Genomic DNA, 271485 nt, shown 5'->3' on the forward strand with positions numbered 1-271485 from the left:
GCTGAGATCCAGAAATGGATGGTCTTCCCATATGAGTAACAAATCTTCACATTTGCATTCACCTGTTCCATCTGGGCAAGTTTCATCTCCATCATCTGTGTTAAAGTTCCAGCAAGCTGTCAATCCAGTTTCAAACTCAGATTATATCAACAAAGTTAGTCAGGTGATGGAAGGTAAATTCCATCAACTAGGTTCATACACTTCTGAAGTGAAAGGTGGAAGTTTTGTATCAACCCCCTATAAGCCTCCTATCTGTGGACTAGCCCAGGAAGGCACAAATTGTTTTGGTCTTCCAAGCTTTCATAATCAGTTGGATAGTTCACATTCACACGATTCCATTTCAGTACTGAGAACCAGTCAAGAGTTGGTTCCCTCATGTAAAAGTAGATGCAGAGTCTTTGGCTTTTCATTAACTGAGGCTATTGCAAACAAAGAGGCTATTGACCCATCTGCAGTTACATGCTCTGGACCTTCCTTTACAAGACATGTTGAAGATGATTTCCCTCCAGGGCATTCACTTAGGAGCAAGGCAGTGGGAAGTTATTGCACCAAAGTAAGCAGCAATCTTTATCCTCCAAGAGACATGGTATTTGATAAAGTATTCTAGTGCAATTCTCATTAATAGAATCTGTAGGTTCACTAGCATGAAAATGTTATGAAATAGCTATTGTTTGGCACAAGTTAACAATGGGTAAGTTAAAAAAAAGAGAGTGAATGATGTAATGCTGATAGGAGTTACATCTGAGCATTGAGCAATCTAATTAATTGTCAAGCTAGTTCCGGTCATTTAGTCCTATACAGATGGGTATAGTGCTTAGTGGGTTTAACAATGGTATATTATGTCTTATGGAACACAAATGAGTCGCATGTCTTTGCTACTTAGACGATTTCACGATGTTGGCTGAGTAATGGTGCTGCTGCTGCACTTTATTTTATTTACTTCATTATTTGCTTTATTTCTTCTGACTCTCGGGTGTTATTAAATAATGCTTATTGTTTGCAGGGCGTGCAACGTGCTGCAGTATTGATCTGAAAATCATGATGTATACTAGTAGTGACTCTGGCATAAGGTAGCAGAAGAGAATGTCCACAGTTGTTATGATTTGCGTTAGTAACTTGTGATATTGGAGACCAAAATATTGTTATCTATTCGCTTAATTTAGATGTTTGTTTTGTTAAGTGGGCTATAACAACATTCAAGTTCTTGTATTTATCCTTTATGTACTCTTTGTTGACTTGTGTGGGGAACCAATATAGGATGCATGTTTTATCCATAGTTCTGGTCATATGCTGAACAAAGTAAAAGCCTGGTGGCAGTGCAACATAATCTTTCATTTATCTTGAATTGGTCATGATTACATTAGAGAGCAATAGCTCTTTATGTTTCATGTCCTTAACGTTGTCCCCATATTTACTAACTTTTCCCTTTTTTGCTTTGTGTTATATTCTCTCCTCTCTTTTCTCTCCTTTACTTTCTGTATGGAGCTTTTGACATGAGTTTTTTTTTTTCTTTTCTAAAGGCTCGAGAGTTTGTACTTCCAAATTTCTATGATTTGGTTGGAAGTTAAACTTATGTTTTGACAAATTTGACTTCTCGTTTCTTTGCCCACGTTTGAAGGTTCGTAAACTTGGTCGGCAGAAACTTTTGAAATGCCAATTTTCAAAGATGGTCTTCAGTGGCCAATAATGTTATTTGCTTGTGACATTAGATTCTGAAATGTGAATCATTAGTTGAATTTGTTTTTGAAAATGATGACGTGCTACATGACCTAAACATTGTACCATTCAAGTTATACTTGTTTTGTACGGTGAACAAAGGCTAGTCTTTAAAGTTGATATATTTTTACTTGCAAATTAATTGAATACTCCCGTGAATATTTTAAATTATGTGTGTTAATTAATGTTGAAATAAAATTTATATATTATCATTGTTGACTTGTGGAAGTAAGAAACGTGGATTTTTATTTAATTATTATTTATTTTGATGACTATTCGTTTTATCAAGAAATTTGTTTGGTCTCACTTTTTGTGAGTTTTTCTTATTGATAAATTTTTCGTCTAAAATCTTGAATTTGAGACTTTGTTTAAAGGAGATTGATTTTTTTTATATTTTTTTATGTTGCTGATGTGTTCTATTATTTGTGATTACTTTTCCGTTGCTATCTTAAAGTTTGATAGAATTAGGTTTAATGAAGTTAATTTCAATTTGTTAGATGTAATAGCGATATAAACTTCAATTAATTTAAATTGTATATTTACATTGGAATCCAGACCAATTATAAGAGTGTAATCTTAATTAATATACTAAAGGTTATGGAATTTATCTTTTATCATAAGAAGATGAACACTGGTGAAAAAAGTTGAAGTGGTCCTGATTAATCTTAATTAATGTTTCATTTGGTACCTTGTCCTTCAGGTCCTTTTAAGAAAGAAGTAACTTTGACTTGCAGAAAGATGAACACCAGTGAAAAATGTTGAAGTGGTCCTGATACCAAGGTAAATATGACTTTAAAGTATAAAAGCAACTGGACCTTTTAGCAGTTGTCTTTTTCAAATTTTGTAGTTTATTAGAAAATATTTATTGGGTATATTGTAATAGACGAATGAGTATATTATGGATCCTCTCTGTAATCTAAAGATTATTCAATGAATGAATCAACACAAATGAAAAATCATACCAAACTCATCTAATTATGATATAAAGTAGATCCAACAATGGGAAAATAAACTTTATACCAAATTATATTAAGGAATGGAAATAAGGCTGATTTTTTTTATTTTTAAAAGGAAAGTTATGTAATATTTATAAAAAAAATATTAAAACGTTAAATTTGTGTTAATCTATTCTTTAAAAAAGAATAAACTAGAAAATATTTATTAAAAAATGCCTCCCTTCTCTTTTTTTCTTTCTTTCTTTCTTTTTTCTTCTAAGGCTATGTTTGGATACCTAATAATAAGTGGAGTGAAATGATATATATTATAATACTAGAATGGAATAAAATAAAATTATCCTTCCATCATTTGGATATATTATGATGAAAAAAAAAAGATTTTTTGATTTTATTATATACCTCAAAAATTGAAAAGGTATAAAAGTTAGGTTTAATTACACATTTTACCCTCAAAGTTTTGCATTCTCACAAATTTTGTCCTCCAATTTATAAAATTTCACAAATTTTGCTCCATCTAGAAAAATTGCCACATGTTTTTTTATGTGTGGACAAAGTTTGTGAATTTTGTAAGTTAAGGAACAAAATTCACTGCAAAAAATAAATCTTTGAAAACAAAATTTGTGATATTGTGAAATCTTTTAGAAAAAAAATATGCAATTAAGATTTTCGATGAAATTGAATGCAATCTACTTCATTATATACCATTCCAATTTAATTTAAAAACCCGAATAATAAAACATTAAAATTTCATTTCACCACTTCTTCTTATGAGCAATCCAAAGATAGCAAAAATTGGAATCTACTTAGTACTTTATAAGTTTCATTTTTATTTATTCTTTTCCTCTTCCCTTTTTCAGAAAAGCTAGTGGCAAGAAAAGCTGTTGGTACTTTTGCTTTATTTGTCGGTCATAGTCATAGATGGAGTGATAGTGCCAAACGTACAATAGTGAGCAGGTCATTTTTTAATTATTTAAAGTTAATGGGATACTGTAGTTGACGGGAACAAGGCCACAACGCATGCTATGATAACAGCTTCGACAGTCACGAGACCCTCGCCACTGGCCATTCTGTTTCTGTGTCACCACTTTCACTAGTTATTTTAGAATCACTTGTCTCCACGTTTGTTTCAATTACATGGTTTACATTCCTAACTCAAGAATTTTATTGTTTGGGATACTGTTGTTCAAATGAGTACTTATTGTTATTTTTTTATTAAAAGGAAAATTAAATAAAAGGAAATAAAATTTAAAACAAATAATGAAAAGTCACACTCATGATTATATTATACATTTTTTTAAAATTCTACTTACATTACAATCATCATACTATCTAGATGGAAAAAAGTTTTATATCATCTGTGTCCATTGCATATGCATTATAATTTTATTTGTTGTTACTTACTATGCTATGAATGGGTTAAATATGATGATGTGTCAATGTATATGCTATATCATGTCGTCTGTGTTGTTTGTATTTGACTAGTCGGTTTATATTCCTACATCATGAGGCAAAATGAGATGTTTTCACTCCCTTTTCTTTTGTATTGTCTTGTGATTTTTTTACAGGTAATCATCAACATGATGCTGAGGATGCCGGTAATGAGGCTTAGTCCTCAACATTGGATTTTGCTCTGATAGTACACGTGACACCAATGAATTAGTTAAGACTAATTAGGATTTGATTCTTGCTATTTACTTTGAGTAGTTTAATTTTTATTTCCATTGTAATTGTTATTTCTGCTAACTCTAATTTATGTTAAAATGTGATTCTCTCTATTTGTGTGAACTTTGAGTTTATTTATTGTATTGAGGTTATTCAGTTTTATATTGTATTATGGCATGTGGGGTAGAAGGTGTCACGTGATTTCTATACTCCACTAAATGCTCATCGAATTAATATTTTAGAGAAAACTCACAAGCATATTTGATCACCTACCTCCACTAGACATAATTTGGCAAGTGTTGAGAAGGCCAAAACAAACATTATCAATTGCATCAAAATAAAGGTCATACAAATGAAGAAGGTTGGACATTACAAGGACAAAATTGAAGAATTAATCCAAGCAAGTCACCTTGGCCGGTATGTCCATTATCATCAATCACATCAAGACAATTATCGAGGAAGAGGAAGAAGATGGGGTTATGGTCCAAAACAACAAGATTGGTAAAATGAAGAGCATGGAGAAAATCCAATGGAACAACAACCAACCAAAAATCCAAATGATACTAAAGGGATCCAAGGTGTTATTAATACAATCTCTGGAGAATTCATAGAGGGTGGAAGTACCAAACTAGCAAGGAAGTAGCAATTGAAAGCCACACACAATGTCAATTCAATATCTTGCCAACTTAACAACCCAAACTTGCCTATTACTTTTATCGATGATCACACTCTCATTTGAACACAAACCAAGCCCTTAAAATTTCAACTTGGGATAAAGCTAAGGAAATGTACTAGAGCATAAAAAACCTTGGTGGCACTCTCAAAGTAAAATTATGAAAGTTCATACTAAAAATGATGACCTTTTTGCTTGGTGTAGTGCAGATACGCCTGAGATTGACCCAAATTTCATATGCCACAAATTAGCAATATGTAAAGAAGCCAAAAGAAACGAAAGTTGGGAAGAAAAAGAAAAGAAGCAGACAAAGCTGAAACAAAAAAGTTGTTTGCTGCAAACTTTATCCACTTTAGAAAAACTAAGAAGCAAAAGCATAACAACAATTTGGAATGTCACTCATCTAAAATTTTATTTCAATTAGATACATATTCAGGTGATTTACTTCTTTTTTTTTTCCACTTTAGCTTTTTGTTGCAATGTGAAAAAATAAAGGTTTTGGCTTGGAGACATTTAAAAAATAAATAAATAATAAAGGGATGTATATGCTTAATTATGTTAATCAATGAACTCTATTTGCAGTAAGTAGTTGCATTTATTTAAATTCTGCATTTTCCCTTATTTATGTTTCTTCTTGCATTGATTAATTCAGAATTAATGCTAAGTTTTAATTTAAAACTAACCAACTTAAAAGGCTGAGTTCAAATCCTAACTAATCTTAAAAGGTTGAGTTTGAATCCTAACCAATCTTAGAAAGATGAGTATGAAGCCTAATCCTTGAAAAACATAGTTCAAAACTTAATGAGCAAAAGACCAAGTTTAAGACGAAAAACAAATTTTAGAAGACAATTTCAAAATTTGTAAAATAAAGAAACCATGTTTGATGCCAATCTTACAAAATGGATAAGTTAGAAGGCCAAATTTTGAAGTTCTTATGCTTATTTGAGAGCACAATTTTGATTTATGCAATTGTTCCAAATTAAAACGTTTAGTTCAAAACCAAGAAATTTTGATATCTTTCCAAGTTAAAAATTGGTCGAGTACAAAGTCAAGAACTTACAATATCTTTCCAAGTTAAAAATTGGTCGAGTTCAAAGTCAATAACTTATGATATCTTTCCAAGTTAAAAATTGGTCGAGTTCGAAATCAAAAACTTATGATATCCTTTTAAATTAAAAGTTGGTTGGGTTTGAAGCCAAGAACTTATATCTTTTTAAGTTAAAAGTTGGACGAGTTCAAAGCCTAGAACTTATGATATTTTTCCAAGTTAAAAATTGGCTAAGTTTTAAGCCAAGAACTTATGATATCTTTCAAAGTTAAAAGTTGACCGAGTTCAAAGCCAAGAACTTATGATATCTTTCCAAGTTAAAAATTGGTCAAGTTCAAAGCAAAAAAGTTATGATATATTTCCAAGTTAAAAGTTGGTTGAGTTTGAAGCCAAGAACTTATGACATATTTCTAAGTAAAAAAATTCATGTTTGAAGCCAATAAATTATAATATTTTCCAATTTAAAAATTGGTTGAGTTCAAAGTCAAGAAGTTGTTCAAAGTTAAACCTTGATATTTATAAATATTTAATTTATATTATTAAGTTATGCTTATAATTTTCCTAAAAGTTGGAATAGCCAAATTAGAAACAATTTTTAACAAATTGATCAAATTTAAGAAAAAATATAGATGTTTGAAGGTATAAACATCGAATATAGATTGAAAATATGCAAAATCATATTAAAAAGTCTTACATCTCATGCATAGAAAAAGTTTAGAAAATATCACATGAAAGTAAAAATTAAAACAACAAATACATATAATCAAAATTCAAATTTACTCTTCTTTATCTTCACCAAATTCCTCAGGTAATTCGTCTTCATTTCACAAGTTTTCCATCTAAAACATCACTGTCAATATGAATATGAGAAAGATTTGCCTCAAAAAGTATAACTTATACTTAATGAATAGCTTTATAAAAATCTTCATGATGTTTTTCACAATCTGACTTTGAGCATTTAGGGGTTCTTTTTCTAAATTTAAATTTGCTTACTTAACTAAGCATAATTTTTTTCTTCAATTCATAAATTTCTTGTACATTATTACTAACAACACCTTGGCATGTTGTATTTTTCTCTTCTGATACCTTGACTTGGTCTTCAAAAATATTTGTTAGCCATAACTCCACTCTCTACATTATTCAATTTTTCCAATAATTCTACAACTTTTGTTGAATAAGTCGGGTTGGCTTTAATGGCCAAGCTAAATGACTTTGTTGTCTCTACCAATTTTCCACGAGTTTTCTTTAACTCAATGGCCAAAGCCCTAGGTTGATCATTCTCTGACTTTAATTTGTGCATTTAGACAATATGCATATCCCATCTTTTTTTTCTAATGATCTATAACAACAATGGATCGTTATAGAAATACTTGTGTTGAATCCAGTTCTGGTATTGGTCTAACCTTATGAATAATAGCCTTATCATTGATGAAGGTTGGATCTTCCTTATAAAAACTATCTGCAATAAGATGTGGGTTCCATAATGAAGTTACATTTGGAGACATACTTACATGGTTCAACCTCTCTAAAGGATGACTTGTGTCAAATATTTGGTAGATACATCTTGTCCTCTCGGTTGATCTAAATTTCGAATCAAATAGTTGAACAATATGATCACTTGAAGGAAAAGTTGTAGGAGTATAATTTTTTGTAGTATTCTTGGTATCAAGATCTCCTAGAGGTTGTTTGTCACCAATCTTCAATTTTGAATTATGTATTGATTGTTGATTAATCAAATTACACAATTTTGGTTGCTCTGAAGCTACAACATTTTAGTCGAGATCTCTACAACTTTTTAGTTGAGATCTCCACATCTCCTTAGACAAAAAGGTTATCCTTTTTATCATGTTGACCTTCAGGTTGTAAAAATTTTCCTCTTTTCCCCTTTGGACAAGTAAAAGATCTTACTTGATTAACCTGAACTTCAGAATCATCTTCTTTCAAGTTAAACATGGAGTTAAGATATCGCCAAGTGTTTCGACCCATGATATTTGCAACATAAGAATGATTAAATATAATATGCAGAAAAAAAAATAGTACAAGATGTTAGTGAGAAGATGTTATTAAAATATCAATATCTAAGTCATCAAATAGATTATTGGCTAAAAACCTATTTTGGTCCCTTATAATAATTGTTTGTTTCAATTTAGTCCCACTTTTATTTTTGGTCTCAATTTGGTCCCTAATAAATTAATTGGTTGCAATGTTGGACTTCCGTCCAAATTATTTAGACAGAGTTAACTGTTAGTCACGTGGATGCTACGTGGATGCCACGTGGAAGCTATGTAAATGCCACGTGGATGTCAAATTTTTGTCATGCATCTGGAACTAGAACGACCCATTCTGAAACCGGAACGGCCCGTTCTGAAACCGAAATGACCCATTCTGGTTTCACTCTTGGTGTGTTAATTTTACATCTGGAACGGAAGAGATAGGCTAAGGTCTTTGAAAAGACATTTATGCATATGAGTGTAAAAGAAAAGAAAGGAAGAGATAGGCTAAGGTCTTTGAAAAGACATTTATGCATAAGAGTGTAAAAAAGATTGGCAAATCAATGAGAAAAACAAGTTTGTCTGCAAAACAAGGCTCAACCACAATCAAGTCAAAGTGGTGAATTATTTTTTACCAATATAACATAGTAGTCAATAAACCTTGCTTTTGATGATCAATTTATGTTTTCTATCACAATCAAGCCCTTTCACTTATTTGAAAACGTGGAACTTAGGAGGTTTATGTACTAACCCACCCAATGATGTAGGCTCGCCATATACTCGACTTATGAAGTTAAACTTACCAACCTCAAACTTAGTTGATTATCTTATGTCATATATATTGACAAAATTAATAGCATAATCTTAGAGATAATGCTAACCTATTGAGTTGGATATTCAGAGTTGAATATATCGATTTTCAACTCAAACAGTTATCCCATACCACAACTACAACAGTTGTGAAACTGAAGAAAATGGACAAACATGGTTAAACCAAAGACAAAAAGGTAAGTGTGGAACAAAATATGTCCAAAGTTTTGATGATGCCAAAGCATTGAAGAAAATAAAGGTCAAGTTAAAGCAAGCTGATCAAGAAGCAAGATCTCAAGTAATAACTAGATAAGTCTTGACTGCTTAGCTTAGTATGTAAAATGAACTTTTAGAATTTGCAAATTTCACTTGGCCATTAAAATAAGAATTTCAAGAAAACCTAAACTTAATATTTTTGAATATAAGAATAAGTTGTTTGAAAAGAAAGCAAAAAAAGTATTCAAAAGATTAAACAAAAATATTTTTAACTGGAAAATAAAAGCTCTCTATATCTTAAGTTTTCATAAGCCAAAAAAAGTGATATGTGTCTGGTAATCGATTACCACTTGCTCTAATCGATTACCAGAGAAAGAAAACCTCTTATCAAAAGTTCAAATGTTAAAATGCTCTCTGGTAATCGATTACCAGTGATTGTAATCGATTACCAGAAGAGAAAATTTCAAAATTTGAATTTGAATTATACAACGTTAAAACATTTTGAACTTAAACCGTTGTAATCGATTACCAAGTCTTGTAATCGATTACCAGAGCCTATTTTCTGAAAAATTATAGAGAGTTACAACTCTTCATGAAAAGACGTAACCCTAGAAATAATTGTCTATAAAGACCTATAATATTTCAGAGAAAGGTGACGAACTCTATTGTGAAAATAATCTTTACAAATCACTTGGCCAAAATCATTTGCAAAATCTCTAAAGAGTTCATCAAAGATCATGAAAGTGTAATATCCACTCTTCAAGAGAGTCATTCTGTAATACTTAATAGATCATTGGATCTGTAAAGGAGAAAGGGTTTTTCTCCTTGTTGGTGTTTGAATCTCAACACAAGGAAAGAGAGTTCCGAGGTGTTGGAGGATTCATTTTTCTTGTAAGGTTTACAAGAGTAGTGGAAATCTCAAGTGGGAAACTTGGGGACTGGATGTAGGCAGGATTGACCGAACTAGTATAAAATCAAGTTTGCAATTCTTCTTTCCCTACACTTTTAATTTCTTGTTATTAATTATAATTGTGTAGTTTGCATCATCATTTATTCTTTACATACAAATTTGTCTAAGGAAATAAATTAATAAAGAAGTAATTGAAAAAGTTTTTTTTATAAGAGGAATTTTAGTAAACTTAATTCACCCCCCCTCTTAAGTTAATTGAGGCTAATGGACTAACAAGTGGTATCAGAGCAGGTTTCTTGTATAAGGCTTAAAAGCTTCAAGAATTGAAATGGCCTCATCAAATTTTTTATTTCCCGAAGGAAACTCTATTTATAGACCCCCTATATTCAATGGTGAAGGTTATCATTATTGGAAATCTAGGATGCAAATTTTATAGAAGCCATAAACTTAAACATATGGGATGCTATTGAAAATGGTCCTTTCATTCCCATTATTGTAGTGGGTCATGAAATAAAAGATTTACCCAAAGATCAATGGAGTGATGATGATAGAAGAAAAGTTCAATACAATTTGAAAGCCAAAAATATAATTATTTCTGCTTTAGGAATTGATGAATATTTTAGAATTTCAAATTGTAAAAATGTTAAAGAAATGTGGGATACACTTGAAGTAACACATGAAGGTACCAATGATGTGAAAAGATCTAGGATAAACACTCTCACTCATGAATATGAATTATTTAGAATGAATCAAAATGAAAGCATACAAGACATGCAAAAGAGATTTACACATATAATTAATCATCTTGCATCTCTAGGAAAAGTGTTTCCTAATGAAGATCTTATTAACAAAGTTTTGAGATGTTTGAGTAGGGAATGACAACCGAAAGTGACTGCAATTGCTGAATCAAAAGATCTAACAACCATGTCTCTTGCATCTCTATTTGGAAAACTTCAAGAGCATGAAATGAAATTGATGAGACTAAGTCAAAATGAAAATAGTGACAAAAAGAAGAAAAGTATAGCACTTAAAGCATCTTCATCCTCTCATGAAGAAAATGAAAAAGATGACAACATTATGGAAGATGATGATGATGATGATGAAGATTTCAATCTCTTTGTAAAAAGATTCCACAAATTCCTAAAGAATAGAGGAAATAGAAGAAAATTCAATTTCAACATAAAGAAGAAAGGAGAAGAATCTTCTTCAACCCCGAGATGCTATGAATGAAATCAACCGGGACATTTGAGATTAGAATGTCCAGTCCTTAAAAGAAAAATGGAAAAATCCAACAAGAAAAGTTTCAAAGAAATGAAAGGGAAGAAAGCTTATATCACTTGGGAAGAAAATGACATGGATTCTTCAAGTGACTCTGAAAATGAAGTTGAAAATTTGGGACTCATGGTCAAAGATTACGAAAGAGAAGAAGGGGTAACATCTTCTAACAATAATATTTCAATTTCATTTGATGAACTACAAGATGCATTCAATGATCTACATAAGGAATCTTTAAAACTTGCAAAACTAGTATCATCCTATAAGAAAACAATTTCAAATATGGAAAAGGAAATTACTCAATTAAATGAAGAATTAGATAGTCTTAAATCAGAGGTTAAAATGCTAAATTCCAAGAATGGAAATCATTGCTCTACAAGTAACTTGGAAATTACAAACATTACACATCCATGTACATCATGTCATGAATTTAAAGAAGAAATTAACAATTTAAGGAGTACTCTTTCAAAATTTACCATTGGTAGAAATAATTTAGATATACTGTTAGGAAAACAAAGATGTGGTTTTGACAAAGTAGGATTAGGATACAACCCACAAAAACAACAAAAGAATTACAAGAATTTCTTTACAAGTTCTCAAGTTTCTACCTCTCCTTTTATAACATGTTTTTATTGTGGTAAGAAAGGTCATAATATATCAACATGTTATGCTAGAAAGAACATTAACAATCTTAAGAATATGATTTGGATTCCAAAAGATTCTTTAGTTAAAACTAACATTAAGGACCCAAAGAAAACTTGGGTACCAAAATCAATCCATTCTTTGTCTTGAAGGATTCCAAAGACCAAACTTGGTACATTGATAGTGGATGTTCCAAGCATATGATAGGAGATAATTTAAAATTCATTGACATTACTCCTAAAAAAAAGTGGACATGTAACCTATGGAGACAACAACAAAGAAAAATACTTGACATTGAAAAATAGGTACAAATTTCTCAACCTCCATAGAAAATGTCTTGTGGATGTTCTTAAACATAGTTTATCAAGTCAATTATGTGATAAAGGTTTTTCTGTATCTTTTGATTCACAAAAATGTCTTATTGAACAAAAATTATGAACATGATAAAATAATAGGATTTAGAGTAAACAATGAATACAAGATTAAATTTGAGAAAAATAAACTTGGTGATGCATGACAATAGAGGAATCAATTCATGTTATAATTGATGAAACTAACCTTGGTTGTCCAAGAAAAGATATTATTAATGATATTGTAGAAAGCTTTGAAGACACTCATATTAATGAGCGAACTCATAAGGACAAAGAAGATGAAGGAATGGAGGATTTTATAATTCAAGAGAATCAAACAAACATGATTCCTCAAAGAGAGTAGAGAATCTCAAGAAATCATCCTCTTGAAAAATATCATTGGAGACATATCAAAAGAGGTAACTACTAGATACTCTCTCAAAGAAGCATGCAATAATTTGGTTTTTGTTTCTAAAATAGAATTTAAAAATCATTGATGATGCCTTAAATTATGAATATTGGATAAATGCTATGCAAGAAGAGTTAAATCAAATTGAGAGAAATCAAGTATGAAAATTAGTCCTTAGACCATATAATCATCTAATTATTGGAACCAAATGGGTATTTAGAAATAAATTAAATGAACATGGTATAATTATAAGAAACAAAGCTAGACTAGTTGCTAAAGGATATAATCAAGAAGAAGGCATAGATTGTGAAGAAACATATGCACTTGTAGCAAGACTAGAAACCATTAAAATGTTAATAGCCTATGCATCTATAATGAATTTCAAACTATATTAAATGGATGTCAAAAGTGCATTTCTAAATGATTTTATTCAAGAAGAAGTATATGTTGAACAACCTTCTAGATTTGAAAACTCATAATTTCCAAACCATGTCTTTAAGTTGAAAAATGTTGTATATGGATTAAAACAAGCTCCTAGGGCATGGTATGAAAGTCTAAGTAAATTTCTTTTGGAAAAAGAATTTACAAGAGGAAAGGTTTATACAACATTAATTTATCAAAAGAAAAATGAATGATATTCTTATAGTGCAAATTTATGTTGATGATTTATTTTTGGAGCTACAAATGATCACTTGTGCAAAGAGTTTTCTAATGATATGCAAAGTGACTTTGAAATGTCCATGATGGGCGAGTTAAATTTTTCCTTGGACTTCACTTTGGCTTGCTCTTTATCTTTGGATTATTTTGTTATTATATTCTTTTTGATGTTGCCAAAGGGGGAGAGAAAGGATAAGGATCATAAAAGGAAAAATACAACACTTATCTTAATCCTCTACTTGACTTTTTGATGTTGTCAAAGGGGGAGAGATAAGACCGCAAAGGAAAAGAAAATGTTTATTTTCTTTCTAACATTACTTTGGGCTAAGTTTGTCTAAAATATTTTGACAAAAATATTCTTGATGCCCAGCTTGACACTTATGTTTTAAAAATATAAATATTGATCTCTACAATCTTTTTCAAAACATAAGTACAACTCCTTTTATAAAATAAAAGGAACTTCAATCAATGCTTTACTAAGGGGGAGTTTAAGGGGGAGTGATCGAAATATATTGTTTTATTTTCTTTCCCTTTACAGTGAATTGTCATCATCAAAAAGGGGGAGAATGTGGAAGAAAATATGCACAAAGTTTTTGTAACATCCCAAATTTTTCTACTAATACTACAAATTATTATTATTTATTTTTGTATTTATGAAGATTATTTCCTTATAATTATTTTGATTAATTAAATGAGTTTGATTGAATTTTTAAAGGTTTTTAATAATAATCATTTATGAAAATTATTTTGTATAATATTATTAATTATGATATTTTTGTTATAATTATTATTTGAAGAAAATCATTTTAAATTGTATTGATATTTTATTTTGATATATATATACGTTATTTATTTATTTATTTCTTAATCAGTAATTTGGATTTTCATAGCTCTGGAACGGGCCGTTCCACTTTGGGAACGGGCCGTTCCAAATCAAGCATTCGTGGGTAAAATTTTAACCCAGAACGGGCCGTTCCACTTTAGGAACGGGCCGTTCCGGATGTGATTTTAAAAGAACAAAGTTTGACTCAGAACAGGCCGTTCCACATTGAAACGGGCCGTTCCAGAAACCCCAGAACGGGCCATTCTGGTTTTGGAACGGGCCGTTCTGGGAGAGGCTTTTGTACCTATTCCGTGTGCCCAGAACGGGCCGTTCCGGATTCGGAACGGGCCGTTCTGGCCGCGACCTGATGCCTATAAATAAAGCGTTTTGCACTCTCTAAAACTCATTTTTTTTCATTTTCTAATCTTCTTCCTCCTTTCTCTCTGAAGACGAAGGGGAACCTAGAGGGGGCGACCAACAAGATTCGGCTCCTGCTTATCGAGGTAAGGGGGGAGTGAGAAACCTCGCTCTGGGTGTGAGATTGTATGCTGGGTAGTGGGATTGGCCCCCAATCTTGTGTTTGTTGCATTTTTTGTATGCTTATGTATGAGGAGTTTTTCCCAATTGTATCTGTTTTGCCTATTGTTTTCTTATATGTAATTCGTATGAATTGAGATTTCTATGGTTCCTATGGGAAACCCTAAGGGAATGCATTGATAATTGTAAGAGGCAAATTTTAAATGTTTTCTGTTTTACCTTCTGAGTTTTCTGTTGTATTTCTTGATATTTGTTGAGTGTAAATATGTATATAATCTTGAAAATAAAAAAGTTTTGATATGAATTAGAGTGCTCTGTGGGTTCCTGTGGGAACCCTGAGAAACAGGCAAAATATGAATATTTTTTGTTTTGCTTTCTGATTGTTCTGATGTATTCCTTGTTGAATGAGATGTATAAATATGTGTTTATTTTTGAAAATAGATCAATTTTTGAGTGCTCTGTAGCATAGTAGTCAATAGCGGCCGGAGCGGCCGCTATCGCGGCGCTCCGGAGCGGAGCGGCCTCACCCCGCAATGTGGCTGCTGTCGCGTGGCGGATTTCTGTAGCGGCTGGAGCGGCCGCGTCGGAGGCGTAGCGGAGCGGCCCAAATCGCGGATTCGCGGGCGCGATTTCAGCCTTACCCTTCATTAAGGGTAAGTCAGTCTTTTCAATGGGCTTTTTTTGCCCTAATCATCCCTTCCCTCTCGCGATTTCAGACTCATCCAAAACAAACACCTCGGCTCGTCTCTCCCTCTCTGTTTCTTCTTCTCTGGCGATCGCGTGCAGCTCCGACGAACTCCGGCTCCGACGCACCTCCATCGGCGACGCGCCTCCAGCTCCGACGCACCTCCGACTCTGACGAGCCTCCAGGTCCGATGCAGCTCCGACGTGGCCGCAAGCTCCGACGCGCGTTTGTCTTCTATTCTTCTTCCTCCGACTCGCGTTTGTCTTCTTCTATTCCCCTATTCTCCTTGGTTCTGTCTTTTATGCAACATGCAACATATTTTTTTTTTAATTATTTATTAAATTATTTCAACTGATTTTTTTTTTAATTTTTGATTAAATTTAATTGAACAAATTTTATTTTTAAATTCTGATTAAATTTAATTCAACAAATTTTATTTTTAAATTCTGATTAAATTTAATTCAGCAAATTTAATTTTTAATTTCTAATTAAATTTAATTCAGAAAAATTTATTTTTAATTTCTGATTAAATTTAATTCAGTTAATTTTATTTTTAATTTCTGATTAAATTTAATTCAACAAATTTTATTTTTAATTTCTGATTAAATTTAATTCAGCTAATTTTATTTTTAATTTCTGATTAAATTTAATTCAACAAATTTTGTTTTTAATTTCTGATTAAATTTAATTTAGCAAATTTTATTTTTAATTTCTGATTATAATGTTTAATTTTTTACTTACTTAGAGCTTTAACACTTTGTTTTGGAGACATTTTATATTATATTATGTATTGTTTGAGTACTATGAACTTTTAATTATTAAAAATGTTTAATGCATGAATTTAGAGTTATTTTTTTGTTTTTTTAGCTTTTATATATATATTATTAATTATTTAATATATATAAATTAATATTTAAATAGCGGTTATCCCGCTCCGCGTCATCCCACTATCCCAGTTTTAGGGTCGGCCGCTCCGCGCCGCTATCCGGGATTGACTACTATGCTCTGTAGACACTATGTGAATATGATGAGATGATGTGAAAAATGATGATTATGTGAATATGATAAGATGATGTGAAAAGTGATGACTATGTGAATATGATGAGATGATGTGAAAAGTGATAATGAGACATGATAATGTGATATGGGAATGAGAAATGATAATGGGATATGAGAATGCATAGAGTCTTGAATGACATGCATCATTTGCATAAGTGTTTTAAGGGTACGATATGGAATACACCGCCAGAGAAGGCCCCCTAGTGTAAAAGCTTTGGGGATTAGTCCTTGGGGATAGCTCGGTTTGGAAGTCCCAGTCTCGCCCATTGTGTGCATGGGATGTATCTTGCGCGGCTTAGCTATCCCGACGAGACTCTGGTAGTATATCCTTCTAGTGAGAGTGCGCAGAGGGTGTGACCCGGCATGTACTCCTAGACTACTCTTCGTGTATTGCTAGCGGCAATATGCCATGTGATGTTTTACTAGCGCCACATGCATGATAATATGTAGTCTGTGTCCATGCATATGCATTCTTAATGTTATATGATAAAGTGATGGTTTATGTCTTGGATGAGTGTGATGTTATTATTAATTTATCTATGTTATACTTATTTTGTTTGTATTTGGCTATTCGGCGTATATTTCTACACTGTTAGCCAGAGTGAGATGTTTCTCACTCCCTTTTCTCGTGTTGTTCTGTTTTGACTGTTATACATGTGATCATCAGCGTGAGGCTGAGGATGTTGGTGATGAAGCTTAGGCTTCTATGTTGGGTTTTGCTCTGATAGGACATGTGACATCGGGACATAGATAGGATTAGTTTAAAATGTTCTTATTAAATTATTTTGGAAAATTCAGTTTTATTTCTTTGTAATTTTACTGACATGTTATTTGGATTAAGTTTATGAATGTGAACTCTTTACCCTTACGTGGTTGGAAATTTGATTTTTATTGATGAAAATTTTTATTTGTTTATAATTATTGTATATGTATGTTGGGGTAGAGGGTGTCACAGTTTTGATGATGCCAAAGTATTGAAGAAAATAAAGGTCAAGTTAAAGCAAGCTGATCAAGAAGCAAGATCTCAAGTAATAACTAGATAAGTCTTGACTTCTTAGCTTAGTATGTAAAATGAACTTTTAGAATTTGCAAATTTCACTTGGCCATTAAAATAAGAATTTCAAGAAAACCTAAACTTAATATTTTTGAATATAAGAATAAGTTGTTTAAAAAGAAAGCAAAAAGAGTATTCAAAAGATTAAACAAAAATATTTTTAACTGGAAAATAGAAGCTCTCTATATCTTAAGTTTTCATAAGCCAAAAAAAGTGATATGTGTCTGGTAATCGATTACCACTTGCTCTAATCGATTACTAGAGAAAGAAAACCTCTTATCAAAAGGTCAAATGTTAAAATGCTCTCTGGTAATCGATTAAACCGTTGTAATCGATTACCAAGTCTTGTAATCGATTACCAGAGCCTATTTTCTGAAAAATTATAGAGAGTTACAACTCTTCATGAAAAGACGTAACCCTAGAAACAATTGTCTATAAAGACCTATAATTTTTCAGAGAAAGGTGACGAACTCTATTGTGAAAATAATCTTTACAAATCACTTGGCCAAAATCATTTGCAAAATCTCTAAAGAGTTCATCAAAGATCATGAAAGTGTAATATCCACTCTTCAAGAGAGTCATTTTGTAATACTAAATAGATCATTGGATCTGTAAAGGAGAAAGAGTTTTTCTCCTTGTTGGTGTTTGAATCTCAACACAAGGAAAGGGAGTTCCGAGGTGTTGGAGGATTCATTTTTCTTGTAAGGTTTACAAGAGTAGTGGAAATCTCAAGTGAGAGACTTGAGGACTGGATGTAGGCAGGATTGGCCGAACCAGTATAAAATCAAGTTTGCAATTCTTCTTTCCCTACACTTTTAATTTCTTGTTATTAATTATAATTGTGTAGTTTGCATCATCATTCATTCTTTACATACAAATTTGTCTAAGGAAATAAATTGATAAAGAAGTAATTGAAAAAGTTTTTTTTTTATAAGAGGAATTTTAGTAAACTTAATTCACCCCCCCCCCTCTTAAATTAATTGAGGCTAAGGGACTAACAGTTAGTATATGATGATGTGTAAGAAATATGACAATTAGACTAACTTAATCATCGGAATCCTTTTTGCATATACTTATCCCTTACTGCAAACAACTAAAAAAAGTGGAGATTACAAGGAAGATTAGATGTGAAACCTGTACTCGAAGAGTTCCGAAATTTTGATATCCTGTCTAAGAAAAGTAAGCAATAATGTTTTGTTTGATAGAGAAGGAAGAAATAAAGAAGAGGGAAAGAAACTAACTAGAAAAAGAGTGAAATTTTAAGTTATTTGATAGAAGAAAAAATAAAAGAGAAGTAAAAGGAAAGTTAGAAAATTTATTTAATATAAAAGTAATAAATAAATATTTTATTTATTTATTATCATTAACATTTTATTTCATTTTATTATTACTTAATTACTATTATTTTTAAAAATTATTTTATATTTAAAAAAACAACATAATCGATTTATGTCTTGTAACATAATCCATTATGTCGCATATGTGACTTTCTTTCTTCTCAAATTCGTGCAATATAGTGTGGAATTTTTTTTGGTGGAACCATCCGATATTCTTCACAATTTGTCGCATTTGTTGTGCTCTCAATATGTGAAAGTACAGTAACTTCATTCTCTTTCGGCTCTTCTCCCTCCTTGGTGGCTCCCAAGCTCGTGCTAAGTTATACTTTTGAATTTTATTATTCTCATTCTAATTTTTATTGATAAAAATATGACTAAATTTTTATCGTATGGATGACCACTCTCTTTAGCTGCCAATGCATCCCCCATCTTAATTATGATGAAATCTTTATTTGGGTTTATTTATTCTTTTAGTGATTGATTCTGTTAATCTTTAAGTATGTATTTTTGGGTTAGTGTTTGCCGACTAGAATTATTTGAATGAATAGTGTGTTTGGACTTTTTAACAGATTCTATAGTCAATTTTACTCCACAAAATCATTGTGCTACTATATATAAAAAGCAGACTACTATTTGTTATTTTATCCTTACCATGAAAAAAGTATCTGATTCTTTTTTTAAGAAGTTGATGCAAACAAATTAGAATCTTATATTATTTTATAAAATTGATTTTGGGTTGAAATTAGTTTAAGCCTTTGTTTCGTTTTCCCTTTAAGGGTTTTTTTAAGATAAATTTCTTCTCAAGTAATTTTAAGAGAAAAAATAAGAAGAAAAAAATAGTTTTTTCATAAACTAAAATTAACTTATATGTAAGTAAAAAAAATTTCTACAAATTAATTTATAAATAAGATAATTTTAACTTTTCAAGAAACATATTTCATTATCTTTTCTTGTTTTTCTTCCCCTATATAATAGAGAAAAAAAATTATATAATTAGTATCTAACTACTACATCAATTCATCGGATTATACTATATTAATATTATTCTTATAATTATTTTATTTTATCCTTTTTGAAAATTTGTGTTGGTCAAGTCCACAAAAAACTAGTATTATACTATATTGTGTTATCATTTTTAAAAAAAAATACAAATTATGTTTCATTAATCAATGATATTTTTAAATTGCACATGCACTTAATCTGTAACGACCCGGCAGGCCGCAACACTCACAAATATAGCACACCGGAAACACTAGACAGAATAGAACGAGTATATAGATATAGTGTCTAGAATATAAATATATACATATGTTCCAAATCCGACTAGAGTTAGAGTATGCAATATATAAGGATTACATCAAAAGTCACTATGCCAAGTGACCAAACCAAAACAAAGCATCCATAGGAGTCAGCTCCATCTATCAGCTGCCGATTCATCACTATCTACCGCCTATCCCTGCTCTGCTCCCGTACACAGTACGATCATAGCAGTCCAACCACATGGAAACACAAAGGGTAAGCTAGCATAAAAAGGAACAACATATGGAAAATTTTTAACAATAACAACAATTACAACCACCAACGAATCGTCAATTAGCATCCAGTCAGTTATTTCCACACAGATTCACCAATACACACAAGATGCGTCGTCACGCATATCACCTCGGAGATCTCCTACAACACCTCAGCCTTTCGGCCTACAACTCCTCAGCCTTTCGGCCTACAACACCTCAGCCTTTCGGCCTACAACAAACAATAGCAACACACAGTACAACACAACTATACCGACAACACATAAATTTCACGGTTCAACATATCATCTATAATATAAAACTACTTTTTAGTCCATTCACCAGAACAATTTAATATCAACTTCAACGTTATCTACTAGACGTCATGTCATAACTTTCCAATTCAATTCAACTCAACATAAGCATCATATTCAATAATTTCATCTTCGCGCCCGGCGCACACGTGGTTGCGCCCAGCGCGGCGCAACCAGAGAGCACCAGGGGCCAACGCGCCCAGCGCAGGTGTACCCGCGCCCGGCGGGACTCACCCAGAGAACCCAAGGCCCTCTCGCGCTTGGCGCAATCGCCATTGCGCCCAGCGCTGGCCAGGCAGAGACTCAAGGAGTCTCATGCGCCCAGCGCACCGAACCACGCGCACAGCGCGGGGGAGGCAGAGACCTCCCTTGGTCTCGCGCCCAGCGCAATTCAAATTGCGCCCAGCGCCCACAAGGCAGAGACTCCTAAGGAGTCTCGCGCCCAGCGAGACAAGGGGGCGCGCTCAGCGCCCAAAGGAAGGATCACAAAACCTGCCACAACTGGTATCGCGCCCAACGCGGTCCAAGTCACGCTCAGCGCGGGCCAGCCAGAGACCCACAATCTCAAGCGCGCGCAGCGCACTCATCATGGCGCTCGGCGAGCTTGACCAAATGGGGTCTCTTGATGGCCGCGCGCCCAGGCGCGAAGAACCCGGCTCAGCGCGAAGCTCAGTAGCAGCCAACCTTTTTCGAAAAATTTCATCAAAGACCTGCGAAAAGACCAGAAACTTCACATGCAATAGGTTCAAAACACTACATTTTCATCCAAGAGTCCAAAAGTACTGCCTTTTCCAACTTGCAACAACAATCAAGGCTATTCCCCAAAATTCCTCAACACCCCGAAACCCCAAAAACAACAAGTTTCTCTTAATCCAGCCACGAATCAACCATCTACAAGCATCCAACGAGTTTCTAGAACTCGTCCACAACCAAAAATAGCGAAAAGAACAAAAATACTAGCTTCCCTTACCTCGGGTGAAGATTTCGAGTTCCGGGAAGCTTTAAACGGAGGAGAGAAGAGAACTAATGAGTTCGAATGCAAGAGAAAGGAGAGGGGATCCCGACACCAGCTAGCACACCTCACAACTCAGCACCACCACCTTGAGTTCAAATAAGGAGAGAGAAGAGTTTTAGAGAATTGAAGGAAAGAGGCTTCAATTCAAAAATGAGAGGGAGAGGATGAGGTCTTGTGGAAGAAAGGAAAAAGTCAGAAAAGGGTCTCACATAATCAAATATGAAAAAAAATATATAATTTGATAGAAATGCACTTTTATGCTCTCATAGTGAGAAATTGAAAATTAATGAATTTTATGAAAATAAAAATTATATTGAAAGTATTTTTTAATTAATTGATGGAATAATATATTATCTAACTTAACGATGTATTAAATTTTTTTTAGACTATAAATATCTTTTACCAAAATAATCTTATTATAAATTGTTAATATAAGAAGTTTTATATCACTAATCAAATAGAAATTAAATAGAGATAAATTAATATCGATTTATTCCATGTTAATTTCTAATTAGATAATAATGTAAAAATTAATTGTACCGTATAAACTATTTTATCTTAAAATTAAACTTGAAAACTTAAATAATTTTTTATACATTTGTCGACATATAAATATTCTTTCTAACAATAACTAACTTTTTATCAAATATGTGTTGGAGGGTTTAAAAAAAATATTTTTCATTATGTAATGAAAAAAAAGTTGAACTATAACTAACTTTTTATCAAATATGTGTTGGAGGGTTTCACAAAAAAAAAAAAATATTTTTCATTATGTAATAAAAAAAAAGTTGACAGCATGAATATGTACATGTGTACACATATAGATATTAAAAATGAAAATAACTTTTTATAAGAGAAAATAAGATGATAGCAGGATGAGATAGATATGAGTTTCACTATACTCATCTTCGTCTTTGTTTTTATACCTTATATCTATTTTCAATCGGTATAAAATTTGTATTCTCATTCTCGTCTCTGTCCGGTATATACGTATCTATCTAAAAATTAATTAAATATTTTTTGAAAAATAAAATAAAAAACAAAAAACAAAAAAAAAAACAAAATTTTCTATATCAAATAACAATTATAAAATTATATTAGTTAAGTTTCATTTGACATAAATTTAAAATAGAATAAGATTACATAAATGTTAAGTAAATTTTTTTAAAAATAAATTATAAGGTTTTTAGAAATTTAGAGCAGATACAAATATGGGTACAATGCAGATAAGCATATAGCCATCCTCGTTCTTGTAGGCATATCCGTACTTAGTCAAATCGGATATTTTTCGTTCAAGTCATGACAGGTTTAGGTATTATTTATGAATATGAGTTTACTTGTCATCCCTAAGTGAGAATGAAAATGTTTAATATCAACCTTTAAATTAAAATAAATAGTTTAAATTAAAAGATTACAAATAAACCTATTAGATATCGTCATCACCCTAACTACATATGTCATTGTCTTCATCTCTATAATCAAGACAAATGCCACCATTATCATTATTACTATCATTGTCACTATCATCATTATGCAACTACTACTACTACCATCATTGCATCATCACCACCACCACGCTGTCACTATTGCTGCCTTCATCATCATTGTCACCATCTTGCAATTATTATAGTTGTTATCATCATTATCCTGTATTGTTTAGGGTTTAGGGTTTAAGGTTTAGGGTTTATTGTTAAAGTACTTAATATTGTAAGTTAATTATGAATTTAAATATTTAATATCTTAATCATTAAATAAATTATATTAAATAAATGAAATATTAAATAAATAATAAATATTTTAAAAAATTAATATTTTCTAATATTCATATTTTAATTTATCAATCAGTACTATAAATGTATGTGGAAATTAGTAACATATTAATAGTCAAAGTAAGTGTGGGAAACAAGATTAAAGTAATATGTAAAAAGTTTTAAGTTGAATCTTATTATCATTATAATTCTTATTTATATATTTATAATTTTTTTATAATGGCACGATGTAAGAATTTCAAATAAAATAAATAATTTTTTTGTATATCAAAATTATGTGGCAAATGATCACAATTTTTTTTTATATAAAAGGAGAATCTCATTATCATTATAATTTATACTCTTAATATATAAGATTCAAAGAATACTAAGATTGATCTAGTGATAGAAATCAAGTTAAAGTAATATATACATGATCTTAAATTTAAATATGTTTTTATGTTATAATTCCTTCATTTCAAAAACAATATATAGGATTCAACAAAAGTGAGAATAACTTTTAAAAATGTTTTATTCCATAATAACTCCTAAAATATCCTTATTTAAAAATAAATCTTAAAAATACTCTTTTAAAAAAATTAAAAAAATCTCATTCAATAATATGTAGGAATAACTCTTAAATGTGCTTTAATTTTAGAATAAGTATTCATATTTTTATAATATAAGAGTAAATTTTACTTTTTATTTCTAATTTTTTATATCTTTATTAATTGAGGTAAAACTATGCATTAATAAAATAATAATATTTAGTTCTAAATTTTAATTATAGTATTTAAAGAGTAGCCTATTTTGAAATAATATTCATTCAGCGTAAGCTATGATCCTAAAAGCTTAGAATAGTTTTTAAGACACTAGGTAGATTATGTTTATGAGAAAAAAGAAAAACATAACCTATTTTGCTACAAAAAAAAAAATAGAATAACATATTTATAATTAAAAATATTTATTTTTTCTTTATTATTGCATAATTACCTCCTTATATAGAACACAATCTTTAAGTAACTATATTATTAGTATGAAATATTCATCCACTACACTCATAACTAATATCTATCACGAAACCTAACAGGTCACTTTTAATAAAAAATTTCCTCTCAACAATTTTTTTTATACATAAGATTCAAATTGAATACTTTAGTTAAAGAGACCGAAACCTATATAAAATTAATTCATATACAAGATATAGAAAACTATATTTATTTTCATTCCTCTAAAAAATTCAAAATTATATTTTTAATTCTTAATTATTATGTGATCATATTTAAATATTTATTCATTAAAAAATTCAAATTTCAAATGTTATTCACAAATGTTAGGATATCGTGTTACCACGTGATATGTTTAATTTTTTAATAGATATTTAAAGCAAGCATTATTTATTAATCTTAAAATGTTCATTAAATCAAAAAATTGTTACTTTAAATTTTAAAGAGACGAAATTCAAAAATTTTTTTATAAAAACTAAAATCAAAATTTACTTATTATACAATAAAAAAATAATATTTACAAATTTTAGAAAAATAAAAATAAAAGAAAATTTTAAGGACAATAAGTAAAACTCACTCAATTTATATGGACTAAAAATATATTTAAATCTTAAATTAATATTCATTTATATGAAAACCCTATAATACGCATTACACTTTTAATTAATAAAAATATCCTTATATAATTTATAAAATAATTATTATAAAAACAAAGTAAATTTATCAACAACAAAAAATATGTCCTGCTATGGATATTTCTTAGCTTACAACTTTGCCAAAAGTTAATATTCTTTAGAACCTTGACCGTATTAAAGTCATCCAAGATTCAAACTTGAAATTTTGAAACTTGAAAACCAATCAAAACATCACTTGGACTAACAAATGTCGGTAAATCTTATGTAATTAAATATAACATAAAAAATGTATTAAAAATGTTAGGCTAAATTATATTTTTTTGTACTTGATCCTAATTTTTAGTTTTATTTTAATTTTTTACTTTTTAAAATGTTTATTTTGGTCATTTATCTGCTAAATTTAGTGTAACGACCCGGTTGGTCACTACACACTACACAGTACACCTGAAAACCGGACAGAAGGGAACAAGTGTATACATATAATGTCTAGAATATACATATATACATGGTCCAAGTCTGACTAGATTCAAAATGTACAAAAATACAACCAAGCTACTACACCAAGTAGCTAAAACAACAAAACATCTACTAGGATCAGCTCCTCCTGCCAGCTGCAGACTCACCACTAGCCACCCACCTATCCCTGCTCTGCTCCCATACATAGTATGATCATCGCAGTTCAACCACATGGAAACAACAAAGGGTAAGCTAGTGTAAAAGAACAACATATAGCAAGATTTAAGTAATATGAACAACTACAACTATCAACACATCGTCAGCATACATCTCATCGATTGTATAGCAAACCAACAAATAATAAATAATGCGTCGTCACGCATATCATCTCGGAGATCTCCTACAATAACTCAGTCTTTATGGCCTACAACAACTCAGCCATTATGGCCTACAACAACTCAGCCATTATGGCCTACAACATCTCAGCCAACATACAACACAGCACAACTTTACAGCACAACACATCATCTTACAACACAACACATCTTACAACAATATTCATCTGATACAACAACAACTCAGCCTTTCAGCCTACAACAACTCAGCCATTGCGGCCTACAACAACTCAGCCAACATACAACACAACACAACTTTACAGCACAACACATCATCTTACAACACATCAACACATCTTACAACAATATTCACCTGATATAGCTCAACATCATCAACAACATTATCTACTATTCATCACATCATATTCATCCATTTCAACTCAATTCAGCATAAAATAAAATTAACCAGCATATAGTAAAATCTCATCTTCGCGCCCGGCGCCCTCGTGGTTGCGCCCAGCGCGGTACGACCAGAGAGCACCAGGGGGTCAACGCGCCCAGCGCAAGCATGCTCGTGCTCGGCGGGACCCATCCAGAGAGCCCAAGGCTCCCTCAAGCCTGGCGCAATACCAATTGCGCCCAGTGCATGCCAGGCAGAGACTCCATGGAGTCTCACGCGCCCAGCGCAATTCAGATTTGCGCCCAGCGCCCACAAGGCAGAGACTCCCAAGGAGTCTCACGCCCAGCACGACAAGGGCCGCGCTCAGCGCAAGCATGTCAATATCAGCATCCAGCACAGCTAGGTAGTATACAACACAGCTTACTACTCACAACTCAACTCAACAACATTCATCATTAACAACATATACAACATACAACATATTCAACACATAATACGGCTCATCCACCTTGTTTACAACTCGTCTATCTTGTCAAATTACCCACCCAAACAACACCAATCAACCTAAGTACCTAAAACAACTTTCAACTTAACCAAATCACTAAATGTGAAATGGCAACCTTCCCAGAAAATAGCGCATCAGGAGTTATACTATTCTTACCATACTCATCCTTATCTCATATGAAAGATAAGAAGATTTCCTACAACTCTCATGAAGACACCAAGTCCTAATTCCTTCATCTACCATGTTAAAAATGATAAAAACCGCAACAACTATTAACAAAGCTAGCAGCTCGACCCCTCTTCACTAAAACAGCCATGTATAGAGTTATAAAACTCCTTTTTGAGTGATTCTAGCGCCATTGGAAATCTAACCTCTAAGGCTACAACTTTCATGAAGACTATAAAGTCAAATTCTCAAAATCAAATGCACGCCCGGCGCATTAAAATCGAGCCCGGCGCAATTCTCAACCAGAGACCTACAGAGGTCTATTGCGCCCGGCTCAATAATCCTACGCCCGGGGCAGTATCAGTAACAAAAACATAAGATTCACGTTTGATAGTGCGCCCGGCGTAGTTCTCCCCACGCCCGGCGTGATTCACACAGGAATTCCCCATTCCATATCACGCCCGGCGCGAAGAACTGCGCCCAGCGCAATTTCAAACAGGAACCCTCACCTACTTCGAAAATTTCATCAAAACCTGCGAAAAACACCAGGAAACCAACATGCAAACCATCCAAAAGTTTACATTTCCATTAAACATCAATATAAAAGCACCTCATTTCCAACATGCAACCTCAAATCAATTAAAATCCCAAATTTTTCACCCAAACCTCGAAAACCCCGGAAAATCCATTTTTCATCAATCTCATCCAAAATCATCCATCATCAAACAATAATGAGCTTCTAGAACTCATTTTCAGCCAAAAATCTAGCTTCCCTTACCTCGGTGAAGAATCCGAGCTTTGGGATCGCGGAGAATGGAGAAGAAGGAGCTTGAACAACGTAGGAGGAGAAGAGAAAAGGGTCTCCGGTTCCAGCTAACTCCACACAGCTTGCGGTTGAGAAAATGAACCTCAAGGAATCACCTCTTCAGCTAGAGAGAAAAGAATGAGTGAGAGTGATGAAGGTTGAGGGAGAAAAGGAAAACGGAAGTGGGGGTCTCACATTTAGACTTATTTGATCACTTTGAGATAGTGGTGATTTTTAAATTTTGAGAGACAATTTTAAATCTTTTGTTCATAGACTCAAAACTTAAAATTTATTTTTTTATATTCACCTACATAAAAATTATGAAATTCAGTGAATGTTCGAATCCAAAATAATGATAAATATATATCTCACGAACAATTAAAAAATAATATAAAATTAAATTTTTAGAATATTTTTATTACTTTTTAGACTTATTTATAATACTTTTTATTTAAACTTCAATTTCATTCGATAATTCTAATATAAAATATAAGTGAATTTATTTAGACAAATTTTAAGTTTTAAACTAATTAACAAAAAATTTAAAATTATTTCTCAAAATTAAAAATAACTGTCATTTCAAAAGAATTAAATAAATCCAAATCGAGGAGATAAAAAAATAAAATAAATATTTTAAAAGATAAAAGATTAAAATATATATATATATATATATATATAATACTTAAAAAATATACTTTAGTCAAAATATTATTATTATAATAAATACACAAATATCCTCACGTGGATGTTTATCTCGTATGAAACTAACAAAATCTCCTACTGTGAGTCATCATGATTCATGAGTGGGACGCAGCTTCTGATAATAGGTTGACCAAGTCCGTGACGCAAATCTTGTCACTACAGTTACTATGACGTACGAGATTGCGTAACAGCCGTTGACGTGAGAGTCCATGCCCGTTATTTATTTTATTTTATTTTTTATATTTTTCCTCACGCCATTCTCCTCAGCCACCTTTCTCTCTCTCACACAAAAATGCACCAAAAAAATCAAATCCCCGACCCACCACCGGCCACCGCCGACGGAGGAGGCGGCGACGGCAATGGCGCGGAGCTGGACAACGTGGTAAAAATGGTGTCGGAGAATCCAGTGATGGTGATTGGGACACGTGGGTGCTGCATGTGTCATGTGGTGCAAAAGTTGTTGCAAGGCCTAGGAGTGAACCCTCCCGTGTACGAGGTTGATGAGGTTGACGAGGCTGCCGTGGCCGCCGAGCTGTCCCGGAAGGTTGTCGGTGGCGGCGGAGATGACGGCGGGAGGGTGCAGTTTCCGGCGGTCTTCGTGGGAGGGAAGTTGTTTGGAGGGTTGGAGAGATTGATGGCTACCCATATCTCAGGTGAATTGGTTCCTATACTCAAAGATGCTGGAGCCTTGTGGCTTTGACTATACCATTTTAGTGAAGTTCTCTTTATTATTTTTTATGGTATTTTTACCTTTTGGAGTGAGAATTCATGGTAACAGAATTATATATACTTTGTTCTCCTCGATCGGCTTTTGTTTCGAATTTATGTTCCTGTCTTTTTGGAAAAAGAAATCATGTGTTGAAAGGCAGGAAATAAGAGGTATTGTACATTCTCATGGAATTGATAAAGAGAACCTCATTTGTGTTTGCAGAATAGGTGTTGAAATTGACTAGCTGTTAATTAATGGTGTTTTTCTTAGTTGTTAAATGCATTTTAATTTTACGGGTTCTTTTGAGTATTGATACGTAAGATTTGAGAAATTTTCTATATTTTACTTAAATAAATAAAAAAATCTTGGATTCTCAATTAATTTTATGTGAGTATTTCTTTTTCTCTTTTTGTCAAAAGAAGTTAGTTGTCAGACTTCTTATAAAAGAATCAGCTATACAAGTAAAACAGGAAAAGTTAAATAATTGTGTTTCAACATTAATCACTGCAAGTGGTAGCCGCTGTTTTTTTAACTAAAATGTCGAGTTGAGAGAGAAACACTTACATTGTCTATCTCATAGTCCTTAATAAGTAGTAATATTATGATTATAAAAAAATAAATAAAAACTTTTATTCTAAAAACCTATTCAAAACATCTTTATTAATTGAAGATGTATTATCTTCCTCACCAAAAGTAGTGGGGGTTGACTGGATTCAGTAAGTTACACGTGAATCATGTAAATTTCAGTTTTCAAACATGATTTTGATTTGTAGTTTTGAAAATTTATTGAGTTTTTGAAACTTGTTTTAAAACTATCGTAAGAAACAAACAAATTTAGTGGAACAAACTTTCTTTGATAAACATGAAAATAGATTATTAAAGCTACTGTGTCAAACAAGTCCTTGATATTTGCCGTTTCTTAATGGTCAACAAAACACATTCTTTAAAACTTCACTCTAGAGTTACTGAATTCAAAAATAAGTTGACCGTGTGTTTTTAATGCAAGGTAACATTAATTTTCTCTTTTTACCTGGCTTGGATATGTCGAGAACATTAATTGAATTTATGTTAGTGTTTACTGTTTAGGTTAGATTCCACTCAATCCACCGAAAGTCTACATTGCACATGTTGAATAATGAGTTCTGTATTTTGTATAGTCTTTGATCCAATCTGTTTCAGTCACATATAATAAAAAAAAATTAAAATAACAATAATAACAACTAATAATAATAATAATAACAATAATGTTAGTATTTGGATAATTACTTATTTAGGATAATATTTTCTGTCACTTGTGATTAGTAATGGGTTTTGTGTTTTTGAATCGATAACATTATAATAATACAACATATTTATTTTAAATTAAATTTTATTTTGTATTAATGTTAGTTTTTGAATTAATAATAATGTAACAAATCAACAAATTTATTTTGAAATTTAATTTATATTATTATTTACTTTATAAGTTGATAAAATTACATTTGAAATAAGATATCAATTTATTTACATTTATTATGAAATATTATTTAAATTTTTCAAAAGAATAATTATATTTGACCCGATTAACCTAACTCAATCTAACACAATTGTGTCAGGCTGGGTTGGGTTGGATTTCAAACTAAAACATGCACAAAATCCAACCTAACTCAACCAATTGAATTTTGAACTAGTTAAATAATAGATTCATCAAAACTCAACCTAATCCAATCCACTTACACTCCTAATTGTGTCTAGTGAAAAGGACAAGTCCCTTACAATGTGGTCAATTTTCTCTACTTAGAGACAGCTATTCACCTTTTAAATAGTTTTTTTTTTTTGTAACCATGGCATTGGATTGAAGTATCCATTATTGAAAGTAGTGACTGATCTTCATTGAACACCATAAGTACACACAAGGTGGATATTTTCCTCCCAACATATTTTACTCCATACTCAAGACTAGGCTTTGAGTCTTAAACACCTTGATTAGGGGACAAAAGTTACTACCACTTATACCAATCAATATTAGTCTTTTAAATAGTGTCTGGTGAGATAGAGAAGAAAAAAATAAAGAAAATAAAATAAAAGAACTTAAGAAATAAAATAATAAATTAAGGTTGATTGATAGGAGAGAATAAAAAAATGATCTTTTTAATTGATTTATATTGAATTAAATGAAAAAAATTAAATTAATAAATTTCAACTCATTAAATATTTTTTATTCTTTTATTTATTATAATGTTTATTTATTATTTAAATTTTTATATTTTAAAATATTTACTTTTAAAATAAAAGGTTATTTTTATAATTGATTATGGTATTATACATAATCAATTATGTACATATATCCATAATTAATTATCTTTACAAATAGATATAAATCGCCAAACTTGAAAATGATTTTTTCCTTTCTCACCTCATTTTTTTTCTAGTAATGATTCTCTCCATACTTTTTTTAGTAAAGTATTTGATCTTTGGATTTGTGGGACAATGTCATAGTAGTCCTCAATTTTGATTTTTGTCACCCTAAATAGTCCCTGATAATAGAACTTTAAATATGTCACTTAAGTCATCTTGCACATAATCAATGATATAACTTGTCTTTTAGATGAACAATTATAGTCACCTCACCAGGGACTAGAAGAATTGAATTTTTGTCTAACTTTTGGTTTCTCTTCCCCCACACCCCTCCCCAAATCTCTCTATTTTTTCTTATCTTTAATCGTCTATTTTCTTCTCTTGTCATCAATATCAACACTCATCTCCTCCACCCACAATCCCCTCTAAATTTCTCATCTTCTTTGCCTGGATTTATTGATTCACACACTCACATTGATTTGAAAAAATAACATCAAAAAGTTTTGCCATATATAGTTGAGTTGACTCTTGCTAGAAGGAAATAAGAAGATTAATATCATTATGCTTGTAAGTCTTTTAATTTCTAAACTGTCTCCTTGGTCTAAATTTGCAAGAAGCCTTAAGCATAAACCTGATCATTTCACTTTATTTGACTTATTGGTTTCTTTGTGAAGATAAGCATCGTCTTTCACAAAAGGATTATCATAAACCTCATTTTCAACCTAAGGCTCATTTAGTGGGAAATTCTAATAAGCTTAAACAAAAGTTCTTCAAAAAACCTGGTTTTTCTAGTAATAAGTTTAGTCAAAGCTCTCATTTCTCTAAAAATAAAATAAGGATTTTCATAACAATTACAAGTCAAAGAGTAAAATTCAAGGAAATGAACCTTTTTGCTTTGTTTGTGGGAGAAACAATCATTATTATAAAGATTATTTTCATCATTGTCATCAACCAAAAGACACTACATATGATCCAAAATCATCTTCTCAACCTTAGGCTAATGTTACTATTGCTAATTCTAGCTTGGATTTCCCATCTAACAGGTATCATGTCACTAGCCCAGAGTTGAATTTTATTAATAACTCAAATGATTGGTGGAATGACTCTGGAGGTAATGTTCATGTGTATCCTGATAAAAAAATTTATTCTTTTCATATCAAGAATGTGGCATGTATTATTGGTCTAGGTCGGGTAGAATTAGAATGATCTTTAGGAAATCATCTTGTCTTGGATGAAGTTTTTCATGTTTATGAAATTAGAAAAAAAAAAAACTATCAGTGTTGCTTTGTTAGGTTAGTAAGGTTTTAAAGTTATTTTTTTAATCTAATAGAGTTGTAATTTCTCGACACGGCTCTTTTGTTGGAAAAAGATATATTTGTGATGGTTTGTTTAAACTTAATCTCATGTCATTTTTCAATATTAAACATTGTAGCATTTCTTCATCATCTATTTCAAGTGTTGAATGTTGTGATACTTGGCATCATAGACTTGGACATGTTAACTTGAAATCTATTAAAAGAATGATGACTTTTGATCTTATTCCTAAATCTTTTAGTGAATTGAAACAAAAATGTGAAGTTTGTGTTCAATCTAAACAACCAAGAAAATCTTTTCAAAATTATGTTTAAAAGGAAATTTGATTACTTAAACTCATTCATAGTGATATATGTGATAGCAATGGTGTGATTACTCGTGGTGGAAATAAATATTTTATTACCTTCATTGATGACTTCTCAAAATATTGCTATTTGTATTTGGTATTTCATAAAAGTGAGTTACTTGATAAATTCAAAGTTTATAAAATAGAGGTTGGAAATCAATTAAAGAAAAATTAAAATTCTTCATTCTAATAGAGGATAAGAATATTATTCTAATGAAATGAGTGAATTTTTTGAATCACATGATATTATTTATGAAAATGAAAATGTCGAAAGAAAATATCGTATTCTGTTGAATATGATAAATGCTATGTTGATAAATTTTGGTTTGGCAAATAATTTGTGGGAGAGAAACTTTGTTTACTACATGTTATATTTTGAGTAGAATTCCTTATAAAATATTCAGATAAACCCCCCTTATGAACTTTGGAAAAATAGAAAGCCAAATCTAAAATATCTCAAAGTGTGAGGGTGTCTTGCAAAGGTGAATATTCTTATTAATAAGAAAAGGAAAATTGGTCCTCAGGCTATTGATTGTGTTTTACTTGGATATTCTTTACATAGTACTACTTATAGATTTTTAGTTATTAATTCTTAAGTTGCAGAAATTTCTAATAATATAATTTTGGAATCTAGAGATATTGTTTTCTTTGAAAATGTTTTTCCTTTGAAGAATAAATTATCTAAACATGTTTCTGATGCTTCTAGTTTTGTTTTACCTTTTAGTAGTGATGTTCACATGGATGTTGAACCTTGAATAAGTAAAAGTATTAGAAAAATAAAAGATTTTAGTCCTAAATTTTATTCTTTCCTACTTGAAGATGATCCTAAAACTTATAGTGAAGCCATGAGATCTATTGATGCACCTTTTTGGAAATAAGCCAATGATAAAATGGATTCTCTTAAAGTCAATAAAAATTGTTTTTTGACTAACCTTCCTCTTGGCTACAAAAGTATAGGTGTAAATGGAATTTTTGAAAAAAAATTAAGAATAAATGGATCTACAAATAAGTTTAAGGCAATACTTGTTGTTATTGGTTATAAACAAGTAGAAGGTGTATATTTCTTTGATATGTATTCTCCTGTTTCTAAAGTTACTACTAGTAGAGTTTAAATTGCACTTGTGTTTTTAATTTGGAAATTCATCAAAATGGATGTAAAAACTACATTCTAAAGTGGTGACATGGAAGAATAAATTTACATGAATCAAACTGAAGGTTTTATAGAACCTAAAATGGAAAATAAAGTTTGTAAACTTGTTAAATATTTGTATGGTTTAAAATACACACCTAAATAATGGCATGATAAATTTGATCAAGTTGTTTTATCATATGTTTTCAATTTAATAATAGTGATAAATGTGCTTATGTTAAACAATTTGATGATAATTCATATGTTATTTTATGTCTCTGTGTGGATGGTATTTAAATCTTTGGTTGTAATTTTGCATACTATAAATGATGTGAAATCTTTTTTGTCTAGTAATTTTGAAATGAAGGATTTTGGTCCTGATGATGTTATTTTAGGTATTAAATTAATAAAGAATCATGATGGTATTGTTTTGACACAATCATATTATATTGAAAAATTATTAAAGAAATTAAATTATTTTGATGTGAAAACCTTTTTCTACCCCCATTAGATTATAATATAAAATTGAAGAAAAATATTAGTGAAGGTGTCTTTCCTTAAACACTCAAATTATTGGTTCCTTGTTGCATTTGTCTAATTATTCTTCAATGGAAATTACATATGTTGTTAGTAGATTAGGAAGATATACTCATAATACTGATCATTCACATTAGGTTACTCTAGAAAGGGTACTAAAATATCTTAAATTAAGGAACTATAAATTATGACATTCACTATGCATGTTATCCTGCTATAATTAAAGGTTTTAGTGATGCAAATTGGATTTCTGATTCTAATGAAACTAAATATACTAGCTAGTAGTTGTGTCTTTACTTTAGTGTGAGGTGCAATAGTTTGGAAATCTGCAAAACAAACTATTTTTTATCGTTCTACTATGGAAGCTGAAATGATTGTCTTAGATACTACTAATAGTGAGGTTGAATTTCTTAAAAATTTATTATGTGATTTGCCTTTGTTAAATAAACTTATACCTTCAATCTTAGTGCATTTTTATAGTTGAGTTGTTACTGTTAAAATTACTAGCAAAAACTTATAATGAAAAAAGAAGACATTTGGGAACAAGACACAAGTCTATTAGAAATTTGATATCTCACGGTGTTATTTATATTGATTTTATCAGGTTTGACGATAATCTTATAGATTAGCTTATAAAAGGATTGATGCGTCAATAAGTACTTGAATCATGAAGGGAAATGAGACTAAAACCCATCAACTAGTTGCAACAATGGACAACTATCTCCAAATAAATGGCAATCCCATTAATGGATTTCAATGGATAATAATGAAATTGTTTATTAACTAAAATACACCATTATAATTTGCAAAGTTATTGCATGTTTCATTCTTATGGCAAGGTGTACTGTAAATTAAATTGTTACAATAATAAGGTTGAGGTCTTCAAATATTTATATTTATTGTGTTAAAATTTAAAATACCTTTTAATAATCCCACCAAGTCTTCAAATATTTATATTTATTGTGTTAAAATTTAAAATACCCTTTAATAATCCCACCAACAATTGTTGTAGGTTGGGTGTTACAGACCACCATTGGAAAGGTTCACCTAGTGAGTGTAGTGGTGGGGTTGCTAATGTGAGATATAAACAATCTCTAAATGACACTCATTAAACAAAATACACGTGCAAAGTTGTAACATGTTTCACTGATTAGAACTCAAATGATCACATTTATTATACGCGCTATGTTCTAAAGTCTGGTTAAAGGGATATGACTCAAGACAATCATATCTTCATATTCTCTCAGGTAGAAGTTCATATGCACTAAGTATAAGACTCAAATTCAGAAGGTTCCTTACACTGAAAATATAATATATCATGTTCCATTAAAGATGTTTTTAAGTTTTTTTTCTTTCATATTCCATTATTTTCCAACATTACATATAATTTAAATTTTAAATTAGTGGGGAATGTTAGAAATTATAATATTATAATTTAATATATATATATATATATATATATATATATAATTGCTTAAGTTTTTATTTTATATATTTAACCTTTTTCACCTTTCTCCATTTGCATCCATTGCACTTTACCAAGTCATATCCTTGTTTTATTGGTTTAATTATTATTTTAAGTTAATTGACCATTATGTGATTGTACGTTACTTAACTTATTGATTCTTTTGTAAACTTTCCTTTTTGTTATTCTTCATAGTTTGTTTCTTAATGTTACTGAAGTTGGTGCACGTAGCTAATTTTGTACACAATGGACGGTACCTTTTCCCCAATTTTTAACACCACTTAGTAGCTTGTTCATTCTCTATAAATAGTAATGTTGGAGAAAATAAAAGACACACTATGTTCACTCATCTTTCTCCCTTAAATAAATTTTTATACTAAATATTTTTGGAACAATGTACTTTGGTTCAAGAATCATTTGTTGCACTCAAATAGTCTAATGGATTGGTATATCTTGAGAGAGAAGTGTACTACACAACTAGAAAATTGCAAAATAGCGACCGAAATTTATCAGTCGCTATTTAGCGACTGATTTAGCGACCGATTATGAAAAATAAAAAAACGACCGATTTAGCGACCAAAATAAGTCGTTGCTAGAAAATTGGTCGCTATTTCGGTCGCTAAATAAGAATTTTTTATTTTTTAGCGACGAAATTAAATTCGGTCGCTATTTCGGTCGCTAAATTATAAATTTTGATTTTTTTTAGCGATGAAATTTAATTCAGTCTCTAAATATTAGTTAAAATTAGCGACAGAAATGAATTCGGTCGCTAAATAGTAGTTAAATTTAGCGACAGAATTGAATTCGGTCTCTATTTCGGTCACTAAATTATAAATTTTGATTTTTTTAGTGACAGAATTTAATTTGGTCGCTAAATAGTAGTTAAAATTAGTGACGAATTTGAATTCAGTCGCTAAATAGTAGTTAAATTTAGCGACAGAATTGAATTCGGTCGCTATTTCGGTCGCTAAATTATAATTTTTGATTTTTTTAGCAACGAAATTTAATTCGGTCGCTAAATAGTAGTTAAAATTAGCGACGGAATTGAATTCGGTCGCTAAATAGTAGTAAAATTTAGCGACAGAATTGGATTCGGTCGCTAAGTATTAGTTAAAATTAGCAACGGAATTGAATTCAGTCGCTATTTCGGTCGCTAAATTTGAAATTTTAATTTTTTTAGCGACGGAATTAAATTCAATCGCTAAATATTAGTTAAAATTAGCGATGAAATTGAATTCGGTCGCTACATATTAGTTAAAATTAGCGAACGAATTGAATTCGGTCGCTAAATATAACTAATATTTAGCAACAGAATTTAATTCGGTCGCTAAATCAGAAATTTTGATTTTTTTAACGACGTAATTAAATTCAGTCGCTAAATATTAGTTAAAATTAGTGACGAAATTGAATTAGGTCTCTATATCAGAAAGTTTGATTTTTTTAGCGACAAAATTAAATTTGATCGCTAAATATTAGTTATAATTAGTGATGTAATTCTATTCGGTTGCTAAATATTAGTTAAAATTAGCAACGAAATTCTATTCGGTCGGTAAATATTAGTTAAAATTAGCGAAGAAATTCTATTCGGCCACTAAGTAAAACTCAAAAAAAGTTATAAATTGCTTAAAAGTAATGATAATATTTTTGTTGAGTATCAATCCCATTTTCTTTATTTTTTGTAAGAGCAAGACATTAATTTATATTAAAAAAAATATTTATATGCACTCCTACATAATTAATACCAATAGTTATTTATGTGAAAAAATATTTAGAGGTTTTTTTTTACGATTGGATTTTTAGGCAATTTTTTAATTAGAGTATATGAATTTTAAAATTTCTTATTTATTTTGATCCATATTTATAATATATATTTCTAATTTATGATAATTTTATTTTTAAATGAATTTTTATATTTAAATTTTAAATTAGTATTTTATTAATGGTTGATAATTAGAAAATAAAACAAGGATAAATACATTTTTTTGAATTTTATATCTTAGATTTAAGATGAATAAATATATTAAGTTAATTAATAATTTATTTAAAATGTTAAAATTTAATTTATAAAAATAATATTTTAAAAGAGAAGAGTTATAATAACATCGGTGTAACTTTTACTAAGTATTACATCACTCAATAACTTTATATTAAATGTGAATTTTATAAATTCAACCGTTAGATTGAAAGTTTTTTACTCTTAGATCATATATACATAATCTTATATGAATTCAAGATGATTTGATACTTCATTCTTGTAAAACAAAATTGACGTAATATATATATTTCAAATAAAATATGAGCACTTTGATTACTTTTAAGATGTTGTTTAATTTTAACAAAAATTGATATAAACATATAAAGTGATATGAACTTTCAAACTATCGGTTGGATTTACAAAATTCACATTTAATATAAATTTATAGAACGGTGTAATACTTAGTAAAAGTTATATCAGTGTTATTATAACCCTTCTCATTTTAAAATATATAAATTATTACTTAAACTTTTAAATTTATAATAAATAATTTAAATTGTATCATAAAATTAATTTTAAATAGAAATAAGTAGATTGTTAATTATAAAAGTAAGTATATATATAAATAAAGATTAATTAAATATAATATAATAATTATTATTAGTAATATAATTATTATATATATTATTATATATTTATAACGGTCCAGATATACCAAAATGACAAGGATCCAAAAATAATATAAGTATGAGATTGGATAGTTGAGGATGACTTAAATGAATTAATTTGTACTACTTATACTAACAACATGCATTTACTTTTCGGTAGCTTATCTCATAAGAACTTCACAGTTAAGCGTGCTTGATTTAGAGTAATATAGGGATGGGTGACCTTCTGGGATGTTTTCAAAAATTTAATCAAATAAAAAATAAATATTTAGCGACCGATTTATTCGGTCACTAATTTGGTCCCATACACCAAAATCATTTCAACCATTTAGTGACCGAATTAGCGACCGAAAAATTTTCAGTCGCTAAATAGCTTAGCGACCAGGGTTTTAGCAACTAATTAAATTCGGTCGCTAAGGTAAATAGCGACCGATTTTGGTGGTCGCTAAATTGCATATTTTTTGTAGTGCTATAAATTCAAACTACCAATGTAATAGAGGCCTTTCTCTTTAAGAATAACGCTTTACATGATTCAACCCAGATTACTCTAACTTTTTTATTTCTTAATTTAATTTACTCTTTGTGTTTATTTGGTTGTTACTAATTGCTTTGTTTTTGATTTTCAAGTATTCATTATGTTGTCGATATTGCCTTTTATGATAAATTTAATCATTAATTTATTTGTACTTTATTAATATATTTCTAACATTTAATACATGCAATAAAAGGGTTTGTATGTCTCATCAACCGTACAAACTCATTCCATATAATAAGGAATAAGTTCACAAATGTAACATCTCAAGTTTTCAAAAATTATTAAACATATATTTTGATTACTTAAAATGATTTTATGAAGTATTTTACTGACTTTTAATAATTATGAGTTTTAATAAATGTTTGCGAAATTGTTTCATATAATATTTATTAGATAAATATGTATTTTTATGATATTTTATTAAAAAAAGTATTGGGAGAAAATATATGTTTTAATTACCTATGTAATTATATTATTTTGGAAAATAGGTATTTTATGGTATTTTAATATATATTGTTAATTACTATTGTTGTATTTTGTTATAATTATTTTGGTTGGTTTTGATAATTATATGCATTTGAATATAATAAGGTTTTGTTATTTAATGTTTTATTTGTTTTAAATTATTTTGAGGGAAGAAATTTGTAACTTGGGTTACATGTTTTAATTGTTGGATTAGAAGGGATTAAGCTTTTACAAAGGGAGTTATCTGATCAATTTCTATTTTACATTGTTTTCCCCTTCTCTACATATTTACGCTCTAAAGGCTTGAGAGAATTAGAGTTCGTAGAAGAACATTTCAGAGATTCATGTCCATCTTCTAGCATTTATCAAGGTAAATGGGGAGTAAGTAGTCTCGCTCTAGGCGTGAGATAATTGTTGGATAGTGATATTAAATCTTAATCTCCTTTACGTTGTATGCGTTGTATATTGAGTGGTATGCATGCTTAATTTTATGTATTGAATTAATCTTGTGGATCTTGATTTGCCTGTAGGTTCTAGTGAAACCCTAAGGAATGCATTTTTGGTGATTGTATGAGAAGTTGATATGAGTATGTAGTTATATGCATTATATGCAATGTTGTTTGAATTAATTAATTTCATATAATTTATATTGTTTGAAAATTTGTGAGTGACTATAGTTCTTGTATGAAACCCTTGTTTGTAAAACAAAGTGAAAATTGATACTAATTACATGAATATGTTAAATTGAGGTTGAATTTGAGTAATTAATGACATAGTATAGTAATATTATGCTTTAATATATGTCTTTACTAATTGGATTGGAAGAAAAGAGTTTAGATGTGAGTTGTGCCTTATTATGAATATTTTGGTATGAAGATACCTTGTATTTATGTGATTTATTGGTGTGTGATTAATGAAATTGAGTTTTGATTGTTGGTTTAGGAAGTAAACTTTGGGATTATAGTTTAGACTCAAGAATCACATAAAAATGATAAGGAATGATCAAGTTATGTGAGCTATGTACACGAAATGTAACATGCGTACACTGTAAGCTTTTCGAGTAGATTTAAATGATAGAACTAGACTTTCTAATCTTCATACAAGTTATAACCCTAGATACTAGCTTTTGAATTCTGTTAAAATCGTCTAAAAAAGAGGTTTAGAACTCAAATTATGATCGTCTTAGTGAGCAAGGATTAAACTGTCAAATTTAGGATAAAACGTTGTAGTTTTGTATTTTTTTAAAATAATAGATGATAAATTTAACTCTTGTGATCAACATAGAAGTTGTACATAATTGTCTAAGATTCCTAAGAAAATTAATATCAACTTGATATCATATATATGATTATAGATAAGGTGTTTGAACTACACGATGTCTTAGAAGATTAAGTTATAAAAATGTAGTTTGTCAATGGTGATGATGAATAACTTTATCCTTTAAGTGTTGGATCTTACAAGTGATTTGAGGTTTCTATGTCAATGTTGAGGAAGTAGAAATCCTGATAGAAAATAATAGTTAATAAGTTATTATGTAAGTTGATTGTTAATGACTTGAAGTGTTTTAGTGACATCAATGTCTAAAAACTTGATGTGTGATATTGATAAGGTTGTTAGAGTAATTAAGCTACTGATTTAAATACTTAATGACATTGATCTATTAGTGGTTATGGTTGATATATCAACATATCATTAGATGACTTCATAATGATTCTATTTCGAGGTATATCAGATGATGTTGTGTAATTGTTGTACTTGAACTACGAACATGTGACTCATGTACTATTCGATGCAAATAACTGAGTATGATATGTTGAGTATTTACTTATATTAATGTGAGACATAATTGATGTAAAGTTTGTGAATTGGTATTGGTTTTGGCAAGACATGAATAATACAAATGCAATGTGGTTGACAAATCGTATGTATGACAAATCGCTGAGTATGCGCATTAAATTATAATATGACATTGTTATATATGAATAATGCATATTTGTGATTGGTACCACATGCATGCAAATCAAAATTCATGTCTATTGCATCTCATATTTGCATGTGATTGTATTTGTCCCTTGAGATTAATGATATGATGTTTCGTGAATGAGTTATTGTTGTTTGATAATGTTAATTATGTGTTTAATATTGATGTTAAAGGATATGTTGGGTGCGTGTAGTTATCCATCTTTTATTTCATGTCATGAGTTAAAGTGAGATATTTTTCATTCCCTTTATTTCTAAGTTGTTGTTACAAGTAAAACTGATCGGGATATTGATGATTCTTGTGACAAGGCTTAGACCTTATTCTATAAGTGTTTTGATAGGATATGTGACATCGAAGTTTAGGCTATAATTATTCTTGTTATTTTTATGATATAACTTATGTTTATATATGTATTTTCGTTGTATTATAGAGCTTTATTTTAAGAGTTTGTTATGTGAGACTCGTTACCTCAGGTTAAAGACTACAATTTTATTATTTATGCATAGGTTTGATATTTTTATATCTTTTTACTACAAGAAAATGACGATTTTGCGACGGTTATATGACCTACATTGCGATGGTTAGAACTGCCGCAAAGACAACATTGCGACGGTTTGGGAACCGTCACAGAATTGTCCGTCACCAGACAATTTTGCGATGGTTATCAGAACCGTTGCACAAACCGTCGCAAAATTGGAATTGCGACCCTTGAAGCACCCGACGCACTAACTGCCTCTATATTAACATTGCGATCCTTTCATCAACTGTTGCACCAACTGCCTCTAAATTAATATTACGACCCTTTTTTTACCCATCAGAAATTATAATTTTTTTTAATTTTAATAAATTTATTAATGTAACAATCCTCATATTTGGCCTCTCAATGGTTCTATTTCACGATATTTCACAGTTTAGCGTGTTTTATCCTTACTTGTGCAATTTCTGGGAAACTTTCCAGAAGGTCACCCATTCCTGTACTACTCCAGGTCAAACACGCTTAACTGTGAAGTTCTGATGAGTAAGCTACCGAAATGTATATGTATGTTGTCAGTATAACTTGTACAAATTAATTCATTTAAGTCATCCTCAAATATACAATCTCATATTTGTACTATAATAATAATATATAATAATTTTATATTACGAATAATAATAATAATAATAATATATTTAGTTATTCTTTATTTATATGTAATTACTTTTATAATTAACATCTACTTATTTCTATTTAAAATTATAATTTAAATTATTTAATTTTATAATTTATAATGATAATATAATTTATAAAATTATAAATATTTATTTATTACATACTTATAAATTAAATTTTAATATTTTAAATAAATTATTAATTAATTTAATATATTTATTTACCTTAAATCAAACATATAAAATTCAAAAAAATGTATTTATCCTTGTTTTATTTTCTAATTATCAACTATTAATAAAATACTAACTTCAAATCTTATCTAATTATATATAATATTCTCATATCAAATTTAAAACCAGATATTAGTTATACAAAAATATTAAGATCATATAGTAAATTGTCAATAAGATTTTAGTTAAATAATTTAAAATAATTTAAAATAATTAAGATTTTATAATAATTATTAGTAAAATTTAATAACTTTTAAATTAACAATTAATTGGATCGATGAAATTCAACACACACCATGAGTTATTGAGCGGAATAACTTTACCAAGAGTTATTTTGTAAGTTATCTTAAATCAAACATATAAAATTCAAAAAATGTATTTATCCTTGTTTTATTTTTTAATTATCAACCATTAGTAAAATACTAACTTAAAATCTTATCTAATTATATCATAATATTTTCATATCAAATTTAAAACCAGTTCTTACATTTTCGACAAATATAAATTTTCTGAAATATTCCATCAATAATATAGCTTTTCCTACAAAAAAATTCTCATCGAAAATATAAATTTTCCGACAGATTTAATTTTGTTTTATAAGAAATCATCTTCGATTAATATAACATTTTGTATATATGATTTAAGAGTAAAAGATTTTCAATTTAACGGTTGAATTTACAAAATTCACATTTAATATAAAGTTATTGAGCGGTGTAACACTTAGTAAAAGTCACATTTAATATATATATATATATATATATATATATATATATATATATATGTATATATATATATATAAGGGGGGTTATAATTACATCGGTTTATTATATATATATATATAGGGTTTAGGGTTTATAATTATAACCCCCCTTATATATATATATATACATATATATATATATATATATATATATATATATATATATATATATATATATTAAATGTGACTTTTACTAAGTATTACACCGCCCAATAACTTTATATTAAATGTGAATTTGGTAAATCGAACTGTTAGATTGAAAGTTCATATCTCTCATAGATTATATATACAAAACTTTATATTAATCCAAGATGATTTGATACTTCATTTTTATAAAATAAAATTGATGTAATATATTCATTTCAAAATACACTAAAATATAAACACTTTGATTACCTTCCAGTTGTTGTTCAATTTTAACAAAATTTGATATACATTTATAAAGTGATATGAACTTTCAATTTAACGGTTGGATTTACAAAATTCACATTTAATATAAAGTTATTGAGCGGCATAATACTTAGTAAAAGTTACACTGGTATAATTATAACCCCCTATATTATATATATATATATATAGGGACGAATGCACGTTTGGAATAGTGGGGCACTTGCCCCCACTACTATTTGACATATACATAATTTTTTATTTAAAAAAATAATATATTTTAAAAAATAAAAATTATATTCTAATAAAATAAAAATATAGATTCAGAAAAAATGTTTATTTATTTGATATCTGTCAAATTTTTGAAAGAAATTAATTCTCATGTGATAAAAAAAATTCTTAATAATGAATTAATTTTTTTAAAAAGTTTAATTATAATATATAATGTATATATATATATGTCTTAATATTCACATATATAATGTAATATATTAAAATAAATAATTTTTTGATAAAATAAAATTTGTACCATGCATGTTTATCTTTTGTGTTTTTTATTTATTGTATACGTTGATTGAAAAAATCAAAATAATAAAATTGTATATATTGATTAAAAAAATCAAAATAAGAAAAATCAGAAGATTTATGTTCCATTTAGAATTGTTATTATAAGATATATTTTAAAATAAATTATCATCTAAAAATATATATTAGATATTAAAAACATATTTATATCATAAATAAATTAAACTGAATTTTTATAAAATTTAACATATTTATTTTTATATTTTTAATAGTGTTAAAAAGATGGACATTTAAAATAAAATTTATAAAATTTAGCATTGTAAATTATTCAATAATATGTGATTTGATAACTCAAAAATTAAGTTATAAAATGATAATTATATTTATTTATATACTCTAACACATCTTACATACAAGATAAATTCATAAGTTTGTTGAAAGGTAAATTTATATTCTAGTCACGATTTTGAAATTATATAAAGAAAAAAAAATCGTGTACCTCATGTTAAAGGAAGTATATATAAAATTGTTAATAAAATATAATTTCATTAAGATAATATACATAATACTTTAAAAAAAACTTTTAAATTCTAATAAAAAAAATTGTCTTGTAGATTGTGACGGTTTATAGTAAACCGTCGCAATGCTAAAAATTTTGCGATGGTTTATGACTAACTGTCGCAATATTAAAAAAATTTTGCGACGGTTTACGATAAACAATCGCAATGTTGAACAATTTTGCGACAGTTTTGAAAAATTGTCATATGAAGGGTCGTAATATCAAAGCGACAACGATTTCTAGATAACTGCCGCAATTTGTCCGTCGCAATTTATCATTTTCCTTGTAGTTTGCTCTAGATTATCATTTATATACATATGCAAGGTAGAGTTTGTCATAGCAAACGTAGATACAAGCTGACCTTTACAAATCCTCAAGGAAACTTAAAGAAAACTTAAAAGAAAAATTAAAAAAACCAAATTCATGCACAAATAATCAAAATGTAGTCTTCAACGTGAGGTAAAGAGTTTCATATAACAACCTCTTAAAACATAACTTAACAATAAAGCGAAAATACATGTATAAATATAAGTTTTATCATAAGAATAACAAGAACAATCTTAGTCTTCTAAATCCCGATGTCACATATCCTATCAGAACACTTTCAGAACAAAGTTTAAGCCTTGTCAACAACATCATCAATATCCTAATGAGTTTCACTTACAACAACATACATCGTAAAAACAAGGTGAGTGAGAAACATTTCCTTCTATTTCATAACATGAAACAAAAGATGGATAGTCACACACTTAACATATTCTTCATATCAATAACATTAATATTAAACACATAATTAACATCATCAAACCACAATAGTCCATTCTCGATACATCATATCATTAATCTCAAGAGACAAATATAATTACATGGAAATATGAGATGAGACACAAACTTACGTGCATGTGGTACCAATCACAAATATGTGTAACATATATATTAGAATGTCTTACATGTATAGGAACCAAACTAAAAATGTGTAAAGAGATTAACGATGATAAAGGCTAAATAAATAATATTTATGCATATAAGATATAGTTTAATATCTTTATTTGCATATTAGGACCAAATTAAGAATTTGCAACATATATGAGGATTAAATTATATGTTTAACTTTTTTTAAAATAAAAAAAATTACATAATGATTCACATTCTATTTCTAGATGAATAAATCAAACCAAAAAAATTAAAACAAATAAAATATAAGTATTTTAAATAAAAACTTGACAATCCAATTATTATACATAAGTTTAAATTCAACTACTACAAATATAAAAGAATACGAAAAACAACAATATAATGAAACACAATTCAGTCTCGATGTCATATTTTATTTATTGTAGCATAATGCACAAAAAAAATATTTGTAATTTTTATGTACAAGAAAAATAATCTTTAGATACTAAATTAGTTTGGATAAAAAATAATAGATTGAAATACTTTCTACAATTTCATTTACTTTTTAGTTCTTGTATTTTGTGTGACACCCATTCTACCCCAATAGGTAATACAATTGAGAAGAACAAAATTCAATTAAAACTTGCAAGTAAGATAGGTTCACATAAAAACTATCTCGCAACATCCAACCAAATTAAAACAAAGTCATAAAGCATAGGGTTTGACATTGTGTCTAACAAAAAAATGGTAGTTCAAATAAGTCATAAACTACTATTCTAATCTCATTGCCCCGATATCACATTATCAGAGCGAATCCATCACTTCAGTTCTCGACACCTTGAGTGTCGACCTCATCACTTAAGTCATTACCTAAAATACGCCACAATGAAGATGGGTGAGGAAAATAAACATTTATATGTGAAACATAAGACAGAAATTCCACCCCAACATCTAGTCAACCCACACACAATTCACAATATTAATCAATCACAATAATATTATTGATTCACGAATCCACTAGTTAATATCACTATAATCACATCATAATACAATGCATGTGTCATGTTCATGCTCACATCAATGCATATGTAATGCAACCTCCTAAGAGGCAGCAACTCAAAATGTCGCACAATGGGTGGACCATCAACCTCCTCAGGCACCACCATGCATGGTCACACCGTTTACATCACTTATGACTGGTGTCACACTGTTAATAACCACTTAGGCTAATGTATAAATAATGCATCACACACCGTTTACATCTCTTGTGACTGGTGTTACACTATTTATCACCACTTCGGCTAGTGTATAAAGATACATCCCCTGTTAATCATCACTTATGACTGGGGTAAATGTGTATGCAACATGCACCAATGCTCATACCACATCACCTCATACTTTCATCATTTTTTTTCACGCCAATGCACAATTAATATAAATCCACATCTTATAACCATTCCACACCCAATCACATTTCCCACATCAACTCATTCAATTACACACCATTCATGCTTAGTCATACAATAGCTATCTAGGTACACCATACAACTCACAATTATCATCAAAATACATCAATACATATAGCACATACATAGACTACGTCAGACTTCACCAAGTTGCGCCTGGCTTAAACCACTACGGAGAGTACACAATTGGTTTTTTACGCTCAACAAAATTATAATTTTTCTTGATGCTAAGGAGCCTTAGAGAGCACCAAGTCTCTCTCGTACCCGGTGCCAGGAATCCATGCTTGACGCTAAATAGCCACAAAGAGCTCCCCACATTATCACGCCTAGGGTGATACGCCTCACGCACGACGTGATTTTGTCTAGGCTTCGCATTCATCAGTATGAATGCAAGCCTGATGCCAACATGTCTTCCAGAAAACGTAGTACAAACAGAACATGCCAGAAATTCAAGATCAATCATGCAATCATTCTTTCACTAATTCAATCGATCAAAAAACATGTATTGTCACACCAAAATACAACATGCATCATCAATTTCACGAGCTCACATCTCATTTAACAATATCCAATTCCTAATGAAACCTAACTCATAGAGACATTCCAAAAGACTCAATTATTGATAAGAACCCCAATTTTTAACGAACTAAACAAGAAACACGATCATAAACTAATACAGAACCTAATTGAATCACCAATTGCAACATCAAAATAGAATTTGGGGAAATCTTAAGAATTTAGGGATTTCTCCTACTATCCATTATCTATTGCAATCCCACACATGAATCACTCATTTCCTTGCCCCGTACCTTATCGTGTCAATGAGATTAGTTTGATGCCATTTGAGATGACTTTGAGCACTTATCTTTAAAACTCTTTCCTTTTCTTCCTTTTTCTCTTTTAATCCTTCAGAGCACAAAATGAAACAGATGCATTAATTCTGCCTAACCCATCTCTTAAAAGTTCATTAAACTAGGTCAACCTAACCCATTTTCCTTCTTTCATTAAATAAATAAGGCTAAAACCCTAATTTGGTCCTTAAAATATTAAAAAAATTCAATTTGGTTTCATTTTAATTTTTGGTTTCAATTTAGTCCTAATTTATTTTAAAATTTTCAATGTGGGACTTTCGTCCAAATTTCACAAATGGCGTTAACGGTTCGAGTGAATCACGGTCGTGATTCCAAATCATGGTTGTGATTCTCACGACTTGGGAACCAACTGAGATTAAGAGGTACGAAAAGAGGTGTGAGAATCTCGACCATGAGAATCACGACCATGAGAATCACGCCTGTGATTCCGACAGTGATTTGGAATCACGGGCGTGATTCTCTCGGACCTTTAATGCCGTTTGTGAAATTTGGACGGAAGTCCCAAGTTGAAAATTTTAAAATAAATTGGGACTAAATTGAAACAAAAAATTAAAATGGACCAAATTGAAATTTTTTAATATTATAAAAGACCAAATTAGGGTTTTAACCAATAAATAAATATTATAAAATGATTACCCTCGTGTAAAACTAAACAATATATTTCACTATAATGTAATAATATTATTATTTTTAAAAATAGGATATTATTTTTTGGAATGAACATTTATAAGTTTATGTATTTATCTTTTTTAATATTTTTAATCTCTATAATTTAATATTTTTATAATTTTATAATTTTTTAAATTTCTATCATTAACTTTTTTTATAAATTTATTTTTTTATTAACATGATAAAAATTTTGAATTTTGCAAGCGAAAAAAAAGTGTCCCAATAATAAAATTTCTCTAAACAATGTCTCAATAATAAGTTAAAAAAAATATTTAAATGCTTGCTTTATACCCACGCTGTGGTCCGTCGATGCAAACTTAAAATACAGAGAAGTGATGCAACAAAGCATCGTTCTCTCTCTCTCTCTGAACTTTCCTTTTGTTTCCCTCGCCAATTTTAAACCGCATCAAAAGAAAAAGGCAAATCAATACTATAATAACAGTAATTCTTCAACCCAGACATAAAAGGAAGCACAGAAACAGAGAAAGAGGAAAAAAAAAAAAACAAACAAAAGCAAACCGCGAGAATGCTCAAGTATTTCAACCGAGGCAGGGACAGCCCCGCCGACGCGTCACCGCCCTCCGCGGCGGCGTCGAGGCCGTCGTCCTCGTCGGCGTCTCCGGTCACCGGCCCCGCCAGGCCCATACGCCTCGTCTACTGCGACGAGAAGGGAAAGTTCCGCATGGATCCGGAAGCCGTCGCCACGCTCCAACTCGTCAAGGAACCCATCGGCGTCGTCTCCGTCTGCGGCCGCGCGCGACAGGGCAAGAGTTTTATCTTGAACCAGGTGATTTTCCAATTGGAGTGAGAATTTCTTCGATTTTTGGAGTTTAGGGTTTTGAGTGTACTCTTGCATTGGTAATTAGGGTTTTGACGCGTGGACTGTTGTTTGGTACGATAACCGTAGATTGTTCAGTGGTAATTAGTGTTTATGCCGCGGTATCACTTCCTGTGACTGATGCGTGTCTGGTTTTTGATTACTTTTGGCGCGAACATCGTTTTCTGTTGTTTAAAGTTTTTGCTCAGGGTGATTTTGGTTATAACCTGGTTCGAACACAAAGTTCGAAACCTAGTAGGAAGGCTTGTGGACTGTTCTTACGGACTAATAGGAAATTGGCTGTGTGATTTTGAGCGTCTGCTTGTTTGCTTATTCGTCTGTAACTATTACTTTGAAGATTATTGTTTCCTTTTGGTTCGAGTTGAAAATTTGGGTGCAAAATTCTGTGGATAGTTTTTGCATGTGTGAAAGAGAAATACTTTGGGACTTCTTTTTGTGCTGTCGAACTGTTTACTGACATGATTGGGAACATTTTTTGCTATAATTCTTGCTTTTGTTTGAGTCTTAGATGTAATTTTTCCGCTGGCATTGTTTCTTATGCTCTTGAATAAAATAACCAAATGAGTGGGACTTTGTTATTATAATCTGTATTGTAGATTTGCGTCTTATTTTTTTTTGTATTTCAGCTCTTGGGAAGGAGTAGTGGGTTTCAAGTGGCGTCAACACATCGGCCATGTACCAAAGGGCTTTGGTTATGGAGTACACCTTTGAAGAGGACTGCTCTTGATGGAACAGAGTACAATCTTCTGCTTTTAGATAGTGAAGGAATAGATGCTTATGATCAAACGGTCAGCTTTTCAGTTTTCTAATGGTTAAAATATATATGCTTATTTTCTTGTGTACATGTATGCAGTCAATTTCTAATCATTGCTATCTTGCCTTACTCTCTATAATTTTTTAACTATACAGGGAACATACAGCACCCAGATATTCTCTCTGGCTGTTCTTTTGTCTAGCATGTTCGTTTATAACCAGGTTGGCACAACTTCTTCAAACCAATATTGTTGTTGTATAATTGCTTTTGTTTTTAGTTGTATGTGCCTTGGTTTTGACATGTCATGATCAATTTGTGAGTCTGTTATATAGCATTGAATTTGATTCCCTCTTCACCTCCCAACCTTTGTGGATTTCATGCTGTAATTGGAATGCTGATGCCATTTCTTTTGCCCAGATGGGTGGTATAGATGAGGCTGCCCTTGATCGTCTTTCTCTTGTCACTCAAATGACAAAGCACATTCGTGTTCGAGCATCTGGAGGAAAGACTTCTGCGTCTGAGCTAGGACAGTTTTCCCCAATTTTTGTTTGGCTCTTAAGGGTAGGTCACATATCATTGCATATATTGGGCAAACATATCTGCCATAATACTGTAGTGATGGTTATGGTAACATACTTTGACTGTATATTGTATAGTTTCATTTTTTGCTTCATTTTTCAATTCTCTTGCTTGCAGGACTTTTATTTGGACCTAACAGAAGATAACAGAAAAATAACACCACGTGACTATCTGGAACTTGCCTTGAGGCCTGTCCAAGGGAGTGGAAGAGATATAGCGGCTAAAAATGAGGTATCTTTCTGCTTCCTAATTTAGTCATTCCAAGAAGCAATTGAGATATATCACTAATGTTAGAATATTAGGATTGTTTGATTTGCTAGGCCTTCAGTGGTAATATACTCATTCTCCTTGTATGAATTGTCCTATCTTCTATCAATAATTCCCTTATTTAACAAAATTATTAAATAGGGAAGCTCAAAGGAATAAGACTGATAAGAGATTGGCAAGTATACCAAACCATGCATAGTAAAGAGTTTTGTCTCAGGGCATTTATCTTTATTTGAGTGAAATCTTCAAGGATTAGGATTGCTTACAATAATGAACAATAAATCAATTAATGAACAAAACAATTAAAAAATCACAAAGAACTTTGAAGAAAGATTGTAATCAATGGTTTTTCTCTGTGCAAGAAGTGTTAGGGTATGAGTTCTGAGTTCTCCCAACCTTTTATCCTATATAACCCTAGTGTTATTCTTATGCAAGTCCTAGAAATATAGTTGAAGATTAGATTCATTATTATGATTTTAATTTAATTCCTTGACAAATCAACCCTTTACCCTTAGAAACCCTAATTAGAGCAAGCATCAAGTTCAATAAACCCTAAAACCTCATAATTGTTAATCTCTATGCCTAAGTAGTGTTTTGCTCAACTTGTTTTTGAGCTTTTCTTCTTAAAAGTAGAAACTGTGTCAAACACGTTTTTTGACAAGCTCTTAAAAATTCAAGTTGCTTAACTTTTATGATGGAAAAGGGAAACAAATAGCTGTTTACAAAAGTTAGGTGAAGGAGCTTTTAGAAAGAAAAAAAATTTACTTCTCTCTCACTCTCCCCACCCCTTCCTGGGTCATCTTTTTTTATTCTAAAACTGCTGAATAGCTTCTTCTCTATTTTTAAAGCTATTGTTTTCCATAAAAAGTTGAGTCAAATATAGCCCTAGAGTATTCCTAATTATGTTACTTTGTTTCATTTTCAATACCTAGTCCAATCTTCTTATTACCATTAGAAATGTAGTGTCTTAGTTTGATACTATCAACTATTAGTGGCAAGCTCATTTGAGGCATTATATTAGAAACAAACAAGCAATAAGAAATAGTGATCTTGAATTAACAAAATTCCAGATTACATGAAGTTAGGGTTGGGATACTTCATCTCTTAATGATAGGGGGCCCATAGTTAAGAGCAAGGTTGTCAAACTCGAGAATCTACACAAACTCGTGGAGCTCTGGTAGACTCGACTCGTAGACTCGACTCGTAGACTCGACTCGTAGACTCGACTCGTAGACTCGACTCGTAGACTCGTAAGAGTCTACCTAATATTAAAATATATTAAAAAACATGAACACACACAATATGATATCACTATTTCAACATTCTAAGTCTGAAATAAGTCAAATAACAACAATAAAATGTCATAATACAAATCTTAACCATACATAAACAACCGAAAGTCGAAAACACATAAGTCCACAAATCAAAAACATAAAACAAGATCTAAATTAATCAATCAAAGTCCAATCCTCCAACAAATGCATGTGCATCATCATCATCTTCATTTTCTTCAAGCTCATCCTCTTCATTTGATGATAAGGGTTCTTCAATATTCACATCATCAAAGACCAAATCCTCAAGGTCATTTAAAGTTGGATTGGTTGAATCTCCAACCAGTTCAACATTTCCACCATCATCCACATTTTCATTTTCATCCCTAAGTGGTGGTTGGACATTCTCTCCATTAAGACCTGGATTGGTTGAGAAGTAACACTCACGAATTCACGATGACGCTGGAAGCTGCAATGAGGCGTTCGTATGCGGCAGAAGCTGCAATGAGGCGTTCGTATACGGCGGTGTTCGATTGCGGCACCGTTCGCAGCGGCGGAGACGTGCGTTCGCAGCGGCGGAGACGCGCGTTCGCAGAGGCGGAGCCGCGCGTTCGCAGCGGCGGAGACGCGCGTTCGTTGAGGCGGAGCTGCGCGTTCGTTGAGGCGGAGATGGGTGTTCCAATGGTGCGGAGGGAGACTCAAAAACGTGAGAATGGTGGAGGAAGCTCACGCGCAGGGAAACTGGTGTTCTTACTAACTAACCCTAGGCAAAAACGACGTCGTTTTGGGCCATTTAGGGGTCAAAAAAAAAATGTAACCAGACTCGTGGACTCGGGCTCAGACTCGCGATTCTGACCGAGTCTACCTGAGTCTACCCGAGTCTACCCAAAAACGATTCTACAAGCGAGTTAACCAGTTTTGCTCCTCTAGAATCGTAAACTCGTCCGAGTCTACGAGTTGACTCGCGAGTTTGACAACCATGGTTAAGAGGGTCTATGTTAGGAGGAAAAGGGCGGACAGTTAGTTATTATGTTAACTAACTGATAGCTGTTCTGTGGAGGCAGTTAAATTGTATAAATATGAGAGAATCATAGAAGTAGGTAGGAAAATAGTGGAATAATTCTGGAGAGATAGGCACTCTTGAATTTGCCCTGTATCACTGTATTCTTTCCTTTTGGTTTGCGTTGACCAGCAAGGGTTCAAGAACAATTTTACAACAATCTTTCGTTTCTTTCAAATCTTTCTTAATACCCAGTTGAGATCTATCACTTAAAAACAAAAATCCAGTTTCACATGGTAAGAGAGATGAAAAGAGAAGTAGAAGAAACCAAGGAGAACTCCATGAGAAATTGATGAACTTGCAACTTGATTCCTCAAAGATTGAAGTTCCTTAAGTCCTGATGTCAGAGAAAGAGAGATTCATAACTGTCAAAAACTGTCTAGATCTGAGCAAAATTGCTTTAGCGTTGCTAATGCATGAAGTGCAGAAAGCCTCAATATTACTATTCACATTTTTCATGTTGATTCCAGTGTTATTAATGCACATTGGTTAGAGACCCTGCCAATTCTCATACTTGTGTGCTTAACACTGATTAAGGTGTTGTCAGCACTTCACTGACAGCATGTTCACCAAATGGTGTTCTTTGTCAAGTATGCTCATGCTCCAACTAGCAAGTTAATGCAGATATACTCTTCCAAATTTACAATTAGAGCCTCTCCAATGCCTCTGAATATTTGATGATCTTGAAATTCTTTAACTGACTTGTACAAATTTTGAGTAATTAGGATCTGTTCTGATTGCCAGTTTAATTTGATTTTCTTCACTAATAAACCCTAAACAATATCTGAGCACAAGACATCAAACCCTGTAAAATTGACAAATGAATGGAATATTTGGTAAATCTTGGGCCTTGAATTTAATTTCATTACTTTGAATCATTTAGGATAATGATAATTTTCTACGCTTGAACCTCTGTTATAGATTTCATCAATTTGGAATGTTTTCCACAAGATTTTCTGTGCTCTGCTTTCTTTCTACTACAGCTATGTTTTTCTTTTACTTCTTTTCATCATGAGTTGCAAACTATAATTTTTGAAAATACATTTTTCAAGCTTTTATTTTTTTATTTTTTTTGTTTTTATGGTTTATCGGAAAGTGGAAAATATGAACTTTATTTTCTCTCTGGAATCATTAATTTTCTGACAAAATTAATCAGTAGATTCGAGATTCCATTCGGGCTTTATTCCCAGACAGGGAATGTTTCACTCTTGTGCGACCTTTGAACAATGAAAATGACCTGCAGCGACTGGACCAGATATCAGTAAGTAATCTATCAGCTGACTTTCTTTTTTAGTTTTTTTGTTGTCACATTTTGATATTTTATCATAAATATGCAGCTGCAAAAATTAAGACCAGAATTTCGATCTGGCCTTGATGCTTTGACGAAGTTTGTTTTTGAGAGAACAAGGCCAAAACAAGTTGGGGCAACTATGATGACTGGCCCTGTATTGGTTGGTATAACTCAATCCTATCTGGATGCGCTCAACCATGGTGCTGTGCCTACAATTTCTTCCTCCTGGCAGGTTAATATTATATCTTTAAATTATAATTTTGGCTTAGTGAGAGGGAGATGAATAACACTATAACTATATCTCAAAAATAAATTTTTGGACATGTGGTAATAAAATGTCATTTTAGTGGCTTTTCTCAAATGCTTAATATATTTTTTAGCCATCTAATGTCCTATTTTTCATTTTACTTCCCTTAAATTTTGCTTGACATTATTTTTCTTTTTCCTTCAAGATTAGGGCTATCCGGGAAATAATATGATCGGTAAAACTTTGATTATTGATGTTGCTTGCTCATAAATGACAGTATCTGGAAGTGGAAATTCAATTAGTAATTGAAGGAAAATTTCATTTCATTTATTGTTCTAATTTGCATGCCGTTTTTAATGTGGATGATTACTCTCTGAGACACTTGAAGTTGTTTTGTAGTTTATACCTACTGGAATGTCATTTGTTCTTCTTACCAAGTGTATTTTATTTGTTAATGAATAGAGAAACATGGCATTTTGTAGAGTTTTTTATAAAATAGTTTGCTAGAATATGGGGAAGAAAATGTCATAATATATAATATTTTAGCATGTCGATTGTTCTTGACGTTTTTGTTTGCTCAGAATTGGTTTTATTTTTGTTGGCTTGCAGAGTGTTGAAGAAGCTGAGTGTCGTAGGGCATATGACTCTGCTACTGATATTTATATGTCTTCGTTTGATCGCTCAACGCCACCTGATGAAGTGAGTAACCTATTCTATCTGCTTGAAGTAAATGATGATTATAATTCTTTTCCTTTTATTTTCTAATTGCAATGTTTCTAGGTTGCTATGAGGGAAGCCCATGAACAAGCAGTTCAAAAGTCACTGGCTGCTTTCAATGCATGTGCCGTAGGAGTAGGTTCAGCCAGGAAGAAATATGAGGACCTTCTTCAGAAATTCTTCAAAAAGGCATTTGAGGTATTGCGTATTTCAAATTCAGTAGGATTAACTGATAAAACTTAATGTTGAAAAGTCATGTGCATGTTAGTGTAAATATAATTATTTGTTGGCTCAGGTCTCTCTATTTTCAGTGGGGGTGGTAGCCTGGTAGGGGTTGGTTTGTTGCAGTTTATAGTCATATTTGCAATGGAGTTTCTTTGGCTATTATTTGAAGCATGTGTTCACCTCTGATGTCATTTACTTATGAGTTAGTACTTAGAGGATTTACAGAATAATTGGAAGATATAACTTATACTTTTGATATATTTTTGTTTTTGATCCCTCTGCTCTTGTTGAGAGAACCATCTAGCTTATCTACTGATAGAACTTGTCATCCTATATGCTAATTCCTTTCCTCTCTACCCTCCTTTGTTGTCTCGGCCCTACAATAGTATACATGCAGCAGTTTGAGTTTGGGCCTAGAATTAGATGACCCATCAAATGTTGATCAAATTTGAAGTATTTTATAGGATGTGAGATTAGGGTTGAAGAGGGGGTTTTCTTTTTCATGGTAAATATTTATGCACTTGCCTTTTATTAATTTGAGGGGCCTGGGGCCAATGCTGTATTGCTGTCTATGTTGTGTTGGATGTTAATAATGTATTGCTTAACAGGACTATAGGAGGAATGCATTCATGGAGGCAGATCTAAAGTGCTCAAATGCAATACAGTCAATGGAAAAGAGGCTGAGGGCAGCTTGTAATGCGTCTGATGCAAAGATTGATAATGTTGCAAAGGTAACGTTTGTGGTTTTAATGAAAAATATGGATTAAGCCTGTTTCAATGCTTTGTTTTCTGGCTCCTATTTAGCAAAGAAACTCCCCTTTCCCCCAACATGTTGGAGTGGAATATCATTGAAAGAAACCCTTTTTCTCCTTACCTTTGCTTTTACATTTTTATTGTTTAATGGGAACATCACATAATTTGTTTAGAAAAGGCATTCCAAATATGAAGAGAGCTTTTATGCATGTTGCTGCTGTATAAAATCATTCTTCTGTATGGAATATTTTTATAATTCATAATGTTTTTCTAGTCACCAATAACAAGCTGAGTTGCTTGAGTGTGTCTGGGTGAGTGGTTATGAACTAGACTTTGAATGATCTTGGTTTTGCAAAATTAATTGACTAAATTTGAATTTCAAGTAATGTTATGTTTGAAACTTCTATTTAAAAGCAATTTTTCACGTTAAGTGTCGCTTTAATCTCAATTTGATACAATTCATTACAACAATTTATGCAACAACTTTATCCTACTAGGTGAGTCATTTACATGAATCATACAACACCATTGAACTTGCTTAAAAACCACATTCTAAGGGATACTATTCACCATGAGATCCTTTTTAATCATTTTCAATGTCCTTTTTGGTTTCCCTCTATTCCCTTTTTGATAGGGTTAAAAACCATGCAATCTAATCTTCTTGCCAGTGCTTCTAGCGACTTTTTTTTATTTTATTTTATTTATTATGTTCAAACCATCTTTTTGTGTACAATAACTTTTTTATCATGTCCTTTCTTGTGTGGCCATTCATCCATTTTAACATTCTCAATACATCAAATTTATATGACTAACAATTTTTTTTAACTTGTCATGCCAACTATTGAACACAATATTCTCTTTCTTCATTTAACTGCTACTGAAGGTTCCCATTCTGCATAGTTTTTGATAGTGCTGCCACTTCATTCATATATAATTATCATTTATCAGTCACCTGGTTGTGTGGCCTAACCTATGTTGTCACTTCTCTGTCCCCTTGCTAGAAACAAAAAGTACAGAAAATGCAACATTTTTTTAATGTCTTTTCATATAATATTTTGTTTTACATATAAAATTTGCATCTTTGTACGCTTAGCAAATTTTGCAGATTTGCTAACATTCATGATGATTGTTCTGTAGGTTTTATGCCAAATAGTTAATTGCTTCTGCTTTTGCAAAGAAAAACCAAGGATATTTTGATTTTAAGTGATATGTTTGTTCATCTTGAAAGTTGTGTTGTAATTTCTTATTACTGATGATTCTCAATTTGAGATAATCTATCCTTCCGTGTTTTTGAGACCTGGAAAGGAAAAACAAGAGTCCATGGATTCTTCTGCAAAATTCAAGATTGAAATGATTAGGATTATAATGTATGTTTGGTGTAGGTTCTTGATGCTCTTTTATCTGAATATGAACAAACTATTCAAGGTCCGGGAAAGTGGCAAAGACTTGCTGTCTTCTTGCAACAAAGGTTTGTCATGATATCTTTCTGCACAGTTTTCTTTTGGTGCATCTTTTTATTGACTTATTCTATAATAATTTCAATGTTGCTGTCAATAGTTTTGAAGGCCCTGTGCTCGACCTTATCAAGAGGCTAATAGCTAAAGTTGAATCAGAGAAGAGTTCCCATGCTTTACAATGCCGGTTGATTGAAGATAAGATGGCCCTTCTGATGAAACGGCTGGAAGCCAGTGAAGGTGAAAAATCAGACTACATTAAGCGATATGAGGATGCCATCAATGATAAGAAGAAACTAACGGATGAATATATGAACCGCATAACTGATCTGCAAGCTAATCGTCGCTCACTGGACGAGAGGTACTCTAGTTTATTGAAAACACTGGACTCTACCAAGCAGGAATCCATGGATTGGAAAAGGAAATATGAGCAAGTCTTATCAAGGCAGAAAGCTGAAGAAGATCAAGCTAGTTCTGAAATAGCAGCTCTCAAGTCCCGAAGTGGTGCTGCTGAAGCAAGATTGGCAGCAGCAAAGGAACAAGCTCAGTCTGCTCAAGAGGAGGCAGAGGAGTGGAAACGAAAGTATGATATTGCCATTAGAGAAGCAAAATCTGCTTTAGAGAAAGCAGCTATTGTGCAGGAGCGCACAAACAAGCAGACACAATTGAGGGAAGATGCTTTAAGAGAAGAATTTTCTGGAACTTTGGCTGAAAAAGTGAGCTCTCCTTCCTGAAATTCCTGCTCATTTCTTTAACAAATATATTTCACTTAGTTTCGCTATTACATAAAGTTCCATAATGGTTTGCAAACTTGGGTTCTTAATTTTTCCTCCTTGCTAACTATGCAGGAAGATGAAATAAAGGAGAAAATTGCAAAAATTGAGCATGCTGAGAAGTGTTTAACAACCCTGAATTTGGAGTTGAAGGTGAGATTCTTGGTTCTAAGAAGTGTCCCGGAGAAGCACTATTATCACGTGCACTAAAAACGATAAGACTTATGTCATGCATGTGTATAATGATTTATTTATTTTTATATATTCTTGATGCATCTGGCGTATTTCATTTATTCTAGGTCTTTTGTTATGGTCATGCATGTGTATTGAGGCCTGAGCTTATGCATGGTCTCTACTACCTAGGTTTCTTGTCTATTATTTATATTTGCATGTTCAGCTCTTTTGAGAATAAATGCTGCATCTGACCTTGCAGGCTGCAGAATCTAAGATAAGGAGTTATGATACAGAAATATCATCACTGAGGATTGAAATTAAAGAGTTGACTGAGAAATTGAAAGCTGAAAATGCCAAGGCCCAATCATATGAGAGGGAAGCAATGGTATTTCGGCAGGAGAAGAACCATCTAGAACAGAAGTATGAGTCTGAATTCAAAAGATTTGATGAGGTCCAGGAAAGGTGTAAAACTGCTGAAAAAGAAGCTGCAAGGGCTACTGAAGTGGCTGATAAAGCACGGGCTGAAGCAGGCATGGCTCAGAAGGAGAAGAGTGAAATGCAGAGACTTGCAATGGAAAGACTGGCAGAGATTGAGAGGGCTGGGAGGAGAATTGAAAATTTGGGGAGGGAGAAAGATAATCTCGAAGCTGAATTACAGAGAGTAAGGGATTCGGAGAAGGATGCACTTAGCAGAGCTGTGAAACTAGAGGAAAAGGTGCAACAGAGAGAGAAGGATTTGGAAGCCCTTTTGGATAAAGATAAAACACACCGGCGAAATAGTGCACAGATTCTTGAACAACTTCTGGAAACAGAACGTGAAGCACATGCACAGGCAAATAACCGTGCTGAGGCTCTCTCTCTGCAGTTGCAATCTGCACAAGCCAAAATTGATTCTCTCCATCAAGAGCTGACTAAATTTCGACTGAATGAAACTGCATTCGACAGTAAGCTAAACACTGCTTCCCATGGTAAACGTATGAGGGTAGATGACAACGTTGGCGATGAGATGGATACAAGCCCTAGAATTGTAAAGGGAACGAAAAGAACTAGGAGTACATCCAGTCCTCTCAAGTACACACAGCCAGAAGATGGTGGTTCCATCTTTGAGGGTACCGAAGAGAATCTTAGTCAGCAAACAAATGAGGAGGACTATAAAAAGTTTACCATGCAGAAGCTTAAGCAAGAATTGACAAAACATAACTATGGTGATCAGCTTCTTCGGTTGAAGAATCCCAACAAGAAAGATCTTATTGCTCTCTATGAAAAATGTGTTCTTCAGAAGTCGTAGCAGATTTTGAGGATTTGTATTTGTCTGGTGCATATCATCTCACCTGGGTTGTTCTAAATCTCATTCGTACCTCGGTTGCTGAGATGCAGACTAGAAATGTGTGAATTTAGCTTTTTTTTTGTTTAGTGATTTTACACATTGGGTGTGTTTGCTTGCTTGCGTTTACTAGCAATGATTATCATTCAGGCCGTAGAAAATTTTAATGGCCCGATCTTTTATTTATTGATTGCTCGAGTCAGTTGTATTTAATACATCTGTATAGTTTTTATTTGTATTTATTTGTTAACTCCATTAACATTGTTTGCATATTAGATTGAGCTAAATTTAGATTGAAACTAGGCTTCCGTGTGCCCAACATCATGGACTAATTGTTTTTGAAGTACAGATTGAAAAAAATTTGGTCAACTGAGGAGCGCTCTTTTACCCAGTGTTTTAAAACCCGGACCGACCTGGCCGGTCGGACCGGTTGGACCGGGAACCGGTGGTCCAGCCGGTTTGAATATGAAGTTGGATCGGTTATGCAGTCGACCCGTTTCAAATCGGATTGAACTGGTCAATTTTCCGGTTCAACCGGTGAATCGGTGGGTCAAACCGGTTCAACCACTTTTTTTTCTTATTTTTTTTTAAATTTTTTTAAGAGATCATAAATCATAAAAATAATAATGAAAATTGAATCTCTTAATGAAAAAGCAAGGAGTCTTATTAAATATAACAATGACTACTTGTTCTAATATATTTGTTTGTAATATATACAACTTAAATAACTTTTATAGTATATTATTAATTTTAAATTATATATTTAATAATGCAATATCTATGTAAATATTACATATATTATTTTGTGATATTAATTGCAAGCATATTATATATGTACATATTATTTATATTTTTAATTTGTATTAATATACCGTTTAACATGTAATTTTTTTTATGTATTTTTTTACAAAATAAAAATAAAAATAATTTTAAATAAGATAGAAAAATTAAAATTTAAAATAAGATATGAATTTATTAAAATTTATAAGTATAAAATATATTTAATATAAATATTTTTTAATAAAAATCGAGTCATGCGGTTCAACTAGTGACCCACCGGTTTAATCTTTGACCCACTGACCAGTACCTTAACCGGTTCGATGACTGGTCCGGTTTTTAAAACTATGTTTTTACCTTTCCAGATATTTCTGGTGTGACCAGACACATTTACATTTAGCTTTGTGGAATGCTGACTACTTTTTTAGAACTGTGAATGAATTTGAACAAAGATGAAATGTCACCTCTAGCAAGTAATAAATGCTATCGGGGAATCATAGTATGAACTGATTAATCTGTGTAATTTTATTTGTTTTAGGAAAAAAGAAGTTTTGTAGTAATAATTTCTGTTGATTGGATTGGTATTAGAAAGCATTTTCACCATAGCGTTTTACCATTTGTTAGAGTTACAGCCCGTGTTTTCGGCTCTTCTTGGATTTTGGTTAAGGTTCCCTGTGAAGGATTTAGAAATTTCAAGTTGTGGGGCAATATTTATAAAACAAAAATTTATAATACTAAAATTTTAATTTACTATTTGAAATTTTAGATATATATCATCATTAATTTATTATAATTTTTCATATTTTAAAATTAATTAATGAATTTTTTTATATTTTTAATAGTGAAAATTTTCTTTATATAAATAATTAAAAATTTATTTAATCATTCATCTTTTTTTATTTTTTATGATGATTCTTATGGTCTATTTAGAATGATGAAAAGAAAAAAAGAATCAAAATAAACACTTTATACTTGATTTTAATTTTTAAATACATAATTCCCCTTTAGATATAAATATCAGACAATAAAGAAAATTAGGATTGGAAAACATAAATAAATGAGTTACTAAAAGATATAGAAGTGAAATACATGAGATGAGTTTTGAAATTGATTTTTTATTTTTAAAAAACTGAAAATAAAACACAATCCTTTATATAAATTATAACAAAATTGAAAATAAAAAAGAAAAATAATAATTATGGGAAGAAATATAATATATATATATATATATTAATATTAAAAAATAAAAATAAAAAAGTAGTGGGGCAGCTGCCCCGCAATCCATAAGGTGAATCCATCCCCGGTTCCCCGTATTGAGTTTGAATATTTACAGCTGGACTTGATTAAAATTAATTAAGCATGAAACTCAATTCAACTTCAATAAGAATATATTTTTTTTGTTGACTTGAGCTCAGTTTTATTCTAGTTTGTGAATCGTTTGAATCAATTTCTTAGTTCAAATTGTAAGAATTAATAGTAAGAAATTATTTTGAATGTTGAATAGCCCAAATTCATAATGTGATAGTGACCATTTGACAAAATGATATTAATATGATTTAAAATTTATTAAAAGTAAAAAATTGAAATTTCAATATTAAATATAATCATAAAATTGAATTTCTTATAATACTAAAATAAATGTGCACATGAATTAATTAATAAATGATTATATATACTCAACATAAATAAAATGTATTATTTAGTTTTAAATTTGGGAGTACGAGAGGGATTATATTATATTATATAAATTATTATATTATTTAATAACTTTATATCGAATAATTTTATCTTATAATTCCTTTTTGATCGAAATATAAATTAATCGATAGAAATATAAATTAAATGAGTTGAAATATAATTTTTGTTTAATTAATTCATAAACCAAATTCAACTACCCAATCAACTTACCGAGTCTCGAATTAGTCATGTTCTCTCCACTAACCAGCTTTGGCACGAAAATCCTTCAAAAACAGAACTTAGCCACGGGTTCATAGGATAGGAAGCAAGTTACTGCATTACATTGCATGTGTCCTGTGTGATTACTGATTCCATCATCAGAGCAACACCTTCCTCACCCCCAAGATTTCCTTTGCAGCTGCTATATCATTGACTCAACGCTTTTCAGGTGCTGCCACAACCTGTTCTAGACTCATGTAATAATATTCCTATTCAAACAGGCAACAAATCCTCTATCCTTAGAAAATATCCACATCCATAGTAACCTTAAATCCAAAATTTGTCCATTTAAGATGATGACTGAAGCTCGTTAATCTCCCATGACAATAACCATTGGATAGTTCACAAAATGAATGAGAATGACTTCACTAATCTACTTGTCACTTCAATACTGGGGCTATTAGTCTTTGTAGCACATGCTTTTCTTTCTCTTGTAAATTTGCAATGATATAGTCTATATTGGATATAATTGTAAGAACCAAAGATCTATAAGAGAAATGTTAGACCTTTAGTGATGAAACATGTCAAAATTTGTGATTTTCAATTGATAGTAGAGAGAGTATTAACAAAAGAGCGTTAGAGAGAGCAATTTTCGCCAACATTTCTCATTTCTACAAATAGTAGAACACATTTATACATTTCTTAGTAGTTAAAAAATGGCAAAAGAGCAACAGTAGCCAAGATAACAGGTATAGCAACCGACTTTGAAATGCGTCCCTTGTCCTTCCTTATCACCAGCCCTTCAATGATAGGGTAGTTGACAATAATAATAAAAACTGCAAGGAAAAGCTGTATAAACATTTTGTCACAATCACCGACCAAGAACACTCTGTAGACTCCTCCTACGAAGCAAGAAATGTTGATAGTGAAGAGGGCAAGCATTGGAACTATGAAGATATTTGATGCTTGGAAATCATATTTATCCATCTGATACAACAAAGTTTGTTCATTATCCTCTGATTTATTAGTGGGCAAGAAACTAGCTTCTCTTATTCCAACTTTCTTTAGTAGAGCATCCAAACATCCATATAGATGGCAAGTAACGGATTTCATCATCCAGATCCTCTGCTCGTTTATCCACTTATGGAGTGTTCCACCAGTTAAGAAGACTTCATGCAAATCTTTTAGAAGAGCTGATAGGAAGATGAATACAAAAACAATGAAAAATGGGTCTGAAACCTGTGAAAAAAAAAAAAAAAAAAAAAAGAGTTTTAGGTTTTTAGCATATTGTTGAAAACAGAACATAAAATACAGGGTATATGACTAAAAAAAATATAATAGGTTGAGATTAGAAAATCTGCAACTATACATATACAAAATAGAGTAAAACCGGATACAGTATATTTGGATTATGAATTTAGTCTTTCACACATTAAAAGTATTACAACAAATGCTTAAATATTAAAATTAACTAGTTCCTAATTGAGTAAAGTTAAATAGATAATTATAACTAAGCTAACCAGTATACATCATTTGCCTACACAAATTACTTTTCTGAACATCAACCTTTAACTAACCAACCTTATGATAAAAATAGAAATTGTAGAGACATCAAAGTATTCAATTATGACAGTGGAAAAATCTTAACTTCCAATACATATGAAGCAAATATATGTAAGAATGTGAGATTCAAGGGACAATGATGCTAAGTGAGCTCATTACTGATGTTACCTTAGGGTACAAGGGTATTCCATTTAGAAGACAGAGCTGAGGGATAGTAGCAAGACACCAAAGTGGCAAGCAATAAAGAGGGAAATATGTGAGCTCTGCAAAACATAGACTCTGGAGAAGTGGCATTCTTGAAGGCCCATATATAAGGGGGCAAAACCTATTTATGCCATTTTCGAACAAACCACAGTACCATCTAGTGCCTTGGATTAGTATATCATTCAAATTTGTAGTAGCTGAACCTAGGAACTGTGGTCTAGATGGTTCACAGAAAACTGAAGTCCATCCGTTACAATGCAAAACAAATCCAGTAAGGTAGTCTTCTACTACAGTACCATATAAGAAACCAACCTGCAACCGTTCAAAAAATATGTACATAATTTTTACTACAAGAATTTTAAGTGTAATAACTGAATTTATGCAATAAAAAAGTCTACTACCTCTTGTCCCCATTTACTGCCAATTTCATACTCACAAGAAGCCAACAAGTGAGGCTCTTCTAGCAATTCATTTTTACCAAATGCCAAATCCCTTGTATAGTTTTGAGTTAGTGATCTGATGAATTCATTAGATGTACCAAAGTATTCTTTAAGTTTCAGCAGATCAGTTCCTAACATTCAAAAACAAAGAGCAGTAAAGAGTATGGTAACCTCTCAGCATAAGGGCAATGTTCATAATTCATATGTCAATGTCATTTGAATTCCTGTGTTTCAGAAGCAACTAGATATATAATGGTGCTTAATACCTTTACTTGCGAAGTTTCCAAACAGTGATACCCTTTTTATATAAAAACCTGTACCTGACATCACTGGTCCCTTAAGCCCATCCATACCTTGCCATTGTACCTGAAATAGTTCAAAATAAATTAGTTAAACAAAGAAAATATTGCACCATCTTATACAATGGGTGACGCCAAAAAATTCTAAAGGTTTGTTTTGATGTCCTTACTGTAAATAATGATCTCATCTGACTATCATAGATGTCATTCTTGCTAATGTTGTAAAATTTCTGAGGAAATTGAACAAAAGCCAAGGAGGATGATATCTTCAGATCCAGGTGAAAGCACATGGCATATCGAGCAGAAGTTGGATCATTACAGAACATGTCACAATCTAGAACTAAAATGTATGGAGAATTGCTCATCACGGAAGAGACACGAAGCTGCAAGATTATTATGTAAGGATGGGAAAGCATTACATTTATTGTGTTAGTAAAACAAGTTCTGTATATACAATTTGGTATATAAATAAAAAAAGTACAGTCATACAAGGACATTGAGGGCTCCAGCCTTGAAATGATGGGGATGAGAAAGCTTTTTCTCACGAGAAACATAGACAAGGAGAGGCATTTTGACATCATCTACATCATCACTGATACTTTCTTGCATCAACTGCCAAAATCAGATTAATTAAACAAATTATCACCTATGTTGAAATTCCACATTATTATTGACTGATGTTATTGTCATATATAATATAGTAATTTATTAAGAATACTAGTAGCTCAAAGAAGACCATGCTTGTGATGTTTAACTATTCTCTATCAAACTGGTCAAGTGGCCCAATCCAATATTCAAGCCAAAATGATATGCCAAACGCTTTATACCTCAACGACAGATGGGTGATCTCTGGAAAATGCCTTATCTTTTCTGAATGTCTTTATCTCTTCTTTGAAAGCCTCATACTTTTCCTGCAAATTATTGACTCTGATCATAAAGTGATATACTATAATAATTTTTGAAAGGTTTAAAATTAAATACCTTTTTTCATTCTTACAAATATATCACGTTTCGTTTTCAGTTCCTTTTTAATGTTTAAACCTCTCGTTTTAGTCTTTCTCTTACAAAAATATTTAGGTGGTTCCATCTGTTGTTGTCATGTGGCAACCCCATGTTACAACTTACAAAACTGCTTATGTGACAATATAAGATGAAACCATATAAAAATCATAAACAATTAATTTTACTTTTTAACAGGAACTAAAAGGCAAAAAGAGGTATATTTAATAATTATAAGGACAACCCAAAAAAAAAAAAAAAAAGTTATAATGTGAACCTTGATCTTTTGCTTATCTGCCATGTACAAACTACTACTCCTGGCAAAATCACTATGATCATCATCCTCCAAAGAAAAGTAAGCCTTGGGGCACCTGTCCCTTATTTTGTACCTTCTACAAAAGGGAAGCCACCACCTAGCAAATTTCCAAGCCTCCCTCATCCCATGCAGAGTCACAGGGGACCCCCCATCATCTGAAAGATACACATGAAGCTTCTCTGTGGGGTAATCAAGTGCCATGGCTGATAAAACAGTGTTCATCACATCCAAAGTGGGTTCCTTAGTTGGATCTGCAGTGCATATGAACACATCAATAGTAGGAAGTTTGTCATCTTGTGGCAATCTTTGTGGGAAGACAGAACGCGAAACGGGACGCCAACGATAGGCTTGGTTAAGGATCCAAATGAAGGAGAGAATGATTTCTGAAGCAAAAACAAGTAGCCATGGTAGCAAGTGGCTTTCTCTGCTCTCTGAGTGTTGGAAAAGAAAGCACACCCTGTAATGCAACAAGAAGAGTAAAGCTGTGGAGTGGAGTAGCATGTGTAACCTGTTGATGATAAGCAACAGCTTTTGGACATGGAAGGTATTCAGAGGAAGGCTCTCATCATTGGAATCCATTTCTTCACTTGCATGCAATTGATTTGTCTCCCTTGATTCTTCTTTGGTTATGATGTGCTATTTAGTCAAATCTCAAATTAGAAGGTATGAACTAGATTTCGATAGTAAATAAACGAGAGAATTCAAGTGAAAATACAAAGAATCCATTTGTATGTCTCTCACGTTTCATATTATATACTATATTTAGTAGATCGTGTAATATTTGATTTTTAATTTTAAAGTTGTTACATGAATGATTAATTTTTAATATTATTTTTATTATTTAAATATTTAAAAATAAAATTATCTAAAAATATATACATCAAATGAATAATTTTACTTATTACATGTTATAAATTATTATTTTTTATTTTTTATTTTTTTTATGTAATGATATATATATATATATATATAAAATAATGTATAAATATCATTTTTTTTGTCACAAAATCTTAATAAAGTTTTTTTTTTCTGAGTGTTAGTTGTACTTAGTTGTAGATTTTTCATCTTTAAGATATAAATAATAAATAAATAGAGAAGAAATTACTTACTTGCAGATAAGTTTATCTATACTTATTATTAAATTAGAAATTTTTAATGTATAAGTTAAATTTACAAATTTTTAAATTTTAAAAATTATTTAATATTTAATTTTATTAATTTATATCAAGGTATGAAATGTATTTATGATTATTATTTATTAATTTGAATTAATAAAATATATACTTAATTTATATATTAAGAAATTTTAATTTAAAAATTAAATTATTAAAATTTTAATATAAAATATTAATTATAAAATAAAATGAAGGAGTAAATAAATCCTTCCTTGAACTAGTAAATCTAGCATATTATATTCTCATTGATTGAGAAAATAAATTAATTAAAGAGGAGAGCAAGACGAATCATGAAGTTTTTTTTTTTAATCAAAACATCACCGATAGATTAAAAAAGTGACATGTTTATGATGAATAAAAAGAACTATTCAATTAAAACATAAAAATGACAACTAATCAAAAGCCTACCAAATAAAGAATTGGTATGTGGGCGTATATATATGACTGATGCATGCATAGCTTGATTTGGTTGTTTCAACTTTGAACCGCTGAGTATTGACAAAATGGCATTGAGACTGTCTTATTGTTGCCGTTATTGGAGGAGCCAACTTTTGATGTTGAAAATTCACTAATTTCCACAGTCATGCAGCCGAAACTCAACTCAAAAGTCAATAGTTTATTGTTATATAATATGATAACGGATAAGGATGACTCACTCCACTTTCAATTCTATATGATTTTACATTATCACTTCTTAATTAGCCTAAAACCAAATTCATTTTTCATTGATAAACTAAACAACATAGTTTTAGTTTATGGCTTCGCATCAAAGGCGGTTACTAGCCAGCCAGCGTATATGGGAATACACAATCTTATTAAACAAGCGGTATATTATTATCGGACCGAGATTCTCTTTATTCTTTTTATTATTATAGCTTTAAAATATAAATAAAATTGAAATATATCACACATAATAAAAGAATGTCATTTATTTTATTAAAACTATAATAACAAAAAATAGGGAAAATGGAGAGATGCCAAACAATCTAATAAAAGATCCAGCTCATAAGCTTTGTTAATTTAAGAGAGAAAGAGAAAAATTGTGTAACAACATGACATATTATTAAAAAATATAATATAACAACAATTTATCATATAATTTTTATTTTATTAATATTTTTTATAAGTACATGCGCGCACATATATATATATATATTGAATTACAATTAATTTTAAATATAACATATATGTATATAAAACTATACAGTAATTCAAGTAATTGAAAATACAACCTAAGGAGTTGGTCAAAGTACATCTATAAAAAATTATATAAGTGTAACACCAAAAGACATCACTCCATCATTTTTTCCTTAAAACTATCTTTATTGTTCTTATACTAAGTATGATTATCACAATCTAACCATATAAAAATACGCAAAAATAAGCTAAAGTTCAAAGAGTCAACATACACAACTCAAAATATGATCAACGCTCATATTATTAGGTTTTTCAACTAAGTCCAACATCACCACACCTAACATGGTGCATAATCTCATCTCATATTTAACCAACATCAAATACCACACCTCATTCAACACTATTAGCATAACAACTCATTTTATTGCAACACAATGTCATAACACAATCTCAACTTAAACAATACAACATCAACAACTCATATTTCAACACATCAACACATTTCATCATAGATCAACATTGCATATGAACAATACAACTAAGTCAATATATCATATGCACAACACAACAACTATATGCGTTATCACATATTTCAACTAGGAGATCTTCTATAACATAAGTAAATAGTCTAAGTGTCTTAACTCTACTAAATCAATCAACACATATGATCTTTTGGGTTTGCTAGATCAACAAAAAAATTTGGATATATCAATCCACAACATAAACATGGTTGCTTAGATGTCGCCACTTAAATTAAGAAAGTACGGTTCTACTGTCAAGATTAATATAGTTAGATATAGGCATACCACGACCTTGACATGCACTAACTTAAACCCTAAACCTTAAACTACTAAGTCACTTATGGAGTTAGCTCACTAACTATCTGCAAGGAACCATGCAACCTCTCCAATAATCAGTTAAGGGTGGTGACTCTCAAATTCATACTTTACTCCACATTGACTAATGATCTAGAGGAGACTCAACTTTCCACTTCAAAGGTCAATTTTTCAAAAAGAGCTTTCAACAAATTGGACTTTCAAAGTACCATAATACAATATCCATACAATGAGATATACTTTTAAAACAACTTATCCTTTAGTTATAGGTTGATTAACACAATTCAACCTTCAACACCATGCCTAAAGCATTCTTAACATTCATTATCTCAACAACACGATAACATCATGCGTAGTATATTCAACACAACTACTCACTAAACAACATACAACTCAATTCATCTTTCAACTAGTATCACTCATAAACATCATCTTCATAAATCAATGTATATAACATAAACAACATTTTAAATCAACATACAACTTTCAACTTTAACAACTTAAATATCATCATTCATCTATCATAACATCATAAATGGTGTATCAACATACAACACACAAATTTATCATCAATACAATTATAACAAAACTTAAAACATCATACTACTTAAGCAACTTATCACAATAGGCAACTTACAACATAATTGTTAACATACAACATATCAACTTTCAACATATAGATTTCATTATCATACATACAACTTATTCACCATCATTTAGTCATAAAACAATTCAAATAACAAGTGTTCAACATTCAAGTCATTCATCAAGTAAGTAACCAAATCAATTAGAAAGAAAATTATTTGATTAAGTTTTTACGTTAAGTGTAGAATCTCACGCTAGTGTCAAGATTCCAGAGAGTTATATAAGGATTTTTGTAATTTCTCACGTTGAGCGTGAGACTCAAGCTTAGCCTCAGCCTCCCAAAAGTACATCACTTCTCACACTAAACGTGAAAATCCATACCTAATTGACCCTTTGTATATCGACATACAATATATCAACTTTGAAAGTATGATAAAGTGTTAGTAAAATAACTTGTAACTTAAATTTATATTATAAATTGATTGTTATTTTTTTCTTTTCATTGATTTACTATGTTACCTTACATGTATTGTTGAAAAATGATCACTCTTTACATGTTTTTGAATCAACTAATTAAATGTGTATCATATCATAATCATGTTTTTGAATCAATTAATTAAATGTGTATCATATCATAATTAGTTGGTGGATGTATAAAATAGTTATGTTCATGGTAACTAAACATACAAACTACACACCAAACTTTCAATAGTTTGAATTTTCCATTGTTCTTCATCCTTTGTTAAATTAAAATATTAAATGAACAACTAGTAATTTAATTTAATTTAATTTAATTAAAGACATTTATAGTTTATGGTTTTGGTGTCAATGCATCACTCATGAGTCATGTCTGTTATGATCACTGGAGATTGTAACGCGGTTGCCACCCTTGTTTCCATTGCATCGGTTGACAAGTTTGGGAGACGTACTCTTTGTTGGATAATCTTAAATTTTAGAGATATCTGAGTTAGCTTATCTGTTTTGTTTGTTTCATTTTAGATAAGATAGTTTTTTGATAAGATCTGTTTTGATAAGATATTTTGTTATCGTTTTGTTAATTCGGTACGTTGTACAATGGCTATTTAAAGGTCATCTCTTATTCAATGAAAGTACAGTGAGTTGCTACGTCCACACAATTTTTAGTATTACTCGTCTCTTATTTTCTACAAATTGGTATCAGAGCTTTATGCTCTGAGTGCCGAGTGTGAAAGGAAAGCAGTGTGCGCCTGTGTGTGTTTTGAAAAAAAAGGAGAGAGTAATGGCGAAGGTTGTTAATGGAATGACCGTACCACAACTGTCAAAGAAAACCAATTATGATAATTGGTGTTTACAGATAAGACCCTGTTGGGTTCCCAAAGTCTATGGGACATAGTGGAGAAGGGGTTCCAAGAACCCGAGGAGGACGAAGACCAATCTGTGGCTCAGATTGCCGCATTGGAAAAGACACGAGTAAAGGACAAATCGGCTTTGTATTTTTTGTACAATGTCGTGGATGAATCAGGCTTCGAGAAGATTGCAAATGTTGCGTCTTCAAAGGAAGCATGGAAAATCTTGGAGGTTGCGCACATAGGTAACCACCGTGTTAGACAGATCCGACTTCAAACTCTTCGAGGAGAGTTTGAGTGTTTGAAGATGGAGGATAAGGAACGAGTATCCGAGTACATAACTCGGGTGGAGAAGGTGGAAAATCAACTCGGAAGGAATGGGGAGCCAATGCCAGCAAGTAGAATTGTGGAGAAAATCTTGAGATCATTAACAGATGATTTCGAGAGTATTGCATGCGTAATTGAGGAATCAAAGGACTTGTCAATTCTCTCAGTGGAAGAGCTCGCTGGGTCACTCGAAGCCCACGAACAAAGGAGGAGGAAGATGAAGGATACTCTTGATCAAGCATTACAGGCGCAACTTGATTTGAATGGAACTCGGAACACCCAGGGCCGAAGATCAAGTGGTCAAGGACGAGGTAGAGGACGAGGTAATCATGAAGGTGGACAGGAACGAGGTGATCGTAGCCAAGGAAGTCAGCCAAGGTCGGAGGTGGAATGTTATAAGTGTGGCAAACACGGCCACTACACAAAGGAATGTGGACAAGGACGAGGTGATCGTAGCCAAGAAAGTCAGCCAAGGTCGGAGGTGGAATGTTATAAGTGTGGCAAACACGACCACTACACAAAGGAATGCAGATCGACAAATTGCTACAACTGTGGCAAATACGGTCACATAGCAAAGTATTGCCGAGCTAAAAGCCGAAGTGAAAACAAAGATAAGAATCTTCTCACAGAAGAAGAGGACGAGGAAGCAGGAATTTTGATGATGACGCAGAACTCGGAGACCAAGCTACGTCCGAGCTGTGCCTCAGAGGTTGAGCTAAACTTGAGTTGCATGGGGAGATCAGCAGTTGAGCTTCCAAGCTCAGATGAAAAGTCAGAGGCCGAGCTTGATTCGGGTTGCTTAAACAACTCGATGTGGTATTTGGACACTGGAGCGAGCAATCATATGTGTGGAGAAGAAAGTTTCTTCAACGAACTCATCAAGGTGAAGGTTGGATTCGTGTCATTTGGGGATGATTCCAAGGTGGCGGTAAAAGGGCATGGAACCATCAAGCATATGTAGAAGGATGGACGAGTTGGAGAAATAAGGAATGTCTACTACGTTCCCGAACTTAAGAGCAACATCTTAAGCATGGGGCAGATGATGGAGAAAGGCAACTCGGTTCTGATGAAGGATCGAGTACTTTATTTGAAGGACAAGCATGATCGTTTAGTAGCCCGAGTAGAGATGAAAAAGAATCGGATGTATAGACTGGAGCTGAACATCATTCAAAATAAGTGCTTAAAGCTGGACGTGAACGATGAAGCCATGATGTGGCATTTTCGTTTTGGGCATTTAAACTTTGGAGGCTTGGCCTACAAATTGTACAACCCTGTTACAGGCAAAATTCTGGTAAGTCGAGATGTCCAGGTAGATGAGGAAAGTGAGTGGAGCTGGAGTAACTCTGAAAAGACTTCGGGGAGCTCGAACTCTAAGAGGGAGAGCTCGGAGATGATAGGAAGAAGCTCGGATAGGACCAATGAGCATTCCGAGGAAGATGATGAACCTGAGCAACTTAGAACTCGGAGCTTGTAAGACGTCTACAACTCCACTGACGAGTTACATGTAGTATGTCTATTAACAGGAACAGAAGATATAAAATTTGAAGAGGTCGTACTTGATGAGAGATGGAAGAAAGCAATGGATGAGGAGATTGAATCAATTGAGAAGAGTGAGACGTGGAAGCTGACAGATTTACCCACAAGAGCTCGGCCAATTGGTTTGAAGTGGGTATACAAAAGGAAGACAAATGCAAATGGCGAAGTGGAGCGTTACAAAGCTCGTCTTGTGGTGAAGGGTTATAAACAGCAGAAAGGCATTGATTATGATGAGGTCTTTGCACCCGTGACAAGGATGGAAACGATCCGATTACTATTGTCCTTAGCAGCTCAGCATGGATGGAAGATACAACAAATGGATGTGAAGTCAGCATTCTTGAATGGGATGTTGGAGGAAGAAGTTTACGTGGAGCAACCTCTAGGGTACATGAGGAGAGGTGAAGAGAAGAAGGTGTTGAAGCCCAAGAAGGCGTTGTATGGTTTGAAGCAAGCTCCTCGAGCATGGAATGAGAGAATAGACACCTACTTCAAGAGAAATGGTTACGAACAATGTCCGTATGAGCATGCTCTCTATTTAAAGAAGTGCAAAGGAGATATATTGTTTGTTGCTCTATACGTGAATGACTTGATATTCATGGGAAGCAAAGTTGAGCTAGTTGAGGAGTTTAAAGAAGTAATGAAGAGGGAGTTTGAGATGACCGACCTGGGCATCATGAAGTATTTTCTGGGTTTAGAGGTGGATCAAAACACAACAGGTATTTTTGTGTCCCAGAAAAGGTATGCCGAGGAGATTTTGAGCAAGGCAAAGATGCTGAATTGCAATCCAGTTTTTACTCCCATAGAACCTGGAACGAAGTTATCTAAAAATGGAGAAACAGAAAGAGTTGATGCAAGCAGGTACCGAAGCCTAATTGGAAGTCTAAGGTATTTGACAAGTACAAGGCCCGACCTGACGCTAAGTGTGGGAATTGCAAGCCGCTTTATGGAGGATCCGAGGTATTCTCATTGGAAAGCATTAAAGAGGATACTAAGGTATGTGAAAGGGACGATGTCACTTGGACTGTGTTTCACTAAGTCGGACAACTACCACTTATTGGATACTCGGACAGTGATTGGTGTGGAGATGTGGATGATCGGAAAAGCACAACTGGGTACGTATTCTTCATGGGAAACACGGCTTTCACTTGGCTATCAAAGAAACAACCAATCGTAGCTCTATCAACGTGTGAAGCCGAGTATGTAGTAGCATCTTGGAGTGTCCAACATGCAGTTCGGCTTAGAAACTTGCTAAGCAAACTGGAGATTATGAAAGCTGAGAAAGTATTGATCCGAGTAGATAACAGGTTGACAATCGAGTTAGCCAAAAATCCAATCAATCACGAAAGAAGTAAGCACATCGACGTCCGATTTCATTTCATCAGGGAGAAGGTGAAAGAAGGAAGCGTGGAGCTCGAACACGTAGGAAGTAAAGAGCAAGTAGCTGATATTTTCACAAAATCATTGCCTGCAACAACATTTCAGGAGTTAAGGAAGTTACTTGGAATGAAAGAAGAAGGAGAAATTTAAGCTTATGGGGGAGTTTTGTTGGATAATCTTAAATTTTAGAGATATCCGAGTTAGGTTATCTGTTTTGTTTGTTTCATTTTAGATAAGATAGTTTTTTGATAAGATCTGTTTTGATAAGATATTTTGTTATCGTTTTGTTAATTCGGTACGTTGTACAATGACTATTTAAAGGCCATCTCTTATTCAATGAAAGTACAGTGAGTTGTGTAACATTGTAAAAAAAAAAGAAAAAAAAAAGAGGCTGATTCAGTAGCCCAGAACGGGCCGTTCCCAAACTGGAACGGGCCGTTCCACACTACTGAATTGAACTACATATTGTAGTTGAGAACGGGCCGTTCCGGCAAGGAGAACGGGCCGTTCTAGGAAGGAGAACGGGCCGTTCCGGAGGGCGAATGGGTCGTTCCGGAGGGAGAACGGGCTGTTCCTGAGGGAGAACGGGCCGTTCTGGATGAGTCCCGGAACGGGCCGTTCTGTTTTCAGAACGGGCCGTTCTGGGCGTGGATTTTGTGCGTGATCTGGGAGTTCAGAACGGGCCGTTCCGGTATCGGTACGGGCCGTTCTGGCCACTCCGGATTGCCTATAAATAGGGGTGAAGGGGGGGCCGTGAGGAGTTATGGTTCTAGAGATAAGTTTTAGAGAGAAGGTCTCTGGGTCAGTGAGCTCCTTTCTCTCCCAAATTTCTCTGTTTAACTCTTTTTCTCCTCTAGATCAATAACTCCTTTTGTCTTTTCTTGAATTTCAGATTAGAAAGCTTGTTTTGGGAGGACTGAAGTTTCGAGTTGAGCCTCGAGGGGAAATTATACTTTTGATTCAGTCTTTGGCTATCTGAGCCAATCTTCAGGTAAGGGAAGCTAGATTGTTTGCATGTGGCTGAATTTGTTAGTTTGGATGAGAATTTTGAACTCTCTGAATAGTTTTAGGCCGGGCGCAGGTTGAGCGTATCAGGCGTGGAAGAGCTTAGAGCTCTTGGGTTGGTGTTAGGCCAGGCGCGAGTTGACGGCACTGTGCTTGAATATATTTATGAATGAATTGATGCTTATGCATGTTTAAAGTTGAAGTTTTAGATCATGTATGTATGATATATGATGTATGGTGAGGTGTGATTCATATGTATGCTTTGTGATGATATATATGAATGTTTGAATATGATACGTTCATATGGTATGTATTGATCATAATGGTAGGTAGACCATTTATGATGTATGATGCATTATTGCATGTGATGTCTTATGACATGTGTATGGTTGTTGATCATGATGGTGGGCAGACCATTATGATGTATGATGCATGATTGCATGTGATGCCTATGGCATGAGTCTAGCCTAGGACTTGAGGAGAGGAAAAATATTTCGAACTGGAAGAGCTCACATAGAGTCTCTTGAGAGTGGTGCTTGGATAGGCCACTAATATATGAGAGTGGTGCTCTGGGAGGCCACTGGATTTGGGAGAGTGGTGCTCAGATAGGCCACTGGGTTGGGTGAGTCTCCTCTAAGTCCTTAGCTAGTGTTGGAGCGGGGTATGAGGTCGAGGGTTTTTCCCTTAACCAAGTACTCAGGAAGGTGCGTGGATCCTTGCGGATAGTCGGTGGGCGAACTCCACAATTGACTTGGTTAATGCATGCCAAGGTCGTGGTAAGCCCGTACCCAGCTGTGCTATACCTGACGGTGGATCTGGACTTCCAAGTGTGTAAGTGACATCATCCGAGTAAATCCGAGGGAGGATTATATCCTGTTTAGCTGTGACTGAGCGGGCGCTTTGGGCGTGAAAACGGTTGGGGTGGTTTCGGTAGGATGGAATGTCACTTATACAGCTCTATTGTTATGGAGATCTCCTAGGTGTATGCGTGACGACGCATTAGATGATTGATATGTATGCCTATCTGTCATGAGTTGCATTCATTGCATGATTATTAATATGATGAAGTGTGGTGTTTGACTTCATGTTTGGGGAATGAATGATTGATTGAGATGAAAGGTTCCTTAGGGACAGGATTTGGGATGCATGTGTAGTATAGAATTTTTATTCTGTACTTGTATTATTGATCTTTGAATTCTAGCTTACCCTTCTGTTTTCCATGTGGTGGAACTGCGATGATCATACTTGGTATGGGAGCAGGTCAGGGATAGCTTGGGAGTAGAGATGATCGTTGTGAGACGAGGAGCTGAGTCTCGTGTTTTGAGTTACCATACTGGGTAACATTTTTTTTGTCAGTGTTTGACCGGCACTAAGGAATATTTTGGGATGACTGTACATATATGGTGCTATATTTTATATACAGAAACTTAATTATTTCGATCTTTATATTTATGTCTGTATGTATGTGTTATCCAGTTTAATATTCTCTTAGTTAACTAGTTGTAGTGCGATTCCACTAAGTGTAGAGACCGTGGCGGGTCGTTACAAGTTGCTACGTCCACACAATTTTTAGTATTACTCGTCTCTTATTTTCTACACTCTTTTCTTATTTAGTGGGGCTCAGATGTTCGTGTGTCAGGTATTTTTTGTTTAAACTTACAATTAATGTGTACATAACTTAAGTAATAATTAATAAACATGTGTTTGGGTGTGCGTTCGTGCAGATGTTGATAACAGTGGCAATTGCATATAAGTTTGCATGGTCTTGGGGTGGTTGGTTCCCAGTGAGATTTTTCCTCTTCAAGTTCAATCTGCAGCTCAGAGTATCAATGTTTCCACCAACATGATCTTCTCCTTGCCATTGCTCAAATTTTCACTGCCATTTTATGTCACATGAAGTTTGGATTGTTCATTTTCTTTTGGATTTTTTGTAGTAGTCATGAATATCTTCATCTACAAACTTTTGTCAGAAACTAAAGAAGTTCCAATAGAAGAGATTGCGTGTGGCAAAAACACCTTTACTGAAAAAGATTTGTCAAGCCGGCTGACAAGCAACCCCACTTTGAGTGTTAGTGTAATTTTCTATTATTTTAATCTATAATTTTTTATTTTTTTATTTTTTGTATTAGCAACATTCTGTTTAAATGTGTTGATTGTGGTAGTATTTTAAAGTTATCATTATGAATAATATTATTGCATTTTAAAATTTTGAAATGACATTTGTCTTACATTGAATTTTCAAATATTTAATTTACTCTTATATATATTAAAGATGAACAATTATTTTTTTTATGAATATTTATTTAAGAGTTTTTTTATTGAGTTTATAGTTTTTTAACTTATTATTTAATTCAATTTTTATTTATTATATTACTTATGAAATAAGTTTTAATATGTTTAAAATAAATTATTCGTATCTAAAAATAATATCATCAAAATATAAAATATATATTATAAATAATTTAAAATTCATTTTAAAATATTTATTTATATAAATTTTTAATATAATTTATATTTTTAAATAATATATATTTATATATATAATTTAGCTATATATAATAAACATTTAATCTTACATGTGTTAAAATATTACTTCTTTTTAAGGACGTTCATCAAACAAAATTATTTTAAATAATTTTTATTATGATCCAAGATTATGTTTAACTAATTGATAATTTGTTTATAGAACATGTAAATTTAATTTAAAAATAAATATGAAAATGATATTGAAAGTGATAAATAGTTAAAATATTATACATATAAAAATAAAAGGAGAATGGCTTGAGATAGTCAAATTTTTAGCTAGTTGTTAAATCAAGTAAAGTTTTAATTAAATTTAAGAAACATATTTTAAAGGAATAAAAAAATATATAAAATACCCTATATATGATATTACGAAAATACATGTGGATCAATGATCTAAAAATATGATAATATGCTATTTAAAAGGTGTTTTCATACTATATTAATTACAACCTCTTTTCTCCTTTACTGGCTAGTGCTCAGCAAAGACACCAGATGAATATTGCATATATACATCCACTGCCACCTGCTTCCCCTTCAATCTGGGACATAAGCAGTTACAAAAGTATCGATTTCACGCATTGTAGTGATGAGAAAGGTCATCCTACTGTGAAACGAACTTCCCTGAAATTCTTTCCAAGTATATACGACGCTCAATGGTGTCCAGAGGTCTAAATTTCACTCATGACTCCGGTGCTAATCCATTTGCCTCATATAATAACTATTTTTTTAATCTCACTTATGTTTTAGGGAAAGAAGAAAAAGAGAGTTGGAAATAATGGATGAGAATTAATTTGATAAAAGTATATGTAAAATAGTGTGTAATAGAGTGAAATTTGTAGTTTAGTAGAGTAAAATTAGGTGAAAAAAATGAAATTAATATTTTTAAGTTATATTTTATATAACTGAATTTATGTAAAATAAATTTTACTTATAATTATTATTTTACCTTCTCTTTATAATATAATTTAAAATATTATTTTTTACGTATCGTAATTTTATATGTCTCTCAAATTTCACAATAATCCTGCCCATTAAAATGATATATAAAATAATTCACTTCTAATTTCTTATAATTCTCTTTAAATACTATTCATCGAACACAAATATTTTATTTTATCTATTATAATTCCTATTAAATCACTCCCACTAAATAAAAACTTAATGGAGGAACTCAAACTCCCTAATCCACACAACTCTAAATAAAAGAGAGTCATGATTAGGACTAGGGCTAGGGCTAAAAGGGTTTAATCCTCCACTTATCACATAGAAGTATTCTCAAATGTAAAATCTGAAACATGCTTATTTTAATTAAATCACACGTACATATATATAATTTTATATTATTCTAATATTATTTAATTTAAAATTTTATATGAATTCATAAATTCATGTGTATAAAACTTTATATTAAATAATTTTAAATTAATATAAAATATTATGTATATATATAATTTAAGAGAAAAAAACTTTTAATCTAATAGTAAATTTTGAATAGTATATAAATAATTTTTTTAAGAAGAAATTAATTTTCTACTACAGAAAACTTAATTTTATGCAACTATAAGTTACAAAATTTGTTTGAATAACTAATAGTATTTCTTTATGAAAAACTTCTATTTACAATTGCTTAAAATTATAAATAGATATGAGGATCGGTTCATATTTGACATGATATCTAGTGAAACTTTACTAATTTAATGTTTAAATGTGCAATCAAGTATAACAGTGCTTTTGAAATTTTCAAAGACTCGAAAACATCAAGTATTTGTTTATGATTATTCTTTATTAGTTTATATGTTTATCTTAAATTTATAAATAAATAAAAATGTGGTCACCTTAATTTTGATTAAAATGATAATTTTTAAATCATTTATATTGGTTAAACATTATTTCTAATTTGAAATAAACTTATCTTATTTTAAAGATTTGTTTACAAAAAAAAGTTTAAAAACAAAGGAAATTTATTTCATAAAATGGATTAATTAGTGTATGGAGTGAGATTATACAATGAACTATAATTACTTTTTAACAGTTGAATATTATTATTTTTATTAAAAAAAATAAAGAAAGAAAAAATGCTGGCCAATGGCTGGCCTTAGCCCATAGGACTTTGTGACTTTTTGACTTTTTTATAAGAGAGCTTTCTGATCCTATGAACTTTTTTGTCCTGGCCCATGAGAGCCAAAGCTTTGGAGGATGAGCTGGACCAATTTTGGGTTACTGTTTTGGTGCCCACTGTCCAAACATGTTATAATTCTTTACTTTAAAAGAAATATACTGAAAACAACTTGTTTCATAGATCCAAAACTGACTTTGAAGTGCTAAATAAATTTGTGTATTTATTTAAACAAAACAGTAATTGAAGCTTAGGACACACTCATCAGAAGTTGTTTCGAACCACAATCTGACTTCCACCACCAAACAGATGACCGAAATAGAAATCCAAATTCAAAAATGATGCAAGTAAACAGAAATCAGACCAAAAACCACAAGTCTCCTCAAAATCAGAACCAGGGTAGAGACATTATAATAAGATTCCAAAAGTTTCCGGTGGTTTTTAAAACACGAACCAGAACAGAATAATACTCAAGATACTCTATAGAACTTTTAAACACAACTAGAAGTTAGAGCTAGAAATCCAGGATAGGACAAAAATTAAGACATGTCAAAATGTTTTAAATAGACATAGCAGAACAGAATTGAAAATGCTTCATAAAGGTTCATACTTCAAAATAAGAAAAATAAAACAGAAATCACAGGATTCCCCGAGTTAAGAAACCAGAATAAAATTTGAGATACTTAACAAGGTTTTGAATAACATCTAAACCAGAAAACCAAAGTATCAAAATAGGGAATCCAAAAACAAGTTTAAAATGGTACTATAGTGCTATAAAATAACCAACTCAGAAATCAAGCGGAAGACATCAAATTGTACATCTTAAAATTTAAGGGCCTTCGTTAATCTATATCTATATATAAAAATGATTCTCATTTTCATATAAAAGCCTCCCGAACATAACCAGATGCTTCCAGACCATCACATACTTGGTGAATTAGGAATGAGAAAAGGGAGAAATTTGTATAACTCCTAAAATCAGACTTTATCAATATACACACATTGAGAAATCAGAACTCAGAAGTCAGAACACTGAATTTGATAAAACATACTTTCCATAACTTCTTAGAACAAACATACTCGTAACATAGCTTACACGGAAAATTAAGAATTTATTACCTTTTTATTCTCATTATCATTTTCCTATTTGTGAGATTGAACCTGAGACTCTAGAACATACTACCCTCCTTAGCCCATGGACCCAGCCTATGGAAAGAGAACAAAAGTCACAATGTATATCCAGGTGAAGTCACAATGTGTATCCAGGTGACAAAACTATATCAAAAAGCAACTCAGTTTAGTAAAACGATAAAAGAAAACAAGAAAAGGTAAAATTATCTCATATTTCAGCTGCATACTTATCCTTAAAACTACTGTCACAGGTGCTCGAAAGTAAATAATTTATTATAAATTTCGTACCCACAACTTCAAATTGACATTGAGTATCTCAACAAATTCAATCAATCAGGTTGAAATGGAAAAACCGATGAGATATATAGATGAAGAATGTTTTTCCCAACTACACCTCAACCCTGTAGTACTCAAATGACGAAACGGCCTTGCACGCAAGAAACGTAGAACCAGGTTATGTGACACACTAATGTGAAAAATGAAAACTCTCCTACAACACAAATCAAACACACTAGACAAAAATAAATAAATAAATTCTGATATGATGGGAAGCAGGGACATCTAAAAATACAATAATATACAGTTTAATAGGTGTATTAGCCTTCAATAACATAAGATGATACTAAAAATTCAAAAGAAATAGGTGCGCTATACAGCAAACCTTACATATCAATTTAATTGCACTGCTAAGATTTATAAATGGTATCTAAAACCCAAACGCAAGTACTTCATATCAACATACACTACGTTTAGTCTGCCACAAATAAAGGAATTCATTTCACAAGAGCAAACATTGTACTGCTTATCAAATGTGTATGAAAATTAATAAGTGAAGTTTTTGGGAGTCAATCCATCGAGCATTTGCAAAGTTCACTCAATAGTCCAAATTAATATAAATATAGACATTTGGCAGTCCACTTGAGCAAGTATATTCAATCTGTGATGCACAAATGTAATTTGCATATACAACTCAGCATAACATACACAACGACTGAACAAAAAAATGAACATAGGGATGTAACTCTTGCCAAGAAATAGCATTTCAACCGTATAATCCTTTTGAGAAGAAGGTTCCAGAAAAAATATTAAAACCCTACTACACAAGTAAGACCTTAAGCCCAATGCAGACTAAGCAGTAGCAGTCCTCAAACCTCATCTAATAACAGAAGAAGAAAAAAATATTAACCACCTTGCAAAATAATATATGATTCGCAGCAACATAATACAGACTGTGCAGAGGAACTAAATTTATGAAGACCATGCTCTTTGTCAGCATACTTACAAACAGAACAAGTAAAAGAACTTAGTAAAATCATCTGGTTACTAACAATCTAACAGTGCACATATATTAAAAAGTTGGCTATTCCTCCATGGCCATTTTGCCCTTATTATTCTGTTGTTGCATCTCTGCAATGTACTCGCGGAGTCTCTCAGCTTTTTGCATCATCGAATCAATAATCTCTTCAGTCTCATCAATTATCTGCTTTGGCAAGTGAACCTCCAAGAAATCAAACCACTCACCAAGAGTCATGTTATTCAAATCAGGCCAATTCCCATCACCACTATTCACTTTCTCCTTTTTTCTCCCATCTCCAACCTCTTTCTGCAATAATTCCCTCTTTTCAGTAACACCGTCACTTTTCTTTTTCTCAACATTCCCAGTGACCGCACGAGCGTTCTTCGGGTTTCGGGTCAGGCGCGTGTTCTTCGGCTCCTCCACGGGAGCATCCAAATTCCCAACACTGGAATCAGAAACCTCAACCAAACTCCGATTCCTCGTGCTCTTGTGTTCTTCGACTTTCTCTCCCGGAGCATCATCACAAACCCTAACCACACTATTCACATTCTCATTTTCTCTCCCAGCTTCAACCTCTTTCTGCAACAATTCCCTCTTTCCAGTAGCACCCTTACTTTTCATCTTCTCAACTCCACACTCAACACTCCCAGCCACCGCACGCGCGGTCTTCAAGTTTCGCTTCGCGCGCGCCTTCTTCGGTTCCTCCACGGGAACATCCAAATTCCCAACACTGGAATCAGAAACCTCAACCAAACTCGGTTTCCTCGTACTCTTGTATTGTTCTTCAACTTTCTCCCCCAGAGCATCTTCACAAACCCTAACCACACTATTCACATTCTCATTTTCTCTCCCACCTTCAACCTCTTTCTGCAACAATTCCCTCTTTCCAGCAGCACCCTTACTTTTCATCTTCTCAACATTCTCAACTCCACCCTCAACACTCCCAGCCACCGCACGCGCGGTCTTCAAGTTTCGCTTCACGCGCGCCTTCTTCAGTTCCTCCACGGGAACATCCAAATTCCCAACACTGGAATCAGAAACCTCAATCAAACTCGGATCCCGCGTACTCTTGGGTTCTTCCCTCCCCTTCTCCTCCGGAGCATCATCGCAAACCCTAACCGCACTCCGCTCTCTGTTGGACCTCCGCGTTACACGCGCGGGTGCAGGCACGCGCGCAGGTTCAGCGTTTAGCACACTGGCGTCGCCGTTTTGGTCGAAGCTCTGAGGCTGAACCCTACCCTTGGCACCCCTAGCTCTGGGTCTGCCTCTAGCGCGTGGGGCGGGAGGAAGCGGAAGCGTGGATTGAGCGGGGGGTTGTAGGAAGAGGACGTGGATGGAGGTGAGTTCGCCGATCTTGATGGTGGAGTCGTGGTGGAGAGTGAAGGGGGTGTTGGGAGGGACGCTGGAGCCGTTCAAAACGGTGCCGTTTGAGGAGTCGAGGTCGCGGAGGACCCATTTGTTGGATTCGGTTAAGATTGAGAGGTGTTTGGAGGAGATGCCGGGGTCCTTGATGGGGAGAGTGTTGCCTTTGACGACGCGACCTATTCGAACTGCGGATCTGGGTTTGAATTCTAGGGTTTCACCTTGTCGAGGACCTTGCAGGATCTCTAGTCTCAGAATCGGAGCTTCTTCTTCTTCTTCCATTCTGCCAACAAAAAATTGCCACCTTCTTCTCCCGCCCACGCTAACTTCAAAACAATTCAAATAATAATAGCTTGGAGACTTCACAATGTCTTTCACATTTTGAGTGTTTTTGGTCCGTTAGATATGATGATACATTTAAAATTAACGGTTCAGATTATTTTACTTTTTTCACCCTTTCCCTTCGCTTTTTCGCACTGATCTCCATCGCACCCCAACCACTTCCCTCCCATGCAAACAGCAGCAATGCAACAAAATTGTATGTTTCAGAGAAGTGTTGGCGACCGTGATTGGGGTTGATATCCAAAAATGGACTCGCCGGAGCTTCAGCCACTACCGCCGCCAGCAAGACAAACCTTGAGGCTTAATGAGGAGGCGGTGGCGGAGACGAAAAAATGGGGCAAAGGTAAACTGGGAAAAGGAGTAAAAATTAAAGAACAAAAATAAAATAAAAGTATCTAATGCTGTAAATTAGAGCTGTAATTAAGTCCAATTGGATTAAATTTGAATATGTTACTTCGATGAAATTGGATTTGATTATTTTCTAAAAGAAAAATAACTCGATCAAAAATAAATCAAATTAAATTGATTCAATTTTTTTTTTTATAAATTCATAATAGATATGTGATATTCTGTTAGAAATGTAATGTTATAAATTCATACAAATATTAGGCTAAAATAGTATTTTAGTCACTTATAATAATTATTTGTTTTAATTTAATCTCACTTTTATTTTTTGTTTTAATTTGGTTCCTAATAAATTAATTGGTTGCAATGTCAGACTTCCGTCCAAATTATTTAAATAAAGTTAATTATTGGTCACGTGGATGCCACGTAGATGCACAAGTGGATCCTGATTTTTTTGAAAACACCTGGAACCAGAACGGGCCGTTCTGGGTGCACTCTTGGTGTGTTAATTTTGCATTCGGAACGACCTGTTCTAGGTGCAAAATTAACACACTAAGAGTGCAACCAGAACGGGCCGTTCTGGTCCCAGGTGTTTTAAAAAAATTGGCATCCAGGTGGATTTGGTACAAAGCATTTCAAACACTGGATTTAATAATATTGTCAATGGAAATTGATAATTTCAATTGTTAAACAGTTGGGCTATACAGTATATCATTAAGGATAATGCAGTGTATCACTAAAGACAATGGTAGCAGATTTTATTTCATTGTTAGTCAAACTAAACTGAACCACTTACTACCAAATTAACACTATACAGTAAAGGATGAAATGACATGGTATTTTTTCTTGAAGTCATTAACGATGTATCCTAATAACAAAAACCTGTTCTTAAAGAGATAGAACCTGAAGTAAAGGAAGAGGATACACAAGACTAACATTTCACCACACAACCACATGCAATGACGGATCTAAGTTAATCATAGTGGGGGCACTTGCCCCCACTAAAATTTTTTTCATTCTTTTTTTATATATAAAATATTAATAATTTTATAAAATATATATTATTAATTATATTTTAATTATGTTGTTATATTTAATATAATAAATACATTAATATTTTTTTATATTTTATTTTATTGTTTAATTGTTTTTTATTTTGTGGTAAAATTATCTTCATTTTTAATGAAGAAAAAATTTACTTACTTCAAGAGTAAGTCTTGATAGATTTATTCTACTTAATAATTAATGTTCTATATTAAGTTTTTAAAAATTTAATTGTTAAATTAAAAAGCTTTTCATGTATAGCTCAAATTTATAAAAAATTTTAAAAAATTAAAAATTGTATGATACTTCGTTAAATTAATTCAAATTAACATATAAAATATTTTTATTTTAAATGAGTATAAAAATTTAGAGGACACTAAAAGAAAATAATTAATAATTTTATTATGTTTATCCTATTAATTTTTATTATTTTATTCCTCTAATTTTAAATAAGTTGCAAAATATTATAAAGTGACACTTAAATATTTCTTCAGACAGAAAGAGAAAAAGGAAAAATTATCACTCTATTTATAAGACAATTATATTTTATAAAAATAAGTAATTTTAAAATTTTTACCATAAAAAAATATTTTTCAAAATTATTGTATTTTTAATAAAATTAATATAGAATATTCTATTATTTTCACTTAACTGGCGTTCTGGAACGGATCGTTCTGAATCCAGAACGGCCCGTTCTGAAACCAAAACGGCCCGTTCTGGTTTCAGAACGGACCGTTCTGATGTACTGGTGGTGTGTTAATTTTGCATCTGGAACGGCCCGTTTCAGATGCAAAATTAACACACCAATAGTGCATCCAGAACGGCCCGTTATAGTTTCAGAACGGGTCGTTCTGGTTCCAGGTGTTTTCAAGAAATTTGGCATTCACGTGGCATCCACCTATGCATATACGTGGCATCCACGTGGCCAATAGTTAACTTCATTTAAATAATTTAGACGGAAGTCCGACATTGAAACCAATTAATTTATTAGGGACCAAATTGAGACCAAAAATAAAAGTGGGACTAAATTGAAACAAACAATTATTATAAAGGACCGAAATAGGTTTTTAGCCTAGATATTAATATATACTAAATTTTAAAATAAATTTATTAATTTATTATATTATTATTAACTCAAATATTTAACATTAATACAAAATATAATTTAAATTCAATATTTTATATTGTACAATATTATAACTCAAATTCACTAAACTCATTATTAAGTAAGAGTTTTGATTAGATCGAGTTTAGTTTGATTCGAATATTGAAATAATTCGATTTATATTTATTGAGTTAATTTTTGTCTATTCAAATTCATAGATTATCTATAAAAGCTTGCACACAGAAGAGACGTTTGATTACATAACAAATTTTTTCATGCAAGATAATTATAAAAATATGTTTGATTGGCCATAAAAAAATTATTTAATGTTTTTAAAAGTAACATAATGTTTTTACTATATTAAAACTTATTTTTATCTTAGAAAAATTAGTTTGTCACATCTATAAGAATAATTTTGTGAAAAATTTATAAAAAAACTATTTTTAACCTCAGAAAATAAAATTTCTTATAAATGTTATTTTTTAAATAATAAATCAAATACAAAAAACTAATATTTTTAATTTCATATTTTTTATAAAGTATAAGTTTTTCATATAACAAACATCCTCAATGCAAATTAAGTTTTCCATGGTGGAAATAGGAAAAGTTCACTTTTTTTTTTATCTATTATAGTTACTCCTACAATATTATGATTCAGAATTAAGAACTATACATATTATATCATGTATAACATTTAAATGATGACATACATATCATTTCAACATATTAATCTTTCTAAACATTTATTACCTTATTTTTATTTTACTTTATCTTTTAAGTCTTTGTGTGACATATGAACTTATATAATCTATCTTAATGAGCTCCCCCTTATTTTTGTCTTAAAACCTCCCTTTATTAGAGATTGACACCACCGTTTGAGAATAAAGAGAGACTCGTGTCAAAGAGAATATTACATTCTATTTCTCTTAAATAAATTTTGTCCTCAAAATTTGATGTTTAGATTCACATATCTAAGTACACTCTTTCATGATTTTTCTACAATTGAGACATCCCTTAATTCTACATTTTTTTCTCTTATCCTAAATCTTATTTTTCTTTGGTTTCTTAGGTTATTGGGATCCTAAACTTTTTCTCTTCTTAATGTCATGTTTTTACTGCACACTCCTAACTACCCTCTCTTGAGTTTCCCTAGCCATATGTCTCATTTGAAATACACAAAATAGTAAGGTGATGGAGTCCAATATTTCATGATAAAACAACTATAAATTATGACATAACAAAACAAGAAAAAATCATAATATATAATTTCAGTTGTAGTAACCATAGTCTAACTTGAATTAAACTACTCTAATACCAAATGCAACGCAGGGTACCATAATACATGTATAAACACTTATCGTGAAAAATGAAGAAATTAAACTAAATCCTACCCATTTTATTAAATCTAACTATACATTTGTAAACAAGAGATTTTTCGCAATCCCACTGGGTTTTTAACTTTATCTTTCTAAACAAATTTTAATAAAATGTCTAATAAAAAAATATAAAATAAAACCATATTTTCTTAAATTCCTTTTAATAAGTCTCAGTGAGTGCCCTATGAACACAACATCGCATACATATCATATATAACATTTAAATCATGACATACATAACATTTCAACATAATAATCTTTCTTATCATTCATTACTTTATCTTTGTTTTACATTTTTTCTTTCATCCCGATGGTAGATATGAACTTATAATTTTAAGGAGTGTCCATCTCTAAAAGAGGTAATTATCTCGATGGTAGATATGAACTTATAATCTTAAGGATTGTCCATCTCTAAAAGAGATAATTATCTAATTGTTTGTGTGTCTTTCAAAATTTGGGTACATGATTGTATATCAGTAAATTAACTGGTCTAAGTAGTTATTGTCATGTCTTTGTATTTTTCAACCATTACTTAAAACAACCTTTAACTATTCGACTAATTTGACTCGATTTCAAATATTTATAGACTCAATTTTAAAAAAGTCATGTAAGCCACAACAATATATCAAAATTCAAAATTTGTTCTTCAATTATTTGACTAGAAAACTTTGTCAATTTTGATTTTGTATGTATAAGCTAATTGATATTTATCCATTCATGCCACCTCCTATCTACACCTCAAGGGTGACCTCCTATGTTAAAACCGTAAGAAAGTCGTTTCAACATTCATCGATATAACCTATATTGTTGTGTTTCTTTATGATGTTGGAAATTAGAGTATGGAAAGGATGAAAAATACGAGCATAAGCCAAATAGAGAGAATAATTCTCTGAATATTTCATATTGATCAAAAGATAATTCAAATGAATTACAATTGCACTTATTTATAAAAGTTTGTTGGGTGTAACAAACTTCATAACAAACTAACTAATTATATTCTCTAATATCCCCCCTCAAGGCAATGGTAATCATAACTAGCTTGAAATTAAAAAAAAAATGAAATGTCAAACTGTGAATGAGACAATGAAAGTTACAAGACAAATTATATGCAACACAATTCTGAAATTTTTAATAATGGGGAGGCAACATGTAATGAAGTAAGTGATGGCTCTTCTGGGATCAAATATGAGAATAGTGTGTTGTGGAGGTGTTGTAGAGATCATATATTCATTTATTTTCTTGAAGACTTCAATAGCAAGTTTTTGTGATTTTTCTGTGGTTTCAAAGATGAATGCAACAATGGTGACAGTGAAATTGCTCATATATGTAGTTTTCTCTTTCTTTGCAACTTCATTGGTGAACAGAACCATCTTCCGAAGATCGACCCTTGCTTCATCTTTAATCCAATTATTGCTGCCAAATACTAAGTCACAAAAACCAATGCTAGATTTAATATCAAGTGCAAATGTCACTATTGGAAGAAATTGAAACATCCTCTTCAAGCTTTGAACGCTTGAAGGACTTGACATAATTTTTTCAAGGTGAACCATGACAGCAAAGGCTTAATGCTTGACGATCTACTTAATGAATTTGATCTTGATAATGACGACGACGAGTAACTGCACTATCGAAGGAAGGTGGGGGCAGGGATGTTGAATTTTCTTCTATGTTTATGAAGGCTACATTACTAATTTTGTGTTTGATAGTAGAAATGCATGAGGTGCTCTATGCAAGAATATGAAAGAAGGCAACAAAAGGTGATTCTGTTACACTTGCGGAAGATGAAAGGTATGACTCTATTTTAATGATTGAGCCGTCCTCTACGGATTGCATAGTAACAGTGGAATGTGCTACTAAAACAATTGGAAGAGTAAAAGATCTTTTTTCCATAGCAGTAGTAGTCTTCGGTAGTGGAACATGTAAGGATTTCTTCGTCTCTATCTTAACTCTTTTCCATAAATGAGGGATGATAGAGTAGACCATGATGAAGCATGGTGGAACAAAAATTATAGAGAAAAGGTCTTTGTGAGGGACAACAAAAAGTTATTTTGTAATGAAAGATTAAAGGTATCGCTCTAATACCATATTGGAAAGCAGGGTATGGGAAGGATGAAAATCATGAGCATAAGCCAAATAGAGAGAATAATCCTTTGAATATTTCATATTGATCAAAAGATAATTCAAATGAATTACAATTACACTTATTTATAGAGTTTGTTGGGTGTAACAAACTTCATAACAAATTAACTAATTATGTTTTCTAATAATAATGTATTAAAAAATAATATGTATATAATAAAAAAATATTGAAACAAAACCAATCATTTTCAAACATACATTACTGTCTTTTTAATTAAAATTGTTTCCTACTTTAGTTTAAATTGATTTTAAAATTCATGACTGTGTACAAAATTAAAATTTTTGAAAGCTAAAATTATTATTTTTTAAATATTAAAATAAAAATTAACTATATCTACAAGAATTCAAAAATATATTTTATTCAATAAATTAATCAATTTAATCTAAAATTAAATCCATCATTTTTAATTTAACTAATACTTTAAAAGTCATAAATAATTTTTGTTCAATAGATATTAATATTAATGTTTTTTATTGTATTTTATAATGATATAAAAATAACTAGTTAATTTTTTTAAAATTGTTAGGTTATTTTATCCTCCCCACTAAAGATACTAAAACATATTCCAACATACTTTGCTGTCTTTTTTAATTTTTATCTATAATGGCTTAATTGTATTTTTTTCTACTATAATATGAAATTTGTAGTTTTGGACCTTGTATTTTAATCTACAATTTAGTCTTTCAATTTCATAAAATTCATAATTTATTCTATGTACTAAATGTTCATTTGTTAATTGTTAAAATTGTAATGTTAGTTGTAATTTAATATTGGATAAATGACAAAATCATTAATACTTAATAATATTTAGGTTAATTTGCATTCTCATTTTTAATACCTTTTTATTTCATTTTACCACTTTTATGAGATAAAAATGAAAATTAAAAGTAAAATTTAGTCTAAACATTATTAAATATTAATTATTATATCATTTACTTAATGCTAGATCATAACTATTTTTACAATTCTAATGATCAACAAATGAACATTTAACCGATGACCAAAAAAATGTAGATTTTATAAAATTGATAGATTAAAATTACATAATTAAAAATAAAAGACCAAAATTGTTGAATTTATATCATAGAAATACCAAAAATGCAATTTAACCATTTGTAATTTAAATCATCCTCTAAATTAAATTAAAATTTCAAATTAAATATGTAACTTAACCATTTGTAATTATTTATCATTTCAAAAGTGACATGACCGCTCTCCGGATAATTCACTTTATAATGAACTAGTGAAAAAGACATTAAATGCTTTTTTGGAGTTTTTCTAATACAAATATATTAGTGGAGACGGCGACGCTTATCGACAATGTTAAAGATAAAACATTCATATAAAAAAAAACTTTTATCTTCTTTATTAATTATTATCATACAATATATGTAGTTTTTCTTATATAAAGGACTAAAGTTATCAAAATAATGTATACACTAAAAAAATAAACCTCTTTATATACAAATATAAATTGTATACACTACTACTAGTAACGAAAACTAAATCACTAAAACGTATAGGATTAAGGGAAGGAAGATAAATATAACATGAGTATATAAGTAAAAACAACCATACTGATATAAACAAGATATATACATGTATACAGTAATCCCAAATAATCCTAGTCCTAGTGCTTGTCGAGCATATCTATACAAGATACATCGATAATATACTGTCAAAAGGGTTATAACATCTGTTCGCATTAACTCCTCAAGCCTAGCCCTGATCTGCTCCTATATAACGTATAATCATCATAGTCCAAATCATCATGAAAACAGAAAGGGTAAACTAGAGTTCAAAAACATGTACATATAGAAAACAATCTATAATATACAATATCACGCCATATATCATACATGAAAGCTAGCACACCCAAAGCAAACATGTACCTCGTCCAATCATGTCCCACAAAACATCAACAATGCATATGAACATACCTCAACATACATCAAATGCAAACATATCGACCAATGCGTCATCACATATTCACTTACGAAAATCTCCTAACAACATAAGCAGTCTAAGTGATTTCCACCCTATTGAACCAACCCAATTGTTTTCACGCTTGAAGCATCGACTTGATCACAACAAAATGGGATACCAATCCCTCATTTGGTTTCTTGGGTCTCATCACTTACACTAGAAAAGTCCGGTTTCACCGTCAAGAGTAGTACAATTGGGTATAGGCTTACCATGATCTTGACATGCATTACCAAGTCATATATAGAATTTGCCCACTAATTATCATCAATGAACCACATAACCTTTTTAGATATTTGGTTAAGAGTTGTAGCGCTCGACCTCCTACCTTACTCAATCACTAACTAAAAACTTAGAGGAAACTCAACACACCTCAAAACCTACTACAAGAAACACACCTTTTTAAGGAAAGTTTTCCAAACAGTGGCCTACTTGAGCACCACTCCAAGATAACTTATGTGGGATCTTCAATTTTCAAAATAATTTCCCCTCCTTAAGCCCTAAGTTAGACATCATGCTTTAATACCACATCCATTCTCAACATCAACACCTCACCATGCATCTACTATGTACATCACATCCAATCAATGCATATAGAAATCAATAATATCAATCATATATAACATACCAATGTTTAACACCTCAACCAAGAATAACATATCAACACTTAACAATTCATACAATAATAGCATATCAAAGCACCATCATTCATTCAACAATAGCATACTAATCATACCAAGCATATTGATCCTCATCATCATTTCAAAATCACAAAGATAGCATATCAATGCTCGTTATCATTTTAAATACACAAAGATAACATGTCAATGTTTATTATTATCATCCTACATGCTACAACATGCAATAGCCACAAGTATTTTTTTCATGTTTACCAAATTCATCCATCATACAACATGTATCAACATATAACTTATCAAAATCTTTTATCCTACATTTATAACCTTCACATAAAACAACCCACTGGGAGTTCTAGTACTCCTATCATGCTCATTCTTATCTCATATGAAAGAAAAGAAGATTTTCTACGATTTTCATGAAGAACTCGGGTTCTAATTCCCTTATCTACCATGTTAAAATTTGTAAAAATCCTAACAATTTGCTTAAATTCTGATAGCTTGACATTTGCTCCCTAAAAAAATCATAAATGGAGTTTTAGACCTCCTTTTTAGGTGATTCCAATGCAAGTGGAAAACTAATATCTAAGGCTACAACTTTTATGAAGACAATAAAGTCTATTTCGGAAAGAACGAAAGGGCTCAATGTTTCCCAAAGCGCTCAGTCGTTTCCAAATGGCTTAGTCCTTTATCTCTGTAATGACTCATCGTGGTCCTTACACTTAGTGGAATCGCACTATTAATAGTGAACTAAGATAAATAATAAAATTGGATAACTCATAAATACAAAAACATGGAAATTTTTAAATATAAGGTATTTATATAGTTATCCAAAACTAATATCTCTTAGTGCCGGTCAAACACAACAACTGTTACCCAAGGTGGTAACTCTGACACTAGAAACCAAAAATTCCACTTCTAGCAACGGACGCAGCCAATAGCTCCAACCTAGCCATAATCTGCTCTCATACACCATATGATCATGGCAATCCATCCACATGGAAACAGAAGGGTAAGTTAAAGTTCAATAAACAACCATACAAGTATAGGGAAATACTATACTACTCCTTCATCCAATCATCATCACAACACAACCACACAGTTCAACATAAAAACCCAGCTCATTCATACAACTTATAAGCAACTTTAATACAACAACAACAATAATATACAACTTAAAAATTTAATGCGTCGTCACGTATATACAACTAGGAGATCTCCAACAACTGAGGTTGAGCGGTCTAGGTGGCATAAACCCTACCAAATCCAACGTTTGACCTATCTTAACCAGGTCAACTATAGGACATCTTTAGGAACTCCAAAGAGAACTAGGTATAGACAACAATAGGTGATTTCTCAAGTGTGCCACTTAGACTCGGAGGTCCAGTACTACTGTCAGGGCAAAAGGGTTTGGGTATGAACCTACCACGACCTTGGTCTGCATAACCAATCCACATATGGATTTAGTCCACCCACTACCCTCCAAGTACCATGCACCCTCCAGTACCTAGTCAAAGACTACATCTCTAACTAGATACCTTACTTAATTTGGTCATTCAACCATGACATGGATTGACTACTTCCATATCGTCCACACAGTACTAAGGGATTCAACTTTAAAATAAATTTTAACTTATCACCTTAGTACTATGTATCTCAACATAGGACATATATCTTCACCATATGTCCCCAACTTTTTAACTTTACAATAATGCAACAATAGACATCTTACAACAATAAGCAACTTTACAACAATACAAAAATAGACATCTTACAACAATAGGCATCTTACAACAATAAGCAATTTTACAACAATACAACAATAGGTAGCTTTAAGGCAACTTACAACTTAAAAACAACTTTCAACAATAGACATTACATACCAACTTGACAATTTTCTATACAACTATACAACTTTAATAACTTTAACAACATGTAAACAACTTAATTCCATCAATTACGCAACATATAAGCTTCATACAACTAAAAAATGAGCTCAGATTCAACAAGCAACGAATCAACACATCAAAATCATCAAAACCCTATTTTTCCCAAAAACCCCAAAAATGAGGAATTTCTTTAATTCAACCACTTCTCAAAATTCATACATCAATGGAGTTCCTAAACTCCCCTGAAATTAAACAACCTACATTCTAGCTTCTCTCACCTGAAGATTGGCTCTAAAAAGTCAAGAATCTGAGAAGAAGAAGAAGAAGGAGAAGAAGAAGAAATATCCTCCAAAGCTTGACTCTTGAACTTCAATCCTCCAAAAACAAGCTTTATAGTATGAAATTCAAGAGAAGATATAAGACATCAGTGATCTAGAGGAGAAGAAGAATCAGACAGAGAAATTTGAGAGAGAAAGGAGCTCACAGACCTAGAGTCCTTCTCTCTAGAAATTCTCTCTAAAACCTCTCATTCTCCTTAACTGCCCACAAGTCCTATTTATAAAAGTTCAAGAGTGGTCAGAACGACCCTTTTCGGATCTGGAACGGCCCGTTCTGCACTCACTCATCATGTGTAAAACTTCACACATCTAGAATGACCCATTCTTAAACCAGAACGACCCATTTTGGAGTTGAGTTTTACTCACAACGACCACTTTTGGAACGGTTCGTTCCAGATTGGGAACACCCCGTTCCAGTTTGGGAACGCCCGGTTCTCAACTAGGATTTATAGGCCCATTTAGTAGTTTGGAACGACCCCGTTCTAGTCTACTAATTACGTCACAGCCTCCAAAGATCCCCCTTGTCATCCAGCCCCCAAAGTGCTCAATCATTTGTAAACGACTCAGGCCTTTCAAAAGAGCCTATTCATTTTCAAACGACTTAGCCCTTTGCCTTCAAAGATTCCCCTTGTCATGTGGCCCCCAAAGCGCTCAGCCGTTTCCAAACAGCTCATCCCTTTCAAAAGCATTCAACCATTTGAAAACGACTTATCTCTTTGCCTCTAGAGATCCCCATTGTCATGTAGCCCCAAAGCGCTCAATCGTTTCTAAATGGCTTAGCCCTTTGGTGACATAAGCATCCCTGTTCTTCACCATTTTTTGACCTCTACACTTGAAACTCATAAAAATTCAACATGAAATAAAAGAAATATCCCTCATGCACAAAAAATAGCTCAATTCAAGTATTAAAAACAACATGCAACCATAAATTTTCCCCAAGATCATCAATTCACCTCACATGCATCAAAGCCTCAAAACCCTTAATATTCAACATGCAACCTGTTGAATCCATCTCCAGAACTGTATATTTCGAAGATTTTATCAACAATAAGCTTTTAATTCATTCAATAGTTTAATGATTCAACCAACATCCAATGTTTTAGCTTCATTTACCTCGGAACGAAGTGAGACCGAAAAACTTTGAGGTAGAAGAAGAATGATCGGCTCCACACGAATTTAATAGCTTGATTTGAGGTTTCCACTACCTGATTCACAACAACACCACTTAGAAGAGAATTGAGAAGAATAAGAGATGAAGATTAAGAGAAAAATAGCTCATGGACCAGAGACTTTCTCTCTACAATCCTCTTTTTAGAAAGTTGAGAAAAATAATTTATGAGGTTCTATTCAAAACAAAACCTTATATACTTTTTTTCTCTCGAATCAAACTGAGTGTCTGCGTAGAAAACTTTATCTCAAATTAGTTCTCACATAAATGATGTAATGCTAATTAAATAAATCACTAACAAATTATAGGTTTAATGGTTATGCATGCACTATCAACATATTTTTTACGTCGACAAATATCACAAGGCTTAACAAAATCTTGGATTCATGCCCACTCAATACAATTGTTTTACTTTTTTTAGAATATCACAAGTCTTCGTGTTTTAGAATTTTGTTTTACTTTCATTTTTAGCTTTTTAAATTTATTCTCATTTTGATGATACTGTCTTGGCGAAACATATTGATTTTTCATATTTTGATGATTTAAAGTTTTCAAGCCATGACAAACTAAGTGCATTCAATTATACCAATGTAGGCATACATGTATTCTTCAAAAGTCTATAAAATTAACTTTGTTTGATATTTTTTTATCTGATAAATATTTATTTTATCCAAAATAAGTATAAAAACTATTACACTATCGATCAATAAAAATATGATTTTTATGATGATTATTTTAGAAATTATTAAATTTACTGTAATGATGATTTATAATTAGATGCTAGAGTGTTTAACTTTTTTTTTTCTTCATAAATTATTATTATTAAGAGCTAGTTATCAGGACTAATATCCTACCATTTATTATCTCATTATTATGATGTAATTTCCTGTTTTACATTGTAATCTTTTTCCTTTAAATCATATTGATTGCCTCACACAAATTGTGGTGAGATTTATCACATCTTACATGGTATCAGGTTACGGTTCCAAACCCTAGCCTCCAAACCCTTGTGCCGTCATCTGCCACCACGGTCGTGCATTCTCCCCCAACCGTGCGATCGTCCAATTCTGTTTGCGGTCCTCTCTCATGGCTGACGATACCACTTCTCCGTCTCTGCCGTTTGCTACCTTGGTTCACATGATCACCATTTGGCTTAACTCTGAGAATTTTCTTCTCTGGCGTAAACAGGTTACTTCTCTTCTTCAAAATCAGAATTTGTTTCACATTGTTGATGGTTCTGTTGAACCATCGTCGCAAATCCTCGATTCTATTCTAAATCCTCGATTCGCTCAATGGCAAGCTCAAGATCGAAATATCACCAGTCTCCTACTTTCTTCCTTGACCGAGGAGGCCCTCTCTAAGACACTCAGTGCTGACACTGCTCGGGATATTTGGAATGCTCTGCATATTGCCTATGCTTCACGCATCAAGGCTCGTGAACTGCACCTCCGTGACGAGCTTCAACTCATGCGTCGTGGTTCCATCTCTGTGACAGAATATGGAAAGAAATTTTGCACTATTTATGATCAGTTAGCTGCTATTGGTGCTCCTATTGCTAATGATGACAAAGTACACTGGTTCCTTCGTGGTCTTGGTCCCTCCTATGCAAATTTTTCCACGGGTCAGCTTGATCAGGTACCTTTGCCTCGATTTACTGATATTCTTTGTAAGGTCAAAAGCCATGCTATTTTTCAGGCATCTCTTGAGGAACCAACGCCCTCTCAGCTAGCTCCTTCTATGCGAACAATCAACCTCGCTCATCTGGCAATCAGTCATCTCGTAGTGGTAACCGTGGACATTCCAATGATGGTTCTAATGGTGGTAACCGTGGCAATTCTAATGGTGGTTCTCGTCACCGTCGCAACAACTCTGGTCGTCGCAACTCTTATGTCCCTCGATGTCAGATTTGTCGTGAACAGGGTCATTATGCTAACAAATGTCCGGTTCGCTGGGACCGATCTTCTGAGTCTGCTAATTTGGCTCAGGCATTTGCTGCCAGTTGCTCGGTGGACACCTCAAACCAGTCAGATTGGTATATGGACACTGGTGCCACATCTCACATGACACCTTCTTCGTCTCAGTTGACTAATTCCCAAAATTATAATGGTACTGATCGTGTTTTTGTGGGTAATGAGACCTCTTTAAATATTACTCATGTTGGTTCTCGTTCTTTATCACATACTGTTCCTTTGTCAGATGTTTTGGTTGTGCCTAATCTAACTAAAAATCTTGTATCTGTTAGCAAACTGACTCGTGATAATCATGCTAAAGCCATTTTTGTGGATGACTCCTTTGTTATTCAGAATCAAAAGACAGGCAGAGTTCTGGCAAGGGGACGATGTGATCAAGCTCTATGTGATGGATCAAGGACCACAAGCGTTTCTTACTACTAGTTCTTCACTGCCTTGTGCCTCTTTTGAACTTTGGCACTCTCGTTTGGGACATGTTAATTTTGATGTTATTAATAAGTTAAATCAGCAAGGTTATTTACATGTTTCGTCTATTTTGCCTAAGCCAATCTGTTGCACTACTTGTCAGATGGCTAAGAGTAAACGTTTGGTTTTTTATGACAATAATAAAAGGGCTTCTGCCGTTCTTGATCTTATTCATTGTGATTTATGGGGACCATCTCCAGTTGCTTCTGTTGCTGGATATTCTTACTTTGTTATTTTTGTGGATGATTTCTCTCACTTTACCTGGTTTTATCCATTACGACATAAATCATATTTTTATGATGTGCTTGTTCGGTTCAAAGTCTTTGTAGAAAACCAATTTTCTCGATTTATTAAAGTTTTCCAAAGTGACAATGGCACCGAGTTCACGAATAACAAAGTACAGGATTTATTTGCTTCTTCTGGTGTGCTTCATCGGTTCTCATGCCCGCATACTCAAGCACAGAATGGTCGGGTTGAACGGAAACATAGACATGTTCTTGAGATTGGTCTTGCAATGTTGTATCAGTCACATGTTCCTACTAGTTATTGGGTTGATGCTTTTAGTTCTGCAGTATATATTATTAATCGTGTTCCCTCTCAGGTGCTATCCGGCCAGATTCCATTCACACTTCTATTTCAAGTTGCGCCTACATATGCTAATTTTCATCCTTTTGGTTGTCGTGTGTTTCCATGCTTGCGCCCATACATGAAAAATAAATTTAGTCCTCGGAGTTCTCCTTGCATATTTTTGGGTTATAGTAGTCATCACAAAGGATTTAAATGCTTAGATCTGACCACTTCCAGGATTTATGTGTCTCACCATGCTCAATTTGATGAAACTTGCTTCCCTTTTGCAGGTTCTCCTTCTTCTAGCATCGATCTTATGGTTTCTTCATTTTATGAACCAATCACAGGCTTCAAGTCTTCTTCGATGTCTGCTTCCTCTATTCTTCCGACGAGACCACCACCAGTTACTACTTTGTCTTGTCCATCATGTGTTTCCTTGGATGCTGCTCTGGCTTCCCATCCTGCTCCACCTGTTGCACCTGCTTCATCGGAACCTGTCTCTCCTCCACGGACTCCATCCCAAGCATCGGCCTCTCCTATAGTGTTACCTGCTTCTTCTGATGCTTCTATTCAACCAGCCCCAGTTGTTGTTCGTATGCAGACTAGATCACAGAATGGCATTTTTCGGCCTAATATGCGTTATGCCCTCGCTCATCACTAGCCTACTGCTCTTCTCACTGCTTTGCATGTTGCTGCTGATCCCAAGGGTTTTAAATCCGCCATGAAGCATCCTCAATGGTTGGCAACAATGGAGGATGAGATCTCTGCTCTTCATAACAATCATACTGGGACCTTAGTCCCTCGTCTATCTGCTCCTAATATTGTTGGTAGTAAATGGGTTTTTCGTACCAAACACAAAAGTGACAGCACTATTGAGCGCTTAAAAGCGCGTTTGGTGGCTCAAGGTTTCACGCAAATTCCAGGTTTTGATTACTCACTCACTTTCAGTCCGGTTGTCAAGGCTACTACTATTCGTCTTATTTTATCGCTTGCCGTGCTTAATGGCTGGCCACTTCATCAGTTGGATGTAAAAAATGCTTTTCTTCATGGCCACCTCACTGAAACTGTCTATATGGAACAACCTCCTGACTTTGTTGATCCTCGTTTTCCAACTCATGTCTGTCGGTTGAACAAGGCTCTCTATGGGCTCAAACAGGCGCCCCGTGCTTGGTTTCAACGTTTGAGCTCTTTTCTGATGCGCTCTGGTTTTATTTGCAGCAGGGCTGATCCATCCTTGTTCTTCTTCTATCGCGGGCGCATCACTCTCTACCTCTTGGTTTATGTGGATGACATTATTCTTACTGGAAGTGATCCCCCCTTTCTCACTCAATTTATTGCTCGTCTTAATGTTGAGTTTGCAATTAAATATCTAGGAAAGCTTGGCTACTTCCTTGGTCTTGAGATCACTTATACTGCCGATGGTTTGTTCTTGGGACAAGCCAAATATGCTCATGATCTGCTTTCCCGAGCTATGATGCTTGAGGCCAAACCTGTCTCGACCCCATTGGCTGCCGGTTTTCATCTTGTCAGTGATGGAGTGGCTTACTCTAATCCAACTCAGTACCGCTCTTTGGTTGGGGCCTTACAATACTTAACCATTACTCGCCTTGATTTATCATATGCCGTCAACACGGTAAGTCAATTTCTCCAGGCTCCTACTATTGATCATTTTCAAGCTGTCAAACATATTCTCCGTTATGTTTGTGGTACACAACATTTTGGACTTACGTTTCGCAGCTCACCTTCTCCCGCGGTTCTTGGTTATAGTGATGCTGATTGGGCTCGCTGCACGGACACTCGTCGGTCTACCTATGGCTATGCTATCTTTCTTGGTGACAATCTCTTGTCTTAGAGTGCCAAGAAACAACCTACTGTTGCTCGCTCTAGTTGTGAATCTGAGTACAGGGCCATGGCCAACACAGCTTCTGAACTTGTTTGGTTGCTCAATCTCCTTCGTGAACTTCGTGTTGGGTTGTCTGCGACTCCTCTCCTTCTCAGTGATAATCAAAGTGCATTGTTTATGGCTCAGAATCCTGTCGCTCATAAGCATGCTAAGCATATTGATTTGGATTGTCACTTCATCCGTGAGTTAGTTGCCTCTGGTTGCTTGGCTGTTCGCCATGTTCCTACTTCTCTACAACTTGCTGATATTTTTACAAAGGCGTTGCCTCGTCCGTTGTTTGAATTGTTTCGATCTAAGCTTCATGTTGGTCTCAATCCAACGCTTAGCTTGACGGGGGGTGTTAAGAGCTAGTTATCAGGACTAATATCCTACCATTTATTCTCTCATTATTAATATGTAATTTCTTGTTTTACATTGTAATCTTTTTCCTTTAAATCATATTGATTGCCTCACACAAATTGTGATGAGATTTATCACATCTTACAATTATATTATATGATATAAATAAATTAGCATGAATTTAATAGTCATCACTTGGCTGGCTGAGGTCACTCTACTTGCCGAGGAGGAAATGTAAATTCTTGCTTCTTCCTTTTGAATACCGAGAAAAGTTATTTTATGAAAAAAATCTATTCTATTATAAATAAAATAAAATAAGACTCATAAAACAAATTTTTGATTAAAGATACTAACAACACTAAATACAAGTTTAATGATATAAAAAAATATGTTTTGTCACTTGGAACACCCATAGCATGACATAATCAAAGAAAAAAGAAAAAAAATGTGTATTTTACCATTTCCTTACCCGCGCCTCCTCCATCGCAGGGTTCCACAGTTCCAGCGCCAATGACATGTGTCACTCCCTTGATGAAAACCCAAAACCCTACGAAAATTGTGTCACCATCGTTTCATAAGCGTAATAATTAAAATATAAAAGAGAAATAGCGTATTCTTTTCTGTTCTATTCTATTCGATTCGAAACTCGCACTCGCTCTCCCTCTTTTCTCTCTCTGCTTTCTTCCTTCGTCCACGTCGATCCTCGTCCGAATCACTATAACCTTCGCATACAAGACGCTAAAACACCAGATTCGATTGGTATTTGGTTTCAGTGGAATCAAATACGAATATTAATGTTGCAACGGCGAAGCTAATTCTCCAGCAATGTTTGAAGGACTGGTTCATCAGTTGCTACTGGGTTACCTTGGACGATATTTCAAAGATATCCAGAAAGAGCAGCTGAAGATTAGGCTTGGTATGTTACTCACTCGTACTGCTTTTTTTTACTAATTATCTTCCCTATTTGCTTTAATATGTTTACATTTTTGGAGCATTGATGCTTATCTAAATCGTGGCTTTAAACTTTTACATGTAATTAGCTATGAAATATGTTTCACAGTTCACACTGTGGTTTACATTGATGCCATTGCTGTTGCTCCTTGTTTTTGCTGAAGTTAATTTGAGTGGGAACTTGTTTTCGTCTGTCAATAATAAGTGTCAATAAGTTGGTTCTCTGATAATATTTGCATTAAAATATTGCTTCGATGTCAAATTTTTACCTCAAATCAGTCCTTTGGAAAGGTGAATTTGATGTCAAAACAGGTTATTGAAGGACCTGTTTGATTTCAGAAGTTGGTACGGAAGAATCGTTATGATGTGTTTCACTATTTATTGTTGGAGGACCAAAGTGATAACTGATAACACCTGTATCTTTGAAGGGCCAAAAAGGAAGTACACTTGTGTTAATTAAGTTAGTTTGCGAACCAGTTTTAGTGACAATGCACCCCTGCCAGTCTTACAATGACAAAAGGATGTAAAGTTTCCTAAATGTAACTGTTTTTTTTTGTTGACCTTATGAACATTTGAATTTCAGTAGGTATGCATGTTTGTTTAATTATGTTCAATGTGTACTTTGACTCAATAGTTATCGGAATCTTTTGATTAATTATTCAACTCATGTTTTGACGCAATTCGGCAAGCTGCCAGTTCATAATTCATATCATAAGAATTTCAAATGACTTTAAATCTTACGATATATGAATGAATCAGTGTAATTTTGTATCATCTATACAAATTATACAATTCAACAATTTGTTAGTTTTTTTTTCCACGATTCTCATGAGAGAAATTGAATAGTCATATGAACTTAAATTGTTAAAGGAATTAAAGGAGCACGACCGAGCCTGTATTTATCCTATATTCCTATTTTATTATTTCGCTACTTTATTTGTGACTCATCCATTCAATGGATACACTTTATTTGGTTTCACATGCTTAGATATAACTAATAATTTTGTTTTATGAGACCTATGGTTAAGTATTTTTATGACTTTATCTATTTATTTATATTGAACACTATATTTCATCTATATAATATGTTCGAAGTTGTATTTCATTGTCTTTGAATCCTATGATTCATAATTCAAAATTTACCTTGGCGATTCATGTTTTGAATCTCAATTTGATAACAAGTTTGACTATATGCATGCTGTGCTTCCATTTGGCTATTTTATTGTAATTTACAAATCTTATTAATCATAAGTACTTATACTTTAAATGAAGTTTTTTGGTGAACTGTTTTTGAGTTGACATTTATTGTTGCACAGAGGAAGTACTGTTGGAGAATGTGGAGCTGATACTTGACGCGTTTGATTATCTCCAGCTTCCATTTGCACTAAAGCAAGGTATATCAACTTCATCCTCCTACAGACATTTAACTAAGTTCTTCCATATATAACTATTTTGGGATTGAAGCCAAAATCTATTAATGAAGAAAAGTTATACAAAGATAGGAGGATAATATTTACTCCACAAGACAGCTAATAAAAGAGAAAATTACTGTGAACCAGAAAGCAGAAATCAAGAGTAACGGTGCTTAATAACAGCCTAACACCCTGATCTCTGCAAATGAAATGGCAACCCCATAAAAAGACCTTGAGCAGAACACCAAGGAGAAGCCAAAACTTTATCCTTTCCCACATATAGATTTCAAAAGACCTCGGAAAACCTGAGCAATCCTTTCCACCTTTACGCACCGCAGAACAGAAAATGCAGCTCATTTCCAAAAATAACTGAACCTTGTTCACTCTCTACTTCTTCCATTTATAATTACACTGTTTATTTTATTTTATTTATTTTTTATTTTATTTTTTCTGATGAAATGGTGGATTGAAAGAGATGGATGGAAAAATTCCTGTGCAGAGGAGCTCCCATTATTTTTCTTTCCTAACGAAGCTTGAAATTTTTGGCTAGGTCGAGTTGGGAAGTTAAGCATAAAAATACCATGGAAAAAGCCTTGGGACCCCATCATAATCATTTTAGAAGATGTCTTTATTTTTGCATCACAGCGAGGTGATCAAGAGGTACTTCTTAATTCCATCATTCTGTGTCTAAGCTTCTGTTTCAAAAGCTTTGACAACCTATACCTGATGACATAAACCATTAATGAAATTAACAAAGAGCAAAGAAATTTCAGATTATCAGTCATATCATTTGCAGCCAAATTATTTTGTTATGTACTATATTTATTATTATTATTATTATATGGTTTATTAGCAATCCTATGTTGTTGTAATAGTGGAGTGCTGATGCTGTTGAAAAAAGAGAATTTGCTGGAAAAAAGGCCAAGCTAGCAGCAGCGGAGTTGGGAAAATTATCCAGACGTGTGAGTGGTAAGCCATTTAACTTCAATTTAAAGTGTTTTCCTTGGGTCCTATGTTCAAGCATATTTTAATCATTTCTCTGAAAGAAAGCAAAATGGAACATTGGGCCCTGGAGATTTTCATTATCAATATCCAAACAGGGCTTTGACTCTTAGAATAACTTGATTTGAGAGATAGGAAATTGATTCAGAACTTCAATAGAAGACATCAATAGGGGTTTATCTCTGTATTCAAAGAAGGTAAAAGTGATTTTTTTTCCTGTTCTGCTGTATGATGTCAATCCATAAGTTCCAACCACTTGATGAAGCTCCATCTACCTCTACCTGTGGCTACTGGCTACACTGTCTTGGGGGTAAGGTTGTGTACATCTACCATCCTCAACCCTTGCTAGTGGGAGCCTCATGCACTGTGTTTTCTTTTTATTCTTTACTTAACATTGACGATTGACCTCCTCTCCGGGTTGTGCCACGGTAAGATTCCTTGCCAATTTCAACTTATTTGAGCAATCAATCTTTTGTAAGGACTCCTCTTTTTTTAAGCTTAGGTTCTCAATACAGTGAAGGGATTTCAATTTCTTCAATTATATAAAATGTATCCAGCCCTACTACCCTAGTAATTCCTTCTCACCCAGGAATGAGTAGTGATCAATCCACATGTTGTCATAGAAGATGGGTGCCAGAAATCTCTATTGTTTATTGTCTAATCTGTTTGTTTGGTTTATATTCCTATAAAAAAATGATTTGGAAACATTTTTTTTTTCTTTTTTACATCATTTACTAGAGAGGATACACTATCCTGCACTGATTTTGTACTTTTCCTATCTTCTTACTAACAAAATTGAGAATTTAATAATATTCCTCAAGATTAAATTTCAGCTTTCTGACCTGGAGTCTTGTACCAATCTGTGTACTGATCAACCTAATATTAGGGTTAGACTGAAATGCTTTTTCATTGAAACATTTGTATATTTGGTTTTATTAATAATTTTTTCTTTTTTTTTTGTCATGCAGATAGTCAAGCTGGGCAATCGTTTATTTCTCATGTCACTACAAAGGTAGGATTATTTTAGCTAGGTATTTATTGTTGTTTCTGCCTAGGCTGGTTTCTTCATGTCAATCCAATCTTGTTCCTAATAGGTGTCGAGGACCCAGCTCCTGTAAGCTTATTTTATTTGGTACAAACCTAGGAATGATTTATCTTTAACATGCTTCTCTTGATGTGCTTAAAGTGTGAACAAAGCATAGATATACTGTTCCTATGCTGAAACTTGATTATTTAAGAATAATGGAGGCAGCAAGAACTGAACACTTGACCACTTGGTCAAAGAGACCAATACCATGTGAATGACTATCTTTAGTAAAACTTTAATGTTATTAGGTATTGGAGTAGGAATGGCTTTTAAGTTTATCTGCTGGTATAAATCAACTTTTTAAAATTGTATTGGATAAGACTTCTGTTTTGGTTTTCTTATTTTGGTAGTACACATGCATAAACAGTTACACAGTTAAACCCATTTTAATTTTTTTTGTGGAACAGTGGTGTAAAATGATTAAAAAAAATGAAGAAAGAAGAGAAATTTCAATTTCAAATTTGTTCAAGATTGGACTGTCATTGTCCAATGTTACTTACTATTGAGTTCTGTTTTTCTGGTTATTTTTACTTTTTAATAGTCTTATTGAAGATATTTAATCCTTCTATATGTATAATTATATCTCTTCTTAATGATTTCCTTCCTCCCCCCATAAAAAGGACCCTCATATTTGGTGTGACTAATTATTTTTTACCAATAACTGTTAATGCTTTTTTTCTTTTTCTTTTTTCTTTCAGATCCTTGACAGCATCCAAGTAGACATACGGAATTTTCATGTTTTATATTGTGACATGCAGAATGATCTGGTGTGTTTATATTGTACATATTCCCCTTCAAATTACCTAGGTCTTGCATGTTGCCATAAAATCTAAATATTTTAAGGATTTGCTTATTAGGACTAACTTTGATTGACACTTGTTTATTTTTATATGTTTTTGCAGGGGCATATTATGTTTGGCTTGAAGTTTACTAGCTTGACCATGAAACAAAATCTTATTGGGTACTGCTCTTACTTTCATCTTACTTATAATTGACCTGCTTTTTTGTTGAAGATTTCTAAAGAGGTCGATTGGATCTCTTCAACGGCTTTGGAATTTTTTGTTTGAATGATTGTATTCTTAAGTTCTTCAGGGGCTCTCTGGAATATTTGGTTTGATAGTTGCTTCATTTATAGTGCCTTACAAAAGTATAAAACACCAACTTTTGGGTGCTTATTTTTATACCTTCTCATGTCTTACTTAATTAGTGATAGACATCAGTGGGAGAGAGAGAAATCATAACTGAACTGTATCTGAATTATTATTATTCTAAGTCAAGTCTATTGCAAAGAGAAGGTTGTCTATATATAGACAGACCAAAAAGTACGGTTGGCTCAAGCCTAATGAAGGGCCCAGGCCCATACATGAATAAAAGCTATGTGCACAGTTATATTACAGAAGAGGAAAAACCTATGCATGTAACTCTAATAACTTGTGTTAATGACATTTTAACCTGCATCCTGTTACTAATAATTTTTCTAAATGCTCATAATTTTACCTCCAATGAAATTCAAATTCATTTGTAACATTTTCTTGGTATGGTTAATGGTAGTGTTTGAAAAGTTCCTGTCCTATTTCAAGTTTTATTCTATCCTGCAGGAGATTGCAAGTGGGCAAATCCAAATTAATGAAAGTGGTTGATTGAAATTTTCTTAATGGAGAAACAATATGTTTTGATATGTCAGTTTGTATCAACTTAGTTTTGACTCATTCTCCTTGTATTTCAGGTCTTCAAATGGAAGGGTGAAAATGGGTCAAGAACATAAAATTGTAGAGGTCAAGGGACTGGAATTTTATTCCAGAATGTTTCATGGTTCAGTGGACTTGGTAACTATGAGCAGTATGGGTAACTCCTACTCAGCAAGCAATATTAGCCTGGAAGGAAAACATTACTATTCTATACTGGCACCGTGTGATGTATCCTTAATGATTTCGGTATTGACACCTTTAATATAATCCTCACTTTCCATAATTCGATATCAACTTGCATCTTACTAATTGTTGTTTTATTTAAGATTGTAACACACTATTAGAAAATGAACGGCAACTTTATATCTATATGTATATGCTGAGAGTGACAGAGAGAGAAAGTGTGTGTGTGTGTGTGAGAGAGAGAGAGAGAGACAGTGTATGATGTTTTGCCCTTGGTCTCTTTGGTGGTGTTTCTTTGTTAGACTTGCAAAGCAATTGGCATGCCCTGCAACGTAATTCAATATCATAGTTCTAGCTGTTTTCTTTTGTAGTTTTCTTGTTACAACGTGTTGTCCTCTTTTTGTACTCTTCTGCCAGTAAAAGTTTTTTCCTATACTAATTGTAAAAAATGTTGTTTAAATTGAGATCCTACCTAGGATTGAAAAGGGGGCAAAAGATTGTACATTGCAAAATTTTAGCAGATACAGATTGTAGAATCCTACTGAAAATGCAAAATTATATTTAAACATATGCATATAAAATAACATCCAAATCACAAAATTTAACTAAAATTGAAAATTCATAATCATAAGATCTCATACATCACACAGCACAATTTTATGATACACAACTAAAAGCACTAAAACACAATAAAATTGTCCCAATGTATGGTTGCCACCTAATAGTATACTTCAATTATTTTCTGATCGACAGTCACCGAGTCAGCACCCTGCCAGAGTTAGTTAGCCATCTGTCATTCTGTTAGGATAGCTGGAGTTAGCCTTAGGACCTGTTTGGATAAATTTCTTCAGAAGTACTTCTAGGAGAGAAGAAAACGAAGAAAAATCAAAATAAGCTTATCTATAAGCTAAAATTAGCTTATGCATGAGTCAGAAATAAGATTTTAGAGAAGCTAATAAGAGAGAGCTTCTACAAAATAGCTTATGCATAAGCTAATTTTAGCTTATGGAGCAACTTATTTTATTTTTCTAGTACTGTTTTTGGAGAAGTTTATCCAAATAGGCTTAACTTGCAGTAGAAGCTTACTGTTTCAGCTTGTAGTAGAAGCTATCTTGCTGAATATATAGAACAGAGAACTTCACATTGACATTTCCACTCCAGTGATCTGTTGCCCAATAATCTGAGCTCTGTTTCCCTAAGCCACAAACCTATTTTGCATTCCAGGACAAAACACACAAAGTTCTGAATAAATCACTCTTTGTCCTCATGTTCCTGCACACAATCAACTTGCTGATATACTCACCTAGCCTCGTTCTAAGCTGACTTTCTATGCACTCAGAGACGAACTTAGTTTACGATATCAGTGCTTAGTTTCTCTCAGCTTTACTGGACTCTGAGCTTGGAGGGGGAATACTATTACTTCAGTGTTTGGCTATTTTCTGATTGACAGTCTGAGTCAGCACCCTGTCAGAGTTAGCCACCTGTCATTTTGTTAGGACAGCTGGAATTTGTTAGTCTTGGCTTGCTGTAGAAGCTAACTGTTTCAGCTTCTAGTAGAAGCTTTGTTGCTGTATATAAGTCCTGTAACTCATAATAATAAGAATATTTTTCGTTTTTTCAGTTTCATTTAATATGATACATGACTAAAAGTACTAAATCACAATAAAATTGTCCCAAAGTACATTTGCCACCAGCCTAAGCATCAACACTTGAAGACATTAATTTGGCATAAAAAACTGAATTCAAAATACAGAGATAACAGAGAGATAGAGTCCGGATCACCAGCATGGAGATGGTGATGAAGTCAGAAGTGAACACAAGTTGGAGATCAGAATGCAGATGGCCAACATCTTAACGCACAACAGAAGGCAGATAGTGGAGAGAACAAGGAGTTTGGGAGCTGTGGAGATTAGAGTGTTAAGAGACAGAGAGATGAGCACAACTGCATGAGTGTGGGAATCAGAAGTTTAGTTCTCTTTTTAACTTGAACCACAAAAATACAAACCAAAATTGAATAGTAAAACACAATCCTACGAGCAAGACCGGTGGTTTCACACTGATTGCAGCAGTTTATGATGACAAGCCTGATCCAGCACGGACAGCCCTTGAATGCAAAATATTGTGGGGTTTTTATGATCTTAACCACGATATTAACAACCACTATAACTATTTCTTGCAGTTTTTTTTTCAAACACTGCAGTCTTCTTTCATATTTACTTCATATTTCCATTAATTGTGCAGTGGAGGTGCATTGCATTCCCCTTATTATTTTTATGCATAACCTTCTGGTCAGTATTCTTTTTAATTACTATTAAGATCATGAGAAGCTTTTCTTCCTACTTAGGCTTTGGTTTTCATTCTCTTTTCTAGGATAACAGATTGCAAAAGCTTGATGACGATGGTCCTCAGTATTCTGTCACTGCCGAATTGAGTGGTTTGGTTGGTCCTCTTTCTTATTAACTTCAGCAATTTAACTGATGTCTTGCTGTTTATCTTTTTGCTGTCCTATCTACATTATATATTATTTATATACAGTTCTAATATTGTCTATATTTATCAGGTTATATCCATAGATGAGGTTCAGTTACAGCACATGTTTCTTGTATGGGATTATATCTGCGCTTGTAGATTAAGAGAAAAGTAAGTTCATTGCTAGAAGCTTGACTTGAAATGAGGAAAATTACTGAAATATTATTTTTTTGATTATGCATCAGAATTGAGCCTGATTACAACCAATAAGGAAACCTTGACTAATATCCTAATAAGGAATAAATCAAATTAAATCTTTACAAAGAAAGGAAAGAAGAAAGAAATAAACACATTAGGCAGATTCTGCACATGTTACAACGGCTTGATTTTTTTGCTCTGTTAAATAAGCACCTTCTGGACATACCTATGCTTGATGCATATGAAGCTGTTGTAGAAGCAAAAGAATGTTGATATATATGAAATGAAACACAATGCAAGGAAAAAATCTGGAAATTATTGTACTCTACGCTTAATTCTTTTTCATTATAACAATTTTAATTTTAGAAAAAAGATTGAAGAAACTGTTGAATTGACCAGAGGTTCCCCACTCTGCCATTAAAGTTAAAACCTGTCAGACGCTGACACATTTTCCTATTGCAGTGGTTTGAAGCAGTTCAGTGAATGTGAAAAATATTTCAAGCTGTTGGCTGCTCAGTTATTCTAGTATTATATTAACAGTACAATATGCTTGTATGAATTCCAAATATATTCATTGGTTTACTCTTTTCATCTATTAAAATGTGAAAATGTTGATCTAGAAAGACTTGCAGTTACACCAATTGTATAATACCGGTGTTCTGTACAAAAAGCTAGATCCAACTTCAGTGCTGCTAATGGACAACTTGCACCATTCATTCTAGTATGTTAGCTGGGTTAGAGCTTAAATTGGTCCAGACTTTTAGTTTTTATACATTATAGTTTATGTAAAGTATTAAATACTTGTAAGTTAAAATACTTTTTTAGTCCCTATATTTTCACTTACCTTACCTTTTAGTCCCTATAGTTTAAAATAGACCTTATTAGTTCATATACTTATCTTTTTTAATCCTTTTTAGTCCTTATAGTTTAAGGTAGATTTTTTAGTCACTATACTTGCAGTTTTTTTAATCCACTTTTTTTTTTCGCCCTTTTTTGTAACGTTATCTCTTTTGTGTTGACGTGACAAAGATATTAATTTAACGTTATCTTAACAATGGGCATCATAGGTAAGGGTATAAAAGAGACACGAACCGTTGATAGGTCTAATTTAGAGTAAATGTTGCAAAATAAATTCGACATCTGACATATAAAGTTAATACTTCTACCACGTTAACACAAACCAAATAACGTTACAAAAAAGATTAAAGATAGGGACTAAAAAGGTTAACAAACTGCAAGTATAGAGATTTAAAAAGATCTATATTAAGCTATAGGGACTAAAAATATTGAAAAAGATAAGTATAGGGATTAAACAAGTCTACTTTAAACTATATGGACTAAAAGGTAAAGTAAATGAAACTATAAGGACTAAAAAGGTATTTTAACCATACTTGTATCTTGGGGTGGAAATAGGCTAGGCTTTGTTAGGCCTAGGTTTGTCCTTTGTTTAAAATACATGACTTGAGTCTGACTTGTTTACCTGTTATAGGCCTTCTTTATAGGCCTGGCTTGGGTTAAATAAAAGCCTGGTGTAACCTACAATCTTGTTTAAGGGCCTATTATGTATCAATTGAACAACGTAAAAGTAGATGTGTTAGGCTTTATAAAAACCGAGTCTAACTTGTTTACATGATATAAATATATTTTTATGGTCTAATATGACATTCATGATAATAATTTAAAAAGATTTTGTAATAAGATTTCTAAATAGGACAAATTTATCTTTCAATAAACTTATAAGCTTCACATTTTATATAAGTCAACATGCTTGATAATTAAACAAATAAATTTATGATTTTAATATAACAAATTTGATATAATAATAATATTTTATTTAAATAAGTTGGTCTGTTAAGCACCATAGACTTTTTAAATGGTTTAGTCTGAATTTTTAACTAATTAGACTTTAATAAAAGCCTTAGTCTAACCTATTTTCTAAAAAAAAATCTGACTTGGCTAGACATATGTCTTTATGGAGCGGCCTAGCCTAAATCCATCATTGTATTAGTAACTCAGGATTTTGCAATTGCTTGATAGAGCTAAACTGGTTTCAGACTTTCAGTTGTTACAGTTGATAGTTTTACTCAGGGTTACTTATATCAATTACTGTATGGCTCCTGCAAATCTTTGATTTTCCAAATGTAATTAATTTGTTCTTTTCCCTTCCAAGAGCATTAACTGGGGTGAAAATCACCTTTCTGGAATCTACATGATATATTATTCTTATTGTATGTTGTGTTTCACTTAATTCTTGCTCTTCAAATGATAGCTATTATCCTCACTTATCAATTTAGATTTTTGAAATATTTTTATCACTATATCATATAGGTATGGTCGCTTTCGTCCCTGGCATTGTCTTTTACCAAGAAAATGTCAAGGTTGGCAATTGTTTTGGTGGCACTATGCACAGGATTCAGTCCTTTCTGATGTTCGGAGGAAGTTGAAGAAAACATCATGGAGATACCTTGCGGATCGATTGTAAGTTCATGTAAAGATAATTTAACTCAATAAAGGCTTTTTTTTTTGATTTCATGTTGTGTCACAGTGGATGCTGATGATCCATGAGAGTCGGATTGGTGTTCAATGTATTGGAAAATGGATTTTTTCATAGTGTAATATTTATGTTTGGCTTGATGGCTTCTTTTGGTAGAGTTGTGGTTTAGAAGAATTTCTTCACGTTTTATTGAAGTAATATACAGAGAAAACTAAAATGTAAATCTGTATTGAAAAGGTAAAGTTCTACAACTGAAGATCTTCTGCTCACTGTACACATATATACTGTATAAGAATTCACCAATATATGGATATATATGTGTGCATGTATATATCTGTGTGTGTATATATACATATACAGTGTATATAAACTTAACCAAAGTGGGAGGACAGTTATAACTGCCTGAAAATGACAGTTATTACTGACTCTAACTGAAACATAAATGCATGAAACAGAAAATTAACAAGGTACAGGGGAGATAGCCCTGGAGAGGAGTATTCTTCCCCGTATGCAAGCTCAAGGTGGGTGAAAGGCTAATGGTTTGTCTCTCAAAAACAGAAACATAGTGGGAGAAAGGGGTTCTGTGAGAAGATTAGCTCGCTGATCTAAGCATGGGATGTTTTGAACAAGTTGCTTGGCCAGGACTTTTCTTTGACAAAAAATAGATCAAGTTCCACATGCTTAGTCCTTGCATAAAGAATAGGGTTCTGAGTTAGGTTGACAGCACTGAGATTGTCACAATGGACTGAAGGAGTGTGATGAAGCACAACTAATTCCCTGAGTAAAGTCTGACTCCACAAAATATTTGTAGTGGCAAGGCTGCAATATTCAGCCTCAGTAATGGATCTAGCCACAACTGTTTGTTTCCTAGATCACTGTGAAGCCAAATTAGGGCCCATGTAAGTTGTAGCACTGTAACTAGATATTCTGTCATTTGGATCTGCTGTGCAGTCAGCATCACAAAAGGCTCGAATACGCAGAGGGTTGTGAGGAACCACTGAGGATAAAATAAGACCACAATGTAGTGTACCTTTGAGGTACCAAAGTATCCTTTTGCCCACAAACCAGTGAATTTCTTGAGGGTTCATGAAGACCTTATTTACAGAGTAGCTTATTTCGTGTCTAGTTAGGGTGGCATATCAGAGAGCACCAAATGCTGATCTGTAAAAAGAAGAATCAGGCAGAAGATGAGCACCATATTTAGATAACTTGTTGTCAGAAACCATAGGAGAAGAAATAGGTTTTACTTCAGACATGTTTGTTTTAGACAACATATCCTTGATGTATTTGGTTTGTGTCTGGAGCAGGCCATTAGCTTCGTGGCAAACTTTGATACCCAAAAAATAGTCGAGTGTACCTAGTTGCTTGAGATAAAACAAAATCCAGTTGAGTCATTAGCTGCTGGGAGGTAGTCAAACTCAAAATTTTAGCCAGACTTTAGGAAGTTAATAGCTTAGTAACCATAGGTGCTGGTCTCCTGGTCCTAAGGACAATATGAGGAAGAGAGATCCTTACCTTACCAGTTACCGGAGATAAAGCCTCATTTAAGGTACAGCCGTACCGAAATGACTTAGGGTACATAAGCTACATCAGTTCTTCAAAATTTATGGTTTCCAAATTAGTCTATTTCAGATTAGCATATCACCAGTTCCACATTAATCTTCCCATGGGTGACTAAATTGAGGGTTTCCAAATGGTCTCAAGCATACAAAGCATCTACCAAATTCGTCCTTTGTGTCACTACTTTAGTTCTCTATAAGGATGATGTTTTAGTTGAGAGATTAGTTTTGTGATAAAAATCCACGGGGACTAAATTGAGGGAGTCTGTTTCCCCTCAGTTTTGTTATGGAATAGGAATATGTTTGTGGCTTCTCTTTGGGGTTCTGATAATAGGACTTGGGAGTTGGCCTTTCTGATGCTCAGATAAACAGGACTGATTTCTGCACCTTGGTTCTCATTTTTTTGTCTTGACTTTTTTATGCTGCATGGAATTTATTCTTCTATCCATAAAAATGAAATTGCACCTGTCTTCTGTGATAAATTTTATGTATTTGTTTAGATAAAAATCGTTTAGAAATTGAAATAGAAAAGAGGACAAAAAGATGGAGGATAAGGAATCCTCGGACCAGTAAAAAGAAAGCAATCACTGTAAAACAGCTGTCCAATCATTTTGCATATGAGAATTACTAATACCCTGAAATAAACCAGTATTGTATCATCTGCGAATTGCAAGTGAAACTGTGTCTTCCTCAGTTCTAATTGTTAGACCCTTCATAAAACCCCTATCTATAGCTCTAGACAACATCAGACTCTAACCTGCCTATCAGATTTGTATATTGTACTTTTTGTGTATTCTACTTCTATCTTTTAAATTTTTTTATCTTCCTTTTTTTTTTCTTAAAGGCCACCAAAAGAAAGAAAAAGAGTGTATGCCTGATTTCCTTCTGATTTGTGTTGTTATGCAGTCTCTCCTTGACATTCATCTACCTTGTCTAGTAATTCTTTAAGTTTCCTGGATGCAGAAGTTTCCGACGGAAATATATGAACTTGTACAAGACTAAGTTGGATTTTCTTCAACAAGAGCAGGTGGTTTCTTTTCCTTCTTCTTTCTTTGAAAACATACACATTTTGATCTCTATGTTTATAATATAACTTAAATATGATTTTAGTCCTTAGAAATGTGTTTTGGTTTTAGTTGCTATAAAGGATTTTTTTTTTTTTCATTTTTAGTCCCTAAAGATTTAGTAAAATTTTTTTAGTCCCTTGTGGGGGACTAAAATCATGTCAAGTTTATTAAATGAAGGGACTAAAATCAAATAATTTTTTCATAAGGACTAAAACAAAAATTTGTCATATTTTCAATACCCAAAACATATTTAAGCCTTATAATTGTAGAGATGCATTTGCAAGAAATACATTTAGTGTTTGTATGTGGATTGAGTACGCAAAGTGTCTAATTCACTATATAGGATAACCCAAAAAATACATTATGATATTCTGGATTACTGTGACATGCAATTTTTTTCTCATCTAAATAATTCAGCCTCCCAGTGTAGTTTTGACACATTGATTTCGTCATGTCTTCTATTATCTTTTCCATTTAGATGATATTAGAGCTTGACACATGGTAACTTGTTTTGTGACTACCTGGTGGACCCAATGCTCAGTGATTTCTCTACTTTGATTGGAGTTTTGGATGAATGAGTGTAGTGCTGGATGCAAGTAATGACATCTACTAGCTCTCCCTCATGTTTGCTTTGCGGAGGATTCCCCCTATTGGCATCCATGCCCAATCTCTAACCTTGTTGAACTAAAGATATTTTGCTAAACCCATCTATATTATATAGTTAGTTTTGTGAAATGTGCCAACATGGGAAACATACTCTTAGCCCATCTCCCAATCATGTATGTGGTTAAGCAAAGTCTTCTTTGCTTAAGTTAGTTTTGATATTTGTGGTCCTAGTCTTATTTCATCCATTTTGGACTCTAGGTATAAGTTGTCACTTTCGTTGATGATTATTCACATTCTACTTGTTATTTTTAATAGAAAATTGGTACGAGTTTTTCTTTATTTTTCTACAATTTACAATGAAATAAACAATTATTGAGTTTCTCCATTTGTACTCTGCATAGTGTAATGCCCCAAGTACTTAACCATTTGAAACATATATGGGGTCTTGTGATATTCTTCTCCAAACCTCTTGTGCTCATACCCCTCAACAAAATGTTTTGCTAAACACACATTTTGACACCTTGTTGAAGCTACATAGACAATCTTCATCCCTTTTCTGTTTTTGGGGCAATTACATTCTTATTACTTGCTACCTTAGTAATGAAATGCTGGTCTCTGTCCCTAGGTAGTCAATCGCCCCGATTTAGTGGCGATTGGTGGTTAGCATTTGTGGATCTGGGAGACGCACAATGCAAATCATTGGTGTGGGGTGGGTTTGTTGTTGTGGTGGGTGAGGCCTGTCTGCAAAATTGTGGTGGATGCACACAATAAGTGGTTGCGATTTCAACTTCTGGGCTTAAATCTCGTTGATGCATAAGTGGATCGAATTCATGCCTGTTTTACTATTTTGTTTTGTTTTGTTTTTTTGTTTTTTTGTTTTTTTTAATTTTAAGAAAACTGTTTTCTTTGAAACTTTTTCATTTCCCCTTCCTATTAATTCTTGTTGTTGTCTTTTCTGTTTTCCCATTTAAGCCATTTACCAAATTGTACCTATTAAGTCTTTTGTTTCCCGCTTCAAGTTCCCCTTGTTGTACGTGAATGTTCATGAACATTTAAGCCTTGTACCAAATCACCCCTATTAAGTCTTTTGTCTTCTCATTTGAGAAGCATTCGGTAGAAGGGAAATTTTTTTCATGCTTGGGAATTATGATTCTTGGAAATCATAAATCTCGGGAATTATGATTTATAGGAATGATTAAAATCTATTTCATTGGTCATAAATGTTTTCAGGCATATTTATATGTTACTTAGGAATCAATTTTTTTTTATTGCATCAATTAAATTGTCAAATAAAAGTAACATGTTTATTGCAATAAAACTGTCTTTTTAACTTGGGAATGTTAGATTCCCAACTCCCCAACAAGAACAATTTTGTGGGAAGCCTATATAAAAAATATTCTTGGAAAACAATGTTTTCTAGGAATGTTATTTTTTAAATAATAGACTAAACATGGGAAACTACCCCAACTTCAAATTCTGGGGAAATTAAAAACTTTCTGAGTACCAAATACCTCCCCCTTTTTAACATAAACATTCAGTGACTTACCTTCTCTTCAGATGGAGCTTTTTCTGTACACTACTCTTCAGCTTCTTGTGGGGTTACATTTAGAGATAGCTATGCTAACTTGCTAGGCTGCTTTGTGGAGTCACGGGTAGTTAGGTTAGCTTTGGATGTGGAAGTCTTGGCAGTCATTTGTGCAGTTCAGCTTGCCCTTGATCGAGGCTGGATGTCTCTTTGGTTAGAGTCAAATTCTCTGCTTGTCATCAAGGCATTCCATGATCCCCTTTAGTGCCTTGGCGCCTTCATGTACAATGGCTGAATATGCTTGAGTTAATTAAACATATGAGGTTTAGATTCTCTCATGTTTATAAGGAGGTTAATGGTTGTGTTGATAGCTGAGCTAGGTTTGGTCTTGGGCATTCTGGTTCGTTTTGGTGGTTTGCCATTCCTCCTTGTATTGTATTGTCTTACTCTAGGGAGAGGTGTGGTCTTCTACACTTCAAGTTCTCGTAGTGAGAATTGTGGATACTTTTGTAGTTGTTTTTTTTTTTTTCATTTCTTTTTAGTGTTATAGTCTTTTTGATATGTTGCATATGATTGTTGTGGGGTGAGGTGCTAACCTAGTTAGGATCTCTTCCCCACATTTTGATGCTTTAGCATATATATCTTTTTTTCAAAAACTCAGTGACTTACCTTCTCCTTTTTAAGTTCCCACTTTTCTCTGAGTTTTTAACCTTTCTTCTGTTTTTCTTCTCAATTATTCTTATCAACTCTTTTCTTGATTATATTTTAAAAATCTGACCTCTTGTTTTCTAGCCTTCGCAATAATGGCCATCCCACTATTTGTTATCTTGCTATAGCAATTTTAGGGGTGGCCTCTCTGTGTTGCTTTGAGATTGATACTTAGTTTTGTCCTTGATAATTGGATACCTCATTTTGCATTGTTTCCCATCAATCTTTGCACTGCATTTGTTAGCATCATCTACTTGTTGACTCATTTTGCTCAAACAATTAATTCAAGAACTCAAATTTTGGAAGGACTCATTTGTGATAATCAAGTTGCACTACATTTTTCCTCAAACACAGTGTTTCTTTAGAAAACCAAAGACATTAAGATAGATTATGATTTAATTTTGGTGATTTTATCTGGAGACATATCACTTGTTTTGTTTACTTAAATGACTTCTTGGGAGATGTTTTCATTAAATATTTGAGAGGTCCTTGAATAAGTTACACATAAACAAGCTTAATAAATGTGACAGATTCAATTGCAAATGCTAATGGAATCATGTATTGTTGTAATCAGGACATGTTTGATGTGTGTCTTATAATTTTTGTCTATATAATTCAGCTTTGCCATGTAATTTAGCCAAACTGATTTCATTATATGTTTCTCATTTTCTCTTTTTTCAACACATGGTTTTGAATGTTAATTTTGTACTGTCCTGTTGATGATTAGATTTGTGTTTATTAGCTAGTTGACGATGACATTCTTCAAGATTTGGAGCAAATGGAGAAAGAATCAGATCTAGATGATATATTGAATTATCGATCTGCTGCAGAATATGAGATGCGGGTGAGTATGATATATGTTATTCAATGAAAACTCAGTTTGCTTGTTTGGTTTTATTTTCATTATTTTACTGGCATATTTTGGTCAACTCTTACATTGAAGCAACCCATTTTGATATTTGTGATTTGTTTGTTTTGTGTTCAAATCTTGTCTTTTTTGTGTTTTTACAGGAATTTCTTTCAAGGTGTTCTACTCCTAACAATAGCAAGATTCACACCGATATTCCTACAGAGAAGTCTGTCTATGATGAACAATCAGTAAAATCTCGGGGATGGTTGAATTGGCTTTCTCGTGGTATGCTTGGTGCTGGTGGAACTGATGATTCGAGTCAATTTTCTGGAGTTGTGTCATATGATGTTAAGGTAAGTACGCGTGCTTATTAAACTATCACATTATCTTGAGGGTTGGCCTGAAGTTATCAATATCATTTAGTTACATGGAGTGGCTGACTGCAAAACTGCTATAGCGGGATGGCAGGTGGTGGATGACCATTATTATGATGTTTTGAGATGCATATCAAGTAATTTATATTACAGATCTATAACTGTTGAAAAATAAGAAAAAAATACCCAAAGCTAAGGAGGTATTCTTGATAATAGATTGGCAAAATGGGCTACCAGGTCCATTGTAGGGGTGGGTATACAGATTGGTCTGGCCCCTTTAATGTGAAAAAGATGTTAAGGGCCCTAATTGGTTTTGGGCCTATGGGAATAAACCAATAGGGGTTTAAGGAGCCTAAGGATCCCCAGGTATTGGGTTCCTATCATATTTATTGTAATCTCTTATTTTAATATGCATCATTTTTCATTCTACTATCTATTTTGTATTTTTGTTATATATATATATATATATATATATATTAAGAGTACTTATAAAAAATTTATAATTGAATAGTGATTTCTGGATTATATATTTTTATTATGTATTATACAATAATAGTAATAAAAATATATAAGAGTATTAAGAAAATTATAATTAATTAGTGATTATACATTTTTAATCATATAATACAAATAGTAATAAAAATATATAGCAATTCTTTTAAAAAAATTATTATTGACTAGTGACTATACTTATCTACTTGCAATTTACAAGAATTAGCCTCACAAAAGGCAAATCAATGGTTTTATAATTTCATTAAAAGATTTTAATAAAATTTAGTCACTGTTAAAAGTTATAATTTTTTTTTTGGCTTATCTGCAGAAGCATAAAATTATATATTCACTATGTTTCATATTCATGAATGTTTAAGAAGTATATTCTTAAATTTTCAAGTTCATATCTTAAACGTATTGTATTGTATGTTTCTCAAGAATTGTTGCATTTCTGTATTGAATACGTATAGGTGACAACTACCTGATTAAAATAAATATTTCAAATAATTGATCTTAATTCAAAAACTGAGAGACTACAGCTGTTTGCAGCAGAGAAAATTGTTTTTCTTTGCTATTCTGTTAACTCAGGATATTTTCAATTGCAAATGAATCATGAACATCAACTTAACATACTGCATCTAGATTTTTGTTTGACACTACCAAAATCTGAACCAAATAAACATTATTTTTATCATAGTATGACTCTTGTCAGTGAACGGTTGTTTTTTTTTTTTTTTTTTTTTTTTGCAGGATATATCTGAAGCAACTGAATTTCATCCTCTAGTTTCATCCAGCTTTGATGTTACTGTAAAGCATGAATTATGCATATTTTCAATGAAGTTTGTGATTCATCAGATATCTGCAACTCTGTGTAGCAAGTATTGTGCTCTGTTCTTTGTTCACACAATTTTTGTCTATGCTAAAGGAATTGTTTCTATGTTTTGACATCATTCATGGTAGAGTAATGGTCAGTTCAGGATGTGTTATACTGTCTATGCTGGTTAATGTAATGTAGTTTGCCCCTCTGTTGGCCTAGCAATTAGAATTGTTAGAATTCAGTTAGAACTCAGTCAGGAATCTGAGTGAGATCACTTACCGTATTTTAAAGAACATGTTAGAGGTTCAAAATAGTTAAATCTGTTTTGTTTTATGTTTTTACCCGTCCATTTTCTCTTACTTTCTCAGTTTATCGTGGTTTTGATTTTTATCATCAGTTTATAGTTTGTTCTTCTTAATAAGAAAAAGGAGGACATAGTGTCATATTCTCAATTTTTGAGGATTCTACTCAATTTTTCATTTGATGAATTCCGTCTCTTTGTGATGATTGTATTGTGTAATATGAAATAAAGCATGTAGCCATGTACTAGCACTGTTTATTTGTCAACTAATTATTGTTGTTTTCAATCTTTCTCCTTTTTTCTAAGGAGGCATGGTAAAGGAATTGCAGAAATAATTATTGAAGGTGGTATTGTTGATTCTAAGATCTACAAAGAACGTGGAATTGTAATATCCGAATTCAAATCTGGAAAAATGGTTGATCTAAGCAATGGGGAAGTCGTTGTTCATATTGGAGGGGTATCATTCTTACATTTCTCCTATTTTGAATATATATGTGTGTATATATATATATATATTTTTTTTTTATTTTTATTTTTTTTGATATAACCTGCATGAAAATATTTAACAAATGAATTTGGGGATTTTTTTGCCTTCTTTTCCTTAATAGGTGGTATGCCAACTTCCTCTTGAATAGAGTGGTTCCGGTTCCTAATTTTATAATGTCTTTTATATCCCCTCAACCTCCGTATCATTCTCATTTCTGCAACAGTTATTATTGGCTGTTAGCATTTTACTGCCCAATATTCACTGCCAGTGCCAGAATTATGCTTAATTTTCCTTTCATTTTGATAGGAACGTTGCCATCACAACTTACATTTGAAACATTTTTCCATTTAATCCACCTTGTTTCGCTGCTAAGTGTACTTCCCCTGGATACCTAAAATTTACTGCATTTCATCTGCCACTTTGTAAGATAGAATCAAGATACCTTAATTTTTTAACTTGTGTTATAAAGAGGATAGAACAGAATGCTAGAAACTTCAAGCAGATAGTTATTATATTTTTATTATTTCAATTTCAATTCTATGATCACTGATGACGATATTCTTTGATTTGCAGCCTGCTGTTGGAAACAGTATATTGGACAACTCTTGCAGCCTCCAAGTGAATTTTTCATCTCATGGAGATATGGACATGTCAGTGAAGGTATCTCTACAGCACTGATTTGATGATGTGTGTAGTGAGGGGCAAGCATTTGCATGCATGTTCAAAGTATAAATGTCTTGTTATATTACTTTTTTCTTTTCCATTTGTGTTGACAGGGAATGCTTCAACAACTTGAAGTGACAGTTGATGCTAACATTATATCGAATCTGTTGGAGTTTTATGACGTGATTACATCCTTTAAATTTCACAATGAAAGGGTATGCTCTATTTTTATCGATGTCCTGTTTTTATTATTTTGTTTGTCCCGTTCCCTGTTTTTAGTATTCCTCAAGTTCGGCAGTCAATATTTTAAAATTTTCAATGTGGGATTGTTTTATGTTCTTTTCTTTTGTAAGATAGGAAGATGTTTGGGGTAAACTGTATCTAGGTGCAGGTCTCAATATTTTTATTTAGTAAATGTTAGCAATGCAGACTGTGCTGGCACTTTAATCACATGCATAATTCACTCTCTCAAGTTGTATTATGAGTGTTAAATGTGTACTTGTTAAAAAAGAATCATTCCTCCTCCAATTAAGTGCCTTTTGAAAATGTGAGCTATTTGTGATGTTGATTGTATACAAGTCCTTGCTGAACATTTTTCTGAATAAAGTGGCAACTGGCTTCTGTGTTTTGCTCTTTCTGAGAAAAGTTTAGAGAATTTTAGATTAGAATCAGTCAGAATTACTTGAGCAAGCAACACTAAGCAGTCTGGGTATTTTATATACGCTATGAAATACTTACAGCCTGATGTTTAAAAGACAATTCATAATGTTGCTACTCCCTTAGTGCATGAATAACACTATCTATGTACATCAACTAGAAAATTAATTTCTTCTATTTTCAACACTCTTCTCAAGCTGTAGAATATATAAGTAAAATGTACTAAGCTTTGAAAAATATACTGAATTTGTTGTAATCATTATTATTATAAATAGATTAATCTGTTGAGTGGTAAAGACACTCAGCGAATTCAGAAAATATTTGTTTTGCTCTTATCACAAATACAGAGTTGGCCACAATGGTTAGTGACAGTTGTTATGACTCATAGTAGCAGATTCTCTTACAAGCTAACAGATTCTGTTACAAACTACTACAGATTCAGTCACAAGATAAGAACATATGAACTAGTCTAGCGAGGTCTTATAATTTGGGTTTAGAACCTAACTCAACCCTCAAAAACTAACTTCTACAGTGTGGGTTGCCCAAGCTTTATAAGCATTATGTCTTATCTCTGGTTGATGTGGGATCTCTATCCCCTTAGAGCTGATGTCCCAACCAAGGTTATTAAAATTGACATTTTACTTGGGATCAATAGGGGGAAGAAAATTCATTACCCAGGGATCGGAAGATTTTTACCTAAAATACAAAATTATATTTATATACATACATGTATAAAAACAACATAAATAAAAATGTAACTGCTAAATAAAAAGCATTAAACAAACTTAATTTGATACCAGTAGCCTAAAAACCATAATATCACATCTTAAAATTTATTAACAAAAGGTAATTTATCTTGAACATTTTCATAATGAAGATTAATGGAGGAAGGCTTCAATTTTAAGCTTTAGGACGGGATGACAATTCTTAGAAAAAGGGCTGAGTATTGAAAAAAGCTAGTGTCGGTTTTTTTCAATATAAAAAGTATATAAATTACAGTTTTATTTTAAATTGACATTAAAATTAAAAACTTCCCAAATTGGATAATGCTTTTCAATAGAAGAATGATGTCAGGACATTAAAATGCAATTTATATCATTATGGTATTATTTTTTTATTTATAATTTATAGGTTACTATTATTTAATTAATGCCTTTCACCATTAAAATAAAAATAACCCTTGTATAAAACACAAACAACTATCTTGTGTGAGAACGATTTTAGGGACTTTTTTTGACGAAAGAGTTTTTAGGGATTTTTTTAACTTATCAAATTCATTTTTTATTTATCATAATTATTTATTAATTAAATTTTAATATTTTATAATAAATTATCAATAAATAATAATAATCTTGTGCAACAATATAAATTATTTATCATAAATTTAAAATATAATTTATATTTAAAAGTATCTATTTATTCAAATTTTAAATATAATTTATATATTCAAGCATATTATTTATTTATATACGTAACTTATTTTAAATTGTAGTTATATATAATAAATATTTATCCTGTATATTGCACATGCTGAAATACTAGTTAATAATAAAATGTGATGTGCAAACAAAAGCCTAATGGTGTCACGACTCAAAGCCCAGCGGTATCATGGTGTCTTGATTTAGTCGATGGTGGAAGTTTGACCAGGTCGCAACTGGGGGGAGGGAAAATAATTAAAGCTCGAAGAAGAGAAGAAAGGCTATGCATGATAAATTTAAGGCTCTTAATGCAAATTGGACGCAGCCTGGTCATGAAAAACTGATCCTTTTTTTTCTTCGCAGTGGATCTTCAATCCCACGATTGAGCATGGAAGATTGTGACCCCACTGAGATCCTATGTAGTCATGGTCCCAATAAGATGTTAGCATTGAAGACCGCTCACAAAATGTAAGATTTTGTGATCTAATGGTAAAGATTGTGATCTTAACAATATTTGTCCCCATAGCTAGGGGTGGCAAATGGATGAATTGGATGATTTTTTAGGCGGATCATAGTGGATTGAATAAAAATAATCTATTAATCCAATTAGATCCATTAAAAATTCACATAAAAATCTATTCCATTTAAAGTAAAAATTCCTCTAATCCATCTATTAACAATATTTTCATGGAAGGATATCCAATTCATCCATAAAAGTAATGTGTTAAAAATTAAATAATTTTATTTTTGAAAAAAAATTGTTTCTCTCTTTACTTTATAAGTCATTACATTCTTATAAAGTCCTTTGAAATTCACAAGATTTTTATTTTTTTTAATGTCAAAATAGTCTTTTAAAATATTAATTCAGTAAACATCCCATATTGTAATCCAATAGATTTTGCAAAATTAGTGGATGAATCACTAACCATTCATAAAATTAAATGGATGGATTGAATTCAATCCATTATTTATTTTTATTGTAACGGATGGATTTCCTTGTGGGTGGATCTGATGGATGATGGATAAATGGATTCATTTGCTACTTCTACCTGCAGTTGACACTATGACACTTTCCTCAAACTTTCTGGTCAGCCCCTTTGTAAGTAGCCTTTTCTAAGACATTGACAACCAACTTTGATAGGTTGCAATAAAGGTGGCTTTCCAACGCAATCCTTATGCCCAAGGCTAAAGGCATGGGGTGTGGCAATACAAGTGATCCAACAATGGTTCTAGGATAGACTTTATTGCTATCTTAGATGAGGATTGCTCTAACTTTATAAGCACTTAGACCTTATGCCCAGGGCTAAAGGCATGGAGTGTGGCAATACAAGTGATCCAACAATGGTTCTAGGATAGACTTTATGCTATCTTAGGGGAGGATTGCTCAAACTTTATAAGCACTTAGACCTTATCCTTAGGCGACCCTTTCACACCTTACACAACGAAGGTGCTCCAAAGAGGTCAAAATTAAAGCTGACTAGGGATGACTGCAACTATGGCGACTTTCCAACATGAGGCTAAATTTGCATTTTTTTTTAATCTGCATTAATGGCAATCAAACTTTATCTCGCTAGGTGGGTTCAGCTACATGGTCTAAATGACAACATTGGGCTCAATTTGATAGTGAGATCAACATGGAGAGCTATAAGCTATAAAATAAATACTTATGTTTTCTCTATCTATTTCTAGTTCCTGCTGGAGGATATATATTCTTTTATTTGTATTCTGGTGTTAAGTTTCTGTCTAACTGCAGGTGCTGTTGTCACTGAATGGAATTGAAAATGACAATATTCGGCTCTTATCCAAAGCAGAGTAAGCTGTGCTTTTGCAAATACTCATAACATCTATTTAATGTCATATCATCTTTCAAACAATAATAGTAACTTCTGGGTTTCTTCCAATCTGCAGATATATTTCTGTAAACCATAAAAAAGTTGTGTGGGATGTTACTATTGTTGATGTTTCTGTTAGTTTTCCTTGGACAAATACAGCATCAGAGTATAGCAACTTGGTAACTCCTCTATATTTCCAAACCAGATATTTTGTGTCCATTATGGTTTGATGACCTCAAATGACAACTTAATTCAACTTTGAAATAGAGTTGCTCCATCTTTTCTTGCACTATGAATAGGAGTGGTAGTTGCATCTGTTTATTCACTAACCATCCAACCCACATAGATTCAACCAATCTGCCCAAATCATAAAAATAAAAACTTAATGGATTGGATCGACAATTACCACTAGATGACAGTTGAAGAACCTGAAGATATTTGAGAGAAAAAGCTGAAGTGTATATCATACACTTAGCTCCAAGCTTTTTATATATATATATGTGTGTATCTGGAAAGTACAAGAGAAGGCAGAAAAGAAGGGATAGCAGTCTGATCCTTGATACAGCCACCAACATCGGTGAAAAGATGTAAAAAAGAAAGTAATAATTAACACTATAAAATACATTAAACTCAACAATAACTTATAAACCATCCATCATATTCGTTAAACCAATGGGTCAATATCAGGATATTGGATCAAAGCTGGTCATAGGAGCAAGTTTCTTTGCAGATTCTTTTGAAAACAGTTATCATAAGGAGATAAGTTTTTGTGAGGCAATTTTTGTTGACATGTAAGAAAAAAATTATTATTTTTTATATGGATCAATTTGATATCCAACCATGAAAAATTAACAAATTGATTAGGATTTTTTTTTAATTATTATTATTATAAAGGAGTCATGGGTAGATTTGATTTTTTTAATACTTTTTTGAATAATAAATGGACTAGTGGTTTATTTTTGACCTGGCCACTTTAACTTTTGTTGAAGTTTGAGAAGTTTGAGAGAGAGAGAGACTGACAGAGAGAACAAATAGTGATATGTATTTCTGTATATTATTCAAGCTATTGAATCTGTAGTACAATGAGGTATTATAGGAATACCAGCTTCTAAGAGAAGCAGTCAGTGTAGCTTCTAACAGAAGCTGTACAGTTCTAACTAACTGAGAAAGTTAGTTATGGACAGTAATAGAAAATATAAACCTATGCTACTGCTGTACAAGAAAGATAAGCGAGTTACAAATACAAAGAAATTAAGTAGAAACATAAAAAGAGAATAAGGAGTAAAAATTTAAGTAGAAACATAAAAGAAGAATAAGGAGTAAAGGTATACTCCAATAACTTAACTCAAAGTTTATCCAACCATCTATTTTACATCCCTATTGTGAAACAGTTAATGCCTTTGGAACAAGTACAACCTTTTGTGGTTTTGGGTATGTTCTTCAACTTTAAGGCACTTTTCTCGGTATGGTTCAACAGTTTGTCATAAAGGAGTGATTTATTGTATTTTATTGTTTATGTGTTTAAAAGTGTATTTTTTCAGAATAATATGCTTTCACTGATATTACTTGAATATCTCTAATTCCTTTTGTACTTATTATTTCTGTTACATCTTAGTTTTGAAGGATAAAGGGTTTCCTTGATATCGTTAGCAATCATCGCAAGGAAATAATAAGATTGCAAAAATCTTCATTTGATCAGTATTAGGGGCAAAGAATCAGAATTGTAAGTAGAGGATAATCTGTTTGATGGACTGCTAGTAGTTAATGAAGGAATCAAGTATGTTGAGAGCACCTATTTAAAAAAGATTTGCAGAGTATCAACAATTGCGACTGATGGATGGGTGCCAAAGGGATAGTTTGCAGAGAATAAATATGGAATGTCAAGCAGACAATTAACTGCAACAGACAGGAGAGAAAAAATAGTGAGCAGGATAAGTCATTAGGTGTCTTATGAAAGGATTTGATTAGTTGTTGAGTCCAGGTCTCTGATACCAGGATGGGAGATCTTTTATCCTCTGTATTCTTTGATTTCAACTCGGTTCTTGTATTTCATTAATTCAAAGCTTCAGATTCTGAATTTCTCAAATAAATTTTTATTTCTCTTCAATATTTCCGAGTCAGTTCTGTCACGTTATTTTCCCTAGAAACTCCTGGTTGGCTCTTTAATCCTCTCCCTTTTTTAATATAGCAAGAATTTAATAAGATTGAAATGAAAGTTTAAAATGCAAGAGAATAAGAAATTCTCTAAAACTATGCCATGATTGGAATGATAAAACAGAAAAAAATTAAGAATGTGAATCAAGTAACTTACTTTGGATCAACCCAAGACTCCCCTGAAGCTATGTTTAACTACTTATCCCAAATGAACTCGAGGTAACAATTGACCAATAAAAAATCTAGCATTTCTTTCCAATCAGATGCACCAAAGAACTGCAATCTGCGAACAACACCAAAGCATTTTAGTGTTTTATATTGGTGCCAAATCCACTAAATTAACAGAAGGTAGTTCTTAAGATCCTTGGAGGCAAACCCAATCTTTACCAAAAATGCCAAACAGATTACTCTGGGGCAGGGAAACTGCTGAGGTGCGAAAGACAGACGAGTAACTTTTTCTGAGCTTGTTCTCCACATAACAAAGTAATCAAGAGACAAAATAGTTAAGAGTCTTCAACTTTGTAGTAAATCATTGGTATCAATCCTGTTAGAATAGTTAATTCTCTCATGTTTAAGATAGTAATTTTCAGTAGTTGTGTCATGGAGAATACATTATGTGGTGCTAGAGATCTGGTTATTTGCTGTAGTATTTGCTTTTTTATTCACTATACTACCCTTGAAAGTCTTGTCATTAGCATTTGTTATATTACACTTTGGTTCCTAATTGTTTTTTCTTTTTTCTGCTGCTTATTTGATGATGTTTTTGGACAGGTAATGAAGTCAAGATCATTATGTTTTAAATCCACAAATGGTCTTGAGTCATTCTCTTCAAAAGTTGAGGAGCAACCCTACTCTGTGAAAAACTGCTTAAATTCAATATCCACATCTGGGATTTGTTTAGGCATCCAACTTCAAGATTTATATAATTATTTTGATTTTACACTAAATGACTTTAAGGTTAGGCTCTTAATCCATATGTAGTTCTTGTGCTTGATTTATACAATTTTTTTATCCATCTTTTGATTGTGGTAACTATTGGATTGCATCTTGTTACTGCAGATCACCATGATAAATTCTGATCAGTCACAAAAGGTTGCTATTCTTGAGAAATTTGGTGTTTCCCTCTTACTGGCATTTTGCATGATCCCAGATGAGTCCATTTTGAAGCAGTTAGAGGTGATTAACTTATCAGATATAAATTAAACTAACTTGAACATATCATAGACTTAACATAAACTTGTCTCCCTCAGTAATTTTTCCATTTCTCTCTCTCTCTCTCCCTGTTTTCCTCTCTCTAAATTCTAATACTTCTTAATTCCAGGTTTATGTACTTGTTGGATCACTTAAAGCACATTTGTCTCCTTCAATATATGGTGCACTCATAGAATTGGTGACTCATCTGGGCAGATTGCATGTAATGGGTGAATCTGAAGTCTTAAATTCCCCTCATCCTCCCAATATTGTTCCAGTTTTGCCAGCATATTCTACTTTTGGCATATCCATTGTTTCAAAAATTGATTCGGTTGATTTGGAAGTTGACCTTGAAGATAATGGAGATAGCAGCTCAAAGCTCATGATTTCCTTAAAAAAAATCGTGTTACGGTATGTTCCTCATTATCCATTTGGCTACCTTCCACTTGCAAAAACACTCCTCATTTTTTCCTTACTTTTTATTAACTTTTGATCATTTTAACTTGCACTTTGTTATTTAATATGTTCTGTGTGGTGGGGCTGTTACATGTCATTCTTTTGCTTATTTTTGGTAAAAAACTAGGTTATAGCTTAAAGCGCTGTCAAGGTCTAGGTTTTTTCATTTTATCCATTTGGGTGCCTTCCACTTGCAAAAACACTCCTCGTTTTTTCCTTACTTTTTATTAACTTGTGATCATTTTAACTTGTGCCTTGTTATTTAATACATTCTGTATGGTGGGGCTGTTACATGTCATTTTTGTGCGTATTTTTGGTAAAAAAATAGACTATAGCTTAAAGCGCTGTCAAGGTCTAGGTTTTTCATTTTTACCATGATAATGAGTAGGATTTAGCGCCATCTGTCTTTTCATGTGTTTACTGCTTCGACTGCATAGGTCTTTCTCGAGTGTTGTTGATGTTATTAATTTAGTTCAGTTTTGAGACTAGGGGTTATATGTACCTCCATTATATGGTTGAGGAATAAGCTTGAAAAGATCCTTGATGGGAGGAAACCATCCAGAAGCAAAAATCAAAGCTTCAAATTTTGGGATAGAGAGTCATATCAAGGAATGGGTCTTCATAATGAATGTGATACAATATATTGGAGCCATTACAAAAGAAATAACTTGCTTCACCAAACTAACTTTTGTACAGAGGTGAATCCTTGTATCTCTAAATGAAAATTCAAGGTAATTGTATACCGGACTGTCATTACTGTAAAATCCTGCAATGGTTTAGAAAGCTAGCACTATTGGAGAGTTTTCATCATCACCACTTTTTTAGCTTCTATATCATAGATTTTTTTTTTAACTTGTTAGTATTTTCATTTTCACCCCAATGTACAATCTTTTGAGATCGAAACATGTTAGAATTAGGGAGACTTGAGAGAAAGAAAAGATGTGAGAAGAGAAGTGTTTCTCATTGATATTAACAATCAGTTACAATGAAGTATATATAGCTATCAACAGCTAACTAAAGCATGTACTACAAGTTGTAGAAAACAGTTAGAGCAAGCTGTTACAACCTAGCCAACTGGCAAAACTAAAACTGAATTATAACTACCCATTGCAATATTTTGTAACTGCCCATTACAACATTCACAACCCACCCCCCCCCCCCCCCCCCCTCTCTCCCACAAACTCAAGGTGGGTGAGCCAAACAACAGGATTCAAACACGTTGAGTTTGTCTCTGACAAAGAACTAATCAATTTCCATATGCTTGGTCCTAGCATGAAGAACAAGATTATGTGCAAGAGATACAGCACTCTGATTGTCACAGTAGATTATATGAGCAGAAAAGGAGATACCAAGTTCAGTGAGTAATGTCTGAACCCAAAGAATGTCAGAAGTGACTACTTGTGCTAGACTGCGATATTCTGCCTCTGTGCTTGACCTTGCTACTACTTGTTGCTTTCTGGATCACCAAGATATAAGATTAGGGCCCAGGTATATGTCAGCACCAGATGTGGATCTGCGATCATTAGGATCGGCAGCCCAATCAATGTTGTAATAGGCATGCAACATTAAAGAGTGATTGGGAGGTTAAAGAGTGATTGGGATCTGCTGAAAGAAATTGTAAGCCAAACTGTAGAGTACCCTTAAGATACCGAAGAAGCCTTTTGACTGCTGTCCAACAAGACTCAAGTTGTTGAGCCATGAACTGACAGACTTTGTTGACCGCATAGCTAATTTCTGGTTGTGTAATTGTTGTATACTGAAATGCACCTACCACATACCTGTAAAGAGTAGGATCTGGTAGAAGATCTGCACCATTCTTTGATAGTTTACAATTGGAAGTCATAGGAGATGAGATAGGCTTAGATTCCATCATGTTAGTTTTGTGAGTAAGTCCCGAATATATTTACCCTGAGTGAGATAAACAGATCCAGATGCCTGATATTTAACCTCAATGCTAAGAAAGTATTCAAGAGGACCAAGATGCTTGAGAGAAAAGTTCGAGTCCAACTTTCCTATCAAAGTTTGAACCAGAAAAGACAAATTGCCAGTGATAGTAATAACATCAACATAAACCAGTAAATATACAACAGCAGTCCCAAGTGTATGAACAAAAAGTGATGGATCACACTTGCTTGCTTTGAAGCCAAACCTAAAGAAGTGTATGTCGTAGTCTTTCAAACCATTGTTGAGGAGCCTGTTTAAGGCCATATAAGACTTATTCAGTTTACAAACCAAAGAACGATTTGTGGATTCAAACCCTTGCGGTTGGTGCATATACATAGTTTCATCAAGCAACCCATTTAGAAAAGCATTATTTACATCTAGTTGATGTAAAACCCAACGTCTACTTAGTGCCAAGGTGAGAATCAACATAATAGTGACAGGTTTAATTACCAGAGAAAATGTTTCATTGAAGTCAAAGCCTGGAACTTGATGAAGTGTATAAACAAAAAGTGATGTATCACACTTGCTTGATTTGAAGCCAAACTTAAAGAAGTGTGTGTTGTAGTCTTTCAAACCATTGTTGAGGAGCCTGTTTAAGGCCATATAAGGCCTTATTCAGTTTACAAACCAAAGAATGATCTATGGATTCAAACCTTTGCAGTTGTTGCATATACACAGTTTCATCAAGCAACCCATTTAGAAAAGCATTATTTACATCTAGCTGATGTAAAACCCAACGTCTACTTAGTGCTAAGGTGAGAATCAACCTAATAGTGATAGGTTTAATTACTGGAGAAAATATTTCATTGAAGTCAAAGCCTGGAACTTGATGAAACCCCTATATCTATTTGCTGAACCATCACTATTTTCCTTAACTCGAAACACTCACTTGCATCCTATAGCCTGTCTGTGAGAAGGAAGTGGTACAGGTGTTCAGGTGTCATTACATATTAGAGCATTGTACCCTTCTTGCACAGCAGCAAACCATTTATTTTTCTTAATTTCAATTGCCCTTCTTCACCCATTAGTTGTTTTGCGACCTTAAACTGCTTTGGGATGTGTTAATACTTTCTTGTAGATTTAGTGTCCATTTCCTACGGTATCATCAAATTAAGGACAACTTTTTTTGTTGCTAAATATATAGTGACTTAATGCAAATGGTTTCTTATGGTTTTACTAAATATACAGTGCATTGTCTTTTATTGTTTGTGATCGCCTGTACAGTGAAGTGAATGCCTTACTTTTTGATTGCATTACATAGCGATATGAATGAGAGTAGGTCAGACTGTGCTTTTTGGGGGTATATGGTCTAGCTCATATCTTGCTATGCCTGATTACTGAGTTAAGCCTAGGATTTTTAATATGCCTATTTAGTTAAAAAGACCTGGACTTATAGGCTGCTTAATTTTTTCATTTTGTCTATTTAAAGGCTTAAGCCAACTGGCATATACATAAGTTTAGACTCGTTAGTCTATTTAGAGGTAGGTTTGTAGGCTTATTTAATAGGCTTTACTAAAAAGTAGGATTTTAAATTTAAATGGGTTTTCAAGTAGACCTGGTTAGGCCTTTAAAAAGGGCTATATTTGCTAATTAGGTCAGGTTCATGCATTGTAAAGTATAGCACAGTGCAGCTCAATTTGTTTCTTAGTTAAAAAAATAACCCAAATAATTGTTATAGGTTTACTAAGCCTACAATAGGATTACATTAGCCCTTTTGAGAGTTGCTTAAATTAAATTGCCCTCCTTTTTAATTTCGAAAGTTATACTCCGCTCCCAGCTCCCTGGAGAGATGAAATGTGTTGTGCTTTAGTTGGTTTTAATGTAAATGAACTTTTTGATAGTGATGATTGGTAGTGAATGAGCTTTTTGAGGACTTTTTCTTCTATTTCTTTATAACTTTTGCTGTCAACATCCTATTATTGACTTTATGTCTTAAAATCAGTTGAAGTTTTAAACAACCCCTGGCCTTGTAATTTCACCCAAAATCTTTTTCTCCTAAAATCCCAAAGTTGACAGTAGATTTTCTAAAGTCAAATGATCCTGAGGTCCAAGAATAATAACAAACAAAAATTATTTTGCTAGAAATTTTGTTACTTATAGAGGGAGGACAGTGTAATTTATGTATCTATCAAGAGAGGGGAATGTAATTTATTTACTCTGAATAATATTTTCTGCTAGATATGGTTTCAAAAAAATTTAAGTTGAATTGGTAATAAGAATTTTCATCAGAATATTTTTGTTTATTGTTTGTTCTTCATTGTTTACATCAGAATATCTGCGGTTGTTGCCGTGGAAACTTTTTATACACTTCTGTGTCAATACAAGGAACGAAGACAATATGTCCAATTCATGGTGTATGAATTTTTCCACTCTAAAAGCCGAGTTGAACTCCTAATTACATACTTGAATTAGTAAACTATATCTAACAATGTTTTTGGGTTCCATGATACCATGTTTTGTATTCTGGTGACTTTAGGTTGGATTAAAGTATATGAAAGATATTTGTGTGCATACGGAAATTTTTCTTTCCCCTTACACCCCAACAAAGAAAATTATAGATGTTACCTAAAAACAATTCTTCACATTTTTCTTTACTGTTTGCAGGTGTGCTTCTACGGAATTTCAGGAGTTTTTTGTCAGTCTGAAGTCTTTAATGATCTGTGCTTATAAAATGAAAGAAGAAAAAGACAGCCATATAGTGCTTTTATCAGGGAATATATCTTCTCCTGGTGCTTCAGTTGGAGAAGACTCTGTTCCTGGACCAAATATTGAATTTGGTCAATATTCTGACGTGGCTATGCTGGCTGATGCATGCTTTGCTATACATTATGAATCTCCCAGAACTGATGGGGTTTGTCATAAGTTTTTTATGTACCTATGTAATACTGATATCCACTGTTACCCACATATAACTGGGTTGCTCATAGGATTCTTTCATAGGTTGTCTGCCTATAGTAGCAGTTTTGAGAAATCCTCTGCCAACCATACTGATGACGTTTCAAATATTTTCTCAAGTTTTGGGTTACAAAAATTTGGCTTCTCTAATTATTTTGAATTTGGTTCCACTGATTCTGCTTGCATTCCATTGGATTGCTTTCCGTTTGTAACGATTCACAATTCTGGTTCTCTTGGTAAATTAGAGAGCACACTTGTACATGCCATTCCTGACTGGAGAAAATATTTTAACCTGAGGGACAGAAAAATCAAAAGTTCCAAAACAAATATGTGGAGAGGATCCAAGTTTTTCCAAGTTTCTCCCTCAAAATCCAAATCTGATTTTGGATATTTGCATGAATCTGGGATTGCAAGCACTTGTGATATTTTTTCTACTGAATTGCATCTATTTGGAATAAGAGCACATTTTCATGACTCTTCATGCATTATTGGGACAATCATGGTGCCTACATCTAAGTCTTCTATATTATTTTGTGAAGACAGTGTGGATATATTGTCATCTTCTGAAGGATTGGCTCTTACATCATCTTGGGGGCCGCAAAATTTTCAAGATTATCTATGGGGGCCCTCTTCACCAAATTTGTCTCCTATTTTAAATGTACGGGTCAGGAAAGGACATAATACATGTTCAACTTCTGAGTTGGAAATAAGCATTGGCATTCAGCATGTCTGTTGCATGTTACCTTCTGAATATCTCTCCATTATCATTGGTTACTTCTCATTATCTGATTGGGGTGGTGCTTCTGGTGATCAGTGTTCCTCAGAAGAGCAAAGTGATATAGATGTAAAAAGTGAAATGAAAATTACATATAAATTTGAAATATTGGACTCTAATCTTATTTTTCCAGTGGAAAGTAATGACCATCAGTTTATAAAGATTGAAATGCCACAGCTTTATTGCAGTTTCATTGAGAATTCTGCTTTTGATGATGTACTAAAGGACATCCCTCCTGAATCTTCGGTACCTATTCATAAGCTTGCCAAAAGAAATGATTGCTTAAATGTGTTTGGGCGAGACTTGTTCGTAACATTCATTCTTTACAAGACTGATTTTCTTGGCTTAGCAACAATTGAACGGAATACAGAATTCCTAACAACTGCTTTAATTGCACCCATAAATGTAGATGTCTGGGTCAGAATTCCATATGGAGGTGAATCTGATTATGAAAGCACTTCATCGATATGTATAATGACATGCATCAACAGTTGTCATATTTTTGCAGAAGGTATTTTTTCTAATTATTTTGGTCATTTTTTCCTCTCTATTTTCTTATTCATGTACTTCACTACTATATTTGTTGGATCATGTAATTGTAATAAAGAAATTTTCCTTCAATAACAGATTGCCACTTTTTTGATGGATGTATGGCCATATGGGATGTTATTGGGGAATTCTCCTCTGTTGAGGATCAATCCAAATGTTTCAAATCAGATGTTCTGCAATTCCTTCATTCAAAGAGAAGCTTAGAGGCAACCCGAGCCATTTCTCCGACTCTGATGGCCTCAACTATTATATCGACAGAAGTTAAATGTTGTGCACAATCTTTATTTATAAACTTCTGCCACAGAAAAGAAGATTTTGTGGAATTAACAACCAAGTGTGATTTAAGGTTTATTTGTTCTGCATCCTTAATAAATGATTCCTTGGTACGTTTAGATTTGGGTTTCTCTACCTTAGTGTTTTACTCTCCACATGATGTTATTTTAGTAAAATGCTCCTCAACTTCCTTTCCCATGTCAGTACTTAGTATCTCTTTTTCTCAATCTATTGACGGAAAGAATGAACTTGGCCTTTGTCTTTCATCCCTTGATATTTGGCTTCATTTGGCTGAGTGGACTGAGGTTGTTAAATTCCTCAATCATTTCCGTGTACATTCGGAAAGAACTCCTGTGAATGCAATTACAAATAGTTTGTCCGTGAATGCTTCCAATCCTGTAAAAAAGTCAACAGTTCAGCATATTTCAAGTTTCCTTGATTCTGAAGGCACCTCAGCAACTTTTTCTTCACAAGAGATTGAGAATGATGTCTTAATGATTGTTAGGTCAGAAACTGTTTGTATTACATTTCACGTCCCTGTTTTGGCTGGCGAAGAACCATGTGCAGAATTTCTGCATTCTGAAGGTCTCAATGTGACACCTTTAAGTGTATCTTCTGATATAGCTGAGGAAAAAGATGCAAAAGTTCTTATTGTTTCTTTCAACTTGAATGATTTTAAATTAGTCATAAGAAGCAGAGATGTCCAACTGATGTCCAAAATGGAAAAATTAAGCAGTGTAATAATGATAGTTGAGAATGGAAGGCATACATCTTGGCCACTAGTTGATGTAATTGAGGTTCATGTGGATGCTGTACTCTGTAAGAATCATACTAATACAATTGAACTCAATGTGGATATTATATGTGATAATTCAAATGTATGGATTTCGCATCCTGCATTTCATTTATGGGGTGCTGTAAAATTTGATGTACCGGAATCGGGATCTTCTCAATATTCAATTGGTGGTGTTACTTTCAAATTCAGGATGAGGAAGGTTTCTATTTTGCTAACGGATGGAGGGGTATGTTGATATCAACATACATTACTTTGCATTTCACTTTACTGACACTTCATTCATTATTTACTATTGCTTTTATTTTCTCCTTCTTGTTTATCTTTCTAAAATATTCTTCCCTATTCATGAAAAACCTCTTTACTAAGTTTCTAAACTTTAATTGAATGATACTGTTTGAAATTGAACCATTGATCACAAACACTGTTGATATTGGGCCCAAAAAACTTTCACTGAGCTTTTTTTGCTCCTTGTAGTGGAGTTATAATGGGCCTGAGCTGGAGATTCTTGTCAGAAACATCTTGTTTCAGACAATTGCAAGTGGAAAGCACATGGAATGTTCTGTCAATGGTGATCTTCAAGTAAACTACAATAACATTGAAAAGGTGTAGTTAGTAAAATTATTGTTATTGTTTTTGTCCCCAATATACATATTTGTTATTACTTTAATTCTTTTGCATCAACAATTTACTGATGTTGTTGTGGCTCCAAAATTGAAGGTGTCATGGGAGCCTTTTATTGAGCCTTGGCAGTTTCTGTTGACTATAGTCAGGGAACAAGAAATGAGTGTTCTGCCGAACAGGTCCGTTTCAACAGATATCATTCTCAAATCTGCAACTCAGCTGAACATTAATATTACAGAGTCCTTAGTTGAGGTATATAAATTTTTGCTCGTTTTTGGTTTTTGTAGGAAACTGTTATTTTATGTCTTTCCAAATCATCTCTTTCCGGTCAATTTATGGACAACTACTGAAATAACTAGATCAGGTTCATTGTTTTGGTGATGGAATATATATCTGTTATGCCCACTTCTCCAAAAGAGACTCAGTAAAGAGACCTATATCTGTTATGACCAAGCCACCCTTATTTTTTGGTTTACAAACATCATTCCAACAAACCCAAGCTAGTTTTTTATGTTCCCTTGAACCACCCCAAAGAAACGATTTAAACAAACTTTGGATCACACTCTTAGGGATCTTAAAAAAAGAAAGGTACTAAATAGGTAAGGAAGACAACACTGACCTAATGAGACAAATTCTCCCTCCAAAGTACTAGAATTTAATTACTCTAAGAATTGAGTTTTCCTTTGATTTTGTTGACCATAGGCTTCCACGTCTCCACTCGCCTTGGATAGGCATACACAAGAAGACCAAGGTACTTGAACAGAATATCCATGACTTTGGAATTTAACACCAAAGCAAGATGAAGCAATGTCCTCTCTTCCAAAGCAATCCCACCAATACTATTAAAAAAAATATATTGTTCATCCTGGATGCCAATTCAAAACACCCTAAAATACTCTTCAATTTTCAAAGATGGGTTCTTAAAGAATAGAGCATCGTCCACAAATTGTAAGACAGTGATTTGAACATTGCTACTTCCTACTTGAGCACCCTCAAAAATATGCTTCCTGCACACCTCTCTCATAAGCTCTCCCAAGCCTTTGGCCACAATAAGGAACAGAAAAGGAGCAATAGGATCTCTTTTTCTAAGTCCTTTCTCCATTGCAAACCCTAGTAATCTGCTGATGATAATATTATATGTTAATATGTGAAGTTTTGTTTTTCTTTATATTATGCTTAGCCTTGCATGGTTTGTTTTAGTCTTGCATAAAAAATCAGATATCAATCTTGAGAATATACATTACAGACTTACAGTTTTGTTTGGTGGCTTTATATTATGCTTAGCTTTGCATGGTTTGTTTTAGTCTTGCATAAAAAATCAGATATCAATCTTGAGAATATACATTACAGACTTACAGTTTTGTTTGGTGGCTTTTAATATCTAGAATCGGTCAATGAAAAATGACCCAAATTTTACTTGTGAGCTTTGTTTTTTGCAGTGTCTTTCACGTGCTACAGAGATGCTCTCCGATGCCGGGGGTCTCATGGGATTGAATAATCATAAAGGCAACAAACTTTTGCACTCACCATGTGCAGAACATATGTGTACTAGAAAATGCGGTGCTCCTTATGTTCTGCAAAACTTGACTTCTGTGCCTCTTTTATATCATGTATATCACGGGCTTGTCAATCCTGACGAGATTGATGATTCGGATGAGAATCATGCAAAATATGTGCAACCTGGTTCTTCAATTCCGATATACATGGATGAAAATGCCGAACGGAAACTTTCCCGTTTCAGGCCGTCTCATTCTTCTGATAGTTTAAATGAGCAAAGGTCAAATGTATTTGCTCACCATTATATTACTGTACAGCTGGAAGGAACTTCTAGATCATCTGATCCAATATCAATGGATTTAGTGGGACTAACATGCTTTGAGGTTAATTTCTCCAAGACATATAATGAAACTGTCGAGGATGGTAGACTGAGAACAGCCCCTACTTTTGTTGTTCCGGTTGTATTTGATGTTTCAGTGCTGCGCTATAGCAAGTTAATAAGAATATACTCCACTGTATGTACAAACTGGTTATATTTTTTCCTCTATAATCTAGAGTTTCTACTTGCACCATCCATCCCTTTCTCCCCCTATTAATTAGCCATTTGATGTTCAGGTTGTACTTCTAAATGCAACCTCTACACCTCTTGAGCTGCGGTTTGATATTCCTTTTGGTGTGTCACCAACGGTAAATGATTTTCTCCTGCTATTTCACAATTTCCATTGTTAGTGGATTGTAATTTTTATGTGATATTAGTTGTATGATGTATCAATTCATTACTTTAGATATTAGGTCCAATACAACCTGGGCAGCAGTTTCCACTTCCACTACATTTGGCTGAAGCTGGCTGTGTAAGGTGGCGACCAATGGGGAACTCTTACTTGTGGAGTGAAGCTCATAACCTCTCCAATCTTCTTATAGTAAATAGTAAAGTTGGAAATTTTAAATCTTTCATGTGCTATCCATCTCATCCAAGTAGTCATCCATTTCGGTGTTGTCTATCAGTTAAGAATATCAGCTTGACTTCATCTGGCTGGCTGAAAAATAATATCCCTGCAGATGATGTAAAGAAACACTATATTCATCACTTGATCCTAAGTGCTCCATTAATAATTAACAATTACCTTCCGAAGGAGATTTTGTTGACCAGTGAGAGTGGTGGGGTAGATCATACTGTGAGAGTTTCAGAGGTTTGTGATGGTTGTTTCATTTTATTTTATTAATTTTGTTTGTGTGTGTGTTACATCTGATCATATATTTTCCTTTTTTAGGTGGGAACTTCTGTATATCATATTGATCCCTCACATGACCTAGGACTGGAGATCTGCATTGATGGATTTAAATGTTCTAGTTTTAAATTTCCTCGTTTAGAAACTTTCTGCACAATGGCAAAGTTCAGTGAAACCAAGTTTTCGTTTTCTGAAACCCTGATATTTGAACCAAATATCTCTAATGGTAATCGATTTAGTTGCAAATATTTGTATTCTAGTGTTGTTTTTGTGAATGCATCCTTAAAAATATTCTCTTGCTCTTTCTTGTAGGCCCTGTATATGTTACTGTAGAGAAAGTGATGGATGCTTATTCTGGTAGTAGGGAACTCTTCTTTTTCGTTCCCTTTATTTTGTATAACTGTATGGGTTTTCCCCTGTGTGTAATGGAAGCCACTAGTGAAACCAACGAAAGGGGATTTGTCATTCCTTCTTATTGTGACATAGATAGAAATGAAACATTATTTTATAAAAAGAATGGTCTTTCTTTGCTTACATCCAGCCATGAATTACCTGGGGAAGTTCCTCGTAACCCAAGGAGTTATATGAAGAATCGTACCATTTCTTGCAGAGAGGATGGTAATGCAAACTCTATTGGTAATTACCCTAAGAATTTGGGAAGGCAACTAAGCAAAAGTGATTCTATATTTCAAAATTGTTCTTCAGGAACATTGAAGAGTATTCCGAGTCCAAGGATCCAGTCCACTTGGAAGAATTCAGGTTCTGGTAATCACGAGCATGAAAAGGTTCGGCCATGCATTTACTCTCCAAGCCCCGATTCCTCTGTAAATGATGTTTTTGTTAAAGTAAGCAGATGGTTTCCTGAAGATGCTAAGGAACAGTTGCCATATTCTTTGTGCTCAAATCCATTTTCTTTGCTACCACCAAGTGGTTCAAGCACTATCCTTGTTCCTCAGTCAGCTTCAAATTCTGCATTCATTCTATCTATGACATCTAACTCGGTTGCTGAACAATTTGCTGGGAGGACAAATGCAATCACTTTCCAGCCTAGGTACATATTTGTCTTATTCATATTGGTCTTCATAGATATTGTTATTGATGAAATCTATTCGTAATCCTCCCCATAAAGTTGGTTCCTTGGCATGGCAGTAAAACCTCTTTGATCTTACTCTTGATTTATTTAAACTTCTGTAGAAAGTAAGGGTTTGGACCAGCTTTATTTACCCTTCAATTCAAAAGGATGTTCATATGAGGATGTGTGTTCTAGATGAAAACCATTCTTTTGCCTTGTGATGAACACCTTTAGGATGGCAGGTTTCTAGACATATATATAATTTTATATTAGATTTGTTCCTTCTTGTAATCATTGTTATCTAAATATGCAGATATGTAATCAGCAATGCATGCAGCAAGGAAATATCTTATAAGCAGAAAGGCACTGATGTCATGTTTTATTTAGGAATAGGAAAACATGATCATCTTCACTGGACAGATACAACCAGGTATGTATCTTTGATAATATGTAGTGTCTTTTCTTGGACAAGAGTAGTTGCTACCACTATCAAAGATGCATTCGGGTACACTTTTCATACTTCTTGCAATTTTATATTTCTCTCATTCTTTCACTTGTTCAAACTACTTGTATTCTAATGTGTGATGCAGGGAGCTGCTGGTTTCAATTTGTTATAATGAATCTGGATGGCAATGGTCTGGAAGCTTTTTACCAGATCATCTGGGTGATACGCTACTGAAAATGAGGAACTTTGTCTTTGGAACTTCAAACATGATACGAGTTGAAGTGCAAAATGCTGACATTTCCATGGGAGATGAAAAAATAGTTGGAAACATCAAGGGAAACTCCGGGACCAACTTGATTCTTTTGTCAGATGATGATACAGGGTATATGCCATACAGAATTGATAATTTCTCAAAGGAGGTTTGTCTCTAGTTTTTCAGTTGCATTAATGCAGTAGTTGGAATTCCAAAAAGTTGAACTGCTTTTTGATCCCTTAAGGGTTACCACTTTTATAATCAGATTTCAGGTTGAGCATTATATTTATGTATGTTCATATGTCTGTTGAGCGTTATTTAGATTTTCATCAAAGGGTTACTGCCAAGGTAGTCAAAATCGAGATCTTACTCAAGATCGAAAAGGGAAGTATGGATTATAAAACGGAAGATCGTAACATGGATCGTAAGATCCTACAAATACACATAGTCATATATATATGTGTGTGTGTGCATATGTAAAAAATAGTAACTTCTTCCCTGTTAAAAAAAACAGCTTCATCCTAGTAAAAAACAGTAAACCATATGAAAGTAAAAAATAGTAAAAATTCAACTAGATAAGCAAAAAACAATATGATATTTATATAATATAAAGTAGTAAGCCAAATTACTAATATATATTAAAAAACCCATCCTATTACTGCTTTTATAATCAGATTTCAGGTTGTTTCCCCCTTTTCTTATGTATGTTCATATACTTGTTGAGTTTTCTCTAGGTTTTGAATGCAACTATCTCAATACAATAGCAGGAAAACAACAACAAAAAAGCCTTATCCCACTAGGTGAGATCAGTATCATGGACCACACAAAGCCATTCAGTTTAAAACCAAAAGTTTCAAGAATGTTATTTATCATGAGATCTGTCTTTGTGACTTACTCCAAGGTACTTCTTGGTTGGCTACTTGGATCACATGATGCCATTCAACTTGGTTAAAAGTCATGCAATCTATTCTTCTCACTAGTGCCCCTTGTGGCCTTCTTTCTATGTGTCTAAACTCTAAATTACCTTAACCAATTTTGTATCATTTTCCTCAACTGGTGCTACATGAATCTCTTCTTGTAAATAATCCTTTTGTATCATATCCTTTCTTGTGTGGACACAAATTTATCTTCACACTTTCATGTTGTCTTGAAGCCTAACATTCACTACCATATAGTATAGTTGGATGTATAGCGGTATGATAAAGCTTTCCTTTAAGTTTATAGGTTTTCTAATTTTCTTTCAATAACAAATAGCTTCTGATGTCTTTCTCCATTTTAGTCATACTGCCTGTATCCTATGTGTAACGCATTTTCTCCCATTTATCCTCGATGCATTGATTCAAATCTGTTTTTCCCCTCTATTTTTGTCAAGCTTATATATCTTACATTCTCTATTCCTTGTCCCAAGATCTTTGTAAAACTCTTCAAAGGCTTTAGGTCATGCTTCACTAAGTGTTTTTCTTGTCGCATTCCTAGCATTCTGATATCATGTGTAGTTTTCAGGATTATTTTAACATCAAGGTTCCGTATATCTCTGCCCAAAATTTTTTGGAGTGCATCTATCTTAATTCCTTTTATTATTATTATTATTATTATTATTATTATTATTATTATTATTATTATTATTATTATTATATCCTATATCAGTTTATAGGTGCATGTTTAGAAGAATTATACAAACATTTCAATGAAATATACTTAAAGAAATGAAACAAATTAATTGTAGAAAATTTATGTACTAGTGGATACAATCTCAATATTGAATTGTTAATACATACCGAAAGTATACTTTTTTAATTTTTACAAATCCAATTAAAAGTCATTCCATTTATTTTACAGATAAGACCTTAATTGTTCTTAAATAAAGTCACTTTATATTGCATTAATGGATGAAAAATTATGAATGTCCTGGTTGTACTTACCTTTTGTATTTACTAAAGCTATGCATAAAATAGTTCTTGATCCATTGCTCATTGAAATTTGTTGTGTTGTACTTTCTAGAGATTGCGAATTTATCAGCAAAGGTGTGAAATGTTTGACACAGTCATTCACTCCTATGCTTCTTACCCATACACTTGGGATGAACCCTGCTATCCTCGTCGTCTTATTGTAGAGGTAAAACATTTTTCTTCTAGCAAAATGGAAATTTCAAATTACATGACCTTAAAATGATAACCAAAATTGAAGGTACCTGGAGAGCGAGTTTTGGGATCATATGACCTTGACGATGTAAAAGAATATATGCCTGTCTACCTGCCATCAACCTCTGAGGTAAATGATTTTATATTTTACACAAAAAAAATACTCCTTTCTGAATGAATTATAAGCAAAAAAACTGATTCACACTTAATTAGTGAACATCATTCAATTTTACTATTCTCATTGTCAAATCTGATGGCAGAACTTTCCAGATTCATAGGATATTTTTTAGGAGCAATTAATCTGAATCATAGTAAATTGTTTTGTGATATATAATCATGATATTATGAGATATCCTCCAAACATTCTAATTTTTCATTTTCTTTTTCTGCTATTTGGTACTAGTACAACTCTTTCGTTCATTGACTTATGATAAGGGGGTGTAAACTTTTTTCTTTATGTGCTTTATATTTATACATCTTAACATGTAATGCATTCATTCCTTTGTGATTTACATAGTGAAAAGTTCTACATTTAGAATTATTAGATATCTTTAATTATGGTAATTTGGCAATTCTAGGATTGACATAATTATGGTAATTAGGCAATTAGGATATCAGTAATATTACCCATGTTTACATGTTTTATACAAAAATAGGTGCATTGCCTATGATTAAAATACCAGTTTTTTGGTGACTTTTTTCTCCCTCTGTTTGCAGCATCTGTTAACAATGATAGATAAATCACATCAAATAATTGTTCCTAAGAACCTGTTTTTAGTAATTTTAGGAGAGGTTTTGGGAGCTGATTTAACAAGCTGATATTTCTGTTGACATGAAAGATATTTTAACTTGCTCTAAATGCTAGTTTGAAGTTTGTGGAGTTGATAGATACAAAATTCTTGCACTCAAGTCTAGGTTCCCGATTTCTAATGGTAGCTTATGTAAATATTGATTTCAGAAGCCTGAGAGGACCTTCTATTTGTCAGTGCATGCAGAGGGAGCAACAAAGGTGACAACACAATAGTAGTTTGATTTCATCTTTCTCACCTGAAAATCACATTTTGTCTTAATGGATTCAAATTGGCATATATATATATATATATATTTTTTTTTTTTCTTTTTCTGTTTTCAGGTGCTGAGTGTTCTAGATTCAAATTACCATATCTTTAATGATGTGAAGAAATCAAGTGTCCCACATGCTACAGAGAAAAGGTCATATGACCACAATCTAGTTAGGGCTTCGGAATACAAGGAGAAAATATCGATTTTTGTTCCATATATTGGAATTTCTTTAATTGATTCATACCCACAGGTAATTGAACTGACAACTTTATTTACTGGATCCCTTCTCTTTCATGAGCTCTGTTAATCATACTTTTATTTCTGTAGGAATTGCTTTTTGCCTGTATTAAGGATGTACAAATGAATCTACTGCAAAGTTTGGATCGGCAATGCTTTTCCTTGTTGATATCATTCTTACAAATTGATAACCAGTTGCGCTCTACTCCATATCCAGTTTTGTTGTCCTTTGGTAGTGGATACAGATCCGGCCAAGTCGACCATATGAAATCTAGGGATGATATTACAAGAACAAGAATTGAAAATTTAAATCAAATGAGCAGCTCTACTGTTCCCGTGTTCTGCCTAGAAATATCAAAGTGGAGGAAAAAGGACATTTCATTTATTTCATTTGAATACATAAAATTGAGGTTTATATTTACTAAGTTTGTTCCATCTTTACAGTTTACTGTTACTGGTGGTTTTTTTGGTTATGTAATTTAAAGTCTATTCTTACCATATTATACTTAATTCTTGCAGAATGGAAGATTTCCGTCTTGAGATCGAACAAGAAGTCATATTAAGCTTATTTGAGTTTTTCACAAATGTGTCTTCAGGGCTGCAATATGGAGTCATGTCTTGTTCAGATCACTACGATGGAGTATCACTTGAGAATTCATCCTCATTTGTTCAAACTAGTGAGGATTTCAGATTAAGTGCTGACCAATGTCCTCCAAGAATTGCTCCCATGCTCAATGGAAAATCTAAAAGGATTGCATCTTTGCCTTCCGTTGTTCCAATTGGAGCCCCATGGCAGGAAATTTATCTGTTGGCCAGAACCCAGAAGAAAATTTATATTGAAATGCTTGAATTAGCACCAATCAAGTTGACTTTAAGGTCAGTTGTTCAATGTTCTCTTTTCCAACTGTATTAGATGTAATATGAAAAGTAATATTTTTCATAGTACACTCTAATAATAAACTGCCGTTATCAGATTTGTTTGTATACTATTTTTGAGAGAGATGACATAAATTGTACATATGCAGTTTTTCCAGTGCTCCGTGGATGCTTCGGAATAGGATCCTCACATCCAAGGAGTTTCTTATCCATGTAAGTTGTATTTCATTTTTCTTTTGGAAGTAATATTTCACTGCTAGAGTTCCAATGAGATTTTAGGTTTGTTCGGATGTATCACATTGATTAGGAATATAATCAAAGTAATCTTTATTAGACATGACGAACTTTTCCCTGGGGTTGGGTTTGGTCAGTCTTTCTAATTTGGTGTCAAAGCATTTGTAGTCCTGATGTTGGGCCACCTGTAGATTTATAATTCTGCAAACTTCATGCACCAAATGTTTAGTCCAGGGCATGAGGGAGTGTCTGACATATATAAATGCATAACTAAATCACTCATAAAGTAGTTTATATTTTAACTACTAATTATTAATAATTGCAGAGAGGTCTTATGGCTCTTGCTGATGTTGAGGGAGCACATATTTATTTGAAGGACTTGATCATTGCACATCATATGGCTAGTTGGGAATCCATACAGGAGATTCTAATTAGACATTACAACCGCCAACTACTTCATGAGACATACAAGGTAAAATGATAATTTTTATTTCAAAATCATTTATCTTAATTGTTCTGGCTAGAAATGTTATTATGCATGGTTCCCAAAACCATCAAAATCTTATCAAATAGTTATTGAATTCTGTAACATGTTCATTCATTTTATTGATGTGCTATCGTTAATGTAGTTCTTATCTTGATAAATTTTGAATTGGAATTAAACTTTCGTTGAAAATATTTTGATCTGCTTCTACTTGAATGATTAATTTCCATATATGCACTCCTTGAATAATAAGGAAACTTGATGAGCTAATCTTTGTTGAGATATTGCTTACTATTACGGCTTAATGCATTGCATTAAACAATCCATTTACTCATCTGTATAACAAACTTGTACTGTTTCCTAAATTTGAAGTTGTTCGGTTCGGCCGGTGTCATTGGTAATCCGCTGGGTTTTGCAAGGAGCATGGGGCTTGGCATCAGAGATTTCTTGTCTGTTCCTGCAAAGAGCATTGTAAGGGTAAAAGTCCTAAGCATACTGGCCTTTATTTTTTAACTTATAATATCCTTGCATAACAAATTATTTTAGCTTTTTGGTTCAATTTACAGAGCCCTACTGGACTTATTATGGGCATGGCTCAAGGCACCACTAGTCTTTTAAGCAACACAGTGTATGCTATTAGTGATGCGGCTTCTCAATTTAGTAAAGCTGCCCGCAAGGTGTTTCTTGATTTGATGTATTCATAGTGCAGTTTATAAGATTCACTTTTCTATTTTTAATCATTGCTAGCCTATTTTGTGTAGGGTATTGTTGCATTTACATATGATGACCAAGCAGTTTCAAGGATGGAAAAACACCAGGCAACCGTGGCTTCTGATAGTAAAGGTGTAATTAATGAAGTCTTAGAGGTATTTCAATTATTTCATGTTTAATCTTTCCAAAAAGAGTGTGCTTCCATTGGTGCGTCCCTTCCCCCTTCATGGCAATAGTTACACAAAGGAACATAGACCGGAAAGCGTTTTCTCTTTACAATGAGTTTAGAGATGACGCATGTTAGATATAGAACCATCCGTGTGCTGGCTCATGACATAATATCAGATTATAGAAGTAGTTGAAGTTCGATTTCTACCATCCCATTCTACTTGAAGGAAAATTTGAAATCAAGCACAAGATAGGCAGGCCTATGCATAATGTATGCTTAAACTCCAAATGAGGGCATGTTGGTGATGTAAGATAAATCATTAATGTGGATTTGATAAGTTTTTAGATTCTTTATGACTCTGGTGGAGTCCAATCGTTCTTTCCCTTATTCTTCAAAATAAAAGTTAAAGTTCAGACAGTTAGGGATATTATTTTCATGACAAAACTAAACACTGTCTACAGAATTATTGGATGGGCATTGATGTTCTAAATAAAAGGATGTAGAATACTTTTAGTTGTTATTCTTTGTGCAACATGTCGTTCACTTAATAATATGCATTTCTTCCATTTCATGCAAGTTCTTTTCTTTAGAAAATTCAGGTACATTTCTTGAGTAAATGTTATGGCTGCTAGAAACAAATTCATGGAGGAGAAACTAGGGTTCATACCCCCTAATAAATTAATTGTAAAGGGTCTGAGGAAACAATTTTTTCACTGCTTCCTTTCCTACTTACGCTAGGCCCCCTTTTCCACTCTCACTCTAGTTAGCAAGTGTGGATGATGCTTTTGCTATGTATGTACTACAAAATATATCAAGAAAACAGATATATAATTATATACTTTGGGTAATGATTCAGGAATTGTGTGTGTTGTTGTACACATACCAATCTTATTTATAGAGTGAATACAATAAATGATAGAGATATTAATCTCTAATATTATGGAAACTAATCTAATTATATCCCTAATTGATAGTGAGGATAATAACCCATAATATATGTATCCACAATATCTGTAATATATTCACAATATCTGTAACACTCCCCCTCAAGCTGGAGCATATATATCATATGCACCAAGCTTGTTACAAATGTAATCAATCCGAGGTCCTTTACGCGATTTTTATGAACATATCTGCTAACTGGTCACCGGAGGCAGCAGTCAGAGGCGGCGATCGGAGGCAGTGACCGAAAGCGGTGATCGGAGGCGACGGCCACCTGAAGCGACGGTCGGAGTCAGCGACTGGAAGCGGTTGTAGGTGGCGACTGGAAGCGGCGGTCGGAGTTGGCGACCAGAAGCGGCGACCGGAAGTGGCGGTCGAAGTCGGCGATCGGAAGCGGCTGTCGGAGTCGGCGACCAAAGGCGATGACTGGAGGCGGCGGTCAGAGTTGGCGACCGGAAGTGGTAGTCAGAGGTGGCAATCGGAAGCGACAGTTGGAGGCGGCGACAGGAAGCGATCAGTGACGACGGTGTGACGACCCGAGGTGGCGGTCGGAGGCGACAACTGAAGGTAGCGACCAGAGGCGAAGGTCGGCGGCGCGGCAACTGGCGGCACGACGACCGGAGGCTGCAGTCGGAGGTAGCAACCAGAGGCGGCAGTCGGCGGTGCGACGACCGGAGGTGGGTCTTGAATACACACCCTCATGTCCATGGTGCATGTAGCAATGAATGGTAGGTGGCCCTTTTCTAATTGATGGGACTTGAAATACACCCCCTCATGCCCATGGTGCATGTATCAATGAATGGTGGGTTGCCCTTTTCAGTGATCTAGGATAGGCGGGACTTGGGTTTTTTTTATTTATTTTTTTTATTTTTTTTATTCAGGAATTGTGTGTATTGTTGTACACATACCAATCTTATTTATAGAGTGAATACAATAAATGATAGAGATATTAATCTCTAATATTATGGAAACTAATCTAATCATATCCCTAATTGATAGTGAGGATAATAGCCCATAATATATGTATCCACAATATCTGTAATATATTCACAATATCTGTAACACTCCCCCTCAAGCTGGAGCATATATATTATATGCACCAAGCTTGTTACAAATGTAATCAATCCGAGGTCTTTTAAGCGATTTTTGTGAACATATCTGCTAACTGGTTACCGGAGGCAGCCGAAGGCAGCAGTCAGAGGCGGCGATCGGAGGCAGCGACCGGAACCGGTTTTGTAGGGTTGAGTTAGGCTTAATCCACTATTCTAAGATGGTATCAGAGCCATTTAGATCCACTTTAAAAATGGGCCACCCACCATTGATGCATGCCTCATAGGCGTGAAGGGGTGTATTGGGAAAAACCCAAGTCCCGCCAATCCTAGATCATTAAAAAGGGCCACCCACCATTTATCCACGTACCAAGCCCAATAGTGCTGGACGTGAGGGGGTGTATTGGGAAAAACCCAAGTCCCACATCGACTAGAGATTAGGCAATTGAATAATATATAAGTGGAAAGTAACCCTCACCTTACAAGCCGGTTTTGTAGGGTTGAGTTAGGCTTAATCCACTATTCTAACAGGTAATAAATAAAAGAATAATAATAGATAACATTATTGGCTAATTACCATAATTTTGTAGATCCTATAATAGGCCCATGACAAGAAGCCTGAGATATAGTATCTCAATATTTAACAATATCTAACACTTGTCAAGTTGGAGTACATGAAGCATATGAACTGATCTTGTTACACTTGCATACATAATCCATCGATTACTCCTTAAAGACTTGGTGAAGACATCTGCCAATCTATCAATCTCATTGACAAAGTTAGTAATGTTACCAAATAAAATCTGAGGAACACCAAATTTGAAGCAATTTACAAGACAGCCTGATTATCACAAATGGATGTCATTTGTGTAGCCTCCCCAAACTACATTTCTTTGAGCTATGTTTGAACCAGATAAGTTCACACGTGGCTGAAGCCATGGTTTGATACTGTACTTTTGCACTGGACTCTGCAACATTTGTTTCTCACTTTTCATGGAAATCAAGTTACCACCAATAAAAATGCATTATCTGGAGCTGAATCTCCTATCAATAGGAGAGCTTGCTCAATCTGCAGCCCAGTATCCCACAACTCAAGTATGACCTTTGTCCTGATACAAGAAAGGAGGTTGGATTACGATGTGGAGGGCCAATAAAAGGGGGAAAATGCTGCCAAAAAGAAGGCATGTAAGCGGGCACTGGCGAGAAAATGAGGCATGGTTTCTGAAAGAAAAAGTTGGCACAGATGAATAGTGGATCCACTGCGGAGGCACGAAACAGGATTGTTTCTTTTTATACTCTAGATACCATGTTGAGAGGAAGAAAAAACAACAGACATTATTGAATCCATGTGTTGATTACACAATAGTGTATTATTATATACTATGGGTAATAAATAAAAATAATTACCTATTTGCTTGATTAGAATAATTATGTATCCTAGAATAGACCCATTACAAGAAGCCCAAGATATAGTATCTCTAAATGTCTAAGACGTGGAGAATTTAAATAAAAGCCCTGATGCACCTATCTCTCTTAAAAAAGAAGTTCAAATTTGTAAACAGAAATTATGAGCTTGGTATTATTCCATAAACCAAACTGAAATGTTCATTTTATAATTTATATGCAGAACCAATAAAAATTAAATCATTTTATACATCCTTTGATTGATTGTCAATATTTGCACTACAACAGTTCCTTGCACGAGCAATTTTAATTTTAGCGTGATGCTTATCATAACTAGCAACCCCCTTGAATTACATATTACATTGCATGTATTAACAGTTGAACTTGATATAAGTGTAATGCTTAACATAACTAGATCTCCCTTGATTTTTTTCTCCTGCCTCACTACTACATCTATTCCTGCTTTCCATGTATTGTTTTTATTATTGTTATTGTTAATGTTATTATGGATTTTTTTTTAATGTTTTTGTTATTATTAATGTTATTTCTGCTCATCTATGTTGTTTATAGGGACTCACAGGTCTTCTCCAGTTTCCTGTGAGAGGAGCTGAGAGGCATGGTCTTCCTGGTGTCATCTCTGGTGAATTAGTTTGAATAAACTGTTTCGAAGTTACATAAAAATTTTGAGCAACATTAAGAATTGCCAGTGGCAATTGTTGCTTGAGATGCAATATTCTCTTTGCTTTGCTACTGACTGTGCTCCCTTTTTCCTATTTCTTTATTGCAGGAGTTGCTTTAGGGATTACAGGACTTGTGGCTAAACCTGCTGCTAGTATACTTGAAGTTACGGGCAAAACTGCACTCAGTATTAGAAACCGTAGTAAACCCAGTCAATTAAGACCACAACATTTTAGGGTTCGGCTTCGAAGGCCACTATGTCGTGAATTTCCATTAAAGCCTTATTCATGGGAAGAAGCAGTTGGAACATCTGTACTTGTGGAAGCTGATGATGGCTTAAAGTTCAAAGACGAGAAGTTAGTGGCTTGCAAAGCCCTTAAAGAAGCTGGTAAATTTGTAGTCATAACAGAAAGATTTGTACTCGTTGTTTTCAGTGCAAGTTTGATAAACTTGGGCAAGCCTGAATTTGGTGGCATCCCTGTTGATTTGGAGTGGATAATTGAATGGGAAATTGGATTAGAGAATATAATACATGCCGATAGTAGTCAAGGGGTTGTACACATAGTTGGTAGTAGGCCAGAATCGTTATTGAGGCAAAATCAGCATTCTCCCAAGGGAGGTAGTGGTGGCAGAACCAGAGCTGTGCGTTGGAACCATTATGCAACTCATCTTCCATTTCCTCAGACAAACTTGGAACTAGCAAGCGAGGAAGATGCAGCCAACTTGTTACAAATTTTATTGTCTGCTATTGAAAAAGAGAAAGGTAACGCATGGGACTGTGGACGGATTCTGCATCGAGCTAGAATGAAATAGGTTCTAGTTTAATAAAGTCTTCATTCTGGAAATTTTGTTTTCGCCACAGTACCAAACTTTCTGGCTTTGGGGAGGAAAAGAGGAAAATGAAAGGCCTATTAGTCTTCATTCGCATTTGAAAGGGTCTTTTCTTCTCCTCCATGTATACATTTCGTTTTTCTACTTGACAGGCAATCTATTGGATGACTTGTTTGGCCTCCATTCCGTTCTTTTCTTCTAAACTTTCCGGGTCTAGAATGAAGTAAACTTGGGAAGAGGAAGGGAAATTTTGATGTAGCAATTCAACAGTATTTAGCATAGAAATCGATATATTTTCTCCTAGTTATGCTTTTGTACAGAACCGGATGTTAACATTTTCAAGGCTTGTGTAAATATCATTTTTTGGTATTTTAATAACTCCCTGTGGTTTAATCATATATATTCATATAGTGAATATATATATTCATAATTGAAATAGTCATAAGAACTCAATATATCCATATATCACATACATTATATTATATTATGACATGTTTAATGTTTAATCATATATATATATTCATAATTGAAATAGTCTTAAGGCTTTTGAAGTCTACCATGCCTATTTGGTCCAATAATTTTTAAAAATATTTTTTACGTAAAATTTAAATAGAAATAAAATGAAATAAAATAAAATAAAATCAACATATTTTGACTATCTTAACATAGCAACGAACAAAAACTGTTTAATTCAAAGCATCGATATATTTCGGTTTAAATTACATTTTAATCTAAACTTTTTAAAGTGCATTTTAGTGAATTTTAAAAAATAGTTTATACTTTATCTTTCTTTTTCCTCATACTAGCGTATTTGAGTTTATATTCTTAATTATAGGAGTGTAATATATATATATATATATATATATATATATATATATATATATATATTACAGATACATATACACTTTCTGTTAAATTTCTTAGTTATAACTTATAAGTTAATAATAATAATTATATACTATAATTTAAAAAATGTCCAAAAGTTTTAAACATTTGAAAAACATTTAAATGTTTTAACATGTTTGGACTTTTGTTCACTTGCTTTTGTTGAAAGGCCTCTAGTCTTCTTTTTGTTTCAACTCAAAAACAGAATCGTTACTAAATAACCTTTACCCTTCCTTTTATTTCACTCAATCCTCAAACACAATTTTTATAGAAAAACTTTTACCCTTCCTTTTTGTCTCTCCCTCAGGCCTCAAACGTTATTGCAGAGAAGAAAAGAACAGAAAAACATCACACTGCACCAACAACAATAGGAACAAGAAGTAAAATTCTAAAATCTTTTTTATTTATTCATTTCTACTTTTTTTCCTACAGGAACTAAAAAAATCCATGATTTTTTTTCTTGCCTCATTCTAAGTCCTGAAGCACAACTTTTACTAAATGACTTTTATCCTTCTTTTTTTGTCTCACTCTCAGCTCTTAAGCATTGTTGCACAGAAAAAGAGAATCCAAAAACTTCACTGCACTAATAGCAATAGGAATAATAGGTAAAGTTCTAACTCTTATTCATAGATTTTTAATTTTTTGCCTACAAAAAAAAATGGTTTTCCATTATCTTTATCCTCTTGTTTCACTATCAATCTTCAATCTCAACTGTTAAAAATAATTCGATGGTTTTGTTATTTTGTAGTTCAGTGAATTTTTCTTCTCTTTCTGCCTCAAGGGTGAGTACGTATACAAGAGGTAAGTTTCTAACCTTTTGATTTCTAATTTCTAATGTTTTGTCGTCTAGTTATGCACTCCGGCACTTTTCTTTGTATAACATATCTAGTCATCATTATATTTACAATGCCTTTTTTCACTTAGTGTCTCAATGTTCATTCCTTATTATTTGTAAACTTCTAATTTGATTATTTCTAAATTTTAATTAATTGGTTATCGTATAGATGTTTGCTAGTCATATCATTGGTTTAGTTGCAAGTATAGATGATGGAACACCAACAATTGAGTGGTAAATGAAGGAATACAAGCATATGAAGAAGCAAATGTTGAGAACAATGAAAATGTTATTCAACAGGCTAAGAGAAAGAAAACTTCTTCGATTTGAGATCACTTTCAAGAAGTGAAAGTTAAAGAATGGAGCAAAAAATATTAAAAAATCATTTGACCTTTAATTGGTTAGAAAACAAACTATAATTTTGTGCGTGTGTGTGCTTTATATAAAAGGGAAAAAAAATAAGTTGGTCTATTTAATTACCATAATTTGTTGAAGAAATTTAAATAATAAAAGAATCAGATATTAACCATTGAAGGAAAATATGCATACTCATCTCTCATTCCAATTGATTTAAGAAAAATTGTTGTCTTGATTTTCTTCAAAGTTTTCTATTTCAAGACTTTATAATGTTAGCAAACTATAATAATAGTAAATGCCAAAATCGCATGAATTTTATATTCTTTTGAATCTTCCTTCAATATTTCCAAATCCCAATGCTCTATAATCAAGCATATTGGCATGCCAAAAATATGTAATAATCAAAATTGTAAATTTAAAACCAATGTTATAAAAAAAATTTATTCTCACACATTGCACAGGTCAAATTTCAACAATAAAAAAATAATGTACAAGTTTATCAATAATAGTAAAGCTTGGATAATGTGCATATTCATCTCTCATTAATTAGGAGAAATTGTCTTGATTTTCTAAAAAATTGCCTATTTCAGGACTTGATAATGTATGCAAACTATAAGGACAAATACAAAATTACATTACTTCCATATTATTTTGAATCTTTCTCCTATATTTCCAAACTCCAATGCTCTATAATCAAATTCTATAAATATTTGAAACTTAATTTTACATAGAAAGTGTTATAATTTTCTAATTTGTAATTCTTCTTCTCACACAAAATAAGTTATCAAATTCCAAATTAAAATTGAAAAAAATTGTTAATAGTTAAAAAGAGAGAGAAAGAGAGAGAGAGAAAGTAGTCGTACCCACTAAAACAAAATATTTGAAACTCAATTTCACATAAAAAGTACTATGATTTTTTAATTTGTGATTCTTTTTCTTATACAATAAGTTATCAAATCTCAAATTAGAAATAAAAAAATGATAATGATTAAAAAAGAGGAAAAAAAAAGTAATACTTTCAATTTTTAATAAAGATTGCAATGTGAGATGTAAATTAAACAAAGGGGTGAAAAATAGAATGGATAGAGTATGAAGATGTAATACAGAAAGTAAGGAAGAGATGTAATAGAAAATAGAATTGTAGAGACATTGACATGAAAAACAAGTTATCAAATTCAAAATTATGTATGGAAAAAAATTGAGAAAAAAAAGATGAACAATAAATATTACCTTCCAATTTTGGTAACGATTGTAGTGATATGTGTTAAGTCAAAAGACAATGTTAGATTTCCTTGATCTAGAGTTTTGTTATTAACAAATATAGAAGTTTTTGATCAATAATATAAAGTTTTTGAAATGATTAAGATGAATTTTTCTCTAAGATGAAATTCACCTAGTAAGACAAAACTTTCTATAAGACGATATGTTCACCAAGACAAATCTATTAAAGAATAAGATGAACCATTAGTCATTAAAAGAGATATGCATTAAATCTTTATTATTTACGATCTATAAATCATATACTGAATACATATGAACAATTCCTTAACAAATCAAATTTAAAAATGTTTACTTGGTACTAATGTTCTACAAAAAGGAAAGAGAAACATGCTTTGCGTCAGAAAATGACAAACAAATCTTTGCAAACACGAAAAGTTGTAGCCAAAAGCTATTTCACTACTACAACGTCCTAACACACACATGGTTCTACCTAAATCCTAAACCATAAATCAAATGTGTTCTACTAAAAGAAAAGAAAGACATGTTTTACGTCAGAAAAAGGACAAACAAATCTCTACAAACACGAAAAGTTGTAACCAAATGCTATTTAACCACTACAAGTCTACAATGTCTTAACACACACATGATTCTATCTACTTGGTGCCAAAAGGTGATAAGTAACTTTTTTGATCAAATAAGAAGTGACAATTTTGTGAAAGCATTTAGTGCAAGAATTTATTACACCAGTAGACACTTCTCTCCCAAAAGTAAATCGTGAAAATAGACGAAGCAAGCCATAATAGAGAAGCTCAAGAACTTTTAACAATCTTCTGCACTAAAACTATATAAAAAGGAAGATTGAAGATTAGAAGAAAGTGAGATCGATCATTGTAAAAATTGCATTCTTTCTTTCTATAAAAAGCATTTGTACTTAATTTGTTGTATCACATTTTGATAGGGAGACGAAACAACTTTGTAAATCTTATTAACTCTAAGTTATTGGGTTTGAACTTAAAGAGGTTTGTCTGTAAAAGAATATTTATCGTTCGAGCTTGTAGAGACTTAACTGTAAAAGAATACTAGGTGTTGAAGTCTGAAGAGGCTTTGTGAGAAAATAATACTTGCGTAAATTACTTGAAAAGGAAATTCAAAGAATTCTAATGGTTAAACTATAAGTGACTTGATAAAGAATACTTGTCTTTGACAAAATAGTAAAACTTTATTTGGTTGAATAAAAAATTGGACATAATTTTAGTGGTTGAAATGAACTCATATAAATCCTTAAGCTCATTTTTTACTTCGTCTGCTATTTTATATGTGTCATGGTTACTACTTCATTACACTATGATAAGTGATAGTTTTTGAGTAACATTATTTGACATCTCCTTCTAGTGTTCCTCTTTTCTCCACAATATAGAAATTAGACAATAAATAGAAGAGTGAGTAATGAATTGAATAAACCACATATGAGAAAGATATAATTATATAAAGAGTAAAGGAAAATTATAATAGAAGATAGAAATATAGAGAAGTTGACACACCAACAAATATGCTGATATGAAACATTTGAGATTTAAGAGTATAATGACGTATTAGCTTAATAATATGTTGTTTGACTTTTATATTATAAATAAAAAATAGATAAATAGATTATTATTCTGTTTCTTTTCATTTTGATTTATCTTGTTACCTAATGTGTATTGTTATTGAGAACTTAACACTCTTTACATGTTTTTGAATCATCTAGTTAATTGTGTATCATATCATGATTAGTTGGTGGACCTATAAATAGTTACGTTCATGGTTACAAAACATACAAACTACACACCAAACTTTCCATAGTTTGAATTTTCGATTGTTCTTCATCCTTTGTTGAATTAAATTATTAAATGAACAACTAGTAATTTAATTATTAAATTAAAGACATATTTATAGTTTATGATCAATAATAGTGAATAATATAAAGATTGGAAAATTGTCAAATTAGTGACTAGTTGAGGGTTTCATTAAATCAAAGGAAAAGTGATTCAAAGCATAAGAAAAAAAATGTAAGCTTGTGTTTTTCTTATTATCGAAAAAAATTCAAGTTTCATATTAATTAGAAGTAAGACAATTAAATAGTATATAATTGAGAGACAACTCTCATCTTATAAGTTAATTTTGTAAAGTTGAATTAGACTCTTAACCTATTTTAAGATGGTATTAAAACTATTTAGATTCACTCTAAAATTATTTATACACACACCAAGCCTAATAATTTTGGACATGAGGAAGTGTATTGAAAAAATTTAAGTCTCACCTATCCTAGATCATTAAAAATGATTACTCATCATTTATTCACATATTAAGTCTAATAATGTTGGATGTAAGAGAGTATATTAAGAAAAACTCAAGTGACTAGAGATAAGATATTAAATAATATATAAATAGAAAGTAACTTTCACCTTACAAATATTGATTTCATAAGATTGCATTAGACTTTTAATTTACTTTATCAATCTAAAAGGAATTTTTTTTATATATATTTTAACTACTTGCAACAACCCTTTTAATTGGTCATCCTAGACTATATATAAATTCCTTCTAAAAAGTATCACAAATTAGTCTTTTATGTATGGTATTTGAACTCCTATCCTTTGTAACTGTCGCAATATACACTTGCCTTTTAAGCATATTTTACGGACACATATGCGATATTAATTTATTAGTGTATAGGCATAGAAACATGATTGATTTATGAATGTTGCGCGAAATAAAATAGGAAATGACAAGTTTTTTAAATTTTGGTAATACAATTGGTTAGGAGATTGATCCTTAAAAGAATTATTCTTAAAAAAGTAGCTTTTATCACATATATTTTCTATATAACTGCATAACTTTGATTTTTTTATTTTATTATACGTAATAGTAAAGAACCGTCTTTTTTGAGTCCAAGAATAATTTTTCCCAAATCCTTTTCCTTTTTTAAACTAAAATTACGTATTTATTTTCTCAGTAAAAATAAAAAAAGATAATTTTAATAAATATGCGATATATTCCAAAAACAAAAAATATACAAATAGCAAACAAATCAATATTTTTTTCTTTACAGTAAAATGCATTTTATTTATTCAGGGAAGGTTAAAAAAAAAAAAAGGTAAGGGAATAAAAGAAGTTTCTACAAAATTAAAACTATGAAAACAGTATAGTTTGTTTGACACAGGATCACATCACATGTGAACGATTTTACAAGTTTACCTGTACATTAAACTTAAGATAAAACCACAGTACTGGAACGACGCCGTATCACCTCTCAAATTCAACCGTATATATTTATATGGAAGCCAGTCTTATCTTTAGCTTCCACCTTATCCCACATATATAGAATAAATACATGGTATATTATATTATATATATATATATAGTAATAAAAAAAAACATCAACATGAACATATGGTCATTGTCACTATATATATATGTTCTACCAACAAAGTTTAATTTTGATGGAGCTATTTTCTGTCCAACCTGGCTTTGGTTGCATCCATTGCTAATCGAATGAAAGAAGAGGTATCACCTTGCACAACCAAATTTGGAATAAGTTGAGGTGAAGTTTCCATATTATTGTTACGACCACCCACATGCTCATAATTTAAGAAAGGATTATTGTAGTAGTCCATAAGAGCTGCATTATTTTTAGGTATTATTATATTGTCTTGATCATGGACGACACTTGGGTTAGTCAATCTTTCTTCATCATAAGGATCCTGCTTTGTGATGGAACTATTACCACATTGTCGAGGTTGTGTTTGGTAGAACACCTTTGAAACCACTAATTCCCCATCTTTCTCTTCTTCGTTGCTTCCAAGGTGGTATTGATGCATCACCCAGTTGGTCTTCTCGGGCTTCTTTTGCCTCCCATAGTTGGTGTAGAGAACCAGTATCTTTTTGAAACCCTTCACAGCACCACCAACGAAAACTGGTCTAGTTTTTCCTGTTTTGTGCCATCTTGTCTCGCTTCCTTCTTCATCAGTGTGAACCTTTCTTCTTTTCCTTGTTCCGGTTGTGTATGCTTTAGATGGCCTGTGAAAGAAGTGGCGAATCTGTCCATCTTTGCCTACACCTGCAATTCTTCACGGAATAATGTTTCATGTATGTATCTTTTGTTAAGGAAAAATATATTGGACACACAAAATAATGGAGAGAGGGAGAGGTACGGACTCGTGATGTCAACGTATAAATAGGAAAAGGTGGTTGTTTGTGTCCCAAAATCTTTCTTCCACGTGCATGAAGTAAGATGCATGCAGATTGCAATCTTTAGATTAAGTACATATTAGTGGCTTTTAGGTGAAGATATGAAAAGCTAAATTGCTTCTCGAAGATTTAGGTTAGTTCTTTTTTCTTTTTCCCTTTTGATCTTTATTAACCTCCATAAAATAATTAAAATCAAAATCACTTGTTCCCCTTTCTTTCTTGCCCCGTTAATTTTATCCCCTAATTATAAATATAAAAAAATGACGCATTAGCATAAAAGACTAACAATAAGAAAAGGGTGTTACATTTTAATCAAACGTCATTTTTCAAGAGGGATAAAAAAGAGGAGACATGCATGTGATTTCAATTCCAAATTATAAGTGATCTACTAAATGATGTGTATTGGTCTCATAATCCATTTAGCCAGTGAGACTTATATAAATTTACCCATTATAATACAATAATAAAAAAAAAATATGTTGGAAAGAATTATTGCCCAAGATTAAGGGCGAGCATATACATTCACTTCCTACATGGCTAGCTAAATGTAAGATGAGATGCCACCATTGAGTTTGGTAGTTAAATTGACAACACTAATAAAGTATTTTTTTTCTTGTAACATACTTGAACGAGTTGGTTAATAGGTGTGAATGTGATTACTTCTCCCATTGATTTCTTAGTTTCCTTTTGGACAGAGTGACACATAACTCCAATGGGCAGAAACTTTTAGTTGCTACGTTAATTATAAATTCAAGAAAAACGAATCAAAAGATGAGACATTATTTATTGGAAAGGTAAAATATCTGTTCATTTTCTTCCCTAATTTTAACAAAATAACCTCCCGCTCCCCTAGGCGTATCATTTAACTTTTAGAGAATCCCTTCCACAGCAAGTATAGAATTTTAAAATTAACCAACAGCAGATTGTTATAATGTTTATTATTTTTCATTTGTAGAGACTATAAATGGTTTGGAGTCGTTTTCAACTGCACTAATTTCTTTCAGCAAACTTATTTTCATCACTACCTAAAACCTTGCATGTTTCATGCAACACATCAATTTGATGTCTCCCAAAATTTAGAACTTCGATAATAAGTATAACCTATGCATCAAACGGTATTTCCAAACCAAGCTTTAATTTGAAAAACCGTGGGCAACCCCAATTGCAGTTATAAACTTATAATATCAAGGTTTTTGGAGTTTTTACGATTACATGCATTATCTATAATATAAAAAAATAGCAATGAAACCGTAACTTCCATCGCATTTTTTTTATAGGAAAAAGATTCATTGTTAATAAAAAAAAATAAATAAATAAAGTTAAATTGAGCACAACTTATGCCCGACTTGAGACTCCAATCCATTGCTGACACCCAAACAAATAGCTTTAGGACTAATTACACCCGGTGCTAATTAACATCACCCAAAAAAAAAAAAAATTTATTGGGATGGATAGAGGAGAGACATAGGAAAAAATAAATTAAGGTAGTCAGAAAGAGAAAGTAATAAATATTATGATTAACATGATGAAAAAAATATAAGATAGAGAAAAATAAGATAGAAGTGAAATAGAAGAGAAAGTGAATGAATGATTTTATTTTTGATTTAAAACCTTGTTTCAAACCATAAAACCTGGCAAAATTAATAAATAAAAAAAATAGTTGAAAAGCAAAATAAAATATGAAAGACGTACCTGGAAGCTTTTCTGGGTGCGTATAACAAATCCCGTTCTCGCCCTCAAGCGTTGGTATGAACTCATCAATAAGGGGATGAAGCTTTGGCATATCAGACAGTACCTTTGCTTCCAAATGCTCTAATATCTCCTGATCATTCGGATCGAACTTCACCCCAGATGGTAACCCCGGCAACTCATTGATTCCACTCTAATGAAGAAACAAAAAAAAAATAATGATAGTTTTAAGAGTATACATAAACAAAGGAAAGGTTAATAATTTTATAAAATAAAAAACACAAACATGTGGTGGTGAATGATGAAAACCTAGATCTTCTTCAGTACCTGATCTTGGAATTCAATGTTATGGCCACACGAGGGACAATTTATGGTTCGAATTTCGGTTGGTTTTGGGTCAGTAACACTAACAAGAGTGTTATTAGTTGTTGTTGGAGTAATAGTGGGTGTGACCACTCCAATTCCCCTCTCTTCATCTGACTCATTGCACCATGTCATCTCTTTCTCCTATGCCCACATATCCCTAACCAGATCCTTTATTTCTTTTACACCTCCCTACAATATCACCTTCCTAATAATATAACCAGCAAGGAAAAAAAAAAGAAAAAAAGAAGGTAAACACAAAAAGAATAGCATAGAATTAAGGAGGAAAAAAAGGAAAAGGTAAAGCTCGAAGCCTTGTCTCTTTCGAAACACGTTTTTCTCGAATCACCTCTTGTTTTTGGTGTAGGAGTAATCAATTCTACTAGTATTCCTTCCTCTACATGTATTCTCTATCTATGTATGATTGAACTAGCTAGGTTTGGTTGTGTAAACTGTTTGCACTGGCCAACTTGTTCATAGAAAGAGAGAGAGTGAGAGGGGCAAAGGGTATAACCGATAAAAGAAAGGTGGGACTCAAAAGTGGGTTCTACATATAGAAAAGGATGCTTGGACGCCAAGTTTGCTTGTGTCCCCGTATATATATATACGCTTGGCTTAGGGGGTTAAAAGGTTCTTATTATTATACATGAGAGATTAATTAGATTGGCTAAGGAAAAAAAAATTATATGAACCCTAAACAAGTACAAAAAAAAAAAAAAGTAGAAAACGGTGGTGGGTAAGAGTGGAGATGGGGCAACCTGATTCTTCTTAGGACGTTTCACCTTTTTAGCAAGAGCATGTGTGCGTGTTAGGAGTTCAGCTGCAGTGTCAAATTAGAGTGTCCTTAAAGCTATGTAAAAATTTCACAAACATCAGACATGTACATACGAACCGACAAAGAATGTAACATAAAGAATACGTTTATGATTAATGTATATATCTTTGCACCAACCAACAAAAACACTGTATATATATACCCAATTTTAACCCCTTTCTTCACGTAGACTTCTTATCTTAAGTAACGGATCTCTCTCTCTTTTTTCTTTCACACTCGCGCACATACACGCTCCCTACACGTTCCTTCCATGCTATTGCAAGTAAAATAATATGTTCTATGTTCAACGAAATTCTTTCCAAATTTCATACACAAGGGGTATAATATTCTTCAAATTTTCAACAATTAAGATTTAAGACCGAATCTTCGTGCTTTTTCAACGTAATTTTGTTGATCTTACATGGTTTGGGGTCCAAGTATGAATGTGACAATCAGTTAACATCTTAAAATTAATTTATAAATAACAAGTGATTATAATCTGGTGTGTGACGCTTGGTGCTAAAGATGTTGAACATTTTCACTGCTGCCACACATTGTGGCGTTTTTATCAGTTCCCTTTGAAATTTACATGATGTGGAATGATGCTAATGGTTTTGACTTTTGAGTATCGAAGTAACCGGTACGGAGAAAAGACACAAACACAGATTAGCATAACCCTTCATTAAGAATTGTGATTTTTTTTCATTTTATTTTCTATATAAACCAACCGACACGTCTTTTTCAGCTTCTCAAAGAAGCTACGCAATACGAAACTTAGGTATTAAGCTCCAGCATATGATTTTGTTCGTATTTGGTTTTTTAGGGCTTTTTTGCAATGTTGTTTTCCCAGATATGTATACACGTATAAGGGCGTGATCACTTGGAGCCTTTAAACATGTTCACTTGTCTTACAGTTTCTGTAGATAAGGTTTGTTTGTTTGGAGAAAGAGGGAAAGACGCAGTGAAAAAAGGAGAACAAGAAAACTTTATACCAAAACGTGATATGTGCAATTGATCGACCGGAATACGAGATATGGCATGAATGTTTGGACAGTACATATATAGTAACTCCACGTAAATTAGGGTCCATTTTCTAAATATAAGCATTTGTGTTCAGGTCAAATAGACAAGTCATAAATATGTCATTTTCAAGTGTTACCTAATGTTGACATGTTGAAATTGGATTCATAATAAGATGAAATTTACCTATTAATTAAGTTTCATGCTTCGTTTTGTCTTTTCATTATCTTTGCTACCATAAATATATATATTCTCACTATTTCAAAATAAGTGTCTTATTATAGATGAAGAAAAAATAAAGAAAAAATAAAAAAAATAGTAATTTCAAAAAATTAATCTTATGATTAATATTTTTTTACTAAAAATAATTTAATACTAAAACTTATATTCACATGATATTATTGAGAGTATAGATGAAAAAGATGTAATTAATATTGTATTAACATAATATTTATTAGTGAAAAAAAACGTACTTCATACTTTATTAGTGTTGTGGAATGTGGAGGTTATAAAGTGCTTATGTTGTAATTTATTTTTAGAAAATAATAATTTTTATTTAAATTAATTAAGTGAAATTACTAAATTATCATCCATCAAAAAAATAATTGTGCAGCTATCATAAGAGTAAAAATGTCTTAAAATTTGTGTACACAAAAATGATGAAATGGATGGAGTAGAGTAGTAAGAAATTCTCACAATACAACAAATTAAGAAAAACCTTAATTATTTATGATTTATTTTGTATTAACAAGGCAGGAATTAAATTCTGAACCACGGGAAAGAAATTGAATAAGTTTTTACCGATCTATAATCGAACCAACCATTTTCATGGATTTAAATGCCAGCTCTTTTGAAGACCTTTTCCTGGCAGAAAAAAATCCTTATTTTCCGGGCTAAAAAAAATAATAATAAATGCAATGGATGTAAAATTAAAGAATAAAGCTTGATTTGTATAGTTAAATAAAGGTTTGGGTTAAAGTTTAAGCATTACCAGGAGAATTTCGTTAGTTACATTAGATTCCTAGATATAGGACGAATTATAACACCTTGCGTTGTAGCCATAGATTAATTCGGGGTAAATTTTAATTAATGGCTATGAAAAATTAGCATCGATATTAGGGGTGGGTATGCGAACCGGTCCGGCCCGTTTAAGGCCCGGTCCACGAAGTCCGCATTTTTAACGGGCCGGATAAATTCGGTCCGCGAAATAAATGGACTTAAATCTTCAAGTTTGTATCCGGCCCGTGAAGCCCGCGAATAAACGGATAAATCCGCGGGCCCAATTAAATCTAAATTGTTTAAATGAATATTGACTCAGATTTTGAATTTCTTTTCCTTTTATTTAACCTATGAAAACATGAGGAAAAAAAAACATATAAAATGATATAAATATACTTCTAATAATAACATCAAACATTGTAAATAATAAATCAAAGTCTTAAATAACAAAATTTACACATTCTAAATTTCTAATAGAAATATTTAAGTCTCAATGCCTTTAAAATTTAAAGTCCAAGCATACCAATTATTAACCAAATATTAAAGCCTTACTACCTTAAAACTTTAAAAGTCTTAATACACAACCAAACAAATATAAAACATTTGTAAATCCAAGTACATCAAAGTCTAAATACCTTAAAACATCAAAGTCTTAATTAATATCTTAAAAACAAACATAAAATATTTGTAAGTCCAATTATATCTATCAAATATAATCAAGCATCTTCAATAATAAAATTTGAGTCTACATTTAAACGGGTAATCCGCGGGCTCGCGGATTAAATCCGTAAAATCCGCGGACTAAACGGGTCGGACCTAAAAAGTCCGTATGATTATACGGATTAAAAAAAATGGGCCCGTTATCCGTGAAGTCCGCGGACTTATGGACCGGTCCGCGGACTCAAGTCCATATACCCACCCCTAATCGATATGTTGAACGGTTGAGCTGTAAAATTGAAAATGCGCCCTTGTACAAGGAGGAGCAACAACAATACAGTTTTTATTAAATTATTGAAAATTAAATATAAAACTTAATAAAAAAAATTAAAAAAAAAATGTTAGACACACCATATTTTGCGATTAGTAATAAATTTTATTTGATAATAAAAAATATGTTGCTAGTAATTTTTTTCTTCTAATATTGCGACAACCCCTTGTCCATGAGTAATTGCACTTGAGATCAATGAGAAAATAATGCTTTAAGGACTATTAAAATACATAAGACATGCTTCTTGATATTTCCTTTATAGATTATGGGATATGATTATTTAAGGTAATTTTATACTATTTATACAAAATTATATTTTACGACATTTTTTTATATTTATAATCTTTAGCTTTATTTATCAAATCATTCATCTTATTTCACATTTTGTTTCCTTCTCTCCCTTCCCTCTCTCATAATTGTCAACAAGTCATAAGACATTGCTGTAAATAAATAAATAAATAAAACTCTTAAAATATGGGATACACTTTACAAACAAAAAAAAAAATATTTTGTAAAAACTCGTCAAATTCCTACACGTAATAGTTCACAATTAGTAACGGAAAAAGATACATATTTCTATATAAAATTAATATACATCATGTCATTCCTAGATATACAAGTAATAATATATATGTATGTATAAAATTTGTACCAACAACTGAAATACTTCACAATTACATGTGTATATACTATATATATACCAAAAACTGTAATATATAAATCTAAGTTCTCAGTCAAATTAACAACAATTAACAACTATTAGGCTAGTCACTTCAAGGTAACCCAAAATCATCATTGCCAAACAACTTGATCTCCAAAGGACTTCATCAAATAACTTATCTCTACTTTGCTCTCGTATCAAATATGATTATCACAATTTAACTACATTAAAACATGTAAGAGTAAGCTATAATTTAAAGAAATCAACATAATCAGTATAGAAGTAAAAACTATAATATTAACATAAACAACTCGACTTAATTCCACACAATATCAACTTAAGACTTTTCAACATAATACAACATCTTCTTTAACTTAAACAACACAACAACAACACCTCAATGCAATTCATGATAAATCAACATAACATATGAACAACACAACTTAGTCAACACATCAAATGCACAACATAACAATCATATGCGTCATCATATATTTCAACTAAGAGATCTCATACAACACAAGTGAGTAGTCCAAGTAGTTTGACCTTATCGAACCAACAACCCGATCTTTTATAAATCCAGCTAGATCAACAAATAATTTGGATAAAAATTCATATAACATGATTTCTCAGATTTCACCACTTAAAGTAGGAAGTCTAATATTCCAATTAGTGTAGAATAACTTGGATGTGAGTTTATCATAGCATTAGTTAGCATAATTAAGCTACCTATGAGAATATTCTGTCAATTACCCTCTAAATACTATGTTTTTCCTATACTTAATTAGGGATTTTAACCCCTAACCTTATCCTTACCCTAATTTGGTCGGTTTATATTCGTATGTCTCAACTTTACTTACATATAGATCAACAATCGTCACTTATAGTCAGTATGCATTAACTTAACTCACATATTGCATCAACTAAGACCCTAGAAAAGACTCAATTATCCACTTATAGGATCAACTTCTCAAGAAAGATTTTTAAAAAACTAGGCTCTCGGACCACCACAACACAATATCTTCACAATGGAATATACAACTTAAAAAAAATAACTTTTCCTCTAGTCCTAAGTTAATCAACACAATAAAACTTCGATGCCAATTCATTCTCATCATAGCTACTCAACTTATGAACCACATACAACTCAACTCAACTTTCAACCATTTAATCAGTTTATACAATTTATTACACCAAGGTATAAAGATTCAACATCAGGTATCAACATATAATATAAAACACAACTTAATCATCATATAACATATCATAGATTCCACAAACCTATACTTATTCAACTTTTAACAACACAAACAACAAATATTTAAAGGATAGTTCGCACTCGATATGCCACTTTTTTCGTGCCTAACGTGAAATGAGGCAAAGAGTCTCTAACTCACTCATGTCTGATGCCAAACTTCTCGTGCTTGACATGGATGAGACAGAGAGCCCATGTTGCTCTCCGCTTGACGTGGCCAAAATCCACGTCCGATCTCATTTTAGGCAAGGAGTCTATGCCTGACTCACGTCCGACGTCACCATACTAGTGCTCGACATCGTCTAGGTAGAGAGTGTTATGTCTTGGCCGTATTAGGCACCACTTAACCCTTGGATCCAACGTCAATAAATTAGAGATGTTTCTCTCTCCTCACGTCTGATGCCATTCAAACCATGTTTGGTGTGACACCCTCTACCCCAACATACATATACAGTAATTATAAAAAAAATAGAATTTTTCATCAATAAAAATCAAATTTCCAATCATGTAAGGGTAAAGAGTTCACATTCATAAACTTAATCCAAATAACATGCCAATAAAATTACAAGAAATAAAAATGAATTTTCCAAAATAATTTAATAAGAACATCTTAAACTAATCCTATCTACGCCCCGATGTCACATGTCCTATCAGAGCAAAGCCAAACTCTGAAGCCTAAGCTTCATCACCTACATTCTCAGCCTCATGTTGATAATCACCTGTACAACAGTCAAAGGAAAACAACAAAAGAAAAGGGAGTGAGAAACATCTCACTCTGGCTCACAGTGTAGAAATACACACCGGATAGCCAAACACAAACAAGACAGATATAGCATAGATATGTTAATAACAATATTTCATCTCACTCATCCAAGACATAAAAATATCAATTTATTATATAACATTGAAAATGCACATCTATGGACACGAACTACATATTATCATGCATGTGGCGCCAGTAAAACATCACATGGCGTATTGCCGCTAGCAATACACGAAGAGTAGTCTAGGAGTACATGTCGGGTCACACCCTCTGCGCACTCTCACTAGAAGGATATACTACCAGAGTCTTGTCGGGATAGCTAAGCCGCACAAGATACATCCCATGCACACAATGGGCGAGACTGAGACTTCCAAACCGAGCTATCCCCAAGGACTGATCCCCAAAGCTTTTACACTAGGGGGCCTTCTCTAGCGGTGTATTCCATATCGTACCCTTAAAACACTTATGCAAATGATGCATGCCAATCAAGACTCTATGCATTCTCATATCACATTATCATTTCCTATGGTCATATCACATCATCACATTTCTTCATCATATTTCATTATCACGTTTCATATCTCATGTCTCAATCACATTTCACATTACATCATCATATCACATTTTCTCATCATATTCACAAAGCCTCTACAGAGCACTTTAATTTATATTAAAACTCGTTTATTTATAAAATTAAATACATATTTTTACATCTCATCAAACAAGGAATGTAACAGAACAATCAGAAATCAAAACAGAAAATATTCATATTTTACCTATTTCTCATAGGGTTTCTCACAGGAACCCATAGAGTACTCTAAATCATATCAAAACATATTTATTCTCAAAATTAATCACATACTTACACATTACATTTAACAAGGAACACAATAGAGCAATCAGAAATCAAAACAGAAGATATTCATATTTTGCCTATTTCTCATAGGGTTTCCCATATGAACCCATAGAGCACTCTAAATCATATTAAAACATATTTATTCTCAAAATTGATCACATATTTACACATTACATTCAACAAGGAATATAATAGAGCAATCAGAAGGTAAAACAGAAAATATTATAAATATGTCTATTTCTCGTAGGGTTTCCCATAGGAACCCACAGAGCACTCTAAAGCATACAATTAATTGTATATAAGAAAAATAATAATCAAAATATATAGATACAATTGGGGAGAAACCCCTCATACATGAGCATACAAAAAAATACAGCAAACACAGGATTGGGGGCCAATCCCACTACCCGGCATATATTCCCACACCTAGAGCAAGATTTCTCACTCCTCCCTTTACCTCGATAAGCAGGAGCCGAATCTTGTTGGTCGCCCCCCTCTAGGTTCCCCTTCGTCTTCAGAGAGAAAGGAGGAAAAAGATTAGAAAATGAAAAATGAGTTTTAGAGGGTGCAAAACGCTCTATTTATAGTCATCAGGCTGCGGCCAGAACGGCCCGTTCCGAATTCGAAACGGCCCGTTCTGGGCACATGGAATATGTACAAAAGCCTCTCCCAGAACGGACCGTTCCAAAACCAGAACAGTCCGTTCTGGAGTTTTCAGAACGGCCCGTTCCAAAGTGGAACGACCCGTTCTGAGGCAATACCATGTTCTTTAAAACCACATCCGGAACGGCCCGTTCCCAAAGTGGAACGGCCCATTCTGGGTTGAAATTTTACCCATACTTGATCATGTTGGAACGGCCCGTTCCCAAATTGGAACGACCCGTTCCGGTTCTATGAAAATCCAGAATTACTAATAAATAAATAAATAAATAACATATATATATATATAGATATATCAAATTAAAATAAAATATTAATACAATTTAAAACATAATTTTCTTCAAATAATAATTATAAAAAAAATATCATAATTAATAATATTATACAAAATAATTTTTATAAATTATTATTAAAAACCTTTAAAAATTCAATCAAACCCATTTAATTAATCAAAATAATTATAAGGAAATAATATTCATAAATATAAAAATAAATAATAATTATTCGTAATATTAGTAGAAAAATTCGGGGTGTTACATTTGGTTTGGCTAAGTCATAGACTTTCCTCTAACTCATGCCTAACACCATAAATCTTGTGCCTAACGTAAGTGAGGTAGAGAGCCTCTAATGTTTGTCACGCCTAGTGCAATGTGAATTCTACACTTAACAGATTCACGTTTTTAGCTCAATCCACGTGAAAACTAGAAAATCCCAACATGCAACATAAGAAAACTCATCTATACATCATTCCCAACTCAACTTCATTCAAAAGAACGACATGCAACCACATTTAGATAGAATGATCAAGTTCTCCTCTTCAAAAACTAAGAACCCAAAAGCTTAACAACCAACTTCAATTTCATACAACTTATCAACACAATGAAATCATTTCATATACAATTACTCAAAGGTTAATAAGGAACTAGGTTATAGTTTCTCTTACCCTAAAGTCTTAAAATTTGAAAGAGAAGAAGAAGAAGAAAAAAAGGAACTTCGAACACCCACTGGAAAGCTCCACACCACTTTGATCCTCAACTAGGGGCTTCAGATCACTACTTTGGTACTTAACCATGAACTTCTATGAATTTTGAGAAGCTAGAAAGAAGAAGGTGAAGAACTTCATAACTCCAAAACCCCTCTCACTACTATCTCTCTAAAGTTCTCCAAGAAATAAACTTATGAGGCTCTGATCACAAAAGAAGCCTTATATATCTTTTTCCAACAAGTTAAACTTGACCTAAGTTCAAAGGTACTCCTAAAGAATTAAAAACTCAAAAGGAATTTTATAATTCTAAAATTTTCCAACAACTTAACATCAAATCAACACATCACAAATCTTAATAAAATCAACAACAATTAGTTAAAACGTACGATGTTACAAAGTTATAAGTATTAATTTAAAAAAGCATTGGTTAATATTGCAACTATGTATATATATAATTATTAATTATTAATTAATAAATGTAACTTTAAAATTTTGTTTCTAAAATATACGTTTACATTTTAGATGAAGGATATATACTTTTTTTGACTCACTGAGTTCGTTTGTTTTAATTTAAAAAGATATGTTTATTAATAAGTACTTTAAAAAAATTAAGAAACAGATAAAAGTTGATTCCTAAAAAAAATTAAAAAAAATTCTTTATTTTAAAAGAAGAAGTTTAAATAAATATATCAAAAAAAATAAAAAATATATTTATTTATTTTATTTAAAAGAGTAATTTTATAAGAAAAAAAATTAAACACACACACATATATATATATATATATATATATATAAGGTGGGTTCAAACGACACCAATGTAATTTTTATTAAATATTATACCGCTTAATAATTTTATATTAAATGTAAATTTTATAAATCTAACTGTAACACCCCGATTTTCACAAATTATATATGAAGACTTAAAGCTCAATAAGGGTGATTTAGTGGCCTAGAACGGGTCGTTCCCAAACTGGAACGGCCCGTTCCAAACTACTAAAAAGACCTATAAACCCTAGATTAGAATGAGTCGTTCCAATATCCAGAACGGGTCATTTTGGTTGAAGAACGGACCGTTCCATATGCGAATTTAACACATGATGAAAGGATCCATAATGTGTCGTTTCGGATCCAAAACGGCTCGTTCTGGCCACTTCTGACATCTATAAATAATAGAGTCTGGCACTACTCCTAGACACACTCTCTAAAGACCAAGGAGAACCAAGAGAAGGAGATCAACCAGATTTTGCTCTAGCATTATCTTTTGCTTATCCAGGTAAGGGGGAGTGAGAAACCTCGCTCGTGGGTGTGGGAATAATGGTTGGGTAGCAAGATTGGCTCTCAACCCCTTGTTTGATGCATGCTTCTAGGAACAGACAAAATATCAATGTTTTCTATTTTATTTTCTGAATGTTCTATTGCGTTCTTTGTGTAATGTTGAGCGTAAATATGTGTTTAGTTTCAAAAGTAGACAAGTATTAGAGTGTTCTGTGGGTTCTTGTAGGAAACCCTATGAAGTAAAATTAGGGATATGATCTTTGGATGAATTTTGAGGCATTATATGTAAAATTGATGATGGATTCATGTTTTGGATAATAGTCAAAGTGTTTTGAACAATTAAAATATTATATTAACTGGTTGGTTGTAGAAAATGCGTGAAATCATGAAGTTGAATCTATGACTTTTATGCTTCGTATATTATGAATTGCGAATTGAATGGGTATGATGTTGGATAACTTCTCGGTATGATTTATGTCCTATTTTAATGTATATGACTACAAGAAGTTCCTTATATGAGACTATGTCAATATAAAGTGAGAATGTGAAAGGTGAACATATGATCTGTGATATGATATTATAAAATAATGTGACATGAGATATGATGAGACATGATAAGTGAAATGTTGAGTCCATGAAATAGTGAATGTGTGTCATGCATCATGTGCATATATGACTCCAAGTGTGTCGCTTAGGCCGCATACTAGTGATGTAACAAGCTATTCCAGGTGTACCTTAGGTCACTAGTGATGAAATGATTGACTCCAGGTGTGCCGCTTAGGCCGCATACTAGTGATGTAACAAGCTATTCCAGGTGTACCTTGGGTCACCAATGATGAAATGATTTATTCCAAGTGTGCCGCTTAGGCTGCATACCAGTGATGTAACAAGCTATTCCAGGTGTACCTTGGGTCACCAATGATGAAATGATCTATTCCAGGTGTGCCGCTTAGGCCACATGCCAGTGATGTAATGAGATATTCCAGGTGTAGCTTGGGCCACCAATGATGTATTCATGAATGAACGTACCCCAGGTATGTTGTTGTAGCAGCATACCAGTGATGAGAAATGTTAAACTTCTGTATGGCCCCACATGCATGCATTTATGAGTTGAGTCCATGGCATTATTTCATGACAAGTGAATGTATATGCATTTTTAATGTATCTATAACTTGAGAGTTATGCTTGGTTATGTGTAACTTGTGTGATATTTGTTATGATTGTGTGAGCGTTGCCTAACATTTATTTCTACACCTGAACCTGAGTGAGATGTTTCTCACTCCCTTGTTGTTCTATGTGTATTTTATTGTGTTGCAGGTGATCATCAACATGAGGATGTTGGTGATGAGGCTTAAGCTTCAGTTGGGCGTGCTCTGATAGGATATGTGACATCGGGGCGTAGTTAGGACTAGTTTAGAATATTGTTTCCATTGAACTGTTTTGAAAACCTCAATTTCTTTCCTTTGTAATTTTTGCATTGGAGATATTGTTTATAAGTTTATGAATGTGAATCCTCTACATAAATATTTGAGAATTTGGTTTTATTTATGAAAGATTTTAATTATTCCTATTTATTGTGTAATCATGAATGTGGGGTAGAGGGTGTCACACCAACCGTTAGATTGAAAGTTCATCTCACTTTATATATTTATATCAAATTTTGTTAAAATTGAACAATAACTTGAAGTTAATTAAAATATTCATATTTTATTATATTTTGAAATATATATATTACGTCAATTTTGTTTTATAAAAATGAAATATCAAATCATCTTATAATATAAAATTTTGTATATATGGTATAAGAGTAAAGAACTTTCAATCTATCGGTTAGATTTATAAAATTCACATTTATTGGACAATATAATACTTAGTAAAAATTATACCGATGTCGTTTGAACCCTCATATATATATATATATATATATATATATATATATATATATATTAAACACAAATCTCTATCTTACGCTAGTAGGGGATGGGTATATAGACTTTCCCAACCTGTTTAAGGTCTGACCCATGAAACTCGTGTTTTATCCACAAAATAAAATGACTTTTTAAAGTCTATTTTTGGCTCTCCAAAATCCGTGAATAAAGGGACTAGTTCGTGGGTCTAAATAATAATTTTAAATACATACACAATTTTTTTGGTGTAAAAAAAATCTTTTATTTTTAAGTTGAAATTCATCACACTAAAATTTACCTATATTTGGAATGGTGTTAAACACTAAATATTAAAGTGTTAAGGCTAAAAATATTAACAATATAGTTTCAAACTTTCCATAATAAAAAAGTATCGGAATGTCTTAAAAATAATCCAAATGATAGAGTCTTAATATGTGAAAAACTAATTCGTGAAGTTTGTGGGCTAGTTTGCGAGCTCCCAGATTAAGTCTACCAAGTTCGCGAACTAGAGTAAAAAATTAAACATAATTTTACAAATTTGAAGGAAAAAAGTAGGTTCATTATCCGTGAAGTTCACAGACTTATGGACTGGCTCACGAACCCAAACTCAGACCATCTACCCACTTAATCAATAGAGAAAAAGAGGCACTACATGCCTCTCTATTTTTTAAATAAGTTAAAATAACTAAAAAGTAAATCATGCAGTAAATAATCATGTGAGTAATTATTTAAAAAGAATAAAAAAATTGAGACCAAAATGACATTAAAAAAGAAAATTGATTTAAATTTATGAGCAAAATAAAAGAGCGTAAAATACTCCATATAAAAATGGAGATCAAAGTAGTTATTAAAAGAAGTATTTTTTTATATAATAAAAAAAATAGAAATTAAGATTAAGCAATAAAGGTAGTTAAGTAATAAAAGTAGTATAATGAATAGTTATTAAAAGAGAATGGTAGTTACTATTTTTTGTAACTAATTTAACAATAGAATGGTATAATGTTCTACTAAATATTGAGACAAAAAATGGTTACCAAAACCGGTCTCCCTTTATAGAAGTGGGTAGATGGACTGAGTTTGCAAGCTAGTCCGTAAGTCTTCGGACTTCACGAATAACGAACCTAATTTTTTCAAATCCGTAAAACTATGTTTAATTTTTGTATCGGTCCGTGAAGCCCACAGGCTTAACGGACTTAATCTTTGGGTTTATAGGCTAGTTACCAGACTCCATTAATTTGTCTTTTACATATTAAGACTTTAATATTTAGTTGTATATTTGAACTTTAAAATTATTATGACATTAAAATTATGTTTAATTTATATATATTTATCATTTGTATTATTTTTAAGACATTTTGATATTTTTATTATAGAATTTTTGAGACAATTATATAAGTATTAATAATATGTTTTAGTCTAAAATACTTAGTGTATAACACCATTCTAAATGTGAGTAAATTTTAGTATGATGAATTTTATCTTAAATAAAAGAATGTTTTTTTACATCAAAAAATAAAAGGGTTTCTTTTTTCTTTTCTAATTGTATGCATTTTTATTTTAAAAATATATTTTTTTAAAATTATTATTTAGATATGTAAATCAATCTTATTTATCAATAAGTTTTAGCGGACTAATACAATCTTTAAAAAAAACTGTCCATTATTTTGTTGACCGAACTCGTCTGACTTATATAAATACGTGCTTTACATGACAATTCTTAAATGGATAAGACGATTTGTATAACCACCCATTAATTATAATATTGACTGGTTAAAACCTTATTTTGGTCCTTTATAATCTTTTTTATTTTAATTTAGTCCTTCATTAATTTTTTATCTCAATTTGGTCCAAAATTAATTAATTGGTTTCAATGTGGGACTTTCCGTCCAAATTGCTTTAACGGTGTTAACTTTTGGCCACGTGGACGTCACGTAGATGCATACGTGGCATCCACGTGGATGAAAATATTTTTGAAAATACCTGGACCCAGAACGGCCCGTTTTGGTTGCAAAATTAAAACACCACCAGTGAAGCAGAACGGGCCGTTCTGAAATCAGAACGGGACGTTTTGGTTTCAGAACGGCCCGTTCCATAACTGTGAATAAAATATTCTTTACTTAATTGTGTTTTTGATAATATAATTATGCAATTTTGATCTCTAAGGTTTTAATTGAGTAATTTCAGTCCTTAAAAGATTATAATTGTGTAATTTTAGTCTCACAATTTTTAATTGAACAATTTTAATCTCTCAAATATCATAATTGTGGAATTTTAGTCTTTCTCATTAAAAATTTAATAATTTTAAAATTTTAATATATATATATATAATGTTTTAAAACTATATAATTGTTTGTTTATTTAAATTAACGTATATTATTTTTTTTTAATGTATCAAATGATATATATTTACTATTACTAAATAAATAAAATTTATATATTATTAGTATTTTAATATTACTGATAAATTAATATCAATAATATTTTTACCCTTTTTATAAATAAACTAATAATTTGATAAATATAACTTAATATATATTAATATACTTTTACAAAAATATAAATATATAAGATCAGATATATATTTCTAATTAATATACTTATATTTTTGTAAAAGTATATTAATATATAACAAGTTATATTTATCAAATTATTAGTTTATCTATAAATATATTAATAATATTATTGATATAATATCGAAAATTATAATATACGTTAATTTGAATAGATAAATAATTATTTAATTTTAAAACATTATATATATATATATATATATTAAAATTATTAATTTTTAATGGGAGAAACAAAAATCATACTATTATGATATTTGAGGGACTAAAATTGTTCAATTAAAAATTGAAGGACCAAAATCGCGCAATTGCAATTCTTTAAGGACTAAAATTATGCAATTAAAATCTTGGAGATCACAAAACTGCACAATTATAATACTTGAGGGATAAAAAATGCAATTAAACCAATATTCTTAATTAATTTTATTAAAAGATATAATAATTAATAAGATAAAAGGAATATCACTTTATAATTTTTTGCAACTTATTTAAGATTAAAGGAATAAAATGATAAAAATTAATAAGATAAACATAATAAAATAAAATATAAAAAAAATATTAATATATTTATTTTATTGGATATAATAACATAATTAAAATATAATTAATAATATATATTTTATAAAATTATTAATATTTTATATATAAAAAAATAAAATAAAACTGGAACGGCCCGTTTTGAAACTGGAACGGGCCGTTCTGGTGCATTTTGGGTGTGTTAATTTTGCACTTGGAACGGTCCGTTCCGGATGCAAAATTAACACACCAAAAGTGCACCCAGAACGGCCCGTTCCGGTTTCAGAACGGGCCGTTCTGGGTCCAGGTGTTTTCAAAAGAATTCTCATCCATGTGGATGCCACGTATGCATCTACCGTGGCCAAAAGTTAACACCGTTAAAGCAATTTGGATGGAAAGTCCCACATTGAAATCAATTAATTAATTTGGGACCAAATTGAGACAAAAAATTAATGAGGGACTAAATTGAAACAAAAAAATATTATAAAGGATCAAAATAGGATTTTAACCGATATTAACTTGTGGAATAACTGGCACGTAATCTCAGTCTTTGCCAGTCATTAAGTGTTGGACACACCATTGTATTAATAATAAAAATGGTATAAAAAATTCTATAAAAATATTTTATTTTATTTATATCTTAGCCACAGTTGCATATGTTATTTAACGCATAATACCGATTGCATTTTCATGAGTTTCAACATCAACAAACTGTATCCATGGTATTTTCCTTAAGGTTCATCTTTTAAAAAATTATATTCATCGTCTTAAAGTATATATCAATAATTTTTATGGAATTATATAATTATACTCATGATGAAGAATATATATTTAGATGAATTTCTCTATAAAAAAATAAAAATAATAACTTTTAAAAGTTAAAATTAGTTTATATATGAACTAATTTATAAAATTCATTTTTATAATTAAATTTTTTTAAAGATTGATCTATAATTTATATATATAAAAAGTTGTAATATCCTATTTTTCATAAAATATAATATATTTTATTATTAATTTTAGTATTTTGTTTTTATTAATAGGAGTTGTTTAGTATTTATTTAATTATTTGGTATGTTTTGAAATATAATATAAGGTGTATTATTATTGTTGATTTTATTTAAATATTTTATTTAATTAATTTGAAAGGGAAAGAATCAATAACTTAGGTTAATAGTTTTAACTGGAGGGTTAAAGAGATATTAATATTTTTTAAATAGTAATTTTTTAATCGGGCCCTCTTATATTTTTTATTTTATGTATGTGTTTCAGAGCTCAGAAAGCAGAGTAGAAAGGAAATTATCTGAGAGTTGTGCATTTATTTTCTTCTGTTTACCAAGATAAGAGAGAGTGAGAAACTGCGCTCTAAGTGTGAGTTTGTATGTTAAATAGTGAGATTAACCCCAAATCTTATGTATGTTATATGTTCATGTATGAGAGGTTTTCGCCAAATGCATCTATTTTGTCTCTTGTCCTTCTTACACATTTCTAATGACATAATTTATTTGAATGATTAATCAATTGTATGTCTTGGATTGTAATTGTATGATCTGAGGTCCCTATGAGTTCTTGTGGGAAACCCTAAGGGAACTTGTTGTCATGTTAGTGTAAAGATATTGTTGAATACGTAAATTGAGTAATATGAAATGTTAATTGTATGTTATAGAGTATGTTTTCAGATTGAATTGTGTTTTAATAATTTGAAGTGTGACTCATACGTAATTCTATGTCTACTATTGTGCGTATTATTTCTGATACATCATCGAGTGTCATTTGAGGCACGTTGGGCATTGTCAAGGTCGAGAGCAAAGTTTGCTCTCAGAGTCTCTCATGTTGGGCATCGGATAACCCTCGCTGAGCACAGAAGCTCCAAGGGTTCCTTGTTACGCTTTTGCTGAGCATGAACATTCTAAAGAGCTCTCAGTAGTATTCTCGTCGAGTGTGAGCTTGATCACGCCAAATGCAATCTAAACAAAGACCAATGTGGTCCTCTAGAGGTATCGCGCTAGGCACAAGGTGTGCACCGCTAGGTGTCATCCTACTTGTGAATCCCCTATTTTTCTTTTGTTAAATTTCATGTTGTAATTCTATATTAAGATGTTGATGTGGATGTGAATTAATATTTATATATAAATATATATATGAACATGAATGATGAATAGTGTGCTATGAAGAGTATGTGAAATGTGAAACTATGGAGCCATGTTAATGTAATATATTGAGTTTGTTTGGCATGGATCATTTGCATAAAAGTGTTTATTTTAAGAATACGATATGGAATACACTACCAAAGAAGACCCCCTTGTGTAAAGTTTCAAGATCAATCCTTGAGGATAATTCAATTTGGAAGTCTTTGTCTTGTCCTTTGTATGTATGGGATGTATCTTATGTGAGTTAGTTATCCTCACCAAACCTCGGTAGTATGTTCTTCTAGTGAGAGTACGTAGAGGGCATGACCTGACATGTATACCTAGACTACTCTAGTATATTGCTAATGACAATGCACAAGTGTGATGTTTTTACTAGTGCTACATGCATGATAATATGTAGTCCGTATTTATTAATTGCATATGCATTATAATGTATCTGTTATGTTTTAGTATGCTACGATTGAACAATTGTGATTATAAATGTTTATTTATGTATGTTATATCATATTATACATGTTGTTTGTGTTTAGCTAATCGATTTGCGATCCTACATCGTAAGTCAAAAGAAGATGTTTCTCACTCCCTTTTCGTTAGTGTTGGTTTTCTTATATTTTCACAAGTGATCATCAGCATGGTGCTGAGAATATTAGTGATGAGACCTAATCCTTAATGATGGATTGTGCTTTGACAAGATATATGACATCAGGATGTAGTTAAAGACTAGTTAGGATTTACTTCATGCTATTTAGTTTGAGTAATTTGATTTTTATTCATTTGTAATTCTATTAATTTCTTTAAGTCCAATTTATGTTAACAATTTGATCCCCTCTATTGTATGAATTTTGAGTTTAATTCTTATATTAAGGTTATTCAGTTTTATATTATTATATGTTATGCCATGTAGAATAAAGGGGATAAAAAACTAATTTTAACATATAGAGAATTTTATTTTATTTTTTCCTTTTATTTTTTCCTTCTAAAAGAACTTATGAGAAAGTTTATTTAAATAGGTCTTTAGGCAACTATACGTTTAAATTTGCATAACAATCAATCTACCCTAGCAGTTTATGTGTTACATGAGTGATTAATATTTCATGTTAGAATCAACGTATTACTTTAATATATAGTCAATTAACGACAAAGGTCACAATTAAGGTTTTTTTTTATATAATTTTAATGTAATAATGTTTAATCCCTAAAATTAATTCATATTTTCTAATTATATAAGTAGAATGTAACTAGCACATTTGAGATTTAATTAATTAAATCCATAAATTTTTTATAAAAAAAAAAAAACTAGCCTAAAAAGTAATAATGAACTAGTAATAAAAAGAAATCCTAAAAATTTAATGATTCTACCAATAGATCTAGCTCCATTACTTGACAAAGATATGTGATTGATATATACACTCTTATACCAAATTTGAATCACATAGATAATATTTTTTTCATGATATCTGATAAAAGTATTCTTATACTACTACACGCAAGCTTAAGTTATTCTTTATTATATACAAGACCTAATTATTAATGTCCAAATATAATTTGAGATTTTTTTTGTTCGCATATCTCTTAATTTATTATGTTAGAAACTAATCTTATTTTTAGTATTGTGTTGACTTAACGAATTTTCAAACACTAAATCTTAAAAAAAAAAAAAAAAAAAGATAGTAAAATAAGAAATTTTAAAAATTAAGTAGAAATTTAATTGTAAAATATCAGTGACAAAAGTTACAATCAAGTCTTTTTTTTTTTATATATTATTGTAATGTAATAATGTTGAATTCCTAAAATTAATTCATGTTTTCTAATTATATAAGTAGAATACAACTAGCTCATTTGAGATCTAATTAATTAAATCCATAAATAAAATAAAATATAACTAGCAAAAAAAGTGATAATAAACTAATAATAAAAAATAAATCCTAAAAATTTAACGATTCTGCCGATAGATCTAGTTCAATTAAGTTGAAAAAGATATGTAAATTGATAAACTCTGCTATCAAATTTGATTTATATATATAATTTTTTTCTTCATAATATCTATTAAAAGTATATACTACTACACGTAAGAGCATCTCCAGTGGGAGTTGCTTATAAGCAACTCCCAACCACTTTAAATGAGTCTCACTGTGTCACGTCACTCATAAGCAACTCATACTATATTTTTACAACTTTTGTTTCAATGGCAATTGCTTATAAGCACCTCAACTTTTTTACAACTCATATTACACTTTTTGACACCTCAATTTTTTTACAACTCATATTTCAATAATAATAAAAATTACATAATAAAAAATATAACAAAAATTTTAATAATAAAAAGAAATTACATAATAAAAAATACAAAAAATTACAATAATAAAAATAAATTTATTAATAAAACGAAATACCAAAAATTACAATAATAAAAAAAATTACATAATAAAGAGAAATTACATAATAAAAAGAAATACCAAAAATTACAATAAAATTAAATATAAAAATTAAATACGCACTAAATTAAAATTACAATAATATTTAATCTCCTAATTTGCGCCTAATAAAATTACAAGCCAATTCATGATCTTTGAGCTGCTTCTCAGTCATTCCAGATGTGTCCTTCATGAGAATTTCATACATTGCACTAAAGTTAGCTGCTTCCTTCGCTTCAGCCAATTTCTTTACTGCAGCACTTCTTTCTAACATTGCTTTTGTTATGTTCTCCAACTCCTCTTTGTTGGAAGATGTTTCGCCAACCTTTCCTTTACTTTTTCTCTTCGCTGCTTTTTGACCTATTGGACGAGACATTGGTGTTGTTGGGTCATATTCTTCACAATCATTGGCTGCATCTGTGTTAGAAGACGTTGAGTATTGCCCATATTTTGAAATCTTTGATCGTTTGGAAGAGCTCTCCATTGATTCCGATTTCCATTTTGGCTCATCTCTTAATAATAGCCATGCATGCTCAAAATTGAATTTTTCACCTACATCTTGCGAGTAAATTTTATATGCATTTGCCATGATGTCTTTTTCTGAGTTGCCACTTTTTTTTTTATCACGAGCTTGTTTATAACATCCGACAAATAATTGAACAACTTTATTAATTCGAAACCAACGACTTTTTAACTGACCTGGATTTCTTACTGGAAATTGATTGCGATTGTTGTTGTAATTCTCCTTGATTCTAATCCAGAAACTATTTCCAGTTTGATCAACTCTAACAATTGGATCCTTCGAAATGTTGAGCCATGATTGAATAAGTAAATTATCCTCTTCAACAGAAAAACTTACACGTGATTTTTTTTGAGTAGATATTTCTTCTCCTTGTTGCCTTCCAACATCAAGTGTGATGTTCTCTAGCCCTACTTGAGACTCGGATACGGAACCAATTGGTGAATCTGTTTCGGAAAAATTTGAAGGCCTAAAAATTATATTGGGATTGGTTGGTATCGGTCGTGGATACATAAAAAAATGGGGATTTGGAAAATTATTATTGGTTGAATGTGGTGGTGGTGGTGGATACATAAAAAAATGGGGATTTGGAGAATTATCATTGCTTGAATGTGGTGGTGGTGGTGGGTATGTAAAAAATTGAGGATTTTGAGAATTTTCATCGAAAGGGATTGGAGGTGGTGGTTGGTTTTGTAAAAAATTAAAATAACTTTGAAAATTAAATTGATTGGGATCCATGTGGTAGAATATAAAAAAAAATTACAAATGAACAAAAAAAAATAATTTTTTTTGGATGCTAATAGTAAACGTAAATAATAAACGTGAATAGTAATTTTTTGAAATAAATTGTAAACTTGGATAATGAAATGCAAATTAACCGAACAATAGACTGCAAATGAACTACACAATGTGAAAAATAGAGTGCAAATGAACTACTGAATGTGAAAAATAGAGTGGAAATGAATTGAAAATTGGACATCAATTTATACATAAATGTCCAACGGCTCTTTAACGTCTCTCCAACGGCTTTCAACGTCTCTCCAACGTCTCTTTTTTCTTATTTTCGTTTATGAAAGTCTCTCACTCTCTTTTCATTCTCTGCACTCTCCCTCCCTCACTCTCCCGTCACTCACTCTCCCTCCCTCACTCTCCCGTCACTCACTCTCCCTCCCTCACTCTCCCTTCACTCACTCTCCCTTCACTCACTCTCTACACTCTCCCTTCACTCTTTCTTCACGGGGTCGCGCATGGGGGACGGTGGCTGCTGGCGGTCGCGCATGGGGGGCGGTGGCTGCTGGCGGTCGCCCACGGGGGCGGTGGGGTTTTGGAGGTCGCGCTCAGGGTCGATGGCTTCTGGCGCGCGGGGCGGAGGGGTCGCGCACGGGGGCAGTGGCTTCTGGCCCGCGGGGTAGAGGGGTGGCGCACGGGAGCGGTGGCTTCTGCCGCGCACGGGGAGTGGAGGGGTCGCGCACGGTTGGCGGTGGCTTCTGGTGGTCGCGCAAGGGGAGCGGTGGCTTCTGGCGCGCGGGGCGGAGGGGTCACGCACGGGGGCGGTGGATTTTGCCGCGCACGGGGGGAGGAGGGGTTTGGCCGGTGACGCTCGAACGGCCACTGGCGACACGGGCCGGTGTTGCCAAACCTCCCAGACGAAGGAACAGGACGTGAAGGACGTGAAAATGGTTTTTTCTGTTTTTCTTTTTCATAAATGTGGTCCACGTAGATAAATTTCAACCAATGAAATTGTTTTTGTCAGTGCTAAGGGTTGTTGCTTGTACAAGCAATTCACAAAAAAATTTAAGAAATCCAGCTGCCATGTAGGACAAGTCCAACAGGAGTTTGTTATAAGGAACGGTGCTTAACAATAAGAAACCCTTCAAGCACCCTCCGTTGGAGGTGCTCTAAGCTTAAGTTATGTTTTATTATATGCAAGACTTAAATATTAATGTCAAAATATAATTAATTTTAGATTTTTTTATGATGTCATATGTATTTCTTAATTTATTAGATTAGAGATTTTAGTATTTATTGACTCAACGAGTTTTTAAACAGCATGAAAATAATATAATTTTAGTTTAATGGCACTTTTCAATATCAGACCATTTTATTTAGTTTTTCAAATCTTCACATGAATTTCATCAATTTGGTTCACCCTAATCGCTTTTTGCCATTGAAACCATGAATTACTAATAGATTACTTATAATACATCTCGTAAAAATGGAATCAACATTTGTGAATTTAATTAGTATTATGTCTGATTTTCAAACTTTAAGATCTTAAGTTCGAGTTTTAACGATATTGTAAGGGATAAATTTAATGCTCTTAAAGTCTCAAGAGAGATTAATTTCTAATGAAATGATAAATATTTCTATCAATACCATAATTAAAAAAGCCTAATATATATATATATATATATATATATATATATATATATGAAAAAGAATTTGTTTATTTTATAAGTAAGTTTACTTAACTTTATCTCATTCAATAACTCATATTCTATATCAAATTTTAACGAATCCATTGAATATGAGTTATTAAACATGATAAGTCTATATAGACTTAATCTTAATTGAATATGAGTTATTAAACATGATAAGTCTATATAGATTTAATCTTATAGTAAACAAAATCTCTATATATATATCTTAAACATTTATAAGAAAATCGTCTCTTTTTAATAACTGAATTTACTAATTTAGCCTTTATAAATTTGTAACTTGTAAGTTGAGGTGATTTAATCAGGTTTTTTTTTCTTCTAGTAATTAATATGTATGTGGTAGAGCTTTGACCAAGTTTGATTCTTAGAGACCAAGGAAATTTACCTAGGAAATTGTCTATTATAAAAATAGGAAGAGCGGAAGAATCCATATATAGAAAGATTAAATCGGAAATTGTTCTTGGTTTATAAGCTTATTTGACTTTTTTGGTTAATAAAAAATTATTTAATAAGATTATATTGATAATGTCACCTTCCTTATACGATTAAATAATGAACTATTAGTGTTGTCGGTTTAATAATAATAGGGTTGGGATAGTATTTACAAAATTTTATATTAAAATTTCGGTGTTATTATTACAATTTTGATAGATGAAAAAAATGGTTAAATAATTTTTAAATTAAACAAAAATCTTAATTTTATATGGTCAACATTTTTTTGACTGAAATTTTATATGGTCAACATTGAAAAACAAAAAGCTTAAAAACATATTGATAAGAGTTTGTGGGTTAAAAGTTCGATGTATCACAAATAAATCTTCACAATTAAAATTTTGAAATCCTCATTCCTTTTAGATAATTTTTTTTCTATTATCATGGATGGATTAGTATGAATTAATCAATTATTCATGTACTACATTTTATAATTTATATTATTATCTAATTAGTGTAAATTAATTTTATTTAAATATGTAATTTATATTCATTTATACAACATTATTTAGCAATTTTGAGACAAAATCATGTTCATTTGTAATTTATTAAAATATATTGTTTATTTTTTTTTTCATTGGATATCCAATGACTTTATTCTAATCAATCGATTCAACATCGAATTAAATTAATTCGAGTTAGGAAAAAAATTAAAAATTTTAAATCAAACTGAATTAATCAAATTTAATAAATTTAGATGTTATTTTTCACTCAAATATAAACTAATCCCACCATGAACAACCCCCTTTTCAAATCATATCCATGCATGCCAAATAAAACCGGGTAAGGTGCTCAAAAGCAGCCAGTGATTCAAGATATTGACTATAACATGTACTGACTACGGTTTATATATGCTGTAAGAAAGGGTTTCCAAATGATCAAGAACATTGGTGATATGCTACTATAAGTCTATCACCAATGTACGATATATAAGGCTTTCCTATCATATCATCATAAAAAGTTGAATGATTTTTTGGAAATCGTTCCTACCCTTAGTAATTAAGGGAATGTTTTAAGATCAACTTTTTACATGTGTTAGGAGCCGACAGAAAATTCGCTTTCATCGAGGGTCAGTTTCAGATAGAAAATCAATAGGACCTTGTGGTGATTCGCATATCGGTAACAAAGTTCATAAAAAAGACAACGAAAACGCAATTATTGAGTGGGAATGCGAGACTTTTGCTTCAAAAATAACTATTCAGTATTTGGCCAATTTAACTTTGTATTTTTTGATAGGTACATGCCCTACAATGTAGTACTGCATAACATTTTGTGTGGGTTTGGTTCTCTTAATCGTGGATATTTTACGTGATCATTAAACCGCAGAACTCGTACAGAAATGGATTTGGTTTGCAACAGCTAACTCATTTTCCTATATGAAAAACATTTTATTCTTTTGTAAAACTATTCTTGAAGTTAAAAATAAAAAATAAAAAAATAGTAATATAAACTTACTCGTGGACCATTTGACTTAAGACTACAAATAAGAAAAAGCTGCACGCGTAGCATACACAAACATATGTATGGATTACAAATTAATATATCTTATATTAGTTGAGTTTAAACTTTATGGACTTTATCAAAAATCGGATAATCTTAATGCAAGTCTATACAAATTGGGCTAACCAAACTACATACTGCCTTTAATTTGTAGATTTGTACTCTTTTTTTTCCAAAAATAACACACTATAAAAAAAATATTACATACAATAACATACCAAAAATATCACTAAAAGTATAATATATATATATAGGTATATATTTATTTAACATATAGCAACACATAATTTAAGTGTTAATTTTGAATGTGATTTAATAACATATTTTATGTGCCACTATATAACTTATTCTAAAAAAATTTAATAATATACCGGCATATAATATATTCAATGTGTGGATAAAAATACTTTTTGATGACACTTATTATGTCATTATAAAGCGTGTGTTACTACATAACAATTTTTTTAATAAGAATGTCTTACAAATAATATGTAAATCTAATTAGAATATACTTAATGTAATCTTATTTTATCATAAATTATCATATGTGACATTGCCAACAATTGTTATAACTATTAGGCTAATATATATTTTTATATACTATAATTTTACTAACTTTATTTTTTTATTTCATATAGTTTAAAATAGACTTTTTAATTTTTATATTTATTTTTTTATATTTTTTAGTTCTTATAGTTTAAAACATATTTTTTAGTCCATATTTACATTTTTTAATTATTTTAGTCTTGTCGTTAATTTTTTCTGTAACATTGTCTCTTTCTTATTGATGTGACAAAAAGGTATTAATTTAACTTTGTATCTCTGATATTGAATTTATATTGTTAGAATTATTCTAAATTAGGTTTATTGATGCTTGGTATCTCTTTTGTAGCATGTAACGACCCGTCTGGCCGTCACACTGCTCACAACACAGCACCACACAGACAAGAGCATACATATATAAAATAAAATATATATAATATGTCTAGCCCGAGGCTCAATGTACAAAATACATCCAGATTAGCCAAACTAGTGGCCAAAAACAACAAAAGTATAAACTCCATCTGCTAGCTACAGACCCACCTTAGAACACCAACCTAACCCTGCTCTGCTCCCATACACAGTATGATCATTGCAGTCCAACCACATAGAAACAAAAAAGGGTAAGCTAGTGAAAAGAATCAACATATAAAAACATATATAAGAAATATGAACAGCTACAACTATCAGCACATCATATAGTTCAGCAATCATCAGCATACAACTCATCACATATACAGCTCACATCATTAATCAAAATAGCAGTAAACACACAATGCGTCGTCACGCATATCAGCTCGAAGATCTCCTACAACAGCTCAGCCTTACGGCCTACAACAGCTCAGCCTTACAGCCTACAACAGCTCAGCTTTAGGGCCTACAATAGCTCAGTCTTACGACCTACAACAGCTCAGCCTTACGACCTACAACAGTTTATATCAACATGCAGCATAACACAACACAACAATAACAGCATATAACAACATATAGTACAACTCAACATTATACAGCACAGCTTAAACAACTCACAGCATAGCAGCATTATAAATCAGCTCAACATTCATCAATTAACAGCTCAGCTCAGCATATATCAACAATTATCAACTTTTCTCAACACATATCAGCATATAAACAAAGATCACATCCGCGCCCGGCGCACTAAAGGTTGCGCCCGGCGTGGCCCAACCAGAGAGTACCAGGGATCAAACGCGCCCAACGCAATACCAATTGCGCCCGACATGTTAGGAGGAAGAGACTCCAAGGAGCCTCACACACCCGGCGTGCCAAACTCGCGCTCGGTGCAGGATAGGCAGAGACCTCCCCAAAGTCTCACGCCCAGCATAATTACAATTGTGCCCGGCGCCACCTCTGGCAGAGACTCCCAAGGAGTCTCCACGCCCCGCGAGACAAGGTCATGCCCGGCGCCACACCAGAAACTCAAAATGTCAAGTTACTTCCTGATATCACGCCCAGCATGGTCCAACCACGCCCGCGTGAACCATCCAGGGGCATTCATCCTCCAGCTCGCCCGGCGCACACCACTTGCGCCCAACGGGCTTGACCAATGGAGCTCTATGATGGTCACGCGCCCGGTGCCAAGAGCTGCACCTGGCGTGATACCAAACAACAACTCCCCAAGTTCAAAAATTTTCTTCAAAACCTGCAAAAATTAGCACCCCAAGCACATGCAATCGGCTCAAAATATCACATTTTCATCAAACAACCCAAAAATCTCAGCTTTTTCAACATGCATCCATCAATCATCAAAATCCCCAAATTTTCATCAAAACCCCGAAATCCCGAAAAATGAAGTTTCTTCAATCTCAGCCAAAATCATCAAACATCAGACCACAAATGAGTTTCTAAACTCATTTTTCACACAATACAGCCAAGAACTAGCTTCTCTTACCTCGGTGAAGAATTCCGAGCTCCGGGAAGAAGAACGAGAAGAGAATGGAGAAGAAGCTTGAGCAAATGAAGGAGGAGAAGAAGTCTCAGCAAGAATCACTAGCTACACAGCACCTAGAACAACCAAAAAGGGGAATTTGGACAAGGTCCCGAGAAAATGGGAGAGAAAAGAGTATCAGAGTGCCAAAATGAAAGTGAGGGAGAATGAGAGAAGAAAATGAAAAGCTGCGGGGGGTCTCACATAGCATCCCTTGCAACATCTATTGTTGAGATGAAAATTAAAAAGATTACAAAACTATAAATTTAGAAACTAAAAATATCTTGAAAAGGATAAATATAAAGATTAAAGAAATCTATTTTAAACTAAAATAACTAAAATATAAAATAAATGAAACTATAAAGACCAAAAACTATTTTAACCTAACTATTATTTATAATGATCTTTGATATAAAAAAAATCTTTATATTACATTGTTGACAACTAGTAATATTTGATATATAAAATCAATTTTTCGAAGTTGTTAATTCAAGTGGTATTAGACTCTGTCCTTTTAAAATAATATTTTTTATTCAAGTTTTATAAATAAAAAATAATAATTAAAGGAGAGAAATTTCATTAAAAATGATTAACCAAGTTCTTTTTACAAAGAATAGCCACCGGCCAAAAAAAAGTTGTACCAATGACATAATTAAAAAAAATATCATATGAATTGAAATGTAAACACAAATTGGAATGTTTTGTCAAAAATAACTTAAAATTCGAGTAATTAAAGAATAGAAATAGGAAACTAAAGAACATAGGAAGTGAAAGAGTCGGTAAAACGAAAATTATTTTAGCAACTAAACATTATCAATTACACTTTTCCCATGCATGAATAAAGTCCACACAAGATGTTGGGCTTGGGCCTCCCTTGTTTGGTTCAGTTAGGGGGGCCTCGGGAGGCAGGGCAATTCTGTTTGTGACCATTACGATAAAACACATAAAAGCAAGGATCATGATATATACATTTTTTTTTATAAGTACATCTCTTTTTTTAAAAAAATAATTAAAATTTTAAAATATCTTTAATTTTTATTATTTTTAATTTTTAATTTTACACGCTTAACATTTAATTTAACACTTTTTTTACACACCTCTTTTTCTTATTTTTTACATGCACTTTCTTAATTCTTCTTCACTTCCACCTATTTTGATATGTAATTTTAATTTTTTAAGTTTTTTATTATTCTTTTTTCCTTTCTCTTTTAGTTTTTTTACTGATTTCACTATTCGCATAGTACTCTAGAACAGTGAAAATGTCTTTTTCATAACACTAAACTTAATGATAAGGTTTTTAGAGGAGTAAAAGGAAACAAAGTGTTAGGAAGAAAAAATGTGTCTAGTTTGATAGAAACTGTAGTTACAATGTTATCGACTACAATTTCTACGATTTTGGTGCATGTGAAAAAGTGAAAGAGGTCATAAAATAAAAGAGTAATATAAAAATTGAGAGAACTAAAACTCTAAAACTAGCCACTGAAATAGGTGAAAAATTAGAAGAAGACAAGATGATACATGTAAAAACTAGAAAAAATAAGGAAAAAAGTGTGTGAAAAGAAAAAATAATATTAAAAATTAGAGATGTAAAATTAAAAACTTAAAGAATAAAAAAATTAAATATTTTAAGATTTTTTTTAAAAATAAAATAAAAGAGATGTACTTATAATAATAATAATAAATACTAATAAAAAGAGGTGTATATATCATTCGCCTAAAAGCAAATCAAATGAAAATGCAGTTTTTTTTTACTTAGTTCAAAGTTTGGTCAAATAATATAACGATCCAAATCATACTAACATAAAAATGTTGAGTCGGTAAATTTTTTTTTACAAATTATTATTTTATTGTTATTCGAAAAAAGTTATTAGAGTTCAGAACATTACATCAAAATTAGTTTTTTGTGACAATTAATTTATTATTTAGCAGCAATATAAATGACCATTATTTTCTTTACCAGCATTTAACTAATGACTGATGTATCTAGTGTCGCTAATACTATTATTGACATTTATATAAATTGGCGGTAAAGATCTACTAAATTATTGGAAAAAATTATTTTTTTTAGTGGAAATTCTAGTAGCTATTTTAAAGGCTATTAAAAGTTATTTTTTTCAATTGTCTCATTTACTTTAAATAATTTATTCCTATAATTTCATTTTCTAAATTCATAACTTATATACTTTTTTATCTCTACTCGATGTGGAATTTGTAAGATGAGAGTTGTCTTTTATTTATATATATTTTTTAATTTATTTTTTTAATTGTCATATCTTTTAAGAGATGTGAGATTTATAATGTAACACCCCAATTTTTTTAAAAAGGCATTTTTGTAATTAATGGCATTTTTGTAATTTTATTATTAATGGCATTTTTGCAATTTTATTAAAGTTTGAGGGGTAAAAGGGTAACTTGGAACGGGCTGTTCCAAAATTGGAACGGGCCGTTCCAAGCAATAAAAATATACTGAAATTTCAAGTTGAGAACGGGCCCAGAACGGGCCGTTCCAACAAGGAGAACGGGCCGTTCCGGAGGGAGAACGGGTCGTTCTGCTGAGATTGAGAACGGGCCGTTCGGGTTTCAGAACGGGCCGTTCTGCTTTTTGAAAACGGATCGTTCCGATATTAGAACGGGCCGTTCCAGTTGAGAATTTTACGCATATTTGAACGTTCCGGAACGGGCCGTTCCGAAATCAGTACGGGCCGTTCCGGGTGCGTCAGATTGCTATAAATAGGAGGCAGGGGGCTGTGAAAAAAATCATACAGCCAGAAGTGGAAATTTAGAGAGAGAAAGAGAAAGAGAGAGAGAGAGAGAGAAAGAGAAAGAGAAAGAAAGAGGGAAAGAGAGGGAAAGAAAGAGGGAATCCAGGTAAGGGGGAGGAGAACCTTATCTCTTTAAAATTTTATATACTACTATGTTATTTATTTATGTTATTTTCTTGATACATTTATTTAGTGGGGTGTCCCTAACCTCATTTATTTGTTTAACCTTTGATTATTTTTGTCTATAATAATTATTAAGGTGTTCATATTTTATATTGTTTTATTATTTTATAATGATCGTCATTTTTTATTTATGTTATTGGTACTATTAATATATTCTTGTTACGTAAATATATTATAAATATATTTATAATCAACTATGATATAATTGTGATATCTTGGACTCGTCTTGTTATTATTTTTCATGGATTTATAAAGATAAATATTGTTCTATGGCCATAGAAGATAAAGTTTGAATTATTTGTAGCTGGAGGTTTGACCTTGGGGATTTAAATGAGTAAGAAATGAAGGTGAAATATCCTATTGTTGATTAAGGTGAAATATCCTTTTATTGGTTGATGTTATGATGATGCTCATTTATCCTGACTAGTCACTACAAGTATAATTCAAATTTTATTGTATCATGAAAATCTAATATATGAGTTGTATATATATTTATATTTATATATATACATATATATACGTTTAATATTGATTACAAATAATTCTGTTTATTCTTTTGAATTATTGTATTTATTGGATATTGTTCTTACTCCTCTCTTTTCTTTGTTTTTATAAATTAAATATATTACAAAATAGATGGATCTACTTTGGATTCTAGATCATTTTGCAGTTGATATAGCTGTGGTATTCCTTGGAAGGAGGCTATTTGATGAATCTATTACAATTTTTGTAAATTTATTTTCACTATCAATGTAAATATTGTTATAAAAGTGAAAGAAAAATATATTGTGTAAAATAATACATTATTGTAAATATTTTAGAACGATATATCATGTATTAAATTCACAAAATATGATTGTTCTTTACCTTTATCTTTATTATGAAAAAAAAGTATTGTTAACGATATAATTGTGAAAATATTATATAAGAAAATATATAATTATTATTATATAAATTGGGCGTTAGAATCGGGCGTTACATATAAGGTGAAAGTTTCTCTCTAATTGTTTTATAGCACTATTGAACTTGGTAACAAGTGAGTGATTTGATACCAATTTAGAATAGTGAATTAGGAGTCAACCCTATAAAATGAACCCGTAAGGTGATAGTTATTACTCACTTATATACTATTTAATTATCTTATCTCTAATCGATGTGAGACTTAAGTTTTTTTTAATAAATAATTGTCGCTAATAGTAATTTAGTGTAATATAAATACATTTTTAGTGACTATTATATATTAGCCATTAATATTTTTACATATAGCGGCAATTAAATTATTATCATTAAATAATTGTCATTAATAAAAAAATTTGTTGTAGTGGAACTTGTGGAACTAGTTTTTTTTTGTCTTTTATTTTCTCGTGTTAAATTTTTCTTTTGTAATGGAGTTACAATTAAGAATTGATATTTTTCTTCTCTCATAATTGTTCTATCATCTCCATTTTATGTTTTATTTTTAATAATTTACTCAAATACTTTGGATTATCTCCTTCAATGAGAAATCTTGATTCTTCCTTATTCCATTAAAGTAGATTTTAAATTTGGTTGAAAGTTACAAAATTTGACAAGTCTAATATCTTCTTTAATGAATTTCTCTTATATTTTTTAAATTTTTTTAATAAATTTTAACTAAAAAAACTAATGTGTTGAGAGTTGAGAGAATATAGAAAAGTGTGTTCAATAAAAATGTTTTCATATAAATTAATTAGATATATATAATCAAGCTTCTTACTTTAATGATTGTAAGACTTACTTTGAAATATGAGGAGTTGACTTAGTAGTTACAAATTTAATTTTCATCAGTATTAAATAATGTTTAGTTAGCCAAAATCATACCTCACAAACATAATATGGATCAAATGTAATTATTAAGATTTACTCGTATGAATGCTAAATTTGTGTACTTTAGAATGTATTCGAGAAAGTTATGAAAATAAGATTATTTTAATAATTAATTATAATCCTAATAAATTTTTGTTTGAGTAAGTTTATTAAAAAAAATAATTTTAATATATTTAATTATGTTTGGATGTATTAAAAAATATTTTTTATGCAATAAATCAATTTTAAGAAGAAAAAAAATTGTTAGAAAATAATAAGTTTTGAATTTTCAGCTTCATAAAAATAACTAATTTTTATTTAAAAAAACTTTACGAATTTAAGTTGTCCCAAACAACTTGTTTATTGCGCAAATAATTTTTTTTTTTTACACAAAAACAGCTATAAAAGTTGAGTAAATAAATTTTCATATGCACGCTGTCCTTGTACTTATGGTACATGTTTAGAATAATCACATACTGAAAAAAAAAAAAAAAAAAAAAAAAAAAAAAAAGACCTATACACAAATTAAATTAAAAGGCTGATTAAAACAGAGACCAATAAAATTAACAAAAATCAAGGCTCCCTTTCCCTTTCATCAACAAAAGGATCCCCACACCAAAGGGAACCATAAATTGACATAAATTTCCTTAAATGAATACCAACTTTCCATTACAGTCTAAACACTAGCATCCCTTGTCAGTATAACGTTAAAGCTTATAAGAAATATTTTACAGATCAGAAATGCATACCAACTTTTTTCCCATTTAGGTAACAGGTCTCCGTCTGCATAGTCCAAAATTGAAGGCAATTGCTCCTATCAATTTGAGTATTGGACTTCATCATGAGGTGGCTCCGAGCATAACCAACAGGATCATATGCACACTTCAATCTCTAAATTGTTCAAAATAGTTGTCACTTGAGCAATGGAAGGCCTACACTTTCTTGAATTACCAACACAAGCTGAAGCAACTTTGGATAATCTAACTAAAGGTTTCATGTCAGAAGGAATTACCAACCTAGGATCCAAAAGTTCACTAAAACTCATTTCCTTGATCAAAGGCAATGCCCACTTTGCAAGTAATCCTTCCTCACATCCTCTACCACTCAATAGCTCAAGCAATACCACCCCTAAACCATAAACATCACTTTCCTTGCTAGCACCACCACCCCCACTTTCATTCCAATACTCATCATCCACATAACCTACAAGCCCTCTCTTTTTCCATGGTGCCAAAAAGTTGAGACCATAATCACAAATCCTAGGACAAAAGTTGACATCAATCAAAACATTTGAGGACTTGACACACCCATGTACAATGTTTGATGTTGCCACTTCATGCAAATACTCAAGCCCCCTAGCTGCTCCAGCAGCAATTCTGACCCTCTTGTTCCAATCCAAAAGTGAAGCCTCATTAACATTTTGGTGCAAATAGAACTCCAAACTCACCATGCGTTCAAACTCCATCACTATGATCCTCTCACCCGGTGCTTCTGAGAATCCTATTATGGGAACCACGTTGGGGTGTTGAGCTGAAGAGAGCCATTTCAACACCGATGAGAACCCTAACCCTGCATTGCTCAACACAAGCACAGAATGAATCCTTTTCACAGCCACAAGTTCTCCATTCTCTTGCACCCCAGCATACACCGTTCCCAAGCGACCCTTTCCCATTATTCTTCTATGGTTGAAGCCATCAGTGGCAGCATCAATGTCCATCAATGAGTATACACGAGCACAATGCTTCACAACAACTGTTTCTTGAGACTCAACCGGTTTCCTCTTGCATGCAAGAAAAAGAACCACACCAAGAACAATGAGGCATAAAGATAGAGTAACCATGACTATGTCATAAGCAATGTATCCGCTACCATGCTTCATTATTTGAGATCTTTTTTTATTTTTTCTTTTGGCTGATACAAATTGGTTTAATATTTTCTTTTGCTCGTGATGTTGGGGTGATTGAGCAATCAAGATGGTGGAAAAAGGGTGAGATTGGATGGCTTGTTTAATAGAAGTGTAGAAACTATGTTATATATGTGATTGAAAGTAGGTGAGAGATTAAACAGTTGAAGTGAAGGATCAAAAAGAAAAGTGGACTTCTTTGACAAAACGGGTGGATTAATTGGTGAGAAAGTTGAGAAGTTTGTAATTGGATTTTGTTGTGGCAGTTCATGGTTGGCTACTCAACCTCTCTGTTTAAATTACTCAAAGGATACTTTAAAATGACATGACGTACTAGAGACTTGGGAAATTCAATTTTGGTTTCACACATGAGACATGATCTATACTTTAAGTTTGTAATTTTTCACACCAAGATAAATGTTTTCCTTGGTGTAGCAGCATAATTGGGGATTTCGAGTAGATTGTGATTCCCTAAATACGGAAAAAGGATGAGATTGTTAGAGTAATCCAATTAAGTTTTAAGGTTTATTAAATGATTCATTCTGTGTTCTCATTTGTTTGTACTGGAGTCGCATGAGAGTATAATCACCTTTATTTTCTATCCTATTACAATGCATTAATTTCACAACATCACGCAAGCAATTTTAATCTGATCAATTCTGTATTTTTTTTTTATAAATAATGACATATATCAATTTTATTTTTTTCATTAAATAATCATTTTTAATTTTTGATTTTTCAATTTTATATAAATTTATTACACATCATATTTTCGATATATTTTTTTTTGTAAATTTTCACTTGAATTTAATTTTGTGATTTTAAGAATTGTTTTGTTACAATTTTTAGGCCATTACGTTCAATGATGAATGACTAGGGTGATCTCACCTAGTCAAGTCAACTATAACAGGGCTCTATATAGGAAATATTATCAGTTTCATTGAGGTACACATGATCACTTTTATAAATCCCTATAGGCAAAAATATTATCATTTTTTTTTATCTACACATGATTACTTCCAATTCTATAAATCTCAATTCTCTTATTATATATCTTCGGTTAATTTATTTTAGTATTAGCTAGAGTGTATTTTGTAAATTGTCTATTATTTGTTTTATCCAAATAATGAATGAGAAGTTTTACCGCATAACAAAACCCATTATTGCACTGATAAGATGAATGTCATGGATATACAACAATTTACACAGTGAATTAATAAATAAAAAAATATCACTGATAGTCTGATATAATTTTTAAATTCATTATTATAAAAATCAACAACTTATCATACATATAAAAATTTATGACAAGATGAAAATGTAAAATTATTTTACAATATTACGACTTATATTCTCATAAGATATATCAAGTTGGAATCTTAATTGAGAAATGCTAATAGTATAGTCTCTGATATTTTTCAAATATATTATTTTCCATGATGTTCCTATTGGGAAAAACCCAAGTCCCGCCAATCCTAGATCATTAAAAAGGGCCACCCACCATTTATCCACGTACCAAGCCCAATAGTGCTGGACGTGAGGGGGTGTATTGGGAAAAACCCAAGTCCCACATCGACTAGAGATTAGGCAATTGAATAATATATAAGTGGAAAGCAACCCTCACTTTACAAGCCGGTTTTGTAGGGTTGAGTTAGGCTTAATCCACTATTCTAAGATGGTATCAAAGCCATTTAGATCCACTTTAAAAATGGGCCACCCACCATTCATTGATACATGCACCATGGGCATGAGGAGGTGTATTTCAAGTCCCGTCAATTAGAAAAGGGCCACCTACCATTCATTGCTACATGCACCATGGACATGAGGGGGTGTATTCAAGTCCCGCCAATCCTAGATCATTAAAAAGGGCCACCTACCATTTATCAAAAATGTCTAATTTGTTTTGCTCAAAAATGTCTTCGTGCTGATTAAAAAGATCAGAGCCCTGTCCAATTCCTCAAAGCTGCATCAAGTTTTGGAATCGGAGAGCAAAGACAACTTCCTGCCCAATCCCTATTGAGGTGTTGATTTTTCATCGTTTGCAATTAGTTTCTGGGGAACTTTTGTGCTGTGGAGTTTATCTGTTTGTCATAAAAGACAGATAAAAAAATATGTCTGATAAGAAGGAAGAGAAATCGCAGGCTGCGGCTGAAAGAATCAAGGCTGCAGCCTTGACTGCTGCTAAAGGCCTTAGTCGTGCCCAGGCTGAAAGGGCGGCGGCCGCGGCGGCCCGAAATGTCAATGCTTATGGGCAGAAAGAAGAAGGGCCTAGCAGATGGCAGGAGAAAAGGGAAGCAAAGAGGCAGATGTATCTAATGAGAACTGAAAAACCCTAAATTGAGGGTGAATGTCTCTGTGACTTATGATTTGGATGATAATATTCCTGATTCTAAGATGGTATCAGAGCCATTTAGATCCACTTTAAAAATGGGCCACCCACCATTGATGCATGTCTCATAGGCATGAGGGGGTGTATTGGGAAAAACCCAAGTCCCGCCAATCCTAGATCATTAAAAAGGGCCACCCACCATTTATCCACGTACCAAGCCCAATAGTGCTGGACGTGAGGGGGTGTATTGGGAAAAACCCAAGTCCCACATCGACTAGAGATTAGGCAATTGAATAATATATAAGTGGAAAGCAACCCTCACCTTACAAGCCGGTTTTGTAGGGTTGAGTTAGGCTTAATCCACTATTCTAAGAGTTCCTGTGTTAGGATACACACTCCAATTATCCTTGTTGTAGTAGGTCTGGTCTTGGGTCTCGGTCTTCTCGTTCAATCCGGGCGGTCCGAAGCGAGAGGGGGGGTGCCTGCAAAGACACTCCAACGCTCTAGTAAGTACTCGGCGTAATAAATGCGGTAGGTCAAAAGTAGTTACGTACCTCTCAGGAGTTCTATTTATAGGTGTTCGTGTTGGGCCGTGATTATGGGTTGGGCCCCGGGAAATTAGGGGACTGATCCGAAGTTTATGCTAATTAATTTATTCGTAATTAAGCCGGTAATGACGTTGACCTTGGCCGACCGTACCGATAAGTTCCGTACATTCGTGTGGGGTCGGTGGTGTCGGATACTCGGCGGGTTCGGGTACGCAAAGCGTTCGGATTGCTCGGCCTGGTCGGCACCATACGGTATACAACCCCCTCAGCGTCGAGGATAGAAAAGATGAAGACGATAAAGAAAGCTTAGCCAATGAACGCCTGGTGTTCGGTCCCGGCCTTATTACTCGCGGGGCCTGAATTCGGGGGGGGGGGTTTAATCTCCTGAAGTAATGCTGCACCGAGCTCTCGGCGTCGATGAGCCGAACCCTCCTTGGATTACGCGTTGTGAAATCGACGCGTGGACTCCGATGGAGGGTTCCTAGAGTTGACAAGGTGGCCTGGAAATCATGCCGAGATTTCTGATAGAAGTGGCCTGAAAATGCCCAAATTTGAGGTCGTGCCGTGGCCTTTTTAGATGTTGGGAGCCGATACCGAGACCGCCGAGATGAGTGGGCCTCGAATGTTGGAATTAATTGTTGTGCCGAGACCTCATTGTGTGTTGAAGGTCGTGCCGAGGTTGAAACGAGTGTGACTTGCCACGTTGGCCTTGGCGGTTACAGGCCCAACGATTATTTAATCTGGACCGTTGAATGTTCTAGATCGAACGGTCCCGGTCTTGCTAAGGCTTTTCACCTTCCCCGTTTACCTCACCTATAAATAGGGGGGGCGTGAGAATTTACTTGCTGTAAATTCTCCGAGCTCTCTCGTAATCAGATTCGACCGAGCTAACCGAGTAAGGTAAATTTTGTATTCGTTATTTTTTAGCAATAAATGGATAAGGGATATTCCTCGGCAAGGAGTTGGACGTCCTCGGAGGGTTCGGACACTAATTCCAGTAGAGAGGGGTCGGGGTCAAGTGAGATATCTAGGTTGCCGCCTCTGCAGTGCGAGGTAGTGTTTCCTTCCGACCGCCCCGAGCCAGAAGATAGTGGGGATGAGGTGGTTGAGATCTCGCCACCGCCGAATCAGGGTGTGGATCTGGCGCGAGCTGTCGAAGTTGACAAGAGGGGGGTGAGTTCGGTCGGGGTAGAGCCTGCCGACGTGGAGATTCAGGGGGGTGTAATGGAAGTGATCGGTGGTGGTCGAGGTAAACGTAAGGTCACTTCGAGACCTAAGCCGAGAGCGAGGATTGAATATGGCTCTCTGGAGATGCCGGGGTATGAATGGGTAGACGGAGAGGTCGGCATATATTTCTCCAAGTGGTCTGACCAAGCCATGCTAGACACCTTTGTTTCTTTGGAGAAGTGTTTTGGCAGCAGAGACGGCGAATTTCCTTTGCTTGCCGAGGCGTGCGAGGACGATGGGCCGAACACTGATTTCGTCTTTCTGGAACCAAGTGACGACGAGGCCGACTACTTCTACGCCTACATGTGCTAGTTCGAAGATCTCGGGGTCCAATTGCCGTTTGATGATTTCCAGATGGGTGTGCTCCGAGTGCTAAATGTTGCGCCGACCCAATTACATCCGAATGCCTGGGCGGCAATGCAGGCATTCCGAAACCTCTGTCTATGCTTAGGACTCACGCCTCGGCCGTTGGCGTTTCTATATTTTTATACGTGTCGGCCGAGTAAACCGGTGAAGTGGGTATCGTTGTCTCGGGTGCCGAAGCGTGGGTTTCTTCAAGCCTTTACCTCGTCCTACAAAGGGTTTAAGAGCGGGTTTTTTAAGGTTCGTTGGGGGTCGGACATGAGAGATTGTTTCTATGATCGCGAAAACACTCCCCTATTCCCCTCCTACTGGACAAGGCGTCCGACTCGTTACGAGGCTATATCAAAATCAAAACTCCCTGCCGAGGACATAGAGATTGTAGAACTCCTCGACCAATTGCCGAAGGAACTACCCGTCCGAAGCCTCCTGGATATTTTCGAGACGTCTCATTTCGAGATGGTCTTGCTAGGTATGTACCTTAGGCTTCGGTAATGTAGCACCGTTTTTAAATGATGTTATAATTTTCTTTGTTGTAGGATTGATGGCCGGAGGCAAACTTGACGTGGTCGCGATGCTCGCCAAGAGGGCGAAGGAAGCAAAGGAGAGCGGAAAGGTGCCGCCGGCGAGATCGGCCCTCAAGGCACAACGAGACAAGCCTCCTCACGTCCTGATTCCGATGTCCGATCCCAAAAAGAAAGGGGGGTCGTCTAGGGTTCGGGCTGCCGAACAAAACCTTGAGTCGGAACGACCGAGCTCTTCCTCCAAGCGGCCGAAGCAGCTATCACTGGATCAAGCAGGGTGTGGGGCCTTCGCCATTCCTGCTGTTGTTGCGGGGTCCAACTTCCTGGCTTCGGATGTGCAGGTCGAGAACTTGGTCAGTCTCGACGTTACTATTGGGGGAGGACTTCAATACTTGGAGGGGATGTCAACGGAGGCCGAGTACAAGCTCTTCTGTGAGCTTGATGCTCGGACTTCCCTCGTGGCCAAGCATGTGATGATGAGGTCGGCGGTCTCGGCCGAGAGGCTCCAAAGCCGTTTGAAAGATGCTGAGGCGACGGTGAAAGATGCCTTGAGTGCTAATGCCAAGGCCACTGAATCGGCTGAGGAATTGAAGAAGGCCGCCGATGCGTATCGCAGAGAGGCCGATGACCTGAAGCTGACCGTGCAAAAGATGAAGGTCGACGCCGCCGCTGCTGCAAACGAGATCACCCGGCTTAAGGAGTCGGCTGCGAAGTTCGAGGCCGAGGCCACCGAGCAAATTCTCTCCCAACGTGACGCCGGCTTCAATCATGCTGTTCGGCAGGCTTACCACTTTTGCGACGTCCCGGCTGACTTTCATTTTGATGTTAGTCGGGACTTCTTGGGTGGCAAGTTTATGAGCTACGCCGAGTTCCCCCAAGGGGCCGAGCCAGATGCCGAGGCCCTGCGCCAAAATATGTCCAGTCGGGCCCCGGTGCAATCTACTGGGGAGGATGACCAAATAATTGATGTTGTCGGAGACGGGAACCCGGTGGAGCCGGTGGTTGAATAGGATCGACTTGTATGGCCTGCTAGGGTTAGGGATTACTTGTAATTTGGCCGGTAGCGCCTTTTGTTAGCTCGGCCTTAGGTGTCGGGGGTGTAGGCTGATTTAATTTTTGTAAGTAGCCATTTTGATCGGCACTGATTAAATAGACAATTTTTATTTCAAGTTAAGATGAACCGAACGCGCCTCAACCGAGGGTTTTTTCACAACGCGATAGAAACGAAACCTTTGCGAGCGATCGGCTCAATCTGCCATTATTAATAATGAATCGGCCTCGGCTTAACCGAGGGTTTTCCCTTTCTCAACTCGGTGGAAATGAAACCTTTTCGAGAGGTCGGCTTAATCGGCCATTATTAATAATGAGACTTCATTTGAATGCTAAGTTAAAATGAATCGGCCTCGGGTTAACCGAGGGTTTTCTTTTGTGAGAGGTCGGTTAGATCGGCCATAAGTGATGACGCCGCCATGTATGGTGCGTAGCGGGTTCTTGTTCTACTTACGCGAGTAGGAGGTAGCTTGGCCAAAGCGTGTTGGGCCCGACCCATTGGGAGTCGGGGCGTTGTGCTGGGTTTAAATGCTGGTGGTGTATGCTACTCGGCCTAGATGCGTTCTTAACCGAGGGGGTACTCGGCAGGGAAACCTGTCGGGCTCGGTAGAACGTCGAAGTGGTCGGCCGAGGGTTGCTTGGCGTTGGTACGTGAGTAACGTTCGGCCTAGGTGCATTCTTAGCCGAGGAGGGTACTCAGCAGGGAAACCTGTCGGGCTCGGTAGAACGTCGAAGTGGTCAGCCGAGGGTTGCTCGGCGTTGGTACGTGAGTAACGTTCGGCCTAGGTGCATCCTTAGCCGAGGAGGGTACTCGGTAGGGAAACCTGTCGGGCTCGGTAGAACGTCAAAGTGGTCAGCCGAGGGTTGCTCGGCGTTGGTGCGTGAGTAACGTTCGGCCTAGGTGCATCCTTAGCCGAGGAGGGTACTCGGCAGGGAAACCTGTCGGGCTCGGTAGAACGTCGAAGGGGTCGGCCGAGGGTTGCTCGGCGTTGGTGCGTGTCGATCGAGATCGAATTCTGCATCATTGCGGTCTACACATGCATAATATTGGATGAGGAAAGATAATGAAATAATTTTTTTATTAATTAAGTGCCTCGTTAAAAACCTTGCCGACCCAAAACCCTCCTTAGGGACAAAAGAGTCGGTCAAGGAAAAGAGTGCACTAGTACATCAACTGTAATACATCTTTAGGTGAGTTGAGTTCCAAGTTCTAGGGATAGGCTTTCTGGACAGGTGCTCCAGCTTGAATGCTCCATTATTCAAGTTGTGTCGGACTCGGAAGGGCCCATCCCAGTTTGGGGCGAGCTTCCCTTGCTTCGGATCTTTCCTCGCTTCACCCGTGGCTCTCCAAACGAGATCTCCTTCTCGGAATGCTCGAGGCTTCACCTTGCTGTCGAACCTTCTCTTGTATCGTTGTTTGGTGGCCTCGGCCACAACCAGCACTCGGTCTCGAACCTCTTCTATCGCGTCTAGGTTTGTTCGGAGTTCGGCTTCATTGTTTGCCTCATCAAAGTGGGTTCGGCGGAATGACGGTTCCCCGATTTCCACTGGGATCATCGCATCGGACCCATAAGCCATGCGAAAAGGGGTCTCCCGCGTAGTCGATTGGGGGGTACATCGGTATGCCCAGAGCACCTCGGGTAGTTGCTCGGCCCATGCTCCCTTTGCTTCCCCTAGCCGTTTCTTTAATTCTGCCAGGATGACCTTGTTGGCCGACTCGGCCTGCCCGTTTGTTTGTGGGTGTTCTACCGAGGTAAATTTGTGTTGTACTCCTAGGCCAGCCAGGAACTCGTTGAGTTTTCGATCGGTGAATTGAAGGCCGTTGTCGGTCACTAGTGTGTGAGGGACACCAAAGCGGGTGATGATGTTTTTCCATAGGAATTTTTGAACCTGGAGGGCGGAGATACATGCCAGGGGTTCGGCCTCAATCCACTTGGTAAACAAATCCACAGCTACAATGAGGAACTTGCATTGCCCCTTGGCGATCGGAAATGGTCCTAGTATGTCGGCTCCCCAGGTAGCGAATGGCCATGCGGGGGGGATGCAATGTAGTTGCTCGGCCGGCTGGTGGATTAGGTTCCCATGCTTCTGACACGGTAGACACTTCTTCACAAACGCTGCACAGTCGGTGTTCATGGTCGGCCAGTAGTATCCGGCCCGTAAGAGCTTGGAGACAGTTGTCCTCGCTCCTGAGTGCAGGCCGCAGATTCCCTCGTGCACCTCTCTCGTCACATAATCAGCTTCATGGAGGTCGAGGCATTTTAGCAACGGGGTAGAGAAACCACGTTTATACAGTTGCCCGGTAATGATAGTATATCTACTGGCTTGAGTTCGCAAACGTTTGGCCTCGGCCGGATCGTCTGGTGTGACCCCGTCAATGATGAAAGCTTTGATTTCGGCTCGCCAGTCTGGGGGATCTTTTGGTGCGGTGTGGTCGGCATCGACATTTGCTATCAATTCCGTGTCAACACTAGGGTGGTCGATCTCCTGTTGGATGATGGTTCTCAAGTGACCTGGTTTTTTGGTTGTGGCTAGCCTAGCCAACCGGTCGGCTCGAGTGTTGTTCTCGCGTGGGATGTGCTCGACCGACACCTCCTGGAAGTTTGCCTTCAGCCCTTGATAAGTGTGGTAGTATTTCATCATCATGTGGTCCTTGACCTGGAAATTACCACCTACTTGTTCGGCCACAACCTTAGAATCGGTCAGACATTTGATTCTCGTCGCGCCCATGTCTTCGGCTAATCTGAGCCCGGCTATCAGGGCTTCGTACTCAGCCTGATTGTTGGAGGCTTTGAATCGAAAACGCAGGGATTGCTCCAATGTAATGCCCTTCGGCCCCTCTAAGATTACACCTGCTCCGCTCCCCTGGCTGTTTGAGGAGCCGTCCACGTGGAGGGTCCACCATTGTTCTTCGAAGCGGCCATGGGGGTGTAATTCGTTCACGAAGTCGGCCAGGCATTGCGCTTTGATCGGCCCTCTCGACCTGTACGCAATGTCAAATTGCGAGAGTTCGACAGCCCATGCCATCATTCTCCCGGCGAGTTCGGGTTTGCCTAGGACCTTGGAAATCGGGCAATCGATGTGCACGACCATTCGGTGGCTCTGAAAGTAGTGTCTCAAACGTCGGGAGGTATGTACTAATCCGAGAGCGACTTTTTCAATCAGTTGGTATCGGGTCTCGGAATCCTGAAGAAGTCGGCTAACAAAATAGACGGGAACCTGAGAGCCTCCCTTTTCTTGTACCAGAACCGAGCTGATTGCTTCGTCTGATACGGCTAAGTATACCAACAGTGGATTCGAACGGTCCGGTCTCGTCAGGGTCGGAGGGGTCGCCAAAGCTGTTTTCAATGCTGCGAAGGCCTCTTCGCATGATTCGTTCCAGGCGAAAGTCGACGCCTTTTTCAAGAGCTTCGTCATCGGACTGATTTTGTCGCCTAGCCGAGGGAGGAATCGGGACAGGGCAACCAGTCTTCCAGAGAGGCGCTGCAATTCCTTCAGGCTGCTCGGGCTCCGCATATCTATTACAGCTTGGCATTTGTCTCGGTTAGCTTCTATGCCTCTCGATGATAGCATAAAGCCAAGAAATTTACCTCCCTTAACCCCGAAAGTGCACTTCTCGGGGTTGAGTCGCATGTTATGTTTACGCAATGCTCCGAATGCTTCGGCGAGGTCGGCCGCGTGATCTTCCATGGAGTTAGATTTCACCACCATATCGTCCACATAAATCTCGATGTTGCGGCCGATTTGATCTAGGAATACCTTGTCCATCAACCTCTGATAGGTTGCCCCAGCGTTCTTCAACCCGAACGGCATTACCTTGTAACAAAAATTGGCGCTTTCGGTGATGAACGCCGTTTTTTCCTCGTCGGCCGGGTGCATTTTTATTTGGTTATAACCCGAATATGCATCCAAGAAGCTGAAGATTGCGTGCCCTGACGCACCGTCTACAAGCCGATCAATACAAGGGAGCGGGTATGCATCCTTCGGGCAGGCTTTATTGAGGTCGGTGTAGTCGGTACACATTCTCCATTTGCCATTTGACTTCTTGACCAGAACTACATTTGCCAGCCACGTGGTGTAGGTAACTTCTCGAATGAACTTTGCTTGCAATAGTTTTTGCACCTCAACATTTGCAGCCCTTCGTTTCTCATCTCCCATTTTCCTTTTCTTTTGGGCTATCGGTCGGGCGTCTCGGCACACTGCTAATCGGTGACACAAGAAACCAGGGTCTATCCCAGGCATGTCTGACGCCGTCCAAGCAAATAAGTCTTTGTTGTGTCGGACAGTTTGCTTGACTCGGTTTGCATCAGTTTCGCTCAACTGGGATCCTATTTGGGTGATTTGTTCGGGTGATCGGCCAAGCTGGAAAGGGACGAGGTCTTCGGCGGCCTCAATTCGTTCCACTTCCCCTAAACGAGGATCGAGGTCGATGCTCTCGGCTGTCTCCTGTCTAACCACGTTTACCCCTCTTGCTGTCGCGGGTGGCTCGGCCAGAGGCTGCACCTTCAGACTAGAGAGGTAACACTCCCTTGCAGTTTTTTGGTCGGCATGCACGGTGATCACCTCCTGCTTATCCCTCGATGGAAATTTCATGCACAGGTGGGGGGTCGAAACAATGGCCCCCAACGTGTTGATCGAGGGTCGGCCCAATAGAACGTTGTACGACGTGTTGGCGTGTACCACGATGTATCGGATCTTGATCTCTCGGGAAGTCTTTTGGTCAAACCCGAAATGGGTATACAGGTCGATGCACCCTCTCGTCATCACTCTTTCGCCAGAAAAACCGACCAGGGGTTCGTGATATGGCTCTAAGCTCTCCTCGGGAATCCCTAGCTGCACAAAAGTATTCCAGTACAAGATGTCGGCGGAGCTCCCTTGGTCGACCAGGGTTTTCTTCACGATGCAGTTGTGCATCTCGACTGAAATCACCATAGGGTCGTCTTGGATGGGGTCGACACCACGAAAGTCTCGGTCCGAGAATGTGATTGTCGGCATCCTTGGTGCTTTCTGTTGGTTCACGGTATTTACATCTCGGACTGCCCGGAGGTGCCGCTTTCTAGCCGAAGAGGTGGAGCCTCCTCCGGCGAAACCCCCGGCGATCGTGTTTATTATCTTTCTCGGCCAAGTGTTGTCTTCTCTTGAATTTCGTGAGTGGTCTTTCCTTTCGGCCGAACGGGACCTGTGACGTCGGTCTCTTGGTGGTGACGTTCGCCGACTGTATTCGTCTCTCCCTCTTGGCCGGTGGTCTTGCGGTGAGACAAAGTTCTTCAGGTGACCTTGCTTGATAAGGTCCTCAAGCTTGTCCTTTAGCGCCGAGCATTCTTCCGTCGAGTGCCCCCGGTTTCGGTGGAATCGGCACGCTTTCGCCTTGTCCGCTCTTGGGGGCGTGTTCGCTCTTTTTGGTATTACCAAGATTTCCGACGAGAGGGCTTGCTCCAATACCTTAGCCCTGCTAGCGTTGAGGGGAGTGTACGTTGTGTATCGTGGTCCTCTCGGGGGGCGGGAATTTGAGGGGTCGGCATTGATCTTTTTTGTTGGTTCCCGGCTAGATTCCTTCCGGTTGTAATTCTCCTCGGCTTTAGCTTGATTTCTTGTTTCGGCCAACTCCTCCATTTGCATGTATTTTTCAGCTCGGCGTCGGAGATCATTCATGTCCACAGGTGGCTTTTTGCATAAGCTATTGACGAACGGTCCCGGCCTGAGGGCAGTGCTCAACTGGTCCAGCGCCACGGCTGGGTTGAGATCACCGATCTCCATGGCAATCCTGTTGAACCGGTCCATGAAACATCTCAGACTCTCCTTCTTCTCCTGACGCACTCCCGCTAAAGCCAACGAGGTCGTCCTGTACGGCTTGCTCGTCGCAAATTGCAAAGTGAACTGGGATGACAACTCGCCAAACGAGTCGATGGAAGAATTCGGCAACCTGGTGAACCAGTTTAGAGCTCTTCCTTTCAGTGAGGTGGGAAATATTCGGCACAGGGCCGAGTCGTCTTGGGTGGAGAGAGTTGTCTGCGTCAGGAAAACATTCAGGTGTTCATCGGGGTCGGAAGTTCCGTCATATTTCTCAATTGGGAGGTTTTCCCAATGATCCATGAGGGTTGTTTCCATTATTCTCCGTGAAAAGGGGTGTCTTAGGGAATGGACGGTGGTTTCGGTCGTGTTGGCTACCAATGAGGTGCTCGGCGTTCGAGTTACCGGCTCAGTCGGGGCGTGATAGGCAGATTCTTCCACGGCTGTGGGGGTGGACGGCACACAAGTTTGGTTCAGGTTCCGGAGTTCGGCATTCTGCCGCCGTAACTCGGCTAGCTCCCGAGCGTCGGCTTCTCTTTGCCTGCGTATGGTGGCCATTTCTTCCCGCAATGCGCGGAGGTCGTCTTGTAAATTTGGTTGGGTTTGATCAGTATTCGGCTGGACCTGCTGTATCACGGGTTCCGGTTGAGTTTGGGGCATTCCGTACGGGTAACGCTCTTGGTTAGTCATGGCGGGATTGTCTTCGGTATTAACGTTGTGAGTCGGTTGGGTCGTTGTTGATTGTCCTTTACGGGTCACTACCATATCTCGGTCTCAGTCGTAGAGTTAATAAAGGGGCTGAAAACGTCTCTTCGGCCCCACGGTGGGCGCCAAATGTTCCTGTGTTAGGATACACACTCCAATTATCCTTGTTGTAGTAGGTCTGGTCTTGGGTCTCGGTCTTCTCGTTCAATCCGGGCGGTCCGAAGCGAGAGGGGGGGGTGCCTGCAAAGACACTCCAACGCTCTAGTAAGTACTCGGCGTAATAAATGCGGTAGGTCAAAAGTAGTTACGTACCTCTCAGGAGTTCTATTTATAGGTGTTCGTGTTGGGCCGTGATTATGGGTTGGGCCCCGGGAAATTAGGGGACTGATCCGAAGTTTATGCTAATTAATTTATCCGTAATTAAGCCGGTAATGACGTTGACCTTGGCCGACCGTACCGATAAGTTCCGTACATTCGTGTGGGGTCGGTGGTGTCGGGTACTCGGCGGGTTCGGGTACGCAAAGCGTTCGGATTGCTCGGCCTGGTCGGCACCATACGGTATACATGAGTTAAAATTCATGTAATTAAGTTTCATTAGTTTGAAATGAAACTCGTAAAATGAAAAATAGAACCTACATATTTAGTAGATTTCACATGTATTTGAAGTTTTGAACTAACACAGAAGAATATTTTCCATGAGGAATTGTGTCTTACCATAATTCTTTGAAGAGATTTTGTGGCACGTCTGTTGGCACCGGTCAGCAGTCAAATGGTTGGTAACTTGTTATTATTCAGATATCACCATCTCTTTCCATTTAAGGACTTGACTCTGACTCCTACCTTAAAAACCTTTGATTTTTGGTCCAATATATTTCTTCAGTTCAAACACTTTTAAATGCATAGTTGAAAAAAAATAATAACAACTTGGAATTTTAATATGCGTATTTCACATAATAAATATTTATTTTATATAATAAAGTTTATAATAAATATTTCTGAATGCATAAGAATACTTTAATTTTTGACAATTTTGTTTTTAAAAAATTAGATTAAATTATTTTTTTTGTCTTTTATCTTATTTTGTAGTTTGGCTCTTTATCCGTTTAAATGTTCATCTTGATCATTTATCATTTTATTTTTGAATCAATTTGGTCATTTTAAAACAATAATAATTTTTTATTTTGCAAATGATTTTGAATATATTTTTTATTTATTCAAGACGTGAAACTTATAATATTAGATTCATTTGTATCAAAACAATGAAGTTCAATTGACACTTGAATCCAAAGGGTTACAAACATATAAAGGGTTAAAAAAATAGTGAAATTTGTGTGAAACATATATCTCATGAGCAATTAGAAAATAATATAACATAATATCTTTTTTAACTTTTCAGTTGTTTTTTGGACTAATTTTTATGGAATTTTCACTATGTTTATAATATAATTTTTATTTAAATTATTTTTTTAGTCTTTATAATTTTACTTATTTTACCTTTTAATTCCTATAGTTTAAAATAATTTTTTTTAATCCTTATTCTTATCATTTTCAATCATTTTTAGTACTTATAGTTTAAGATAGCTTCTTTTAGTCCTAATATTTGTAGGCTTTTTTACTTTTTTAATCTTTTTCGTTAATTTTTTTGTAATATTGTCTCTTTGGGTTAACATGGTAGAAGTCGTCAATTTTGTGAGGTGAAAAAGGTGTTTCAACAATGAGTGTCGAAGGTGAGAATATAAAAGAGACACGAAATGTCAATAGACATAATTTAGAGTAATTTCAACAATATAAATTCAACAGAATACACACAAAGTTGAATTAATATCTCTATTACATCAACACATACAAAAATAATATTATATAAAAATAACAATAAAGACTAAAAGGATTAAAAAAATTGTAAGTATAAGGACTAAAATGATTTATCTTAAACTATAGTGACTAAAAAGGATTGAAAAAAAAAAGGACTAAAAATATTTATTTCAAACTATAGAGACTAAAAGATAAAGTAAGTGAAATTATAAGGACTAAAAAAGTATTTCAACATTTTTTTTTTAACTTCAATTGCATTCAACATTTTTCGTATATGTGAATATAGTGTGACGATTGTGGAGAAAAGAGAAACACTAGAAGGGGGTTGAATAGTACTACTTAAAAACTCTTACTTTTTGCAGTGCAATGAAATAGTAATGAAGCCAGAAAAAGCAAAGAATGATTGTTTCGTTTCAATTACTGAGACTACATCTAGTTCTTGATTCAACCAAATAAAGTTTCACTATCTTATCAATGATATAATTAAGTATTATTTACCAAGTCACTTCTACCTCAATCCTAAGTATTCTTTGAATTGCCTATTTAAGTAATCTATCCAATATAATAGCCTCTTTAAACTTCAACACCAAATATTCTTTTACAGTTAATTCTTTCTAGGCTCAAACCCAAAAACTTAAAGTTACTAAGGCTTACAAAGTTGCTTCTTCTTCCTTTCAAGACGTGATGCAACAGGTTAAGTACAAAGATGATTATTGAAAATAATGAAGAAATAGTATTTCGTTCTAGATTGTAGTCATTAAATTTTTCGTCACTCTCTTTCTAAGCTTCGAACTTCCTTTTATAAGGTTTTAATGAAGATGGTCATTGCAAATCCTTGAGCTTCTCTCTCATGACTTGTTTCATTTGACTTTATGATTTGTTTCTTAAGATGAAAAGTGTCTGTTAGTGTGATAAATTCTTGCATTAAATGCTTTCATCAAATTATAACTTCTTATCTGATAAAAAAATTACTTATCACTTTTTGACACCAAGTAGGTTGAACCATGCATGTGTTAGTATGTTATAATGATGAAACAATTTTTTACTACAACTTTTCGCATTTGTAGATATTTGTTTGTCCTTTTCTGATGCAAGGCGTGTATTTTTTTCCTTCTTGTAGAATGTTGCTACCAAGAAAATATTTTTAATTATGATTTGTTAAGGAAACATTTAGATGTAATCAATTTCTTGTTAGAAATCATAATAATAAATATTTAATATATATCTTTTTTATGACTAAAGGTTCATCTTATTAATTACTTGAATTGTCTTAATGTATCTAGTGTCTTATATATGATTCATTTTACTAACAAATTGCGTTTTAGTAGTAGATTCACCTTAGTCATTTAAAAAATTATACTATTAATCAAAAATCTCAACTTATTAATAATAAAACTTAAAATCAAGAGGATCTAGGATTGTCTTTTAACCTAACAATGATTTTAAAGTCTTGAATCAATAAAAAATATTTAAATCATGTGTCAAATTTAAAAATAATCATTATTTTAAAAGAATTAATTTGATCCTAATTTAACAAACAAAATGTTAAAATAAACTTTTTAAAAGATAAAAAAATCTTAAAAATAAATAAGATTCAAGAACAAAGATATAATTTAGGGGGGAGGGGGCAAAGAAATTCACTATTAGAATTCAATTTAGTGATTGAAAAGGTATAATGCATACATAAGCTTTAACTACAACAACTTGATATTACATTCGTTGCTTACACTAGACTTGCTCTTTATTAGATATTCGTTAAGAAATTTAAATTGTAATCAATTCAATCACCAAACTCAATGCACGTAAAAGAATAATAAAAATAAAATGTAAAAATATCTATGTAAGAAATAGAATCATTATATATATTACAGTACTCTCCAAGTATTCTAATTATAAAATAGAAATAAATTAATAACAACAACAGCAATAAGGAATAGAAGATGGATTATTATTTAGTTTCTTATTAAGACTATGTTTGAGATAGCCGTAAAAATTAAATTATTTTGATAATTAATTATTGAAATAATCAATTAATTATAATTGATTATAATTAAAATTGACATTTTTTTATAATAAATTTGTTAAAAAAAATGACTTTTAGATAATTAATTTTGTTTGGATAAAAAAATTGTTTTTTTTAGTAAATTTGGAAATTGCAATGTTAAAAAAGAAATAAGCTGTTAATGAATCATCTAACAGCTCAAAGTTTTTTTTTTTTCTTTTATTTAATTGAAACAGCTCCAAGTTATAGATGTTGAAAAGCAGATTTTTATTAACAGAAAAAAAAAAATCTGTTTTTAAATTTCAGCAACATTCCTAAATAATAATGTATCTTATTTATAAATAGATTTTTTCTTATTAAAAAAAAGCTAAAATTTAGTAAAGATGGTTTTACCAAACACACTATAATTGTAGATTTTTATTTGGTTTCTTTTTTTATCAATACCCACCGCCCCCAAAATCTAGTGCTTGAAACAAACCAGAACTTTGCATGGAAACATTAAATTTTCCCAAAAGATAGTTTCACTCTTTTGAAACTAGATTGAATTAGTGTGGTTATTCATTTTTTATCTATATAGATTGATTATTTTAAAAAGAAATAAACAAATGAAATTGATTCATTTTATAAAAATTGATCAAATAATCGAACTAATTTTGTAACACAGATTAGTATGAATTTTTTTTACAAAATAGAACAAATGTTTTAATATGGATCGAATTTTTTTGTACATGCGGACTCCAAATTATTTTGATTTGATGAGAGTTGAACTGAAACAGTTGTGTTGCTAAATACATTAGTTATGTTATGGTCCAACTGCGTTGTTCACCTTTTTTTCTTTTTCTTTTTTTCCTGGTCTTGTTACAGCCATTACCTATCATATTCTCAAAGTTACTAAATTACCCATCAATTTTTTCCGGTCCGAAATATTAAAAATGTGTTTTGAAACACTCAATTCGAAATGTTAAAAGTATACACTTAATTGGTAAGTTAATTGTCTTATAAACACCCATTTTGAAATATAAAAAAGGGTGTTATGAAATATTTACGTTATGTTTAGGAACCTGTTTGTGTAAATGCAAACAGAAAATCCCACTTTTTCATGTACAAAAATATAAAACAAACTTTTATAACTTTTGATTGAATGGTTCAAATAGTCATCCCAAACATACACTTAATCTAGAATGAAAAATGTGGTATTTCGGAACACTTAATCTTAAAAGTTAAAAAAGTTCTTCAGAGTGGATTTTTTTTTTTTTTTTTGAAAGAGAAGTAATAATAACGCACTCACTCTCATTTTGTGTTTCTTTTTAATAATTTTTAATTAGTTAAAAAAATGATAAAAATAATATGTTAGAAAATGTATTACTAGCATCTCTTTTTTTCAAAGAACAATCTCGTAATTCAAACTTTCCTTGAATCACAATCCAAAACACACTGTCATTCCATATTAAGTTTCCTAAAACACATTTTCAATATTTTGGAATAGACGTTCTATAATATGTTTAACATTTCGGATTAGGAATATTTTTTTAATATTTTGGATTGAGTTTTCCAAAAACTTATTCCAAATTTAAAAATGTTGAAATAAAAGTAGGTTAGTAAATTTTTAAAATAAATAGGAGCAAGAGGTAATATACAATTTAATAAGAGTGTGTTTGGATAGAAAATTTAAATAAACTAATTTATTTATTTTTAAAATTTCAAATTTCTTGAAGTAAAATACTTTGTTAGGATGAAAAATTTATAATAAATTTGAAATCTAAACATTTGTAAATTTTTTTAAAATAATAGAATTTCAAATTCTCCCTAAAAAGCATGGATTTGAAATTTCTCATTTTTTTTTCTCATTTCACTTATATATTTTATCTTATCTCTTTTATCTTCATGTTTTTAATTATTGAATATTCAATAAAAAGTTAAATTAGCAAATATTATCTGATATTAATTTTTTAAATTATTAAATATTTAAAAATTGATTAATATTTATTTTTATAAAATTTAATTTAAAAATATTAATATATAATTTTTTTAAATCAATTTTATTATAATAAAACCAAACTATCATATTCCAATTAACAATTTAAAATTTTAAAAATTTAAATTGATTTAACTAAATATAATATTTTAAAAATGATGAAAGTTGAAATCAAAATAATTTAAATATCAAAAATTTAAATTTTTTTAAATTCTTCATCCAAAAATACCATAAGGAAATTGAAAAAATTCAAGGATATAAGAGAAAAGAAGCCGAGCCCACATTGGGGGCCATTATTTGCTCATGATCTTCATGGGCCTAGTTTGTTTCTATGGCTTGACAGACCCAATAATTGATTCAATAAATTGTTTGAAGCTCCTTACCTGTTCAAATGGGGATGTAGCTCAAATGGTAGAGCGCTCGCTTTGCATGCGAGAGGTACAGGGTTCGATCCCCTGCATCTCCATTTTATATCTTAAAGTTCATTTTATTGATGGACCGACCACACGGAATATATATACTTTTATTCATGGGCCTTTTTATATCACTTTTCAACTTTTTTTTTATCCAACTCCAGCGTCAATTTTTTATTATATTTGCTTATGCCTCTTATCTATAATAATTTTTATATTTATAAATTAGAATAATTAGTTTTGAAAGTTTTATTCTCTAGTTATTTTTGTATTCAGAAACGCTAGGCTCTAATATAGCATGATTTCGTGGAGGCGTGTTTCATGGTGTGCTTCCAAAACAGAACATTCAAGGATTATTAAGTTGCATGCATATTTCAGGGCTGCTTCTAATTTCTACGTCAATTTCAAATAGTTGCATAACTTTTGTAAGTACAAGTGTGGTAATTCCTGTGCAAATTGTTTCTTATTTGTAGATTTGAGGTATTCTAGGCGGATACAATTATATAGCTTTTTTATAGTAGTTTTTTTTTTCTTTTCTTTTTGGGCATCCATCTATTAAAATTAAACCAACTCATCAAACTAAATCTAGGTTATCAAATTGGAAACGTTTTCAATTTAGGACAGGTAATACATTTAATGCTATAATAAACTGATTTAATCATATAATCCTATAAATTTATAACACCTAACTAAAATTTGAATGAACAAAGGATCAATAACGATGAGTAAATTTTCTTGAAGAGAGCTAAACCTATTCGTTTCTTATCCAAAGAAAAGAAGAACAGACTATTGAATGGTTAGATTTCTTCCATGACCTTAATTAAAAATGTTTTCAACGAACAACTGAAAATGACTCAATTCACTATTAATTGAAATCAAAGTAGCAAGTTAAACAACTCTAAATTGAAAACATATAAATTTAACTACCTTGCTCCTAATTTTAAACCTGAAGGTTGTAAAATAGCGCCATCACACAAGAATGATCACAACTTTAACTACCTTCTTCCAATTTGAAACTCAGTTTTAGCTCGAATCAACACAACTGGCATGAATAGTTCATCACAAGTTGTTGAACGATTCAATTAATGTATCACAAATTCAACATATTATGGATGCCAGGTTGAATGGGTCGATTCGCCGCAAAGAAAAATAAAAGTATATATATGAAAATAAATAAGTATAATAAAAAAATTAAAAACGAAAAGGCAATGATAGTTTCACAATTGATATGAACGTTGGCATGAGTAATGAGATTGAGAGTGAAAGAATAACCATTCGAAGGCCCATATGTAAAAAAGCATAATGGTGGTTGTTGTTAGCATTTTATTAGAATGACCAAACTATTGGACAGAAATTTGAATTGTATGGATCAGTAACATTGGTAAAAGATCTTGGGTACAAAATTGCAGTGGTACGTTTGCGAATGGTCCTACAACCTCTGCATTTATGAACCGTACATTGTCTTGGCATTTGGCTCTCACTCACTGGTGTTCAAAACCACATGCATCATTGGAACGTTTCTGGATTCATTAAACAAGATCCATAAAAAGCTCTTTGAATTATCATGCATTTTGGCAGGAACTACGGAACATTTTACCTACAAGTTATCAGACAAAGGCCACGTATAACAAAGCAAAACACAGACAAACTAAAACAACCATCAGAGATAACACTGTCACATTCCGTTGTTGGGTGCTACTCTACAGAGAACATAAAGTGGATTGGTTAAAAGGCTCAATCTTTCATCAATCTTATAATAATTTCGTTTACCTTTATTCAGACAATAAAGTGGTTCACTTATGATAAAGAACTATTAGATATAGCAAGAACTTGCAAAACTCCACTGCTAGATGCAGCAAAAATACCACTACCACAGTGCCCAAGTCATTTTCCAAATGGTTACATGAATACCCCATCACCATTAATCACTAACAAATAAAGTAGAAGAGAGCCCAAAGGGAAGAAACCAGCAATTTAAAGAGAGGGCCCAGAGAAAAGCCTGCCTAACAACCTCATTGACTCAGCTCTTATAGCTGTAACCAGCACATTTCTTAGGGCATCGTGAGATGTAAATTCTCAAGCTGAGTAGTCATAACATTTAAGATGAAACATACAGAAATTTAAAAACAATTTCAGTATGAGCGGGCTATAGATTCCTCATTTAGGGAGGTCACCTAACAAGAATGAACTGAAATTACTGCAATGTACTATGTTGCTAATAGAATTTTGAAGCTATTAAGGGGGGAAGCATAGCTTGACCAATATGTTCATTTATCTTAATTATGGTACTGTATTTATGTCATTATGCGGTTTCTCATATTCCCATTTCAGATTCTCCCCGAAGCTTCAAGAGCACCTTCCTAGAACCAAAAATAAAAAAATAAAAACAGCATTTGTAAGTCATTGTCTCATTGGTATTGCAATTTTAAAACTCTGCTGGCCCATACCAGAGGCAGCTAAAAGTCTTTCTAATAAATGTACTAAAAAAAATATAAACCTTGATTATCGATGGAAATATCATTTCTGGATACAAGTTTGTAATGCAAACATCAATTTAAATTTGGTAGGGAAGCTTCTTAATATGCACATACTTTATAAGGTAAAACATCAACTCCTCAAGCCTCTATTTTCCACCCGAAAAAAATAATAATAATCCTATTCTCTAATCTCTTTTCTTTAGTCAACTCTGTAAAGCAAAGCATGCGCGGAAAACATGGAGGGAAGTGTTGGCTTTTAGTAAAAGAAAAGCTTCGAACTCCTCCTTCAACCCAGCCCTTGCAAGTCTTCATTAAACAACACTTCCATGATCTGAGGCATCGTCATAGTAATAAGGGGAAAACTTGCCATCTTTCTTGGCAGGTTTCGTTAGGTTCTCCGTGCCCACCTCTTGCAACATCTTCACCACTCTCCTCATTGAAGGCCGGTTGATAGGAAGAGGACTAGTGCACATGAGTCCAATGTTGAAGACCTTGCAAATTTCTTCTTTGAAACAAGAATCAAGCCTCGAGTCAATTAAATGGTCCACGCCTTTCTGGTCCAAGGTTGTGCACACCCACTTAACCAAGTCTTTCTCCCCAAATTCAGGGTCCACGGGGCGTCTTCCAGTAACCAACTCAAGTATCACAACCCCGAAACTGTATATGTCGCTCTTCTCATTCACTCTAAGCGTGTATGCATATTCTGCAGGAAAAACGGATCATGTCAACTTGGCTCCAAAGAAACAGAAATACTAAACATTTCACCTGATAATGAATCTACGAGTATGACTGCTAGATTGCAAAAGAAAATCATAAGACCATGTGGTAATGGTAGCCGTATTATACTACACATGCTATAGTAATAATACAAAGATGAGCTACACTGCCAACAAAAAACAAACCACTTGTCACTAACCAACAAAAACATTAAAAGTGTTGCCCATGCACGAGACTACCATCGTGATTTGTAGGGTCTAAGGAGGATAAGATGCACACACTTGTAGTAATTAATAGTAATGGACCAACAATCAAATTACTCTTATGATCCGCGCCAAGCCATATACTATGAGTTAAGCACAAATGCAGCAGAAGTATTGCTTACTACCACTTAATGTATCTCAACCTCAACAAAACAGGATCAACAAGAGAAAATTAAATAACATCAAAATTTCTGCTAACCTGGTGCAATATAGCCACAAGAGCCAGCTATGACGGACATTGATTTAGTCCCTTTGGCTGTGGTTTCGACCGCCTTAGCTACTCCAAAATCCGCCACCCTCGCACCAAAGTCTCCGTCCAACAAGATGTTGTTAGATTTCACATCTCTATGAACAATTGGGGGAACACAGTCATGATGCAGATAAGAGAGGCCATCTGCAGCATCCACAGCTATCTTGTACCTTGTTGGCCAATCCAACAACCCTCCCTTACTGCTATGCAGCAAATCACCAAGACTACCATTGGGCATATATTCATAAACCAAGAGCTTGCAATCCCTGGTGGTGCAGCAACACCAGAGCTTGACAATGTTCTTGTGCCTGATCTTGCCCAAAGTTTCAACCTCCGCATCAAAAGCATTGTCCTGAACCCTACCCTTCTCAACATCCCCACTCTCTACTTCCTTCTTAACCCCACCCCATATCTTCTTCACAGCAACAACCTCCCCACTGCTAAGCACAACCTTGTAGACCTTCCCTGAGGATCCGCTTCCAATCACATTATCCTCGTCAAGGCAGTTCAAAATCTCATCTTCACTAAAACCCAGTTTATGAAACGACATCAACGTCCACTTGGATTTATCAATCGCCCTCTTGGCATCCTGGAAATTCCTATACCTAAAGTAAAACCAAACCACACCAACAAAGAAAACCACAGTGGCAACAACGAAAATAGTTCGAAGCAACCAAACATAACCCACACTCTTCTCCTGACTCCTACCATCACACAAACCCTTCAAATCCCCACACAAGCCAGGATTACCAAGGAAACTAGACCTATAGATATCCTTAGCCAACATAGGAGGAAGTTCACCAGACAAACGATTGTAAGACAAATTCAGCTGATTCAGCTTGAGATTCTGCAACCCGTTGGGGACTTTCCCTGAAAAGCGGTTTCTAGAAAGATCTAGAAAATTAAGCACGGACAAACCCGCAATTTCATCAGGAATCTTGCCACCAATCTCATTGTTAGCCAAATTCAAATCGTTGAGCTTCTTCCACGAACGAATCCCCCTGGGAAGCTCCCCGGAGAGTCTATTGTTATGAAAATCAAGAATCCCAAGCTGGCCAAGATTCACAATAGTCTCAGGCAACGAACCACTGAACTTGTTGTCACTCGCGGAAAACTCCACGAGATTCTCCAACCACCCAACCTCATCGGGAATCGCGCCCGTGAAGTTGTTCTTGGAGAGAATCAACAACGACAAGTTCCCCGCGCCGGCAATGGTCCTGGCGATGGAACCGGAGAAGGAGTTATCAACAAGTTCAAGAAGATACACGTGCGGAAGCCCCCAGATCCCGGCCGGAACCTCGCCGGACAACCGGTTGAAACCGAGTCTCACACGTGTCAAACTCTGGCACGTGCCTAAACTCGCCGGAATCTCCCCGGAGAAAAGATTGTATATAATCAAAAGCTCCTCCAACGCCCCCATATCACAGAGCGTCGCCGGAATAGGCCCCCAGAACTGGTTGCTGGAAACATCGAGCCACCGGAGCGGCGAGTTTTTGCCGAGATTGGCCGGTAACTTCCCGGTGAGACGGTTCCCGAAGAGTCTCAACTCATAAAGATTAGGCGAGTTGGCAATGGCGGCAGGTAGCTCCCCCTGGAAGCGATTCTCATAGAGATTGAGACTCTCCAACGGCAAGGAACAAAGGTCCTCAGGAATGTTCCCCGTCAAGTGGTTCATGGAAGCATCGAGAAGCCTCAAGTTGGTGAGGTTCCCCATTCCCCTGGGAAGCTCCCCGGAGAGGGAGTTATTGTACAACTCGATCTGCTTCAAGCTGGTTAACCGAACGAGCTCGCTGGGGATTGAACCGTAGAGGTCGTTGAGCGCGAGGTCCAAGTCCTGGAGGTTAACGAGGTTCCCGAGGGAGGAAGGGATGACGCCGACGAGGTTGCATTGTGTGAGCCAGAGCACCTGGAGGTTGGTGAGGTTCCCCAGCTCCGGCGGGATCCGACCGGGGAAAAAGGGGTTGTAAGAGAGGTTAAGCATTTTCAAAGTGGTGAGGTTTCCGAGGGAGGCAGGGATGGTCCCATCTAGAAGATTCGAAACGAGGGAGATTACCTGGAGGCTCTGGAAGGTTCCGAAGGAGTCGGGGATGTGGCCGGAGAAGTTGTTGCCGGTGAGGTCGAGGTAGCGGAGGGCGGGGAGGAGGGGGAGGGTGGTGGGAAGAGGGCCGGTGAGGAGATTCTGCGAGAGGTCGAGGTGGAGGAGGGAGCGGCAGAGGGAGATGTCGTGCGGGAGCGTCTCGTTGATGGAGTTGTTGAAGAGGTTGATGGAGAGCAGATTGGGGAGGCGGCAGAGGGTGTTGGCGGGGAAGGGCCCTCCGACGTTGGTGTTGGAGAGGTCCAGTTGGGTTACCGTGGTGTTGGTGGCGTCGCAGGTCACGCCGTACCAGGCGCAGGGCGTGGCGTCACGTGGGTTCCACGTGGAGAGGGTGGAGTCCGGGTCGTCGAGGGAGAGTTTTATGTGGTAGAGGTAGAGGCCTTCTTGGTTGAGAGACGCCACCCACGTTGCGAGGGATAGGGTTAGGAGAGTTTGAAGAAGGAGGAAGAGTGGCTTTGTCATTCTTGCCTCTCTTGCTGAGTAGTGTGGGAGTGGACACCCTCCTCAATTTATTAGTGAAGTGAAGTAGTAGTAGCACTAGACACTAGTGTCTTTGTGTTTCTGTTTCTGTTTTAGTGCAGTTCGGCACGCAGACTCATGCCACTACCTCTAGCTGAGTTGGCACCACCAGACACCTTTTATTGCTTTCTCTCTCATTATGTCCCTTCACCACAAATCTCACTCCTTTCCTTCTTATTTCTTAACATAATGCTGCTACTACAGTTTACCCTCTTTAAACATATCCAGATATTTTGAAAATCGCGCTACACCAAAAATACTTGTCTGCAATTTTACCATTTTTGTTTTTCTCGCTTAACCCTACTTAGCTTTATGTGAGGAACAAAACAAAAACAATGCTACACTCACTATAATTCACTTAATTCAATCAAGGCTTTTGTCTTGAAGGTGCTTCTATCACGCATAAATAACTTTAACATGCATGTCTCAAGTGCCATAACAATGAATTATCTTTCGCTGACATTACTGTTACATGAAATCCTAGCTCTTCAATGATGCACATCAGTCTAATATATTCTTATATTAAAGTTGATCAGGCTTTAAAAAATAAAGTGAGATCATGACATTCGACGGTGTCAACTGTCAACTCTTTATTTTCAGGATTTAATCTCTGGATACCAAGCTAGAGCTTGACTCATACGAGATCATTCTGCTTCGAATATTTCTCACCTTGAATTGATGTTGAATATAAAGGAAGACTAGGTGTATAATGGATCGGGACAACTTATTTTAAGAGATCTAATAGTTAATATTTTAAGTTTTCATTGAGAAAGCGATAATAATAAATATAACTGTTTTCTAATTAGAATAAATTATATATAGTGAATACGTACTAATTTTATAAAAATAAAAAAGTTATAAGGCTTTATACGTATTTGTTTTGGTTACAAGAGAGGCCTCTAAACAAAACAATGTATTTAGGTTATAGTCCGTAAACCATGGTTTAGTCTCGTAAAACTTTTTTTAATTTCCAAAATCTAGTAAAATCACGTTAAAAGAAAACTTATTACGTACTCATGAATTTGTCAAACGAGTATCTTATTTGTGAATGAAATTTAATTCACATTCTTCAAACTAAGATTTCGCGTATTCAAATTATATACAACCTTAATATGCACAAATTATTTCCATAAAAAGGTGTAAAATAGTAAATGTGGTGATACCAATACACAGGATAAAGTAGGTCTTGGTGAAATGAATAATGTAACAACGAACGACCATTGCGAGGTAGTTTTGGACAGATAAGAATAAAATGAGTTATTGGAGTTGGTGTTAGTTAAAACATACGTATTGTGATGATACTAGAAGCCAAATTTTCTTCCTTGGAGAATCGTATCATTATATTTTTAAGCTATTTAGGTATTACCTTTTCGTGTGGAGTTAACATATTTGAATCGGACGGGAAATTTTATATATTCGTGATGGCTTTCAATGCATGTTAAAACATGTTACGAGATATTTCAATGCGTGTGGAGTGCTTATTTAAGTGTGAGAACTGTTTTTATGTCTTCCTGTTGAATTATGTTGTTAGTTAATTAGTTTATAGTTTTTCAACGTCCATTAATATAGGAAGCACGTAAAATACTTCTGTTTCTGGTAAAGAACTTAGAGGTACTAACAAATACAACATCATCCAATAACTGATTATGGAGATGTTCTTTTAAAGCAAAATGAAAACCCATATTAATGGTATTACGTTAAAGTCGTAACTATATATAAACACCTATAAAATCTTTCGTACTATATATAAAATAACTGAAAAAGTTAATAGCTAGCAAGGTCGTGTAATAATTCGTCCATTCCATATTTTAATTATACATTTTTATAATCCACATTTAATCGTCTACCCCGTGATATGGCCATGAACTAGGCATATTCTTGAAGCTGTTAGATACTAGTATATGTTTTGTAGTTTCTTCTTGCAACTTATTGTATATATTATATTAATGCATTTCTAATATTGTTATTGTTAATGACATTACTTTTGGTCTTTTGGCCATAATAAATAAAAATTATTAAAATAAATTAATTAAAAAATAATTTATCAAAATAAATTATTTTATACACGTAAGAATGTTGAGAATCAACAAAACGTTATCGTAAAATATGAGGGAAAGAAAAATTATAAAATTATAAAATTATTGTTCTTACCGGATATCTGCTGTAGAGCTGATCCGCCTGGTAAGATCGGTGAGCCTCCTTCACGGGTACGTTGGTTGCTCCAAGATGGGGGTGGTACCTGCAAAAGAGACTCCGATGCCAAAGTTAGTCTTTATGGGAGTATGAGTCTCGTATAAATAATGCACGTACCTTTGTGTGAATTAGGGTTATGTTGGGCCTTGGGCCTGAGATCAGTTATGATCTGATTAGATTGCGGATCTCGCTTAGGCCGAGATCTCCCAGTGCGTGCCCGAGGTTATTCCACGCTGTGATACCGAGCTCGAGCTCGGCATGGCAGTACGGACAGTACATTAGCCCCCCGAGCTCCGAAGATCGTAGGTCGAGGAGTTAAGTCCGAGCTCGTCAAGTGGCTGTGGCCCTTCGCGTACATCTGCCTGTCGAGATGCCATGTGTCATAGCCGTCACCTCGTTCCCATAACGCGTGGGCGGCGCGGCGACAAGATTGTATTTTTATTTGTTTTGATGGCGTGGCCTTTTTGGGCCGATGTGGTGTTCCGATGTCCATGTTTCATGGTCGAGTTAAGGAGCTCGGCAATAATGAACTTACTGCTTGGTTAGGTTGGTAAACCTTTGACCGAGTCAGCAGTTTGGTGAAGGACAAGTCGATAACTCGGCTGGCCAGTACACTTGCCCCCCAAGCACCGAGTGATGTAAGAGTAAAGGGGCTTCTGAGGAGTTCCCAAATTTGTTGTTTGAAGGTTCAAATTCGACCTTGTTAAGTAGATGTGATCTCAAGGTTCGGACTCGACCTGGGCATAACAAGGTATTCGTACTCGACCTTGGTTAAGAAAATGTAATCTCAAGGTTCGGACTCGACCTCGGCATAACAAGGTTCGTACTCGACCTTGGTTAAGAAAATGTAATCTCAAGGTTCGGACTCGACCTGGGCATAACAAGGTTCGTACTCGACCTTGGTTAAGAAAATGTAATCTCAAGGTTCGGACTCGACCTGGGCATAACAAGGTTCGTACTCGACCTTGGTTAAGAAAATGTAATCTCAAGGTTCGGACTCGACCTCGGCATAACAAGGTTCGTACTCGACCTTGGTTAAGAAAATGTAATCTCAAGGTTCGGACTCGACCTGAGCATAACAAGGTTCGTACTCGACCTTGGTTAAGAAAATGTAATCTCAAGGTTCGGACTCGACCTCAGCATAACAAGGTTCGTACTCGACCTTGGTTAAGAAAATGAAATCTCAAGGTTCGGACTCGACCTCGGCATAACAAGGTTCGTACTCGACCTTGGTTAAGAAAATGCAATCTCGAGGTTCGGACTCGACCTCAGCATAACAAGGTTCGTACTCGACCTTGGTTAAGAAAATGCAATCTCAAGGTTCGGAGTCGACCTCGGCGTAACAAGGTTCGTACTCGACCTTGGTTAAGAAAATGTAATCTCAAGGTTCGGACTCGACCTCGGCATAACAAGGTTCGTACTCGACCTTAAATGTTCTTACCGGAAATCTGCTGTAGAGTTGATCCGCCTGGTAAGATCGGTGAGCCTCCTTCACGGGTACGTTGGTTGCTCCAAGATGGGGGTGGTACCTGCAAAAGAGACTCTGATGCCAAAGTTAGTCTTTGTGGGAGTATGAGTCTCGTATAAATAATGCACGTACATTTGTGTGAATTAGGGTTGTGTTGGGCCTTGGGCCTGAGATCAGTTATGATCTGATTAGATTGCGGATCTCGCTTAGGCCGAGATCTCCCAGTGCGTGCCCGATGTTATTCCACCCTTTAAAAAGACACATAAAAGGAAGGAGAAAAAAAAAACACGAGTTCCATCTTAATATTCTTTCTTATATAAAAGAGTATAAATATTTTCTATCTACTTTCAATGTAAAATAGTCTTGAATTATTATTTAATTTTAAATTATTATATAAAATAAATTTATTGACTTCTATTATAATAATAATAATTAATATTTGTCAAGTATATTACAATAACTAAATGTTATAATATACAAATAAATATTATATTTGAATATATAAATTATATCTAATATATTTATATAAATAAATATTTTTAAATATATAAATTATATTTTAAATTTATGATAAATAATTCTTATAGTGAAACATTATTATTTTTAATTATTGGTAATCTATTAATTTAATTTATAAATAAATATTATAAATAAAAGTTGAAATAGAAGGGAAATCAAAAAAATCAAAAAATATTATTATGAAAAAAAAAAGGTTTAAAAATACTCTGAATAAAAAGAAATTTTAAAATTTTTCCGTACAAATTAATCGTGTGTTTGATTTATAAAGGTGAATTATTTTAAAAGCCATATAATGAATTTTTTATTTTTTTTCTAAATCAAGGAAAGCATGAATCAGATGAAAGAAGTAAGAATATTTGAGTGTAGTGTTTGGCAGAGAGGAGAGAAGAGAGTGTTGGAAGTGAATATGAGTGATGCGTGAGTGAGTGTTGATCTCTGACGTTTATATTTCAGAATTCACACTCAGAGCCACGGACTTGGATACTTTCAACAAAACGGCAATACCACGTACAATTCCTGAAACCGACAATAACTTTTTTTTTGTTTCGTTTTTCTTTTGCTTTTCACAGTTTCACTGCTGCCTCGAAGCCCTTTTTTTCTTCTATTTTATTATAGTTTTTAATAAAATTCCTCATTTATAGCCTATTTCAATTATTTTAATAAGTTTGTATTTTAAATTTAGTCTATTTATGTGAATTATACACCACTTAAACTATTACTTTTATCTTTTATAAAATTTTTTCTTTAAAAATTATAATTTAAAATTAATTAAAATATAAATTATTGTTGTTTGAAAATATATTTTGTCCTCCCAAATAAACAGGCATATAAACATCTATTTATGTAAAAATATTTACAATTAAACTAGTTAAATACTTTGATTTCAATAAATTTGCTTGACAAATTTTGTTACGATTCCACATATTACTATATTTATTATTGAAAATTGATATTAAAGCAAGTTAAACATGCATAAAATAAAATATATAGAATATACATAATATATATAAATTTAGTAAATAAATTATTTATATAAGAGTCTAAACTATTATAAAAGAACTTCTAGACGACTAGTCAAGGATTCAAAAATGACTCATTGGAAGAGTCATACAAAACAAGTCACCTCTACTATGACTTGCTACCATCACTCTAGTCGACTACTTAATCTTATTATACTCACATACTAAGTATAGTCATTGCAATTCCAACTACAAGGAAAAAATGGTAAACTTACAAAAGAAACAACATACAACAACACAACAAAGGCAACAATAACTGTAACAGCCCAATTTTTACTGGGTCAAGAGCCCAATCAAGGTGGTTTAGTAGCCCGGAACGGGCCGTTCCAAATTACTAAATAGACCTACTTTTGGTAGCCCGGAACGGGCCGTTCCGGATTTGGAACGGGTCGTTCCAAACCATTAAATTTGCCTACGATTCTTAGGTGAGAACGGGCCGTTCCAAAAAATGACCGTTGTGACTATTAAATGCACCCCAGAATGGGTCGTTCTGGTTTGAGAACGGGCCGTTCTGGATGTGATTTTTGCCCATGATTTAAGGGTCTAGAACGGGCCATTTCAGATTTGGAATGGGCCGTTCTGGCGGAGCCTGATGCCTATAAATTGCGCACTCTGCCACTCCTAAAAGGCACATCTCTCATTTTCTGATTTCTTTTCTTCTTTTCTCTCTTCTCTTCTTCTGCACTCTTTGAAGACCGAGGGGAACCCAGCGGAGGAGATCAACCAGATCCTTAGTTTCAGCTACTATTTATCCAGGTACGGGGAAAAAGGAATTATTTATATGTAGAGTTACATGAGGAAATTGGGTAGAGGAAGAGTCCCGTAAGATTATGAATAATTTTATAATTATTTTTGCTTAGAGAATTATTGATCTGATGTGATTCTGTATATAATTAGGACTACGAATATATGATTTATTTGTAAAAATGATGCTCTGGGAGTGAGAACGAAATTATAGAAAAGTGTTTGTAGGCTAGGTTTTGGAAAAATTGGATTATTTCTGTTTGAGAAATTGATGATCCCATTAGATTCGGTATATGTTGAGGATGATATGGGAGAGAGAACGAAATTGTAGAAAAGTGCCTGTGAGTTAGGTTTTGGAATAATTGAGGATTTTACCGTTTATGTTAAGATTATATTAAATTGCTAATTCTATTGATTATTATATTAATTTATGAATGTTATTGTTATATTGTTTGATAAAATTGATGATCTAGATGAGGATTCATGGTGAATTACTTGAGGGGTATGCGAACCACTATTTTGTGTGGATTGTGTATGTATTGTGGAATTGAGATGTGGATGTGGATGTGGATGTGGATGTGGATGTGGATGTGAATGAGAATGTGATTGTGATTCCTCACACTTGTGGCCAGGGGTGGCACGACCTTAGGCAAGAAATGCTACAGGCGTGACCTTGGCATAATATGGGATGGGTGATTCCTCATGCTTATGTCGGGGGTGGCACGACCTCGAGCAAGAGATGTTGCAGGCGTGACCTTGGCACAGTGTAGGATGTGTGATTTCTCATGCTTATGTCGGGGGTGGCACGACCTTGGGCAAGAGATGCTACAAGCGTGACCTTGGCATAGGGTGGGATGTGTGAGACAATTAATGCTTATGTCGGGGGTGGCACGACCTCGAGCAAGAGATGCTACAGGCGTGACCTTGACATAGGGTTAATTGTAAGATTTGTGTGGATTGTGATGGATTGGTGTAATTGTGAATTGAGATGTGAAGGTGAATGATTGATAGAATGATGATATGTCTATAGAAAAGCTTGTAAATAACATTCCAAGTTATGATGAAATGATGTTGTGAATTTCTTTGTGTGCTTTATATATAAATGTTTTCTTTTCTCACCGTACAATTTGTGAATGTTTTAGGTGAGGAAGATCCAGTTGTGTGTGGCATCTAGAATATCAACCGTTGAGTTGTGGGTGTGCTCTGATATTGTGACATCGAGGCAGAGAATTCTAGGATAAATTTTTATATGTATTTAGAGTTATAACTTCTCTTTTAAAAGCAATTTGTAAACTCTCAAATTTTACTTTCTAAATTTCATTTTTAATTATTTTGGTTATTTATGAAGGTTTTATGTGAACCCTTTTACCAATGTTGAATATTTTATTCTTTAGTTTATTTACAAGATTTATTTATATATGTGTTGGGGGTAGTAAGGGTGTCACAATAACATCTATCGACAATAGCACAATTCACAACTTAACAACTTGCTTAACATTTATCAACTTTATTATAATCACATCTCAACATACAAATGTTAATAATTAATGCGTCGTCAAACATGTTAACTACGGAGATCTCCCACTAGGGATGGCAATGGGGCCCATGAGAGCGGGTAATAGTAAACCCGCCCCCGCCCCACTGGATGAAAATTGGTCACATACTCACCCTATATCCGCACGAGTATCCATTAAACGGGTATCCATGAATTTCTTAAATACCCACGGATATTCATGGATATTTATGAATTTTTCAAGAAATTAAAAAAATTATATTATAAATAATTTTAAGTTTATATTTAATGTCATTGAAATATTAAAAATAAAAATTCAATGTTAATTTTAAACTTGTATTTAACGTTAATTTTGTTAAAATAATAATAAAAATGCAAGATAATCAATAACTCAAAATACATCAATCTCACAAGTAAGTTAAAGTTTCATCACAAAGCTATAATAATTCAATCTCGTAATTTCAAACGAAAGTAAACAACTTAAAATACATAAATCTTATTGGTTCAATCAAAGCTAGAAAATTAATCAAATTACATCTAACATAATTCTATAACATGCTTAACACATGTTGGTAACTTCATCAACCTCACTTTTGTAAAAAAATAAGATGAGAAAGTGTAGTTTTGAGGTTATGTGGTATAAGGATAATTAGGATATTTAAGAAATATTATTAAATGGGTACCTGCGGGTATGGATATCATCATACCCGCCCCCGCCCCATTTATAAACAGGTAAAAAATTATTCGTCCCCACTATCTGCGGGTATCCAATTAGCCTATCCATTTATTATCCGTAGAGAATTTTACCCACACATACCCGCGAGTGGGGGTATTTTTGCCATCCCTATCTCCCATATTGCAAGGTAAATATTTTAAGTAATTTGACCCTACAGAACCACAAATTTAGACCTATCTCAGTCAAATCAAGTATAGGACAGCATTAAGCCTCAAAGAGGGCTGGGTATAGACAATTGAGTTTGATTTCTCAAGTTTTAACGCTTAAATTAGGAAGTATGGTACTGTGACAAGGTAGAACAGTTTGGGTATAGACCTACCACAATATTAGCTTGTAACACTAAGCTACCTATGGAGTTAGCCTATCGAGTATCCTCCAAATACCACAACCATCCAATACTAAATTAGAGATCAAGTCTCCAACTTCGTACTTTACTCGATTAGACATTCAATTAGGATATGGTTTGATTACCGCCATATCAATGCACATAGTCTATAGAGGAAAGATCAACTTTAAAACAACATAATTCACCTCTAGCATCTATTTGTCTTAATTAAGACATGTATCTCAACCACATGCCCACATCTTCACAACTTAACAGTTATACAACTTACAGCTTAACATCATCAATCCATCTATTAACTTACAACATAAGTATTCATCATTAGATATCATTATACACACAACATGGTCATCAATATTAATCAATAGATCATCATAAAACAACACGTATATGATAAGTATGTTGCACCTGACACTACTCAAACAGCGCCCGCCGCTATCGAGACAGAGAGCTCCTAGCCTCGCTCGTGCTCAGCATCACACCACTCGTATATGGCGTGATTGAATTAGATAGTACCCCCACTTTTTCGTGCCTAACATGGTAAAACCCATGTCCAACCCTAATCAGGTAAAAAGTCTCTACCCAACTCACACATGGTGCCACACCTTCAACACCCAACATGAACCTAAGTAGAGACAAGTTTTTCTCATCACATCCAGTGCCACTCAACCCACATTCGGTGTGATTCCAACTCGAGATGATTCTCTCTCCTCACGTCCGATGCCACCGATCCTACGCCTAGTGTGATTGAGATAAAGACTTCCCTTTGGACTCATGCTCAACACCTGATGTGATATCCGTTCCCGCATAATGTAGAATATGATTCTTATCTAATACACCTGAAACTTAGCAACTCCAACCACATGAAACACAAAACCAACTCATACATACCCCCAATCAAATCAAAACAATGCATGCAACCGTAGATTTCCAACATTCATAAAAAAACCCCTTAGGGCTTATTCAAGAATCAAACCTACCTCACAACTCAACCCCCAAGTAAATCAACAATGTAACACAAAATTAAGGATCTTCGTACACAACAATCAACATACATATTATTAAAAGCAATTCAAGTTTCCCTTACCTCTTTGGTGAACTAGAATCTATCAAAGAAAGAAGGGAAGAAGGAGCTTTGTACGGTTCCGAGCTAATTTTGCAACACAGCTATAAGGAGTTTTGAATTCAAAAACTTAACTACTCTAGTCAGCTAACAAGGAGAAAGACAAGGAGATTTTCAAGTAAGAAGGAAAAGAGGAAAGAAGGAAAGAGATCTCTCACATAAGCTCTCTACTAAACATGAGTCTTAGAAGTTTTCATTAAACATTATTACTTTGATATTTAATTAACTTCTCAATTCTTTTTCGTAAAATATATCCTTCATCTTTAACTTATTATTTTGGATTTCTTAAGTATGTTATTAAAGGTTTGATTTATAATTATATGTATGAAAAAATAACTTTACCAAAATAAATCAAAATTTTAATTTAGTAATTTCTACATTTAAAAAAATTATTAGTTATGAAAAAAAATAGTTAAACTTGGGAGAACTTAAATCTCAACCCATCAAACTCATCAATGACAAACACTTTTTGGGAGTTCAATTCTAGACGACTTGTCCAACTAGAAACTATCAACAATTCACCCCAAATACATCATCCACATGCATTTCAAACATGTCATTGGTGTTGTATGGGGAAAATCAATTAATATAATCTCCACCCAAAATGGTAATACTAGAAGACAAGAAATTCATGTCAATGTTACAACTAGATGATATGCTATAAAAGTTACCTCACCCAAAAGCCAACAACAATTAGAATAAACCTCACTTGTGCTAGAATAGGTTTGTGAAGACATGGAAAAATATAAAGTTATAAATCCTTAAGATGAAGCACTATTTTTTCTTTAAAAGTGAAATGATGAATTAAGGAAAGTTCCGAAGGAGAGACCATCACCTAAGAATGACTTAGACCATCTTTGAAAGTTTGAGCACACATTGTTGCAAAATCAAATTCTATATCATTATGATTACTCTAAACATGCATGATGAACCCTCAATACAATGTTGTAGTTCACAACCAATACGTGACAAGATCGAAAGACAAAGGAACACATAAAAGTGGAGGTAGAATGTGTGTGTTTTTTGAAGTCTTTCTACAAGGATGAATAAACAATTATAAGTTATAAAGCAGTTTGTCTAGAAAATATGTGGACACAGGAACTTATGAGCACAAGAATTTTTTTATTAGTCCACTCAATTGAACTATGTCCAATTACCTTCTAGGAGAGTTCTACTAACTCAATGGAAAGTACAAGTATTTTTCACTACCACTTTTGATTTACATAGTATTCTCCATGTCACTATTGGCTAAAATGTAAACAACTATTTACAGAACATTTTTTACAACAAACCTCTTCAGTCTCAAGGGAAAGCCAAGGTAGTTTTTTTTTATTGTTTTTGCAAGGTAACTCTCAAAGAGAGGATATGTGAGTTTAACCCGCAAGGTTATAACTTGTTAAGGCAACGATAAGTATCTATAAACTCATAACATTCTTTGTCCATTGGATGATAACTTAAGCTATACAAGGTAAAGAGAGTGAATGATCTAATAGAGTTTTGACATAGCTAGATCGTAGGAAATTCGATGTTACAACTATTTAAACGATCTTGTTACTACAAGAAATGTTACATATAGTGATATACAAAAATGTCATTATAGGTATAATATATGTAGGTATATATCTATTTGGAATATAGTTATATACAATTTTAATATTGATTTTGAATGAGATTTAACAATATATTTTGTGTGTCACTACAGCCTATACCCACACTTTTTAACAATATACCAACATATATTATATTTATTGTGTGAGAAAAAGTAGTTTTTAGTGACACATATTGTGTCACTATATGACAATTTTCTTGTAGTGAGTATTTATACGATTTATCCATTGTGATGAGAGAGCCTTTCATGTAGTCATTTTAACTTCGTCTTTAATGCACAATAGTCCTTTACATTAAGAATGCATGCACTTTGAGATATTTCTTAAAAAGAGTTGACCTTTTCTTAAAGCATCTTTATGCACTCTACATATTTGGTAAACCCTCAAAATGTTGCATAATATGTTATTCATGACTGTTTTTTGTTTGTTTTATTGTTAAGTCTTTGGCAAAACTTTATTTTTCTTGTTAAATGTGCAATAAACATAAAAAAAAATACTTAAAGAGATGAAATTCATGCACTCGAGATAAAATGGAACAATTATAAACTTTGAAGTTATGCACGATCATGCATATTTGATGCATGATTGTGTTTCAAGAGGAAGCATGACTGTGCTTTAAGAGGAAGCACAATCATAATTTAAGAGGAAGCATGATTGTGTTTCAAGAGGAAGCACACCTTTATTGAATGAAGCACACTTGTACTTCTTTTTTGGAGCATCACTGGTTGGGAAACACCCTTGATATTATTGAAGCACGTTTGTGCTTCCCTTTGGTCTAAAAAAGCACACCCTTGTTGATGAAGAAGCATGCTCTTAATTATTAAGCACGATAATACCACTACAAGAAAATTCGGTATTTCAGACGGCAAAAATCCGTGGGAAATGCCCAAAATCCGTGGGTAATGAGGCATTTCCGACGGATTACCGAAAAACACTAATCCGTCGGTAAATTGCTCGTCTGAAATTTACCCACGGATTTTTATCCGTGGGTAACTTTCCCACGGATTTATCCGTGGGTAATTTCTGACGGATTTATCCGTGGGTAATTTTCCACGGATTTATCTGTGGGTAACTTTCCCACGAATTTTCCCACGGATTTATCCGTGGGTAATTTCCCACGGATAAATCCGTGGGAAATTACCCGAAAATTATAATTTTAATAAATTTATTAATGTAACAACCCTCATATTTGGCCTCTCAAGGGTTCTATTTCACGATATTTCATTGTTCAGTGTGTTTTATCCTTACTTGTGCAATTTTTGGGAAACTTCCCAGAAGGTCACCCATCCTTGTACTACTCCAGGTCCAACACGCTTAACTGTGAAGTTCTTATGAATAAGCTACCGAAATGTATATGTGTGTTGTCAGTATAACTTGTACAAATTAATTCATTTAAGTTATCCTCAAATATACAATCTTATATTTGTACTATAATAATAATATATAATAATTTTATATTACAAATAATAATATTAATAATAATAATAATATATTTAATTATTATTTATTTATATGTACTTACTTTAATAATTGTCTACTTATTTTTATTTAAAATTATAATTTAAATTATTTAATTTTATAATTTATAATGATAATATAATTTAAAAAATTATAAATATTTATTTAATACATACTTATAAATTAAATTTTAATATTTTAAATAAATTATTAATTAATTTAATATATTTATTTACCTTAAATCAAACATATAAAATTCAAAAAATGTATTTATCCTTGTTTTTTTTCCTTCTAATTATCAACTATTAATAAAATACTAACTTAAAATCTTATCTAATTATATATAATATTCTCATATAAAATTTAAAATCATATATTAGTTATACAAAAATATTAAGATCATATAGTAAAACCATATATTAATTATACAAAAATATTAAGATCATATAGTAAATTGTCAATAAGATTTTAGTTAAATAATTTAAAATAATTAATGTTTCAATTATATTGTTAATTCACAAATAATTTATTCCAAAACTAATTAATTTTTTATATTAATTATTAGTAAAATTTAGTAACTTTTAATTTAACAATTAATTAGATCGATAAAATTCAACACACATCATGAGTTACTGAGCGGAATAACTTTACCAAAGAGTTATTTTATAAGTTATCTTAAATCAAACATATAAAATTCAAAAAATGTATTTATCCTTGTTTTATTTTTTAATTATCAACTATTAATAAAATAATAACTTAAAATCTTATCTAATAATATCATAATATTTTCATATCAAATTTAAAACCAGTTCTTACATTTTCGACAAATATAAATTTGTCTGAAATATTTCATCAATAATATAGCTTTTCCTACAAAAAAATTTCATCGAAAATATAAACTTTTCAACAGATTTAATTTTGTTTTATAAGAAATTATCTTCGATTAATATAACATTTTGTATATATAATTTAAGAGTAAAATATTTTTAATTTAACGGTTGAATTTACAAAATTCACATTTAATATAAAGTTATAGGTCATCTTGTAACTAATTTTGTCTAAAAAGTAATAGATAATCATACCCTTAACTGATTTTTATTTTATATATTCTAATTTTATTTATAATAATATGATTATATATTTAAATAATTTAATTTTAATAATTTTTTAAGTATATTTTTGTCTTTTCACTTAAAATATTTGAATTTCCATATTTTAATTTGAATTATTTTTTAAGTATATTTTTGTCTTTTTGTCTTAAATTTTTGAATTTCTATATTGTAATTTAAATAATTTTTTATTTCTATTATTTATTAATTCTTTTCTTTTTTAATGTTTTATAACATTATTAAAATTTTATAATTTTAATCTCTTTAATTTTATATTACTTTTTATTTTATAAATATAATTTAGATTATTCATTTTATAATTAAATTAATTTTTTTAAATTTTTTATGAGTTTACATTCTAAGAATGTATTGAAACTCCTCAATTTTGAATTTTAAAAAAAATAATTTTTCACAGAATTTCCCACGGATTTATCCGTGGGTAATTTCCCACGGACTAATCCGTGGGTAATTTCCCACGGACTTGTTCGTGGGTAATTTCCCACGGATAAATCCGTGGAAAATCCGTGGGAAATTCTGTGAAATTTTTAAATTCAAAATTTTATTAAATAATTATCCTATTTAAAGATATTAAATCAATCATAATTATGTAAATCAAAACAAGTTCATTCATACAAAATAAAATGTCATACATAACAAATAAAGTTTAGGAGTTCAAATTTAAAAATAACATATAGTACGATCAGTAGTAGAATTATAACATAATGTCTAATAATCAGAATATCCATGTTGTTGCTATCTAATAATCAAATATTGAGGAATTTCAATACATTCTTAGAATGTAAACTCATAAAAAATTTAAAAAATTTAATTTAGTTATAAAATGAATAATCCAAATTATATTTATAAAATAAAAAAGTAAGATAATACAACTACTTATATAAGATAATACTGTTTATATACTATTAAGAGAAAATAATTTATTAATACAAATATCAATAATTAAATGAGATTTGATCTCTTATTTCATTATTTCAACTTTTTTTAAATTTATTTTAAATATCATGCATACTGTGATTTAAAAAAATATATTAAATTTAAGTAATAATTTTAAAAATGAATTGAAAAAAATCTTATTTTCAAAATTGGAGATCAATGAAAGTTTTCATCAAAATGACATAGTATTGGATGTAATTTAGAAATAAATGATAGATACATATATATGATTTGCAGAACATAATTTAACTTTTTTTCCCCTTATTTAATTAATAACGTTATTTTCAAAGAGATGAGTGATTTTTAAAAATTAAAGAAAAGATGTGTTATTCTTAAATTTGAACGTCATGTGTTGGTATTTTTCAAGATAAGTAACAAAAAACACATTTACGCTAATTAATTTATAATTTATAATAACCTAAACATATAATTATATATAGGTAATATAAGTCATACCTCACACACTTTGATTTATATTTATCTTATTTATATTTTGAAAACACCCATCTAATAATGAAAATATTATATAGTGCATTGTTGTGTGTATTGATGCCATTAGGATTGGTTGCATTTGAAAAATAATTGGCTTAAATTTTATTTAATAATTTCAGACGTGGGAAACTTCGTCAGAAATTTCAGACGGATTTTAATCCGTGGGAAACTTCGTCAAAATTTTTAGACGGATTTAAATCCGTGGGAAATTCCGTCAGAAATTTCAGACCGATATAAATCCGTCGGAAATTTCCCACGGATTTAAATCCGTCGAAAATTCCTTCATGTAAAAATCCGTGGGAAATTCCGTCGAAAATTTCCCACGGATCTAAATCCGTGGGAAATTTCCGACGGATTTTGGTCTGTGGGAAATAATCCGTGGGAAATTTGACTTTTTCTTGTAGTGTACTTAGTAGTTTGCCTTTTTTTTTTAATATATTATAAGTAGGATGTATAGACCACATTTTTAGCATCCAATTTTTAATTTTATATTTTTCCTCTTTCTCATGTTTTATGGTTGTGATTTAATTATTTCTTGTAAATCTCCAATGATGAATTGAATGAATTCTTTTTGGTTAATTGTCATATTATTTTAGTATTTTTAATTCTTATCTCAATTAATTGAAAGTACATGATCAAAATCTTAATAAAACACTAAAGTAATTGAATTCTAGAAATTTGCATGATTAAGTTGTTTTCTTAATTTTTAATTGAATTAATTTATTAATTCGCTTCAGCATTTTATGATCAATTTGGGATTTACCTAAAATAAAGATTGTTGGCTTCTTAAAACCAAAGGATTGTTAGTAATTTCAAAAGTAAATTGGTGGCAATATCTTATAATTCATGAAATTCATCTTGAGGAATAAGTCACAACTCTATAATTTTTAATTTTTGAATCTCAATCCATCTATTTTCTGCTTTAATTGTTATCTTACAAATCAAATTTAGTCCGCTCAAACTGTCAAACACTATAATTAGATTAGTATAATTGCTTGAGTATAGTCCTTTGAATTCAATATTTGGACTTTGTTCATTATTAATACTATGATACATTTGCCTTTAAGCACATTTTAGTGTAGATACTCAAAACGTTTGTATCTTGAACACATGCTCATAAAATATTAGTCCAACAAACTCATTATATTTATTATCATCAAAACTATAGAGACTCAAACAATATAAATGTCTTTGGTTCAATGACAAATAAGGAACTTAGATCTCATGTGGGTATGGATTTGTACCTTTTCGACATCTTTTTACAAAGCGAATTGCCACAATCAAGATAACAAACAAATATTGAATTATCAAATGTCATTTATTAAATGTATGTAGTATCATGTATCAATATGTGACACGTCCTAAAAGAAACTTAATTAGAACTCTAAAATGAATGTTATATATTTTACCTTAAAATACATATTAAGAATCAAAATTAATAATTTCAAAAGGATGAACATAAAAAAGAAATACGAGAACTTATACCAAAATCTTCTCATTTTATACATACCAAAATTTTAGAGGATAAAAACTAAAGAAAAATTTTATAGCGATCAAAATCAAAATTAGATAATTTTTTATAAAATCTAAAAATATATTAAAGTCAATAAAAATATAAGTTAAATATATACATGAGTAGGTCATGGACTTTTCCAAAACTTTTAATTAAGTTCGAAACCTAAAAAAAAAATATAGTTCATCTTTTATAACTCAGATCATGTAATTGAGTCTATGAAATTATTTTATGACAACCTAAAATTAAAAAAATAAAATAATATATATATATATATATATATATATATATATATATATATTGTGATTTTACTAACTTCTGAAACTCAATTATAAAATATTAGAAACCTAATTTTTTTTTTTTTAAATTTGGAGACCTTATTATTCATTGAGAATTCTTAAATAGTTTTTTGCACATGTTAATGTATTAAGGCGAAATAATAATTTAAATGTTGCAAGTAGAATAAAATTCATAAGACCAAGTTAATTTGCCAAAATTTTAAAAATAGAAATTTAATTAATTAAAAAAACTTCAAAATCATACACAATTAAAAATGTGTTTAAAATTTTTAAAAATGCAATGAGTTGCATGCCTCCTACCAAACATCCTAAATACACAGTACGTGTGAAGTGGAAAGTTGTGTGAAATCACTTTCAAAAAAATTGGTCAACATTGTGAAGCAATTTTTACCGAACGCCGCACTGAAGAAGCAATGTGCATCAGATTTGCAGTCTGTGATAGTAATGCCTCTGTCACCAACACATCTACCTTCTCTTTTGAATGTAAATTAATCCAGTTGGTAGCTTTACCAATGCTTTCCACCAATTTCGACTTTGAATCGGAATCTACTTAATTTCTTTTTTCTATATGGTTAAAATTCAAATGCAGTATGCAGAGGTAGGTGAGCCAAATATAAATGAATAGCAGAAATGAATTCCCGCGTGACTTCCATTTAATTGTCTCAATGTCATTGGTTTGTGTGGGACATATGTATATGTATCACGCCTAAGCTCAGCCAGAACATTTAAAAACATGGACCAACTTGTTTCTTGCAAATAATAGCAAAATAATGATATATATATATATATATATATATATATATATATATATATATATATATATATATATATATATATATATCAAACTTGTCATCTAAGTGAATCACAATTCATTTATGTAACTATGTTTTTTTTAATCACCAATATCTATCAATTTTTAATAATGAATTTTTGCTTAAAAACATGACTTGTTCCTTTAAGTTGAATTTCCTTTCTTAATCACGTTTTCCCCCCTTTCTATAAGCTTTTACATCTTCTATACCTTGTCAAAATTTCTACCTCAATGCCCTTGTTCAAAGTATATAAGAAAAAAAAAACTCAAAAAAATAGTATAGAAAAATAATCTATTCGAGAGTTCCTAGCTGAGTTATATATAATGGGTATCCTGTATAAAAGGTAATGCTGCTATTGAGATGATAAGTCACTAAATGTGAGCTTATTTTTCGTTAACGGAATTGGAATCATCACTTTATAGAAAACTATAGTATCTTATGCTATAGACCTAGCTCCCATAGGTACATCCATTGTTGTATTTGGAAATATTTTAAAATGAGAATAAGGTGCCGCACATATAGATATCAATGCATGCATGCATACACTAATTTTTGAAGGTTTGACTATATTATACTACAGTATCTCTTTTCATATGCAAATTAGTCTAAGACGCATTTAGTCTATGTCGGAGGTCGGATTTTGAGAGAAAAATTAGTAACTCTCAGTGTACGAAATTCTATACATCAATTCATTAATTAAAGCACTCCTTAATATTTAGTTGTCCGTCGGTGGTTTGATTTTGTTAATGCACCACCGAACATAATAAAACCCACCTACCTCCAAAATTATTTCTATGAAGAAAGCCTATAAGAATTCAAGTAATTAAAACAGCAATAACTATTTTTGTTTTGGTAACAAGAGTAAAGACAATAACTAATATGGTAGATTCAAAATTATCCTTATATTTGAGGGGCACAATAATTCTCACCACTCACTGCCAAATTTTCCCAAGTGGGTTGTTGCTACATAACTAGGATCATATAATAGGCATCCTTAAAGGGTCCCACCGTAGTAATGTAACCTAACTATATTATATTGGTCATAAATTTATATCATATCCCCCATATTTAAAACTGGGTATAATAAATAATCGTTTATGTTTCTCTCTTCTGATTCCCTCTACTAGACTAGAGACGTATTGGGTCCAAATAAGACTGCTGCATATATATATAGGACCCTTAAAGTTTTTTGCATGGTTGACATATGACACTCTTGGTTCATTGAAAGAGAAGTGATATTGTATATGCTTTGTTTATGTGTATTTATATATCTATATGCATATACAACATCATTAAGTATTTATGTTCAACTATGCTACAATACATTTATTTTAGTTTCAGTTGAAATTCTTCAAGTGAAAGGAAGTATTAGTTATTTTTTATCTTTAAGGAGCATGTCTTATTTGAAGTTTTTTTCCCTACCAAAGCTAATTGGAATGAAAGTATTTACCGTTGTTTGTTTAAAAAAGAAAAAAAATGTAATTTCAATTAGTTTTGAGAGCAAGTATATTTTTCCAAAAACCTAATAATGTTTTAATTAATCATATACTATTTTAAACACAAAATTAAAATTATAAAAACATACTTAATAGGAAAAAGGTTCTTAGACACTCAAAGGGTCCTAATAGAGACGGGAAGAGAAAAGATATACTTGGGGTGAGTTTCTTTAAAAGTAAAAAATAAAAAAAGCATGATATTTTAAATCTCATGTATTTTATTGAAAAGAAAACACACACACACACACACACACACACACACATATATATATATATATATATAGAGAGAGAGAGAGAGAGAGAGTTATGGAGAGAAGGTAAATTAAATTAAATTTATTAAAAAAGATAGAGTAAAAAAAAACATGTTGAGCAAAAACGTTTTTGAAAAAATCGTGATAAGTGTTTAGAAAAAAAAAACTTCCTTTATATATAATATGATAATTAACAAATATTTTGATAAAATTGATTAATATATATAATTTATGCTTACTTTAATTTTACAAATATTATATATGAAATATAAGTTAAATATTAATTTAGAGTTTTTTAATGTTGATCCTTCCAATTTTTTAAAATTATTTTTAATCCTTATAGGATTATCCTTTCTCAATTCCAATCTTTATAATATTTTTTTTCAAAGTTTAGTCAATATAAGTTTATATTTTTTTCTTTCTAATTTTTAGTTGTTAGTACGAAGTTACATGAACTAGAGTGAAAGAAAATTATAATATATATTTAAAGAACTAAAATTTGAAAAATACATATTTATAAGGATAAAAATTTAAAGAACTATAATTGAGAAAACATGACCTTACAGAGACTAAATTCATATATAAATCAAAATAAGCAAAAATATTTTAAATTATCATAATTAAGAAAACAAAACATATACGCACTAAATTCATATTGTAAACATATAAATTATATTTAAAATTTATGATGATATATATATATATATATATATATATGTGTGTGTGTGTGTGTGTGTGTGTGTGTGTGTATTTTAAAAAATATATATGAGTGAAAATTCAGTTACTTCAAAAGTAACTCTTAAAAGAGTTATTTAATGAATATAATTACGTTATATATTGAATTTTTTATTCAATAAATTAAGTCTAAAAATTTGTATATTTTATCTTTTAATCAATAGTTTTATTTAATCAATAGTTTTATTTAATAGATAATGTTAGATAATATTTAATAATTTTTAAAATTAATATTAGATAATATTTAATAATTTTTAAAATATTTAAAAATATTCAATAATTAAAAAAAATGAAGAGATAACAAATAAGATAATATATATATATATATATATGTAAAATAAAAAGAAAAAAATATGAGGAATTTCAAATTCTTACTTTTTTGGGAGAATTTGAAATTCTACTATTTGAAGAAATTTTACAAATACTTGAATTTCAAATTCTACTAGCAACAAAATCTCTTATTTGCGAGGGATTAGCGAAAGACCTTTTCCCTCACTAATTTGCGACGGATTTGCGAGGCATTTGCGAGGGCTATACTTATAACTCATTAGCGAGGGATTTGCGACAAGAAAACTCCCTCGCTAGATGAAAACTTCGTTTTTATATTTTGGCTCATAATTTAGCGAGGGATTTGCGAGGGCCTAAGTTCCTCGCTAAATAAGCACTAGCTTTAGCGACGGATTTGCGAGGAGATGAAGGTTGGTCGCAAAATAATCCTATTTAGCGAGGGAATTTAGCGAGGGATATAAATCCAAGCTATTGCCTCGCTAATTAGCGAGGGATTAGAGAGGAACTGTATTCCTCGCTAGTCCCTCGCTAATTAGCGAGGAAATAGCTTGGATTTATATCCCTCGCTAAATTTCCTCGCTAATCCGCGAAATTCTTGTAGTGTTAAAATAAAAATAAAAATAGTTTAGACAAGCACATAATAAAAAGAGTAAAAAAACCATTTATTTTTTATATTTTTTTTTAATAAAAAATTGAACAAAAGAGACTCTTAATTATTGATATGATGTAATAAGAAGAGAAAAATGCATGAAAAAATGAGAGATGTAATCAATGAAGTATTTAATTTGTAAGAATATCAAAATTCAATAGTCTACTAAATATTAGTAAGAACTAAGTTTGACTATGAAAAAGATTTTTTATATTTTTCGATTCCTTTTTCTTTTATTCCCTTGCATTTTGAAAAGAAAAAAGAAAGGAAATATGTAATATAAAATATGTATCTTACTTTATTGTCTAAAAAAAAGTAATATAAAAATAGTTTTATATATATATATATATATATATATATATATATATAGAAGAGGGATTCTTTTACACCAAGAGTAAGTCTACTTAGACTTACTCCATTCAATAACTCATGTTCTACATCAAATTTCAATGATTCAATCGTTCATTTTAAAGTTCTTAATGCATAAATCAAATCAGCAAATTTTTAAAAAATTTGAAAATTATTTGATACTTCATTTCATTAATTCAAATTGTCAGATAATCATAAAATTATTTTACACATTGATTCAGATTAATGAAATGAAGTATCAAATGATTTTTAAATTGTCTAAAAATTTGTAGATTTGATCTATGCATTAAAAACTTTAAATTGAACGGTTTGATCGTTCAAATTTGATGTAGAACATGATTTATTGAACGAAGTAAGTCTAGATAAACTTATTCTTAGAATAAGAGGATTCCTCCTTGTATATATCTATATTTATATATATATATATATATATTAAAGTTATGTAGTATAAAAAATTTGTTGAATTAGCAGTAGATACAATTTAGTTTTTGGCTCAATAATAAGAGATGTACTCGAGACAAGATAAAAATAAACTAAAATTATATCACATGCATGTGAATTTAATAAGTATGTATATTGAAATATATTGCCTTATTTGTTCCGTGGAAAACCACTTTAAGCATGACAACGGGGCGGGGGTGGGTTTTATGTTCCCCACCCCTATCCTAGTAAATTTAAACCGTCCCCATCCTTGTTCTCGATATTTGTTGAAGGTAAAATCTAAGTATCTATTTTCGTCCTTGACGAGATTTAAGTTTTGTTGTCTCGCCCCTGTCCTCACTCTTGGACTTAATTTAGTTTTTGGCTCAATAATATGAGATGTACTCGAGACAAGATAAAAATAAACTAAAATTATATCACATGCATGTGAATTTAATAAGTATGTATATTGAAATATATTGCCTTATTTGGTCCGTGGAAAACTACTTTAAGCATGACAATGGGGCGGGGGTGGGTTTTATGTTCCCCACCCCTATCCTAGTAAATTTAAACCATCCTCATCCTTGTTCTCGATATTTGTTGAGAGTAAAATATGAGTATCTATTTTCATTCTTGACGAGATTCAAGTTTTTCCGTCTCGCCCCTGTCCTCACTCTTGGACTTTTTTTATTTTTTATTTTTTTCTATTTGCTAATAAATATTAAAAAAATAAAAAATAAAAGAAAATAATATAATATAATTTTTTACATATAAAAACTTCTAATTTTAGTTTATATATATAAGGATAATTTTTTAATTATATTATTGAGCAGGACAGGGGCAGGACGAATATTAATATCTTTATTCTTGTAATTTTATCAATCCGAGAAAATTCAAACTCAAATCCAAACCTGCTCAACATAAATTTTTTCTGTCCAAATCGATATAGATTTAGACAGATATTCACGGGACCAAATTAGAATGATATACCTAAACCGCTTCCTATTTTAGGTGGCCATTTTAGTCCAATATATTAACTCTGTTAAACTTATTAAGTATTAGTCAGTAGTATTACACCTAGATGGAGAATTTCTACATTATATCTATGAATAATAAAACACACTTCAAAACGAAGTAAAGTTACATTATTACTACACCAAAATAAGAAAAAAGATTACATCTTAAAGGTCTTTGATGTGTCAAGGAATCCAAGTCATTTCTAACTCTTATAAATATACATCTAAGCAATATTATTATGTAAACATTTACTACGTGTCAATCCTCATTTTAGTGAAATTAATATTAACTTACCTATTGAAGTACTTCTGCATATTTGTAGATACCCATCCCGAACCACGACATCTCAGCTACATTGAAATAAAATAATCGTATCAATTTCAACATAAATAAAACTTTAATTAATGAATAACACATTTCGATCAAAGTAATCATAGGATATTAATAAATCATTGATAAACTCAATTTTAAGATCTTTGATTCATTTTGTTGACAAAAAAAAAAAAAATATATATATATATATATATATATATATATTTCAGAAAGAAGATTCTACTAAAAATGATCAATTAAATTTTTTATAATATTAATTATTAACAAAATTAATAAATATTTTATATAATGATATAATTATATATATATATATATATATAACAACCGAGTTGGATTAAACCAATTACATGTACGTCCTACCTCAAACACCAAACCTATTATTCGGATTTGATCAAAACTCACAAGCATATTTTAAGTCTACAACTAGTATTTTTTTAATATCTTTTTTTTTAATCTCTTACAGTTATTAAAAAAATGATGTTACATAATAAAAGGTAATGTACACAAATGATATACATGGTCAAGGTTTACCACATGATAAAAGTAAAAGAGGCACGAGACGACACTATTTAGCACGAATTTTCTTTTCATGTACCTCTTTACTTTGATGAACATGAATGGTTAGGTAAAAGACTGTTTTGCAGATCAATCATAGCATGTCACCCGCGAGAAAACATCCAAGTCACCTTATGACTTCTTTCTTTGTCCATGACCCACTAGCGTGCATTTGACCACATATAGCTAGGTACATGCCATAAAATAGGCCTCATACCTCAAATAATAGCTTATTCGTATTTGTATCTAACATGCACAGCAAAGTTTGTCACCCTATGACTGTGTATTATAATATACTTGATGCTACTTGTCTTCCTTCTGCGTGTGTGAAAACTCGAGCCTCTTTTCTCTCTTTTGTTTGGTCCAAGCATTGGTTATGATTTTGTGTACCGGCGTATGAAGAATAAATTATGACTCAAGTAAACGCCTTTTACGCTTTATACAAACATGCCTGTGGTAAAGAAACATAAAAAGCGTTTACTTTGCACATTCTTTGGAGGGACTCACTCCAATTCACCTTCAAGCTTGGCACAATCGATTCTGAATTTTTAATCATTATTTTTAGTTCATCGTAGTTTAGTTTTTGTTTTCTTCGGTGCGGGTATGAACTCAGCTTTAACAATCTAGTAGTCAAGGTTTTTTTCTTCCGTGATTAACTTTTGTACTTCTTCTCCTTCATATGTTCATAACTATATATGATGCAAAATTGATCTAGTCAAACCTTTCGTGTCTCTTTATGGTGATGGTGGGCTTTGAAGGTGTTCATGCCTAAGAATATGTTGAAGAGTCCTAAAGCTGATTAAGAATTCATCATAAAATTTATTTTAATAAACTCTCTACATGTGACATAATGTGATAAGGGGGTCAGACTTATTTATTGAATGTTATTTAGTTAAGGATAAGAGGTTCACCAATCTCTCTTAACCAAATATCCCCAATCTCTCAAAGGTACATACATTTATCTGATCAATCAATCCATTATAGGTTGGTTAGAAGGTGATGGTGTATATATCCTATCCTCAATTTAGCAAGTAAACTAACAAAATAATAACATTAAATTAAGATAATTTTAATAGGGAGTAAGTCGTTTTAACAAATTGAAAATTATGGAACATGTGAGCTTCCAATATTGGATTTTTCTAGTTTATATTTAGGGAGCATCACCTAATGCAAATTGAAAGATAGAATCAACCTTCTTGATTCCTCAGCTCAAGAAAGGTGTTCTGATACTTAAAAGTATTATATTATTTAAAAATTGAGACTAACGATAGTTTATAAATACATTTTTTTCTTAACTCATTAAGACGTATTTTCAATGACAAAATCATGATGGAATGACCCTAATAATGTCAATCGCCTTATGGTCAAAACAATGACACTAGAAGGATGACCTAAACCATTCTTGTCCCTTAACCTTGACTGTAGGATTTGTTCTAATATATCTAAAAGTCTCACATTACTTAGAAATCGAAACTATGGATAGTTTATAAATACTCTTGTCCCATAACTTTGAATGTAAGGTTTGTTCTAGTATGATCTTAACAATGTTAGTGAACTTACGATAAAAAAACATTGACATTAAAAGAAGGGTCTCGGTCAATCTTTGCCCCTTAGCCTCCACAATCATTTAGAAATCAAGTCTAAGGATAGTTTATAAAATTGTGACGACCCAATAAGTGTCAAAATGAACAATACCTCAGACGCGATAACCCTAATAATATCATAGAACTTACGGTTAGAATATTAGCGTTAGAAGAAGGACCTAGATCACTCTTTAGGTTTATAAACACCCTCCATTCTTAACTCACTAAAAAGTCTTTTTAAGGATAAGACCATAACGGTCGAATAAGCGTTAAAATAGATAGTATTTCAGATGCGTTGACACTAATAATATTAGTAGACTTATAGTAAAAAAAAAAAAAAGTCAACAAATACCAAAATAGACAATACTTAAAATATGGTGACCCTAAAAACATCAATAAACTTATGATCAAAATAAAAGGTATCAAAAAACTCAAATCATTCTTGTGTTGAAAATCATAAAATTATTGGTTTAACTTGTTTTTTAATTAGCTTTATTTATAATTTTATAATATTTAATAAATTTTAATAAATAATAATGTGTTAGAAAATATGTTTTTAACGTTTCTCTTTCACACACATGTAGATACATGGCATACTTTAATTTTAAAATCACTTGTCCACATTTTTCATTGTATTTTTTTTTTATCTTTGTTTGGTACAATTAACTTTAACTTCTCAACATATTCGGATTGACCAAATGATGAGTTTTATATTTTTTTTAACTAATTTAAATTTTTTTATTGAATTATTTATTTAAACTCAAACGTCAAGACTTAAAATATGAGCCAAGTCTACTTGACTTTTTAACGTAGTATAGTTAAATTGTAAAATAAAATAAGTATAAAATTTAAACTAAATTTATTTTATAATTTAAAAATAAATAATATCACATTATATAAAATATTATCTGCCAACAAATTTATTATTTATACAATTGTTTAAAAAATATTTTTTAACTATGGATAATTTTTTTAAGAGATATAAAATATTAAACCTAATTAATTAAAATAACTTGAAGTATAACCTAAACCTATTCTTAAAATACAATATCAGTCTAATTTTCAAAATCAAAACCTATCAAAACCAACATCCAACGTGTTAATGGACCAAGTTGGGTAATGATCACCCTACAGTGTCATAGAGGGTTCGTTGTTTATCCTTCTCCTTCGATTAATTCAAAACTGATAGCCACCATCAATATTTCCCAACGCCATCACTGAAATAGATGATTATTTTCTCTATAAATAAAGAAAATACATATACATACTAATGGGAAAAAAAAATCTTTAGACTTATTTATACCTTGGCAAATGAAAAGTTGATTATTAATATAAAATTTGTGTATCTTAGTAGTGTGAAACACGAAATGCCAAAAAGTTGATCTGGCAAGGAAGAACAATGCTTCTTTGGTTTGGAGTTGGTTATCAAAACCCAAATTATGATTGAGAAAAAGAATAAACTAAGAAGAGTGAATAAGAGGTAAAAAGAATGGCACCTTCTATTTTCAATGAGTATTGGATGAGAATTAGACAACAAAGACATGAATGATTGAAAATGTTAATTTAAGTCAAAAGTGAAAATGAAAAATAATAAAGCACAATTCACAATACTGATTTTTTTAATAATTGAAAGATTATATAGTATATATATAATTTCTAATATTTAAAGAACTAATTCTCTATTATAAAAATATTATTAAATGAGATAAAAATATTTAAAATTTGTTTATATTTAAGAAAAAAATTATGTATTTTTTTTATAATAAAGAACAAAGAGTATTATTTAATTTCAATAATTTAAAGACTATAAAAAAATATAATACTTTAGAGACTAAATTGACGGTCTATTAATATATTTTATTCTTGACTTCTAGCTTCTGCTTACACATATTGATAAGGCAATACACATTCTCATTTCTTAATCTATTTATACCTTTCCACATTTCCACAGAACAGAAAATCCTGGCGACCTGTTCATCTTTGGAAAGGATCCTCACAATAAAATGGTGCTCTACATTTCTAAAAGTGTTTTGTTGGAGAATACAAAAGGCACAGAGTTTAGTTGACTAGGAAGTGAAGGACATGCATGTAGAGACAGAAGATAGTGGACGTCTGAATAGTCCAATTCGCAAGTCATTCTCATATATACACTCACAATCCTAAAAATTAAAATGAAGATAAAACGGATCAGGAAAGAAAAAGAGTTCAACTCATGCTGCTAAAAGTTCATCATCCTAAAAATAAAAAAAGAAGCAAAAAATATATCTCATTTTGTGTTGCAATGCATGATGTAAGATTGCATTACATAACATAAAAAATTGTATTTAGCAGTTGCATCCATTTGCCCAAAATATAGTAAAGTGAGTTCTTCTTAAACTTCACCCTTTTGTACGATGATACTAAATACACCGACTTTTCCCCGATCTAAAGCACATTCTTTAATCATGACTTAAAATCTGCTTCATATTCGAGTTCAAGTAGGAAAAAAATATATTATAACAGGTTTTCTTTTTGATTTTCTTTATCAGATGAAAAATATTTCAGTGGTCCAACCAGTAGAAATCAACCCAACACTTGAATATTGAGATAATAGTTAAACATCCTGCTCTTGCACATTGTGAGAATGTCTATTTAAGAAAAAAAAAAAAAAAGCTCATGTTTGATTTACTATAGTAAAATTTATTGAGTCAACAACAATTATAGTATCGTAAGTAGAATAAATCTTAAGAAAAAAAATACAAACACTTGACTGATTCCAAGATGATAACCTTCCTTACGATTTTGTATTAACAAAACAAATTGTACTAAATTTTTTAGTGTAAGGAATTTTAGAAGGGGACATAGCAGCCAGCTTCACAAAAAATATCAGAAACTATATAGGAAAAAGATCCGTGGGGCCAAGAATAAAGGTTTAACAAACTGTAGGAAGGGTATGACTCTGATCAATTATACATTAAGTTAGACAAAAGAGCAGAAGGCGAGTAAAGGTAATGGTGGATCCAACCCATTTGAGTTTGTTCCAAACCACATATATACATTATTGTCTTCTTACACTTCAAGTCTACCTAGCTTTATTTCCTCATGCCACCATCTCCCACTTTTCTTGTGTAACAATACTTTCTCTGTCTAAACTGTGAAAAGGGGTACTTTGCAGCCCCCTTTGGGAAAAAAACAATTTCCCACTGTGGATGTGGCTTTCTCAACTTTTGGTACAAACCCTCTAGTTTCCTACTGTTGTGAATGATTAGTGAAAGGAGATTTGGGGAAGATCCTAATGCATGCTTATTACTTTAATATGAATAGTTTAACACAAAATTGTGTCTTTTTGACAAAGGCCAATTATAAAATGAGATAGAGCTAGCTGTATTAATGTTTATATCCCAAGCATGACCATTCACTAAATGTTTTATAAGATAAATCATGATTCGTGGGAAAGCATGCATATTCTAAGAACCACCACCCCTCTTCTTCTGGGGCCTAAAGAGAAAGGCTAAGCCAAAATAAAATAAGCTCACACACCAACTCCTAATTACTTTTCTTTCTTTTTTATTTCATGATTCTTTCACATATCATGCACCAACCAATTAAGATTGTTTTGACAAGTGATGAATCAAGCGAGAAGTTTCAATTGATCACAGTCAGAATTTGGCTACGCGTTTGGGGCCTTTTAAAGTCAACGCCAAGGGAAGAATATGTGTCACATATGATATTATGTGATTAGTGATTCAATTAATTAGCTAGCCAGCCAATTTTTGTGCATGAATTATAATTTTTGTTTCTCGTACATGAAAAACAAAGACTATTGTCATTTTTAACAATCATTAAGAAATCAAGTCTGGCCGAGATGGTTATGATCGTGATGCTATTTTGATGTGAAATCGTCAAGATCGATAAAGATGGGTCGGGACCATGAATTGTTTCATCATTGAATTGCTCACCTCGTGTCAAATTGTGTGGTCAAGAAAAATGTATAATTGAATTGTATTATTGATATATATATATATATCAGTATCACAAATGGGCAAGGGAAATAAATCCTGCTGAATGCGTCATATGGTATCATTTAAAATCTAGGAAGTTGTACATGTCCATCATGGTCATAGGATGTGAATAATTTTAGTTAACTTGCTTTTTCTCTCATTTCATTTTATCCTATTTTTATTTCTTTTTTTATCACATTATTTATTATTTTTTCACCTTTTCCCTTTTAATTTCCTATCACCCTAATTCACCCCGAAAAAATGTTGATAATTATCCAATTTTACTTTTGTGACTCAGAATACCGGGTTTGGGTTAAAGGGCGAGGCATATTTGTGACCTGGTTCACCCGTTGCCCCAAGCAGGGACAGTTCCATGTGCGGCATGACTCATCAATTAAAGTGAATGTATGGCAAAAAAATAATTGTGCTAATAACTACGTCATTAGGGAATTAGTGTCCCATAACTCAAAATGTTGCCGAATCACTTGGCATTTGCAAAGTAAGAGTCTATGCTATGCTAGATCCCAGTTACCATTCAAATCATAGACTACAAAATCAACTTTTTAAAAAATGTGATAGACTTTGGCCTAAACATAGGTACAAAGCAGAAAACGATAAACAAGATGGTGAGTCCTATAAATCTTGCTCCATTAGAAAAGCAAATGGACATAGAGTGTCACCAGCTCTTAAAGGGCACCTTATTAGAGGGATGATTAAATTATCATTAGAAGGTTAACAAGCAACAACATCCCAAGATGGACAAGTGATTGATAGATGGATACCCTAGGCATGTGTTCTTTGTTACTTGCCTTTTGCAACCATCCATCATATCCATCCAGTCACATGTGCTGGGTAGAATAAGAGAAAGTGAAATTGGGTGGTAAGGGCATGATATGGACTCAAGAGCACTAGAATACATAGCCTTGTTGAACTGGCTCATCCAATGCTAAAGCCAAGGGTTAAATCACTTACACTTGTTCAAAAAAGAAACACAAGGGAAAATGAAGAAGAAGAAAGCATAAGACGTGTTGGAATTTGGAAACATTTAGAAATATTGCAAGTCTTGGATGTGTTAAATGGTATTGATTCCCTTTAAGTCATTTCTATATGACAATTCCCAAAAATGTAGTAGGGTTTACACCTTTGGACTAGTACTAGGGTTGTAGGACTGAAGAGTAGGTGCTTGTAGACCATTCATACACAAACTTAATTAGTGGCGCATATTGCCATTAGTATTGACGAGATTTTTAAGATGTGATAGTGTAGAACATTGCATGTGAACTAGATGTTTTGTCACTACATTTTAGTTGATCCTTTGGAAATAAACATATGATCAATTGAGAGGCTTGTGAAAAATCAAAAGAGACAAAAAAATATTGCGAAGGAAAAAGAAGAGATGGATATGATATGACATGATTATAGGCATGGTTGCTCTGTTCATGTTATGTGGTGCATAGTATATATTATATATTATTATCATGCATACGCAATCAAATGGGGTTTCCTTTTCTCTTGCAATCCTCAAATTGAGGGAAAAGGTGACAAACAAAGTAATTGGTACAAGAAACACAAAGCGAAACCGATTGAACAAAAAGTTCAGGGTGTGAATTATTAGGGAAGGGAAAAGGTTTATCCTTCATGATTTTGAAGGACTGTTGCTCTATCAACATGCTTGTTTGTGCTCCGTAACGTAAAATACTGGCCAAGCTCTTTACTGTTCATGCAACCCATCATCACTTCACCTACACCTTCTCTCTCTCGTCATTAAAATAATTGAAGTTGAAAGTTGAAACATCGATTCAAAGGTGAATAGTTAAAGGTTATTGGAGATTTATATGTCCTAGAGTAGAAGCAAATTGAAAGGTTTAGGTAATTGGAGCCATTTACATTGATTAGTCATAAGTCCTAGACTAGAAGCAAGGGTTCACCATAAGGGCCCATTTGGTTGGGTCCAGTAATTTCCCAATCTTAAAGACACAATTCTTGAGTAGAAATTAAGGATAGTAATAATGATTTTTGTTCAAATGCCATATCTGTCTAATTTCATTTTCCTTCAATTTATAAAATTTTATAGTTCATTTGGTATTTCCTTTAAAAAGGAAATATGACATTACGTGATTTATTTCAAATTATTAAAATTATATGAAAAGAAATACCTTTTTTCAGGACATGAAAAAGAAATGACTAAATAACTAAAAAAAATTAAACTAATACTAAAAAAATGTTAATTGGAATTATAAAATTACAAATTAAATTCATATTTTTTTCAATTAACATTATAATTTTAAGGAAAAAAAAGTATGTATAACATCATCATCAATAATCTTCTTTTGTTTATTAATAACTCATTATTCTAAGTAATATTAAACTTCATTATCTTCTTCTTCTTTTTTAATTCGTCCCTGAAGTATCCAGGTCGATACCGGTGACTAATCCTCCTCGCTACGTTGGAGGCACCTCAAAGAGTAGGATAATTAACCCCAAGATTTAACGCGGCTGCATACACAATGCAGGATTCGAACTCTTGACCTTGCTTAAGCGTGGATGAACCTCTATCGCTGAACCACATGTTTGGGGTTTTGAACTTCATTATCTTAAGTATCGAGTCTTGTGAATGAAAAAAAAAAATCATGAATAAAATAAAAGATTCTATTAGAAATAGTTAATCAAAATTTTTAATAAAAATTAGACATTAACAAAATCGTTGAATACATAATATAATTTTGTTTATATAAATTTCTATTTATCTTAGGAATGTGAACAAGGCAAAAGCACATATATAAGTCAATGATTTTACTGGGCCATTCTTACCTCGGAAGCAAAGTCAGAAATTACTAACCGTTACAGGGGAGCATCCTTATGATAAGTATGATGTTTGTATGGTACTCCTTGAAGAGAGAGAAGAAACACACATCATAAGTATATTATTATGTGTTTTCCTCCAAAAAGGAAAAAAGGGAATTGGACTCCCTATTGTTACTTTTTCAACTACACAAAATTTATATCCTTAATTTTATATTTTATAATTACAATTTAATAAACATGTGTTTTAGAATGAATGGAAAACGATAAGAACAGCTTAACAGGTGTCATAAAGGATTCTAAAGAAAGGGAAAATAAAAAAGGAATACTTTAGGGCTTACTTTTTGTTGATGTTGCATATTTCATTATTTTGCATATCTAAGAGAATGGACTGAGGCGCATACGGAACTGAAAAACCAAAAATAATCATATATGGAGCTACCTAACCCCAATGACCAGATTCTGCACTCTAGAGTGTTCATTATTCGCTAAAGATTCTTCCTCTCAAAAATGAAGAAATTAAATAAGAAGCCATTAGAAGGCATCGAGAAAATTGAAGCTGCATATTCAACAGAATTAAATTAATACATGTGACGAGAGTTAGAACTATATTTTTTTTTTTAGTTGAATCTAGTACCACTTAGTCGAGTATCAAGAACTAATCTTTCATTTATATTGTGTTTGATAAAGAATATAATAATAATAATAATAATAATAATAATAATAATAATAATAATAATAGAGATAAAAAGTGAAGTAAATAAAAAATAGAGTAAAAATTGAAGTTGTTTGATAAGAAATAAAAGGAAAAAAAAAAAGGAAAGATAAATGTGTTCATTAATTCATATTAAATTAAATAAATAAAATCAAAATTGATATCATCAATTAAATTACATAATTTTTTTGTATTACAAAACTGTTTCATTTATTATTTATAAACTAAGTCTATATAATGAATCGTATATGTTTCAAAAATAGTCGATTATATGACTCATTTTAACACCGATGTGTAAAAACTTGGCATATATTATCAATATTGGTGGATCCACGATTATGTATACATGGGATCGTGAATTTTAGAAAACAGAGCAAGTTACAATATTAAAGTCAATACATTCACGTCAATAGGAGGATAAAAAGGTTAAAAAAAATTCTCTCTAATTATTTCATATCAAAAATCAACTTACTCAAATATAACATTTTTTTTATTCGTTCATCACTGATAGCAGTGACTAATCTCCTCATTACGTTGGATCAAATATAGCGTATTTGATGTAATGAAAAACCACTTAACAATTTCTGAGAGAAATCTTAATTTTGAATTGACATGTCTCTTTCCTCCTCCTTCCAACATTACCATTACATCAAATACACTAATTAATGAATTGACTATTTATACTTATAACCAAAGCACAATTTATTGGAAAATTTTACGGTAACAATATTAGTGATAAAATAGGTTGGATTATTTTGAGTTAATTTTCTTTTTTTACAAGATATATCTAGATTTTTAACCCACCAGTCCATTTCACTTGGCTCATTGAAAAACAAGTTGAAGTTATGATAGGTTAATGTGAAGAAAAGGTAAATATTAGAAGCGATTAAATAGTATATATAAAAAATTTGCATATTTTTCATAGTGATGTAGTAACATTAGGTAGATGAAGTGTGAAGAGTTATCAGATGGAATATTATTGGGTATTTTTATACTTATTTGTTTCAACCCCCAAGATTACGTCGTTAGTTCTCAATCCAACTAGATTGAATTTCACTATTTTTAAACAAAGATACAAGTATTCTTTCAACAAGTTACTTCTAATTAAATCCTAAGTATTCTTTGACTTACCTTGTTAAGTAACTATTCAAGTATTTTTTTAACAACAAGTCTCTCCAAACTTAACAACCAAATATTCTTTTACTGTCAAGACTCTTTAGAAAACAAGTATTCTTTTTTACACAAGTTTCTCCAGACTCAAAATAAGTATTTTTTTTCAAACAAATCTCTCCAGTTTCAACCTTGTAACAATGGTTATGAAGCTTATACAAAATGGTTTGTTCGTCTCACTTAAACGTTATACAACCAGTATAGAGTAGTAAGTTTTTTTACAACAAAGAATAAATCTACATTGTTTCTTTCTATACAAGACATTTCTATATATTATGCTTCTCACTTCTTTTTAAGCTTTGAGTCCTCTTATATAGTAGATTGGATAAGATGATCATTATAACACTTTGAGTCCAACTCACAAGTTTATTTCGTCTATCTTCATTATTTATCTTGGTGATGGTAGTAACTGTTCGACTCATTTAATATGAGCATTAAATGCATTTCACCAAATAGTATTTCGTATCTGATTAACAAAGCTACTTATGAACTTTTTATACCAAATGAAACTTGTAGAAATAATGTTAGCGTAGTGCAACAACAACAATGATTTCACTACAAGAAAAATTAGAATTATTTACAGAAAAAATCCGTAGATAAGCATGAAAATTCGTAGGTAATTGTCAATTACCTACGAATTAGCTACGGAAAAAAATCCGTAAGTAATAAGGTCGTAGATAACGTTACCTATGAAAAATTAAATTATTTAAAATATTTAATTTAATTTTATTATTTTTAAAATACTTAATTTAATCTTCGAATTTTCAAAAAAATATTTAATATTATCCATTCCCTTAATCTCATTAACGTCATTAATATCAACTTAAATGAATTGACAATATTAAACATTTTTTAAGAATTAAAAAATTAAATTAAATTTTGTAAAAATAATAAAACTAAATTAAATATAAAAATAAGTTGAAAAAACTAAAAATATAACATTGTTAAAAATAACGATATGGTCCCTACGTACTGATGTCACTTTCATGCTATTGCTGTCACCCTCATACCTCTCTAGCTCTTGCATTTGTCACGATCATTATTTCCATCAAAATGGCTACCAAGTCCATCTCACCACACTACCATTCTGGTCTCTATCACAATCCAATGCCATTGTGAATTACCTTACCCACCACTCAGGATACTACTTCCACCACTACCACTACCAACACATGCACTTCAATTTTACTTCCCACACCATTCCTATCATTATTCAATATACCATCATTTCTATCATCACGTAAAAGGACATTGAATCATTTAATAAGTTCTCCTTCGTTTTCTATATGAATGATTATTTGATAATTTATTCCATTCTTATCCCTCTATAATTACTCTAGCCAACTATACAAATATACATGTACAACAAATAATGAACGTACGTGGAAATAAAATATTACATTTCGTTTTTTTCACTTTTCTGAAACTTAATTACTAATCTTTTGACATGTTAAGATCTATTTAAGGTGATATCTTTTAATGAATATTTTTCTATATACATGATTTAAAAATAAAACCTCTTGTATTGTAGCAACCTCGGTCGTGACGGGACGGCGAAAAATAAATTGAAAAAGAGGTGTCGTTACCAATGTTATTTTTTACGAAAAAACATTGGAAAAACCATAAAATAGAAAATAGTCTACGAAAACCAAATTTTTGGGTTCGGGAGTCGATTACGTGTGAGGAAGGTATTAGCACCTCACAACGTTCGTCCTAAGACGATTACTTTTAATTAATTAAACTAATTATTAATAATTTATAAAATATTTATCTCACTAAAATGATCAAATATATTTTATTTAACTAAACTATCATTGTATATATATATAAAAAAAGAGTTAAAATTATTATTGTTATATAAAAAGGAAAATAATATTTTTTTATTTTTTGGCTCGACAAGATTTATTTTTTGCTCCTACGTATCTTCATGTGTAATGAAGAATCAGAGTCACGTAGTTCTTTGTAGAAAATGTTTGTGTGTTGATATTTTTTAATTAAATTTTATTTTTTGTTAAATATAGGATTCTTGAACTGTCTCAGCTCATTCACCCTAAAAATATAAAATTGACTAAGGTGTACACCAAAGTCAATTCAATAAAATTTTAATTATAATTATTGCTAGAGATGTTATGATATTAAAAAATTTATTAATTGGACATTTTCGTTTTTGGAGAAAAAATTTAAAGATAAGCTGTCACAACTTGTACTTTAAATTCAAAAGTTAAAAAGATGCACATCTAGTTAACCATTCCTCCAATAAAATTTTTAATACAATGATTTCAGATATTTACATTAAATATTGTAACATTATATTTTGATATTTAATCACATTTTGGATTTAAATAAAGACTAATGACAAATATTATTAATATAAAAAATAATTATAATAAAAAGAAGTGAGTTCGATGTACTCACTATTCTTCGCCCAAGAAGTGGTAACTCGTTGGTCTCTTCCTCCGGGTTCCCTCTGGTCCAAGGTGGAGATGTGTGTGTGTGGGTGCCTTTTGGGAAGGCAAGGGCCGCTATTTATAGACTTTCAGGAGGGACTGGAACGACCCGTTCTGAATCCGGAACGGCCCGTTCCGGGGTTGCAATTTTACTCACAACGGCCAATTTCGGAACGGCCTGTTCCAGTTTCGGAACGACCCGTTCTGAGATAGAATTTATAGGTTTTTTGATAGTTTGAGAATGACCCGTTCTGGACTAAAAATTATAGGTCTTTTTGAAGGTTGGAACGGCCCGTTCCAGTTTCGGAACGGTTCGTTCCAGTTTTTGGGAACAGCCCGTTCTAGACCAGAATTTATAAGTCTTTTTGGAAGGTTGGAACGGCCCGTTCCAGTTTGGGAATGGTCCGTTCCGGGATAGAAACTTTAGATCTTTTTTGAAGGTTGGAATGGCCCGTTCCAGTTTTGGAACAGCCCGTTATGGACTAGAAATTATAGTTGTTTTTGGAAGGTTGGAATGGCCCGTTCCAGTTTTGGAATAGCCCGTTCCGGACTAGAAATTATAAGTCTTTTTGGAAGGTTAGAACGGCCCATTCCAGTTTGGGAACGGTCCGTTCCAGTTGTTAAAATCATATGAAAATTATTAAATTACCCTCCACAAAAGTATGAAAATTGAAGTGTTACATTTGGCTTTTATATTTTTGTCTTTTTTATTCTTTCTTGTACATACCTTTTTTTGTTATTTTTTTTAACAAAATTGACATTTCCCAGACGAAATTGGGTTACTACAGTTGCCCCTCTTTACTTAATTTTACTAGATAATATAAACAACTCTTGTTTCCTTATTATCGTAGTAAAATATAAGTAAAGAAAACACCAATCTCGTCCATGAGCTTGAAACATTAAGAAACATGAGCGCAAGGGACACGAAACATTAAAAAACATGAGCGTGAGAGCTTGAAACATTAAAAGACATGAGCGTGGGGACTCAAAACATTAAAAGAGTGAACACGAGGGCTCGAAACATTAAACAACATGGGTGTGGGGGCTCAAAACAATAAAAGAGTGAGCACAGAGGCTTGAAAATTAAAAGAGCGAGCACGAGAGCTCGAAAGATTGATAGAGTGAGCATAGATGCTTGAAAATTAAAAGAGTGAGCACGGGGGCTCGAAAGGTTGATAGAGGCTTGAAAATTAAAAGAGTGAGCACGGGGGCTCGAAAGATTGATAGAGGCTTGAAAATTAAAAGAGTGAGCACAGGGGCTCGAAAGATTGATAGAGGCTTGAAAATTAAAAGAGTGAGCACGGGGGCTCGAAACATTGATAGAGACTTGAAAATTAAAAGAGTGAGCACGAGGGCTCAAAAGATTGATAGAGGCTTGAAAATTAAAAGAGTGAGCACAGGGGCTCGAAAAATGGATAGAGGCTTGAAAATTAAAAGAGTGAGCACGGAGGTTCAAAACATGGGCGCGGGGACCCGAAACATAAAAGTGAGTGCGGGGATCGAATCATAAAAGTGAGCGCGGGGGCTCGAAAGATTAAAAACGTGGGCGCGAGGACCCGAAACATAAAAGAGTGAGCACGGGGGCTCGAATCATAAAAGAGTGAGCGCGACGGCTCAAAACATGGGCGCGGGGACCCGAAACATAAAAGTGAGCGCGGGGGCTCGAAAGATTGAAAACATGGGCACGGGGACCCGAAATATAAAAGAGTGAGGACGGGGGCTCGAAACATAAAAGAGTGAGCGCGGGGTCTCGAAATATTAAAAACATGGGCACGGGGACCCGAAACATAAAAGTGAGCGCGGGGGCTCGAAAGATTAAAAACATGGACGCGGGGACCCGAAACATAAAGGTGAGCGCGGGGGCTCGAAAGATTAAAAACATAGGCGCAGGGACCCAAAACATAAAGGTGAGCGTGGGGGCTCGAAAGATTAAAAACATGGGCGCGGGGATCCGAAACATTAAAGAGTGAGCACGGGGGCTCGAATCATAAAAGAGTGAGCGCGGGGGCTCAAAACATGGGCGCGGGGACCCGAAACATTAAAGAGTGAGCGCGGGGGCTCGAATCATAAAAGAGTGAGCGCGGGGGCTCAAAACATGGGCGCGGGGACCCGAAATATAAAAGAGTGAGAACGGGGGCTCAAATCATAAAAGAGTGAGCGCGGGGGCTCAAAACATAGGCGCGGGGACCCGAAACATAAAAGTGAGCGCGGGAGCTCGAAAGATTAAAAACATGGGCGCGGGGACCCGAAACATAAAGGTGAGCGCGGGGGCTCAAAACTTGGGCGCGGGGACCCGAAACATTAAAGAGTGAGCACGGGGGCTCAAAACATGGGCGCGGGGACCTGAAACATAAAAGTGAGCGCGGGGGCTCGAAAGATTAAAAACATAGGCGCAGGGACCCAAAACATAAAGGTGAGCGTGGGGGCTCGAAAGATTAAAAACATGGGCGCGGGGATCCGAAACATTAAAGAGTGAGCACGGGGGCTCGAATCATAAAAGAGTGAGCGCGGGGGCTCAAAACATGGGCGCGGGGACCCGAAACATTAAAGAGTGAGCGCGGGGGCTCGAATCATAAAAGAGTGAGCGCGGGGGCTCAAAACATGGGCGCGGGGACCCGAAACATTAAAGAGTGAGCGCGGGGGCTCGAATCATAAAAGAGTGAGCGCGGGGGCTCAAAACATGGGCGCGGGGACCCGAAATATAAAAGAGTGAGAACGGGGGCTCAAATCATAAAAGAGTGAGCGCGGGGGCTCAAAACATAGGCGCGGGGACCCGAAACATAAAAGTGAGCGCGGGAGCTCGAAAGATTAAAAACATGGGCGCGGGGACCCGAAACATAAAGGTGAGCGCGGGGGCTCAAAACTTGGGCGCGGGGACCCGAAACATTAAAGAGTGAGCACGGGGGCTCAAAACATGGGCGCGGGGACCTGAAACATAAAAGTGAGTGCGGGGGCTCGAAAGATTAAAAACATGGGCGCGGGGAACCGAAATATAAAAGAGTGAGCGCGGGGGCTCAAAATATTAAAGACATGGGCGCGGGGACCTAAAATATAAAAGAGTGAGCGCAGGGGCTCAAGATATTAAAACATAGGCGCGGGGACCCGAAACATAAAAGTGAGAATTTTGATGGAAACAATGTTGATGCCAAGTAGATAATAAACTTCAATGAATGTGTTATGCAAGTACATTACTTGATCACATGTGCATGATAAGTACCGAACTTTGGTACAAATGTTGTGGATGCTAAGCATGTATTGAACTTGAATGCATGAGTTAGGGATGGACCAAACTTTTGGTGATGCAAATGACAAGTATGCATTGGACTTGATTGAATGTGTTAACAAAGTATTAGACATTAATGTGAATAATGTGGGTGTTGGGCAAGTATTGGATTTGAATGGATGTACCAAACTATGATGTAATGAATGTCAAACATGTATCATATTCAAATGTAGGTGATATAGATGTCAAACAAGTGCGAGACTTTATATGCAAGTGATGAATTTAAATGCATGTATTAGGAAAGTACCAAACTTTGATGCAAATAAAGTGGATGCCAAGTGAGCATTGGACATGAACGAACACTTCATATGATGTAATGCTTGATTCAGTGTTAGAATGCTTATGAGGTGTCATAGACACATTTCATTTTGTTTTTTTGTTTTTTTTTTGTTTTTTTTTCAAAGAAAATCATAAAATGATTATTTTCTTTAAAGAAAGCAAATCCATGCAAAGTCTTTTCACCTTTTTTTTATCCTTTTTCAAATCCATGAAATCCTGTTATTTTCTTCTTTGTCAATCGTTGAAAAATGATCTCACAATTTATCTTTTCAAGCTTATCCCACTTAGAATCAAGTGAGACTCATTTGGCCTAACTTATCAATTAAGTGATTATCACCATCTTGTTATTCCCTTTGAAACATCATTTAACCAACATGCATAACAATGACAAATGATTTTTTTTGGAAGACTATTCAAAAAGGATATTTGAACGTGACTTTATTTTGATGTAGAGAAAATAGAGCAAACTACCCCAAGATATGACAAAGATTGAGAAATTGATGCAAATGATTTACATCACCTTAGACTCGAGTGAATAGAATCAAATAGTGACACATATGGGAAGGATAACCCGTATTTAGAATGGCGGAATATGGGTGATACAGGCATTGACTTGATTAAACTTGAGACACATGGATTATATGATTGGAATGAAAATGTGATGATAGTTGAGAACTTGTCCCGGTATAAAAGGAGTACTTTGAGTTGCCCCAGTTTATGAAGAAATAGGGAACAAAGTTGGATTAGACAATTATTCCAATTGAAAGTTAAGGTGATGAGATGGCAGTGAGATCCTTTGCCCCAATGTGAAGTGGTTGTCCCAATTTAGTCTTGAAAGGCAGGGGTAGAATAGGAGACAATGATAAATATGATTGCCTTGTTTTCTGACTCAAGAAAATAATATTGATGTATGAATTGATGGAGGAATAAGACATAAAACAAATGTCTCATTTAATTGGGTAAGGGGGAATCAGAGGAAGGCATGATTTGTGATTTGTTCCCAATCTATCATTTTGAATGATTCTCATAATTATTGAGTGTAGTAATCAATGAACATTGATGAATAGAAGATTTTGCACTGGATGTTTGTTTCTCTCCATGATGTACTGGATGTGCAAGTCTTATGAGCATTTGTATTTTTTTTTTTTGGAGCAATCATGTTAACAATGATAGATGAGTTCAATTATTTTGTCTTAAGACTAAACTTAAAAAAAAAGCAACCAATTTTTGATCTGTATGGACTTTATCGAGTTGTAACACTAGTCGGTGAGATGGATATGAAAGAAAGGATACAAAGGCCCAAATGTGTGTTTGGAGGTTATTCGAAACAAGGATTTTTGCTATAGTGTTGGCTTCAATACTTTTTTTTTCACCCCGACTTTTGTCTAGGTTTCTCTTTTGGAGTTTGCAGCCTACCAGATTGCTCTAACTTTTGCCTAGGCCGCCTTTTTGAGGTTTTCAGCCTAGCGAGCTCTTGTTTCTTTTATTTGTTTTCATTTTTCTTTTTAGACCTTGACTTTTGCCTAGACTGCTCTTTTCAAGTTTTCAGCTTAGCAGGTCGCTCTAAATTTTGCCTAAGCTGCCTTTTCATGTTTTTAGCCTAGCGAGCTTTTTATTTTTGTTATTATTTTGCATATAATTTCTTGACTGCATTAGAGTTTATTGGGTTCAATAGATCTTCCCGTCCACTTCCCTCTATGATCTTTTTGAGGTGGTAAGATCTTCTTCAATACCAAATCTCTTTCTTGAAACTCTTGTGGGCGGACCTTTTTGGCAAAAGCTCTCTTGATCCTTTTTTGATATAATTGACCATGACACAAGGCATTCAATCTCTTCTCTTCAATTAGGTTCAACTGATCATAGCGAGCCTGAACCCATTATGCTTCCTCAAGTTTGGTTTCGGCCAATACTCTTAGAGAAGGTATCTCAACCTCAATGGAAATGATTGCTTCCATACCATAAACCAGAGAATACGGAGTTGTCCCAGTAGAGGTGCAAACAAAAATGTGATATCCATGTAGAGCAAAAAAAAGCATTTCGTGTCAATCCTTATAGGTGACCACCATCTTTTGAATAATCTTTTTAATATTCTTGTTTGCTGCTTTTATTGCCCCATTCATCTTAGGGAGATATGGTGAAGAATTATGGTGTTGAATTTTGAAATTGTCACACAACTCTTTCATCATCTTGTTATTCAGGTTGGTTCCATTGTCAATGATGATGTAGCTCGATAGACCGTATCGACAAATTAGATCTCTTTTGATGAATCGGACTACCACATTTCTTGTCACGCTGGCATAAGAAGTGCTTCGACCCATTTAGTGAAGTAGTCAATAGCTACGAGGATGAAACAATGCCCATTTGATGCCTTTGGTTCATTTCTCTTCTTTTCCTTTTTCATTGTTTAGATGGTATCATGAACAAGCTGAATTAAATATGAACATTGTGTTGCCTCTGTTTTGAGGGTGAGTCTTGTTTGAGGTAATTGAAGAAAATTTTTACTTTTAAGCTCAAATTTGGGTGGCAAGTGATATATATATTTTGGAGATAGAGAAACATGGTCATGCATCATTTCAAATTTTGATTGCTTATTTTTGAAAGGTTAATCCTAAGACAAAACTTAATGGACTCCATGTTACTCCTTTTCTTTTTTATTTTTTTGTTTGTCCTAACTTTTGCTTAGACCGCCCTTTTGGGTTTTCAGTCTAACAGACTTTACATTTTTTCACTTTTTTTTGCTCATAAGACTTGTCTCCATTAAATGTGGTAGTTGGTGGGACAAATACTCATAAAAATGATAAATTTGCCCAGATAAGAAATCTTCAAATTTTTATTGTCAAACTTTTAAATTGAGAATCATCCAACAGACTTGACTTTTTATGAGGACAAACTCTTTATTTTTTTGGAAGAATAATGAGGAAACTATGACATATAATGGGACAAAGACAATTTATGAAGATAACAACACAACTTGTTATGCAGGTTAATGAAATAAATACTTCAAAAGGTTAACAATGGTTTTAAAACCATGTCAATTGACAAGTTAAATTGTCAAAGAGCTCATCTTCTCGGTTGAGAATTAAATGTAAGTGAGAACAATAATTTCATGTTATTCCCCATTTTTTTTTTTCTTTTGAGACATTGCATAAATTTGTTGATTGGCATCCTTTTTAAAAGAAAATAATCAAATTATATATTTTTTTTAATGACACGAATGAGCAATCAATTAGACCTTTATTTTACTATGAAATGCATGTATAAAAGAAAAATGTTGGAATGAACAATTTGAAAAAAAAATGTTTTTTGTTTTTTTTTTAGAGAAACAATGCATTTGATTCGATAATGTGAGAATGAATGTAATTATGGAGCAATCAATTAGACATTTATTTTACTATGAAATGCATGTATAAAAGAAAAATGTTGGAATGAAGAATTTGAAATGAAAAAAAATGGTTTTTTTGTTTTTTGTCTTTTGTGTTTTTTTTTTGTTTTTTTTAAGAGAAACAAATGCATTTGATTCGCAATGATAAAGTGAGAATGAATGCAATTATGACAAGAAAAGATGATGGATATGCCTAATGGATATACATGATTACTTAATCTAAATAATGCTTATGCGTGAATGTCATGAAAAATTATGAAAATATTGAATGTTATGAGATACATTTTAGACTAAATGCTCAAATGAAATAATGATGTTACTTTGAATTATGCAAGAGAGAACTTTATTCATTTTCTTTAAGAAACAAGTGTCAATGATGATGACAATTGCAATCTTTTAAAGTTGTATGAATGATTTCATAGAGTATTATTTTTTATGCAAAGATTTAAAATGCATATCATGAATGAATTATGAAATGTAGATGAATGCATGCATGCATGAATAGTTTTTTTGTGATGAGTGTTATATTGAAGGAGCGTGAGATATGATAAAAGTTAAAAGATAAATGTATGATGTGTATTATGAAATGGAATAAAAAAAATTTCTTTTTTTGCGTCATTCGAACATAGAGGCAAAATTTTCTCGTGTGATACTTAATAAGGGCATTCCTAAGTTGAGAACTCTATAGACTACTAATATGTGTTCCTCTCAAAAGGGTGGGACTATAGTTCTAAAACAGGTTCCTAGAGTCAATAACCCATTTTAGGATATTAGTCACAATAATAGGTAAACTATTAGAGGTGATAATACCCTTTAAAGGATCAAACTGTAGGTGAGACCTTCATAATAACCAAACAAGATGTTCATCAAGAAGGTTACTACTACTCAACCTCTTACTATCCTAAGTTACACTCAAGTCCGGGCATAGGACCCCGCTCATAAACGTGTGTGAAATTGTGTAAGTGAAGTGTGTGAAGGGAGCAACCCTACACTACCCAATCTACAAAACACAACACATATGATATGAAAAATAAAATTCATCTATCCTAAGGTTCAAATTACACAACACATTTATAGAATTCATGCAAATAAGATAAACAACAAATAAGAGACATAAACAAAAATAATAATAATAAAATAAAATAAAAGTGAGATAAACATTTTTAAAAATTATTAATTAGTTTAATTAATTATTATAGGCTTGACTCTCAAAAATATCCCCAGCGGAGTCGCCATCTGTAGCAACCTCGATCGCGACGGGACGGCGAAAAATAAATTGAAAAAGAGGAGTCGCCACCAATGTTATTTTTTTACGGAAAAACATTGGAAAAATCATAAAATAGAAAATAGTCTACGAAAACCAAATTTTTGGGTTCGGGAGTCGATTACGTGTGAGGAAGGTATTAGCACCTCACAACGTTCGTCCTAAGATGATTACCTTTAATTAATTAAACTAATTATTAATAATTTATAAAATATTTATCTCACTAAAATGATCAAATATATTTTATTTAACTAAACTATCATTGTATATATATATATATATATATATATATATATAAGAGTTAAAATTATTATTGTTATATAAAAAGGAAAATAATATTTTTTATTTTTTGACTCGACAAGATTTATTTCTTGCTCCTACGTATCTTCATGTGTAATGAAGAATCAAAGTCATATAGTTCTTTGTAGAAAATGTTTGTGTGTTGATATTTTTTAATTAAACTTTATTTTTTGTTAAATATAGGATTCTTGAACTGTCTCAGCTCATTCACCCTAAAAATATAAAATTGACTAAGGTGTATACCAAAGTCAATTCAATAAAATTTTAATTATAATTATTGCTAGAAATGTTATGATATTAAAAACTTTATTAATTGGACTTTTTCGTTTTTAGAGAAAAAATTTAAAGATAAGCTGTCACAACTTGTACTTTAAATTCAAAGGTTAAAAAGATGTCACATCTAGTTAACCATTCCTCCAATAAAATTTTTAATACAATGATTTCAGATATTTACATTAAATATTGTAACATTATATTTTGATATTTAATCACATTTTGGATTTAAATAAAGACTAATGACATATATTATTAATATAAAAAATAATAATAATAAAAAGAAGTGAGTTCGATGTACTCATTATTCTTCGCCCAAGAAGTGGTAACTCGCTGGTCTCTTCCTCCGGGTTCCCTCTGGTCCAAGATAGAGATGTGTGTGTGTGGGTGCCTTTTGGGAAGGCAAGGGCCGCTATTTATAGACTTTCAGGAGGGACTAGAACGGCCCATTCCGGGGTTGCAATTTTACTCACAACGGCCAATTTCGGAACGGTCTGTTCCAGTTTTGGAACGGCCCGTTCTAGACTAAAAAGTATAGGTCTTTTTGAAGGTTGGAACGGCCCGTTCTAGTTTGGGAACGGGCCGTTCCAGTTTTTGGGAACAGCGCGTTCTGGGCTAGAATTTATAAGTCTTTTTGGAAGGTTGAAACGACCCGTTCCAGTTTGGGAACGGCCCGTTCCGGGATAGAAACTTTAGATCTTTTTTGAAGGTTAGAACGACCCGTTCCAGTTTTGGAACAGCCCGTTCTGGACTAGAAATTATAGTTGTTTTTGGAAGGTTGGAACGGCCCGTTCCAGTTTTGGAACAGCCCGTTCCGGACTAGAAATTATAAGTCTTTTTGGAAGGTTAGAACGGCTCGTTCCAGTTTGGGAACGACCCGTTCCAGTTGTTAAAATCATATGAAAATTATTAAATTACCCCTCCACAAAAGTATGAAAATTGAGGTGTTACAGTTGACTTTTATATTTTTGTCTTTTTTATTCTTTCTTGTACATACTTTTTTTTGTTATTTTTTTTTAACAAAATTGACATTTTCCGGACGAAATTGGATTACTAAACCTCTCATGATGGTATACTTGAAAGATAAGATGTTATGCGTCAAATCATGTTACACCTTGTGAGGAACAGACAAAACAAGACCAAGTGTTGTGATATTGAGGTACGTGAGCTATATCTGAGTGTGGTCGAACAAAGTTAGATTTGGCAGATGCATGCAGTAGCAACTGGCAACTTATCAACTCCATCATGTGGTACTTGCTGTTGCTAAGGACAAAACCAAAGGTACCATTGTTTTGATGATGTTAAGCAGCACGCACAGCGAGTGAGGCTTGTTTGGAGACACATTTTGGCGTGATTGAGAGGAAGTTCACAAGCTACTTCCATTATCAATATATAATGTTCTTACATATCTAGAATGGGATTTTTGTCGTCTCTTGTAATTTTAGCAAGTCTTTTTGAAGATGTATGTACGATGATCATAAAAGGAAATTACAATTTCACCTGGGTAAGTGTCAATTACCAGCCTTTTATCGTTTTTGTAATTTTTGAATGATTATAATTAGAGTTAATTACCTATATACTGCCAGTCTATAATTTTTTTACACAAACAACTAATCATATATTTTAATTGTGTCATGTCATTTACTTATTTAATTAAATAAAAATAAAATAAAATAATTTAAAAAATATGATTAGTTGTTAATATAAAAAATTTTACACTAATTGTGTATGGATGATTAACCTTATAATTATTACCGGACTTTGGTTTTGGTTTTGTCCATAATGGCTACCATCAACTGGAGCTGAGGAATAAAGTTTAATGGGCCTGCCGATGGACACTAGGAAAGATGTCGACCATGTTCAAAGCAAAACAGGCCTACACACAAGCCCAATGAATTCTTTCTCTTGATGGGCCTTAGGTTTCGAAAGTTCAAACACATCCTGCTATTGCATATACGCATATTGTTTTCTTGGGCTAAATTACAGAGAATATAGGACTGCCAAAATAGAAAGACGATTGAAGATCCAAACATAAGCATGCATTGTTGAATAACAAGTCTTTCTGTAATATTTTAATTCTGATGTGTGAATTATTATGTTAACAATTAAGATAACCGTAGATGAATGTTTTATACACGACAAATTATCATGATTTATGATAATCATAAATTCTGATTATAAATACTAGAATGGTAGAGGTACTTTGTGCCTTAATAGTTATTCACTAATAAAATATTAAAAAATTATCTATAATTATTTAAAGAAAATTTAAGATTTTTTTTACATTTGGAGATATAATGGTCCATTAAAAAATGGAGACCAAAAAACAATTACATCTTCTATATCCCCTTTATAATAGTTATAGATTTCTGGAAATGTTTTTAAATATTAGATAAGAATCATATTACATTAAATAAACAAATAAAAATTATACAACATTTTTATCATATTAAAATTTTAGTTTTATCTTTGAAAAGTTAGTTTCTCACAAACTTTCCTATAGATTTAATTTTATAAAAAATTTATGTAAAAATCATTCTTAAAAAAAATAATTTTAAAAAATATTATTTTTTAAACAAGTCAAACGGAAAAAACCTAACATTCTCCAAATATTAGTAAAATCTTTTTTATACCAAACACCCTCAAAATTCAATATTTCAATTCC

At 32.9% G+C, this 271485-nt stretch overlaps 11 protein-coding genes and 1 non-coding gene across 17 annotated transcripts in view; 6 read left to right on the forward strand and 6 right to left on the reverse strand.

The window, feature by feature from the left end:
• The window catches only part of LOC109792673 (auxin response factor 3), a 6195-nt gene extending 4764 nt beyond the window's left edge, over positions 1–1431 (forward strand). For 4 of the 5 annotated variants that reach the window (XM_029270191.2, XM_029270192.2, XM_029270188.2 and 1 more), the window contains exons 10-11: positions 1–586; positions 1004–1431. The exon at positions 1–586 is cut by the window's left edge and continues 367 nt beyond it. In XM_029270191.2, coding sequence (XP_029126024.1) covers positions 1–586; positions 1004–1033 — 616 coding nt within the window. In that variant the 3' untranslated portion in view covers positions 1034–1431. The remainder of the gene's footprint in view (positions 587–1003) is intronic. The other variant, XM_020352101.3, reaches the window with a different exon arrangement.
• A 27218-nt stretch (positions 1432–28649) lies between these two features.
• On the forward strand, positions 28650–29498 carry LOC109795662 (glutaredoxin-C9). Its single transcript, XM_020355188.3, has one exon. It carries the CDS (start codon positions 28701–28703, stop codon positions 29106–29108), a length of 408 nt encoding a protein of 135 aa, XP_020210777.1. The 5' UTR covers positions 28650–28700; the 3' UTR covers positions 29109–29498.
• Positions 29499–49686: 20188 nt separating this feature from the next.
• LOC109801594 (uncharacterized) lies at positions 49687–61367 on the forward strand. Its single transcript, XM_020362738.3, has 14 exons — positions 49687–50168; positions 50846–51007; positions 51129–51194; positions 51391–51534; positions 51670–51783; positions 55310–55411; positions 55488–55673; positions 56298–56387; positions 56469–56603; positions 57239–57361; positions 58766–58851; positions 58941–59553; positions 59686–59763; positions 60044–61367. Exons 1-14 carry the CDS (start codon positions 49908–49910, stop codon positions 61070–61072), a joined length of 3189 nt encoding a protein of 1062 aa, XP_020218327.1. The 5' UTR covers positions 49687–49907; the 3' UTR covers positions 61073–61367.
• A 2989-nt stretch (positions 61368–64356) lies between these two features.
• Positions 64357–68332, reverse strand: LOC109799239 (quillaic acid 3-O-glycosyltransferase CSL1). The gene is made up of 8 exons (XM_083071165.1): positions 67564–68332; positions 67115–67198; positions 66777–66899; positions 66458–66670; positions 66255–66354; positions 65950–66119; positions 65513–65860; positions 64357–65020 (listed from the first exon to the last, which is right to left on the reverse strand). Exons 1-8 carry the CDS (start codon positions 68179–68181, stop codon positions 64484–64486), a joined length of 2193 nt encoding a protein of 730 aa, XP_082927291.1. The 5' UTR covers positions 68182–68332; the 3' UTR covers positions 64357–64483.
• Positions 68333–83696: 15364 nt separating this feature from the next.
• Positions 83697–86015, reverse strand: LOC109796813 (FHA domain-containing protein At4g14490). Its single transcript, XM_020356627.3, has one exon. The coding sequence runs from the start codon at positions 85617–85619 to the stop codon at positions 84039–84041; it is 1581 nt and encodes a 526-aa protein (XP_020212216.1). The 5' UTR covers positions 85620–86015; the 3' UTR covers positions 83697–84038.
• Positions 86016–101425: 15410 nt separating this feature from the next.
• LOC109801269 (retrovirus-related Pol polyprotein from transposon RE2) lies at positions 101426–102958 on the forward strand. The gene is made up of 2 exons (XM_020362300.2): positions 101426–102337; positions 102557–102958. The coding sequence occupies exons 1-2, from the start codon at positions 101426–101428 to the stop codon at positions 102956–102958; spliced, it is 1314 nt and encodes a 437-aa protein (XP_020217889.2).
• Positions 102959–103431: 473 nt separating this feature from the next.
• On the forward strand, positions 103432–155132 carry LOC109797630 (vacuolar protein sorting-associated protein, putative (DUF1162)). The gene is made up of 47 exons (XM_020357769.3): positions 103432–103862; positions 105214–105291; positions 105860–105969; positions 106185–106278; positions 107280–107323; positions 108097–108165; positions 108301–108359; positions 109125–109332; positions 111640–111708; positions 111830–111909; positions 114265–114414; positions 116953–117016; positions 120638–120739; positions 120907–121098; positions 122362–122489; positions 123036–123186; positions 123790–123876; positions 123993–124094; positions 127708–127766; positions 127863–127965; positions 130712–130897; positions 131000–131116; positions 131262–131542; positions 136136–137712; positions 137829–139045; positions 139294–139422; positions 139537–139692; positions 140880–141452; positions 141553–141624; positions 141723–142127; positions 142209–142392; positions 142479–143217; positions 143552–143668; positions 143829–144102; positions 145938–146051; positions 146124–146207; positions 147036–147086; positions 147210–147389; positions 147467–147786; positions 147896–148252; positions 148402–148465; positions 148812–148958; positions 149343–149447; positions 149537–149647; positions 149732–149836; positions 153816–153885; positions 154033–155132. Exons 1-47 carry the CDS (start codon positions 103772–103774, stop codon positions 154734–154736), a joined length of 10479 nt encoding a protein of 3492 aa, XP_020213358.1. The 5' UTR covers positions 103432–103771; the 3' UTR covers positions 154737–155132.
• Positions 155133–161197: 6065 nt separating this feature from the next.
• On the reverse strand, positions 161198–165190 carry LOC109798218 (NAC domain-containing protein 73). Of its 2 annotated transcripts, XM_020358440.3 has the most exons (4): positions 164684–165188; positions 164299–164542; positions 163975–164164; positions 161198–162151 (listed from the first exon to the last, which is right to left on the reverse strand). In XM_020358440.3, the coding sequence occupies exons 2-4, from the start codon at positions 164467–164469 to the stop codon at positions 161541–161543; spliced, it is 972 nt and encodes a 323-aa protein (XP_020214029.1). In that variant the 5' UTR covers positions 164470–164542; positions 164684–165188; the 3' UTR covers positions 161198–161540. The 2 variants fall into 2 exon arrangements, with proteins under 2 accessions (XP_020214029.1, XP_082927292.1); XM_083071166.1 differs by having other exon boundaries at positions 164299–165190.
• A 19028-nt stretch (positions 165191–184218) lies between these two features.
• On the reverse strand, positions 184219–185848 carry LOC109800410 (uncharacterized). Its single transcript, XM_083071167.1, has 2 exons — positions 184864–185848; positions 184219–184716 (listed from the first exon to the last, which is right to left on the reverse strand). The coding sequence occupies exons 1-2, from the start codon at positions 185420–185422 to the stop codon at positions 184271–184273; spliced, it is 1005 nt and encodes a 334-aa protein (XP_082927293.1). The 5' UTR covers positions 185423–185848; the 3' UTR covers positions 184219–184270.
• A 10999-nt stretch (positions 185849–196847) lies between these two features.
• LOC109803840 (Protein kinase superfamily protein) lies at positions 196848–198435 on the reverse strand. Its single transcript, XM_020365516.3, has one exon. It carries the CDS (start codon positions 198245–198247, stop codon positions 197240–197242), a length of 1008 nt encoding a protein of 335 aa, XP_020221105.1. The 5' UTR covers positions 198248–198435; the 3' UTR covers positions 196848–197239.
• Positions 198436–216986: 18551 nt separating this feature from the next.
• Positions 216987–217059, forward strand: TRNAA-UGC (transfer RNA alanine (anticodon UGC)). The gene has a single exon. It is a non-coding gene; the product is annotated as a tRNA-Ala (tRNA).
• Positions 217060–219484: 2425 nt separating this feature from the next.
• On the reverse strand, positions 219485–223491 carry LOC109796703 (uncharacterized). Its single transcript, XM_083071168.1, has 2 exons — positions 220663–223491; positions 219485–220186 (listed from the first exon to the last, which is right to left on the reverse strand). The coding sequence occupies exons 1-2, from the start codon at positions 223268–223270 to the stop codon at positions 219795–219797; spliced, it is 3000 nt and encodes a 999-aa protein (XP_082927294.1). The 5' UTR covers positions 223271–223491; the 3' UTR covers positions 219485–219794.
• Between the last annotated feature and the right edge of the window lie 47994 nt (positions 223492–271485).

Source organism: Cajanus cajan, chromosome 3 (assembly GCF_000230855.2).
Source record: "Cajanus cajan strain Asha chromosome 3, NIPB_CcT2T_4, whole genome shotgun sequence".
NCBI classification, from domain to species: Eukaryota; Viridiplantae; Streptophyta; class Magnoliopsida; order Fabales; family Fabaceae; genus Cajanus; species Cajanus cajan.

Excerpts from the sequence above, each read along its gene's own strand:
- LOC109803840 (XM_020365516.3), bottom strand. The coding sequence starts at position 198,247 with ATGAAGCATGGTAGCGGATACATTGCTTATGACATAGTCATGGTTACT.
- LOC109801269 (XM_020362300.2), top strand. The coding sequence starts at position 101,426 with ATGAAGCATCCTCAATGGTTGGCAACAATGGAGGATGAGATCTCTGCT. Across the intron at positions 102,338-102,556 it reads TATCATATGCCGTCAACACG|AGTGCCAAGAAACAACCTAC; the intron begins GTAAGTCAATTT and ends CTCTTGTCTTAG.
- LOC109798218 (XM_083071166.1), bottom strand. The coding sequence starts at position 164,469 with ATGACATGGTGCAATGAGTCAGATGAAGAGAGGGGAATTGGAGTGGTC. Across the intron at positions 164,165-164,298 it reads ACATTGAATTCCAAGATCAG|AGTGGAATCAATGAGTTGCC; the intron begins GTACTGAAGAAG and ends TTTCTTCATTAG. Across the intron at positions 162,152-163,974 it reads GCACCCAGAAAAGCTTCCAG|GTGTAGGCAAAGATGGACAG; the intron begins GTACGTCTTTCA and ends GAAGAATTGCAG.
- LOC109796813 (XM_020356627.3), bottom strand. The coding sequence starts at position 85,619 with ATGGAAGAAGAAGAAGAAGCTCCGATTCTGAGACTAGAGATCCTGCAA.
- LOC109799239 (XM_083071165.1), bottom strand. The coding sequence starts at position 68,181 with ATGGATTCCAATGATGAGAGCCTTCCTCTGAATACCTTCCATGTCCAA. Across the intron at positions 66,355-66,457 it reads AGATGAGATCATTATTTACA|GTACAATGGCAAGGTATGGA; the intron begins GTAAGGACATCA and ends GAACTATTTCAG. Across the intron at positions 66,120-66,254 it reads TGGAAACTTCGCAAGTAAAG|GAACTGATCTGCTGAAACTT; the intron begins GTATTAAGCACC and ends TTTGAATGTTAG.
- LOC109801594 (XM_020362738.3), top strand. The coding sequence starts at position 49,908 with ATGCTCAAGTATTTCAACCGAGGCAGGGACAGCCCCGCCGACGCGTCA. Across the intron at positions 51,008-51,128 it reads TAGATGCTTATGATCAAACG|GGAACATACAGCACCCAGAT; the intron begins GTCAGCTTTTCA and ends TTAACTATACAG. Across the intron at positions 56,388-56,468 it reads GCTCAACGCCACCTGATGAA|GTTGCTATGAGGGAAGCCCA; the intron begins GTGAGTAACCTA and ends CAATGTTTCTAG.
- LOC109796703 (XM_083071168.1), bottom strand. The coding sequence starts at position 223,270 with ATGACAAAGCCACTCTTCCTCCTTCTTCAAACTCTCCTAACCCTATCC. Across the intron at positions 220,187-220,662 it reads TTGTGGCTATATTGCACCAG|AATATGCATACACGCTTAGA; the intron begins GTTAGCAGAAAT and ends TTTTTCCTGCAG.
- LOC109795662 (XM_020355188.3), top strand. The coding sequence starts at position 28,701 with ATGCACCAAAAAAATCAAATCCCCGACCCACCACCGGCCACCGCCGAC.
- LOC109800410 (XM_083071167.1), bottom strand. The coding sequence starts at position 185,422 with ATGGATCCCAATCAATTTAATTTTCAAAGTTATTTTAATTTTTTACAA. Across the intron at positions 184,717-184,863 it reads ATTTCCAGTAAGAAATCCAG|GTGAAAAATTCAATTTTGAG; the intron begins GTCAGTTAAAAA and ends CGCAAGATGTAG.
- LOC109797630 (XM_020357769.3), top strand. The coding sequence starts at position 103,772 with ATGTTTGAAGGACTGGTTCATCAGTTGCTACTGGGTTACCTTGGACGA. Across the intron at positions 143,669-143,828 it reads CACTGGACAGATACAACCAG|GGAGCTGCTGGTTTCAATTT; the intron begins GTATGTATCTTT and ends TGTGTGATGCAG. Across the intron at positions 153,886-154,032 it reads TCTTCCTGGTGTCATCTCTG|GAGTTGCTTTAGGGATTACA; the intron begins GTGAATTAGTTT and ends TCTTTATTGCAG.